The 210335-nt window shown below is 38.1% G+C and overlaps 1 protein-coding gene and 1 long non-coding RNA gene across 6 annotated transcripts; both read left to right on the top strand.

The window, feature by feature from the left end:
• Positions 1-28061: 28061 nt before the first annotated feature.
• LOC143694518 (uncharacterized) lies at positions 28062-59628 on the top strand. 2 transcript variants are annotated; one of them, XR_013183068.1, is made up of 7 exons: positions 28062-28210; positions 28503-28571; positions 44493-44534; positions 47845-47921; positions 51492-51634; positions 52380-52447; positions 57545-59628. It is a non-coding gene; the product is annotated as an uncharacterized LOC143694518 (long non-coding RNA). The 2 variants fall into 2 exon arrangements; XR_013183067.1 differs by lacking the exon at positions 47845-47921.
• Positions 59629-64430: 4802 nt separating this feature from the next.
• RAPGEF4 (Rap guanine nucleotide exchange factor 4) lies at positions 64431-205996 on the top strand. 4 transcript variants are annotated; one of them, XM_054636579.2, is made up of 31 exons: positions 64436-64744; positions 76628-76770; positions 77839-77927; positions 86539-86685; positions 130198-130270; positions 131335-131399; positions 151663-151716; positions 152010-152116; positions 153731-153852; positions 155299-155482; positions 160349-160433; positions 163854-163914; positions 164655-164731; positions 165841-165987; positions 167286-167401; positions 170466-170554; positions 172762-172840; positions 176637-176787; positions 178017-178105; positions 178533-178563; positions 178809-178887; positions 180045-180191; positions 181356-181453; positions 184459-184584; positions 185046-185224; positions 191356-191446; positions 193670-193720; positions 194352-194439; positions 194772-194836; positions 203166-203220; positions 204738-205996. In XM_054636579.2, the coding sequence occupies exons 1-31, from the start codon at positions 64680-64682 to the stop codon at positions 204863-204865; spliced, it is 3081 nt and encodes a 1026-aa protein (XP_054492554.1). In that variant the 5' UTR covers positions 64436-64679; the 3' UTR covers positions 204866-205996. The 4 variants fall into 4 exon arrangements, with proteins under 4 accessions (XP_077037513.1, XP_054492554.1, XP_077037514.1 ...); XM_077181398.1 differs by lacking the exon at positions 193670-193720 and having other exon boundaries at positions 64431-64744; XM_077181399.1 differs by lacking the exon at positions 151663-151716 and having other exon boundaries at positions 64437-64744.
• The last annotated feature ends 4339 nt before the right edge of the window (positions 205997-210335 follow it).

The following is a 210335-nucleotide window of genomic DNA, read 5'->3' as shown; positions in this document are numbered from 1 at the left end:
CCTGGCAGCAAATTGTGTAACAGTTATTTAGAAGTCTAAATACTTGGCTCCTTGGAAAAAAAAAAAAAGCTTCACTGGTTTATTACTCAAGTCTATGATGAAATTTATACATTCTCCCAGACATCCCAATTGACTCTGACTTAACTTGGAGTCACAAGCTTGATCTAACATCCATGTTATGCTATTTCACAGCTTGATCTAAAATCTATGATACAGTTTCAAATTACCCTAATCATGATTTTACAATAAAATAAAATCTTATTATTGATATAACAGTCTTTCCAAAATAGAGACAACATTGTTCAGACTTTCTTCTGTGTCTTCAAACATTACAAGGGCAGTGGAATTTCACCAAGGTCTGCCATTAGCAGTCTTACATACACTTGGTAACACCATTTTGAGTAAAATTTTAATGCAGTTTCACTGTAAGAGCAACAAATGTTTCATATTTTGAATATGTAGGCCTTATCAAGAACATGTAGAGGTGATCTCCTGCATGCTACAGAGGTGGTCCTTCATATACCATTTGTAGGTTGAGTTGAAATTGCAAGGCTCAACCACCATCTTTCAATAAATAGTCTACAAGAAGCTACTAAGCAAATGTTTTTTTCACAAACCAAAGGTATGTGCAAGGTTGTTCAGCAGTTTAAGCATTGTGGGCAGAGAACATTCTGCATTCTGATCAGGGAACCTGGCAGTGTATAGGAGACTGTTCAAAGGAGAAACGGCAAGAATTCAGGAACAACGTAAAAACAAAGCCCAAAGCAGCTCTGAACCATGCTCAGGAAAGCCCGTGGCCTTTGTACTGGGTGCTGGCTTAAAGAGACTGGAGCAGGAAGGTACTCTTGTGTTTTGAACTCTCCCATAAATGAGAAAGCAGGAATTGTAATTAGAAATCCTGAAAACAGATTTAATTGCATCAAAGGACTCCTATTTCTTTATGATTTCCCATCCTAATTAGGAAAATATACAGGTTATTTTACCTAGCTGTTCTGCTTAGGAAGGACAATATTTGTCTAGGTCAGTTTTCTGGGTTTTCTAGTGAGAAAGACTGAATTGCATTCAAGATGAGTGGAATGTGAAAGAAAGAATAGATTTCTTTACTGAAACAATTTTTAAAAACGTGGGAAGGATTCAAGATAAAGACCTCTGGATTTTGAGCAATAAGTCTGGGAAGGTGACGTAGTTTATGATTTCATCATAGTGAATAACTGCAATAAAACCTGGGAAGAGTATCTTATACATTCAGTCTGTGGCACTTTCCTTGAAAGATGATGAAATAACGGTGAGTAAGCAAATGGTTTGCACTGAGATAGAAGCATCTACATTTTGTTACCAAAGCTTAGGGAAAAAAGGTATTTGAAGGGGAAGCTTGGCAGCACAAAGTCTTCTTGGAGGAAAAAAGTGTTGCTGTATATGAAGTTGTGTCTCCGGTCCGGCTGTCTGTCTCTGCCCCGACACGGGTAGAGTGGTTCTTGGGTGGCACGCGTTTCAAAGGACAAGTCTGGACTCTTCAGCTTTTCGGTCTTCAGATTGTTTATTGTTTCTTATCTACAAAATTTTCTGTCTGCCCAACAGAGGTCTGATCTGCAAGCAGTCACAGGCACTCTCTGACCACCCACGGGGCGGTCTTGTCTTTTTATACTAAAATCTACGTACATGATATTTACCTTTATTTTCCAATACTTTTCACCCATGTTAGCAAGTGCACCTTCACCACAAACCAATCCCCAAGTGCCAACATCACCACAGAAGATGGAAGACAAGAAGAAGACAGAAGAAGGATGAGACACGCCCTGATCCCTCCATCTTGTCTCCATAACCCCCCTGTACCAAAAACCTTAAAGTCTATATCTCACCCTCTAATTGTGTCTCTTTTACACCCTTCACTCTAAAGTGATTCTCATGTCCTCAAACTGCTGTCACTTCTGTGGATGGATCAAAATCAAGCCACCAAACACTCTTGGCAACATTCCAGGATTTCCGAGACCCCCAAGGGTTCTCCTGGCATCTCTGGACATCGGGAACGATGTGCTGAGTTCCCACAGTTGTGAAGCTAATGAAGATTAGAAGATTATTTTAAGAAAATATTTTTCTGTCATTAAGGAACAATTAAAATGTTCTGAAAGTATTTCAGTCATATTCAGCATAATTCAAACAGCAATTTTGAATTTGAAATAGAGCACCTTCTGTAAGTCTGGCAGGTAATTTTGTGACTTCAATTATTAGAATTAAGAAAGCAAGCTGTAATTGTAGAAGACTACTTATGTTAAATACAAAACTAAAACAATAAAGTAGCATTTTACATTCATTGCTTTGTAGCACTTCTTCACTAAAATAAAGTAGAACTAAAACCCCAAACTCTATTTAATGGTCAATAACATTTGATCAATGAAGGAGGAGCAAAAAGTTTCAGAGCAGCTGAAGAGAGACAAGTAATTTGGTAAAGGCAATGCAGCAATGACTGCAGACAGATATGGAACAAAAATCTGCCAGAAAAAAGCTCAACATCACAATATGGTCAAATGCATGAAAGACATTTCCCAGGGTTAAGGGCTGGACCAGCCAGGCTGTCGTATAGTACCACGTGAAAAAGGATGCAAAGATACCCTAGAAGAAAGTGACAAACAAAAACCAGAGCACCACTGTGGTAAGAGTTACAGTATGTGATGGTAAACTTGGGCAGATCTCAAATGGGGCTCTCCTAACAGCATTTTGTGTACAGCATTACAATTGTGCAGCAGGATCCTAAAGACTACAAGTGTTGTGGGTGAAGAAATGCTCTAAAGAAGAGCTAATTAAATTTGACTCAGTTTCATTCAAATTGTGCTGGCTAATGTGACAATTACTGCATGCCAGCAGTGCCATGAAGAAAGTCTGAGACATCCTTGTGTTGTTCTTCACGATTGTGTATGATGACATACATGTTTAATATTTATTTTCATTTCTAAAATTGAAGGCGCAGTGGTTTGGGTGAGTTAGTGCCTACTCCAGGTTTTGATTCTCTTTCCTCAAACTGCTCCCCAGCACATTCAAGAAGCAACAGGTAAAATAAATACAGTGGTTCAAGTTGAAATAAATAACAGCTAATCCTGTAGCTTTATTTTTGTTTTCTCCTGCTATTGTGACTCCTGAGACTCTCCCATTCTCCTATTCTGTGGTCAGCTGAGCCAAGTTATATAGAAAAAGCCCTTTGGATAGAGTTGTGCTTGCTGGTGGACGCTTTATTTTATAGACCAAATATCTAATACATATCCTATAACTAGCACTCTGATCTAGGAAAAAAGTCACTATCAGTGCAAACCTTAGTAAGATTTATTTTCAGTGCAAGTAACTATCCTAGTGAGCAGTGTTATTAACAAGATATTGATACTCAGGACTCAAGTCTTCAGCTTGCCTTGTTCTCTCTCATTGCAGTAGTATATATGTCACGGCAAACTTTAAATATAGGATATGAAATGGAATTTTAGAAAGAGCGCCAGCAAAGAAGGGCTGCCCTCTCTCTTTCCCCAACATACCTGTCATGCACAGCTCCAGAGAGAGGCCATTCTGGTGAATTATACATCAGTGTCTACTTTGCTGGATTAAATTTAATAAATCAGTATTTTCTTTGCTGTTCTCTCATAGAATCATAGGTCCTCTCTGCAGAAAGGTGAATTTAATAATTAGTTCTATTACATCCTCCTACAGCCCACCCAAGATGCTGTTCCCCAGAAATGCTTTGAATTAATACCCTGACCACATCTTCTGGCCACAGAACCATGAATGTTAAATGAAGGTTGGTGGAACATCACTGAAACCTGCATTGAGCACAGCTGGCCTGCCAGCACATGTTACTAATGGTCTTTGCAAACTGAGGAAAACTCCCTATGTTACAGCTCCAAGACATGTTGAAGATAAACATAGAAGAGTATCTTAAGTCTCAAGAATCTCCTGAGCCTCAAAGTGAAATATTGGCAGTTGAATTTCAAAGTTGCATTAAAAAAAAGAAAGGCAGTTATTTATTGCCAGGAAGGCTGAACAGAAGGAGAGTTTCCTCCCCTTTCAAGCCCCATTCCTGAAGTGTCCAAACCATCAGGCTCACTTGCTACATTGTCAAATTCATGAGTGAAAAAGAACAAGGGAGGAAAGCAATGAACACACTGTATAATTGTCTGAAATGGTGGTTCAAGACCATACTGGGTTTCTCAAGCACAAAAAACAGACGTCAGCCTGACAAGGAGGCAGGAATCTCAATAACACCACCCCACTGAAAGCTGGTGGAAAACAAAACTCTGTGAGTGCATTACTACATAACTGCAGTACTTTGGCATAAATTTTACAGGATTTAAAGAAATAAAGTTTTTGGTTATTGTTGATTTAACTGATTTCCAGTGCAAGAAACATGCTGTTGTACAGTCTCTGTTTGCATCTGAGTGTCTCCTACTCTGCAAGGGCTTGTGAAAATGGGCCAACTGGTTCAACCAGATTTGACACAGGCTGAGAGTTTTCAACAATAGTTACGTTCCTACCAGCTTCTTAAAAATAGGCAGCCAGAGGGAGAGAGGAGAAAGAAAGACCTTGCAAGATCAGTCAAAGGAAACGCTACAGCAAGAGATCACCCCTTATAAGCTCCAGATAATCCTGTATAAGCCACACAGGACTGAAACCTGATGAATATATTAGTCACAAGAAAAGCCTTATTTTGAAGTTGCATCTTTCTTAAAGCCAAAGTCAGTCAGCCAAGAGACACACATTGGGAGGTTCACTGGCTACTTCAATACTAGAGTTCACAGCACAATTTTTAGTCTGATAACACTAGTTTCTGTCTGACAAAGCAGTTCTATACAAAACCCCAACTGTTTGTTATGCCTCTCTATGTATGCATAACATACCTAAAGGATTTTTCAGATGAAAGATGACCTTAAATACTTTGAACTAAGTCCAAATAAGGTATCTTATTTTTAACATTCAGATTCCCTAGTATTTCTTAAATCATAGCTATATATAAGCAAAGAGAGAAGTATACAGAGCCTAGAGTTTAGACTGCCATCTAAAACTAAACCACTGCAGTTTAAAAGCAAATCAGAAGCATTCTAACTCTGTAGCTTTCATATTGAAGTATTAGTTATATTAGTAAAATCAAAAAGGAGAAGCATGATCTTACACACAGGTGAGCTCTTTCCTTCAATTATTAATTCTTTCAAATAAATAAGACAGTATTTTGAAATTCTGTCAGTCCAAATATTGCTTAACACCATCAAGATTTATGGTATACATAGAAAAAAGTAATAAAACATTAAAAGTTAAAAAACATTACATAAAACAAATTGAGCTTCAAAAATTCAGTTATTTTTGTATAGGTAAGTCTGAATGATAATCATATCAAATAAAGTGAAAACAAAAGATGAGATAAAATAGAACACAGAATTTAGACATAGGGTATAAATTACACCACAAAGAGAAAATATTTTTTTAGCCAATTTTAGAGCCTATTTTGATATTTCCAAATCAAAACATTCAGTTTTTATTTTGAAAATAAATTTCTCATTTAAAAAATTTACAGGACAAGATATGTATAAAGTGAAACATTTAGACTAAAGAAAACATTTTGCATTAAGAGGAACTAATTTTATTTTTCTTTTAAGTACAAAAATTTGCATTTCATTTAAACTGAATGTCACCCCTCTCCCCCCTTATTTTTAATTTAGGTTTTGAATTCAATAATGCATTGTCCAGATGTACCAAGAAATAGCAAACTTATGACTGAAGTCTTTCCTGCTGTAAGGCCTAAAGCAAGTGGGAAAAAGAAACTTGAATTCCCCCAATCCAAGCAAACAGGTGATCTGTCAGAAGCAATCAGAATGCTATTCTAAGATGACTAAAAGAATAGTATCTGATGAATAGAAGGCCTTAACTGCATCTGCACAGGAGAAAGACCTGACAATCACCAGTTGAAAAATCTGATCTAATTTGAAAATTGCTATCAGACATTTGCCTTGTCACTTCTAAAACAGTTTTAAAAAAACATCATTAGCAACTGGTGGGTTGTCACTGTTTCAGCAGCTACTACTAAGGGATTCACTTTGACAGAATATTGATGCAATTAGACATATTCAAGATGCATATCAGCACTCCCTGGGAAGATAAACAAAGCCTTTGTTCTTTTCATTGGTAGGCTGAAGTGTCTTTTTTCACAGGGGTTGGAATCAGACTGGCTGATTTCCTAGGTGTCACATCTAGAGCTATTCCAGAATTTGGTTTCCTGCAAAGCTTGTTTTGTTTTTCTGATTTTTGGAACAGAAGGATGAAAGGCTAGGCACAGGGACTTTTAATGCAGGAAATACCATTGAGAGATAGCTACTAAACTGAGGGACCGTCAATTAAATATCCTTTAGAAACAAACTGTTAAAAAGATCATTCCTATATAATTCTTAGTGTTATTCTTACAGCAAAATTTACTGAGGATGTTCTCATTTAAGGGACAAAACACTTATTTCTGTGTCTTCATTTAAGTAGTAACATAGTACAACTAGTGGTCAGAAGTCAACTTACTGATTTCAAAAGATTCTGTGTCTGCATTTAGTACCTCCTTACACCATCAGTCTTGATATTTTCAATAAGACTTTAAACAAGAAGAATGCCTTTGTCAATTAATCTGAAGTGCACTGAGATAATTATACAATCATGTTGCCTCTGAAATTAACGTGATTTTGATGAGGTTCATGAGCAGAGTCCTTAAAAGCCACTCCACATACTCACTTGGTGTATCTTTGCCTCCAAGCCAGCACTAAGGCAGAGGTTTTCCATGACTGTGATACCATCTAAAATGTTGAGCTGGCAAGTCCATAGCCTTCCACCAGCACTTGGAGGGCAGGTCTCAAATGTCACAGCACGGGAAGCAAAACTGGGTAATTCTCAAGTACAGCTATGCTGAATCATAGGAAATGAAAGAGAGCTTCACTTTCATTATAGACTTTCTCTACACTGAGTTTTAAACCTCTAAGAGCAGAGTTACAGGCTGAGCCTGAAAAGCTGTACTTTAGTATGGTCACAACAACTGCATTTTATGTTTCAAAAAAGCTGATTACAGCAACTGGATTTAAACATAAAAATAAAACCACAGAGCTGCTCACATGGATGTCTTATGGGATGAGTAGATGAGTACAGAAAAACATCACAAGATGTAACAGGAAGGACAGTAGAATCAACAGAGTATTTGCCTTAAGGCACAATTTAGCTCAGATACATTCATTGTCCCTCTAGCTCTAGGTGGAGATCATAGCCCTGTGGTAAAGTGTGCTGGTAGTGTAAATTATGCTGTGTTTGTAATCCTTCCAAAGACTGGTGTCCTAATGAGACTTTGGAAGACTTAGGTCTAAGGAGACTTAGACTGTCAGCAAAAACCCAAGTCCTTGTATGTGCTTATGTGTCCTATCTGCAGGTTACACAGTAACCTAGCGTGCCTTTGGAAGATCTGTTTTGGAAGCATGGATGTGCACTGGATGATTTTGGCTACAAACTTTTCCACAAAGTCATTCCCCAGTGCTTGGGCTGATGTTCCAAGCCACTGAGCATTTTCAAGTAGCTGCCCATTTTTTAACATCGGTAACAGTCAGAAAATGTTTCTTGTTCCCTAGCTCCTACGTTTCTTCCCAAAATTATTTCTGAAATGCACACTAGGCAACATTCAGCTCTGGAGTAACAAATGCTCACTAACTTGTCTATTTGTACTTTAATTGTTTGACTTGAGCTGCTATTTTTCAGCATCTGTCTTCCAACCCAAAAGACTCCCCAGTACAGGCTAAAGTAGGAATTTTAAACTTGAGCAGAGTCATCTCTGTGTTGTTTCACTCTTGTTGATTTCATAGTTTTTTCTCTGCTGTGAAAGCTTTGCACACATGGTGTAACTACCCAGATTTTCTGAGAAAATACTAGAACCAGTTCCATAAACATAGCAAAAGCCTTGGAAATTATTCCAGAAATAGCATCTTTCAGGTATGTATGAAAAGGCATGTGATGTGGAAAAGAGGTTGAGTTGAAATAAATGGCAATATGCCGTGCTCTACTAATAAAATAAGTTGATTTACTTAACATTCAATTCACATTAGACTTCACAGATGTTCAAAATATGACCAAGTTAACTCTACTGGAATCAGACTCTGCATATTTGGCCTCACTATGTAGTACTGCTTGTCTATGTGCCACAAAGCCTTAGTTCACTTTCACAAACTGAGGCAGAACTTTTGAGCTGGTTATGCTTGGTGTAGTGTCTCCTTCACACCCATTTCAGGTGATGGAAATGAGCACAGCTCACCACACTCCCAGACACTACTGCTGTGAAATTGGACCCTTTCTGGGTATAGGGAAATTTAGAAAAAGTACAGGATAGGAGTGCAATAGTAAATAGTTCTCTTTAAAATTGTTTGAGTGCCATTGTGGTTATATTTGAAGATTTTATTAGATGTCACAAGGTGAGAGCTGAATAGCTTGTTCATCACTTTCCTTAGCTTATTCCTAGCTAACAAAAGCTCGTAGTCATAAAAAGTTGTTATTCTGCTTGTTCACAAAGTTTCTTTTGTGCTTAAATACATACACATAAAAAAGAGGAATTCTTTGAGCCATCTTCTCTTTAAAATAAGACTGTGACTTGAAGTTCCTTCAAATTAGTACAAAAATACATATTCATCCATTTGTCAAGATGAAGTTAATGTGAAAACACCTGTAATCAGTCACAGCCATGGCCTTTTCTACATTTTCTGCACCCTGTAATCTGTCCACTAACTGCAACTCTCTGTGAGTTGCCTCTCAGGCCACGAGCTAGGCACCAGGAAATAATCAAAAATACTTTTCTTCTTACTTCAAAATTAATTGAATTAAAGGTACAAAATGAGAAACTTTCAATTTAGAAATAGACAATTTTTGATGATTAACTGTTAAAATAAAAGTTTTAAAGGAAAACATTATCATAGAAAGAAAAAAAAATCACCATGTTGCATGCCAGTCATTTCTATCCATGATTTTGCTGCTTAGGGAAAAAAACAGTTTTGGAAAATATCCTTGCAAAGGAAAGCACTTAGAGTAGATTTAAAGTCAGTAGTTATCTCTGGCTTGCCTTTGCTGGACTTATGGGCTGTGGAGGAGATCCAGAGTTTGTGTAGGTAGTAAATCTGAAAATCTGTTCAAACCTCTGTTTTATCCAACAGAGGTCATCAATGTGGTCTCATCACATCTCAAGAAAAACTATTATTCTATAAAACATACTTAAATTTAATGTATAAATTTCTTATATACCCTAAAGTTCCACTGTTCATCTTCACCAAAGACTGTATTTTATCTTGCTCTGGAGGCTTCTTTCTGTTTTGCAGTCATTTTGTTAGCCTGTCTAGACCACAGTGTGAGGTCATCATTGTACCATCTGTTAAACCTGTTTGGGTTAGGGTGTCTGCAACTCACTTCAGCTCAAATGTTATTAGAACATGCTCAAAAATGAGGGTAAGTCAGGCCAAGTCATACTTCCCCAGCAGAGTACAGGTTCTATGATCTGTTAGTAGTAGATTTACTATTACAGATAGTACAGCTATTACTCTGTCATAGGTTTATTTTAGAAGTACTTAGAAGCCATTTCAAGCTAATCTTAAAATATTTTCATATGAATATCTGAATTTACACTAAAGTCAGCATATTTATGTAGCATGAAATTATTTCACTTATAGCACTGGAACAAATGTGGGAAAAATGCCTGAAATCTGAAAACACATGTCAAAAGAAAATATTAGATTTTAATATTCTGTTTGACATTGTCTAAGGCCTTGCATATAAGGCCACAATCTCAATCAGATGATGGGGAAGGAAAGGCATCACTTAGAGGTGTTTTGTGAAGAAGCCAGTGTGACCCCTCCTTCTGTGGCTCCAGTGTTTCAGGGCATACAGATTCATAAAAGAAAAAACTTGCAAATTTGTTTGGTTTGATCATAACAGAAACAAACCAAATGTTAATAGTGAACTTCTATTTTGATTTACCCTCCAATGAACTTCCATGCCAGAAGCAATTGTTTATATGCATGTGTTGCAAAAGAAGAAATATGCCCAGTGAGGGTTTCTTTATCCCACCTTGGAGTGTAACAAGGTGATTAACACCTTGTTCTACAGAGAAATGAAAAGCCTTTTGAAGTAAAACTCTTTATTTTTTGGACAATGTTAAAAGAAAAAAGAGCAGTAGCTTTTGTTTTTTGTCTGTTTGAGTCTTTTTGATTGTTTGGGGTTTCTTTGCATTGTTCTTTGTGTGATATATTTTTAAATCAGTAAAACATGGAGAAATAACGAGTAGCACCAGATACAGCATGTGTTCAATTTCTTATGAAGCTTTTTGAAGTGAACACTTTGCAAGCTTTGTTGATAATTATGTAATCTGCTTATTTCCAAGAAATCCTAGGCGTTATTTACATCCATATTTTTGCTATACAACTGCATTTCGTTTGGCATCCCTCATACAAACCGTATCCTCTTAAGTAAAAAAACCCAACAAAACATAGTAAGTTTTTACCTGACTCTTGAAAAAGCTGCTTCCAAGCTTGTCTTCAGAAAGGAAAGGAAATTGAAATATTGCTAGATGTTTGCATAGATATGAGTTAGGTCCTCAGGATTTACAAAATTATACTATTTTCTTAAAAATTATAATTTTGTCCCAATAGCAAACCCTAAAGAATGCCAGCACTCACTGATTCTACTTGGACATCAAGCCACTCACCACAACTGTTTGAGTGTGGCCATCCACCCATTTCCTTATCCACTGAGTACTCCATCCATCCAACCCACACCTCTCAGTTTAGAGACAAGGATGTTGTGCAGGACAGTGTCAAGTGCTTTTTGGTAGGTAGATGATGTCAGTCTTTCTCTCCTCATCCACCACTGCTGTAAATCCATCATGGAAGGGTCACTAAATTACTCTGTCATGACTTGCCTTTAGTGAAGCTTCACTATTTTCCATGTGCTTTTTTATGTATTTTATCAGGGGTGGAAATATACATTCTGTCTTCACCCTGTCCCTGATTTTTTTTCCCTTTAAGCAGGTTTTGCATCTGAATTGAGTAGTGCTGCACATCAGCTGATACAGCCTCATTTAAAGACCTGAACATTTCCAGACTGTAATAAGTAATCTGTTCATTCCCTTTCAAACAAATCCTGTTAGTTCATTTCAGAATACATTCATCCTCTAAACTACAGTAATGCTACTCTGTTGTGAAGGTCAGTATGAACTGATACCATTTTTGGGAGGCTGGGATGTTCAACCAGCAGGAAATTAATAAAATCAAGGGGGAAAAGAAGTTGATTTTGTGCCAGTGCTTGGAATATCAGTTCTGCCAATTGACTGTCATCCACTACTAACAGATGTGCTATAAAAGCAGATGAAATTCATTGTTAGCATATTGCTTGGCAGCCAGAGCCAATTACAGAATGGAGAATTGAACCTTTATAACACAAGAATTTGCATATGGACATTATGTGTACTTACATATAGTGATAAGTATTTTCAAACTGGTTAAAGGAAGGCCTGACTAAACTCACATCGTGTTAGTATGCATTAGCATAGCTCCTTATTTCACACATAATACAGAATATTTTCACTATTATATTTTAGTCTGCTGCTTTATTTTTGCTGATCATATTTCTTACTCTTTATAAAAGTTTTTCAAGATAGAATACACTTTGATGCTTCACAACAAAAGTGTATAATGATTTCCAGAAAGAGAAAAACCTTTTTTTTTTTTTAACAGAATGTGAGTTAAAAAAGCAGGGGTTGGTTTAGTTACATCACATTGAAATATCTGCATTTGAAAGAAGTTCTAATTCAAACAGTGGTATCTTAAAATATTTTACTGTAAGCCTTGAAATAAATGTTTCAAAACTAATTTATATGCTACATATATGCATACCTGTACACAAACACATTTCATTTAAAATTAATTTTGATTTTTCAATATTTGAAAGCATTAAATGTGGGTTTACTAAGGGCAGTAGCTATTAGAACATTTTCTTTTCAGTCCGATGTTGAAAAAATTCACATAGATGCAGTATGTAGAAATATCCTCACTTTCTATCAATCAAATAAATAAATATTTCTATACAAATTTAAGTTGCTTCATGTTTACAAATATGTAGTGATAACTCCTTCCTTTCCTTTGGGAAGTTCTTCCTTCACAAATTACGCTACATTAAACACACTTCATTGCTATGAGAGAAAATTCAGTTTTACAATGTAACATGGGCTAAATCTTGAAATATTTTTACACCAAAAGTCTCACTGACATACACTGGAGTTTCACCTGGGGTAAAAAACCCAACAAAACTCCAAAACCCATCCTTTCTAGATTTTTTTACTTCTTTGTTTCTGGAACAACCCAAACAACCCAAGGAGCTTTATCTATCTTTAAAGTTTTGCTCTGTTCTTTTCTCAAATGTTGAATAAATATTTCTTTTTGGTAAAATATATACCCAAGATGAAGAACAGAAGGTCTGCTTTGGCTGTTTTGTTGCATTCCTGTCATGCAAGACATTCATGGGTCTGATTTACCTAGGCCATGAAGTAAAGCCAGTGCTGCTGCAGTACACTCTTTTTACAAACAAGTCTAAGATACTCTAAGCTATTGCTAAAACTCACTGATCAGGTCTGATCATTTCACTTTCCAAGCACTGCCAAATCCTCATCCACAGCTTCAACAGAGTTTTCCCCATTCTGTATGTTCAGAAAGCTGCAGCAATGGTCAGTCTCCCAGCCTGTGGCTTTCAGATATCTGCTATCTATTCTCATGCCTGGGGTCCTAGACTCCCTTAAAATGAAGACTGTGATTGGCTGGATTCTGGTCTCCATAATAGAATTGATTAATTTTCAAGGAAGCACATTTATACACTGTCATGCTAAAGAGGCAAAGCTTATTATCTGTTTCAATTAATAAAACATATTTGTTCAATATTTGCTCAATATTTGCACTGTTTGCTCAATAAATGAGAACTTCACTGCAAATTGTTAAAATAATAAAAAAAGTAGAAGGAAAATATTTATTAGATAGTCTCTGCTTGTAGACAGACCAATTTTCAACAAGAACTAATTTTTAAACAAAGATTTCTATTTGTTATTAACTCTAAAACTGGGCATGGAGTAGTAAAAGAGGTAAGGAATGGACATGAACAAAAAAGGTCTTTATTTTCACAGCAAAAATTTTGGACGGTTTTCAGTTTTTACTTCAAACCTCCTATGTTCATAAGTTTGTTTGGGCTTTTTTAAAAAATAATAAAAACTCAGTTTTCCAAAGGTAAGACAGAAATTTAAGAAAAAAACCCACCAAACCACCAAACCAACCAACCAGTTAATTAGAGTAATCTGTCATTGAAGAACAGCTTTGATAGTAAATATTTGACCAGCCTGAACAAGGCCCCTGCTTTTCTAGTGAAACTATTTCAATTTTCAACACATATTGCTACTCCCTTCCACTTTGCCCAGTGGTGTACACAGGAATCAGATTCCCACTCAGTTCTGGGAGCCTGGCTGTACCCCTCTCCAAGGTGCAGAGACCCTGGGGCTCTTTGAGTGGCTAGATTGAACATTTTGAACATTGAATAATTACATTGAAATGGTTGCTATTTGGTTTTTCATTTCAAGGAAAGAAGAATTGTGATTTTGCTCCCTAAGTATTATAGCAGTAAAATAATACATTCCACAAAACACTCTAGAAAGAGTGTTCACTAAACAGAGCACTGTAAGATTATTTCATCTAGGATAACATAATTCTTTTATTGTTTGGGAGACCTATGTTCATCTCTTGAAAAATATCACTCATCTTTCTTCCCTGCTGTCTTTGCAAAATACTCTCTCCCATGGAAAAATGGCATTTCACAAGTGCTCACTGACTTAGCAAGACATACTGTGGGTTAAAAGGGAATTGCAGGTGCAACCGATGGTCTGTTCTAGACGTTTTGTGCTGTTTTGCATGACAAGTACTGGGAGGATCAGCTGATGCTGTGAAGTCTGGATGTAGTAGGCAGAATTGTGTGTGTTCATGCCATAAATTGGATACCAAGTGGAAGCAAATGAAAACCAAGGAAAATGGGTGGATATAGAAAACTAAAGTAAACAGATTACTCACTTAGAATTATTACTGTTAGTGGTTTATTTTCTGCTTCCTGCTTCATTCATGTTGACTTTTAGGGTGTAAATGGGAATAATATTGGTCCAATTTAGGAAGGTTTTATTTAGCTTGTTTTTTGGCTTCTCTGTGTGTGGAAATGAACAAGAGTGTGAATTGCTGCAGTTCTTTTTTATTTTGGAAAACAAAATCCAAACAATTCTTGGAAACTGGCGAGTGAATGGGAGGTATTCCATATATTCCACTAATCAGATTGCCAGCAGTAGCTTCTGCTTTGAAAAGGCTGGTTAAAGAACAACATGAAATCTTACAACCAAGCCAATTCTAATTCCTACTTTTGTTCCTAAGTGACAAGGGAAAATGAACCCTGTTCAGAAATATTATTTAAAAGTCTATTTCCTTATTAAATGATAAACAAGCTTTTAAAGTAAAAGATGAATGGACTTAGTTGATAGGAAGGCCTAGTGAGTACCTTGGGAAGGAAAGGTTTTCATGAGCATCATAATGCCTGAAGTCATAATTCCTGAATGCAGGAAGCTGGATTTGTTGACCAAAATGTTCAAAATGATTCCCACAAAGACTTACACCCTTAGGGACTTAAGTCAAGTTATCCCACTTCTTGGGAAAAAGTAAAATTGATTTTATTAATCAAGCAGTAAGTTGCACAATAGATGAGCTTACATATATATAAAAATATTTTCTAAGTGTTGTTGGATAATAATTTGTGTGGGTTTTTTTCCACTGGTAAGTCATGTGTAGCATACAGAAAAGGAGGGAGGTTGTATGAAATCCACACACCCCAATTTTTATAGCATGCTGCTTATGGCATAGAGGAAATCACTTATTTGTGTTGGTAACTAAAATAAAATTTAAGTTGTCTACAAATTAACATATATTTAGCCTGGCTTTTGTGGTTAGCAATGTGGGTATTCAAAGCACATAGAATAAAAGTTTGCATACCCAATTATTTAAGAACTAACTTTGCTTTGAGTAAAATTTTCCAAACACATTAGCTGGAAATCAAATTTTATAACTTACTTCTATGGCACAAAATTTTGTAATGAAAAGGAAAGGAGGAATAAAAAAACCCACAAAACATAAAAGAATGAGTCAAAATCTGATCTTGTCCTGGAAAATATCCAGAGTGTTATAATTGGTTCTAGCATAAATTGAGATTAGAATCTCTCCCAGATTGTGCAAGGAATTGGCCCAGGAGATGAGAAATAGAACTCCAACTCATTCCATGGCCATATGACAACTCTGTTGAGCTGCACAAGAAGCTTGCTAAGCATTAGGCAATACACAGCCATACAAAAATTTTTAGTATAGCTGGTATTTGATGAGGGAGATTGAATTCAATTAAATATGTTTATTTCTTTTTAAATTCAATTAAATATCTGGGTAGAAGGGAACACAATCTCTTTTCCAAACAGCTCTGAGATGCTGAATAATGCTGATTGGCTGCAAGGAAACTGAGCTGGAAGGACAGATTTATGCATTCTTTTTATAGAATGTGAAGAGTAACCAAGTCAGTACTTTAATTTCACATTATCTTAAGTCAATGGGTTAATTTTTTTGAGACACACATTGGCACTGAAAAATACACAGTGCCTGTCTGAGCTGGGAAGTAGAAGGAATGAGACTTATTAACAAGTAAATAGATTTATCTGAGCACTAAAATGGATATGCTAAATAAATAGCTGTGCCAGAGAAACTGATTGTAACAAGTGGACTCAGAAGACAAAGGATCACCTGGTGAAGATGTTGAGAGTCAGCTTTCCAACACAATTAGAGATTATGGGAGGTAAATGGTGGGACATCAGTAATTTCTATAAGAGAGAAGAACAGCAATAATTGTAGATGTCAAAAAAGGCTCTAGTTAGGCAAGAAAGGCACATGCAGGAAGAGCTCAAACTAAAAATGTGCTCAAGAGTGGCAACAAAATGGGAATGTGGAAATTTAGAATATGCTTTCAGTTATTTCATCACAGAAGTCTGCACGCTGGCTGCACCAGCTAATTTTTCTGGCATCTGCACAAATATTGCTGCTATCATGTCCTTGAGGAAGGAAGTGGAAAGAAGAGCTTGTAAAGAGACAGATATCTGAAAAACCCATGCTTGCTGGTATCCTGAGGAAAGGAGAGTATGTACAGCCTGTAACCATGGGTCAGTGACCCACAGTGGTTCCCTTTCTATGAAGAAGTAGCAGATAGAGCTGCAGGAAGCTTGACAGGGCAGTAGAGTCCTCTGAGACCAATGGAAGCACACAGGTTTCTGCCATGCCAAGAGCCAGGTGTGACAGCCCAGGGTGCCTCTGCTTCACCATGGTCAGGGACAAAGGCACTGGTAAATTTGCATTTGAGCACTTTCCCATCAGAGAAAAGCCATCTAGAGGTCTAATATCAAGCAGATTAAAGCAAAGGCATGCTAAAATAAAAGTCTTTATATGGCATATTTTTCCCCTTTAAGAAATATACATCAGATACCTAAGTGGCATGGACCTATGAATATTAATAGCATAAGAAACAAGGTAAAGAAAGTAAATCTAAGGAGCTTCAGAGCTAGGCTTACAGTAGAAATAAAGGGAAGGCAGCATGTCCAATGAAGAAAGATGAGGCAGTTATTCCAGAAATGGAAAATTGCCAAGCTGAGATTTGCCACAACAGGCATTGGAAGTCTTCAAATGAAAAGGCCTGGGAAGCATTGCAATTACCCTGCCTTGGTTCGTCTCCCATGCTGCACATTTTAGAAAGCTAAATGCCTATCACGTGTTTCTTGAATAGCACTCCTCATCACAGAGTTCCAGAGTTGTTTCTAACAAGAAAGCTCAGAAATAGACTCATATGCCAATTAAATCATCAATTCTGCTTGATTAAAACAAATAAAAAAAAAAAGCAAACAAAAAACTAATCAGAAAACTACATTCATGACATCAAATGGGTTTATTTTAGTTCATAAAATACTGCATAAGCTCTTAGAAATCAAAATATAAAGTCCTTGGAAATAAACCTAATTTCAGTTTTGTGAAGGTCAATATTTTATGAATTAGATTTTTAAATATGTTTGGGGCATTTAAGTTTTCTCCTTCATGTTTTTTGTATTTAATTTTAAATAACATACTGATAGTAAAGTTAATAGTCACGGACTTATCCATTAATGTTAGAAGTATAGTGCTACTGGGCCAAAACAGTTCCACAGATTACAATTGATATGGTAGACTTTAATACTCAATTACAACATAGTATCAGAGAGCTCCCAGGGAATTGCTCAGAAAATAGAAGAGTGATTTTCTTTTAGTTTTTGACTTATCATAGAGTACTCAATTATATTTTATAGTTAGACTCAGACTAGGAAAGCTTTAGTCTTCCAAAATGATCTTTGTCCTTTGAAAGATATTGTTTTGCCAATAGAAGATGATCTGAATGCTTCTGTAAGGAATGAGAATATGGATTAACACATTTTGATAATTTGTTATATGACATAATGATTTAAATGTTTTCTTTCTTTAACAATGAAGAAAATAAGCTCTTATTTACTCTAGTGATGATTAATAGAAGACTTCAAAAATATTTCTCATAGATGAGTAATGAAGATGAAACAGTTTACAAAACCGTTAAAGAGGTGAGTGTGATAGGGTAGCAGGACTGCCATATGAGGTCTGTCTGTTTCCCTAGAAATCACATCCAAATGGAGGACTAGCCCAGATTATATTTTTAAACAGGTCACAGATATTCTTCAGATTGCCACCATTTCAAATAGTCCCTTACTAAGTAAACAAACAAACCTAAGAACTGATTCTTTGTGCTGCATCATGTACCTACTGAGCCATAGGAGAAATTGAAGGCCCTAGATATTTCAGAATTAGTCATCTTCCATTATTAAATCTTTCTGATATTCTTTGATGTCTTCCTGGATTTGGCTATCCTAAATAATGGTGACTTTCCTCATATTCCTCTTTACCAGATCATGAATCCACACAAAATACTGGTTGTAATATAGTTGTATGGAATATACATTCAATCTGCTTATTATGTCACTAAAAGATTCATAAATAGAGAAGAAATCAGTTCCTGACATGTATTGGGTCAATAGACTACTGTTTTTGTGCAATGAGCTAACTTCTACATAACTTTTGCTTTTATAGCTGGATGGAAAAAGAACTGATGGAATTTGTGGCAGGAAGAATGCTAACCAGGCATTAATTTTGTTACAGATGTCAAACTCAGAGGTGTTTCTAGGTTATTTTCAGTTTAAAGGCTGCAGTGATTGATTTAAAGTACTGCTATACTTACAACTAAAAGCTATTTGACTATGATCTGCTTCAAAGAAAAATGCCATTGTTTGGCTTTCCATTTACAGAAAGATTTAATTATGCTTCAAGGTTCAGACTTTTTTAGATGCAGAAAACATTTCCTGTGTTCCTATGTTCCTGGATTTCTGATTGTGCTGCAGCTGTTAGGCAGCTTGCATATCCAGTATAGCTGAACGTGGAGGGATTGTCTGTATCACCAGTACTGGGGAGGGGCAAACTTTCTCAATGGGTCAGCCTTGCTTTCAGTCCATGGTCCTCCAATGACTGGGATGTGTGACTGCTCCTGCTCTAGGGACCCTAAAGAGTCCTGGAACATCTTGCATAGCTGCTTTGAGGTGGCTTTGTGGACACTGCTAAGAAAACTCTCAGGATGCCTTCTGGGTCAGCACTGTTATTCAGAGGCTTGGCTGAACATAACCACTGAATTTGAGACCTCTCAGGTGATTGGCTGAGATACTGCCTCCTTATCTCATCAGCATTCCAAACCCGTGGGATTGATGGATGCTTGTATCCATCCATGTATCTGCTGCATGCCACTGGGTAAGAAGCATAGGCATAAGGTAATGGTACACCTTTTAAGCAAAGAAAACAACATTATCTCCAGATCAGTAGTCATCAGTCCTGCTATACATAGTCACTTAAGAACTGCCAAGAACAGAGAACAATCTTTTCCCCCAATTTGTATTACTCACTGTCTACTTTGTGAAGCAGTTGATACAGGAAAATAAAACTTGATTATTTAAATGCACTGATAACCATCTTTTTCCTTTGTAGCATGACATAAAACATGGCAAGGAGATATGTTGATTCTTGCAGGAATCAGAAGTAATTTTAGAAAATAGTCAGAATTAAATTTTCACGGTTCTTGAGGCACAAACAGTACCAGTGCTTGCATGGCTTGCTTCATGTCACACCCTAGAGCTGTACTGAGACATTTACTTTAAATGTCAATGAGGTTCAGAAAGCAATGTAAGTTCATTGCTGAAAATAAGCTAAACTTTCTTTATTCTTGTGGTTTGGAGTTCTAGAAACAAAATCAGAAGTGTTTTATGTTGTAACTGGTTGAGCAAGCTAGAGATTGATGTGGTTTTGTGGTTTCCTTAGTTGTACGAGGAAGTAACCAAAATACCCACTGGTCTTCTTGCTGTGCCATTCTCTGTATTTCTGCACATTACAATATGAGAAGGGAACCTCTAAAACACTCTGAGTTGCTTTTTGCTTGTTTGTCTCTAATTTCATTGTATTTTACTTCTTTTTTACAGTGGGCTTCAAGCTGTATGGATAGTTCAAATGTCATTATTGAGTCATAATCAAACATGAATCATAGAACTATAAGATGTTAAACATTAATCTCAGTGCACAGTTTAATAAGATAAAAGCATTAGTTCTCAAACCCTTACCTCTTAACCTTATGGTATCTTGGTTTGAATTTAATGGCACCTTCCTCATGCAAGTAGAACATCTGAAATAGAAGAAAGAAAACAAAATTAAATTTTGCTCCTGCAAATCAATTTGGTATTTCCAGTCACAAGTATTAAAATAACCAAGTAAATTGTAGGTGAATTGAAAATTGTTTAATGTTCAAAAACTCTTGTTTAATGAGAGGTTAGTCTTGGAAAGCATTGCTAAAGTCTTGCCCTGCCTAATTCTTCCCCAGGCCTTTGCTATTAGTGATGGGATAATAGGCTAATGTGAACCATTGATCTGAACTAATGAGAACTTTAATGTTAAGCTGAAAGAAACAAAAGAATCAAGAAGGAGAGTGTGAAGAAAATGCAATTCGAACATATCTCCTGACTTTGGAAACAAAATCTGAGATATTTCAGAAAGAAACAAAAATATGTGAATCAGTCCATTACTGAAAGCACTTCAGAGAAGGATTTTAGATAGAAGGTAAAAAAAGAAGCAAAGATACCATCTCTATGAAGACCTTGGATTAGACATAATAAAATCTTCTAAGACTATGAGTTTAGTTTAGGATGACACTACTACTTTTCTTAAGGGTCAGAATTTCATATTAGATACATATAAAATTTATTACAATGCCAAGTTACGCTGAAATAAAGAACTACCAATCAAAATGCTTGCTATGCCACCCATGGACATTTGTTAGGGCTAGAAGAGCATCTCCTATTCATGTGAAAGATCTTGTTTTTAAAGTCCTTGTTTAACACTTTTTAATTACTGTAGCAGGTATTCCTTTCCAGATCCCAGCAGGATGATCTGATCTTAGTTCAATTTAAATTTTGTAGCAGAAATGTTCTCTCCTATCCCAGTACTGTTTCCTAAGCGATCAGCATTCACACATGCCCCTTCTCATTACCTACATAGTCCTGCCTGATGATTTGACTTTTTCACTATTTCTTGGTCCTCTCTGCCACCAAAAGTAGGTGGTAGAAAGGTATTGCTGCTTACTGATATGACATTGACCAGAAATGCACCGGGGTTGAAGTGCCTTTATTGGGAGCCCATCAGCATTGCTCCTGCAATGAGGTCCTGTGGCTCAGGAGAGGCCTCTTCCTGGACAAAGATGAAACCTGCCATCCCTTCCCTAAAAGAGCAACTTTTTGAATGATGAAGGTTTGGTGAGTTGGCACCACTCTCATGATTAACATGACACTTACATGAAAAAAAATAACACCTGCACCCCAAATATTGTAGTCGGTGCATAATAGCTGAGGCAGAGCACTGGTGCACACTTCTGAAGCGCAGATAATTTGCACCTCATTGGTCTGGACTAGAAGCTGCACAAAACAGGTCAGACAGCACTGACTCTTCTGCACAGACCCCAGCTGTGGTGAGCTGTCCTGGCTTTTTTGACTGTATACAATACAAACTATGGTTTCAAGGCTTGGGGTTTTTTTTTTGCTCCTCAGGAGGTTTCTCACTCCTTTTCAAAGAAAGAAACAAACAACAGCATTTATGCAGCTAAAATTCTCTTCATTGCTGTACAAAAATTATTTTTCCTCCTCATGCTGAATTCCTGGCACTGTAACAACATCTCCCTCTAACCTGAGTTAATTTATATTTAAAGTTTTGGGTTGGCTTTTCAACCTTCTAAAATATTCATTAACGACTTTATTTAGTTTTTCAAATTATGTTAATAAACCAGGACAGTTTATTTGTATTTGTTTGCATAAAAATCTTTAGTAAAACAAACTACAAATTAAATTTGATTCGTAAATAAATGGCATCTTTTCTGAAGTTAACCTGACTTCATAAGTTTGTCACTGAGCAAAATTTGACTAACTCAAACAGTAAACACTTTCTACTAATCTTTTTTTGCATATACATAACTTTAAAGCTCAGTCCTTTGTAACTTAATAAAGTTAATAAACTTTTATTTGTAAAATTAATAATATTATTTTCCACTTTAAACCCTTTAATTTGCTTTCCCCCACTGTGAAATTGTACAAAATCTTGCTTTTTTAATGTTTGCCCTTTCATCCACATAAACATTTTTTTAAAACTTGTTTCAGCTCCACCTCTGTTTTCACCTCCTTTCAGTAATGCCTGAGTTCTTGTAATTGTGTGTTCCCATCCTAGGGGCACCTCCATGTGCCAAGCCTGGCTCAGATATTTGTTGTTAATTGGCTGTGCAGGTGTATTCATGTGGAGTCACCCACTGTTCCAAATCAACAAGCTTTGTAGGATGGTCAAATGAATCAGTCCAAAGGGAAAATATATTTTAGAAGTGACTATTATAGAAGTGTATCAGGACTGTAAAGCTGAATTATTGCTGCTTTTGAGTTACTGTTCTGCAGCTGTGTGAACAGTGAGTTTTGTGATCTGACTCCTGGTCCTCAAGAGATAAAGCACCCTGGAGCATTTTTTGGAACAAATTTAATTTCATTCCAGGTGTGAATGTTTCAGTCAACTGTATAGCAGATGTTTCAGACTGGCCACTATGAAACTAAACAACTGTGGCTAAAATTTCCTTTTCCACATGACCAAGAATTTAAAAAATAAAGGTACTTTCAGCTCTGGAAGTAAGGCCAGGGGAAAACTGAGTACTGTTCTTTCAATCTTATTTGTGTAGTCCTTGTTCATGTCTTAATTCATAAAGATAAAAAACCCGCCTCCTTTGTTTTAAACTAAACAAAACTGGGAAGCTCTGTCTCTGTTTTTTTTTTGGGGGGGGGTGTTTTGGTTTTGTGGTTTTTTCTGTTGTAAAACAAGTAGAAAAAGAGCAGAAGTACAATCAAGTCAGGAGGGTATAGCCAAATCAGAAGTCCCATTTTTTGCTTTGCTTTGCAAGGGTCTAATGTATGGTACACATGGACTGAAGCAAAGAATCTTCTTTGTCTTTCTCAGACCTGCCAATACATGTTAGGACAGTTGTAGAGTACGTACTGCATGAGGGTAAACAGCAAACAAAAAGTGGGTAGACTTGCTTGTTTGGTATGTGTGAGGTACAGCATAAACACCCCAGTGCTCACATTAGACACGTTTTCTCTCTGCTCATTTGCATTTGTTTTCAGCTAGAGCACTCTGTGCAGATGTGGTTGAAAACACTAGAGTTAATAAACACCTGATGCTACAAGAAGGCCACACAACTACAAAAGCACTTTCAGCTTGGCAAGTGAGACATACAGTGGGTATCCTTCACCCTGAAGCTCTGCTATCCATAGAAACAGTCTTGTTGAGTGACCCAGAATACTTTCAAATTCCTGTAACATAACCTACATGCCTTTGCTATAGGGCTGAGGGACTGGTTTTTATAATGTGATCGATGCATATCATACTAGGGAAAGCTGTGGCTTCCTCAGGAGACTGGGGTACAGGAAGACATAAGCAATATGATCTATCACCTGCTTGCCTTTGAGGTGGGTAGAAGGTGCAACTTCCATTGATTTCACTGATAGAGTGTGCATGGGGAACTCCTGTCTGTAGTTAAGAGGGTAAGGATTCAGGACTCCTTTCTTAATTCCATCACTGATTTATTGCAGCAGTTAAATGTCCTTTGAAGAGGTGTTCTGAGATTAGTCCTATAAATAGTTAATATGTGAAAAGTTTTCTGAAGTGTATCAGTAGTATTTATGATCAATGTGTTTCTAAGTGATTCTGTTCTGTCCTAGCTTTTGAGTGAAGTTGCTGCTGTGTAATGGCTGATGCATGTTTTTGAAGAGCAGCAGTATCTAAATACTGCATAAAGAGTTGGACTGAGATTTCTGTAAGTGAAGTATATTTTGCCCAGAAAGGTGTTGAAGCAGCCTTGTTTATCTTTACCACACACATTTTCTAGTAAAGGTTCGATGTTGAGAGACTTAAAGCACTCAAAAAGAAGCAAGCATTTAATGAAATTATGAAAAGCAAACTCCATTGTCATTATACATTTTATAATTTCCCTGTTACTGATTCATTTTTCCTATACATCTTCTTTACCCAAATCACCTACAAGCTTTTCTGACTCAATAGTGTTTTTTTTCCCCCAGTCTTGCTGTTTCCAGCATATTTCCCAAATTTTGGTACACTTCCTTGTAGTAGACTCCAGGGAGACAATAGTAGCACATGAAAGAGGAGCATAAAATCCAAACTGTTCCATTGCCCACCATATGTAAGGTAAGACATAAGGAGCAATGACTGATTTACCACCTTTTAACAGTAAGGTCAAGCTCTTTGTTAGTGACCAACCTGTTGTAGGACAGGAATAGAAGACCTGGAGTTACAGATTTAAATAGAAGGAAGAGAAGTGGGGAGTATATATTTTGATTCAGCTGTGTTTGAAAAGGGTTTGAAAAAGTCTTGTTCCTGGAAACAATGAGATACAAACCTCTTTGCATAGTTGATCTCTGGCCAGAAAGGATTCCTGTCAAGTGAAATATTAACCCATAAGGAATGCAATTTCTTAGGGCAATGAACTATTGGCTTCAAACCAACTTTAATGCAGAGCTAAGGTGACCATTTAAAAAACATATATGCATCTGTATGGCTGCCAGACCAGAATAGGATTACCCTTTCTCTCAGCTATAGCTTACCTGTTTGTAATTGGCCTGGTTCTGTAGTGCTGGAAAGTAATTTCTAGCTGTACAGTGGACAAATGTCTATTACTTTGGTTGTGTCATTGCTGCAGGCAGGTGTTTATATTATGAAAAGTATAATAGCAGCTGGGAGTTCTATTAGTGATTCTATTGTTTCAGGATAGAGAGAGAGCTCAAGGAATGTTTCCTCCCCAGAGTCTCTGCTGGGAGTGATAATCTTCCTAAGCAAGGCCAAATTTACACAGGATCCATGACATAGGAGGCATGAAAAGGGAAACATGGAAAGCTCTCAGCCTGCTGAAGGTGACAGGTAAAAAGTCCCAAGCCCCATTCCTTTGCAGCATGATGTGCTGGTTCTGACAGTAAATGCCACGTTCAAGATGCACCCACTGAACCCACCAGATAGTTGATGCTCCAGGAAATGCTTTTCAGGCCTCATGGCATCTATGCTAAAATGCAAAAATACCAGTTGAACAACTCATTCTTTCTGTCAACTCAGAAAGGCCAAAGCCTCTGAAGCACAATCTAGACCACAGTGTTCATGCTAAATTGTTCCCTCTTTTTTTTGTTCGCAAAGCACAAAGTCTGACTTTCTGTCCATGGGCTCTGATGGACTCTGATGTACTTTGCAGGTGTTCAATGTACAGCTGGAGGAGGCCCAAACATGTTGGAACTCACGCCTGTGGGATAATTTAAAAAAAACCCAACTGTGTTCTCTGCAGAGTGAGTTTCTTTCTCTAAGTACTATTCACTTCCCAATGACTTGGTGGCACTGTGGAGATACTGAGAGTAGGACTGATGTGCTCCTTTTTTGGTGGGTTTCAATCCACTCATAGGTTCTTGTAGATTCCTTATGATTAGAACGTTTTTGACTAGGAAGTTTAGGAGAAAGAAGATGGGAAGAGGTAAGCATTACATCCCAAATCCTACTCACTTGTGACATTAAAATGGGAATTTATTCATGGAAGGTATATTACGTTAAAAGAAATAAGAAAGCCCTTATTACTATCAATGTTAAAACTATCATAACTAGGAATCTGGGTAAATCCACTCAGAGGAAAAAGGTGGCTCCATTTGCTGTGCTTTTATTTTCTGTTTATCACAGGGTCATTCCAACATTCATTCACATCGGGTGAGTTCCTAGTCACAGCAGAAGGAGCAAGAAAATACTTGCTCTAGGATTTCTTCTCACATTAAATGTTTGAATATAGCCTCAGAGAAGGACTGTCATGGACAGTGTCCAGGAAGTGTCTCAGCTCTCATTAAACACAGATCATTAAACATACTGCACAAGGAGTCATTGTGGCTGTCACATATAGTTAGGCCATACTGCTGCTGTTACCACTATGCAAAAGGCAGGATGTTAAGCTTTAGTATCCTCACAATTTTGTCCACAAAAAGATGCAAAAATTTAACCAAAGCAACCACTTTGCTTTCCCTAACTCCTCCTTTTGTCTCATACCTGTTAATATTGACCCATGGTGGGATTTCACTCCTCAGCAAATATCAGTGGCTTATAGACAGAGTTGACTGTAAAACTGTATTTGTGGGCCCATAGCTCACGTTGCTGTCAATGACAAGGAAACAAAGGCCTACAAGGGGCTAATTGTTTGAAACACTAAGCATTTCTGACAAGGCACTTCGAGTAGAAAATGGAAACCTGATCCTCTTGCAGAACCAAACTGAGCAAACAATCCTTTAACAAGAGAAAAAAAGGGAGAAAATACAGCCTTAGATAGGATTTGTAAATGCCTTCAGAACAGGAGGCACTACTGAACTCCTATAAAGGCATCTAGAGTATACCACTGTAAAATCACCTTTCTTAGGGAGGTGTATGGAAAACAGCACATCAAACTGTACCCTCTGCAGTCAGTGATTAAATTGCTGCTAAGTCCATGAACAGAGTGGGTCCCAATGTGGTGGAGATCACTGCTACTATTTTTAGTCTGTATTTCAATAGCTTCAGATGTCTTAAGCAGGTCTTGCCCCTCATCCCTCTCACAGGGGATGTACTGTCAACTACTGTGTGTTTGCAGCTGGGATGCAGCCTAATTCCAGCCTTCCTCCAATGTGCTTCTGGTAACACAAGGACAGAGCATTTAGGAATCTGTGATCCAAGTACACCTGGTGGTTAAAGCTATTGCAGTACAACTAGAAGAAAAAAATAAATGGTCTGAAACAGGTACTAAATGCTTGAATGGACAATCGCCTTCCTTTAAAAAACCCCAAAACAACCTAACCGAAACCAGAAAAAAACCTCACTGATTCCATGTTCTGCTTTTATGTAAGAAAACCCCCAGAGCAGAATAGAAAACCCATCCCCAAAAAAACAAACAACTCTTCACTCAAAACCACAATTCAAGTGACGAGGTGATAGATAAAGTAACCAATTGAATTTTGACTTGCTGAGGTCTATGTGATAACTCAGATCATGTAACTGGGAGCACTAAATATATGTGAAATAAAATTTAAAAAAACCCAAAATCTAAATTTTGAAGAGAATCTGCCACCCCCAAATTTAAGGAAATTGTATCCTGTTGTTTTATCTTCATTATGACAGAAGATAAACAGGTTATTTTATTTGTGATCCAAATAGAAATACATTTTGGCATCTGTTCTATGCCAATAGTTGCTCTTGCTATGAACATGCTTACATTTTATTGCATGGGCTATTTGCCATTTTATGTAAGCTACACCAGCTGCTCTTGCTGTTGCATGACAGATTACTGTATGCAGCACTCTGGTTTTTCCTAAAGCAGATAACGCTTTGTAAAATCCGGATAACTAAGTCTCTAGGAAGTGATTGTAAGTTATATTAAAACTGTGATAACTGAGAACAGAAACAGCCCTGAAGAACTGCACTAAAAAGCTGTTGCTTCAAGGGAAGATTGTGGTTATGGATAGCTGGGTTTTTTACTAATGTAAATTCTTACATTCTTTTACCTGCTATATTTTTTTCTAGTACTTGCTGTTTTTGCTTAAAGTTGGCAGATAATGAAGAAAAATATTAATAATAACCTTATACACTGAGAAAATGTCTATTTTAATTTTTATGGCAATGAAATACACTGAAATCAGTTTTGATCTACTGCAAACAAAGCCTCCAAATTCTCTTTGTTGCATTTCTGTGACAGGTTTCATACTCTGTTTTCCTGGCAACCTTCTGCCTGGGAAAGCAGCATTATGCAAATAAAAACTCAAATGGCAGCCACAGAAGGAAAACACAACACACTTTTTCTTAACATCTTGGTAATATAGGTAAGATCATGATATCACAAACTAAATCAAGTTCTTTTTTTCAGGAGTAAACTCTGCCTCAGCTACATTTTAAAACCAGTTTTTCTATTATTTGGATCCAACATGGCTGCAAAATCATATTAATTCCAAAATTTAGAAATGACATGCTTAAGCAGTAGTTGAACTTTGCTGGCTTTGATAGGTGTTGGTGATTAAAGTGCCCATAAGTGTAAGGTTGTATGGGCACTGCTGCTGCAATAAAAAGTCTAAGTATAATTGGTCTGAGGGTGCGGAGAGAAGCAGCAGGGGATGCTGGTAGGGACAGTACAAGCTCAACAGGGTTACGGAAACCTGCCAAATCTCCATCCTCACCGCAGGGAGCTCCTGATGCTGCCAGGCAGTAAGGAAAACAGATGGCTGTTGCTTTTAAAGCCAGTAACATTAATTTCTGTGCCTGTTGTGTATTTTTGCTCCTTCCCCTCAATTTTCCAACTCCTGCAGTAGTTCCTGTGGCAGCCAGGCATTGGCAGACATGTTGGAAGGCAGCCACGCACGCGGGTGAGTTTCAGCTGAAGATGATGGCTGCTTTGTTTTGGTTTTCCCTTTCCCCAAGCTGCTTCCACAGTTTGGCAAAGGGGTGTCAGGATTAGAAATAGGGGGATTGGAGAACATGCCAGAAGCTATTAGAGGGAAGGAAGCAGAGCTATAGTAAATGTCGAGATGGAGCAGTGCCAGCAGGAGCGTGGGCATGGGGGTTTGGATGCAATTAGCACAGCCGGACAAACATACCCTAACACAGACACTTCACAGCTACATGCTGAATAATCCTCTGTTTTCTGCTTATTTTCAGTGGGATATAGCTAAAACCTGTAGATGGGGCCTTGTTCTTTTCCTCAAAAACAGCAATAATGTGGACCTGGTAAGTCTGTAGTAGCCAGAAGTGATTTCACAGAATGCTCCAAATCAAATCTTTATATCTGAAAGAGAAGAGCATCAGATGGAAAAAATGAATGTTTACGTTTGTTTGCACTGTGTTTCAGCAATTCTAAATGACCAAAAGAGTCTGGGTTTTTCCCCTTAGCTTTCTGAAACTTCTAATGCATTTGTATGGTGTCGTGAAGACTACCAAAGCACCAGTTTGCAGGAAGACAGAAACATATAGGATGCTGAATTTTAATTTTAGAATACCATTGAGAGAGCTCAAAGAAAGACACGGGCTTGAGCTGAGTTAGGAATTTAATGAAATATTGACATGCAGAGTAATGCTGACACATGAGTCCTTGTCACCTACCTTAGGGGAAAGATTCTGCCCTTGTGCAGGTTTCTGACTGTTGATCTCAACCAATGAGTGTTTTGTGCTTTTAACAGATGTTTCTGATTTAGGCCAATGAAAGCTAATGGAAGCTTTTTCTAGTCTCTGAGGGAAGAGTGCCAGCCCAATCAAACAAGCAAATTTGGAGCTTGGCATCTGAATTGAATAGCAAAACTGGATAATTTCCTCTTGCAAAAGCTGTGTGCCATCATTATTCTATGATACTCTAAAAATTTCATAATTAGTACTGACTTGTTATTTTTGCCATCTCCTGGATTTAATCATTTAGCCATTATTGCTGTCTACCAAGAAAGACACTAAAGCCACTTATTCAAATGGCCTGCCTGGCTTGTCCAAAATAGAACACAATTCCCAAACCAGCAAAATATGATGCATACAGCTGCCCCAGCTATGTAATTGTAGCAAATATTTCTAGAAGCACAGCCACAAAACAAACTCAATAGAGGCATCTATGTATTTGACAGGCATGTATTTCCAATTTATATTCTTTTACATTTTTCTGTGGTGGCATAGGCTATCACCATTCTTGTCTCTGGTTTATGAGCTTTCACATGGGAAAGCTAAATATAGCGTAGAATAGCCATAGTGCATTAAATCACAAAAATAAAAAAATCTCATTAATAAGTCCGATTGAAATGGTACTTTTGTCTCAATGGCAAAGTACTTAAAAGCTATAGATTGATTTTTTTTTATTAATGCTGTAGAACATGCTCCATCAAACTACCAATACGTATATACAAATAGATTATTAAAACACTGTAGATATTCATATAGTCTACACAGAACTGAAATTATAATTTGGCAAAAAACCATAACATTTCTCAAGAAAGGCTGTAGTATAGGTATAGATCATTAATTTACAGCTTCCAATTAGGGATGGTCTGTGATTAAAGCACTATATTATTTCTTTGCTTTTAGACACAAGTAACCCTACCTCCCTTGCAGTGTTTGAATCTGCAAGTAGCTGAAGGATCTGGTGCAAAGTGCAGAACATGAATGAACATTTGAAAATGGGTGGCAAGAATTTTCTTGGCTCATTAATATTAACTAGTTGTGGAATTGGAAAGAAGATAGGAATTGCTTTATTACCTTCTGTTCTCAACAGTCTTAGAATTTTACTTTGTATGTGCTATATATACAAGCTTTATTCCCCTGCAAAAAGAAATGACATTTTCTCCAAGCCCTTAACTTACTAGTTGGCACAGTGGTATGTGTGATAAGAGATACTGGACCTCTGGAAGTGTATCTAGTTTCCTGTTGTGATGCTGCTGTTTATGGCATCTCTCCAAGCATGTATTTTGGAAATGCATTCATGGGTTTAGTTCCCATTTTGTGCAAGACCGTTGATACATGCAAATTTTTTTTTTGTGGGGTGGAATGGCAATTTTGTTTATTACTATTATGCTCTTGCAGTACCTGTGCTGTTTTGGTGCAAGCACATCATTGTTTCCCTGTGGGACTACTCTTTTAACTGTCTTGAGTGTCTAAGTTGTATATGAATTCAATTATTCATTGAGAGTCATAAATTCTGGTGAGAAGTGCTGTGTAATGCCCTTAGACAAAGGCAAAGCATTACTAGCTGGATAGAGAGGTAGGCATAAGAAATTTGGAAACTCTGAAATGGGGTGAAAAGTTTTTTTCTTTCCTGTAGTGCTTAGAGAGTGCCTAGAGTGTGCAAAATGCCCAAGTCATGTATCTTTAACCCAGTACCTGAAGAATATGCGAAACCTCAAAGTGGTGGGTTTAAAGGTTTGAGGGAAATTAAATTTACCAGTCTGAAGATGTGGAATAAGTTACTCAACTGCATCCTAAAGAGAAGGCTGAGGGACCTGTGTGTTTTCTCACTGATTTGACTCTGGTATGGGAAAATTTTCTCACAGCTAGGGGATTTAGTAATCTTCTGGCTACAGACTTTGAACTGAAAATACACCCTACTATCAGAGCTAGGTTCCTCAGGCCCTAATATGGGATTATGGTGATAACTGCATGGTTTAATAAAATGTTGTAGTTGGGATTTGAGCAGGAGCTGTTCAGATCATGCCAGCATAAACACTGGCCACAAAAACAGGACATGTAAACTCTCAGCCCTGCTTAGAGCAGAAGGCAGCGGGCCAGTAAACAGCATTCTAACAGATGCTGAGGTTATAAGACTTAAGGTTGTAAGATGTTTAAAACTAGATTTTTACAAAAACTGACATGGTAGATTCTTGTGGGTTTATACAGGCTGCATGACATATATTAATGCTGCACTTCATGTAGGCACCAATCAGTTTTGGGGAAAGGAAGAAAGAAATTAAATGTTTAATCAAGGCACTGTTCAAGTTCACAATGTGTGTGAAGGTGGAAAGCCTGTGTGAACATACTCCTGGAGGCAGTGAGTGAAATCCTGCACTGATCATTTCAGGGAAAGAGAAGTTCTAAAACACCCAGTAAATCTGCCAAGGTTCTTTCCTTCATTTCCCATTCAGAGCTAGAAGTGGAGGAGAGAAATGTATCACAGGGGTGGTTTTCCCCTGTTGATCATATTGTGGTGTCTGGGTTCTCAGAAAGCCCTAAAAGCTTGTATTTGTTCCAGTCACAAAGAAAACCTACAAACTGACATTTTCAGTGAGAAATGAGTTCATACAATGTAATTGGACTGCTTTCATCACCTGAGCCTCCTTCCTGAATTGCAAAAACACCCTGAAACCACCTTTACTGAGACCATGCTTTGTACTACTTGAAATTATATTTGTGAGGGTTTGGTAACACAAAATTAAGTGATACTTATCAGACAGGCATTGTTGACTGGCAAACTGATGGAAAGTGAAGAAAGAGGAGGAGGAGTGTGTGGGTAAGGATGGCTAATCTGTAGTAGCTAGCTGACTGTGATTTCAGAGAGAATAAAACTATTTTTTTTTTCTGACGGAACTCCCTGAATTTGCACCTGGGGTTCCTAGAAGTAAGGGTGTCTTGAGTCTGAAATGATGAAAATTTTAATGGACTTCCAAGTTTTTCCATACATTTTTTGTGAATGGTAGCTTTCCAGAAACCATTGTAAAAATCAAGGAAATTACAGAAGTACTAATAAGCAGTGAAGCTCTGCATGAGTTGTCTATTTTAGCAGGGTTCAGAGTTTCAAGAAAATCAAATAACTGATAGATGGGTCACACTCCTGGTTGGCCTTAGGGCCAGCTGCCACTCTGCATACATGAATGCACATGAGTCATCTCAATGCTTTGGGGAGGAGGTGGCCCCATGGGTTAGGGCAACATGACAGCTTGTTGGAAATTGGAGCAGAGGGAGGGGCCCTGCAGAAGTTTATAAACAGAACAGGTGGCAGAAAGTAAGGGGTAATCACACGTTTTAAATTAAAAAGGAAAAAAAATCTCTGGAGGCTGTATGGCCCCAAAATCTTCAGCTAGGTCTAGGAGGGCTCCTGTGAGATTCAATGCTTCAGCCACCTAGCAGGCATACTTTGGCAGGCTGCTCTGCCCCCCAAAAAGCTATTCCCTTAGTCTGCTCTGCAGGATTTATATGCTTCACTGAAAGTCCACCTGCTGCATGTGTATGTCAACAACCAGCTCCTGAACAGCCATTGCAGGGCAATGGGGTTTTGGTGTTGTTTTGTCTTTGGGATAGACTTTTGGGATATATGCTGCAATTCCTTGGCTCATCCAAGATGTAATGAGAAACAGTTGAGAAATTATCTGAACAATCTTGCTGCTTCTAGTAACAAGGAGTTAAAGGATGCAGATCCTCAACTGCATGATGCACTACTCTCAGATCTTTCCAATACTGACTTTCAAACTTTTCTTACTAGAAGTCCAAATTGGCCTGATGAAACAGATTCATGCCCTATGCAGTCAGCATAGCAGTGATGCTGAGAGCACAGGGAATTCTAGAAAACAACAAGATTTTTATTTTTTAAGAGGTAATCATTTGTATAAGGAAAAATAATGGAAATACGTGAATGCAAATAACTTGTTTTCTGGTATTTTAAGAATCTCTCCAGGTCCCATCAACAGGGTCTCAGTGTGGTAAGATTCCATTATTTCAGAGAAGATTATATCCTTGCATGTAATATATACAGCTTCTAAATAAAAAGGCAAACAAAAGAATTTGTCAAAAGCCTTGATTTCACTTATAGTACTTCCTCTTTCCTTGATTCTAGTTTGCCACTGCTTCAGGTCTGGGTAGTGGTGGTCTGTGTACAAGCCTTATGTTAACAGTTGTAATAATCTTCTTTGCACATTTCCATTTTTCCTAATTTTTTTCACCATTGTTTAATCCTTCCCATTTGCTGCTCACAGTGACTGACCATTCACCTTTTGAAATATTGCTGGCATTTTTATTCTCCTATTCATTCTCTGCTTCTGAGCACCCCGGCCCTGAAAGTCGAAAAGCCAAGGCTGCGTGGCAGGTGGGCAAGTTCTTCTTGTGCAAATACATTCATTTGCATTTGAATGTTCTATTTGCATACAAATGCTTTCATTCATAGGAATAAAAGAATTCTCTCCACGTGCACCATTTGTGCAAAGAAAAATTGGATTAATGAAACCACTCAGAAAAGTAGGGGAGAGATCAGGTCTCCTGCCATTCTCAGTTTGGTACTGTGTTTACAATTTGATAATATGTGTCTGAGAAGAACCCAAATTCAATTTTCCAGTACTATTGATTTTTAAAGTTTTTACTGCATGAGATTGTTGTTGGCTTTCCATGGTGTGCATACAGAGACAGATAGTGTAGATCTAAAGTAGTCTCAATTCTAACTGGGACCACAAGAAAGAACCATAGCATAAATGAAACTACTGTTATAGAGATGAAGAAGGTCAAATACCATTTCTCCTCAGAATTGCTGTTATTGAGCAGAAACTCTGAAAGTCTTTTACTCTTAAATTTTTTAGATTTATATTAGATACGTTTGTACTTTATTCTGTGGTTTTTTAATACCCTTTACTTGAGGTCATCACTAGCATAGGCAGACCTGCTTCTTAACTTGGCTCACAGTTCTGTTTACAGACCACTTTTCTATCAGGAATAACCAGTCAAATGCAAAGTGTGTCAGAAAACCTAAATAGTAATATGTATCTAAATAATTTGAGTGCCATCATCAAAGAAATGGTCATCATAAGAGATAAGGCCAGCCAATGCTTGGAAACAGACTACTGGCAGCACTTTTAAAAATTATTTATACTTTTTGACTTGCATTTTAAGTAGGATGGGAGGAACTGTTGGAAGAGCACACTTGCTTAAATTTTGAAATTTTCCTTTATGTAGTAGATGTTGAGCTGACCAAAAATGTCTTTTAAAAATTTTCTAATATGATGGCTACTTTGTGATAAGAAAACCCAGACCCTGTAATCTTCCACCAGAAACTTCTCTCTGGACACTGAAATGCTTCTTTTTGCGTTCTGGTAGTCATGGCTCTGCACAGATCAAAATGAGCTGAAGAAAATTTTGAGTAAGAAGAGGTGGTCATAGTGTTTCTCAAGACATGTCATCCCAAAACCTTGATCTTGTTCCAATTGTTTAGGAGATTAAATAGGTTGATGGAAAGGATACATAACTCTGTAGTACCTGTTTATTTCTGTCATGCAGCACATAAGCCATTCAATTACAGTCCTAGGTGTGCAGATCAGGGCTGAAGATGCAGTACTGCAAGGTTTATTACTTGGCTTCCTGTGTTTTGCAGTGTGCAATGATGTGGTGGAAACCACTGGTTCAGTGCTGGTGTCAGCTTTAGAGCGGTTAGTGCAGTACAGTAAGAGCGACCAAAGCTGTGAAACAGTTGCTTCTTTTACATGTGCACGTTGTAACCGAGGTCTGTAGAAATCCTAGTATCTGAATCCTAAAAACTGTGATTAGGAGATTATCACCCAGAAACTGACCATCAGGATGGTGACCACAGGGGACTTATTTGGTAGAGGTGATGTTGGCTAGCAGTCTACTGCTACTTGTGGTGAAGAGAGAGCCAACAGCTAATCAGGTGGGGAGTGATGTGGTGAGACTGTCCTAAAATCCAGTTAGCTTAAAAAATTTTCTAAAGTTAGTATTTGAAGTGGCCTAAAGTAGAAGCAGGCATGGAAAAAGTTAGACTCTTCTTTTGCCTTGCACCTTCTCAAAGACACCTCATAGCAGCGTAGAGGAGCTCTAACACTTTTATAAATCCAACACATTAACCAGATAATTTATAGTCATTACAGTCAATATGTGTTTCAAAAATCCAAGAAAAGAATAGGATGGGGTTATTCCTGGCCAGTGTTTGGAAAGATAAAAAAGAAATAACAGGAAGATGTTTCACAGCTTTTTCAGAACCACAACTCAAAGGAATCATTATAAAGTGAAGAAGTAAAGGCTGGTGTCGCCGCCTTGCACAGAAGGATCTAAAAACTTTTTGTATTTTCTATCTCTGATTTCATTACTCCTAATAACTCTTTTCCTGATGGAAGGTAAAGAGGCACCTGAAATACAGATTTGAGTCCTTTTAGTTAAACCTTTATCTCTTTGTCATAGCAGGTTTTTTTCTTCTGTAGTTTCATTCATCTGCTCTACTGGAACTTTCAGTCGCACAGTGTTAAAATATGGCTGTTCTAAGCTAATATGCATTAACTTTTTAAAACCTGTTTTATACATAACCTATTGTATTAATATAAAACGTTAAGGCCATTTTTTTCGTTTCCTGGGAATGGCCCATTACATTGTGAGCAATCTACTCTTGCTTTTTTAGAAAAGACTTTGAACTCAATACAAAAGGAAAATATAATCATGTACAACTATAAAGACTGCTTTTTTCCCTTTTGTGCAGAGTAACAGAGGTGGATGAGTAGCATGGTAATGAAGAGATGGACCGTCTTTATTAGCAGGCTCGGTGAAAGGGTTCTTTTCAGAACTTCAACTTTTCTTATCTTCTTAGTTTTCATGACGTCTATTTGGACACTTTCCTTTCTTGACTTCCTTTTAAATATGTCTAACAGACCAGCAAAGCCAAGCCAGTTCATCCTTCTTTCCAAAGAAGGTAGATACAAAGTCTAGTGGTTTAGATGCTTCCATTAAAGTTTTTCATATATTTAGAGAAATATTGCTGTTTGCATTGCTTAAGAAATAGTCATGTGTATTGATGTCTCACAGTCATTCTTTATTTCTCTAAAAACACACACAACAAACCCTTGCAGTGATGTTTTTATACTGTAGTTAAAAGAGGCTAATGATATAGGAAGCTTCTTTGAGTAATAAAATAGAACTAGAAATACCACTTAACCCTCTGTCCTAGAAATTGGTTAATATAGTAGATTTGTAGAGGGCTATTTGATGAGCTCTCACCCTCTTCTACAATGTGCTCCACAACTCTTTTTGATATTTTTCTGCTCCTCCTCTATGCTCCCTATTTTTCGGCTGTTCCTCCCACTCTTTCTGCTTCAGTATTCTTTCTTATATAGACAGTTCACTTTTAATCTTGCCCAGTTAAGGAATTCCATTACAATGAAAGGTGATTGCCATGTGATTGCAAAAGAATTCAATCTGTATGGTACAACAGATGAAATCTATGCTCCCTTCTGCCATTCCGGTGCAGAGGAAGTATCCCATCATCACTGTGTTGAGCTCTGAGGAAGGAACCTCAAGAATAACAACCAAGAAACAGGAAACGTTATTTGTTATCTGATGCTGGAAAACCGAAACTTGTTTGTTGACTAGTATTTGCCTGTTATAGTATTATAAAGAATATTACAATCCCCTGTGAAGGACATTTATGTTGCATTACTTAGAGTAATCTATCAGTCCAAGAGTGTTGCTGTTTAGCCTGTGTATCTTCAGTGCACTGAGCTATTAACAGATCTTGGTTTTGAAAGGATGTGGCTTTTATACAAAGAGTGCATAGCAAAATCGAAGTATAAATAAGAAATTATGAATTGTGTAGACTGAAGGATACAAATAATGCTATAGCAAAATTGACTCTGGCTAGATCTCTTGTTATGAGCAGCTCAATATAATGAATATGATTAGTTTGTTCAATAGATGATGTGTTCCAATGAAACCAAGTGCCTGCTTTCTGAAAGATTTACAAGGCACTTATCTTCAATATACAGAAATAGCTTGAAAAAGTGATTTAAGGACTTTGTTGTTACAGGTGAGAAAAGTAAAAATTTGTAGAACTGTGAATCAGTTAGAGGTATGTTGATATGAGCCATCTAGAATGTGCTTTGAGGAGGACTAGATGATCTCCAGAGGCCATTCCAATCTCAAGGATTCTGTGATTCTGTGAACCATGATTTTGTTTTGCATATAAACTAAATCAGTGGTCATACAGAATTTATATTTCACCATTTACAAGCATATACCCAGATCAAACAACATAAGAGTGTGTATGTATAAATTTCAGCAATAGCATTACCATTCCAGGGAATTATATCCCTAAAACTGACATGAATTGCATGCTTATTAAATAAACCAATACCAAGTGATTAACACAGATATATAAGAATTATTTTATTTCCAAATGGAAATCTTATGTCACCACTAACAGTAATACTGATTTTAGCTTTTCATCAGAAGATTATTTAAGAGCTGGTTGTTGTTATTTAAATTCATTGGCTAGAGGTGGATTAAACTAGATAAAAGAAAGACAATTAAAACAGTTGTGGTTTCATTTTTTAGTTTTAACCCAGAATGGTTGCTATAATCTGCTCTTTGTAGCATGGACTTGAGAACATGTTTTCAGGATAAAAAAAATTTATCAAAAAAAAAAATTAATTATAAAGCAGATATTTTTGCCAGCTCTGTAAACTGTTTAGGTGATTTTCACTGTTTAAAATTCTTTTTAGATATGAGCACCATTTGTAGTTCAAATAGCATTTTCTTCTAACAAATTTAATTTTTTAAATTGGAAAATAAATTTTCCTGGAAATATAACAAGTGTTGACTTTCTAAGGAAGTGTTGATTTTTTAATTTTTTTTTTTTTTTTTTTTTACATTTAAATACAGAATATGTAACAAGAGATACTTTCTGTCTGTTTTGGGAGACAGTCTCTTTCAGCTGTATTGACTGCTTAGAAATGTAGAAACAGTTTTATAGCTAATGACGGTTAAGAAATAACAAGATGCATCTTGTACACAAGAAGCATATATGCTCACAACAGTGTAACAAGTCCTGATGTGGCTCCTTTTAACTGCCTACAAGATGTATAAAATAATTTTTTCCTTGGCGGCAAGTTTCCACTCTACCATTCTTTCTTATGCATTGTAAATATATTTCTGTATTGAAGGGATCCCACTTTTAGTGGAAGCTATTGCCCAGTATGAGGCTTTTCAGGTGACTGTGAAAACTCTTGAGACCATATTCTTAAACTGATATTATCATTTTCATGTCATTTCAAAATAAATATATACATTTAAATGGGTTTTTTTTAATAAATTCCAGATTATTAGCCTCAAATTGAGAATCAGGTGTGTTGCTGAAGAGTTGTCTGGAAGGTGAAGCAAAATCTTTTGAATGCTCAGCACAGAATCCCTGTTGTCCTTACACGTGTCCTTTGGCATTGGCTGCAGCCCATGCAAAAAATGTATCAATATCAATATTTCATTTGGTAGGAGAAAGGCATAAAGGCAATTTGCATAATCTCTCCAAATGGTGTGCTATCTTTTCCAAGGGTTTAAGTATATGCAACATATCTCAGCCTTCCTATATTCATTACATCTTTTCTAGGCCAAGTGGCAAGAATTACTCTGTACAAAAATGAATTTGGAACCTGAGTTGAGCAAGAAGTGTTGCAACCACTGGATTATTGATATACCATAAAGTGTACAACCAGCCTTGTTTTAGTCAGTTGGTCTGGCAAACTGGGCCTGTACTATCTCAACGTGCAGTACAAACAGACACATTAATCTATTGATGCCCATTTAAAAGCATGAGCTCTGTCAGTTCAAATGAACTTCAGTAAGAGCTGTTGAGGTCTAGGCAGCCCATTGGGACAACATGGTTAAGGCATATTTGTTTCTGTAGCATGCAGCCAACCTCAAATCCATCTGCCTTCTGCTCCTTATAGTAAGTGCTGATGACACAATAAGAAAATCCCCACACTCTTTGTACAAGTCTAAACAAGACTGGTGATGGGTAGATAGGATATTAGAAGGTAAGCTGCCTGGAAAGAAAGTGTATGGGCACATTCTTTTTGCTCAGAGAAATGCCTGTACTTCTGAGAACATGCACATCACACCCACTACAAAACATTTAGCCCAGCCATGTACTCTGTAACACTGGAATCTCCCTGCTAGCAACTGTGGAGCTACAATAGGATAAGATCCTCTACAAAACTACTTTAGTTGTCATATAATTGTATCATCATACAATATGTCAGTGTTTACTCATCATGAAATAGTGTCATGCACATCCAGGTACTTACCAGGAAAACCTCATCTCCCTAATGAAACACAGCATGTGCAGACTTTCTGACATAAATCAGACTCTGGACTAAGAGGTAAAAGGGCTCCTGTGATGGGACATTTTCACTGGATGGTGAACATATCCCAAGCACTGCTTGGATGCTGTGCAGCTGACTGGCTTGCTCAGCAAATCTGTTCCAATAAGCTGCTTGTGTATGTGCAAAGACCTCAAATTTTACTTCCCTCTGAAATACTACACTTGAATTTAAAAAGTACTACCAAAAAGCTGGATAAAATAAGAAAAAAGATCAAATGCAAGGCAAAATGTTTAGATTTCCAAATAAGAGGAGCTGAAAATCTGTGACTGTAGCTTTATAAAGATCAGCAAACAGGTATTGTAGAGGTATAAAAAATAAGAAAATGATTAGCTACTTTCGACTACTACTTCTTCCAATTCAAGTTTAGAGCAGAGATGAAAGAGAAGCATCACAGATTTCGAACCTAATCTTGAAGCTGATGAATTATATTTTAGATGCAACACATAAATAAATTGAATTATTCACTTGTACAAGACAACTGCAAACCCAATAGATTATCAGGACAAAGCAGAGGATATTGAGAACAGCCACAAATATTTTGGACAAGATAAAAATAAATGTCATAGTAAATATTAACTGACTTGACCAGAAAGAGAAAAGATCTAGAATCAGGTACTTTATTATAGTTGTCAATAGGGCTTACTTGCATTTTTTTTTTCTGAAATACTTAGTATTTGCTGTTGTCAGCGGCTGAATGATGAGTTGGACAAAGCAATCATTTGATTAAGAATGAAAAATGTAATGTTTCTGTTCCAGAAGAACTAGGCTAATTTTTGTATACTATTTTGTCATTTTCCTTAGAGACTATTGACTGATTATTCCTTATGGTAAATTTCTTTTTGCTTATTGCTTAGTATTCAATAACTTAGAAGGAAATTCACAATCAGTGCATTTCTCTTCATCACATACGAGCCATGTCAGACTGCAGAGGAAAGTGGTTCCTACCCAGACTAGGGCTGGCTCCATGAAGCAGTGGTAGGTTGCATGCCCTCCTAACAATTCCCAAGGAATGTGTCCTGCTCTGGAGGGACTGCTCAGTCCATGTGGCTGCCATGGGAGTGGGGAGAGGTCAGTTAGACTAAATGGCACAGGTAGTTGAACTGGGACATTCATGCATCATACCTCACTGCTTTTTGTGGTTGAGAAAAACAGCAAGACTTTTCTGATAGTAAATTGTTTCATTTTCCTTATCTCAGTTACAGTGGTAGGTATACAAATATGGAAATAAGGTTAAATTTGGCTCAGCTTCTGAAAAAATGAATTTGAACTCATGCTTTATAGTGCAGATGCAGTGTTGCTCTGAAATATGCTGCTACAACTGCATTTCTAGAATGAAGGAAAAAAGCATTACAGAATTTAGTGAAAGATTAAGCCACTGGCTGAAGAGTGACAGGCTGCTGTAGCAGCATTTTTTTTTGTGCTAAGCTTTTGCTTGCTCTTGTTAAATAGTCTGCTCAAAGTCTTTTACATAAATTCAGAAATATTTAATTTTAAATATAGGCTTAGGTGAGTCATGGATTTAATCACTATAATGAAATGATTTGCAACTCAATTGGATTTTCACTTTTAGCTGAATGTAATACTATTTTATGACACTCAGACACTTGTAATGTAATAGATCCATTTATGGCTACTTGCTTGCACACAATAAATAAACCAGTGCCTTATTTTTATGGAAAATTTCTGCAAACTTTGTATAATGTTAAGCAAGGGCAAGAGATCAAAAAAAAAAAAAAACCAAAACAAAAAACCCAGAAAAAAAATTAATATGACTGTTACTATTCTTCCTATTCTTAATGCTTATTTAAGAAGTTAAGTTATTCTAGTCCATACAGAGTAATTTCAAAGCCTGGATTTATACTCTGGATTTATTTCTCTTTCAGTATGAAGCCTACTCTGGATGGTATTACACTACATACATATAATGGCACTTTTTTTTTTTTTTTTTTTTGCCATGATGGTTGTGCAGTATTCTTTCCCATTCTAATTACTGGGCAAAATTAAATTTTGCCCAATAATTAGAATGGGAAAGAATACTGCACTTTCCTCTGCAGTCTGTCAAGCTCAGCTTGCAGTTGTGGATCCCCAGAATTCTGGAGGGACAGAAATCCTACTCTCATGGCTGACTATTGAGCTAAATGTGCAACATCATATATGCATACCAAACCAGATATGAATATAACTGGAAGGCAGTAGTACTGTTTTTATTTACTGGTGTGTTGATTCTTAATGCGAGTTCCTGGTTTTAATGGGGAAATTGGGATAGTTTGTGTTGAGAGTAGTATCTAATTTTAAATTTTTTCCAGTTTATTACTTCTTGCCCTGTGCAAAATAGAGACAGGGAATACACTTATATTATTCCTTTACAGTGTCCTTTTATATCCTTTAAGACTGTTACCATGTTGCCTCTAGTCCTCTCACACAGAAACCATTCTGAAATACCCAAAATTGGACATGGTGCTTTAGCTGTGGCCTAAGCAATACATAGCAGAGCAGAGAGATTATTTCTTGTGCCCTGCATGTTATTATCCTATTTATGCATTTCAAGATCATGTTACTGGTTTGCTTTTTTGGCTTGCTGGAAGCTTTCCTTTTTTGTTTTGCTACAGTGTGCTCAGATGTAGAAAGATCTTTCTAATGCATGCTAGATGTTGTACATTCCCAGGACAAATGTCAGATATTTTTAAAATATGTCAAAACCAAAATCTGACTCTAATTTTAACCTTCTACATGCTTATTGTGAGCAACACTACATGACTTGCCAGAGATTCCAGCTGCTTTTTTTTTTGTCATTTTCTAAGCAATGCAATCACACAGAATATTCTGATCTGGCAGACAGAGCCAGAATGCTAAAGTGTAGAACAAAGTGAATTATAGTTAAATTATTGTAAAGAATAACTGTGTGCAGAAATATATTTTCATGCTTTCATCTGGGCTTCTGCACATACAAACACATTTTGTTGTATTCCATACTATGGGTTAAGAAAAGCAGAGTAAAGGCAAAAGTGCTGGGGCTTAGATGGTCTATCTTAGGCTACCATGCTTGGGCTCCATTTCCCATTTGTTTTGGTGGAGACTGCTCAGTGCCTTTTACTTTAAGCAGGAAGTCAACACTACATATTTTGTTCAGTCAGAAATAAATCTGAACTTTAATTTCTTTGAAATCTAACCCCCGTAGTTGGATGGATTAAAGAAATTCTTGACTGAGTGTCATTTTGATGTAGTTCCATCCATGTTTCTTAGAATATTTTTATATCCTATGCCCTTTAAAGTTTTCTTTCACCTTTATTTCAGAAAGAAAAGTATCTCTTAGCCTAAAAAATATTAAATTGTTACTGAATTTCAAATGATAAATTCATGGTTATACAAAACTAAACTGTGACATTTTGTAAGGTTGTCAATCCATATAAATGTATTATTTCATCTGACTAAAATGTGCTAGAGATGGCTCAAAAGTTGGTTCAGTCTCAAAGAGAATTGCATCACAGGCAGTTGAGTCTTACACAGCTCTTCCTCAAGTAGATGGAAAAAGTTCTCTGTATCCACACAGAGAATTCTATATTTCCAGCCTACATGCATAGACTTTAGTATCTATGTATCTTAGGTATCTATCTTTTGAAATCAACTGGACTCCAGAAGAAGGCGAAGATTGTCATAGCAGGGATTTACCTATATTATATCTATAGGTGTTACAAAACTCTCTCTCTCTCTCTAAAGGCTAGCCTTTACTAGGTGCTACAAAGGCAGATATCATGTCTTAAAGATTTTCCCCATAATCTTTATATGTAAACCTTCTGATTGATGAAAACTCACTTGAGATGAACTAATCATCTGGTACTTTGCAATGTCAAACATTTTTAACATTTGATGCATTTTCAAGTATTTCTGGAAGCACAGAATGGAGTATCTGTGGTTTTGGCATTTAGTAGTAGTGATCTGGATCTATATGATGGCAGTGTATTACTTAAAAGAAATCTGGATAACTGCTTTAAAAAATGTTCTTTGAGGAAGGAATGCAAAGACAGCTTCAAGAGGGCTTAGAAATGTGTTTGGCTTGTCTGCTGAGAGACTTGGCTGCCCATCAGTCTCTTTTATACTTTTGGGTCGGAGTAATGTGTTTGCTTCTAATAATGTAAAAACAACTCCTTTTGTAAATTTCCATGAGATGAGTACAGATTCATTCTTATAGTTCATTGAAGTTTGTTTGACAGTCTGTTGAAAATATAATTGCTGAATCATCACTGCCTGTGCATTATGAGTAAATCCCTCTTACCTTTTGAACAACATGACTCATTTTGAAGGATAAAAAAGCTATTCATTATTGTTATTACTTCTTGGCCTAAGTGGTTGCCCTGAGTTTGAGATCCTGCAAAGAGTTTCTGTTGGAAAAGAAGCTCATGATAAGAGCAGAGGATCTCTGTACAGAGCTGCACTGAAGAATGTTTGAAGGTCTCATTATGTGCGTATAGGAGGATCTAAACAACAACAAGCAAATCCTTTCGCCTGTACCATCACCAGGTTTTAGCACAAAATGTATAGAAGTTTTTCTAACAACCATTTTACTAGAGCTATCCCAGGCTATATTTCACGTTTTTACTATTTTCCCCCTAGTTCTTGTGTTTCTCTTGTTTCTCCCTTATATAAAGGTAGATAGGTATTTCCTGAAATCACCTCTGCCCAGTGCATTTCAAATCATTGCAGTCTCACATGGACCTTTGGAGTAAGTAGAGGTGTTTACATTGTGAATTAAAGGCATTTGTTTTAATAACCTAACTAAACTTAAACCATGCAAGTACTATGCTGTATCAGCTTGGAAGAAAAGAGCACAGTGCCTGTGACTATTACCTGGACTATCAGCTCAGATTAAATATTATAAAAATTTAGTATCTTTTCCTTCTATTTTAGATGTTCTGTCTTCTCCATCTGTCCAGGCCAGCAACCTTGCTATCATATCAGGGTTTTTTTGTTCTGTTTCCAGGTTATGGATTTGTCTGCAAAGTCTATGCCTCTTTTCTGTGCACTGACCACCTTGTCTGTATAATCCTTACAGGGTGTACTTTTGAAAGCACATTGGTTCTGAACTCCAAAAATGGTAAGTATGGAAAGGAGGGAAATTATGTTGCCATGAGATTGCTTCTTCAGGCAATATGAAGTATATAATGCTTCAAATGAATTAATGAGCTCTGTATTTTACACTGCTCAAATGACATGATGAGGGAGTTCATATCAGGCCAAGAACTAGAATTGAAATGCTGCAAACCCAAAAGAGTTTGTGCAGATTTGACCCATCAAGTTCTGTCTTTATGTCTAATCTCACAGAATCATGTGAGTTACCTGTGAATAAGCCTAATTATTTCATTGTCATACAGCTGGCTGAAGAATACAGGCACAAAGTGCAAACATTTTAGTTTTGGTTTCCTGAGATACAAAACTGCCTTCTGTACTTTGAGCCTCTTGAGAGCTAATCTCAGACAGCTTTCTCCTATTCTCTGTGTTACCTCTCACAGTTTCTTCCCTCCAGTTTTTCACTCACACCACAACTCACCCCTTCCCCTTCCCCTTCCCTTTCCTTCTGCCTCTACCTGCTCCCTAAGCCCCTCTTAAGCTTTAGTCACTGTCATCATCTTTGACTCCATCACAAGTTATCTCTCAAGCATCCCAGTTCTCTCTCAGTCTTTTCTTCATACCCTGTTTTACAGAATTCTCACAAGCATATGTGTGCTTCAATTCTCTGCCCCACGTGCTATGTGCAAAATTTCACTTACCAGGAGGCAGAAAGGTGGTCTAAGGAGGGCCAAGTTTGGACATCCTTGCTTTTATTCTCCAGTGGCTGGAAGACAAGGACTCAATGGTGGGGATCACAAGGCAGAGGAGTACACAGTATTCCTACTGCAAGATGAGACAGTTTGGCCAGACAGTGGCGGTTTCCTCTCTTGTTTTGGGTCATGACTCAGTCTAAGCCAGAAGTGCAGAATATGTGATAGAAATTGCAAATTGTATGGCTAGAGGCCAGTTAAATCGGTAACTTCGCCAGTAAGACCGCCCCACCTACCTAAGGCAGATGACATATTCTTTGCAATGACTTTCTGTGTTTTTTATGATAACAATAATCAGCCAGAATGTGAAAGAAAGAAAATAAATGCTTTTCTAAACAGCCACTAAACCACAACTTTCTGGAACTGTTTGGGTCCTGCTGGACAGCTGTAGTTGCTACTTTTCAGACAGAAAAAACCCTAATATTTTTGAGAAAACGGATGTTGAAACCCATATAAAATATTCTTAATCATTCTATTTTCCCCCTTATATTCCCAACACAGAAGCCTATCATTCTAGCAGAAGTACATCACATTGTCAGTGGAAATTTCACCCAAGGAAGGATTTCGTAATAGTGGGTTTTGCAAGGCACATTTGTAGCAAACAAATGCCAACCATTCCTCTTCTCCACTGCAGGGTAATTGTGTTACAGTGAAAGGCTTTTAACTATGAATCTGACTGAATTGCTCAACCCCCCAGGAGACATTCCTGGAACATGAATTTCAGTCTGGCATGCTGAACGCACTGTTCCTACAGCTGCTGCTACCACTGACCAGATACTCTGTAGGAGGGGAGCACTGTAAGACAGTGGTGGCAAGGCAATCCTGAGAGAGTGTGGGAGAGAACAGTGCTGCTTCAGAGCAGGAACAGCATTCACTAAAAGCTTCAGTGTAGATTTTAGAAGTGTTATACACAAAACACCCATCTGAGTAATAAGAATCACTGACTGTCATTCTGCTCTGATCACAGCCTTTTAACTGCTTCACTATTTGGTTTATCTCAGCAAAAAACGTAAAAACTAATGTGCTTTATAATTTTTCTGGTTATTTTCAATCACAAAATCAATTAAATTCTGTAATGTATTGTACTACTTACAGTGATGAACAACTGTGCATCAAGGACTGCTGTTTCTCAACAGTGTCTGGTATATATATTTGTTTAATGAACATAAGCATGGACAAGTGCTTATTATGGAGAAGCTGTCATAATTTTTATGAATACTTACGAAAGCATGGTGTTGGCACTAAGCTCCTGGAATCTTACCTTTTGCTTTTCATCTTGACACCCTGCCCAAAAGAAATGAAAAGGTCCTGTTGCAGTTCTAATTTTCCTTTGGAAAACAATACAGAAACACACTCAAATAATATTATTCTCTAATTCTAAATTGTTGAATACATAAGGAAAGGACACAAGACTTAGAGAGTCCTTCTATGGATACTGTCTTTTATTAGATTTTTATCTGATGCCAATTACTATACTTCCTTTGTGTTCCCAAAGTGAATTTACTCTTCAGAAAGCTCAAATTAGCATTTTAAATGCTCTCAGTGCAATTTAGGAAGCCCTGTGCTGCTCAGAAGCCTCTTCTCCCTTCCCTGGGCTGACCATTTTCCGAGCAAGGGAAGAGTCCTTCCAAGAACTAGTCCCAGCACAAAGTGCTTCAGGTAGTAAAAGACAGTAAAGTTTTAATTTCTCATTGTATCATCTGTGAACCATGTGTGCCAAACAAGCGTGTACCAGCATGTTTGTGTGATTAATTCTTTTTTCTTTCTTCTTTTTTTTTTTTTCTGTTCAGGAAGAAGTAGGTGAGTAGGTGCAAACCTAAACAAAGCAATGGGAGACAGGATACTCACAATGAAGTGACTCATTTCTATTTGGCCAGTGGACTGAGATGAAAAGCAAAAGATTTCTGAAGCCTTATGACATGCACAACCACTATCCTCCTTCTCTAAAGGCATTTCCAGGAACAGTAACGCATGAGGAAACCTCTAAAACTGTTTAACAGCATCTTTCACATGATCAACTCAGAGTGCACCCAGGGCTGAATATTGTTCTGATAAGCAAACTATTCTAATGCACAGGATTTCAGAGTTGTGCTGGAAGATAAATGGATGGGCAGGGGCAGTTTCAGGACACTCACCCACTTTGAAGGTCACAAAGTCCCAGAGATGTAATGGTTCAGCCATGCTCATAGGAACATAGGTGCCCCAACAACCTGAAAGAGAGAAAATGCGCAACGTGACTGGTTCAAACTGGAAGTCTTGCAGCAACAGTCTTTGACACATAGGATGATGGAATAGGCTATAGGGTCAGGGAAATGGGAATACTCTGAGTAAAGGAAACTCATGACACATGAGAGAAATAAATTCTTTATGGCTAACTAGGATCAAATGAGCTCTCTTCAGCTTTGAGTGGGCTGTTATAAATGTGGCGGGCTTTGTTCTGGTGCTGTAACTCAAGGAGGACTTCAATCATATATCTGCAAAGAAGTATAAATATCTTGAAATATATATGTAGTCTTTTGAGGCATTTAAACTTTGTCATTTCCTCTGAGAACAAAAATCATTCTTTATTTGCTGTTTACTTTAAAGGATTCTTCAAGAACATAGGATAAGTCCTATGAAGAGCTGCCATTGTCCATTCTGGTTTGGACTCTGAGATCCACATGGTAATAAACAGCAGCTGTCATTAGTGGGTACTGGACATGATCCCAAGGTGGCATTGTAACTACATCCTCAGGCAGCTCAGCAGGAGGAGACCCAAGCAGTGTTTCTCACCTGAGCTCTGCTCTCCATGAACAGAAATCCCTTAGCTTGAGAGTCAAAAAGTATCATTAAGTGGTCCAAAAAGGTCTCAAATCCAGATGATGGGGATTCAGATCATGTGAAATTTTGCAGTCTATACTTGCCAGGTATATACAAGATGTAAATGTGTTTTCAGATCTCACATGGTAAGAACGCCAGAATGAACCAAAAAATTCTGCTCAGGGCTTAACGTCTAGAAGATATTTCACTTCAAAAATCAGATTTTTGAAAAGAAGTAGGAACTTTTGAAACTCATTATTGATTGGTCTGATACACAAAATCTGAAAAATATTTTCCTCCACCTCCCTCGCTCTCTTTCAAAAGGGTTTGGGATATCATGTATCTGTTTTCTGGGCTGTATCAGGAAACCTGCCAGGCCTAACACGTGTTTTCTGCTTTCAAGCCAAGTAAGAGTGATACCCACTTTTCTCATGTTGATTGAATGACACACGTACTGGTTGCAGGCACACAAAGAAGAACATTTTGGCTCATGGGATTATTTCTAACCTAAATGTGGCTCTTGGTTGACGTAGAAGAAAGAGAACTTTTATTGTCCTGAAAAGAAGCCTCCAAAAAGCTGCTGGACTGCAACCAAAGAGGAGGATGACAGGCTGAGGAGAACACTAGGCTTGTAATTCTTTTATGCTGTTTACAATTCTGAGAGTTCCTTGTCTTGTTGGCAGGTCTCTTAACAAGCTCAGCCAAGAAGCAGCCTATTTAGTTTGCTTTTGTTGAAGCTCTTTTTGCCTATAATAAACAACATTTAGGGGGATGTTAACTCATAAGGGCAGATGTTGTCTGTTTAGAAACCTTCATGTTAAGTACCTATCTTACACAGGTACAACGACAAGAATAAAAAGAGCATAGAAAGGAGTTGTCCTCTCCCAAATACAAAAGAAACCCTGTAAGTGGGAAATCTCAGTGATGGGGTGTAATGTGTGTAGCCCATACAAATATGATTAATACAGAACAAGGGCAGGGCCTGTGTAAGGTTAGTTACTATGCCTAATAACATGCATTCTACAAGAGAAAACAGAATAGCTAGATACAACTGGGGATCTCAGTAAACTAATCAAAATCCATGTAGGTCAGCACTAAAGCCGTGAGATGGCTCACAGGACCCCAGAAAGCTCAGGTATCTCATTCTGCTGGTCAGACTCTTAAAGAACTGTTTAAAACAATTATGGTTGACTAAAATGGATTTTTTTTTTAATAAAAAATTTCTTTTTTTTTAGTGAAAATCAAGATGATGCCTTTTTAATGTCTGTTTCAAAATATGAAAACATGGCTAAACCAGATATTTTTAATTTATATTTCTTAAAACCAGTTGTTGTTTTGGTTTTTTTTAATCTGAAACTGTGGTAAAAATTGTTATAGAAATCCAAATTCCACAACTGTTCCAAGAAGTAATTATAACAGCAAATTAAGGATTTACTTAAGTATTATTTGAATGCATCTATCATTCTGTATCTTGACAATCTGGGGAAAGAGATACAGTATTCTTGTTACATATTAAGGTGCTGAAGGCAGAGACATTGTCTTTGCTTCCAAAGTGCCCAGCACATTTTAATAAGATGGTGTAATATAGCCATGTGGGCAGGTATATTTTTTTTCAATTGAAAATCTCATCTATTTCCATTTAAAAAAGATGAAAAATGTCTACCAGAGTCCCTCAACAATTAAGCAGTAACTGTATATTTTCATAAGCAAATATATGTATTTTTCCACATTAAAGCTAATTTGATGTAACTTCTGTGGAAAGCAAAATACACTTTTGTAGTTTTAAAGATGGTCTCCTGGTCTTTTAGATTTAAAGTGCTGTGATGAAATGCATGTGACAGGTCCAACCTTGCAGAATTCCCATCATATTGGCATTATGAAGTTTTTTAACTTGAACATTTCACATATTTCAAGGCAGCAGTTCACAAAGTTGGTGACTTAATTTCTGCTTAAAGTTCTGACCTTAGAAGTATGTTTGAGATGCAGCCCTTATCTTTTTCAGTGAATTTGTGAGCTTAACACTACTCCTTAAAGCCACTGGTGATTAGTAGCTTGTAAAGTATTTTTCACTGCTTTCTTTTGCTTAGTTGTCTGAAGACAGAGGCTGAAATATTGGTGCAGGTTGTAAAAATTTATAAACTCAATGTGCAATGACTCATGGGATAATTAGCATGGCATTCTCATGGAACATGTATTATCGACTGTCCAGATCTCTTCATAGTTGAGAGGTGTAGAAAATTCAGCTTCTCATTAAATGCTTTTACAGCTCATTGATATAAACCAGGACAAATACCATCCTGTCTCTGAGAAAAGTTGTGTCCTGTATAATACTCAATATTCTACTAAAATTTCTAGCTCAGCACAGATTTGAACAGTAGCTCTGCTACCTTCTTTCATCCAGTGGAACCCAGAGAAATGGAAGAAGGAACAGGATCATCAGGGATGGAGAAACAGCATGACAAACATTTTGCAAAACATTCTGTCTTAAAGCAACAGGCCATGACCACAGGACTTAAACAGGCCATGACCACAGGACTTCACAGTGCCAGTGCTACTATATTGGGAAGAAGTTTTCCTGACCTGATTCAAGTGATGGTTTATGGTGTTAGGCACAGATATCCAAGTCTGTATTACTGAGATGGTAATACTCCCATTGCCTGTGATAGGGTCCTTCTAAGTAAAAAGCCAGTTTCAGTTTAAAAAAAATAAATTAATAACATTTCTTTAATTCATTCCTTATCTTCTCTTTATAATCATGTGGAACTATTGGTGGTTTTGGAAAGTTGTGCCTGGATTCAGCATTATCAAACTGTTCCACTGATATTTGTGGTGATGATGATTCAAATTGGCTTTTTAAATTTTGATATATAACATGTTGCACATTAGTGAAATAAACCTTCCAAGTAAATACAGATGTTTCAGTTGGGGGCTGGGAGGAGGAAGACATTTGGTAAATTGTGCTTCCGAGTCCTGAACAACCTAAGTGGTGTTTCTGCATTGCCTAGTTACCGTTTCTGTTTGGTTGGCAATGGCTTTCACTGAAAATATTTTAGTTTCTGCTCCTGACAGCTACAAACGTGCTATGATCATATGTAATCTTATAAACTCATACACTATTAAGTGGATGCCCAATACACCTCCTCAAATGTGAGCAGTGGATAGCATTGCCAAGTTACAAAGTCAATATTGAACAGCACAGTCATGCTCAGCTAATTTACAAAAAGTTTGCACTGGCTGGTCCATTTCTTCAGCTGTTAATAGTCTAGCCTGACATATGTAGAACAAAGTTCAAAAGCAAACATGAACAATTTGCTAGACTAGCTGGCAGAAGCCAGACTGCACGAATGGCCTCAGGAGACTGATGCTGACTTTATGCCAATTTCAAATCTCTGCTCACTCTCCCAGTTTACCAAAAAAGCTACTTTTCCTTTCAGCCACACTGCTAAGGGCAACATGCGGAAGCCTGGTATCTGACTAATGCTCACCAAGTGTTACAAGGCTTGAGCAGAGGGAAATATGCAACCTTGTGACCCCGACTCAGAATAGCCAAACTCCATCTGCTCTGAAACTTTAAATGGTAAGTACGCCTCCATTTCTTACTGGACATATTTGGAGGTAAGGACTGGCAATGACTGCTGTTGCGATCATTTTAAGTTGCAAAATTTTCATGCAAAAAATTGGAAAAAAAATTCTTAACTTTTCTGGGAAAAGTTAATCTTAAGAGTTAAAGACAACCCTCAGAGTTGAAGTTAAGTGGTGTATTGGATTTAAATGCAGTTAGGAGTCAAAAAGTAGCAAAAGACTTGGTTGTATTGTGAGCTGATGCAACTTCACAGTTCAGATAGCTGCAAGAACACAAAATGTAAAAGGAGCAAATGGATCTATTTACAACATACAGGCAAAAATGTATAAACATGAGTGGTGTAATGACATATCACACATGCATATTAGGACTAAAATATCTTTGGAATTTGAAAAGTTCCCAGGAAGCATTTCACAACTCAAAGAACAGCATCCAGTACAGTGAAATCCTGTGAGATACTATTTTGAAAAGTAAAACCAGACTAATCAGAGTGTTTAAAATTACTGGTAGCTTATCTTGAAAGGATCATATGATCACATTTTTTATCTGCAAACGGAAACAGTGAGAACTACTTAAATATGTACAGTTGTGTCTGAGACAAACATACACAAATTATAACAACATTCTCTAACTTTCTTAGAACATGAATCATCTTTCATGAAGCTTTCTGTGGTAAAATTGTGCTCCTTTGAGTCATGATAAATTCAATATTTTTCCTTTTTGTTTTTTTTTAACACAGGACTTTATCCAGGGAAAGCTCAGAAACTGCAAGTACAGAATCTCACAAAACCAGAGAAGAATGAATAGGTACTATAGCTTATAGCATATTGAGCGTATTAATCACTGCCTGATAGAATCTTTCTCAGCAAAATTTTTATGGTCCATGTGCTGGTATTTGTTGCAAGGAATCCTTATAACAGTTATATTAACAAACATCAATGAAAAATACCACTGATCCTCCTTAAACAGACCAATTAATTCAAGTAAGTGTCAGCACTCCTGAAGCCTAGTGTTTATACCCACACTGGCGTATGCCTGAAATCCCACTGACATTTCCCCCAAAATATCAATATCATGCTTCTTTCACATCCTGAATAACTGGTTTAAAAAAGAAAAGTAAGTTGCATGGGAAATACTACTAACCATTAATTATGATTCTGCAGTTTAGGATTGGTTCAGTTATTTTGTCATTTCTTAGTCTGATAGTTGTGAACTTTGTGCATTCATTGACTTCTTTTAATCTACCACCATGGAAACTCTAATCACTGTGTGCCATCTTCAGAGGATGGGTGCCTTTGGCGATTGTTAGAGATCATTCTTCTCTACAGTGAGAGATTATTTATTTATTAAATGAAATAACTTCAATTCCTACAATGCTTACAAATCACTGATAAGTAGATTTACTGTCTGTAGTACCTTTCACATTTGGCCCTAATAAAGTGGACAATAATGTCAGAGACTTATTGTTGTTACTTTTTAAACCATCACTTTTATAGTGATACAACAATAAAATCTTGAAAGGATATTAAGAAAAAATAGGAATAACACCCCATACCACATAAAGATTTCAGAATATATGCATTTGACCATCTCTATACTACTGAAATTGAAGGAATTATCAAATTATCTAATGCTGCAAATATGTAAATATCTTCAGAAAAGAACACAAAATGTTAATTACCTGCGTTTAAAAATAATTTGTATATCCTCTTTGATAACAGCTGGAATGATAAGTAAAGTAAGAGCATTTGGCTTAGAATAATTTAGGAATATGCTTCCATTGCCCCACAGGCATTTATTTCCTCATATTTATTTCCTCCAGCTATATGTTTCCAGGTTTTTTTGTTGTTTCCATATTATTTGCAAAAGTTAAATGTTGTACTGAAAGACTTTTTAATCCTGCTTTTGGAGGCAGGAAAGAAGGTTGTTTTTTAAAAAATAATTTTATTTTTATGACAATTTGGTTTGAACATTTCAGGTGACAGCCAAAGGCCCAGTTACCTCCCACAGGCTCTTGTCCAGCAGTCTGTGAGCTGATAGCTGGATCTGCTCTCAAACAAAGTCTGATTTAGATTTATCTAACTTCACCAGTCTAAGAAGATTTTCTGTTTTATCAGGAATTGAACAAGCCTAGTTTCATAAATGAATAAAGTTATTTTTAGATACTTTGTTTTGAAGAGGATTTCTGGAACTCTCAACCTAAGCTTTTCAACACATTTCTCAGTCAGATGGTCTTTTCATTTCTAGTTTGATACATACCTGTGCTTATAAGTATTCATTCCTCTGTCTACTGTCTGGAAAGTTAAATTTAATTATTATCATAGAGAGAAGAATTAAAGCATGGATAATGCACACTGAGGAATTGAATTCACTTTGCAAATTATTTTTATGGCAATGTTGGAGAAGGTAGCAGGTATTCACTTTGCACTGATATAAACAGAGAACAGCTCTGTTTCTTGCAGTGGAATATTAAACAGCAAAAACATAAAGAATAATAATAATGATCTTTCTACAAAGGGTCACGTTGCTGATATGGTCACTTGGTCACACATCCAAATTAATTCAATCAATCTCCTTTTTCATTTAATTTATGAGAAATCTAAAAAGCTGTTGTTAAGATTACATACAAATCCTACTTTTTGCACCATGAGGAGATCAGTGATTTTGGTTAAAACTAGAATTAGGAAAACAAAAATGCCAAGGCCATAAGGCAGTAGTCTAAATTAAGGCACAGTAACAATTTAAAGGAAGCAGAAGGAAAGTATTATCAGAAGAGATAGAAATCTCATAAGCTTCTTGCACTGTAAATGCTGATAAGTGAAGTACAAACCTATTACTTTTAAATTCCTTTTGTATAGTGTCTTTGAGGTGCCTGCTATGGCATGACTATTCTTCTGCCAGAAAATGAGCATAATTTTCATAAACTGTGCTTTTGAAATAATTGAACATGTAAAGTCTATTAGAACATAATATTAGTTCCTCTGATTTCATGTCCTAGCAGTTGCAAGTGCAAAAGCATCACACAACAGAGTCATTTATACCAAGCACATTAATACTCTTGGAATACTTGTAAACCGTAACAAAATTCTGACAAGTTTTGTGCCTACAAAGCAAATCTTTGTATATCTTGTACCCAGAAGCCTTTAAGGTGACAGATTGAAGATTTTATTCACTTTCTCCAAAACCCCATGCAGGACAGTGATTAGTAATGTTGTCTCTATCACCCAAGTTTATGGTTGACAGGATCTACAGGGCCACTTCTGCATAACTTTCATGGGTGTAACATCTGTATTCCACTCCTACTTCTGTCTCACTCGAGTTAATGGCAAAACTTCTGTGTCCCTTAGGGTTTTTCTTGGGCTCTTTGAACCTTATGGAAGCAGAGCTGCTAGCTTGTTACAGATCCCTTGTCAGAGTGCTGCTGCATGCTTGCTTCCCAGAAGAATCTGTGCAAAACAGAAGCTTTCAAGGTTTTCTCCTTCCAGTGCCCCCATCCATCTGTTAGCTTTAAATAATATCTTATGGATAAACTTACATGGGCACCTTTGTCATCTGGGAATATGTGATGGGTTTGTAACAGAAGCAGCTCAAGGAAGGGAGACTGCCTGTTGCAGTGCTCTGTAATTCTGAGACTATTGCACTGGTAAAGCATATACTCAGTTCTAGTGGATGCTTCTTACTAAATATTGTTGCTAAATATAGCTGTATTAAGTCTTCCAGACTAACCAGTGAGCAAATGCAAGAGCCTTACCTTATAAGTAATTAAAGTTACTACTCTAAAGCCACCACTCCACTACTAAGTCTGGAGTTTATATGCTTGAGGCCTTAACACTAAAACTCAAGCACATCCTGAAAACAAATGTGTATCATAAACATCAGCATAGGCGCACTTCACCACTGAGGATAATACTGTGACACCACATATTTCCTTTGTAAAGAACAATACCAATCAGCTCATGCCTGAAAAGGATTTGGAAGGAAGTGAGTGTAGCACTGCAGCATTTTTATATTAGTTTGGTCTTGCACAATGCTGTCCCTCCTTTCCTTCCTGCCCAATACTATTTTAGAAATATTCAAGGTTTTTAAAAGAGGCCAGAAAACAAGAGCCAGGACTCGATTTCCATACTAGTCACAAATGGCAGCTGTAGGGCAAACACAAAATGTTGCGATTACAATCAGTGCCTTTTTTCCTATTGAAAAGACTCTTTCCGTATTCACATAAAGTAAACTCAAAGGAAAAGCACAAAAAAGACATTTTCTCTTCATAGTATTTCTTTGGCATGGATAAGAAGTATTTAAAGTACAGCAGATGTGCCTATGCTGTACAATGGAAATGGAGTCTTTTATAACATCTGTTTAAATATTTTTATTTCAATACATATATTGCTGTAATTGGACAGTGGCATGCTATCCTCATAGTTTTCTATCCCAGAACTATGGTAGTTTCAAACATCTAAATGTTTTACAACTTTATAATAAGATGACATAATAGTTCTTGGCTTAGTGAGGGCAAAACAAAAAATGCCTTAACATTTTGTAAATTTGTATGTTTTGCATATTTCCCTGGTTTATTTGGTAGCAAATAAACTGAAGCATTTTTGGGGGATTTGTGTACTGTCCTCTCAATAGAAGTATTCTGCAACATCATCTCTTCCAGTGAGAAGAAAGCCTAGAGAAAAGCAGTCCCTCTGCCAAAGTGAAATGAGATTGGTTAGTCACAGACAATGTGTGCTTATACAGCACACATCACTCAAAACCCCAAAACCCAAAATTTTCTATGTAAGTAAACCTGAAAAAGATCAACAATATAAGTGAATCAGTGCTTTGCTTTTTTTGAGTTTTCCTGGAATCATTCAGAAAGACCTGTAGTATCTTTATCCCAGATCCACATTGATTTCACCCCAGGAAACTTACTAGGTTGTTGTGTAAAAGGAATAAACGTAGCAAAACACTTAAAACCTTTAAAACACATTGTTTAAAAACTTTTTTTGTAAAGGTGTGCTTACAAGTGTAGCTATTTTGAGGGACTAAACTACTAAGGAGAGCAAACATAGGTACTTCTATGAACTCCTCTTTCCAGAGCTCTGCTAAAGGAGAAAAAGGAGAAGAATGGGTGCATGTGCTTCTAAAAGATATCTAAGAGTGACAACATTTTTTAATGAGTACATGGCTCATAGGTTGATCAATTTTAGCCCTCATCATGGGGCTGTATCATATAATCATGCCTGGGGATTGTGACAGCCTGAAGGCTGTTGGATATTCTGAATATCCAGTGAGGGCTGTGAGCATGCCAGGAAGGTTTTCTGAGGGCAGTATTGCTGGGCTGCACTGAGAACTAGCCCATCCCCATCCTGCAGGAAAGCAAAATGATCACAGGGAATCCTGGAGTGAACTGTCCCCAGAGATCCTCTTCCATCCCAGCCCTCTGAGGCACCCACTAGGCTGCTAGAGGAAATATTCATATGCAGTAGGAAAAGCTGGCTAGTATTTTTGTCATATATGATGTGTATCTGAACAACATTAAAAGTGAGAAGTCTAAAATCTAGTAAAACCCAGCAGGATGGACTTAGAGGCTAGAGCTAAAGATGAAGCCAGACTCCTCTTAGGCACGTTCAGACACAGAACAATAGACAGCACTCACAAACTGAAGTGCAGGGAATTCCACCTGAACTTGAGAAAAAAAAAACCAACAAAACCTAACTATAAAAGTGGTTGAATAATGTAACAGGTTACATTGACTAGAAGTAGAACAAGAGCACAAAAATCAAAATGTCAAAAAATGTTAATATGCTCTTTTTGAATAATGAAATGCAACAATGAAACCCTGCCTTGTCAGAAGCAAGTTGTGGCTATGTGAGGATAATAAAAACTTTTGGCAATTGTCACTTTTCTTTCTCTTTTCAGGAACACTTCCAAGTTCGAGGTAGTTGATGACCCATTACATCAATGAGGAGGTACTTCTGTGCTGCATTTCTGGGCTGCTCCTGGGAGCCCAGCTTCTTCTGCTCAGTGTCTAAGAGGTCTTTCTCTCTTGTTACTTTCTTGGTGATAACTTAATTTCATTTCTTTATCTGCATCAAATTTTCTCAGTAAGATTCTTCTCCGTAGTCCTCAAGAAACTGAGATGCTGTAAAAATTTGAAGTCAATGCACTCCTCACCAGCAATCTCTTTCCAGTCTGCTGCTCAACTCTTACCCTCTTTTTGTGCTGGCCTCTTATTTGCTTTATTCTTTGCTTTTGTTTATCTATTCTTTCCATCCTTCCACTATGTATGAAGCATTAGAAAAATAGGCACTTCAAGATAATGTGCTGCTGTTAGGCAGCTGAACATTGCAACTCTCAGGGGGCAAGGGAGCATCTGAAATGTGGAGTCTTTCTTTCATCAGGAAAACAAGAGAACACCAAAGAAAACAGAGAATTTCTGTAAAAAGTTTGCTATATGTTGTCCAGTCTCTGCTGGACAACAATAACTTATATGTGAAATATAACTTATATGTGAAAAAAGCCCCCCTGCTTCAAACTAGGGAATTATTTGGTTTATGCTACTGTGGTGTCATTAACAGATTTTTAATCCATACAGGTCTTCTCCTGTTGTTTTTACGTGCATGAAGTAGCACCTCACAATTGCTATTCAACTATGTGGCTGCTGTAGCTGGGTTTCCTGTTACACAACTCAACACTCTGGTTTTAAACCAACAAATGCCAGCTGTCTGTACCAACCAGGATGCAGCCCACAGTCAAGGCAGCTTCTTTTCTCACTTGCTAATTGGTTCACCCTTTTTTTTCTCAGCCAGAATGCATTACTAGAGATGCCTGTGCTTTATTCAGGTCATTCTTGGTGTGAGTTATTATTTGCAAGTATAGCCTGCAAGCAAATTCATTGTAGGTGTATTTTCCAAGCTGTGAAAAGAAGACTATAAGCATTACATATAACCTGAGGTGTACCATGTAATTTATAACATATAAATAAATTATTAAATTTGTCTTTCTTTTTTCATTTGCCAAATATTATAATTTGATTTTTATGGGCATGTGTTGGTGCCCCCAGCAGGCTCTTAGAAAAATTAAATCTGGAATCCTGTGAACCAAATGTTGCAGAAAGAATTAACTTGTTTACTGTATTGTGATGAATGGAATAGCTGCATTGAATGTATATGAAGCTGCACAATTAATTACTACATAAATGACTTGTCAAGTGCAGAAGTGTGTCATGCATGATCTTTACCTATAGCAGACTGTATTGCATTGTAGAAGTAAATATAAAGCTCTGAATGCTTTCATTATAGCACTTCTGGGATGCCAACTACAGTCCTGTTCTTAGAGTAGTAAAGAACACTCATGCAGAAAGGAAATCTCAGACTTATTAAACATCCTGGACTTTCTTTGCATGTATTTCTGAAATTATCACTTGCACCAGAATAATTTTTGAATTTGATCTGAATAGTACTCATAGTAGTGTATCTTCTTTACTGAAAGAATTTACAGAAAATAATTAAAAGACTTGTTTCTTTAGTCACTGCAGATCAAAAGTCATTATTTCATATAAAGTCTAATTAAATTACATGTCTTAATTATATAGGACTAATTCACAGAGCTTTTTAGGAGTGCTTATTTTGTGACATGTTTTACAGCTCTCAATTTTGCAAACAAGGAATCAGTGTGACAGCTAAGGCATTGGGAGCTAGAGAAGGAAGGGTATTGAAAACACCTTTCACCCACATGACAGGAATTTTATTTGCCTGGAATTGAAGTAACACATTCCTTTTGTCCTTGAGAACCTCAAATTATAAGGGGAGGTGTGGTAGTCACATAAATAAAAGTGTCTACTACTGAGAGGTTGTTTTGTGAATTATCACAAAGGAGTTCTGAGAGAGTGCAGTCAAATGATTTTATGCCCCATATCTCATGAATAATACACATACAGAAATAAAAAGAAGAATCTCAGCATTGCATCAGAGTGTTGACATTTCATCAGAACTTTGTTTTTTAAGTGTCTATGCATCAATACAAAAACAAATTGAGAAAAAAAAAAAGATACATTTGACTTCTGGAACTGAAGAGAAGTTAGGAGAAATGGGGAACAGACCAGGAAGAGTAAATTTCCCATAATGATCAAGCAATGTTGGAAATCAGATTTGTGTCTTAAAGTGTATCTATCTGTATCTAGCAGAGAGAACTGACACCAAGTTGTGAAGATAAAACTTGGCCTGAACAGTTAAAATATGCTCATCTGGCTCTGCAGGTAAGCAGAACCACATTTTCTTTCAGCCTTTGATGAAAATCTATGAAATATAGCAAAGCTGGCAGGGAAGGATAAAGGAATAAGAAACTAGACATATAGACAAGAAGAACTTTCATCTGCTTTTGTCCTTTGGGTGAAAGAATGACTGAATAATTACAATCTAATAATTAATTCTGTTAGCCATGGTAAGCATGTTCCAGAGAAAGCGAGACATTTGAGCTGACAATGCAGTGTGGACAAGGCACACTGGAGTCCCCAAGTGCATGCTTTGTCTTCTAAATGAACACTTGTAGGGTCAGGCCCAGAGGCAGCACAGCTGCTTTCAGGCAGTGAGGAGCTGAAATAACCTGTCAGGCTCTCGTGGGTATGTGGAGAGCCAGCCTAGCACTCCATGAATCCCATTCCTATGACTGGGCACAAAGCCAGACCCTCTTCATCACGTCTGTGATTCAGCCCCTGCTGATCAGTCTGATTTGGGTCTGTTAAGAAGCACTGATGTGTCTGCCCTGTGTGTGGCTCTAGTGTGGCACCAAGTTCTACTGTCTCCCAAATATTTTACTGAAAAGGGTCATAGTGCAGTCTGAGTCCGAGCCTCTTTGTATCTAAGGCATCTGCAAAGTATTTCCCTGATATTTATCACCTTGAAATTCCTGATGTTGTCCTGGGTTCTGCATACAAAATTTTGTTTTAACACAGTATGCTGATGTGTCCATAATAAAGCAATGATAAATTAACATTTATTAAATGCATTAAAGCATAGCATCTTCAGAGAACTATATTTCATTAGCTAATCTTAATTACTCTTGACAATACTCCCGTGACTAAGTTAAAACTTGTTTATTTATTTCAATAGACTTTCCTGTGAACTAACTGGGGAGTTATCCTGAGTAAGTGAGGAGAATTGGAACAAGAAAAAGACAGAACACAGAATGATGCAGGAAGGAAAGGAAGTCCTTACTTGTTGTGAAACTCTCTTGCTAGGATATTGTATGCTGGTTTTTTTGCTTAGCACAGAAGAGGAGAATTGTTATGTTGCTCTGCAGGGCAGTTTTATTAATACATGCATTGGTTTAAAGAATGTACATCATCACATCTTTTGCAGCCCTCACAGCATACAAATCCCAAAATAACTCACATGCAGGTTTCTGTGTCTTTATTCCACTACAGGCTGATCACTCCTCTGAAGCCCATAGGTGCTGTGTGTGCACAACTGAACCATTTTGGTTCCTACAACCCGAACCACACTGAATGTGGCACTGCTCTATTCTAAATATGGATCACAGTCCTGTCAGTCTCCATCTTTCTCCCAAGACTTCTTTGCTTGAAGTAGAATTCATGTGCCTCATTCTGGACTTTTACTATTTAAATTGGCTTCCATATAACAATATAAAACATGCTTAAAATCAGCTTCAGTGAAATTATTACTGCAGTTACTTGAAACTCCTTGAAATTTTTGGTATAATTAGTGGTATAAAGAGTTTTCCACAGTAGCTCTCCTTTGTAATCTATTACTGTGTAATGTTAATAAACCCAATAAGTAATTTTTTTCAAGCTCTAACAACTATGATTTAGTATTTTGGTTCATATTTTTTACAGCAAATTTCTAATTGAAGAGAATTTATTTTTTTCTGGAAAACTTAAGCAAGATCTCATTGGCTGCATTTGAGTAAAAGTGAGGGAATGAGTATTTGTACTGGCCAGAAAAAGCAAAGAAATAGAAGAAGTACTAAATTCAGAATGATTTGCCTTATGTCCCATAATGCAAACAGCAGTTTGGACCCTACACATTTGAACTCTTATTCTTACAGGCATGGCATAACTTGCAGGCTGGCTGATTTTTTGTTTTCTATGGTTTAAGGGGTTCTTAAGAGCATGGCTCTGTAACTCCTTCCTAAACTGTGGGAACTTAAAAGGCCAACTGATCTTTCACATACCTCAGCTGGCAATTCTCCATTTCTCAGCAGCAATCTCCTTTGAAAGCAGCTGCCATTTTAATTTTTTGGCTGCATAATCACGTCTCAGATTCTAAAAAGTCCCATTAGCCTTCTGTTCAATAAGGAAAAACTAAATCTCAAATACATTTTTTAATAATATTTTTTCATACAAGTGTATAGCTTAGGAATGAGCACTGTGAGGTAGCAGGAGGAGGTACAGGGTATAAACTAATGAAGTGTGCTTTAGCATTTTCATTCTAGTATATGTTCTCACAAGGGAGTGGGCACTTGACCCCATTAACATAAGGCCAGTACTCTGAAATTATGTTTCCTAGGCTTGTTATGGTCTGAATTCTTAAGAGTCACAGGATAATCTGTATTCTATTTGACTTGTCATGTGAGATATATGATACTTATTTGGTAGTTTTCATTTCAAGAGAACATGGACTGTCCTGGGGTCAGGGATTTCTGATTTCAATAGTCAGGAGCTTGTGACATTTCTGTGCAGTTTGGAGACTCTTTGGTTGACACAGGCTGGTATCTGAACTACTCAAATATTTATTCCTTGCTGTCTAAGTTTCTCCGAGAAGTTTCACTGGTGTCTTAATTAGAAAGCTACATGATTACTCATAACACAAATGCCAGAGTTAATTTTGGCTGTCTTGCTCTAACTGTTCTCTAATTGGGACACTTCCGAATGAAGTATGGATGCAGGCAAGGTTCCTGGCTCACTCTGGGCATGTCTAACTTAGACAATCCACGAAGTATTAAAGTCTCTTTTAATGGTTACTCCACAAAAAGATATTCATCTTTGACTGGTGTCTGCCCACAGCCAAGCACGTGAGCAGCATCCCCTTTTTGCCGACGCGCACTGCGTTCCTTGGAAACCGAAGTACTGCTAACTACAGAGGGCTGTCCCAGGGCAGGACCCTTGCTGGGCCAAGGGCAGGGTCACGGCCCCGACGTGGGTTTTGAGAAGCAGCAGTGCTGGGAATCGCTCCGAGCAGCCTCCAGCCCCGGCCCCGCTCCCGAAGGAAGGCGGCGCCGCTCGGCTGCCCTCTGGCGGCCGGGCCGGGGCGCGGCTCTGGTGGATGTTCATGTTTTATAACGGAAGTACAAAATTAGGGAGTTTTATTGATTCATCTGTCATGTACGCACTGTGTTAGTAATCATTAATTTGATTGAGAATTTAGAGCTCCTTACCTTTCAAGCTCTGGTTCTACTGGCTCTCAAACACTTGCATATTGAGAAATGAATAGCATTGATTTTCCTCAAGTAGATTGATTACTTAGATGCAAAAGATTCTCTTCCCCCCTCCCCCCCCTCCCCCCCCAGCCATGGACGATAGCAAAGGAAGAGCTGCAGCTTTGATCTCACTGACTGGAAGCCTCTTCTATTCCTCTGGCATGTACTTTAATTTTTTTTTTTTTTTTTTTTTTGAGGCAAAAGGAAAGAATTGCCTTTTGTGGCATTCTCCTCTGCTATGCCAATTTCTTAGCTGTATCCATTTAGCAAAAGGGATCTTTAGATATATTTCCTTAGATTTTTCATCATACTGTTCAGTATCCCAATGTTAAAAGTTATTTCTTTTAAAGTGCTAAAGAAACTGTGGCAGCAAGACAACCCAACTAAAAGGCAGATGTGAAATATGAAGTAGCACATGTATTTAAAAAAATTACTTGGGACAACCAAAGAAATTACAACAGAGGATAGAGAACATAGCCCATGGAAAAATGTGACAGGCACTGGCATATGTTCACCATTTGAATTAATCATTTTTCCCCACACCGTAGAGCAGAGAGGAGTTTAGAGCCTGAAGGAAGGCACACTTTGAGTTTTACTGTCCTATCAGCTACCTGTAACCCGCTGAGATTCGTATAGCCTCCTACCCTTCTCAAAAGGTACTCAAGGCAATTTGTGTTGACTATAAGTGGAAGCTCATGGTCCATAAAGCTCATAAACTGATTACTTGGAAGATACTATCTAGAACCTGAAACAATTTATAGAAAATATTCCATATGAAATATTTAACGTAGAATTTGCAAAGCAGAGAGAACTGCTGTTCTTCCTTCCTTTCATCATCAGTTTTAAAATCATATCCACATGAGTATCATTAAAAGCCCTGCACCTTGCAGGCCACACACACACAACAGAAGGGTGTGGGCGTGTTTCACTGTACACTTGACTCACCCTTCTCATGCTATGTGTTGGGCTCCTTCCAAGTGCCAAATCCTCTTCACAGGTGCTGCCCAGCTCATTTTTCACGCACAAGAAATGAGAGTTTAGCACACAGTTTCATGGGAGATGACAGCAGACTGGAGGAAGGGTCCAGGAAAAACCCTGAAATGCGGACTGCACCTTCCTTTCACTCACCCACATGCGTTTATTGCTGGGGGCGGGGGGACGGGACAGACACACAGTGCTCTGGAACGCCGATGAAATACTCCTGAGCTGCTTATTGCAATTACAACGCTCGTGTTACCCCTCCAATTGAAACCAAGCCAAGGTGAAGCAAGGGGAGGGATCACTAAGCCGGGTTCAGGTGTGGGCACTGAGGAGCTCAGGGAAGCCGGAGGGGGACACCACCTTTTAGAAGGGGAGTGACTTCTTTCCGCCCCCTCCCCGGGCCGCTCCCTGCCGGCTGCGCTGAAGCAGGGCCGGGTAGCTCGGCGGCCGCAGGTCGGAACCCGTGAGGGCGGCGGGCGGACCCGCTCGGCCGCTGCGGCGGGGCCTGGGCGAGCCCATCGCGCCGTGCGCGCAGGGAGGGAGCGAGGACGGACGGAACGGACGGACCGACCGACCGGCGCGCGGGCGGGGAGAGCCGCCGCCAGCCGGGTGCACGGCAACCTGATCCCGGTCCAACATGGTCGCCGCTCACGCCTCCCATTCCTCGTCCTCCGGCGAGTGGATCGCGTGCCTGGATAAAAGGTATCGGCATCTTCCCAGGAGCCGCTGCGGAGGGATGCTGTGTGTATGCGTGTGTATGTATGTGTGTATGTGTCTGCGCTGACACCCCCATCCCCGCTCTCCATCAGATCCTGCCTTACATAAGGAGTGTGCAGGTGGGAAGGAAAACGCCTGGGGGAAGCCAGGGCTGCGGGCAAGGATGAGGACTAGAAATACTCCGGGCAGCGGAGGGGACAGGCAGTCCCCATAGGATTGCTGCTCCCCGCCGGGAAGATACAGCACGTGGTGGAGGAGGGGGAGCTCTGGGGCGGGGAGAGGGCCTGGGGCTGCCAGCCGGGGGCCCCCTGCCGTATCGGCCATGGCAGACCCGCTGCATTCGGCCCTCGTCCGCCCTCACCTGCCCCCACGGCGCCCCAGCCGCTGCCTCCCCTCCGCTCGGCACACCGGCCCCGCTCCCGCAGCGGCCGCACAGCCCCCGCCCAGCACCGTCGCAGGGCGGACGGGGAAGGACGAGTCCCTCTCGTCCCCGCTGCGACGCCCCGGGGCCCGCGGTTGTCCCCGGGCTGCGGGTCAGGTGCAGGCGGGCGGCGGCACCGCGTGGGCGGCAGGCACGGTTGGCTGACGTGTGCTCAGAGCTGGTGTGCGCGCTGCCAAAAATACGGGCAAATTATTATTATTAAAAAAGTAACGTTAAAAATTCTCTGCAGTGCTTTCTCTCGGGTGCTGCAGCCCAAAGTCTCGCAATGTCGGGTCGCGTGGCGGGTGGTTTGAACGCCCTTTGCTGTATTCATAGCTTTGATTCTTGGATTAGTTCAGAAGTCATTTAATGGCTGAACACTCACTGTGTCTCCTGTGATCTAGGAATTTAGTTAACAAAAATGCAGACCATGGATTCCTAAGGAGCTCAAAAGAAAGCTATCAGAGAGCATTCCCTTACGTGGTGCATGGCAGTTAGCTGAGCATCCTGAGCCAGCTTTTGACCGGTGGCATCATTTGGGGCTATGCTGTGGCGAGAACCCTTTGTGCACATAGAGGGGACCTTCCCCTTCTCATAGTTTCTCCCCTTTTCAGGTAACTCTTAGTCTTGTAGGACTGCACTTACTTAGGTTTTCCTTAACAGTCCAGGTAGCAAACTGTAAGTTAATGGAACTTCTGGGTTAGACGCTCTAGACACCTACCACAGACACTGATCCTCCTCTGTACCATGTGACCTCTTAGAGATCAAATAATGTTTATAAACGTTGAAAGCTCTCGTAAAGTAAATACAAACAGAACTGTTGATGGTAATCTAGCTAAGAGCCAAAGTGAGGCCTCTCTGTAAACTGACGTTGAGCAGATGTGAAGGAGAGAATGGGTCCCAGTACTTCTAGATTGATGATCCTTTCGTTTCTGTTTTCCTACATTCAATACACTCTGAGATTCAAACTGTGAACTCAAAATCAGGGCTTAATGAAGTACGTAGCCTTGGGGAGCAGACAATGTATTTAGTAAACATATGTTAGAAATTAGTTTTAATTTAGAAATCTCTCTGTCATAATTAATAAGCTGACCCTTTCTGTACCACAAATTTCATTAGAGCTATTAAGGTGAAACTTTCCTTTCACTTTTTGTTACTTAGAGTAAGCTAGTAGCACCAATTTATGGAGTGGAAAGAATCAGTTCCAAGTGCTCTTAAGAATCTACCCTTTCCCAGAAGGCAGTCTATATGTAGGAGAAACCCATAACATGAACAATTGTAGGTTTTTTTCTGGTCTCTGCTTTTTGATCATAGGAAGTACACTTATGCATTTTATTCTGTTTTTCCACCTAAAACCACAGATAAAGTGTTTTTAATTAACTTACACACTTGTGTTTCTAAAGTGTATTTATTTTCTATGGATAATCTTACTAATGTAGTAATTTGAATTATTATAAATGTCTATGTATTTTAAACCTTATGAAAATTGTATAGCATTTTCTATCCCAAGTGTGAATTCTGTGAATATGGGATCATTTAATGAGTAGATTCTCTATAGAGTACCATGTGTCTTTACTAAATAATAAATAGAGTTTTTAGTCAATGAATATATTTCCAGGAGAGAAACAGTTCTAAACCTGATATGCTTTAGAATGTTAAGTGACCCTCAACAAAGACAATTAAAATAACATGTAATATGGATTATCCAGTATAATCACGTGGAAAAAAAATTCAAAATGGAAATAGCAAAATACATCATGTATAGAAATTAATGTATTTTGTATTTGTTCTTCAGGTTTTTCCCCAAATCATGTGTCAAAGTGGAACTACTAACATTTAAAATTAGAGCACATATAAAAATGAAGCACTGCCAAAACTTTTACAGGAGAAATGTTATTACTTTGTAGGGTACTGTAGGCTGGGACTACTGGTGCTTTGTCTGTGTGGCTTCCATATGTAGTTACTGGCCACAAAAGTCAAAGATCCACACTTAAAAATCAAATACCTGGGGCAGTATTTATATATAAAGTTATAAGTGTAAAGGTAAGGAAAATTTCAGAACACTGTGCTCTATCAAGAATATTTAATTTTTGCAGGAGAGAGGGAGGATCAGCAGTGAGCAACTGTACATCCTGGTTATACCTGGAGATATGAATAATTTTTCTCTTGAGGAAACCAGTCCTTTTACATTTGAAGTAATAGTTGCTTTATGCTGATTTCTTAGTCAGCAGAAGTACCCTTCTAATCTTAGCACTTTTCTGTGTGTCTGCTCTGCACATAATTTAAAAAGGGTCACTGATTTATGCATGTGTGTACAGTTAACTTGGGAAGAATGTCTTCTCTATTCTCATGTGTTCTTTCACACCAAAAACCATCTGACCATCTGAAATTTCCATGTTGACATATCTTTACTGAATGGTATACACAGTGTATATATATATATATAACTATTATTTCTCTAAATCTATGAATTCAGATTAATTCTTTAAATTTATGAATTCAGTTACTAGTTTTAATTGGATTCAGATGCAAGCTTTTAGGGATGTACAGCATGCACAACTGCTAGAGATCCCAGGATTTCATACCTGGCTATGGTATCTGGTGTTTTTCTCTGAATTAAATGTAACCTTCAGTGCCTTAACAGACTGGAGGAGTGGATCACAGGGCAAAGCATGTAACTTCACTGGCCTGTTGTGCTAAGAATGTTATGGTCTTTGCCTAATGACTTCTAAATTATTTAAGTAGGAATGGGCTTTTCAAGGACTTCTGGTACAGACTGAGCCTTTATAACCTTGTCATCCTTGTTAGTCTTGCATCATTTATGTTTAAAAAATCTGAAATAATGTGTACTGGGTAGTATCTCAGACCTGTTCCTCCCACAGATTTGAATGCAAATTCAGATTGAAGCTACATAACAGCAGCATATTTGAATCAGGATTTGGTTTTTTAGTTTAGTGTAACATGTATTTGAGATGCAGGCTTTGTTTGCTTAGTAGTAAACAAGGGATCCCTTCTGAGCATAAATATAGGCTAGAATAAAGAATTGATATTCTGAGAGAATTGTTGTAGAATAAATAGTGAAAATGCTTGTCATCCTCTATAACCTTTAGTTATGTCAAAGATAATGGGATATAATTTATAATCAGGCAATATTATGAATACAGTTGCATTATGATGCTGTTTTATTTTAAAAAATATTTTTGCAATTGGTAAAACTTATACTGTCTTCTATATAAATTCCTCCCTTTTTATTTGTAACAAATCCATAGGTTTATCCCCATTTTCATAGTTTGCATCTGAACAAAATCATGGATATACACTGCAGTTCCGGTTGGCTTGTGTGCTTCGTGTTTTCTCTCTGTGTGCTGTGTGACTAAGCTGCTATATGCTTGGATCAAGTCTGTGTGGGGATATAGCAGCAGAAGGCACTGCAGTGGATGTGGAAACTCAGAGCTGTACAGACACAGCCCAAGTGCTTTCCAGCACTCCTGTGAGGGTGCAGTCTTCTGAGAGCGATGAGTAACAAATTTATCTTTCCACATCATGCACCTCATTTTCTAGTTCAGTGCAAAGGTGCAGTCTTTGATGAATAATAAAAAAGCCTTTTCCTTTCCATGTTTTCTTAGAAAAACCAAAATAATTGTTTGTAGGTCTGTGCATTTCATCAAATATGTGAATTCAGATTAAATCCTAGTGAGAACTGGAGTTGTATTTTAAATAAGCTGTTTTATTTTTGCTCTCTGGTTTCCACATTTGCAGTATTGGCTTCCATTTGTTTCATGTGGTTGCAGTAAGTTACACACTTGTGCCATGGACTGGTATTAAGAGGAAGAGAAAGTGATTACCCCAGCATTGTGTAAACATTGTCATAGCCCAGCAGAGAAAGGCAGTATGTGCGCATTGGACAGTTAGGACATGACACATTCAAATTTAGTTGGTAGTCTTGTGAAGTGGCTGCAGGATTGGTATGCTACACGTGCACCTATAGGTTTTCTCTTTCATCAGATGATACTGGAAACATGTTTAAACTCTCATTGCCTGAGTTCTTTCTGACATGTTGTTAGGATTTGATCTGCAAAATCCTGTAAAATCCTATACTTGAAGCAGATTAAATTTATTTTATAAAAAAACTCCATATCCCAGCAAAGGAATAAAAAAACCGACAAACCAGCTAATTGAAATTGTGCCCTCAAAGTCAGGTGTTCACCAGATATTTTCCAAATACAAGTATTTTTCTTATCTAGCACGACATCTGTTTTTGTCTGCATCTTACAATTTGCTGCATTTAACAAAGCTTATCATTCTAATGATACTTCCTTAGTGCTGTATTTTCTGCTCTGTATTTGGCATGATTAGTTACTATTTCTGCTGCTTTATCAATATCCATGAATGTTTCCTGAACTGACTTTCTCTTTCATCTTTGAATTTGTCAGTTGTCAAAATGCATGCAAATGTAAATCTGTAAAACTTATTTCATTATTGCTGTAAATTTTAAATTTTCACTAGCTGTTACAATGCAGATCCTAAACCGGGAAAGGTGCATTTGGCATGGTGTTATTGGTGAATAGTGGTGGCCAGAGTTTGAATCGAGGGATATCATCACTTGCATATTGTTCAATTACAGATTTCAATTGCAGTGTATCTCAGAGTCTGTCTTCATATTAAAGTGCTTTTAATGTTTATTATGAAGCTGCAGTGCTGGTTAATGTAATTTCATCTGAATTTACTTCTGTCAAATGGAATTTTAACTGTCCTGAGCTCCAGTTGATGTTTATGAAATTTGGAGGTTAAATTCAATAAAATTTAGTCACATCTTGATTACAAAGCATCTGTAATATATACAGATTCTCACTAATGAAGGAACATAATTCTGCATTTTGATTTCTCTTGAATTATTCTGTCTTTCTAGACAGCAAATGAAGATAGAAAAGAGTCTATTTCCTATGAGATCTATATTGTTCAGGTAGTGTATTTTTAACTTGAGAGAAATCTTTATGAATTTAAGCAGGTAATAAATACATCTTTTGCCATTCCACTGTATATGCAGATCTAAGAATTGATCTTTTGGAAGGATGCACAATTGATGCATCAGGGTATGTAAAGAAATGAGTACACTTGGTTGCTCTGTTTAACTCTCCAATAATTTTTCAAAATTGATCAAAATTATTTGAGTAATATGATAATGAGGTAGGTAAAGGAGAGTCCTCTCTATTTGCCTTCCTTTTGTCCTCACTAAAGAAGACAGAACTCAACTCTAACAAATTCTGTCTGACTGCAGCTGGCAGTCAGTCAGACTGCATTTAACTGGCTGGCCATTCGGTACCTGCGTAGAACAGGATTATCTACAGTGTTTCCTGTACATTATGTACAGGACCTGAGAGGTTATCACAGGGATTCTGAGTGTAGGTGACAGTAGTAATTAACTGAAAACTAAGCACAGGCAATTTTGTGTTGCCCCTTTTTTTTAAAATCTAAACTCCAGAATGATTTAGGTGTGTAAGAGTCCTAGGAAACAGTTTTTAACTAAAATTCTATTTCCTATTTGTCAGAGGAAATGAGAGTTGGAATCCCAGAGTGTCTTAAAATGACATTCAAGAGAAAAGAACAGTAATGTGATTATTGTTTAAAAGCCTCATGATGAGACTTTTCCCATGACAAGGGAAAGAGGATCTGACTTGTGAGTGTTGAAAACAGATTTGGTAATACCTCTGTAAAAAGTGCTCTTGGTGGGAGTTAATTATCTTCTGTTGCCATTGAAGTAAACCCTTATCTGGAAACTACTTCAGATTAAAAGTAACTTCATTTATTGTTAGCATTTAAGTGGCTTACTACCGGTCTAAAATGTTTTGATCACTGGTATTCCACTCTTAAACTTTCCTTTCTCAAAGAGAAATGGAAAGTCAAAGATCCTTACAGCATTGTGTGGAGGAGAGAGTTGCAGTATTGTCCTGCTCTCATTAAGGGAAGATGCTCTGTTGGCACTGGTATTTTTCTGCATCCTACAGTGTTGTTTTTCTGCATGTCGGGAAAGGACAGAAGAAAGTGTAGGGAGCATAGAGGAATGATCTGGTTTTAATTGGCATTCCTTGGTGCTGTCTACTTGCTCATGTTTCACAGCTGAATATATTTTAAAGTACTATTAAATTCATTAATTAGCCCATGGTAGGGGTTACTGGTACTTTCCAGCTGATAGAGTTTGCCTTTGCATCTTTGCATTGATGCTTTGGTTTTAACCCAGCGATGAACTCGTTTTATTTGTCTGTTCTAGTGTTTTAGCTGTTTTCTACAGTCTCAACAGTGGAAGAAATAGATCCATCTGCTCATCATTCGTGGGCTGTTCATTGCTGTCTGAATTGAAATACTGCTGTTTTAAAAAGTTAAAAAGATCAAGGGAAGGGAATTCAATGCTTTCATTCCGTTAGAGCATGATTCAGGTTTTTGAACACATTTAATAGAAATAAACATTTTAAGCTTCTAAAAGCATCTTGTCAAAGAAGGTAAAACCACATCTGTTCTGTTTTTTTTCTCAAATGTCAAGCCCACTATGAGAAAGAACCTAAAGAAAAGGACATATGGGAACAGAAAGTAATAGTTTATAGCTAGATTAAGTTAACAAAAGCAAATAAAAAAACTCAAACCTGTTTCTTTCTTCTAGGTTAACAAGTCTTTCATAACATCCTATATAAACATTCAAATACTTCATCTTAAAAATACTTAATCAAAATAGGTTCTTTTATAAAGCTATGTATATTACATGTGAGCAGAAGTACTTTGCCCAGGTTGTGTATGTGAAGAATTGTAACAGTTATCCTCTGTCTGTATTTGAACTTTGAGCTTGGGTAGTTTACATTTAAAAATACAAGAAGAATTACAGAATGGCTTGGGTTGGAGGGGACCTTAGATTGTCTCATTCCAACCCCTCTTGCCATGGGCAGGGGCAGCTTCCACTAGACCAGGTTGCTCAGGGCCCTAGCCAACCTGGCCTTGAACAGTGCCAGGGATGGAGTGTCCATAGTGTCTCTGGGCAAACTGTCCCTGTGCCTCACCACCCTCAGAATCTGAAATGTATTCCTAATATCCAATTTCAACCTATCCTCTTGCAGTTTAAAGCCATTGCCCCTTGACCTGTTACTACATTATGGAATATTAATCCCAATATTTCCGGGTGGGACGTGCCTGGCCTCGTCTGACCCTTGCTGCTGGACCAAAGGCAGCAGCTGTGGTGTTTTACCCCAGAGACACCTTTGGCCTGCTGGATGCTGCAGCTGAGCACTCGGAACAAATCCAGGCAAAGTAGGAACTCAGTTTACCTCTGGTGGAAAAGGTTCAGGCGACGGCGAAGAGAAAGGAGAGGATTCTATCGTAGAGTTTTAATCCAGAGTTTTATTCCAGGATGGTAGACCTCTGAATCTTGTAACAGCTCCCAGTCGAATCCTGACCGCATGGTCTCATCTCTTTTAAGCCCCGGGGACAGGGGGTGGGGAAGGGACGGGTGAGGGCCAACCAGGTGTGAGGAGGGGAAGGCTCAAGGGATGCTTGGACAGGCCAATGAGCCCGGACCTGAGGGGCATCTTTTGAACTTCTGCCAACCACACGACGCCCTTGCTGGAATGTTAAGGTTGTTGGACAGCTCTTAGCAGGAGGGCAAAGGGGAAAGGAAAGGTTGGCACACCTGAGGGGTTGGGATAGGTGAAACAGGAAATGGCATCACACTGCAACACTACATGTCTTGTCCTTCTCCAGCTTTCTTGTAGACCCCATTAGGTACTGGAAGGTGCTCTAAAATCTCCTTGGAGCCTTCTCTTCTCTCTCAGCCTATGTTCATAGGAGAGGAGCTCCAGCCCTCTCATCACCTTCATGTTTCTCCTCTGGACTTGCTCCAGCAGGTTCATGTGCTTTTGATCCTGCCTAGGATGTGGCTGGCTTTCAGGGCTGCTAGGACTCATGTTGAGCTTAACAGCCTTATGAGGATAGACTTGGGGCAGATTTTCTTTATAATTGCCTTTCATAGCTAGTCAAGCAGACATTGTCAAGAAAATTGTTTTGTCTCTCTAAAATATGCTCCTGAAATCTTCACATCCAAATAAGGAGGGGTAAAATCAATCTCTTATTGACATAATTGAACAGAAATATGTAACTAGCATTGATGCTATCACTTGTATATGTATGCTGTGATGTTGTATTGAAGAAGCAGAAGATAGATGATGTCTTGTGTGACAACATTACTGCCAGCTAATAATTTACTATGCTCTGAAGAGGCAAATTAGAAATATAAATAAGAAGGCATCTTGGGGTCAAACAAAGCAGAAGGGCTTGTAGGGTAGTGAAAATAAATTACTCTTGCTTTTCATCCCTTCCTAATAATTTATTTGGTAGCTTTGCTTTGCAACTTTTAAAGTGCCCCCTTGGCTTTGGCTACAGTGAAATGAGATGTCAGCACAGTTTGACTTAAAATTTACTTTGAGTGGGGTGGTCTAGGGAGGAGGTGCTTCACTTGCCTTAAAATGCTTTTACTCCAGCTCATACATCTATCAAGTGAGAGCTGGAGAATCTTAATTGATTTAATATATTTGTTCATACTTTTAGATTAACCTATGATCCTAATTCCATACATTGGTCTTGAGATTTCAGAAATGGGTGCAGGACAATTTTCTGCTTTAGCAGAAAATCAAGTGGTAGCTGAAGACCCACTGAAATGCATTTTTTGACTTTGTTTGCTCATGGATATGAGATTGTAACTCTGCAGCATCAGCAGTGAAGGGATACTTCAGTAGCATCAGCATCAATATAACAGAGCAGAACAGAAATAAATCTGCACCAGCAGTAGTTCACCAGAGGAGGGCCAAGCTTGGTGAGATTGAACAGCAGCAGTGATCACAGAGATCTGTCTATAGGTAATCTGATGAGGTATCTGGAAAGGTCTTTCCAGGGGCTTTTGGAGCCATATTGGGAGCGTAGGGATATTCCTTGGGATTGACTTTTGCAGCGTATCTTTGTGTTCTGGGGAATGGTTCCTTTTTTGGATTAATACCATTGCTTTTTTAAAGTGTGATTGCAGTGAAAATAAAGCTTGAATAATTCTCCATCTGCCAGCAGTAGTACATATCTATTAATAGATTGAATCATTAATTGTCTAAGGACTATATTATAACACCGGCTGTTTAAGTATTACTCCAAACTATGCTTTACAAAAACAAGTTTACAGTAAGATAGCTATGATGAAGAAATAAATTTATGTTGTTCTGTCCAGACTGTTTATGTTCCAGGTTATGGAGCTTGTACTTAGGAAACAGAAAACAAAATTTGGCATCATAAATAGATGAATGTTAAGTTAATGATAATTAATGTCAGGTTAATGATAATTGTAAGTTACCATGATGATAATTTTATTAAAAGATGCTTTGTAGAAAATGGTCAAACTTTGCCTGAGTTTTGCAGTCCTGTGGAAAAGCAGTTAATGATGCCATGGTACATTTTTCTCCGTAACTAATACTTGGCTTTTGAAACCAGATTCATTGCTATAGATTATGAACACTTAGTAGAAATGAGTTTGAGTGCTACTAATACTACTGTTACACTGCAGTCTGAAATTCTACACAGGCAGAATTTCATGTGCTCCTAAGGATAAGGGCCACCTCAGCTTGGGAAACCTGTTGGTAATTCCTTACTCCTTAACACTGAGGACATTTCCCAAGACCTCGGAAAAAAATCCGGAGGCATCTTGTCAGACAAGTTGAATCCTTGTTAATTTTTATGAATAAGAATTAATTATCTTAAGCTGAATCTTGAACTGGATGATTTTCTGAGAATGATCTCACCTTTTTGAGTTGTTGGGTTTTGCTGTTTTTTTTAAAAGTCTGTAAATTAAGGTAGTTACTGTTTCAAGAGTTAGTGTAGTTTGGGTAGGGATCTTGTATAAGTAGATTGTAAATCTGTTTGCAAGCTGCACCTCCTAATCTTCTTAAAAGGATTTTGACAAGAGAGTTAATGCTTATTAATACTTGTCAGCTAGTGCACAGTCAAGAAAAAAAGAAATGGGTGAAAATCTTACATGAAATATTTCAAAAGAGAGCTATTGTAGTTGATTGTAGTTTGAAGTGGTAAGAGAATGTCACTGTGATGTAGAAGCAAGTGCATACACCAGAGAATTATTATTCTCATCTGTAGTTAATAAGGGTAAATTGGAGTATAAACGAGAATAGAGATTTAATCCCTCCTTGACATAATTTAATAAGAAAGATGAGACACTCAGATTCAATGAAAGTAGGATCTGGGTCTTGTTGGAGGGAGTGCTTACACTTTTAGTGTAATAATAAGGTGAATAAAGCTATGTATTTGTGAACTTAGTTTTCGCTCATTGTAGCTATCTGACTTCTGTTCATTATAAGCCCATCCACTGGTAGAAAAGACATTTTTGTCAGAAAAACTAACTAGCAACATTTGAGTGAGTAATAAGTTTAATGATTACTAGCAGTTATCTCTCTTTCTGTTATGCCTTTATACATGAATAATTTCTTCATCTGATTGAGTATGACGTCCTAGGAAAAATATGTTTATTTCTGTCCTTAATGGTTTGCATTTTGTCTGTTATAATTTTTTTTCCTAATGATGTCAGCTAGTGTTTGGCTTACCTGCTGATTCATAATATTTGATAATCACATTTAAAATGTGTTACAGAGCTAATTCACTTTATTTTCATAAATATGTAGTAGTATGCTGAACCTGCTGAACTGCTGGTCTACATGCTACTTTGTAGTAGAGTGTTCTGCAATTTTATTTTCCTTGAAATCTTGCTTTTTTTAAAAGGTGTTGCTGTCAAAGGTTTAAAATATTTTAAATACTGGAATTAAAACTCATGAGTGTTACTGATGAAAAATTAAGATTCTTGCTTGCATATTTAATTTGTCCAACACTAAGAGACAGACACTTCATGGAAGAGAATATACATATTAAAGGTTTCCTTCTTCCTTGAAAGTGAGAAGAAGAAAGTCAGTTTATAGTCAATAAAATGCAGAACAGAAGCTTGGATGTAGGAATTACTGTTGGTATCTAATGCTTTCCATTTAGCCAGATAGAGAACCTTTGTTTTGGGCACTGATTCCACGGACCTCTTGTGTGTTTGGACATCTGTTTGTTAATGTTTTCTTACAAACCTAAAACTATAAATTATTCTAAGATCTTTAGGATTAGGACTGTATCATCATATATACTTGTACAGTGATGCTGCATTGAGACTTTGGTGCTATGTGTTGAAATTATAAGAATCATGTTCAAGTTGATAAAGGGCAGTTGTTAGGATGTCTTGGAAGGAGTTCATTATGTAGTTGTAAAATGCATTTTAATTTGTTTATATTATGGTGTGATATTTAATGCAAACATTTTAAAGTTCAGTGCATGCAGGTGGAGATATTTCTCTGATTAAGCCCTTGTGTTTTGTTTTCTTGCAGGCCTTTGGAACGTTCTAGTGAAGATGTAGATATAATATTCACACGACTGAAAGAAGTGAAAGCTTTTGAGAAATTTCATCCAAACCTTCTCCAGCAGATATGTCTCTGTGGATATTATGAAAATCTGGAAAAAGGAATCACATGTAAGACAGCTTCATAGGATTATGTATTTTATGTAGATAAACTTGGGGGTTAGACTGTGATTGTCTTTAGGAGATTCATGAGAGCAGAATCAGTGGAATGTTTACAGTCACAGTCATAGGGCAAGGCAGGACTAAAGTGCTGCTTCCTCTACAAACGCAGTGTGTAGTGACTCTATGGTAGCAGGGCATACAGTAGGATATAATACTCTACCACTGTTCTGTTGAAAGATTACAAGCCAGTCATTGGACTTAAGCCTCATTCTTCTCCTGTAAATGTATTATCGATTGCTTTTGCCAGTGCTTTGTGCTGTCAGGGGCAAAGGTGTGCCAGCAAGGCACATCACTGATAGTGTGTGGTTTCCAGGCACCCTGGCACAAGCCAGAGCTGCAAACTGCTGAGAGGTGCAGCAGCTGTGTGCCTGCACTGGCAGCCCATGGGCCTGATGTAGGTGCACACCTGTGCTTGGTCTGTGAAGCTGAAATGGAAATAAGTGGTAGTCCTGTGATGGGAATGCATACCAGGGGAATAGCTGATGAAAACCTGTGGTATTAGTCAAGTCTCAGAAACACCTCAGGTAAATCTGGCATGCAGCACCGGGGTTTGCTTAGAGTAACAGGGGTTTTGATGCTCTGTAATCACACAGTTGGAATGTCTGGACATCAAAGTCTTGCAGTTTCTGTTCAGCCAGAACTCTTACTGAATTCATTGGTAGCTGTGTGTGCTACCAATGAATCTGGATGATTGTGAATTTCAAAGGGACATTGTTCTGAAAAACCTTTTCCTTGTTTGTTTTGTTTGCTTGGTTAGTTAATTAACTAAGAGAACAGTAGAACAGAAGCAAACTGGGGAGAAGAGTGAAGCAGTTCTATGTGCTTTCATTGTTTCCATAGTGTATTGACATAGTGTATTGACTGTGCTTTCCAGTGTCACTGGAAGTATTACTGTAATTAATCTCATATAGCAAAGTGGATGGTGCCAGCAGTGACCACAGTATTGCAGTAATATGTGAGAAAATGTTTATTACTGTTGCTAAGATAAGTCTTATTTACAAGATTTCATCTTTCCAGTATTCCGTCAGGGTGATATTGGGACGAATTGGTATGCTGTCCTGACGGGATCACTGGATGTGAAGGTGTCTGATACAAGCAACCACCAGGTAAAATGGATTTTTCATTGCAACCATCCGGTCAGTAGTACAAAGGAAGAACGTCATTTATGGTGAGGTAGATAACAACACATTCTATACAGTTATTTTGTCATATCACAAGGATGTATATGTTTCTCTGAGTCTCTTTTAGTCTTAGTTGTCCTTAGTCTAAGGAAGGCAAATCATACCATTGATTACAAGAAACTGAAGAGTAATGCTCTGAAAATGGTCTACACTTCAATGTGAAACAAGTCTCCTCTGTCTTTTCCAGTAGTGCTAAAGATTGGAGAGTTGTTAATTCATTCTCTAGAAATATTTTAATTCAGTTCTTCTTCAGGAAGTTCAAGGTGAACCCCCTAGCAGTGTAGGCAAATAACAGCGTAATGCAGTCTCCACTGCAGAAATGGGAAGTGGTGTAGTAATAGCAGACTATTGGAACTGCTGCCATGTTGGACAGGAAGCCTGTAGGTAATACCTATTCAGTGTTAAGAAACAGAAGAACAAGTAAAATTCTCCCCAAATTTAAAGTGGTTTCTCAGTATCGTGGTGCTCCTGGATTTATAAAATTTAGAGTAAATAAAAATCTAAAGGGATGAGATACTTCTAGAGTCTCTCATCCATGTTGTCTAATGTCATGCACCTGCTGCTGTGAGCTTAGTCTTCTGGGAAGGCATCCTGTCCCTTTCTTGCTCCCATGTTTGAGACCAGTGATTTTCCCATGATGTCCCATGGGGTTGTACCTCTGATAAGGGACTCGTTGTGCCTTTGCATTAGTATAGCTATCCAGGACCTTATAGAGACTACTACCCATTTTCCTCACCTGGATTGAAAAGAGCATGTGTGGGGGGGTATGGTGGTGGTGTATTCTTTGGCCAAAGTTTGGCTGATTGAGGAAAGTTTTTTGCTCATAGCAGAAATTGGATTTTTTCCAGTTTGTTGAGCATCGCATCACCATTGCAATTGGGTCAGAATGCAAGTCAAGGCAGTGTGTGAGTACTGGGTCTTTCTATTTCCTGCAGTAGAATGGTAGATGCAAAAGGAACTTTTCATATTATTTTTAGCAACCTCTTCACTGTACTAAGTAGAGATTGATTGAGAGTATAATTAGCTTAATTTGAGCAATTCTTGGCATGGCCTGGCTGTCACTGGTATTGTCACAATTTGGAACAGTACTGGGCTCTTATGAGACCCTTTTCTGTGGACGTCTAAAGCAATCAGGATTTTCCAGTGTTTGCCAAAAGATGGCACTACACTGTTGTGAAGAATCAATGCTCTTTACTCAGAAAGTAATACATCTGCACAATCTGGATGTTAAATTAAGAATCTCTTTGGAGTGTTGATTTGTTCCATTAGATGGAGTATGGAACACTTCAGTTTCTTAATGAATATAATGTAAATATTTTTTTCTGCTTGTTCAGGTTAACTTCATTTTCCTGCCAGTAGGAAGCTGTTGAATTACAATTCATGTGATTCTAGTTCTAGAAATTATATTCTGCATTACCATTACCTCACATTTCCTTCTGATGTGAACAATGAACTGAATTCTTACCACTGCCTAGATGCCCTAGAATATAGCCTCACTGCCAAAAACATGGCAGCCCATGCATTTGCCATTCCTGTTTGAATAACTTTCATGTGTGGGGACTCCTAAATACTATTTGAGTCCAACATTTTCTCTGGTTTTGCTCCAGCATGGGGTTTATACTATGCCCCTCCTTGTCCATTCTTGGTCTCCTTCTCATTCTCCTGCCTGTAGCTCCTGGATGTAGTTCCTGTACAGTCTTGCCTGTACTTTCTTGTTGGCCTGGTACCAGTCATTCTTGAAACTGAAGTACTTGCTAGCACTCCCTGCCCACTGTGCTCACTATAAACCCAGATGATGGAGGCAATACGGTGTTGTACTGCTGTCAGGGCAGCCCTGGCACACTCAGTTGACAGCATTGTGCTCCCAGCTGGGGATGGATGACCAGTGCTTGAGGTGTAGGGGTACTTGGAGCACATTTTCCAATCACATCACCCAGGAGCAAAGGTCCTTTGCAAAGTCATAATAGTGACTAATTGGTCAGGTGTTACTATGCTACCATAAATGGCACTAATGCTAATGAGAAACTTCCAGCAGAGCAGGACAGATGCAGATGTTTACCTGAGTTTAGAAGTTTGTAGACTCATGTAAAAGTACAGGATTATTCTGTCTTTCCTAGTAGGAGGAAAGCTAACTTGGTATTTAGGTTCCTATTGGTTAAAATCTCTTTAGACATGACTAATTAATCTGGACACTGTTTAATACTTCAGATAAACAGAGGTTTTAGATGACCTCCTGAGTTTTCTTGCAGCTTGAATTAGCCTATGATTATATGATGATGCCTACAGTGTTAATGTAAATACAGAAAATCAATTCTCTTGATTAAAAATATGAGTCCCATTTTGCTAGGTGTGTATCTGTGTGCTTGGGAAACTTAAATTTCATCAAGCCTAGGAATTAATGCATTGTGTAATAACAGCTACCATGTGCTACCTCTCTGTGCAGTCACCTTTGGTGATTGGTAGCTTTCTCCCATGAGAAGTGCAGTAAGTTATTGTGCACCTGGTCCCTACTAAAAATGTCTTAATAATCTTTGTTCCTACAGAGGCATGTAGGAAAATGTCTTGCACTAGAAATTAAATCTCAAGGTACTAATGGATCAAGACTTCAGTGTAGCTAGTGAGGTATTAATTCATATGCATTCTTGTTGCACAGCAGCTTACTAATGTAGACACGTGTGATTTCTCTCAGAAAATATCAGTAATACTGATTAGGACCAAGTTGAGAATTCATGTAAACAGAAATATTGACGTTAGCTATTATATGATATTATAATAGATGTAATAGGAACTATTACAATCTATTGTTCTAAGAACCTTAATAGAGACAGACACAGATATTTAGGACCTCATAAAGCCTCGCTTTCACACTGGTTTGGAAAAATCCTTTCTGCCTGCAAAGCTGTGTTCTGTCACGAGAGGGCAGCGTTAGAATGCAAAGCAAATCCGAGCGCGTGTTCGATGCTGCAATGGACGCTTTCTAAATCGTGTTCGGCTATTTAACATACACACCTGTTTAAAGAGTTTGGCCAGAGAAAATGTTGCTGTTACTGTTAGTTTTGTCCCACCGAGCTGGTAAAATGTGCTGGTAATTTCATATGCCGTTGGAATGGCTACAGGGATTTGACAGGATTACTCATCCAGTACACCCTGAGTGGAGTCTGCTCTCTGTGAAAACTATTAATGGGTTTTTTCTGAGCATTCAACAATCAAGAAGAGATCGAAGAGGACTTTTTCTAGGGTGAAAACGTCTCACTGTGAATTCCAGAGGTAACTGTAATGAACTGCTTTGGTCTTGCCTCAACTTTTTTGTAACAAATACCCTGATAAATACAGCACTTAAAAGTCATAGAAAAATATAGTTAAGTTATGTTCAAATAAACAGCACAGGCAGCCTCTGTAGAATATATCAGAAAGAGGTCTTTGCCCTCAGTTATGATCAGATTCTGACTTTCATTTTTATTTGGCACTGTTGCCTACTCAATGTTGAGATATTTAGTAATAGAAGTTTGTCTTAGGGATGTTCCTGGTTTGGTGTTGTCTTAAATACATTGCTGACAAAGTGCCTTGTGTATGTTTCATTTTTGAACTCTGTTTTGAAGCTGAACAGTCTAAGGATGTCTGTTGGCAATGTCTCAGAATAAAGCTGGGAATAAATGCATTATGACATCAGTGTTACAATGTTGTCAGATTCTGCAAAACTGTGATTTTCTGAATTAGATTCAGAGCCTTTTACCCCAAAGTTTTTTCTGATAAACTATGACGGAATGAAGAGAAAAAAGACAAAGACCAAATAGCAATTTGATCTTCTGGGTTTTTTTTCTCTATTTTGCCAGTTGAATTATAATGTGTGCTGGTGCCTTTTGCCAGCTTATCTTGCCTATGTTATGATGGAGTTTTTTAGGCAGGTCAGTTTTTAAAAACAGACCAAATTTAACATAGAGCATTGACTTAAAAAACAATTAGCCTGTTTTATAAAAGCTATAAAGGAGGAGCTGTGAGTGCTTGGATGGTACAGCACTGTCAGCTGTAAGAAGATGCAGAGGGCTGGGGATGAAAAGCCAAATAAGTTAGTGGGGTTGCTGAGAAGAATGACTGTGAAGAAAGAGGTTCAGATGTTCATGTAAGAAATGGAAGAATTTCACAGCTCTTTGAAACTGAGGACAAAGGAGGTGTGTGATAAGATGAAGTGGCAGCAAGGAAAGGGATTTAAACAGGATAGTCCTTGCAATACTGCTTTCAGCATGTAAATGTCATTATGTATTTTGGAGATAATCTATGTGAAGTTGTGACATAGGTTTGTACTGTAGTTAGTAGTATAAATATGCCTAAGCTAGTTTAAAATTATTTAGTTTGAGCACGAGAACTGCTGTACCCATTGTAACACAGAGATTGGCTGAACTAATGTACTAAGCTGAGCAGCAGAGTGTGTTGGCTCATGCTGAGCTCCTGTGTTGTGGTTGTGCTAATTCTGGTTTTGAACTTCGCTTATTGGAAGTTAATGCAGAAAAATAATTTCACTTCTCTCTGTCAGGTGATGTAGGAAAACATCTAAGACATTGCAGGTAGCTTTTATGAATGTGGTATTACAGTACAGTTAATCTGAACCATACATATTTTAATTAGGTACTAAAAGAGAAGCTGCTCACAGTTTTTGTAGAAGCATAATGCCTTCTTTAAGTAAATAACCTTGTCTTGTGTAAAGAGGGTGACCTAACATGTTTGCAAACTGCCGTTTTAGTGTGTTCAGAAGGTATTTCTGTGTTATTGTTAGAAATATTTTGATATGGACTTCTTGTCTGAATGCCTGAAACACTGAAGTGAAGATAAGGGAACAGAAAAATTACTTCATAGTTTACTTTCATGTATATCCTTGGTTTCTCTGCTATAAAAGGAAATTTTTACTGAGGACAAACTGAACTATGTCAAAATAATAATAAGCAAGCTTCTCAAAATGCCAGCTTTGGCAAAACTCCAGTTAAACATAGAGATAGTATGATGTCCTAGAGAGACACAGATTTTCAGATGAGATAAAGATGCAAGGTGTAAGAAAATGATGAAATCAAAAACAATCTAGCTACATCAGCTCCCTTATAAACTCAAAATGTTGAACAAACTAAAATTTTAAAGGAATGTCCCCAATCCCTTTGAGTCTAGCACTAGTAATGTTTTCCCTGGTTTCTTCATTTCTCTTTCTGACACTGTGATTTTATTTACACACAGTACAAAAATTCTGTTTGCCAGGTAGAGAAACTGAAGGGGTCACAAGTCAGGGAGGAGGGATACAGGATGATCCTTGAGATGGTGGGGAAGGGAATAAAGCAGAGACTTCTTTCTGATTCTCATCCATTCCATTAAAATGTTCTTGCAAATTCAATAATATTTTGGATTGATTGGGGGGGGGGGTGAGGGAAAGGCTTAAGAATGCATTCCCTGCATGTGTCTCATGTGGCAGTAAGAGTCAGTGAAACTGAATACACAAACAGCCTCTGATTTGAATGCTACTGTTTTATAGTGTGTATAGAGGACAGATAGCAATGACAGCAATCTCATCTTTCTAAGTCTCTAATACTGCCTTTTAAATAGCTGTGTGAATGTTAGCTGGTTAGCAGCCACTAGAACACCCTGCTGCTTCTGGGATTGCAGAGGGGAACAGCAAACAGGGAGTTTTGAGCTGCCAGCAATCCTCCTGAAGTCTTCACTGAACAGCAGGAGATTCTTGAGTGTAAGGTTAACAGGCATAATAGGAAACACACCTGATTCCCCAGGAGGCTGGAGATGTTTAAACAAGGGGTAGCGAGAAAATGGGGCTCTGAAGCCTCGAAGAAGGCATATAGGTCTGCACCCCAGTGGGCTGTGAAACTGCATTTCTGTGGATAACTGTGATGGCTGGGAAAAAATATGAAAGAACTTGATAATTTGATGTGATGCATTAGGTTTTAGCTTTTATATTTTTCAGATTCTGTACTGCTTTAGTGTGTAGTTCTGAGCTTCATATTAAGGGATGGTAAGCTCTCTTCACAGAGTAGCTAGAAAAAACAATTCCTTCTCTAACTTGGGAGCAAGGACAACTGATCCAAATTTCAGGCCTGAGAGCATAAACAAGGTGAACTGAAGAGAGGAAAACAAGAAGGATGGGACTCATAACTTAAAGCTATAACTGGACAAATAACTCCAATATGCTAATGGACTAGAACCTATAAAAGTGAGAGACCCCGTGACTGGTTGTCCATTTTGTGACCATTTTGGTTCATCTTGGGTGTAGCCCTGCTGGGCTCTTGTACTGCCCAAGGTGCATCCATGGAGGCCTTTTAATAATAGCTACTTTATTCTTTAACTTCATCTAGCCTTTGTTCTAGGTCAGCCTTAACAAGGCATTGGATGGAAGCCTGGATTTTCCTTTAATGAATGTAGATAGGACCATTCCAGCCTCTTGACCTAACACTCCACAGTTTTAATTTATTTCTTAAGCTTAACAACTGCCTCATCAGAAGTTATGTTATAATTTCTTAACCAACAATTATCCTTTTTGCTTCTTATGTCTGTTCTGTCATTAAAGATTATTCTTTAGGGTTGTAAACAGTCAGAGAAGGTGAAATATTTAAAATTAGTTTTATTTTTTGAAGGGAGGGGAGTGAGTGAGAAGTTAGAAAATGTAAACAATGTCTATGATTTACCTTCAGGAAAAGTTTCTTTTAGGCCAGGCTGTTTGGTTGTCCTGTCCTGAACAGAGGTCTTTTATCTGAACTTTCTGAATAGGATTGAGAATGATGCATTGTATATCTGGAGATCAAATTTTGTATGAGCAGTAGCCTCATTTTCTTTGTAGATCCTTTGAATGCCATTGCGAGTATCGTACCATGCATAGAGTGTTTCAGCTCTGAAATGTAAGCTTGGGAGGGCAGATTTCAGTGTATAAACTGTATTACAGTCTGTTTGTAGAGGCTTCTGTTTAGGTGCCAAGGTGCTCATTCCCGACTAATCTTTCTTTTAAAGAAAACCTGTTCTTATTTTCCTTCCTTGAAAATTTATTTCTGACAGTTGGTAAATTTTTCCTAGATCTTCTCTGAGATATAATTGATTTTGTTTTCCTGAACACACAATTTTATATGGTAACATCTGTGTAAGAGCAATTTGCTATGGTTCAGGGAACTGGACTATTATGGGCTTTTGTCTGTGTATTGCAATTACAAAGCTACTAACCTTATATTAATAATATTTGACTATTATGACTTATTTGATGCATGAAAGAAAAGCAGGGCAATTCTAAAACCAGAAAATGATGCTGAAACACGTTCATGCATCTCTCCTGGATTATCAGCCACGAGGATAACAAACGTTTCTGCTTTGATTTTGAATGAATCCTACATTTTAGAATTAAACTAGACTTCTCATTTTGTATCAAGTAAAGTTAGCATGTGTTTTTTATGTTTATTTGTAATTCTCTATGTGCATATGCAATATTTTTCCTTTGTTAAGTACAGTTTGTATGATTTTAAATTTTTTATGCTGTTGCTAATTTTAAAAATTACTTAACAGACCGTCAGATAAGGCCCATCTCAGAAAAAAGACATGTGAGTGTTTAGCTTCAAGCCTGTGATGAGGAACAAACCAACTTTTGAGCTGAAAATAGAACATGTATCTAAAGATCTTGATTCAAGCAAGTTGTTTAATGGCTACTTGTTTTCTCTGCAGTAGCTCAAAATTTTTATAGGAACTACGACAGAGGAGTTTCTCACCAAGGGAGATTGATTTAGACATCATTTAGAATGGCACGTGCTCATATAGACTCCTTTGAAGTGGACTTTGCTGCTTGTTTGGGACCTTCTTATGGCTCTGTACATGGATCCATTTTTTCCAAGTTGTTTGAAATGTAATAGTTTTCTTGAAATCCCTGATTTATGTGAAATTTTTTTTTTTTTGTCTGGTAGTTAATTGAGAAACATCCATTAACAATCGAAAGATTTGCTGGCATTTTCAACAGAAAGGCCAAGAGTTGTTTCAACAGTACAAGCACATTGCTTGTACAATAGAGAAATGCAATATAATACAAGAGGATATTATAATTGAAAGTTAACGTTTTCAGAACAGAAAACATAACAGGTGAATTTTCTTTCTCATGAGAGCAGCTTGTGAAGGACAGAAGTTTATTTTCCAAGATTGCATTTCTGATTCTAGTTACCTTCTCATCACCTCTGACATTTCCAAAGATCTCATCATCAGTGGTGTTTAGAGGTAGATTAACAGAGATCACAGGTTTTTGTAAAGATGGAAGTGATTCTTGTGTTCTCAGATATGCATTCAGAAATGTCTAATTCAACTGATGAATATAGAAAACAGAAGTCCCACTTGTTTCCATGTTAAAGCTTCCCATATTGCTTTAAAAGCATATTGATTTTTTTGTTGATGATGCTTAAATTAATTTTCTTTCTAAGCAGATTGCTGAAGGATCTCAAGGCAGTGCTATTAAAAATAAGGCACAAAAACTCTCAAAACATCCTGAAACATTTAACGTTTCCTTCTTTTTTTTGAATCAAAGGATGCTGTGACGATATGCACTCTTGGAATAGGAACTGCTTTTGGAGAGTCCATTCTGGATAACACTCCTCGCCATGCTACCATTGTTACCAGGGAACATAGTGAACTCCTTCGAATTGAGCAGAAGGACTTCAAAGCACTTTGGGAGGTAAGTTCGGATTTATTTGCAGTTAATGCAGAAAAAAATGCCTTGACCTTGAAAGCATTTGTAATATAGTATTGTTGCATCGCATGTCAGACGAGCCCTTGTTGCTGCTGGCACGTGCAGCCCTGGGATGGAATCAGCTGGGAGTGTGGCAATAAAATAAAACAAGGGATGGAAATGAATAAAGGGCTAGGAATGGAAAGCTTTAATGGAGATAAAAGGAGGCACGCGAGGGCACAACACAAAACATAAACAACGCAGATGTACGTAGCTCCTTTAGAAGACCCCCAAATGGGGCGAACGCAGCCTTATATAACGCAGCCTTATTATCTGAGGGCAGGGAACCAATGAACAGAGAGAAACAGAAACAATACCTTATGTGGAGCACAAGATTAACTAATCAGAGGGCAGGGTTCAGAATGTAACCTTATAAGGAATAACTTAATCTGCATAATGTTCCCATCATCCTTTTCTTCTCCTTCACATCTCACCATAATCGAACTAAAGATTTCTCATCTTAGCTTCTCCGTGTCCAGGGTCTAACGTTGTTACTTGCTGCATGGTTGGCCCACAGCTCATTCTCTCCAGGATGGACCACCACATAGTATGATGACATTTATATCATAAGCAAAGTATAATTATTTTAAATTAGTTTGGAAAAAAAGGAAAGTTTTTACTTCTCTTTCATGCTTCATATAATGTATGATTACGTACTCCTGTATTTCTTTCTTGTAGGCCTCTTGTAATGAAATAACTTAGGTGGTAGAATTTCTGGTAGAATTTATTTATATACTGCAGGTGTTGCTCTCTTAGCCTTAATTTTGCTTTTATTGCCAGCTTTTATGAGGAGAGTCTATTTTTATTATACTCTGAAATTTTAAATTATTCTCATTTTCTCCTGTCTCATCACCAGCTGTAAGGGGTTTAGAATTTGCAGATGGATCAAGATCACTTAAAAATTGACTTACTGATTGCATGTGAATTTCCTTAAAACTTTCCTTTGTGGAAAACATACTGCTGAGGTTCTTCATTCTGTAGTCTGTCTACTTTGGTATCCGTGCAGAGAATGGAACATGCAGAGAAGACTTCATTAACAACTTTCTGTTGCTGCAGAAAGTTACTGAACTTGAATCTGTTTGCATTTTTGCAAGCACTACTTTTGGCTTGGAAAATGTTGTGGGAACTGGAAGGCATCCTGTTGGCCTGGCCTACACCATTGCCAGTTTGTACTTCCAGCTCGTTTGAAATGGTGACTGTACAAGTGTAGGTCTTGTGCAGAGCTGCCAGATGGTGTGACAGTGTCCTAAAGTTGCAGGTCTAGGGACACTAATTATATTTAAGAAATAGGTGCTGGTTTTAACATTTTAGTTCAGCTTCTAACTGTGGATGGATTTATTTTTTTTTCTTTCTTTTCCTGTGAAAGAGCAGTATTATACTGCAAATAATTGTCCTGAAGCAGCTCTGAAGTCAGTATCAGAAAAAAAGTTAAATCCCCAACTATCTACATTGATGGAGGAAATGGCACTTTCATCATCTGCCTAACAATATGTTACCTTGAGCACAGTTAATGGTGCAGCATTGCCAAGGCATGAAAGACCACTGTGTGAGTGAAACATGCTTGCCACTGAATGCCCTGACAATATCAGATAATCATTCTTTGAATTGCATAGCCAGGATTTGTACTGTTTTTTGGCAGGTTCTACAACTAAATTAAAATGTTTTGGCAGTTTCTACAGTTACTGAAGTTTTGCAGTTAATTTGAAGAATCTGACAAGGCAATATTTTTTTGCAGTTCACAGGGGGTTTTTTTTGCTACAGCAGCTGCATTGTAGTTTTAGGCCTTGGCGTGAAAAGATGAAATATGCCAGTGGTCTCATCTGTTTTAACATATGCAGCATTTGTCAGTAGTCAGAAATTTGATAATGTGGATAGTGCTTTGCAAGATAATGATGGGTGGAATAAATCCAATTTCAGGTTTCTCTGGTAACGTTTTTGTAAAAATTCACTTTTAATTGGTATAAGCATAGTCATTTCTCCCATGTATATGAATTTCCTGCTAAGCTTTCAGAGATTGTTCTCTTATCAAGATTATTGGAGGTGTGGAGATTCCCTTCTAAAAACTTTTGAATTTTATATTTTAAATTGTTTTAAAAACAATTTCAACATAATTTGCTCTTTAATCACTATAATACAGTTTAATTTCTAGCACTTTTGATGATTTTGCTGAGTTTTTTGATGATAGATGCTTTTGTGGAAGATGATATGCATTAGAAGTACTGGAGTGATCACAGGCAGCTTTAGCATACACCTTGTGTGTTGCAGCCTTTATGAAATTGGGCTGTAGAACACGTCACAAATGCTACAGGTGCCAGTCAGAGACCACAGTTTGGATTATGGTGCTTCTTTGCCTTTTGTGCCATTTTACAGTGAACTTCTCATATATTTTGTTGTGTATTTGTGTATTCTTTCAAGGAGGCTATCCCTGTGCTCTCAGTGAGTGGAAAATTGTTCAATGAAATACAGCTTTGCTGGTTGGTCTCAGATATAAAAAAGTTGTTCATTTTTTCAAGGTAATATTTATTTCCTTGCAACCTGCTAATCCCAGAGTCTGCATAAACTGCAGCTAGCATGTGATAAAGAGACAATGTTTAAAGTAGATAGAAAATTATGTGAGAAAATTTTCCCAACAGTAGCACCAGTACTATATTATTATTAATATTGTTGTTACCTGAAGAAAGGTAAATACTTTTCTAAAGGGAGACTTTTTATGTTTTTGATGCTGCATTGTTCTTTCTGCCTTATCCTAAGGTTCATATATCTTTGCTGTGACAAAGTCTGTATGAGGAAACTGTTATTGTTACATGTCATTCTGTTTTTAATTGTGTTTAGTGAAAACCCACACAAAGTCAAGAGTGGATCATAGATATTTAATACATATGGTACCATGGAAAAATGGGGAAAGGCAATGATGTCAGTTCATTACAGTCCAGATATTGTAAGAGCTAAAATCTACTGTGGGCAAATTTCAACTGTCCACATAATGAGAATTTAATTAATGAAAGAAGTGGTTTATCCAGAAAAAAAAGTCAAATATTTCCAAAATAATGTAATACTGCAGTATAAGAACAGCCTAAATAAATTGTGGGGTTAGTATTCTTAAAATGGTTACTGATTATATGTGTGTAGAATTTTAATGATTAATAATAGAAGTGCAAAAATACAATATATGTTATTTTTAATTTGTTTGTTGTTTTTAATATTGTTTTTCCCCGAGAAATTAATTTTTGGGGAAATTTATTTCCTTCTTTTGAGAGAAATAACAAATCAAAACTCTGTTAACCAAATAACAGAGTTATTCCTTCAGAGGAAAGAAAATCCAATACTGCAATATTAAGTATTTTTTCTTGTTTTTAGATTGTGAATGTAATCTTGGAAAATGAAACAACAGAAATAGATTCAGTATTGGCTTTAATTTAATGTGCAACTAATCTGAAATGCTAGCAGTAAAAGCTGTGAAGTGTCCTTCTTAACACTAAAAATTTGTTAATACTGAAGCCTACTGATGAAGTTCACATTTGCAACAAATATTTTTATATCTATGCAGTTCTTTGAAAGACAATTACATATCCATTATACTGCTTATGAAACTTTTACTATACATCCTGAAACTAGATTTTGAGAGAAAGTTTATCTATTTTAATTATTTCTAAGTTTAGAAAGAATTTTCAGTATCTCTGAAACTTCATATTGTGAATTTGCAGACTTCTCTGAGTTTTGTTTAAATTGAAAAGTAACTTATCCTGTATTACCTGTATTGCGCTAAGCAGCAATGGTACTGGTATAATGATTCCCAGATTAGATATGTTTTATTGATGTCCTTAATGCACAATATACAGCAAAAGCATTAATTTCTATCAGTACTAATGTAGTTGGGTCTATACCTGAAAGAAAAAAAGATAGCTACTCCTAAACTGACTTCTTTTTTTGTTAATCAATATTAGTCTGCCAGTTTTTTAAAATTTAAATATTCTTTAAGGAAAAGATGGGATATTCTTTATAAAAAATACAGTAGTGTGCCTTCTGTAATACACGCAGCCCTATATTCAGTCAGTCCTTTAAGTACAGAAAGATTTTCTGTGACCTTCATTTCTATTAGTCAGGGGAAACTGGTCAAAACAAATGACACTGTCCTGATAACAACAATTACCAGTTAAAATGAGCCAGTCTTTTCTCTAATGACTGTGTTGAAGTAGCATCCTGTTGGGGAACATCTGTTGATCTTCTCTGCTTACTCATCCTTGGAGACTCGTTGTCTATCAACGCTGTTACAGTGGATTAAAGATGATGAAATCTCACACAGAATTCTCACACAGCTGAACACTGTTCCTTGATAAAGAGCTTGTAGGTTATGGGAATCACCGGTGATGTTCCTTTGTGCACTGACTGTCCTTGGCTTTGGTGTCTGAAGAGCACTAACAAAACATGAAAAAGTAACTTGTTATTGTTACAACACTGTAGACTTCCAAGATACTCTATGGATCTGTAGGAAAAAATACTGTTTTTGTTGATGAGGGCTTGCTTTCCTTCCTCAGCATGTGTAAGTGCTAGCTACCTTGCCCAAAAAACTACTTCAAAGCACAAAGGAAAATATATCCAAAAATAGACATTAAAGTAGAAGACTACGCATGGGGAGCTCTGGTCACGCACATCCTGTTGAGCACTACCTTGCTCCACCCCTAATAACTGGATTCTTTTAAACAGAGTAGGAGGGAAATGAGTGCATTTGAGCAGTGTGATCATTACAGTTCTCCATAATTCATCCTCAAGCTTTGTCTTTTCATGCAGTTGCAAACTGATTCAAACCCGGACAGGAAGGGAGTGAATCTGCTGAGAGGTGACTTATTTTTAGAGGTCTTTCCTACTGTGGTGTATTACTCAGCCTTCCTTGGATAACATACAAATAACCTATTTCCTTTTGTGTGGACTGTGTTAGAAGTTACTGAACATGCCTTGAGAAACACTTGAGTAATGAAGAACAGCTATTACTTCAGCATGCAGTGACTTTGGAGAGAGGGAGACTTGGCCCTCATAAGGTCAGAATAATTTTTTTTAATTCCTACTCAGCAGCACTTATACATCTTGTAAACTGATAAACTGTAGTGTAACTTGCTTCTTGCTTTTGCCCATCTGCTGTTAATTCAGTAGCCCTCAGCAGACTGAACTGCTCTGTAATGATAGCTTTGGGAGAAGCAGCTTTCTTACCCCCTTTGTTTTCTGAGCACTGTGAGCGCTAGGTTTTAATGAGCTAGTTTAAAACCAGGTCTGTGAGATCAGAAGTTTTAGATGCCATTTCATTGGAATGCCATGTAGGAAGTTCATGTATGAAAGGGGGTGCTATAGCACTATTCTGTGGGGTTTCTGAATAATGCTTGAGTTCATCAGAATTGGGACCACAGCTTTCCATGTATTTGTATGGAATATCAGTTTGTCACTTTAAGGTCTATCTAATCACACCTCTTGTATCAAGGTGTAATATCATTTTATACTTCATTTTATGTCCTGGAATTATAGCAGTAGGAATTATGAAGGCACGTAAAAATACATTAGTGAAAATAAATATGGAAGGATTTTAATTTGTTTTTATCCATTTGGTCATATCGTAAGTGCATTGTTTGTCAAAGGAGGTTACTGCATGTAACCTCGTGTAATGCAGTAGGCAGAATTTCAGAGAGGTGGCCTTTTCCTTGCCTTAAGCTGTTGGAAAATACATGTTGCATTGTTCAATGAGAATGTTCTTGCTTCTTTCTCTGGCAGGCTCCTGAACACTTCAGTGTGTTTAAGGCGTATTAGGAATCTCACGTAAATGTCAGTACTTTCTAATATACCTTTTCACCAATGAGTATTACATACCAGAAATTCTTTCCAGTTCATTTGAGTGAGAGATTAAATTTGATCTGAGAAATGAAATATTGGAAGGGGGGAATCAAAGAAAAAATCAGATTAATGTCCAGCCCCTAAACTATCACCTTGATTTATGGTGTACCATTCTGCCCGTTTATTGCCCAGTAATCAATTGCAGAAGTCTCTGCCCTGATTTACTGATTTCCTATAGGCAAACATAGTAGAGGTATAAAACTACAGTTAATAAAATACAGAATATTTAGCTTTGCAGGATGGGTGATCATGTGATTTAGAATAGTGAAGTGCTTGGAGACCCACAAAAGTATAAAAAGGTGGTCATGGAACACTCAGCTGTCTTTACCCGCTTCATGTCACTCTCCCATTGACTGCTCAAATGATTCCTTGATGATTTGTCTCTCTAATGGGATTTTATTTGAGAAATATGAAAGTGATCAAATTGTGGTAGCCTGCATTTTCAATGTACCCAGAATACTGTGTTCACCAACCTCCCAAATAGTCATCTTGTCATAATAAGGAAGAATTATTCCATGTTATCATATACAGAATACAATACAGAAGAGAAATGTGGAAGTGATGCCTGGAGAGGCTACCTAGAACACATGCTAGACAAAGTTAAAGGTAGGTATTTATTGAAAGCCCTTCAAAGGGCTTGGGCAGTGCAGGAGGCTCACAGATACTACACCCAAGATGGATGACTATCACGGGTCTTTTGGATGGGTATAAATTTGGTCTATTTGCATATCCGAGGTTAATTATCCAACTACAGCTTCGGGTAATGGAGTCACATTCCCCCAGTTTGTTCCCTACTTCACTGTTTACATTTTTTGGTGCCTGAGAAAGTGAGGTGTCCTTGAGTTTCACGTCTAGAGAGAAGTTGTTTTGTCTGAATAAAATGGGAGAACAGTAGCTGACAGTCTGTGGAGTTTTAGAGTTATATACTGAAGCAGTACTGATCTGAAAAATATAAAAGCTAAAACTTAAGGCATCAGAAGGACCCAGGTATGTGGAATCTGTTGCCTTATGTTGTCTGCAAATCCCAGCTGATAACAAATACAAATTTTTATGCAAAGACACAGAGCTAGTGTGAGAGACACTGAAAAATGAAGTAATGGTAGGCAAGATTTTTTTTTTCCTATAGGAACACATGGAAGGAGGAAGAATATAAAAAATCCTTGTGGCCAGTTTTAGAATATGACAGTAAACACAGAATTGGCTAGATGTGAGCAAAGCTGTGAAAATAGCTAACATCCCACCTTCATACATTGTGTTAATACTGAGAAAGCATGCAAGTGAGTAGGGAAAGATTCCAGAATTGTTATTATACCAAGAAAAAGTGCCAGATAGTGCTCCCAGTTTTGCTGGTATGAATTGAACATATTTCAGTGAATACAACACAACTGATTGAATACACGAGGAGCTACATGGGAGCAGATTCTGGCCTTTAGTACTTCATTTACATTGGTTTTGATCATCTTCATAATATGGTTTTAGTTTTCATCCTCTTGTTTTGCTTTTTCAGACATTTCTAATTTTAATGAGTGATGTTCTGTCTGGTAGAGAAGACTTTAATGAGCATGAAACAGCATTTAACTCTCAGGAGCCAAACATGCATCAGAGCCAGCCATGTTTGTCAGCATAGCACCATGATCACTGCTGCTTTCGTTTGGTTGTATTAATCATGTCATATTTTAAGAATAGATGCAGATTTTGTGAACAGTATTTATGACAGTCTGTATCCTAAGGTAACCTTCCTGGCCATTGACAGTGGAAAAGCTTTTCTAGGAACAAGATTTTTCACTTCAGTAATGCAGCATTTCCCTTGGTGTAATATGTACTGATGAAAGTGTAAAAGTGTTTTGGGAGAGCCTAGCTGTGATAAATCCTTTGCTAAATAATGACATTGTGACTGAAAAATTCATAACTGGTAATTGTCTGCTCTGTTTCAGATTATTTACTGTGTCATTATTATGATATTCAATATTGTCCATGAGGCAGAATTCTTGGAGAAGATCCAGTTAGTTTTAACTCAGAGTGTCCCTTTCTTTGTTGTTATCCTTGGTTTAAGGTGACAGTCACTGGTGCTTCAGACACTTCTTAAGCAACTGAAAATATTGGAAAATAACATGCTGGTTGGAAAGATCTTGATCCTTCCTCATGTCTCTCTGCAATAAACTTTCCTGGTGCATGTTCTTGTGTGTCATCCCTACAACTGATTTGTATTTCAGTCTCCTGATTTATTCTGAATCTATTTCAAAGGCAGTATTTTGTGACTCTGTCCCTGATCACCGTGCAGAGGTGGAATAGGACTGTGTAGGTGTGGCTTCTCTTAAGCCATCCTACCATGTCATTTCTCTTAAGTGCTGTTCTGTATCACTGTAATAATGACCATCTGTTTGAACCCCGTGTTGAATCCTGTTATACCAGACACTGTGCAAAAATATGTTGTCATTCCTATCTACAGTCCATATAAATGCTTATATGTTCATTAGCACTTCAAAAGGTCCTAAATAATATTGCAGAAGGCTTGACTTATTTGAGGTTGTTTCTTGGATAAAAAAGAATTGAGACATCCAGAAAGCATGTCAGTCTCCCTGTTAAGTAATGCCTTTATTGGTTTTCCCATATTTTATCATGGTTAGATGTGAAGTTGAAAAATATGAATTCATCTGATTTCCAAGAAAAGAAAGTATTTTGATTGATTCTTAAAATATTTAAATTACAGAAAAACATCTGACAAACTGAAATGTATACACTTAAAGTCTGCAGGTGTTTTTCAGGCTGCAATTTTTCTTGGAAGCTTTACTGCCAAACTTGCACTTTCTATAACCAGCTTTTTTATTAGCAAAGAAAATGTTTTTCATCCTCAGCAGATTGTATTATTAAATGTGGTATCTCTAAGCATGATGTGCTAAATGGCAAAAACATATATTGAAAAACACAACTGGGAGGCTGTGAATAATACTTCAGGAAACAAACTTCTGGTCTTTCATTAGTTCATTTTTATTAAGTAAAAATGTCTTTCAGAAGAATCATAACATTTGAAGCTTATAAAATTGATTCTGGCTTTTTTCCCAGACATACTTTTTACTATCAAATATATGTCTCTCATTCTCCTCTGTCACAGAGAGAAAAAAAAAGCCTAACAGAATCTAACAGAATTATGTTTTTTCAGATATGTGTGCATATATAATCTGCTCAGTATCGAATATGTATTGTAGGTGTAGATGCTACAAGACGAATTTAGATTTGCCTTGTCAAACTTCTGTGTCAGATTGCCTGGAGCTTTGGTTCTAGCTGTTTGTGGTTGGCAATGTCCTTTCCTGCCTTGAAGTGGATACCAAAGTGATCAGCTGCATAGGGCTTTGCTTACACTTCTCAACTTCTGGATTTAACACAGACCGTCCCTTCAGTGTGGTGTTGTATTTGAATGGGTTATTTCAGAGATGGACCCTTTCTGATCTTCTGATTGGTGTTATCATCTCAGTCCTTTGTCTCTTTTCAGATGAATTGTACTTTTTCTTCTTACAATACAGGTTTATCTATTTTTACTGTTAGTCTGCAGGTTATTGAGAAAAATAGTAAGCCCTTAGAAGCTTGAGTTTTCTGTTGCTTTACAGCAATTGATACAAGTGATGCATTCCTCCAAGGCATTGCTACACAGAGTCTGTGCTTGCATTCTGCATTTCAGTGGGTGCTTTCTGCTTTGTACTATATTATGGGTGAGGCAAATTATCTGATACCATTTCTTGGATCAATGGATATGTTTTAATATCTACATTTTAAAAATCCATTAGCTGAAACCTGGCAGCATTAAAAAAATTTAGCAATCTTTGACAAGGAGTTTTGTGGCAGTTGGATGATCTTAAACAGATTAGCACAAGCTGAAAGCAAGGTTGTCCTATCATAGTATGTATTGTTCCTTTTAATTCCCACAGTCTGGTGTAGTTATAAAATATTTTTACAAAATATTTTTTAAATGTTCACTTTCATATAGCAAGAGTAATGAAACATACAGGTCCTATTTAGTGGAATATAAATTCTTCTATTTTTAGTGAGTACTCCCTTGAATGGGTATTCAGCAACTTAAAAGAAGCTAAACCTCAGACATTAAGAATTGTTTAGGCATATGGATTAATAAATGAGTTCAAAAGAAGAGTGCTCTTTGCTTGCATTAGATAGTACAGTTCTCATAAATACCTTTTCCTGGTCATAATCAGAGTTCAGTGATTATTAGAAACCTTAGCCTGGTTCCTCCCTGCTTTTCATCCATGGTGAAACACTACCATATTGAAATCAATGAGCATTGTGAGATTTCAACCCAGGTAATTACTAATTGCTTTTTCCTCCTTGTATAATATGCGGCACGGGCTGATGGTGGTAGTGTTCGATTCTCTTTAGCCTTATCCCTTCTGTAACAATTTCTACCCCCTGATACAGCTGATACAATGTGAGAGCAAGAGGGTGGAATCCCTCAAATGATTTTGTGCCTAAGTACTACAGGGGTGCTTAACACAGTGGCCAGCCCAGTACTGAGGGAAGTCATATCAAAGCCTTACGAACTCTCGGCATCGCTTGGGTACACTTAAAAAGGAAGATATAGAAAATTAAGACCTAAATGTGGAATATCTCTCCTGTGGCAGAGAATAAGAATTACAGGGCTCAGCCTGTCATCTTTGCTGATTATGGCCAGTCCCAGATATCAAGAAAATAAAGAGATTTAAAAAACCCCAGATAGTCCACGTGCTTGCTCTTGAATCAATCCTCATTTCAATCTGAGCAGTAAAACTCCAGTAGTTACAGTTCTTGGGGTTAGTGGGTATTGCTCAAATTCCATTAGTTCAGTGAGCTACAAAATTCATAGAAATCTGTTCACTAGGAATGTGAAAGGGCCTCCTGGCCCTCAGAAATGTTTAAATCTCAAGGGGATTTATGGAAGCAAGTCTGCTTATGGATAAATATTTTTCTTTTGGTGAATAGTTGTTTACGCCACAAATATTGAAGAACATCACACAAGATGTGATGCCTTTTAAGGCATGTGTTCCATGTAGTTTTGAATTATTTCATGAATTGGATGTTGACAAAACTTGTGTTTTCATTTAGTATTTCTATTACAGGCTGTTGTCGAAATCAGTGGTTTAGCAGAGTATGTGGATTCATACCATCAGTCTGGTGTAGTGCTTAAGGCTTGGTTTATCCTTTATCCCATGCCTGATTACATAGAACCATTAGTGTGTATTTCCTCTGAACTCTGCTTAAAATACCTTCTCAGTCAAATCCCAAGTGAAGAAGTTGAAAGAAAGCTGAAACTCACTATTAAAAGTTTGCACACTAAATCTTCTAAATGAACTTTACTTCTGTTAATTTCAAGTTACATTGATAAAATACTGTTTTCTTTCTAGATGCTGTACATAGCTTTAAGCCAGGCTTATATAACAGCTGTTTGAGTGTGATAAATAATAAACATTTAAAGTGAAAACTTGCTATCCTGCATCTAGTACTGAACTGATATAGTTCAACTTGCTGACATTTTAACTTCTGACCATTTCCCAAGTAATTTCTATTATATTTTGCATACCACCACTCTCTTGACCTTTGAAAAATATATTTTTGACTACCAGTGCAAACCCTTTTCTTGAAGTATTAACGAAAATAGACAAACAAGCTCTATTCTGTTTATTCCCACAGCACCCTATCCACATATTCCTGAGCGCAGGTTAGTGGAATCAGGTACAATTTTGTTTTAGTGTAATAAAAATACTCATTACAATATGATTTTTGTGTGACCTAATCTTTCAGAAACTGAGTCCTTCAAAGAAGTCATGCTGTTCTGAAAGGACTTGTTATAAAGGAACTTGTTTGAGTAACTTAGTCTTTTATACTTAATTCTCTCTGGGGATAATACTGGAGACTCTCAGTACAATTAAGGAAAGATTAAAAGCTCAGTACAGACTTATTTTCTTTTTTCTTCCTTTCTGCCAATATCCTTCAAGCCTGTATCCTCTCTGGAAGCATGAAACATTTTTCAAATGCCTTTTTTCTTTCTGCTGTCATTTCTCAGTGTTCTGGTATCTCTCTCTTCCACAGATTTATTAATACGGTTTCCCTTTCTACATTTGTCACTTCTGTTCCTGCTAGCATTTAATGGAAGCTTTGTTGAGTTCTGCTTAAGGGTTTATTGGGTGTTTCTCCTTAGGTTTATCTGTGACATTTGGATCTTACTAGATAACCAGCAATCATGAAGAAGTAAAGAAATAAGTCTTGCACTGTTAAAGGTGGTGACAACTATGTCATCACTTAGTATTTCTTAGCACATTTGCTCTGCAGAGCTAAAGGAGTGAAATGTAGTAAAAGTGTAGACAATTAAGCAGATATGTCTGAATACACTGATGCAGCACCAGAGTTAATTCCTATACCCATTTTACATAATGTGTTATCAAGGAAGAGCTACACTCCAGTCTGAGCCTGTAATAGCTGGAGCATTTACTTATGCTGTTGCTGTGGTATGGTTGAAAGATTATATGCTTTGGTATTATAAGAAATTCACATCGAAACTTTGATTTTTGTTTCTTTCTGATGTATTTACATACATCTGCCATATGGAGTTGCCTTATAGAGGGTGCTGCCTGCATCTGACCTCATATACAAAAGATACTTGGTGTAATTTTATTCTAAGAAGCAGACTTTTCCTATTTTAACAAGAGAATGCAGATTTTTTTCTGCCTTTTAAACTTTCTGAATATTCAACTTCAGGACTGATATGCTACCAATCAGCCCACTAAGTATTGATACTTGAGTGGATTCTTGTCAATTTTGCACACTAAAGTTATGGGAAGGTGTGAGGCAAAGGAAGTTCTGCAAATGCTTCCAGCCCCAGCAGCAGTAGGAATACATATTTTCCTAATACAAGAGTTCTCTAAGACATTGATTTTACATGGGTATCCATACTGTTAATTGGAGTATCATTTCAAAATGGTAGGCAAATTTCCTTTCCTGGTATCCATTAACTGGACAAAGTCTTTGGATAAGAACTGAGTTAATTTGTATTGAATAAAATACAGTAAATGGTTGTGATATCCTGGAGGAGACCATGAGTTATATTTTCCCTTCTTATTTAACAAAATAATTCAAACTACTAGTATGAGGTTTCTGCTTTTTAATGTGGGAATGAACAACTCACAAAAAACAATCTGTGAAACTGGTCAGCAAGTAGCTGCTACAGAGAGATGGAGAGGTACTTTGTATTTGCCTGCCTTGCTTGAAATTGATGTGGGGTTTGAATCAATAATAAATGCATTTAAAAGTCTGCTTTGCAAATTTTTTTTGTGAACAACAGCCTTTTCACAAAACAGTGTTTTGTTCATTCCTTCCCCTCCCACTTCCCTCTCCTTATTAGCTATCTTCCCTTTTAGTAGAGTTCTACTGTGTTTTTTTTTTCAGTAGAGGAGTGATGTTTAATTAAAAGTTACTTGCATGTTTTCAATTATAGATGATAATTTGTTTGACTTTACACTCTCAATTGCCTTGAGTAATTTCCTGTGGAAATACATATAATCCATTTGCATGTTTGGAGTATTAGTGTGTTGTTTGCATAGCTTGTGTGTAACACTTAAGGAAACCACTGGAGCCTGGAAAGAGCAGATGATGCTTTTTGTGCCAGTGATACAATGGCTATTCTTTCCTCTCCTTGCTGAATAGTTATGGAAACAACTTTTTTCACAGAACTGGAAGCTACGTTATCAAACCAATATGATGTTTCAGTAAAAATTGGGAGTTTGGCAGGGGGGCCAGCAGTAATGTTACATCCATAAGCACTTGACATATATCAGTGCTGATTGGTGTTAATTCCTAACTTCATGGTCTCATGTAGTGTAGCAGAGAAAATAGATATTAACACACCCCAATATGTTGATATATATCAGAATTTCATTATAGACAAATATGTAGCTTTTAGCTACTGAAGATAAGGTAGCAGGAGGCTTACATGTTATTGCATCATGTATTAAAACCACAGTATATGGTCTACCAAAATGAACTCTTGTGTTCAGTCCAAGTGGAACACAGTATATCATTCTGCTCTCCAGGGTTCAGAAGACATGAACTCAAAACAGGGAGAGGTGAAGAGAAGGACTACAGTGGTAAGGGAGATGGACTGTCTGTTTTATATGATAAAAGCACATTCTGGGTTAGTCTTGTTGGTGTGAAAGCCGATCTGGAATTTAGTTGGTGCCTGTAAGTACACAAGACCACCATTCAGGGGGTGTAAAGTGTAAAAGCATGGTGCTGCTCAGGAGCAGATGGGTACGAAGCAGCTTGAGTGTTTCAGTGTACACCAAAAGTTTCTTTCTAACCATCAGAATGATGCAGTTCCAGACAAACTTCTGATAGGAGTTTGGGGACAATATAAATGGTAATGTTTGAAGTGGAGTTGATTTTTTGGAATGATTCTATGTGTATCTGCAGTAGAAGCTGCAACGCTGTTTGTACGCCAGATTTAAAGATTTCAGGCTAAAGGCTAAGTACCTGTTTTGTAGTACAGCAAATGAAATGGCCAGGTGCTGTCAGCTCAGTGCTGGGGATGCCTTGAAGCTCTTTTTTCACATACCTTCCCTCAGGAGATTGTCACTTTTTCTGGATGCCCTTCTTCAGTCATGCATTTCATTCCTTATCAACATCACGCAAAAAGAGGAGGAAAGCTGGGGAGGCTTGAAGTAGTCTCATGCAGTCCCACACCAAGATCTAAAGCTGCCTTTGAACAAATACTCTGCTAATGATTGTTCTTAGGTCTTTGTTACATTCTGTCCCCAAGGTTGTGTGCTCCTGTGGCACACAATGTATAGTCCAGAAAACACTTTGAAATGGATGTGACCACATTAGACTTCCATATTAGAGCAAAAATAGTCTTCTGTTTTAGCATTTTTTATAAAGTAATGAGTTGATTCAGTTTCACTTTCTTTCCTGGTTAGGGTAAGACAGTCCATATAATGTATTTTAAGAATGAATGCTGATAATAGACATTGAATAGGTCTTTATGAATAGCTAGAATTTTTCTGCTGCTCAAATATTGCTAGTGTTCAAGCAGCATACATTTCTTGTTTGATATTCAGGTATGACATTTGGCTCTTAAAAACAGAGAGAAATACTTCTATGATCAGAAAGAGTAGCAGCTAGGAACAGCAGTGATGTGAGTCATTTTGACAGTGAGCAGACTTGTCAGAATGTTCACATTTTCAAGACAAGATGGTCTAAGACATCAATTTTTTTCCTAAATATTTTTCGAAGTCCTTATAAAAATTTAAACAGCTGTGCCTCATGGTGTCTTGTATTGAAAAGATAATGAATTAACAATTGTATTTTACTGCTAAAATAGTAGGTGTTTACTGCAAAGTGAAAATAGTAACAAAAAGATTGTCATGTTCTTTGTAATACTTTGTAATACTTTGAATTTGCCAATCCCATAGTGTAAAATATATCAATCCTAAGGCAAAAAGAAAGATTTTGTAATGAATGAATACACTGTAAGGCACTGAAATAATTTTTAACTTAATCAATTTATATATTAAGTACTTTTAACATAGAAGGCACTTAACTTGCTTTTTTTTCTCCTAAACCCTGTTTCTATGAATTAATTTCACATTGTCCATTCTTTGGGATAAACTAGAGTTTCACTGTGTGTAGCACAATACCTTTGTGGTACAAAGTGAAGATCCTGTGGTTTTGGCTGAAATGTTGCTGCATTACAACCATCTCTTGCCTAGGGCCCTCTGCATAGGAGAATATTCCTTTAACAGAATAAATCACTAGAAGACTATAGCACACTTACTGGAACCATTCTTCTGTATCTCTGACTACTGTTCTTGCCAAAAGTGTTGAAAAATAGGCTCGGTGGATAAAAAATTTTATTTGTGTGGGACTACCTGCTTTGCAATGGTTTCAGAAAGAAAAAAAAATTGTGCTATGTTCACTGCCTCTTTAATTCGGATTGCCAATGGTAATGCGGGCTCTATGCTGAAGAGAGGTAGGATACAGAAGCAGAAACATTAGTGCTAATCTGCTGCAGAAGGACGAGATAAATCAGCACAGCTCTCATACATCACTGAGAGAGAAGCTGATTGCAACTTGACCATGTGCCTAAGTGGTCACATCAGCAACAAGAACGGAGCATGGATAAAAAACCTAAAATGTATCCTTAGGGCTACTTGCTGTGCACGACCTATAATAACACATCAATGTAAGTTTAAGATTCCTTTTTTGCTTGTTTCCTTCTGTTGCAATTGTTGTTGTTTACTAGAGTATATTTTTATTTTGCATAGATTTAGGGAAAATGCAATGGAGCTTAATACTAAGCAGATAATACTTGGATACTGTTTATGTCTGTGAATAGTAATGGGCTTATTGCTGTGCGTCTCAACATAGTTCTTTCTTTGAAGATGTTTTAATATTTAATCCTGTAAGTCATATTCTGGGAATTGAGGAAGGTTTTGAATGAGATGATGGTGAGATCTTCCTTTATAATTTCTGTCATCTTATGTTTCAAAATGATCTTTAAAAAATTTATTTTTACTGTGAGAATTTTTGCTTTCTATAAATTTTTTTCAGTTAAGAAAAGTGCTCATAAAGACTGATTTATCTGGACCTTTTTATTCATGAATTTAGTGCAGATGGTAATTTTCCTGCATTTTTAAAAATTTGTGCAATTGTTTAATTTAGTGTCATTTAAGCATCTGCAAAAAGGGAAGGCAGGGATAAGATGAAAACTGAATAAGCATTGATTGCTAGTCTGAAAATTAAATTTTAAAAGTTTTTGCAGTAAATCTGATTTTGGTTCATTTTTACTGAATTAGATTATCATATTTAAATTGAGGCTACTGTACAGCAAACAAATGTGTGAAACTATCCTGGAGAGCACACATTTCCTGCTGTATCCGACATTAAAGATGTTGATTGTAGCTACTCAGGAGTATCCTAATTGTAGAATTCAGAGCAGCATGTTTAAATAATGCATGGGAAAATAAAAAGGAAAGGTGGAATTTTACTGTTCAGATGTTAAGGTGATGCTTTGCTCTAAGAGAAAAAATGTGTAGTAAAAGCTATTGATGTGGAATCTCAGGCTGTCTCTCATGGCTTTAGGCAAAAAGGCAGGGAAACCCAAAGCAGGTCTTGCTGTGCAGACTGAAAGCAAGGGAAATTTGGAAGCATTTATGAAAACCCACTAATATTTCTATATTTATTTACTTGTTTCTAGAGAAAGAAAGTGGCTTTAAACAAACTAATTATAAAATATGTTAAAAGGAGGTGTGAAAGGCACTTCAGTGATAGGACCTTGAGAAAGTAGGTATAAACATACAGAGCAACATCTATTTATTTTATAGCATTGTAACTATGCCCAAATATAGTAGCAGGAGGCTTAGAAGCAGCCTGTATGAGTGAATCTACAAATGGTTTATTTTTGTGGCAATTGAAAAATGCAGGGATAGTTGTGTGGCTGTTATCCTCTTCACAGACCTCAAATATTCAGCGTATGGGCCAGTTTCAGATTTTGTAACACAGGTGGTTTTTTTTAGATCTTAGCCAAAACAAAAGGTTTACCTGGTAGTAGTTGCAACTTTCCTACAGGACTGATGGATGGAGATAGAGAAGAGGGAAGGTAAAGCTGTGTTGCAAAAAGGGTGCTCATTCTTCCCAGCAGAATAAATAACCAACCTAGCCAACTGGCAGATGAAACATGGACCAAGTAGAGAGTTTATTTTTATACAAATGTGCATATGGATGATCACACAGGCCCTCAGTTGTACTTAGCTCCTGAAGCAGAGATGCCATTGGGAACTCACAGCTTTAGCAGTCTGACTTAGAAAATAGGAAACTCAAAAAGAGAGGAAAGCTGTACAGCAACAGGAAGCAAAGAGGAATGGTGATTTCTTTGATCTTGTTATGTCTGTTCTAGTGTACCCAATGTGGTCTTAAGTTGTCAACTCCATGGCAAAGATTCCTATGTTTTGTTCTTTGAAATATTCTCTTTACACATGACAGAGTAATATAATCAGTCTGGCTCCTCTTAATGGAGCTGGGCTTCAGTTGGTGAAATAAAGACATCCTTTTTTCCTGTCATCTGTGTTCATTGGAACAGCAGAAGATTATTGGGGTTGATGAAGATAACAAAACAAGTAATTTCCCTTGTTTTGAAGTTATTCTGAAGAGTTAGAATTCCTATATCTGCTACAATGCTCTATAGTTGTGTTGATGTTTTGATCTTAAAACAAACATTTGCTTCCGTGTGTTTCTGTGAAGTTTCATAATGCGGTCACACTTAAATTAGATGCTAAATTAATTGCAGTGCATATGACAAAACTGGAATTAGGCAACTGCTTTTTTAATGTTTCATTTTTAGTTAAAGAGACAAAAGTCTATTGTGGGCTGAATATGGTTGTGATGAACTTTCCATTTGACAAGACAAGGCTCACCCTCCTCCTCCAGAGTGAAATTCTGTGTTTGTCAGTCTGTTGCCCTGTTTCACTGTTACTTGTAAAGCTCTTTCACTAGACTCCAACAAGGTCTTAATTTTCACCTTCAGTTTTAGTCAATAAATTTATGCTAAGTAGTTTCTTGTGCTTTAAAATGTGCTAATGGACACTAATACCTGCACTTTCAGAGCTGCAGGGGGCTCCTGATGCCAATTTCAGCATACTGAATTTGCTTCTACTTATGATATTTAGGAAAACAACATAAAAATATTCTTATTACATTTGAGTTCAGTGAAAAATCTCCTGCCAACCAAAGCTGCCAAGGCAGGGCCTGAAACCTTAAAGCAGCATGAATCCTATGGTGGCATGACACCCAAACAGCAGGCTGTCCTGGGAAACAGACAGTCATAGGGGCTCAAACTGGGGCAGTTGAATATAATTTCTTCATTTTCTGTCTACAGAATAGTACATCTTCCATTTGAAGTTGAAAGTCTGACCCCTGTTATCTCTATTAGTGGCAAAAGGAAACTGTATTGGCCCAAGAAGAGGCCTTTCAAGTTCCATGATAGCAGAGAGAGTCAATTTCTGTACTGGTGCAATGAGTATATTGTGTCCCCATCCCAAAGCTTATGAAATCCGTGGCCAGGAAAAGGAATGACATGGCTTTCCATCCTCCTGCTCCTCCTAGTCCTTTTTGGGTTTAGTCACTTCTGATAAAAAAAGAGGCACAATTTTGCAAGAGAGACCTAAGAACTGCAGGTCTTTAAAGCATGCGTAAAAAGCTTCCATCTCACTATATGCATGCAGGCCTAAGAGCTCATTGATTTGTTCCACAAGTTCAATAATCACTTACCCATCTATGGAATTGCATCTGGAACACTCACAACCAACTTCTGGCATAAAATGTTAGCTCACAAGCTACAGTGTATAAAGCAGCCCTGATCAACAGCATCAGGTGCTGCCAGAAGTATGCTTAGAAGATTATGGTAAGTGACTTTGACCTCAGACAGTGTTGCACATGCTGTGAAGAGAATACATTTGTAACTGTCTCAACAAAGTGATCTCTCATCCAAATATCATCATCTTCTAGGGAAACAGAGAATCTCTGAAAGGGGAAAAAATATCTGTAAATTGACTCTAAAAGAAATCGTACCAATTACAGATTTTATGAAAAACAAACTATACCTTGATTGGGTCCTCTACAAAATTTTGGAACCTCTGTTGAAAACCATTAAAAAATTATAAGCTACTGAAGAAGATCATACTTGAGAGGAGTTTTCTTAGTATCTCCCTTCTAGTTTTCAGATAGTCTTTTCAAGCTTTCTAAATGTTGTCCATGAAGTGGATATATTCCAGAACATAGTGAACTGCATGGTATCAGACTACTGGGGCACAAAATACAGTGATCTCAAACAGGTAGCTCCTAAGGACAGCCACTCATCTGATCTTTCAGTCTTTTTAAAGAAAGACATATAATAATGAAGGTGTGTTCTAAAAGGGGATAATTCAGACTGATGCCTAAAACTCTGCTATTCAGTGAAAATCATAGACTCCTAATTAGGGTGTCAGTATTTTGTGACATTTTGTGAAGCTTTTAACAGTTTTTATTGCCTCTTTGATTATCCTGGAAAGTAAATAGTTACATATTGGATAACCATATGGATGATGTGTTAGTGTATTTAAAGAAGATTGCTCAGATGGCTCAGAGCCCATAGTGGCAATGCCAGGATTTTTATGCACTAAAAATCTAAACAAATAACTACAAGATGGAGGGAGCAATTACTGAAAGGAAAAGTGAGCAATAAAATGTAGAATTCACCTTTACCATCAGTGACAGATATTAAGGCCATGGGAGAAGTTATAATGTGACTTCTCATACTAAACTTGGGCTGTGTCCCAATTAGCTTTCCAGCTTCAGCAGGCAAAGTAGTATGGGGTGGTTGTTCCTTGTTTCCAGTCAACAGCACTGGGCTGCCAGTGATTTTTTAAAAGTCCAGGTTTCTATCCCACTTTTATATTTCCTCAATGACTGCAGTTGAACTGCCAGCAGAAGGGATGGAGAATCAGGTTGCACTTTTTACCACAAACCACACAAACCCCATTTCTCAGCATACCAGTGTACCATAACAACTTTTTATGATAACAAGGCCATTGAATAACCTGGCATGATTTTCCTGGGACAGATGATGAGTGGTGGGAGGAAGGAAGGAGGCAGAAAGAAAGGTGTGAGGGATAATAGAAGGAAAATTCTTGAGGGACTGAGTAATTTCTTTAGGAAGACACTTCCCATATTTTTTGTTCAGTGCTTGAACGCTGTTCATGCAATACATACAAATAGTCTCTTTGAGTGAAAAAGGACCTTGTAATCCAAGTCTACTCACTGAACTGTAAATGTAACCTCACTGAAGGAAAGGAATGGTTTGAAAGACTGACTCTCCCATATATTTTAGTCAGGATTTATCATGATCTGTAAAGCACATAATTCTCATAACAGGAAAGCTTCAGTTGTTTTGAACCCTGGCAATTTTTCATTTGAGAAATACCCAGGCAGCAAGCCTTCTCTCAGATGAGATAGAGTGGGCTGTTTTATATCAGGAACTGCATTTCCTATTTGGCTTCATCTGCCAGAAATTCTCTTGCCAAAAGCTCTGTCATTTCAGTTTTTATCTGTTTTTGAGGGGAAGTTAGTTAACTATCTCAGGAGCACCACCATCACTACAAAAAAATCTCTGCAGATAGTGAAAGGCTATGGAAAACTGATAATTGTACACAAATGCATAATTTTCCCCAGGCCATGATAAGTGATGATAAAATTGCCAGCTCCCTTTTACAGTGAAGAAGATTGTGGTATGGATATGATTTAATGTTAAAGTAATCTGTGGACAATTCTGAAACAACAAGGTAGCAAATATGTCTGGTCCATGCCTGTTACTACTTTTGCTGTGTTTATATATAATTCATAAAATGTTACAGCCAGTACCATGTTCTGGTACTGGATCTGTGTTGTCAAAGGAACACACAAACCCTGGTTAGATTTTTCAATGTCTTAAAAAAATTAAGCGTAATAATGAAAATTTTCATCATTTGGCTACAGGAGTCAGAGCTTTGTCCTTTTCAATTAGATTATATGCACAGACCAGACAGACCTCACTGGGACATCCCTTGCATGCATTTGATGGAAAATTTGACCAAAAGCGTTTGACGTCTGAACTAGCTGAAAGCTTAAACACACATGAGACAAAATTTTTTATACTATGTGATGAGAGTATTGCTGATTGTTAATTTATTGGTAGGCTGTTAGTAGAGAATATTTGAATATAAGTGTGGAGCTGAGCTTGCTGAGACTTTGTATGTGGTGCTCGGCAGTCAGAGATACCTTGGTTTCATGTGTTGCTAGTTATGTCAAGAATTACTTCTGTAGTGCATGGCATTATTCCAGATTGTATCTCAGCAAATGGATTATTCTTCAGTGCAAGGCTTTTCTAGGGAAGAGAATATCCAGGGTCCAGATTTGAAGGCTCCATTGCAGTTTTACAGTGCACCTGAGAAGAATGGTCAATTCTTTTTTTTGCTGAAAGCCTGTAATGTGTTTGCTGTCTGTGCCAAAAGGCAGTCAGCGAATGTTTGCAAAGGGAATTTGTGGGTGTGGATTTAAAAAAAGTAACTGAAGAGAGACTGTGGCAGAGAATAAAGTAACACATGACATATCACACACATGACATATCACTGCTTTTTTTCTTTTTTAAACTTCAAATTAATATCTGTAGTGTGCTAATAACTTCATGACAGTGGTGACTAAAATGATTGTTATCCTCGTTGTACATGCATTATAACCAGTTTTTAAAATGCCTAGCACCTATCCAAAAGGTTCTGTTACATTTTTACAACAGTGATGATAGTAGTGGTAGTGGAGTGAGGTGTTGCAGAACAAGGCCGTTGAGCAGGGGTGAAGAAAAGACTTTCTGAAAGAACAGAAACACTGCAAGAGTAACAGGAAGCTGTTAATGCAGTACAGCTCTCACTTCAAATATAGAGAGCAAGTGATCAGAAATACAAGCCCACTTGTATTCTTTATTATCTGAGAACATTTGTTCCCATGGAACTCAGTCTTGAAGGTGCTGGTCCTGCTTTTCACTCCAATATGCTCTCCCTAATTGACTGTATTTTTATTCTTATATGTACATAAAGTCCTCCAAATAATGTAAGCACAAAAATTTGGTGTAGAAAGAATTTTATTAAAAACTAGATGTTAGTGTTCCAAAGGAGACTAGAGGATCTCCTGGGATTACTGAGTAGATGGGAGGAGTGGATTGCCTCAGGCATAGCCCAGGGCCATTAATTACAGCTAGTCATTAATTCTCCTGTAATGCCCAGTGCTGATGCCACTGTTCCTGTTACAACACAGAAACAGGAAGCTGACTGACCTGTGGACTTTGATGAGTTATGTTATTCTTATAATGATTACTTATATTTTTAAATGCTTATCGCTGAAGTGTTCATCAGAGTTTCAGCTTGTAAGCTTCATGTCTTTCCAGAGAGTTAACGTTTCGTTTGCTACTCACAGGAAGCCTTCAAATAGCTCTTGAAAACACTATAGCCTTTATGAGGTATGCTCTGTATATATGCTCTGGGAAAGTAAAATTGACATAGATACTCTCTAAAAAAATCAGTATACCTATTTTCATATCTAGAGAAAATGAAAATTGAGTATATGGTTCCCTTACTCTGTGGTTGCCATATAAGGCAAAGTGCAGTCTAAATTCTAAGGACCAAAACCTAAAGATGTAGTTTTTGGGTTGGTTTTGAAAAGAAAAAAGTCCTGAAATTTTAATGAGTTTATTTCATTTCCTGAACAAATGCTAATAAAGAACAGAATAGTTATAATTTAGAAGAATATAAACCAACCAATAAAATATAAACCAGTATAAACTAACTTCCATCATATACCATTTACATGCATGCTCATGTGCTCAGCACTGAACAGTGAAAACATTGCTGGACTGATTGTAAAGTGCAGGAGGAAAAAGTTCAGGAGCAAGAGACAGCCCCCAGCACCCAGCTTAGCAGATCATGTGGACACACATGACTCTAAGCAGCACAGAGTTTAGGTAGCAAACAGCAGCTGTGAGAATTTCCGGATTGCTAGACTTGCATGTCTGTTTAAATGATCTTAAAATGTTTTTCTCAAGAAGAAAGTTATTCATCTGACCTTTTGCATAGAGTCCTTCTTTGTCAGGGATCCCAAAGTGTTTTACAGATGCCGAGGTTTAGCACTGACATGCACATGTCAGAGGGAAAATTAACAGAGTGACTGCACCATGGTTGCACAGGAGTTTGGCAGTGCAGAAATATGACTACTGATGGGCTTCACTCCTGCTTTCCCTGAAAGGCCATACAGCAGCACTGCATAGCACCCCAGTCGGGAGCGTGAGAGACTTTACTCAGCTGGAAATATAGGTGAGTTGACAGCACTCCTAGCCTGTATGAGAACACTGCTAAATTACTTAGAGAAGAAGCAGCAGTTGAACTCTATAATTAGCACTTGTGGTGAAGACATGGATTTGTATTGCTGAAATGTGAAATTCCAGCACTACATTGATTCCAAGAAACAAGATATAATGTTATTTGAGGGTTGATTTAGGATAAATAACCACTTCCTAAGGTGTGTTTGTTCTCATTATTTACCCAGCTGGACCTTGTTTATTTATGAATTCAGTATTGATCACAGGAATGTTGAAGCATATTAAAGCAAAAGAGGATAGACTGTCTTTGGGTATACCAAAAGGTTTGAAGTTTATGGGATATATTTGTAGGAGAAGTTGTACTTGAAGTTCCATAATGGCAATATGGTAGAAGATCGGTATATGGATTTTTCCCTCTACTTGTATGTTAAATCTCATTGACTCTTGTGCCTATTTCATACCCATAGTGGGAGTAGAGCCTAAAGCCAATGTTCTGTCTTTTTAAAAAGACTAGCTAGAATTCTTTTCCATTCAATTATGTTTGATAATTCTAAGATTTCAGAATGAGTGTTTTAAAAATGGTTTATGTTGTTCCTTTTCCTTCTCTGAATTTGCTGTTACAGTTTCACTTGTCACTGTGCAGGAGGAGATGAGGGAAGGAGGTAGTAGCCCTCTTTGCTGTGCCTATCTTCCCCCTTTCCTCTGGCTCAAAATAAGTCCTATACAGGGCTTTCAGAGAAAAAGAGGGGTGGGAGGAGGGGAAAGAGGAAGAGGACAGGAGAAACAAAGTGAGAATGGAAGGAAACATTTGCTCTCTGGCGTCATTATGAGGTCAACATGCATCTATCACCCATATGAAAAACCCTGTAATATAAATTAGACCATTTTAGTCATAATGAGGATTTACTCTTCTATAGCTGGGACTTGGCTAATAAAGTCTTAATTTCATTCTTCTCTGATCCAATAATTTTTAAATACGGAACATGCTAAATGGTAATTGATTCAGCAAACAGGTCCCTCAGAGATTTGTGTTTTACCAGGTGAATCACAGGAACTAAGTGATCTTCTGATCCTGCTGTTCAGTGATATTTTGGGTGAGGCTGTATCGAGTACCCCCCACTGACCAAAGCAGTCCTGCAGGCCCCCACAGAGAGTTGTTCTCAGTGACAGTGCATGCACAGTCCTGAAGAATTCATGTGGAGTTAGGGGTTTATCTCTTTATCTCAGAAAGCTGGAAGTAGTTTCCTCTGTTAAGATTCTTTTTTCCAGACAGATCTCCTGTCTGTTAGCTTTAATTGTCTGTGCGGTCTGGAGTATTCCAGCCTTCTGTTACAAAGGTTATTCTATAGAAAGGAGTGTCTGAAATGGAAAGTGTGGAGCTCTGTGAACACATAGCAGAGCTGTGTGTGTTGTACACAAATGAAGGTCTGAACTACCAGTACATACAGAGACAACTGGAAACTATTGGGTTAACCCATCCAAAGATTGTAGTGACTTCCTGCTCCCTGGCTCAAATATTTCAGAGAGGTACAAGCAATTCTTATGTGCTGTTCTCAAAGAGACATCACAGCAGCTTGATGGTGACTTACTGCTATTTGAATTTATCTGGTTTGAGTTTCCTCTTTCTTTGAAAGGACTTAAACTTTTTTTTAAACTTCCTTCCTGATGTTTGTCTTTTTTCCAGATTCCAAAATTAGATCAAGTCACATTTCCTCATGGAACTTCGGCTTCAAGGAGGCATTGAGCTATTGCAGCCCCTAGTCTGAAGGTTCCTGCTCCAGTGGATGACCTGCACTGTCATGCACAATATACAAAAACAATTGGACAATGGCAAACTTAAAAAGTTAATGCATGTCCTGCTTACTGTCCCATCCCCCTCAGCTTGTGCTTTCTGACACTTGCTTGATGTCGCTGAGTCCTTTTTGTTGAAAGTGCTGTTTAGTCCATGACTTGCCTGCTGCATTCTCATTTGACCTGTTAACTGCTAAAGCAAAAAAAGTTATTTTAAGAATTGGCTTGTCAAATAGAGCATATCTCCTCCCTTCAAAGACCTCTGAAGATTAATATTTGATTAAAATGTGACTGCAGCATTAAAATGGGTGCCCTGTCTCTTTTTACAAATGAATGGCTGGCAAAGTTGTGTACTGTCTAGTTTTTAATTGGCAAATTATTCAGTTAGTGCTTCAGGGGGAGTTGCAGGGGAGGACAAGGAGTTAGATGATTTTTAGATATATTCATTACCACTTTTATCCTTAGAGATAGTCTGAATATGATTAAATCCCTACATGCATCCACAGATTCAGTTTAAATTTCTTCTCTGGAAATAAATAAGAGGACATGCTCTAAATAATGGAATAATATCCCAGGTCCTCACTTGGGCAATCCATATCAAAACCATGAGGCTGGATTTATGGTCATTCAATGGTGGCTGTACCTGTGACCCATGCAGCTGCTGCACTGTTCTTTTTGCCTGCCTCTGTTTGTTTGCTGCATTCTTTTTAAATTCCAGTGAATGGCTGCTGATGAAATCTGCTCTCAGAAAAATTTCAAGACCCAATTCCTATCCATTTATATAGTCTGATGGATCAGAAAGACAACCTAATGTTTAGATATTACTGTATGCTCTACAGGATACTCTAGGGCAGTGCATATGGAGAGGGAAAGTAATGGGTAGGCTCAGTGTACAGTTACCAGTGTACAGCTACCTGCTAGTTACTCTAGCACTGTTAGGAACACCTATCAGTCTGCTGCAGAACATACCATGGAGTAGGGTATCAGGAAACAGAAAGAAGCACAGCTTGGATCAGTTTGATTTTACTTTGGAGTTTGAAAGAGAAGAGACCGTTCCATTTGGTGTGAATGAGTTTGATATTGCAACCGTTGCCTCTGTAAGTAGTGTGATCCAATGTTACAGCTCAGGAGAGTTAAGATAATTCTCAAGAGGGCTCCAGAAACACCCTTTGACTGGATCTCTTGTGTCAGTGTGGGGCTCCTATGAAGGTCTTTCACTAATTTTCTTGTCTCAGTAGTTGTGTGCTGACTTTTTATTAGAAACAGAACAGCAGAAAATATTGTGAAATGAAATAATGAAGACTGAAGGGTTGTTGTTATCTCCCAAGGACTCTCTTCCGAACTAGGAAGCTTGGTAGAAGTGAGATATCTGGGCAACCTCTTGTACCTGGATTCTCCCAGCCATGTAGACAGGCAGAGCACTATGGGTGGCAGCTGCAGTCAGTGTTTGGTTGTTTTTTGTTTTTTTTTAAATGTGCTCCATGATCTGGAAGACATACAATTGGGAATGATTGATTATTCTGGAGATTCATTTTCATACAGTTGGAGACAGTGAGACATTGCATGAAAATTCAGGGCAGTCAGCACTCAACTGTCATTTGAACTTTTCCCTCAGTGGAAAAATGATTTTTAATTAGAAGAAAGATCATACAGATAGGTTCTTGAGTCACCTTCATGTTATATTTTTCTTTTCTGGCTGATGTTAATTAAATCAGTTCAGTGAGGTACTCTGAAATGCACTATGGAGTAGAGTGTACGCAGTATGTGCATATATATGCATCTTTGTTTCCATTGAAAGGCTGTTAAAATTGTATTTCTAAGATGTAAAAACAACTTTATGGAACAGTGGAAAGCAAAACCAAGTGCTGTGTTGCTTTTTAGAGGTTTTTAGTATGCTTTGGTTACTTTTACAAATGTCTAACTGGTCTACTGCAGGAAAGTGTAGATAGTTTCTCATGTTACAGGGCAGAGGCAAATTTTGTCTCAACACTTGTTGTCCCTTTCTGGCTGTTCTTTCTTGGCTGCGTGGCAGTTTCTAAAAGACCCAAATCTGTTCACTGATCCCAGTTCATGGTAGGGCCCCCTTCCCAACCTTTGCAGACCTGGCCAAGAAGATGACATGGGCACAGGAGTAGGAGCCAGTGACTGGCAGGGCTTAGGCCATTGTTGTGTGGAATGTTTTGTTTTGTGGAACCATGGCCAATAGCCATGGGCTGCATGAGGAGGTGTGAAGGGCTTGGTTGTAATTGGGATTTGTGCTGGTTCTTCAGAAAAGGAATTCTAAGAAAAGAGGTCTAAACAGACTAACACACATGGTGTGTTGCCACTCAATGTCATCAGTGTCTGCTACAAAGTTGTAAAGCTAGAAAGGCAGGTAATTAGGTGCTGATGAAGATTGACTACAGGAGGGAGGAAAAAGGTTCTAAGAGGGTGGTATTGAATAACTACATCCATTACTGCCTTGTACTCCTTGAGAAGGAGTACATTAGATAGAGTTGTTCCTAATGAAAGCTTAGCATGTGAGATGTTTGTTGAAGTAGGAATTACAAAGTTAGGGAGAAAAAACATTTAAAAATGTTTTGTTTCAACTTTTATTTATAATTTCAAGGTTCGAAAAAGGCGAAGCTGCAATGCCTTCTATAGCTAACATGAAAGTCTCAGTGGGTTCATTCCTCTACTCTCTCAGGACTTCCTGATTTTAAGTAGTAGCTTTGATTTTACTAATATTGGGGATTTCTGTCACATCTTAAAAGAACACAGAAGGGAGGGACTTGGTTTTTAAGTGATTTTCAAGATAGATTTTGGAAAACACATCACAAAAGTGTTTTGAATCTGGCCAGGTTTACTGTTGCATAGCAATGCTCCTTGGGCAGGTTGTCACTGTCTTTGTAGGCCTGGTTCTCCTGGAAATTTATAGGGTTGGTCGTATGGCCCGGTAATGAGATATACGCAATAGTACCTCTTTAATGTTAACAATTGGTGCTCAATATCAGCTGTATGTATCATGTACCCTTGTAATTTAAATTATAATGTTGTGGAACAATAGCAATAGCTCAGTAAGAATGTATTAAAAAAAAGTGCACATGGTAGATTAAATTATTGGTCTAACCAAAGTGTTACTGGTTACTACTCCTGGTACATTGTGCTGGATTTGGGCAGAATGGAGGCCTGTGATGAATATACAGTCCCTGTGATGCTGCTGGACAAAAAATTTGTTGGTTATAATGCAATTGTAATTGAAATTCCTCCTAGTCTTTCTTTGGTGGTTTTCCATATAGCCAGAAGAGCCTTGTCTGTCTCTAGTTACCTTTGCAGCCAAGTTCCCGTTTTTGTGCCAGCTTGCTCACCCTTAGCCATACTCCTGTCCTTGGGAGACAATGCTGGCTTGCCAGACTGGAGTTGCCCTGGATAGCCCAGCATAATGGTTGAAGTATGGCTGCTGTTTCAGAAGCTGCCACTGACATTAAACAAAGCAGAACTGGCCCAGCACTTACTACTTTGGAAAAGCCATCCTCTTTGGAAAAAGCATTTTAACTCTGAATAAAACATTGGGTTGGCTTTTAGCTCAAGAATAGCACTTTTTTCCACTTGAATAAATATCAGTACCGACAAGTCACCACATCATGCCCTGACCTTATGTAAGTGCATGGCAACATTCCAAGTTAATTTTGGCTATTATTTCCACAGACATGTTGGACAGGCATTTGTAGGCATTTGATTCCTATTTAGGCAGTGCTTTAGCAGATGGGCTGTAAAACAACCTGACAATTATCAAGGATCCATGGACTGATTAGTTCTGGATTCAGACACTGACAATATCTCAGATACTTCCTTCCCAGCCTCCTCCTGAATGCTTTGCATCTTTAAGGAGCATGTGACAGATGAGTGTTAACAAATGACTGAAGAGCTAGAATTTTATGAAAAGGTTTTGAAAGCAACATTGCTTTATTAACAGGAAAAGTTCAAGCAATTTAAAATCACTGGAAGACAAATTCCTTCTGTTCTTACTTTTGTTCTTCACAGTCCATGAGGAAGGGCTGTCTACCAGTGTGTAATCAGGGAAACAAGTTTTCTTCTTGCTTCACTGGGCCCATGTTCAACCAGTCTGCTTTCTGTTTGGACAAGTGAGTGAAATACCTTGGATAACTAAATGAAGCTTCTAATGCTACTGGAAGATCACTCCTGGCACTGTCCCAGTTGGCCTTGCCATGTGCTGTCATTGCAAAGGTGAACTTCACCATCATGGTTCTACTTTTTAGGACTGTGTTGAAATAGAAGGTCATCTTCATTTAATCACCCTCTTATTGGAGTTGGAGTATTGGTACAGATAGATTTTAACCTCACATGGTAGCCCCAAGTTGCCATATGCTTCTAGTGGGATTCTTAAGAGGCACAGCACTTAGGTAACTGTCTCTGAATGCTTAATATCTTTAAATTATGTTCCTGGGTTCACTGAACATCATTGCAGTGTAGTTTCTGCAATGCCTAAGTTATTCCTCTAAATGCCGCATGGTTAAGTCATTCTGGTGCTTTGGGAAATTTTGTACCTTCAGCTTGCTTGCCGGTTGAATAGGGGAGGTTATTTTGTTGCAGATGCTTTGTGTAGGCTATCACCCAAAATATGAATGTGTGGAAACATAGACTCCTGCCATATTTATTTTGACATTTTTTATTTAATGTAAGGAAAAGCAGATTGAGATTGGTATTAATGTTTGACAAAATGCCCTCTCTCAGTGCTCTGTTGCTATACAGCAGTCAAGTCCCACATACTTTACCATGCTCTGCCAGGAAGTCTACTAACCTTTCATATAATATTTAATAGGTGTTATAGCCAGTGCTGCTGAGTTGTTTTCCATACAGGAGGATTCTCAGCTATTTTTTTCTGCTGCCTTTGTAAGACTTGCACTGGTTCTTTCTACAGTGCCAGATGTTGTACATAAAGTAGGAAATTATATACTCTTCTCTTGCTTATTGAGCAGAGAAAAGAATCTACTTTTAAGACCTAGCAGGGAGAGGTTGCTAGAAATGCCAAGTTTAAAGAGAGAGATCAAGTATAGGAGATGAGAAGGCAAGACAAAACTCACTTGAATGTGAAAATGAATGCAAAATCTCAACGGAAACACATTTGATGTGCTGACATTAAAGGGATTGTACTGAATATATAATCATTATGGATATATGCAGGGGGTTTTGTATTGTACAATAATCAAATGAGTGGTTCTTTGTACACTGATGGGGATCTCAGGAGAGCTTTAATGATCTAGATTTAAAGAGATACCAGCCCAGTTATGGACAGTGGTATTTGTCTGTTTCTGAAGGAATGCAGTGTGAGAATAATACTATATGTATATGATCCTTAATCTATGTATCTTGAAGCGTTTTACAAATACTAAGCACTTAATTCAGTAGCATTCTGCTGGGCTGTGTTCACAAGCATGGTGATGCACTAAATACAGAGATTAAGTTGAGGAGCCCCTTGTGGATAACCCTAGTTCCCACCTGGCCATGCCAGGACTAGAGGTCCTTTTTATTTGCCCTGCAGTTTTTTTCCTGTCAGGTACTGAGGAGCAGTTGTTTGGCCACTATACTGCTTAAGAGCCAAGTGTCTTGTGCTGCTGTTCCAGTGTCTGCACACTGAACTCTGCCACCTGTCCATGCTGGAAAAGAGAGTATGGCCTGGGATGTGTGGCAAGGGGCCACCACAAAACTGGCCTCTAGATGCCATAGCTACAGAGGTTTGAACATTCTGCTGCAAAGCATGAGAGGAGGACAGTAAAGGAAGACATCAATCATACTAATTCTCATTAGTAAGCAAAGCCTAACATGTGACACATAGAATTATAGTTTTAAGGGGATACATCTTTTATCTTTCAGAAATTTCTAAAAGATACTGATAAATTCAGAGTTGATTTGGGTCAAGCTCTTAGTAGCATTTTCTATTATAGACAGAACCACTTTAGGAGTTCTTTATATGCATGTGTGTCACTGTTCTTTTTATTGTTTAGGGGCTATAGTAAGAGAGCTAGATAAAACAGCTCTGTGAAAGTTAGAGAAAAGGCAATCAAATTGTCTGCTGGGACTGCTGCTCCAACAAAGAGTGTCAGTTGAGTACAAAGTCTTGTCACTTTTGGCTTTCATCTTCTGGTAGCTTGAAACAGCTTTACTGGCCACCATCATCCTTCTGCTACTAGTATACACTCTGAAAATGTCTCCTGAATTACATCCATATTGCTGTAGCTAACCTGATATATGAGCATTATTTTACTGTGTATTTATCTAGCACTGCTGTTTGCTTTGTGTAAATATTATTCCTTGTAATACATCATTTCCAATTGGTTCAGAACAAGAACTGCCAGGGCACATGAGAAGCAGGTGTTGGGACCTCCCCAGCACTGCTTGATGTGTTTAATAATGTTTTTTCATCCTTTAAATAAACAAATGAAACATGATTCCATAAACTATGAGCAGGAAACACAAATATATATAAGAAGTCAACAGTTGAAAACAGTGGACTAGAACGATGTTTTACTCTGAAAATTGATGATCTATTACTGTATGCCCTGACCTCATGAAATCTATCCATCTAGTGGTTAGGCTGAGATTTCAATATGCTAATGAAATTCTTTTTAGCCATGTGCAAGGGGAAACCCAGAAGAAATGGCTGTTTGCTCCATTGGAATAGAAACGTAAAAGTTCAGAAAAAAATATCAGTTCCTAGTAAGTTGTCTATGGAATAGATAATTTTTAAAGTTTTAGAAAACACTTCTAAAAGCCAGATCCTTCAGAATGACAACCTAAATGCCACAAATTTTTCACTCAGAACATCTTTTACTAGTTTGAAAGAAGTTGTCTTAGTGCAAGAATCAGCTTTACTCATTGCCCCTCTGATGGGGAATATGCTTCCTAAATTTCCCTGGAGAACTGCTGTGCTGTTACACTCATAGTATGTGGCTAACTTTAAAGGTCTGTTAGTGAGTCTTCCACAACCCCTTTTCTCTTTCTCTTATCGGTGATTGTTTACAGTGTTCCATCCTCATCATCATAATCATCATTTGTGTAGTCCTATGTAAACTTAACACTGTGTCTCCTTGAATCTGATTATATCTAGTTAAAACTCTGTCTGGGACAGGGTTGGCTCCATTTTATAAATTATTTGCTTCCCTTTGTGGTGGTACAGCTTCAGTGCAAGAGTGTAATAAATAGATTTTTGTTTCAGCCTTTGGAGGTCTGTCGTACAGTGAATGCCAAAGCTGTGAACTCCTTGTTCTCAGTTAGCTCATGCTCTGATGGAATCATACTTGCTTTATGTGAAGAAAAATCTCTGGTGAAACATTCTCATCTTGAGTTTAGTTAAATTGTGCCTTTCTGCATCTTTTGTGCTGTGTCACTTGCCTGGTTGCATCCTGCCCCTAATTGCACTCTAGACATTTCTGTTTGGGAGGAGGGAGACAGGATCTGACCTTTTATTTTGTGTGTAGAACTTAGCAAAGCTGGACCCCCAGTTAAGCTGATTTCAGGACTCTATTTGACAAAGAAGGAGACTGATGTAATGTTACTCTCTGTACACTCTTTCTTTTTCTGGAAAGATTATTATTCACTTCAGTTCTGTAGTTTACCCTTCATTATCTTGTGTCTCCATTTTTCTCATGTTCCTTTTGTTTCATTTTTCTCTTTTGGTCATGTATTCAGCCTTAAAATCTCCTTAATATTTTTTTTACTTGAGAAATTCTACAGTGCATCTTCATTACTGAGCCCCACTGCATATCTCAAATGCTGCTCTAACCTTGATGATGAATAACATGACAGATTGTAGGTAGATAGGATGAAAACTGATAATGAGGAATGAAAATCAAGTTTACCATTTTTTTTGTGGTTATATATTTTACTGTGAAGGAAACACCCCTTCAGAAAATGAAATAAATAGAAAACAAAATCAGATAATACAAATATTTAATAAAATATTTAAATACTTTTATTTACTTAATACTTACAATACTTAAATATTTAATAAAATATTTACAATAGTTTTTAATAACAAATTCCTCCCCACACAGAAGTGTCAGCTAGTAAAACTAGGCTATATACTTGATGTCCAACTCAATTGGAAAAAATCCAGAATTTGAGTAATTTTTAAATGGTGACTAGAAGAATTTGGATTTTTTTTTTTACACAACTGAATTAATCTGTGAGAATGTTTCATCATTTCTTTAACCAAGTCACTGTTCAGAATCACAGAGCAGCTTGGACTCTGCCTAGTGTTTACTGTTTTAATCCTTTAAAGCTCACATATTATATTTTCTTCTAATTTTTCTTTATAATTTACATCCCAGAGCAACATAATGAAAAATATTGCAAACATTTAGCATGCCTCAGTATGGAAAATAGAGTAAAAAATAGAAAAAGCTTGTGATTGGATAATTGGCACAGACTTGTTGATTTGTGTGCTGTTCATCTCAATCTGCATAATCTTTAAACCTAAACTATCTCAACACCAGCCAAGTTTAAGAAGCCAAGCTTCTGCCTGTCGTGGAATTGTGTACCTGTTTCTAAGACATCAACAGATAGGACAAGAACACACAGTCTTAAGCTGCAGCAGGGGACGTTTAGGTTGGACATTAGGAAGAAATTCTTCACAAAAAAAGGTTACTGAGCACTGGAACAGGCTGCCCAGAGAAGTGATGGAGTCACTGTCCCTAGAGGTATTTAGGAAAGATTTGGTGTAGTGCTCAGTGCCATGGCCTGGTTGACAAGGTGGTGTTCAGTCATAGGTTGGGCTTGAGGATCTCAAAGGTCTTTTCCAACCTAGTTGTTTCTGTCACTCTGTGAATTGCTTCTCAGTGGAAAAAAGAGAGGAGGGAGTTTATTACACATATCTATAAGCTGCATCGCATTCTCTCTTTTTTTGTCCTTTTTTTCATAGTATGCCGTCTTCCTTGTAGTAGTCTCTTCATTCCTTGTGACAACTGCAGTGGGTTGAAGGAGTCTCTTTAGGCTATATATTGCACCCCCCTCCTGCCCTCCACCCATTTTCAGTCCTTTCCTTCTTATTTCTTGGTACTTTTTCTTTCCTTTCTAACATTTAACTTCCAGTGGGACTTCCTTACTTCTTTCTCATCCCTGTGTGCCTCCATTCCTCACTGTCCCCTCTTGTCATGAGGTTTGAAAATGTTTCTAGGGCTAAGCTGAAGGGGAGTACTGTTACTTTACTTTTTCCCTAAGGAAAGAGTTGTACAACAAACAGTCACAGCAGGACTCCAGGTCAGAGCTGCAGCACTGACAGCAAAATAAATTGTCTGTGATTTGAGGAAATCACTTGCACTGATCTCAGTCTGTAGGAAAAACCTTGAAAACTGCCCCATCCGAATAAGGGTGTTGCATTGCAGCTTGTTCATGCAGTTTACTTAATCCTTGTTTATGGCACAGCTGAATCACTGTTACCAATGTTTGCTCTTCAGTTTGATAAAAGCCAGTCATTGCCATCCAATAAATTTTGAAATCTTCAGAAAAGATGCTGTTGTACAAAAGGAGATTATGTTTAACAGGCTGTTAAGAGGTCTTTTGTAGGGAACTTCAGACCTGAGAGCCATGAGATGTTGAACTGTAAATGTGGATGCAAAACAGTGTAACTAAACACTGTATTACAAAATAGCTGAAAAATTATTGTGAACTCCTGCATATATTATAATGCACTGTGCATGAAGGGGACTCCAGATTTGAGGAGTAGCTTGACCCTTGAGAGGTTCATGCTGACAAGGTAATTCCAGTGGTGCCATTGCAAGGACTGCAGGGTGAATTGGAGGCCCATGTATTTAGGGTTGCTGTAGGGTGATATCAGTCTGATTGTGAGTGATTTTCTGGCAGAATACATGCTTTTCACTGGAAGAAATCACCTGCGTTCAATCATACTTCCTGAAATAGGATTGTTTACTTTGTCTTTACATTTTTCCCTCTTATTTTGTCTTGTACTTGCTTTGATTTCTCTGCAGTGTTCCTGAGTGAGCTACACAAACTGCTTTTAAAGCAACTCACACTGTAATCAAAATAATATTTAAAAAGCTTTGAAGAAAGATGAATATTATAAGGGAAATTGTATGTTTACTTATTTACACTTATTAAATATCCTCGTTATTGTTATGCACAATTGAATAGAAACAGTCAGTTTGGAGAATTATCCATGAAAAGGAAGCCTTTGATGTTAGATGAGTATTGGAGGTTGATGTGTGCTTGTTTCTGTGAGAAGCAAAAGCAGTGTTAGATTGACCCCACTGAACTACTTAAGAGGTTTATATTGATTGTAGAGTAATTAATATTTAACCCAGAGTTTCCTTCCAGATGAAAAAATTTCCTCCCAGAAAAATTTCTAGATGAACATACTTCTATGTTCAGAGGTTGTAAATGTGAAAAGCAGAGTTACAGATCAGCTCGCTCAGCTCACCAGCTTTTTCTTTGTTTCAAATCACCTTTTAAAAATACATGTAATGGGAGGGAAGAAAAGAAACTGTTTATAATAACCATGAATAAAGCCACTGCTGTGCACAGTGTCATCATAAGGCCAATGTGTCATTTCAGTTGCACTTAAAACCTATTTTTAAGACTTTGCTACTGCAGAGACCTTGTAGTGAGCTTACAGAATTTTACTACAGAGGAGTATGACTTCGGCCCACTGTTAGAGCACAGCCTGTAGTGGTAGGTTTCCAGTTTTTCTCTATCTCAGCAGCACACACCTAGTTTCTCATGAATATTTTCAGATTAAGTCTGTTTCATTACATTCATGCAAAGATATGTAGGTCATATGTGTCAGGCCTTCTGTGTTTTCAAGGTGGCAGTCTCAGGGTGAAACAGCAACTTGGTTTAGAGGCTCTTACTGGCTTCCAGCTTGCTAAGTACACACAATCCTTGCTTTTTCATGTGATAGTTGGAGGGTAAGATATGTTATCAGAAGATATCAGAAGATGCTTATGTTGCCACAATTACAGAATTTACTGTTCTGTCAAAGCACTTTCCACATATCTCTCTTTGAGATATGACCTTTTCTCTCAGCTGAAGCTCTAGTTCAGAAAAATGCTGAAGATCAGTCAGGGATGCACACAATATAGAGGAAAAACTGCAGGAGGCAGCCTGTAGCTGCCCAGGTGAGAAACTGAACAAAGCCAGCATCATCCTGTATCATCCTGTGAGTCTCCTGTTACTTGTCTTGCAAACTGAGATCATCTGAAAGAACACATCTTTGTTTCTCTGCTCATTATTATAGTTTATGTGAAAATAAGAGGTGTGACTGTCTGAAGGTAAAAGGAATTATTTTGTACCTGGAACATTAGGAAATTGTTCTTCCTCTTGTGCTTGACCCAAGAGATGATTCTAGACTTTGCTTCATCTAAGTCCTGTTAATATAAGTTTAAAGGCTGGCTGTAGTGGTAAGAAAAATTATGTTAAAATAGCACATTATTCTGAGTTGATCTGCTCTTCATTTTTGAGATGTATCTGCTGGCTTTCCTAATAAAGATGCAGGTTTACAATTAGTGTTGCGGAACAGTTTGAAGAGGAATGAGGTTCTGTTCTGTCACTGTGTTGTTCAGCTAATTCCAGCTTAGGTGTGATTTGGTGCTTCTCTCCTACATGTGATAATGGAAGAGGAAGAAAGGAGAGCAGCACATCTTTATTTTATGATCTTATATTGAGTTTGAAGCACTGTTGGTGACATCATCATTTGATTTTAAAGATATCACAGTGAAAAAGTAAATATGGAAATGTATAAAGCTTTTTCAGCCCCTTTCAAAAACTTGAACTTGATGTTAAAGGCAGTTAAGTATTTTCTCCTGTAAATGTATTATCTACTTTATGTTTATACAATTGAAGTAAAATAAAACACATAGATCAGATGGACTCTTTGTTCTTAATTTGGTTTTTTGTCCTCTTTTAAGTGTATGCAATCTTTCCCACCCCTCCCAGCCAAGTCCTGTTGCCACCCAAGTGCATTTCCTGAGTGGATTTCTCTAGGAGACAGAATTGGAGAGCTGTACGATGGCATTTCTATATTTAAATTAGATGGAGCAGAATAGGCTGTATAATTTGCTTAATCAGTGCTCATGCTCTAATTTCCTTGGATGAGATTTTTTTTGTGGTCCAGTCTTATCTTTAGCTTTCTATATGGTAGCCAAGTCTGCTATTTGGCATGATTTCAGAGAGTTGGGTGCATTTTTCTTCTGACAAAATATCAAGGGGATGCTGTGATAAAGCAAATTCTGCACACAGAGCTTTTCAAGCATGATAAATTGATTTAGGTGGAAATGTGACAGGAAAATACATGTCTCCAAAATAAAGAGATGGTGTAAAATAAAGCGTAGTTGATTAGAGCTGTGCAGAAACATTGTGAAGATGGTAAATAGGTAAATAAATGGAAAAGATGCAGATTCATCTGCTGTTACATAAACTGTACCTATTCTGGGATCAGGATTCAGCAGTTTTGGTACAGGCATTTCCTGTAGTTATTTTATCTGAACATGACCAAATAGTGCTTCACTTCTGTTGTTTCAAACCTTTTCTATCACATTTTAATGACTTGATAGACTGATGTATACAAAACAATCTGTTTCTGTTCAGTAAGTTGTGGTGAGATCTTCACATGGCTTCTTTTCTATTTTTCCATGAAATAAAATACATTTTTGCTATTGTAGCATTATATTTTTCTAATAACTCTTAATAATTTCCTTCAGAAATACCTCAGTTCTGTTCTCTTACCTGTGCTGTTGATGACAGCAAATGTTTATATTCTGTTAATGACAAAGGCAGACATTTAGCAATAGTCAGGATACTTGGTGTTCTAGAGTAAAGCACCAGCTTCAAACAATGATTTTTTATCTAGTATTAAACAGCCATGGGTTGGTCCTTTTTGTGATAGCCAGTTAAGTGACATTGACCTGAAATGTATGGAAATTTTCTGATTGAGCTTGCTTAGAAGAAATACCCTTGGTAATTTGTAAACATCTAAAGAAGACAGTATCTGAAGTCAGAATTAGGCTGAGTCTGTTGGGGGACTCAGCACATACTTTTGGGCAAAAGCAAGGGTGCTGTTTGTTTTCCCCTTTGTAACAAGATTGGGATGAAAAACAAGTATCAGTGTGATAATCAGTCTAGGGTGGTTTTTTTTGGTGAAAATCTCTAGGAACATTAGGCACTTTTTGTTGGATAACACAAACAGATAGCAGGCAGATGACCTGAGATTTTACCCTTCAGTTCAGTGAAAACCAGAGTATGAACTCTAAAGGCAAAAATCTGGATTTTGCAATCTCCATTTGATTTGATGAGTGAAAAGAAGGCCCAACAATCTTCATGGGTTCTTTCTGTCAGGGGCCTCTCTCCTTATTGTTCTGGAGAAAAGAGGAGAAACAGTGCACCACGGGAGTGGCATGCCCTTGTGAGTAATGCTCATGAGGGACGTGGTTCACTGCCAGCTTAGAGGAAGAACAGAGTTGTACTGAAAGCATCAGTGATCAATTATATATTGTCAAAAGAAAACAGAGAAGCTGGCTCATATTGTCAAGCTACAGCATATATTCCCCAAGAGAAACCATTGCAGAAGTATTGACAGCTAGTACAGGAGTTTTGCTGACCTCAGGCAATAGTCACAATAAGAGCATCTGATGAAATAATTGCACAAGGTTTTGAAAAATGCATGAAAAGGTCACCTTGATGTTTGGCTTAGGACTTCTATATCTGAAATTAATTATTTTGTGTTACTCCCAAGTTTGCAAGTTAGGCAGGCTTTTCTTTGTCACCTTCTGTGTTCAAAGTTAGGGGTAGGCAGAAAAGGAGGCAGTAGAAATGGTAAAAAATGACACTGTGATTGAGATTGTGACTAGAGGAGAAAGAAGGAAAAAGAAAGATCATGTATTGAACCAAGCACCTTTGGAGATCTACAAAACTGTCCCCAGTACAAGACACTTAATTCCTAGTATGTGGCCACAGATTCCTTGGATCTGTAGATTGACCATGGTATGGGGAAGCATCAGAAGCCTGAGTTCCTAGTGCTACAGACCATCACTGCCTGGGTCCTTACTGCACAGCCCTTACTGGCCAACTGCAGAACTGCTGCCCTTGGGAATCTTTGCTGTAGAACCTGTGTGGAAATCTTTATACCCAGGGGCTTTTCCCTTCATCAGTCCTGTGTCTTTCCTGTTAGAGTGCCTGGAGTTTTGCTACACAGTGAACATGGATAATAAAGACTCATCTATATTCTTTGCATGTACCTGGCTTATTCTGGAATGTTTGTAAACAGTTATTAGCTCTTCACTATTAGCAGCAGAAGAGAAGGGACTAACCACAAAGACCAAAGACATATTTTATATATCTTATGTATGCTAGAAGTGTTTTTCAGGAATTTAGAGATAGCTTGCATCACAATTGTAGTAATTGCCTTTCTAAACGTTAGCATATAAAAATATACCTAATTATGTTCAGTGGTTGAAGAAAACCTATTGTACCCATGAAAGCTTATGAGACAAACTGCAGCTAACTACAAATAAAGCCTTAATTTGAGCATACAAAGAAACACACTGAGAAACCTGACAGCGAGTGGCCTTAGAAACCGTTCCCTCACAGCACCTTCCCAGCAGGGCAAGTGTGTGATTCTGTTTCTTCCTTTTCTTCTCTCCCCAACTGTTTCTTGTCACCAGTCTTCTTTGCTTTAGGCCATAGCAGTGGCTGAAAAGGTCAAAACGTGTTAATTTTCACCATTGCATGGGTATGAGGCAGTCAGCAACTGGAAAAAAAATACTGTCTTTATTACTCATGCTGTCAGATTAGATGTGGGAATTGTCTGTTATTTCAGCTGTTGCATGATAGAGTTTATAAATTGGTAGAAATCTGAAGGCAGAGTGAATAGGTCACTGAATGTAGCTTTAAAAGCTGCTGTCATGTTGGATTTACAAAACTTGAAGACTTCTGGTAATAAACAAGCATATGATGATTTGATAATTGTTCCTGTCTTTCATAAGGAAAGTCTTTCCAGACTTTATACTACCTGTGGAATATATTTTCAAAAGCCTTTTGTAAATATCTTGTCTGTTAATCTTCAGGATGATTTTAAATGCCACCTATGAATATAATTTTATTTACTGAATTTTATTTTCATTTACAGACAATATGGTAACAAGATAGGTCTCATTATCTCAACTTTCACTGATGTCATGCCTGGAACTTTATTATTCCATCTGATACTGGCAAATCTTTATGCAATTACTTAGATCTGTCTTTGCATGCTTAGGTTTCCCAGCAAACAGTGTTTCTCTGACTCCTTGAAATAAGTTTCCCTTGACATTTAATTTGGCTGATGTGGTGACACAAGTTTAGGCATAAATTATACCCTTTATGTCAGCCCACACCCACTGAGATATCCTCATGAGAGACCATGTGTAGGCAGTTGTATCAGCCCTCCCTCCAGAGATACCCAGATATAGAAGAAAGTTTCATTTATGCGGAGGTGCCCTGGAGGAGTATGAACAACTGAGCTTTCTGAGGGCATGCCTTGAATTATTTCTTCTGCTGGTAATGCTGCTTGAGCTCCTTCACAGGCAGCAAGCACTGCTCACAGGGTTTGCTGTATCAGACTCATAAGTGGACTGGTGCTGGGGCAGGGTGGGACCCTCATGCAGGAGGTGACAGAGGGGACATCCTTGGGTGTGATACCAAGTTCTTGCCTTATGTCTCAGGAGTCTGTTCCTGGTGAGCTTTGGTGTCCTGCGCATGAGCTGTGCCTGAATGGGATTAGATGCCTCCTCTAAAGTTATGTATCTAATTCTGGCTTACTCTCTGCCTGTAGTTTCTTTCCTGAAGATGGGACCTCATATCTTTTGGAAATTGTATGCTGTGTTCTATGTTTTGTCTCATGAGAAGAATAATCAGGAAAAATACTAGAGAATTAATCAGAAAAAAAAATGCCATGCAGTGTATGATGGCTGTGGACATGATATAGGAAATAAAAGAAAAAGCTGCTCTCTTCCCACAGTTTAAGCTCCTTATAGAAGTGGCTTAAATGTGGACTAGTAATGTATTTCTGGGAAAATGCTATTTTGGGAAAAACAGAAAAAAGAAATTAATATCAGCTAAATGTTGATGAAGAAGAAGAGAAAAACGTCTTATGCTATCTGTTTTTATCTTGTCCCAAATGAAACATTCCAATTTTACATCTATAAATTACATTTCAAGACCAAATTCAGTAGAAGGTAGAACAAAACATTTATCTGCTATTTGAATAAAATGTTATTTCAAACCCTTGGGACACACTTTTGGTTTGGTTTCTTTTTCTTTTGACCAATGAAAATTACTTTTCCCCTTGGTTTATATGTGTGATTTACTAGTTGAACTGAGAAAATAATTATTTCTTATGTTCTTCCTCTCATTGAGTTCAGGCATGGGACTGGATGCAGAATATGGGAACTGAATGGTTTGAGAAAGAAAATAGGAGAGTTTTATCCTCAAATGAAATAGCATTTGTTTTGTGTGACTGACCAGGGATATAGCATAGATATGCTTTTACGAGTATTCAGCTGGATTATGGGTGAGATTTAAATAATATGTTACTAAGCTTTAGGATGTAATAGCTTGTCTAAAAATAGGATTGGATTATTAAGATTAATGTAATCTTTGTAGCTTTTGTTATTATTTAGAATGCAAGGCATTCAGTCTTTAGTGCTAGAATTGATGATATTTTCATTTCCATTTCCAAGAAAAATTAATATATGAAGGATAATTCAAGCATTGTTAAAATTCAACTGGCAACATTTTAAAAGTGAATACATCCAAACAACTCCATAGAGCAAAGGATAAAACTTTGAAATTAAAATTGCACTATTGCACTAAAATTGCACTGTCTCAATTATTGTGTGTGCTTAGTTGCAACCTGCATGGATTTCAGCAGGTTGATTGTTCATGTTGAGCTCGCTGCACACCCAAAGGACTGTATGAGGAATTTTATTTACGCTGAACAGCAGAATCCCTATTGCACAAGTGTGTTTTCTGGCAGTTCCAAAAGGGAATGATAATTGTTTATCCTTAATCATGACAGTAACATAGTGGGATTTGAAACAAAAACGTGTTTCTTAATCATTGAATGATTTGTATTTGATAAAGGACAATTTTTTCCATTGGTGTTACTTTTGTTGCTTCTGTGAGTTTCTTAAGCCTTAGATGCAGTTTTGAACCTTACTGATCATGTCATCAGCAGTCACTGAAGAAAAATACCAGTTGCTGACATCAGTTACAATTACATAGCTTATGGTGGTATAAGGGATGTTATTTTTACAGTTACAAAGTTTCATCTGCTAATACAGCTTTGTGTGAGGATATACATAATGTGAGGTGTGAGGACTGTGTGTTCCGTAGCCTTGTAGTTTCTGAGTACCAAACTTAGTGTCTTGGGTTTAAATGTTTTGTTTTCACTCTACATCCTGTATATTCCAAATCTGACACGAAAACTGTTGTTGTAAATTATTTTTATGGATCCTTAGCTCATCTCCATTCCTGTAATAAAGTAGCTTTCTAGCTTGGATTCAGATAGGTAGTGTAATTTCAAATGAGCTTTAACACAATCTTTATGGGAAATCACACAGCTAAGTAAAACATTGATTTATTAAAAACCTCAAAGTCATGCTTTGGGGAAGATGAAAGAGGGAACTGGTTTAGCACAACTTTGAAATAACAGCAGTATGTACTCCAGTCAAGAAAGCAGACCTCGTAGTGTTAAGAGGAAAGACATGTTTGATTGTCTCATATCTCATGGGTGTGTGAGAAGCACAAGGCAGGAGACACAAGAATAAATAGCACATATTTCCTTGAATGGCTTTTTACAACTGTACCTGACTGAATCTGCCATCACTGTCTTTCAGAAATATCGACAGTATATGTCTGGACTTCTCACTCCTCCTTATGGTGTTATGGAAACTGGCTCCAACAATGACAGTAAGTATGAGAGATTAGATATGAGGTGGTGGGCAAGCAAATGAGAAAAGGAAAGAAAGGGGAAGATGGAGATTCTCCAGGTTTGGGTACTGCACTTTAAAAAATTAATTCAGTTTGGTATTACAGCTGCATTAGTACTGCATGTAGTAGAAGACACTTTGGAACTTGCCCAACTGCCTTCCCAGCTGTGTACAAGTGTACACAGAGCTGCACCAAAATCTGCACTATGACCCAGGCCTGTTGATGAAAACATACTGGATGATGTTGTGCAGCATTTTACTACTTGTGTTGCATCAACCATGGAACATGGCCATGAGTCCTGTTAGTAAAATAAATATTACAAACTGTCTCAATTTTTTTTTAGTTAGGATGGGCTACACAATTTGCAGGAGAATCTAGGTTAGTGCTTGAGCTTGCAGTAAACATGCTGCTCTCTAATCTTTGTTACACAGCTAAATAATTTTGGGTATGTCTCTGCCTCATGAGAACCTGTCAAGCTGTGGGAGAGTGCTGTAGACATGAATCCTAGGGCAGCCTTTGGAATTCATCACTTATGTAAAGCAAAACACTTATATTTATTTGCCAGGGATCCTCTGGATGCCAGGCAGGACAATTTCTGATGGCTAGCAATTGCATCTGCACATTGTGTCTCCTATGTTAGATGTTCAATATGTTTTCTTTGCAGGATAATAGCATAGAATATCATAGCTATGCTGATTAGTGCAAACTCAATGTCACATGTGACTGCCAGGCACTGAGACACAGATAGTGTTAAATGAAAAAGTATAAATAACTCCTGCATACATGCTTCAGATACTAAATTTTGAATAAGAACCGTGCTTAACAAGCTGTTTAAGATACTGACCCAAGTTAGCTTTTTGTCTTTTTTGTGTTCAGCAGAGGAAGCTTTTTTCTGAATAAATGTTTTGCTCTTTAAAAATTGCAGATTAATGTGTGTGTTATCAAAGTATTGAACTCTCAAATACGCTGTTCTACTAATAAATATTTCCACTGTCACTCAAAGAATGTACAGTATGTATTTATTTTCTGTATTCTTTTTTTAGGAATGCCAGATAAAGACAGTATGTCAAACAGTGCTCTTTGCCAAGTTTCTAAAAATTGTAATAAGGTAAATCACTCACAGTTTTGCCTCTTTTTTTTTTTTTTTTTTTTTGTTTTGTTTTGTTTTGTTTTGTTTTTTGTTGTTGTTGTTGGAGGGGGAGGAATTTGGTTATGAAAAATGTAAAAGTATTCAGCATTCAATTGAAAATAACTGAGTGCAAATGCAAGAATGTGGTTGATGCATTTGAGTACAGTATACAAATTATAAGAATGCCTTAGACCTTTTATCATTTAACTGAAGAAAGCAGCTGGTTCAGGATTATTACAAAGTGTACTACTACCCAAGTTTGTGTTACAGTCTGGTTTCTTGGTCTTTGTTGGAAAAGTGCTGAGGATGAGGAAGAAAAGCAGTGCTATGACAAAACCTGTGGATAACCAGTGGATCATAAAATTCATTATTAAATCCTATTTTAAGGTGTACCTGAGTCTGAACTGATGCATAGGCATTGTTCTGGCCCTTTGCTCAGGGTGAATTTTCTCCTATGCTCAGAGAGCAGCTTTACATCCCAGCTCTCCTTTGTAAAATAGTTCTGTGCCTTCAGCCTCTCCAGATGAGGACCCACATGAAAGAACTCATGAATATTTCTGTGCCAGCTTCAATAGTGGGATAGAGTATATATATAGATTAATAGTGGGAAGAAATAGTGTCAGGCATGGCTGTAAAGATTGATAACTTCTAGAATTTCTGTACGGCTGGAATAGAAAAGTTTCAGTAATAAACAGATGCTAGGTTGCTTTCTTTCTAGACATGGGAGCTTAATTGGATGCATTTGTGTGATGTCTTTAAAAGGTTAAAGGTATTTTTGTTGCACAAAAAGCATCTCTTGACAGCAGATGAAGACAAGGAATATTTTAGTGTGTTTCCTTAATGCAAAAATAACTACTTCCACCTCTCCCCGTCTGTCTGTCTTGCTTCCTCAAGAGTACTGACCTTTTTTAATTGTCACATTTAGCTTTTTTTTAATGTATACATGTAACAGTATGCAGTTCCTTTTCCTAGAGCCTTATTCACTAGCTATACTAGTTCTGGACACAACCTTATCCTGTAGGAACATAAATATTTTTCCATGCACTGAGTAATTGTTCTTAGATACTTAGCCCCTTGGATTCTGTAAGAATTTTATGTTACAGTTATGAATTATGGCTAAGTGCTTCTTTAGGTTATTGGCATTTCAGGTGTACACTTGAAATCAGGTCAGGGGTCTTGCTGGATTTCTCAAGGAAAGCACCAGGTGCAGAATTCAAACTAAAAGATGTTTGTGTGTTTTCTGAAGCAGATAGAAGTAACAGGTAAAGGTAAAAAGATAAAAGCATCTGTCTCCCCTAGAAGGTAATATCCCCCCAGTAATGGGAGGTGATGCTCAGCTAAGGGTGGTAAACACTTTCAGGTACAAAGTATTTTAGAAATTGAGCAAAATTTAGTGAATAATACTTTTGCCAATAGCTGGGCTTTTCTAGCACAGCAGGATTCTTCCTGTACAAAATAATTTCTTGAGTAGGAGACAGAGCTTGGCTAGGGCAGGCTCAAACTGCTCAGTGACTTTTACAAGAACAAAGTCCTTTGCAAACCATATTATCTTCCTTTCCAAGATGTGTATGAAACAGACATCCTTCTCCCTCCCACACTGTACACGTTTCTCTGGAGAGAAGCTGAGTGAGTAAATACGTGACAAACACTTGTCACCTTGTTTCATCCTGGAGGCACTCAGACAGTTCCATAGCAAATGTGGCAGAAGAAGCTACACAGCATAGAAATGGTCCATGAATTCTAGTTCTTTGTTTTCTCCATATGACCACAGCTCTCTTTAGTTATGTTCAGTGAAAGGTAAATGCAGCAGAGGTAAATATGTGAGTGTTTTGTTTACTGCATGTAAACCTCATTCCTGCAGTTTTAAACTGTGCAACTGTTACAGTGCTTACACAAAATGTCTGTCACCCTTCATGCCCTGCAGTCTGGTGAACCATCAGGGAGTTACTGGAATTCCAGGGCCAAATTCCCAGAGTTGTTGCCAGCTTTTCAAAACAAAAAATCAAGATACCAGAAAACAGTGCTGTATTTCTAGATGTTGCATATTTTGCTTATTTTTAGGATGATGCATGACTCCCAAAATGGCTAGTGCATCAGGGAAGGGCATTCATCCAGGGAAAGAGAAATGCTTTCAGGACATCTTTAGACTGCTTTAGATGGCCAGAATGTACCTGTGAGGCAGGCAGCAAATACAGTTCAGAGAGACCTGCAGACTATTCTGTAGTGTTCAGAAAAAGACTGAGTGAGGAACCGTCTGACATCCAGAGAAAGTTCCTCAAAATCTTTCATATGGTAAAAAGACATTGCACTCTTAGGCAGAAAGAGATAACATCTTCAATACTTCTGATCATGATGCATTTATTTCAAAGTGTGTATGTGTTGTTTTCATTTTCCAGGGAAGTTTATAACTGTAAATAATTTGCTTCAGATGAAATTTAATGTATTCCTCTCTGGAAATATGAAATGCATGTTTTTCTTTTTTAGCCTGTGGTGAATCTTTTACAAGTACTCTAATAGATGTTTTTCCATAATTGCTAATTATTTGAGTTTCATCTTCATAGCTTAATTTTTTTCTTCTGTCACATCTATTAGTATTTGATGAGTAACATAAGATTTTTCTTCTAGTACATGCTTTGGAATTTTCTCACCATATGGGGATGTTTGGTTTGTCTAGTTCATTAAAATCTACAAAAAAAAAAAATCTATTAGGAGAAAGCAACAAAGAGATTCTTTTTACCAAATGTGAATTCATTTGCATTTGGGGTTACATTATTGCACATCATTTAATGCAATATAGCAGTTAAATTGAGCATAAAATACTGAGAGGGAGTATATTACTGTCCCTAGTTATATTTTGGGGAATGGAAACAAAGTCAATTTAATGCTGTCTTACATAAGGGAAAATGACAGAGCATCAGTCTTTTTAACTAGGACAGACTGGGCTCTCTCACTCTAGTTCTTGAAAATTCCCATGGGGTAGAGTTGCATATGTGAGATGAATGTAACCCTAAAGACAAAATTACAAAATCAATAATAATTTCAAATACGTTTTTGGAAAAGATACAGAAGAGTACTTAGAACGCAGGGGAGGCCTGGTTCCAGCATGCAGACAGAATAGTTAGTGGTCCTGCTTCCATATATTACCAGCAGAGCTGGCAGCAGGGTTGCATGATGCTTCCCACTACAGGACTCTGTTCTTACAATTTGGCCACTTTTTCACCTGTTTATGCTGAATTCACCATGCTGAGAGTATGCTCCTGGCTGATTTTTAAATTGAAATGGATCAAACCCGTCTGACATTGAGCTGGAGGAAAATACATAGCACATACTAAATAGCTTTTTCCAGTTATCCACTGGGAATCCTATCCTTTGGACTAGAAGCTTGGCTTTTGGGGCTTGTTCGTGCAGTAAGGAGTACCATTTGTGAGCCCCTAGAAAATAACCTTATTGTTAAACATTGAAAAATGTCAGTTGAAACTGGCTCACCAGAGGCTTGGTGCAATTTCACTGCAAACTTGTGCACTCAGGCTTCTTTTAGACCCTTTACTGGTACCCAAGTAAGAACAAGAAGTATCCCATCTGCTCTGGAGATATAAGGTAGTTTGAAAGAAGAGGGTACTGGAGGAATGAGTTCTGGAGACAAAGGAATTAATGTGGGTAAGTACAGAGGACACAGCCCCACTGAGAGCATCAATCTCCACTGTCTTGTGGAGGACTGTGGTGCTGAATGCAATTTTTTGCTATCAGCAAATGTCTTAAACTCCTTTGCAAATTGTGGATGCCTGAAAGCATAGAAATGATACACAGAAAGAAGAGAAATTTATGATTTGTAAGTTATTTATTCAAGTAGTAGATTGTAAGAAATTGCTAATGATCCAAGATGAAGTTTTATATTCTTTTCCCTAACGGAATCTTCATATTGCAGTTTGCTGAAAGAACCCCTACATCCTTAAGATGCCACACAAAATTCTGCTTGAAAGGAAGGCTAAAAATTAAGTGCTCAAAAGCAGAGTATTTCAAGAATGGGGGCTGACTGAGCAGTGTTAATGAAGTCCTCTTATCTGTGTTTGTTACAGTAGAGACTTTGACTACCTGCTCCCATACATTTTTGCTGTGACACACTACATTAAAACAACACCTTACCTCAAAAACCATGCTACCTTTCTTTTTGTACAGCTTCACCTCAGTGACTGTTTAAAACATACATGAGTTTGCTCCCTCTTCATTGAGAGCATACATCCTTTAAGGGGGAAATGCTTTTCATCTCCTTTGTACTGAGGGATCCATGCTGAACACAGAAGACAAAAGCAGATAAAGTTGTGCAAATTCATCCAGTAATTGTTGCTATTGGGTGAAGAATATGTATTCTTTTGTGAAATCTTTCATGCTGTATTTCCTTTATGTTCCCTATATCGTCTGCAGGTTTTTATTGTGATATAGAGTTGCAGGAGCTCCCCCTTGTGCACGAAGTAATATTTGAAAAACAAATGGATTGAGTTTGTGAAACTTAGAGGTTGAAAAATCCCCTTATGTTTTTCATGAAATGTCTCCAAATCCTCTAGACTAGAAGCTTATTGGAAGTGATTTATTTTAAGGTATTTTGTATGCCATTGCTCCTATAGACTGTGCTGCAATGCTTCTGTGAAAGTCACCTTTCCATCTATCTTCTTTCCTGGCTAATATGATGTGGTAAAATAGAGATTCCTTTACTTTACTGAATTTTCAATAAGATATAGTTACCATGTTGATTTTCATGTATTTAAATAATAGGGGTGATTGTGAAAACAGTATTTTTTCTTTTTATTAATTCTTAATGCATTTAGTACAATTATATTGTAAAGATCTTAGAGTGGACAGACAAGGCCATAATCAAGAGTTAATCCTCAAAGTATTGCAATTTCAACATTGCCTAGAAATAAACACTATAATTTTGCTTCTGATTTCCCTATATTTCAGTTTACTTTTCCTGGATGACCATTGTCAAAGGGAAAGCCTATTGAGCTATTCAGTGTATTGTTAAATGTGGATTTTGATAGAGCAGTAGCAGAATTCTAAGGGAAATGTTTCACATGCTCATGAAATCGTGAGCCAAAAAATAAAAAGAGAGAGAGAGAGGAGGAAAGCAGGCATTGTTCTATCAAAGTGCAATTGCAAGGTGTTTGTTTGAAAGTTGTATCATCTCCAACATACACATGAAAACTGTGTTAAAGGGTGACTTACTTTCTGTGTGGAGGGTTTATGTAGCTGCCCAGTGATACATGTGCATTAATTTCTGTTCTCACTTGGGTTCTGCACTGGACAGTTCTCCTATACAATATTTGCATAGGATTAAAAAATAATTCCCTTTTGTTTTCTGTTGTTGAAGAGATTTCATGAAAGTACTACATGCAAATATTTCTAAATAATGTCTTTGTGCAGTCCTAACTGTACCCATTAATTTTAAGGGTTACTCTGATATTTTGGCACCAGTTTCACATATATAAAAGTAATTTGCCTAGGAGTCTGTTCAAGTTCTTCATTTTTCTCTAGGTGAAAGTGTTTAGGGTTCAATTATTATCACAGCCTGTAACAATTTGGCTAGTGCAGAGGCTTTGCATATAGACCCTGGCAATGAGTCACACAATGACAGCTTATGGCAGGGGAAATACAAAGACAGGAGTTTGAGATGAGTAGGAGTCTGTGAAAAATATATTTTTGTATGTTAGTAAGGAACTTCATAATGAAAAATGTGAAGGTCTTTATATGTCAGCAAAGCTCTTTAATGTAAACAAAATTGTCAGTAAGTCTGAAGACTTTCCTAAGTAGACTTTGCATAAATTGTTGCAGAACTGCCAGGGAAAGCTGGATATCTCCAGTTTCAGCCAAGTAGATGATATAGAGCTGTAGACTTCCCTTCTGAGTGTCTTTGTGAATAGCAATACCTCAAAGGAAAGCTTGCAACACCCCATGTTCTTTTACACTAATCAGCTCCCTGATAACCTATGAAATATCTGTGATTCATGGTTTTGTTGTGTACCCCAAATTCTGGAGGTCCTAATGACAATTTGTACTGGAAATGGTTTCTTCTGCTGTGCTTAATCATATGACTGAGCAGACCAATACAGAACTAGCCAGAGTAACCCCAGTATGAAACCTGGGGATGTGGGGAGTGGTTCTCATTTGATCTAGTGCTATACAGGAATGAGTAGCATGGCACCGTGGAGAAAGAAAATCCTTAATTCAGGTTGCTGTGTATTTGCCTGTGTACGTGGCAAGATAACTTAATTCTCTTCAGTCCATATTTAATTGATTTCAAGGATTCCTGAAGCCCTTTCATGTATTTGGATGAAAAAATTATGGTCTTTCTGTCTGTTTCTTTCATTGAGGAGTTTTCATTGTGGTGGTTCTAACGATAAATAGCATTGCCTATGATGATGTGGGAGTGGTAAGAGACGGAGGCGAGACTTCTCTTGGTGGATGAATTAAACTTTTTGGAAACAAGGGCAGAATTTTTCAAGCTATAGGACCTAAAGGAATACTCCATTTTAAATTTTATCCTTGTTTTCTAAGAGTAGTAATGTCAGAGTACTAAATATATGTAGGTATATTTCAGTCTTAAAATATAAACAATTGCTACATTTATCTCTTGGAAGAAGATGAATAATGGGAAAAATAGTGACTAGTGTCCAACAACATAGTACAGTTGAATTGTCAGCACCCAAAGAGGAAGCCTCCCTTTTTCTGTCACCGCTGTAAAACATTGCAGAAGCAGCTACTGCCCTTGACTCAGGAATGGAACACTGAGCTTGGAAAAGCTTTGAGAGCTGCAATGGCTTTCTGAGTCAGTGAAACTACCTGCAAGATCCAAGTCACTTTTTATCATAAGGGAGGAGTGAAAAGCTGAAAAATTAGCGGTATGGGAAAGAGAGAGACTTCCTCTGTTACCAGCAGAATAATCCATATACTCAAGTCAATGCTTGAGCTAACCTGTATGAGTTTTTGGTTTCATGACTTTTGCATCTGAATATTAATATATATTAATCTCCACAGTATTTTTTGAATGAAGAGCCCCCTTAAAGTGTAATCATTGTTATTTTGTTGCTCTCCACTCATGCTGCCATTCATTTTTATTCTTATTTTTATTCAGACTTTATTGCAGTTTTTGTGCATTCCAAAGCCATGAAATTGTTGTTTGTTTTGGGTGCTTTGAGGCAAAGCAGGGATGGAGTCCTCTGCTACAAAGAGCTTTCAGTCAGAGAAAAAATAGAGTGACTGTCAGACAGAAATATGCTGGATTACTTTGCACATCATAAGGCATGAGATTCATGGTTGTTTGTATGTTTCTAATAAATTTTCTTATAGGAGCTTATTGTGTTCAGTCCTTGGTGTGATAATCCTAAAATACACTGGAAGTGGAAGGAAGAAGTTCAGAAATCAATAGAAATATGCAAAACTAAGTGATATGTATTTCTTTGTTAAAATTGTATTTTGTTGGGGATCTAACTCACGCTGCTGACCTCTTTCAGTGTATTAGTGTAATCAAGTACTGACCTATCTGACTAACCTTACAAAAGGGTTGTGGAGGTACTTGGGGTAGCCCAGGGAAGGCAGTTTGGCTGAAGAGACATTTTTCCTTTCAGACTTCTCTTGCCTAGCTGAATGAGTGTTGCTGTTGTGGTTTATATAAATAGCCTAAATAATGGAAAAAATAACAGAAATTCCTAGAAAATACTAAAATTGTAAAGTACTCATTACTGTGAATTAGGTGTGGGACCATCTTTCCACAGGAGCATCACTCTCAGTTCCACTTGTATGAGAGCACAGCCTACTACCTTCTCTGCCAGTGCTGGCAAGGGCAGTCTGTGACTATGTATTGTGGAGTCACATTTGATGACTCTTGATTCTTGACTGTGTTTTCTTTGAAATTCTGTCCCAGCCCCTAAAAAGCACGCACATATACTCCATTTATCTCTTGCAGTTGAAAGGCAGGAAGAGTGGGTAATTATACTGAGAAAAAAGATAGTCCCTTTCAAGGTTCACGTCTTCAGACAAGTCAAGCGTATACAAGTAACACATTTGGCACTTATATTTGAAACAGCAAAAGGAATTTTTTTGAATCTTGTAATTATTTTCTCAAGTTTGGCAGAAAAATTGGATCAGGGATCTTAAAATCAGATTCTTTCTAGTCACTCATATTGTCTCTCACAGAGCATTTTGACTGCCTGTCCTGCAATGCATGCTGGAAATTGGTATTCCACAAAGTCAATTATAGTTCTGAGCCAGTAAGAAGTAATCAATGTGTCTGATCTGATCATTTAGCAGCATCTTTTTTTCTTGTGTATGGATGACAAAAATTTGAGAGGTTAATAAATAGTGGGAAAAAGCTGTTCAATGATTTTGTTCTTTTTCTTGTGTTAGCTAGGCAAGAGCAGAAGCCTGTTGTGCTGGCTGCACACAAATAGCACCACAAGTGTCCAGTTTGTGGGGCTCATTGAGAGCCATTCCAAGTCAGAATTGCAGAGGGAAAAATGTCAGATCTCTACAGCAGAGGTGAAAATGTAATTGGGACTCTTAGCACCTGTGAGGTTAAGGATAAAGTGCTGTTGAGGTATTTATGATTTATGACTTTCATTATTTATTCTCTTTGTGAATTTTTTCCTGAAAGAAGGCTTGGCACAAGACTGTGAACATGTTTGATCTTTGTGTACTTTATCATCAGTGATGCAGCTGTCTTAAAATTAAAGATAGCAGTTAGTGAGGAAATACAAATACATGTAGCTGAGTTGAATAGTAAAGAAATCAAAAGAATATTTAATTTAGGCTCCAAAATAAAATTTAAAAAGACCTCTGCTTATTTCCAATACAGATTGATACACTGCTTTTAATTAGGATTTCTCAGACACACTTGTTTTCATCTTAGTAAACAAAATTATTTATAACCTATTTGTTTAATAACCTTAAATATGAATTGGATGGAGAAAAAGCCAGTACCTTAGCAGGAGAATTATGATTATGTCTTCATAAACCTCCAGTACTGCTCTGTCCATCCTCACTCTTTATAGTAACTTTCTCTAGAACAGCATTTTTACACCGAATCTTCATTTTCATGGTTTGCTTAATGTGGTGCAACAGTTGTTATCCTTTACACAACCCACTAAGAGTCACTTAAGAGTCAATTAAACCAAATAAGATTTTGAAATTGTGTTTAGAAAGGGGATGAGTTGTTGACAGATGGCAGGAACAGAATTTCAGCTAGACAAAACAATACTTTAAGCAATAATATGAAAATCAATGCCAACATTGAAGAGAAATGGGGAAAAGGGGATAAATTACAAAATACATACAATAGGCACTCTTCCTTTTCACAAGGATGGGGCTGGTTCTGTGATATCTCTAAAAGGCAGACATCACAGAATTTACACAGCTTGGGCTACATACTGAGAGAGGTAAAAAGAGGTCATCTCTTTCAGAAACATGCTGTGGTGAATTGGGATGTAAAGAGATATGGTTAGCTGGGGAAAATGTCAGGTAGAGTAATTTCACCTCTCCTTACCCATCTTGGGTTAATTACTGCAGTGTCCTGTGTGCATTTGTGGAGCCAGCTTTTTTCTCAAGTTGCAATAAAGATTCATTTAGCAACAGAAGCATCTCAGAGTATGTTTAGAAATGTCTGTTCCTTGCTAGTTAATCAGGGAAGATGAGATAAATTCAAAATTAAGAAAAAAATGTGAACAGGCCTGGTTTATATAGTAGCTAGTTAGGCAGCAGCAAACTCTGTAGAAAATTAGAAAGAGAGAAGACAAATTTGCAAATATGAAATATTTACTATTTTCCAATTAAATAATATTTTGTTGTAATTGACAGGAATTAAAAGTATTACTCATCTGCTGTTTAATCAGAGAATATCTACTGTTCACACAGATGCACATTAAGTCAATATTGGTATTTTATTTACTGATTATTCCCAATGCACTATGGAATTAATGTGGAAAACAGCATATTGATCTGTCTTGTTCAGATCAATAATTTGATTCCAAATGCCTTTGTATGTTTTTAATCAATGCAATTACTGACACTCTAAAGAGCACTGAATGATCTGATTAACTAACACAGCAGTTATGGTTTCTTTTCATGCTAGTTAAATGTGTGAGACCACAACTGAATTTTACCATAAAATGAAAAAAAAGCCCTTCTTCACAGCCTGAGAAACTGGGATTAGATAGGGTAGGTAGCATAGTTTAGCACATCAACACCCACCACTTTGACAAGCTTTTTGCAGACATCAAGGGAAATAGAAGTTTTAAGGAAGATAAGAAGGTTGTTTTGTGGATATTTGTCAAGAGCAGAATACATATCTTTTCCACTGACACACAAATATGTAAATTAAACCAGTGCTTGATGGGTTTTTTTAATGTTTATGACAGAAGACTTAAAACCATTGAAGTAGAGAAGTACCTGGCTGAAAGAAGAATGTTTGTGCTTTTTGTAAAATCTGTTCTGATCAAGCAATCATTTTGGGATTTTTTCCTCTGTTATTTTCATATTCTGCAGAAACAATTGTTTACCTTTTTAGGAAAAATATTCCATGTAGATGGAAAACATCAATATAGATCAATAAAAATCTCCTGAGAAGTTGGACACCAGAAGGTGTTGCAGTGGATGTTGTTAGATTATTCCTTCTCAGTTTTATTTTTAGCAAAAAATGATTTCTGAAGAAGATGATAGGAAGAAGAAAGAGGAGTAGATAGGGAAGCTGGACTCTGAGGCGCATGTGCTGCACTCATTCAATGTTTCTTCATTTCATGTACTTTGACACAATGCACTGTCCAGACTTTGAGAATAAGGAACATGAAGTCACCAGAAGAAACACAAAACAGGTTTAAATTAACTTCTCTTGCCCACTTGCCAGAGGCTTTACCTTGTTGCTGACCTCCCCAGGGAGCTCAGGAGGTAGCCCTTCAATGTCTCTCTTTGATGACTCTTCCTTTCTGTGTTCAAAATAACTTTAAATTTCCCAGCATGAATTTGTAGACACTAGACTTCCAGGATTCCAGTTGCAGCATTCAGCAGTGTTTTCAGTTGCTTATTCTCATCATTTGCTGAAGTTGTGAGTAGACAGTGTTGTCCTCATTTTACCATGGAGAGGTTGAGACACTCAGAGGTACAATGACTAATGGGGATCACACAAAACATAAACTGCTGTCACCCAGGAGGCAGTAGTCCTCTTGCCTCACTTGGGTAGTGTTTTGACTACACTGAAGTCAAGAATTTTGCCACTAATTTTAACACGTTCACAGTTTCACACATAATTCAAACCTCCAGGTTTTGGTGCCCTTATGTTTGACATGAAATCACTTCACCTAAAATTTCACTGCCTCATCCTCAGAAAGCACTTCTGGCATCTGGGTGTAATTGAAACCTAGGAGAGCCCATCCAATCCTGTTTTCTAGACAGAGTACCTTCTGGGAGTCTTGAAGGTATGCTTGCCAAAGTTAAAAAGGTACCTAGAAATGTCTTCATCATCCATTCAGTTTGTCTTTTGAATAGATGCTGTGTGCCTAGAGCATGCCTGAGAGGCCTTAAAAACCAGTAACCTTGCTGCCTGGTATTTATTGTTCTTTTAAAGTCTTTGTCATTATAACTTGTTTCTAAAGAAGTAAGCAATTTCAGGTAAGCATACTTTTAAAGCCATGGACACTAAGAAACCAGCAGTTTGCATGAGAGACAAAAAAAATTTCTATTCTTTTGTAGGTTAAAGAAATGCAGGAGCAGAGAGAAACCCTGACAACACTGGCTGGAAACTCGTTATGATAACTGTAGTCACACCTCTCTCAGAATATTGGGAATGCTCACAGCAGAGTTAGCATTTTCTGACATTTTATTCAATGCAGGCAGTGTAGTTATAGCAGCTGTTTCATTGTAGTAGGGAAGTAGAAAAATGATGGGAAAATAAGACATCATTAGCCATGTTCTGGGGGGCTTTGTGCACTGGTCATAGTCTGTTTCAATATTCTTTTTCCCTTTGACATTCACAGTGAAGTGTCATTTTTGGTAATGGCTGAATCATTTTGTGTTAAAAGGAGGGACATTTATAGTTTGTCGAGGTAACACTGTAGAAGTGTTAATAATGTGAATTCAATTTAACTTCCTAAAATAAATTTGCTACACTGAATATTTGAGAATTTAAAGAACACATTTTCCTGTTTATGCTGTTAAAAAAATGTAGATTACTAAAGATAAGCAATTTTAGAATGTATTTTAAAATACAGCATAGTCTTCACATTGTATTACATTTAAAGAACATAGATTTTAATCCAGTCATCATTACTCTGAATATTTTGATAGTAACTCATTTGCTGACAGTATTCAAAGCATTTTGCAAAGGTAGAAATTATTAATATTCCTCTCTCCAGAAAGAGGGAAATGAAACACACTGTGATTAGGTGATTTGTGTAAGGTCTTGCAGTCAAAAAAGCCAGAATAAAACTGGGCAGTCTTTAACCACTGGCCCAACAATTTCTACTAGGCTATTTTGCTTGGTTTAGATAGTCTGTAGTTAGATTATGGAATTTTAGATTACAGGTGCTATAGCTTTATGAAACTCAGAAGATTTTTTAAATTTGATCGTTTTCTTACCTAATTTTGCAAACATCCTGTGCCTCTGTGTTCATCCATTAGTACCTTGCCATTCTCCCCATTTTGCTGTTTACAGATGTTTGTTAAGAAATTAGAATAGTTGACTTCTGTGAGCATGGGTGGCTTGAAGGTCCTTTGGTAGTACAATTTGAGACTGTCTAGACTGGTCCTTTTAAAACAAGTGATCTTTTTGGGTAATTTGTCCTTTGTTCGTTGCCAAGTATTTGTTAATTGTGAAGTCCCCTACAGACCTGGGATGAGGTCAGTCATTGTCAGTTTTGGACTTTTCCAATTAGGAGATGTGAGCAGGTACTTTGCTTTTTTTGACTGCCAGTGCTATCCTGTGGAGCACAGGCTGGTTCTCCCAGCTGTTGCATATGTTTGTGGGGAGAGTGAAGAGGAGAATGAATTGTTTACAATTGTTTACATGATAGGAGTGATGATTGCATTTCTATTTCCACTTTTTCTGTTTTCTGATGGGGTGTGGTGAATCTCCCTGTATGGGCCATTGATCTAAGAGTTGGACTTGATGATCCTTGTGGGTCCCTTCCAACTCAGAATATTCAGTGATTGGCTCTGTGATTAAATATGGCAGTCTGGGTGGGACCCAGAGCTCAGTGCTGGTTCCATGTCCCAGCCATTGAAAGTCCCCATGGCAGGGAGTGTGTGCCAAGGTTTCTTATGGACCATGCACCCTCGGGGGTTAGAGGTCATCACATAGATTGTTTTCTGATACCAAGCATTGGTCAGTAGATCAGCATATTCTACACAGGGCTACTCCAGAGATCCAGTATGAGTTAGTATAGTCACAGAACACAGAATATTCTGTGTTGGAAGGACCCACCAGGATATAAAGTCCAACTCCTAAGTGAATGGCCCATGTGGAGATGGGCCTGCAACCTTGATGTTATTAGCACCATGCTCTCACCAACTGGGCTATTCTCAGGGGAACTCCTACAATTTTGATTACATTTTCCTTCAAATTTTGGCAAAAATGTCTTCCAAAGGACCTTTTTATTGTGAGATCTTTGGTCAGCTGTTTCTCTCATGTTCAGCAATGTGCATTCAATAAGGGTATTGTTTTCCCTGTAGTATCCTAGCAGAGGTTGGTGCAGTCTGCATAGACACTCTTCGCTGCAGCTGGAAATAGGACCAATGGAGTTAACTTCAAGATACTCTATCCAAGACTGCTTTCCAGCTGAAAATGCACTCCAAAAACTGTGATACTGTATGTTCAGCTTTATCCCTGTTATATGGTTATTCTGTAGTGCTGGAAATAATGTCCTGTATTGGAAAAAGAGTCATCTATCTCTACACCATCTTTGGAACTCTTATCTCTACCTTTGGTCTGAAGCAGCACAAATAGATGACATTACAAAAGCATGAGAAAGAATGGTGAGGTGGGAGGTGTTGTGTGGGAGGGCAGTGGGGACTCTGGCTAGTTGTCAGCTGTATCCTACTGGTTTGCTCTGATTTTGCCAATATTGTGGAAATGGGGATTTTTTTGGTATATTTATTTCTTCCCATGTGAAGCAGATAGGGGCACTAGAAGTTTTTTGGGAAATATATACAAAGGAATTCAAAAATGTCAGTCAAAAATGTCAGTTGTGAGAAGGCGTCAGGAGTCATTTGGAACCAGTAAGAGCTAAAGATGCTCTGCTCCCTGAGATACACTTAGGAGAATCAGATGCTGTGGGCTTGGCTCAAAATTCATTGAATCAGTTAGGGACTTCCTAGTGATGTCAGTGGGATTTGGATTAGACCATAAATCACCAATAGTGGTAAATACTGAGGATGTAAAACAAACAGACCTCTCTTAGTGAGGTGGCTGTTGCTGCTGACACCTTTCAACGTGTGTGTGGCTTTTGTCCTTTGTTTGTTCTGGATCCCCTTGGCAGCCAGCAGGAAAATAGATGTCACTTGCAATTCTTTTCAGTTCCCCAGCTGAAAATAAAGGGATCAACAGTAGTGCACAGGTTTATCTGATCACCCTGGTAACATGCTGTGGTTAACTCCAATCAATACTGAAACTTGTTCTCTGTTCAGAGATGAGCTACACTGAGGTCATGTGAAAAAAACCTGATTCATTGGCTTTTACTTTTTTCACCTTAGTTCTTTGCAATACGCATATCCTGTGTTTGCATTTGAGAATAGTAAATTAATTTCCCTTCATCACTTGATTTTACTGATCCAAATTGCTGTAGATCTAAAGCGTTCATTCATATGTAAAGGCTCAGAAACATCCCTTTACAGCTATTTAACAAGGGGAATAGAAATATCTATTTTTGTAAGAGATGTTCTTGGATTTTATTAAGCAGAATCAAAAAAGTTGACAAATACAGATCTCATAGTAGGTCACTATTATTGTTGTTCATTTTGTTATTTATTTGTCTGCATATTGCTCAGTGATGTAAGAAACACTAAAATAAAGACAGGCCTTGCCCTGTAGTTTGAAATCTAAGGCCTATTTCTCCACAGATTAAATGTATGCATAAAATTATACACATGAATAGTCCTATTTAAATCTGTGATATTGCTCTCATGCATAAATATTTGAATCTCGAAAGGAATGGAGGCTAAAATTATTGCTTTCTCTGCTTCACCCCAATTTAAATAGGGAATTTTGTGATTGGCTTTGTGAAGGGTTTGTTTGAATGGCTCAAATGTGAGTCCATAAATGTACAGATAAGGAGTTTTTCAACGTTAATGCTAAAAGCCTTTTTACCAGTTTCTCATAATAATTTTCTGCTTTCCCCTACCAACACCAGCAGCTTTCCCTTCTCCACCCTCTAGACCCATATGACCTCCTGCCCTACAGGGAAGATCAGCAGGTCATAGCAAACTGTGTGTGCTGTTGCTGTGTTGCTTTATCTCACACTGAAGGAAGGCTAAGAGCAGTTACACTGGTCACTCCTGTGGCCAGGAGGTGAATAATAGTTTGTAAACTATTGTAATTGGCTTGCTTATCTGAGCTTTTTGCCTGATAACTTTTCCCTTATTCAGAAGTCCTGAAAAATGGGATCATCAAGGACCTCTGTTCCACATGTATGTACTTTAGTCTCATTAATTCTTCAAAGGTACCAGAACGTGTTAAGAAGTCAATTAAACACTCTCCTCACACTCTGCTGTTTTAAAGGGAGAGCTCTTTTTTTTTTTTTCTCTAAAGTACTTTCTAAGCAATCCTTAATGAAAGATCCAGGATTTTAAAGATTCACAAAACAATCTTGGTCTTTAGCCAATCTGTGCCTGTCCCTTACAGAATGCATTTTTTTTTCTGATGGGAAGTTGTTGCTGGAACCCTGTTATCTCCTATTAACTAACTGATGTTACATTTCTCTGCCTTTGAAATATGTCTTGCCTTTCTGTAGCAAACTCAGTCCAAGACCCTGTGCTTCCATTTATTGCAGTTCAGCTAATCACTAGTGCAGCTAGAGCTCACTGCAGCAGTTCTGAAAGGCTGTAGCTTTGGGGGCTCTTTGCTGGGCATGTCTTTTGGATGTCATTGTCCCTCGGGAGCAATGATTGTCCGGGCTCACTGCCCCGGGAGCTCTATCACTGATCACCTCTGTCCTCACAAATTGCACAGTACCAGGTAGTGAGGCTAAAAACTACTTCAGGAAAGCATTGAGTCCATCCCCAAGCCACATGCACACTATGGCAGTGTCACTCCTGACAGATTTCTTGTGTATCCTCCCAAAGAGGTCTGGAGGAACCAGACCTCTCTGGCAATTGACTGTCCACGCTGCGAGGAAAGCTTCAGCGGTGCCTAAACTGAATCTTTCTTAGAGCAATTTAAATTATTCCCTGATCTCTGCATGATGGACTAGGCCACTTCTTTCTCCTTTTCAAAGGCCTTTTAAATCAGAAGACTTTTTTAATCACACCTCTGCTAAGATTTACCTTTTCCTTAGCTTAACAGCTTTGATTATTTATGTTGTGCTTTCTGATTATTCTTGTTGCTTTCCTCTAAATTCTGTCCAACTGGTTTAGATGCTTTTGGAGTAAAATGGGCAAATGAGACAGTGCTTTTCTTACCTAGGCTGACTAAAGCAGAACATCATTATGTATCTAATATATTACTACATTCCACCATAGTATTTGCTGCTTTTACACAAGTATGGCATTAGTTATTCAGTTGTGTTTAATATTTAAATATTTAAAACATTATAAACCTTTTTTCCTTTTAAGTGGTACTGCACTAAGACACTTGTTCCCTATCCTGTCTTTATTTAGCTGATTCCACCTGCTTCAGAAATGTAGTCATCACTCTGTATTGCATAAAAGCATCATTTTTAGACCAATTTTTCAACAGTTTCATATTGTAAACCTCTTCTGCAATGTATGTGCAATGCCTCCCATCCTGAAGTTTCCTGCAGAATCAATAAAGGTGTATTCTACTTCATCCCATGTTAATATTTAATGTTATCAGATGTGATATATTCTTGAATGCTGCTTTGAACAGACCTCTGGTATGACTGCCATTTTGACTTTGCTTCACTGGTAATTGATTTCCAAATGCACTTTTCCAACTGACTTTGCACCTGTTTTGTAAGAATTTATTCTGACTGTTGCAGAAGAGAATATCTGATGAGAAAGTGCTAAGCCTTACTAAAGGGTTGAAAATCTGCTGTTTCTTGTCTAATCTATCAATGTTGCTGCTCGATCATGAAAAGAAATTAGATCAGTGTGGCATGATCTGTTCTTGGTTAATATACGTCACATGTGACTCATCTCCCTGTTCTTTTCCAGGTGCTTACAAATTGACTTTTTCTAGGAAGACTTTAAGCTGACATCTGTATTTTTTCAGCTTCTCCTATTCCATATTTCTGTCTTCAGCTGCCTTCCTTAGACCCCAAGAGTGGCTGCTGATGGTTTCGAGATGGTTGCAACCCTCTTTAAGTTTCTTCGTGCTCTTCAAGTTTCCTGCATGTAATTCTACAGAGCCAATCTGAAAACAACTAATTTATGGTTTTGGGTTTTTTTTTCAAGGTTGAGATTTTACTCCTGTCACTCTACTACTCAGGATATTAACCATCTCTCTGCCATTGATCTTTCTTATGAACGTTGATTAAAAATAAATCAAAAGTTTCTGGCCTTCCTGAACCACCTGTTAATAGATTTTCCTCTTTTAAACAGTAGCTCAACACTATTTGTTTTCTTTGTTTTACTACTAATGTACTTGTGGAATATTTTTGTACCTCTTGACATTTCTTGGCAGGTCTGTTTCATTTTATACCTTTGCTTTTCTAATTCTGTCTTTTGTTATTCAATTTATACTTGCTTTAGACCCCCTACTTTCTCCTTTCTGTGTATTTCTTTCTTGTGTGTCAGTGAAGAGCTCTTTCTTTAGCTAAGTCTTTACTTCACCTTCTAGTTAAGTTCCAGTATGTATTGTATGTATGATTAATATGGTTTCTTTAGGTAACTGCCAGCTCCCATTAATCCCTTTTACTTCACACTTGTTCCCCCATGACCCACTCCAGGAATATAGGTATCAGTATTCTGTTTTTATGGAAACTTTTCTTCCTAGTCCATTGTGTCTGCTTTGATGCTCTTTCTTCCTTCTGTAAAGTTCTGACACTGGATCATTTCATGATCACCTTCACCCAAGTTATGTTCAATCTTTGCAGCTGATCCTTCTGTATTGGTCAGGATGTAGGTGAACAAGCCTTCCTGCTGCTTTCTGGAGATTCTTGTGCTGTGTCTTAGCTTTCGCCTTTTTGGGTTGAATCAGATTTTTTCCAAATGCTGTCTTATATTCTGTTTTGATTAAGTTAGGAGATTTATTAAAAAATCTTCATCCGTGGTAAATTTTTCACCTGTTAGTTTATGCATTTTTGCTAAAACTTAATTGAAACTCCAAAGAACAAAAATGTGCATTTGTTTTTGCTAGTCTGTTGCTCTAAAAATCTCCTATATTTTTTGTCTTTCATATTTTATCTCTCCTCTAAGTATATTCCTAACTAGAATTAAAATCTGGAAGCTAGATTGAGGATATTGTACCTGTTTGAGATTGTTATTCTATGGTTTTGTTTTCATTAGAGGCATCTTTGAAAAGATTTTTGCTATTCTTTGCCTATGTTAACTGCAAATATAGACTATCTAGAGCAGATTCCACACAGTTCTAGAAACCAAGAAATATTGAGGGATGTGCTATTGCTCTTCTGGCTGGACAGAAATGTTTGGAACTTAAATGAGTTTATGAAAAATTGTTGACTTATTAAATGATAAAAATCAGGAATCCCATTTTAATTGTATTGGTATGCCTTTTCAGAGGTTTCTTTTAAGGTATGAATAGAAACAAGAACTTTGTATTGGTTTCCATGTACGGGCCTCTATGTTAAGATTACTGATTTCTGTCATATGCTTCCCTCATTTTCCCCTTCCCACCATAGTTTCCTGCTGCATTTTCAGCTCTTAGCCCTGTTTGATAACTACAAGGACTGTGTCACATCATTAAAATCCCATGGCAGCTAATGGACAGATGCCCAGTGTAAGGAAACCAGTTCCTCAGCCCAGAAGTACCTGGTGTGTGTTTCAGTGACTTCTGGCCCGGCTGCCTTGGCTTTGCCGCAGGGCTGCGAGGGCACCGCGGCTGCCATGGGCCAAGGTGCAGAGTCTTGCCCTTGAGGGAGAGCTCTGCTCAGCCTGATCTGCTGTCAGCCAGCCCTGAGCACCGGCCAAAGCCAGCCCTTGAGTCGTGTCCTGACATTGCACACTCAAAGTGAATTTGGTCCATGCTGTAACTACCAGGCCCTACAAGCCAAAGGTCTGCCCATCATCCTCACGTGGCTGCTGAAGTTCGCTCTTGCTCTCCTTTGTCTCCATTTCTACTGTCCTTTAACCTTCCACTTTCCTTTTCCCTCTGTGTTGTGCCATGTGCTCCCTGTCTCCCTCTTTCACCTGTTTGTTATGTGCCTGTTTTCCCCTTTCTCTCATCCCCTTCTCCCCTGTAGAGCCCCGATGGTCTTTCCTTTCACTCCTCCCTTTGGAGAACCAAGCCACTTGCTTTGTTCTTTCCTTTTTTCTTCGCCAGCCCCAGTCCTTGCCTGGGTCCCTGTGAGCGGCCTGCCTGCCTCTGCATTTCAGAGAGCGGCTATAAAAGGGTTGCCAGCTCAGCCTGGTGATAATTTAGAAAACACAGAGGAAGAAGATCTCTATCTCCATTCCTGTTTCTTGTGCTGTGCTGTAAGGGAGAAAAGAGCTGAATAGAAAAAGGTGCTGAAGGAGGAGAGAATTTCTGTGGTGGGGGGCCGAATGGCAGAGCAGATGCGTGTGCGGGAGCGCTGTTGTACGGGGCAAAGAGGTAACTGTGCCTGTGTGTGCTCAGATCTGGTGTGACATTCAGCCATTGCCCATTTCATTAGTACTTTACAAAGTTTAGCACAGATTTGTTATTCATCTTCACATGTCATGTCACTGTTTTAATTTGCTGAGCCTCAACAACCAAGTTTGCCTTTAGGAGGATGTGTTCAGAAGCTTTTTATATATTCCTATGTCCTGGGCAGAACTTGGACTTCCACATTATTCTTTGTTATTACAGCTTTTTTGTTAATTTTTTTTTACTTTAGTCTTTATTTTTCTGGTCAACCTTAAAAAATTTATTTAATTTCATTTTATTTTTCAGACACCTCTTATTGATCCTCACATCCCACATCATCCTACTAAAACCATTACACAGGTAATAGAACACAGGTGTGCTGTAGAGCCAGGCCATTAGACAAATAGAAATAACTATTTATAACAGTGTAATATGAATCAGCTGAAGTGATGCTTTCTGTTAGATGTGAGAAGTATGTGAAATTTAAAATCCCAAATATATACTACATTGCTCTGAAAAGTAAGCTTCTGTGAAAGAGGATTTTTAATTCAGGAAAGAGCATTTGTGTTTTGTTTTGCAGAAAGCAGTACAGAGATTCCAGAAAGTTTAAAATCCGTGTTTCTTGGTCTTTCTTTTTCTCCACGATCACCAAGGTTCCCTCAGAAAAGATCCTTAGAGCTGGAAAGATTTTGCGAAATACAATTCTGTCCCGAGCTCCTCACATGATAAGAGATCGCAAGTACCATCTGAAGACTTACAGGTGTGTGAGCTGATTGTATGGAGGTCTCTGAATTTTTATGCCTGCCATTCTCTGATTTGTCATGTATGCCTTACCATACTTGCAGGTGTCAAAAGGTCTGAAATTATTCTGTGATGCTATTTGAGTTGGATGTTATGCAGTCTTTAATGGGCCTGGTAAATCCTTTCTGAAGTAATTTGACTGGAAATTGAGTCTGTGATTGTGAACAGAATGTTCACATACAAACACTCTTCCAAAGCATAGCTAATAGTGTAGTTAGCTGGAATAATATGTGTAGTACCAAGTTAAGATGAAGATTCTGTTCTCTTTGTATATCAGTAAGAGATAATAGAAAACTTTATTAATATATTAATGTTCCTGTACTGATTGCTACAGCAGTCTTGCTCACTGTGGTGTTCTGAAAATTCACCTGGTGAGAAATATTCCTGATGCAGATTTGCTGTTCTATTTAATTTTTTTTCCAGTGTATTGTCAGACTCTCTTGTCTTCCTGCTGGTGGCAGTACAGTCTTGCTGAAGTGGGATAACAATGGCACTTGTAGAAAGAAATCTGCCTGCAAGGTGTCAGGATCTACCTACTACTGGCTTAAGAAACAGTCAATTTGTTTAGTGTCTAATGTTTAAATCAAATACCTAATTCATTATTCAGAGTGTTTTTAAGTAAAAATTATTTTTAAATCTCTGAGTGTGTCTTTTTCTAAATAGTAAATCAATATGTTGCTGATCTTTATTTGAAATAAATGCATTAATTTTCCATATTTCAGCCCAAAATATATTTAAAATACAAAGGTATTTGGCACACGTGAGTTGATTCAAGAATATGTCACAATATGACATTGCTGATTGGTCTAGAATAACAGAAGAGCATATATGATAAATGAAGAGCAGTGCTGGTCAAACAACTGCACCATTTTCTCTTACACAGAACTGGGAAAACTCTTACTGTTCTGCTGAGTTAGGGAGTGTAAGGATAAGGAATTTTACTAAGTGACCATGTGGCTTTTTGCTTTTTTAATCCTTTTTGGCTGTTCTCCAGAACTTGAGACCTGCTCTCTGCCTCTGGGTCAGTCAGGAGGTGCAAGGTTACCAAGACCTGGCATGAGAGAGCCTCAGAACACTGTACCAAAACCAGTGTCTCCAAATACAGTGTGACAGAAGTTTGATTACAAATGCAGGAACACCCTCATAGCACTCGCTCTTCCTGTGGAGGCTGCATAGGCATAACTTTTACAGTATTAAATTTCTGTTTTCATGCAAGATTCTGAAAAGCATGAGGCTTTTGGTATCCCATGGTATACAGAGGTTTCTTTTGAAAACTGGGTTGGAGGTTATTGCACTGGTGCTATATGTTTTGTACCAGGTGTCACAGGCTTGAATAGATCCTCTGAACTCTGCATTTCCCAAAACACTTTTTTGCTATGGTGATCTTCTTAAAACTGGCCACCTTCGCTGGTGTTTCAAGATGTGTATGTAGATGGTGACATGGGGTTTTCTGCAGGGAGATTTACCTAAGTCTGTACAGAGTTTAGGATATCAGTGTTGTTGGCAGTCCCTGTGTGCAGTCTCTCTCTTGGCAGGCTTCCTTTTCATTCCTGTCTGTTTATCTGTCCTTCAGGCAATGCTGTGTGGGGACAGAGCTAGTTGACTGGATGATGCAACAAAGTCCTTGTGTCCATTTACGAACCCAGGCTGTTGGCATGTGGCAAGTACTGCTGGAAGAAGGTGTTCTTAACCATGGTAAGATAAAGAAAATCAGTATCTTGACTAAAATATGGGCAGTGTGTGACATCAACACCTCTGTATTCTTCTTCATGAAAAAGAACGGGATCATGAGCCTAAAATAAATGCCACAGAGCAGCCTGTTCATTCACAGGTACGAGAGCAACACACAGGCAGTATTATTTGAATCTTGCTGCCAATATACTTTTTAAACTTACGACCATATTGCATCATAAATGAACAATTGATAGTGATAGTCTAATTATACTTAGGAATATACTGGCTTGTGCTTATATTGTTAGAACTGGGTAGCACTCAGGGCAAAACCAAGGGATGTATTACCATGCATTAAACTAACCTTCATCAAAGATTTGTAGTATTTTGAAGTGAATGTGAGTGTTTGTGTTTGCTCAGATTCATAATTTTGGAATGATTTCCATTGGTTTTGGAGGGGTTCCTAAATTCAGCACACCAGATATTCCAGTGCAGAAATCTGTGATTTTATATTAGCTTTCTGATTGCATTTTACATTGACTTTCAGTTTCCATTTGTTGGGATTTAGTTGGTAACAGGATATTACAACCCTCAAAAAGGGTACGTTTCTAAAGCAATATTCATATTTGAAGCTTTGTATGTACATTTTTATTGAATGTAGAAGAGCAGCTCTATTACAGTAAACTTGCATTTATCATCTGTTGTGCTTCCCATATCCCAGGGAGAAATTTCCGTTTCTGTCAGGGGGAAGGCAGATTGTTTCCCCTGCTGCCTTACCCTAAGGGCTCTAACTTGAATTCCTGCCATATATTCCCTTGAACTCTCTGGGGAAAGCTAGTGCAAGCTGCATCACAGTATCCAACTCAACACATCACTCTGACTTACTTGGAAGACCAGGGGTTTGCAATATCATAATGTTCCTTTAGAGGTCTTCTCTTGGCAGTTCATCCATTAAGTTATTTCCCCAGGACACAGGTCAATGCACTTGCCCCTGGGATTACACCTTGATGACAGACATTTCTACTACCTCACAAGGAATTTAGTTGCTTTTGCTACCTTTTTTCAGCTTGTCTAAGTACGTAGAGCAAAGTGTTTGTGCTAGAGAATACCTTTTAGAAATTCATAGTATAACCACTTTCCCCAGTGTAATTTGTTTGATTAAATGAAATAGTTTCAAACAATAAGAAAACAGAACTAATAAAAAAACATATACATGTGTATGCATGTATTTATACACACCCACAACACACCTATATGGAAGCCTTTTGGATGGTATTTGTAGTACACAATTTAAAAGTATACCCTTCAAGCTACATACATGAGAAATATTTTCATGCGCTTAGAGTTTTTCTGTAGCTTTCTTTCCCTTCTTAAATAATCTATCTGTAACAAACACAATACTACACAGATTTCTACAAGGTTTGTTTCTTTGAGGAGCATTCAGTATTTGATGTGTTGTTTTGTTTTCAGTGGACCAGGAACACCACTTTCAAGATAAATACTTATTTTATCGATTTTTGGATGATGAGCGTGAAGATGCCCCTTTGCCAACTGAGGAGGAGAAAAAGGAGTGTGATGAGGAGCTACAGGATACTATGCTGCTTCTCTCTCAGATTGGGCCAGATGCTCATATGAGGATGATTCTCAGGAAACCGTAAGCAGAATAATGAGTTAATATTATGGGTCTTCCTTGGGACATGGAAACAAGAGAAACCTACATTGATTATCAGCCTTTTTTTCAGACAGCTTTATAGTGACTTCAAAGCCAGTATAAACTCTGTTTGACCCTCCCTTGAAGGCAAGCATTAAGCAGGTAGGGTTTAGTGGCCATGGCAGACATATTTTACTGAAATGCACTGAGAATAAGGAATAACTTAAACTCACCTTCACTGAAGATTTTCTTGTAAGGGGCCATTCAAGACAGGCAAGTACACAGGGCTGGATCCTGCTACATTGAGGCCATTGGCAAAGTTTGTGTTTGCTATGGGTGAGGAGTAGGCACTGCTTACAGTGTGAGAACATTTTTCATAGTAGAAGATTTTTGTGTCACCTAACCCAGGCGCTGTTCCTGTTCCGTTTCCATCTGTATCCTTTCCAGACTCCATTCCTGTTTAGATCACAAGCTCATTTCAACAGCACTTTTCCAAAAACTTGCTAAAGGCATTGAATTTCAAAAAGTGCCATCAAATACTTGTGCTTATAAAAACAGGAAACACTGTCATGCAGCAATAGGTTTGAGGTATACATTTTATTTCTTCTCCTTATTAGAGATCTAGTCAATACAACCAAAGGAGCACTTGGTCCCTGTCACACAAAATACATGGACAAGCCAGAGTGAGAGCAGAGTGTTTCCATACACCCTTAGGGAGTCATGGAATTGAGATCTTGTACCCTCACAGACATGTTCTGTGCCCTTTCCACTGAGCAGAAAACGTGAGCTTTTGCACCTCTGAGCAGACACCAGTCATTGGAGTCTGAGCAATGCTGTGTGTGCTGGGACCCTGCTTCTCTGCACTCTGTCCTGTGCCTCAGGCCAGCTGAGCAGGTCATCTCTTGGAGAATTTCCCTTTCACTTATTGTGGGCTTTGGCTGCCCACTACATTTGCTTTCTGTCATGACTTCCAGAACAGTGAGTGTAAGTTTACACTAGCAGGATAAATATTGATTATCATCTGGACTGCTTACAGAGTGCTGAAAGGCTGGAAGGATGCTGTGGAAAGTACTGCTCTTCTCTCTGTATTGTCACTTGCACAGCATCAACTGAAAGAATACTAATAGGAGATTTTTCATGGAATATAGTGAGGAGAAAGAGGTTTTCTCAAGACTAATGTTCATCTGACATCTTTCCCTATCCCTGAAAGTGCTTATTTTTGCAGCCCTTTGCTCACTGAAGTAACCTTGTACTGCCAGGGACCATATTAACTATTGTTCTAGTAATCAGTTTACATATGTAATGATTTTGTTAGTTGAAAATCCTCCCTGGACTGAGCTGTCGCAAAGCTGTTAAAATCTCCGTGAATCCTCAGAGTCCTGCTAGTTTTGACTAGACACTGTTACAGCTGCCAAATGTTCAAAGGAATTGTCAAGGCTTCAGAGATGCTGACTCTAGATGACCAGAGCAGGACCCACAATTTTCAAACCAACACAGCTGCATTTTATAACAGTAACCATTTCCAGAGAGGTTGCAGAACTCAGATAATTACCCTGAAAGAAATAAGACAATATTCTTTGATGAGAAGATTACTTTGAGAATTTGATTGTATAATGAAGCTGTTGCTTTGAAAGGTACTTTCTATTGTTCAAAATCTGAAAATCTCTAACAAAAAGTGTCACTTGTTTTGACAGCCAACTTAAAAAATTCTCTGTTTATTACATTAACTGCAGCATTTTAACTGTCAAACTGTGAAAGAATGTTCTATAGTTTAAAAAACAGAATAGAGCTCAGGGAAATTTTTGGCAGGCTCTTGTTGCTATTGTGTTTTTTTTTTCCCTTTGGAAACACATATACTGAATGTGAAAATAGCTTTTTGTGAAGTAGCAAACACAGCTCTCTGCTCCTTATAATGGCTGTAGCACAGGTGCAGACCTTGCTAAAGTCCCTGTAAAAATTACCGTAGAATTAATACAACTCCTCCTTAAGTGTTTCCCCCCTTCAGTATGAAAATATGTCCTGACGGTAAACCCTAATTTAATAGGATGCTATAATACAAAGCTAAACACAATAATAACAGGAGTCTTTAAAGGAAGACTTGTATTCATCTAACAATAGTATTTAGCTCAGATAATGTTATGGATTACATTCTTTCTTTAATGCTCTAGCCTAAAGTAAGTTAGCAGTGTGACTGAAATAATAAATCTGTGTTATATGTTCTTAGTGGCTTCACTTAGCACATTTTTTTCTTCATAGAGAGCATTTGACACTTAATCACAATGTTATGGGGTCTCTGATCTTTTCCCTTGTTCTTATTATCTGAGAATTTTCTGGTTAGTTGTACAATAAAAATAATCAATGATACTGCTTTGACATACATGGCTTATCAATGGTAAAGTACTGTGTTATTGTCAACATCCTAGTCACAGAGAAGCTTGATGTCTCTGACCTTGGTAAATTCTCCAAGCACTGAACAGTTTTTATTGATCACTTAATATCACCTGTGTTCTGTCCATTAATGTGTACCCTCGTTCCCTACCTATTCCATTTATTATCCGCTCTATAACCAGCTATTGCTGGTAGAATGTGTCCCCTGCAGAAACTAGGTCTTTACACAGCAGGATCCTACAAATCAACATCAGTGGGTCACCACACAGGTTTTAAAGACACAGTGATGCCTAATATCTCTCCACGTGACATCTGCAGGAACAGAAGTAAAGACTGGGTACAGATACCTGCTACAGATTGTCAGTCCTTCCAATGTGCTAGCATAGGAAGCAAATGGACATGCTGAAAGAAGAGTGTGTCCTTTTGTCTTTATGACAGAGATCTCATATAGTAAGACATCATCCTTTTATCTTTTGATTTAATGTAGAAATTTCTTAACTTGTTACACTATATTCTCCAAGACATACTCGTCTTGCAAGCATGTAATAAAATTTAAGTTGCTACTTCCCTATTATTTGTTAAAGTCCTTACTTTTTGTTTGCTAGCTTGTACTGGCTTAGTTTTATGCTGTACTTAATTAAGCTGCCCTGCATAAATCACTAGGAGTGTCAGCCTTGTAATTTCAAGCCAGATTCAGAAACAGTGGAGTATTTTGAGTCACTAGAGGGCATAGCAGTACCAAACCAATTTCTGGTTTTCCCTTAATAGTTTGATTCTGTATGAGAAAAGAGTAATTTAATCCAAAATTATTTGTAGTCTAAATTTGTCTTTAATCTGGGTAATAATAAATGCATGTCATTGGTAAGTGAAGAACAGAAGAAAAATAAAGCTTGATTAGCAGAGATGTCAGTTCTCCTTATATTTTCTGTGACTTCTTCAGTACTTCTTTCATCCAAAAGAAGTCTCCATCCAGCTACTTTTGTAAAAAGATGCAATATAATCCTGGAGTAACAGAACTGGGCACTCCCTGTGTCTCACACAAGATGTAGACAGACTGTTTAATCAGGAGGTGATTAGGCAGAAAATCTGTAGAGCACAGTATTTCTTCATATGGCTTTCCTGATCCTCTAGGTGCTAGTCTCCTGTAATACTGACATTTTAGGAGGAAAACTTCTATCATTGTAGTTTTTCTTTCAGGGCTGTCCAAAGATTAAATTGTGCTGTTAATTCTTTTGACACCACACATTGCAGACAGCAGGATTTAGAACTGTGCTTGTTGTAATGGTGGAGCATGTAAACCTTCTCATTTGGAACTCCTGCCCCCAGACTGGACTTCTTGTATCCCATTTCCTCTCTTGTATCCCATTTTCATCCTCTCTCTTATGTCTTTATTGCTCTTTTCTTTTGTTCTTGGCCCATTGAATTAATTACTTGTAATCTGCTTTTCTCAAATCTAAACCATATTGTTTGGAAGGACTTAGTCCTACAAAAATAGCTTGAAATAATGCTTTAAAGGTATTTTTCTTCCTGTGTGTCCGTATGTCACTCCAATGTGCTGTCTGAAATTATGTGACAGGAGAAATTGTTCTTTTAGAAAATAATACTGTATTAGATATTGTAACTGAAGAGAATCTTGTGAGTGATAAAAAGATTGGGAGTTACTGTCAAGCTCCCACAACTCCTCCTGTGTGCTGTTTATTAGATCCTCCAAAGCATCTCTGACACACTGCAGTCCCCACAGTATTTGTGTCCTTCTTTAGCAATCAGAAAATTTTGGGTAGGTTACAGAAATGCAATTATTTCAGCCACAGTGCCAGCCTCCTTACTGCTCCTTGTGCTAGAGAAGAATTATTCCTTTATCAATGCATTGATGAGGGAATAATTCTCCTCTAGCACAAGCTTCTTGTATTTTTCAGTGAGAGAGGCTGAAAGTACTGAGTGGTTCTTATTTACCTTTGTGGCTAAACAGCAGCACTCAGCATTAACTGTAGAGCAGTCGTTAGCTGTTCTCCAAGATGCACTGCTGCATCTCCAATTTGTTCAGCAGAAGTTAACACACTCCTTTACAAACCACTACAACTGTGTTTGCTACAACTAATTAGTACTGCTTGTGAAAAATAGTGCATGCCCCATGCTCAGGAGTCCTTTTGAAAGGAACAAATCTTTATGTACCATTTCTGATTTATGTGACCATTTTATACATATATAGAAGACTTGATTTAATCAGAAAAGCTGCCTAATCAGGATCTCTCTAAGGTGGTTGCCATGGCTGCTGCTCAGTTTCATTCAGGTAGCATTCACAGAGCTTCCATCCTTTGTGTGTTTCAGTCCTCCAGCCAGAAACATCATTCAGTCCCTGTTTAGCGAGGATGTACACTTCACTAGACAGTTCAGCAGCATTTTGTTCTGTTCTGTCCTTCTGTGAAGTATTTATTTCAGCATTTATTGCATTTAATTTTCCCTTTTATCTTCTCTCTATAGCCCTGGCCAGAGAACTGTAGATGACTTAGAATTTATATATGAAGAACTTCTCCACATTAAGGCCTTATCTCACCTTTCTACCACGGTAAGTAATTTTAAAAATTATAACTCATCACCTAAAGGGAGGCTCAATTTTTACTTCTGGTTTTACTTCTGACTTTATCAAAGTTGGAGAGCCTGTAACCATTTTCATTTATACTTTCCATGCAAAGAATTTATTCCATCTGTGAGAATCACCCAAGCCCTTTGCAGGTGTAGGTTGTCTATTTGATATCAGATATAATTCTCTTCAAGTATTTCTGCACAGCCCCTCACTTGGCACAGCTACCACTGTCTGTGTTCCTGTGCATGTGTAAATTAAGGTACTGGTACTACTGAATTTTGCAGAATTGATTTCTGTAGGGAGTCTTTGCTTGAACCAGTTAGGAGGAGGAATTATACTGTGGAGAAAGGTGCACTGTGCAGTGCTTTCTGGTTGGAGTTTGTCATTGAGTGAAAGAAAGCTCATCAGACACTTTCTCCCTGAAGTGGTCAAGAACAGCACAGAGAATCAAGGATAAATGGAATAGACAGGAGAATGCATCTGTTTAAAGTCTCACCATATACTGTGCAGACAACTGAAACAAGCTAAATAGCACTTTACTTGGTAGCAGTAAAATGTGGATGCTTTCAGAGAAAGGAAACCAGTCAGAAAGTAGATTCATATTTGACAATGCCTTCTTCAGAATCTCTTGTTATTTTCAGTTGTTCTCAGTTAGCTTGGGCAGATGCAGCTAATTATGAAGCTGCATTACAGAAAGATAGTACTCCATGCAAACATATAAAAACCTGAACTATGTTTTTCAAAAAAGAGTAGGCATTCAGAGTTGGTATCTGAATTACATTGGTGTTAAGGAAACTTCCCAGTTTGACCATTTGTGAGACTCTCACTGTCACACTCCCAGCACCAGAGACTGTCACTGCTGGGGCTGGAGCCCCTTCACAGGGGGCAGCTCCAGTGACCTGGCAGGTCCTGCTGGACTCATGCACATCCCCCACTCACACAAACAGACCAGGTCTCCTCACTGCTTCCACCCCAGGTTTCCCATAGCAGAGCCTTGTATGTCTTGCTCCATAAAGCAATTTATTCACAGTGCTGTAACACAGAAACAGCTCAAGCTGGTGCCTCTGAGGAGGGATCCTCAATAAAGAAACCCCTGGGCTTTTATCCCCTCACCATCCAAGCATTCACAAGTCTCACCCTTCTTCCTGTGTCCTGTGCTCCTGCTGTGTGTCCCAGTGTGCATTCACCTGGCTGGTGCCACTTGTGCTGTTTGCTCTGAAGAGGGCTGGCAGTCCATGGCCTCTTGTCTCTCTGGGCTCCCACACAGAGCTCAGTCTGCAGACAAACTGCAGCTTGCAAACCAAGGTACCTGCACTAGATGCATTCCTCAACATCCAAAAGCCTTAAAAATCCCTGGAATGTAGAGAAAAGAGTAATTAAAGAAAGACTACTGTAAGATTCAGAAATGACCCTTTAAAAGTTAAAGAAAAGAAACTACGCAAGATAGACAGATATTGAGACAGAGTGGAGAAAATTCTCGATACGGTGGACATAACCCAGAATAAAAAAATTTGAAACACTAAATATTTTCAGCTTAGAAGAAAATCAATCTTGAGGTCAGATACCACAGCAAGTACCATATGGAACAAGTATGGAAAGTAATACAAACTGCAAAAATACTTGGCATTTTGAAGTATAGATGATTCCATGTTTTTAGTAAGAATATGGAAATGGCCAGCTTACTGCGTGCATCATGAACTAAAGAAGAAGGCAGAAACTAAGACTAGCTTAGAGGAACAAGAGATAGCATTGCTTCTATGAACCAGAAGATTAATGACCAATCAACTTGAAAGGAAATTGAATGTTTAATTTATTTTAAGTAAGGCATAATTCCTAAAGTAATAAGTTTTCTTGATATGCCACAAGCAGTAGAAAGTAAAATGGATAAAGCTCAAGTCTCATGGTGGTGAACTAATTCCTGCTAGAGAAGCCTGTGAAGTTAATGTACAAATGAAGAAGAATTATATAACACAGTGTTAAAAACAAGTCAAACCTCGGGCTTCATCAAGTGGATTCATTCACAGCAAAGGCCAATGACTGAATCAACTGAGAAGACATCTAAGAACATAAATGGATAGAAATGCTCTTTGCTATGTGCAGAACAGTGCTAATGGGGTTGTATTTCCAGGCCTTATGAAAGTATCATTGCCTTTGAGCAGAAGTTATAAAGGAGTTTGGTGAGTTAAGTGCTACAGAAATCGCAGGCCTCTGAGTGTGTTCACTGGTCAGTGTACTTTAAGAAACTTCTATTTATCTCTCTTTTTCTCCAGGCTTCAAAAAGGGAGTGCTTTCCCCTGATTGTCAGCAGGAGTTCTAGGAGAGGTGGCTGATGTGATAGGTTTATACTTGGTGCCTGAGCACCAAGGTTGGGTGGGTGCCTTTAAGTACATCAGTGCCCAGATTTTTCCACCCATCTTAGGAGATGCAGCCATCAGATTCTCATTTGGATTGTGCCCAGAATTTGAGAGCTCCTTCCCAAGTCTTTCTTCGTGGCCTAATTTTTTTTTTTTAAATTTAAACAAACAAGACAGTGGTGTGAAAATAAATAGATGTTGAGGCCAGCTTTTGATCTGTATTTAGCATGATTAAGTTACATGGTAGTACCTCTGAAAAATGGCTTGTCACCAGCTGACATTCTCCAAATAAGTGAATCTTGCTGCTTGGAAATTGGCCTCTAAGTTCTTGGAGACTTGTGGTTGTATGAAGAGAAACATAAAACACAGAAGAACTCAGGATCATACAAGATTCCTAGTGCTACTGCTATTTTGTGGCAGAACACAGTGGCAAAAAGCAGTTGTAAGCAGTGTCCCAGAGACAAGTGCCCAGTCAGCCAGAGCTGATCACACCAAGGGCAAGAGAACCCCAGCAGGGGGCTGGCTGACACCAAGGGCGGTGTCCTGCTCCTGGAAGAGGTACTGAGCTGGATGCTTTGCCTGGGAAGCTGTCTGGCAGAGAGGGGACTCAGCAAGTCCAGGTGGCTGTGCCTCACAGCTTGACCCAGCAGGAGCCCAGACTTAGATCAGTCTGAACCAGATTCCTCAGGAGAGAACAGGAATATTTCCATGCAGTAATTGACAATCTCTAGCTATCTTCTGTAACAGATTAACTACTACCATTTGAAACTTCCTGTCTTGTTAATCATTGATGGTCCTTTCACATGTGTGTGTACAAAGAAAGATGTGGAGACCCATATCTTAAAGATGCCCTTGTCTGAGCCATTTGGAGCCAGGAATTGTAGCTCTGTAAAGCCAATCAATAGGAATTAGGAGATCAAGGGAAGCAGACCAACGACTGATCAATGATGCAGAGGGAAGGAAAGTACAACGGGGCTATGTTATGTGACCTCATCACCAGGAGGAATGAGATACAGATAATAACTATAATTTCTCTTTCTATTTTAAGGTAAAACGGGAATTAGCAGGTGTCCTCATTTTTGAGTCACATCCCAAAGCAGGAACAGTCTGTAAGTAATGGAATCCTGTCAGATCTCTTTCTCACCTGTGCTATGAATATTTAAAATCCTAATGTTTAAATGACAAGAGCAAAACTTAGATGCATTCTTCAAACTTGATTGTCACTTCATGTTTAAAGCCTAGGGTAATAAGTGTTAGCTTAGTCTGTTGCCAAGTGTGGGGACAATACCAAAATTTATTCTCTATCCTTGGTTGAGTGTATGTATCAATTACAATTTGGGTTGTGTTTTTACTTAGAATTTTTGGTTTGACCAATCTCTATTTAAAATGTATTTTAATATAATCCTGTATTAAAAAAAATCTTCCTGCACAAAATAAAGGATTTAAAATGGTAGATTACTCAGACATGTTAATACTGAGACATTTTAGCAAATGAATATTAAATTCACAGTCACTAGAGAACTGGGTTAGAACATGGTGCTACTGGTGGGATCCAACCTGTGTGCTAATAGTAATTGATAACCTGACATATTGATAAAGTAGTTGTTGGAGCTGTAATAGAAAAGAAAAGCAACTTTCACATCAGTGTAATAACATAACATAACTATGTGGGTATGAATTGTTTTTCTAAATTCTGAAGGCAGTTGCTTTTAAAATCATAGTATGCCCTTTTATACGGTAGACATTTATATGACTGTAGAGTTACCTTGAATCTTATTGGGTGAAGAATCTGGCCCATTTATATTTTGAATAACTATATTCTAACCATAAAATCTTTTCTCTCTTGTAGTATTTAATCAGGGAGAAGAAGGTACTTCTTGGTACATTATCCTAAAGGGATCAGTAAACGTAGTCATTTATGGCAAGGTATTTTTTTCAGAAGCTATTTTGTATGATTGTTATTATTGAAATTTTAAGAGTAAACTTTGAAGGAATACAGTTTAATTCAGAGTGAAATTGCTTTGTCTGACAAAACAAGTAGATTGTAATTTTATTAAGAAATGATCCAGTGGTTTCACTGATTATACTTCCAGTAGAGTGCTCTATAATTTTGGGATATATTGCACAGTTTCTGACTATAATCCATCAGAGTTTCATCAGTATCTTTAGGACAAAGTAATTTCCTGGAATTTGGTGGACTGCCAGCCTTCTCTCTCATGGGGGTTTTGCCCCATCCCTTTACCACCATGTTGTCGTGCATTTGGATGACTAACTGTTCTCATGCATGTCTGACAAAAGTACTGCTTTGTGACTGGTGGTTCTCAGGTTGGTTGAAGCTCTTCCAAATTTATGCCAGCTATTCATTTTAGTTAAGCCATAGACCAAAAAGCATCTTTATTAAATTTCCTGCTTATGAGAGAGATTTTTCAAAGCAAAAAAGATATTGGTACACAGGAATCCCTTGAGTTTTAAACCCTACTCCTCATTGATTTCTCATTCAGTGACTGAGAATCCTCCATTTGAAAACAAAGCATTTCACCAAAATCTAGCACAAGGGCCCTAGTGATAAGTCTGTTCCTCAGTAACACATATTTAGCCATGTTTTTTACATCACTGGGTGGGCCAGATCCTCTGTTACTGTGAATTGGAGGAAACAGAGCACTGCTGATGTGCAACAGCTGGAGATGTGTTGTTCTGTGTTAATTCTGCAAACTTGATTTTACTTTTTAGGGCCCCTATAAATAAAAAACAAAATAGTCGACAACTTTCTGTCTTCAGCAGGCTGAGAAGAGAAGAGTCCTTCAAGCTGAATGCAATTTCAGAGAACAAGCTGATTCTTTTCTGTTCTTGCCTCTTTAGTAATAGTAATAACCAGCTATCAAGTATTGTTTCCCAGTCATTATTTTGGCTGTTGATTTCCTGCCAAATAGATTTATTTTGGTGTTTGATTGTGAAGTCCAGTGTTTGTACAAGGACTTTCAATAGAATCCAGAGTAATGATGGGTTTCTGCATGTAAATGTTTTGCTCTGTGCAGGGTGTGGTATGTACTCTACATGAAGGAGATGATTTTGGCAAGTTAGCACTTGTGAATGATGCTCCCAGAGCAGCATCCATTGTTCTGCGGGAAGACAACTGCCACTTCTTGAGAGTAGATAAGGAGGACTTCAACAGGATCCTTAGGGTAAGAGTGGGGAGGGCTGCCCTCAGTGTCATGTCAGAACTTGCAAGTTTTTCTAGAGGCTGTCATTTCTATGAATATATTAATATTAATAACCTTGTTTGTAGTATGCCTAATTGTGGAGCAGAGATGAGACAGTCTAGGAGGTCACATAAAGAATATGTTCATCACCTTTCCTCTCTCAGCTCCCAGCTCAGACATGAAAATACAACCAAATGGAATCTTTTCTCTCACATTCTATAATCTAGAATTTGCCCTGCTCAGCTTTTCCTCATGCTGCTCAGGATTTCTTAGTGATATTCTGTCCAAATATTGAAAAAAACAAGATCACCCCTTCTCCCACATAGGTCAGTGTCGGGTACATTAAATTCAAGAGTTTCAAGGCAGAATCAAGTGGCAAATGGCATAAGTTACAGATGTCTTTACACAGAAGTCTTTATCAGAGAACTCTAGAAGGATATTTCCAGACTAATTTGACAGTTATTCATTTTGGGGTAAATGTGTTCCGAAGTCCAACTGTAGTTCTGTAAATGCAGGCTATTTTGTGGTCATTCATTGTAGAGGAAGTCAAAACTAGCATTGTCCAGTATTTTAACCTGTATGTGCCCAGTATTGCAGCAATAAAACAGGTCCAGAAAGGATACTCCACTATAAAAATGACTTGTGGTTGCTGTACAACAGGGAATGAGGATCCCTTTGGGAGTAAGGCTGGGTTGGCTGTGGAGACTTAAAACTGATTAAGCTTTGGTCTATAATTCAAAGAAGATCCAAGTCCATGATCTTACTAATTTTTACCTGTGTTTTTTGAATGCACATTATACTTAACTTTTTTCTTTTTCTACTCTGAGTGAGTTGGTAGTAGAAAATGAACAGTTTACTGAGCTAAGACTTTCTATTCTTAAATGCTATTTTCTTCTTTTTATTATTATTTTATTTTAGAGAAAAGTCAGATTGTAGAACATAGTATTTGCATTTAAGTGGGGTAGAGATGACATTATATACAACAAGTTGGGGAGAGACTGTTTTCCAGCAAACATTTTTTTTTAATTTGACATCTCCATAAAATGGAGATTTTTATTATAGTTCTTGCTCTAGTCTCTCCCACAATTCTCTGTTTCTGGCATCGGTGCTAGTGCTTCCTTCTTGATTCTGCCTGTGAGGAAAACAGAATAAAGACAGATAAATACAGAGGGAAAGAACCAACACAAGTATTTTGTGTTTGAAAGTCATGCAGTTTGTTAGAGTAACTAATCAGGCAAATCAAATACAGTCACATTTATTAAAAATGACTTGTCTTGCAGGATGTGGAAGCAAATACAGTAAGACTCAAAGAACATGACCAAGATGTCTTGGTGTTGGAGAAGATCCCAGCAGGAAACAGAATTTCTAATCAAGGAAATTCACAGCCGCAGCACAAGTATGTTTTCATTCAGTAGTGCAAATGTCAGACAATTATTAACCTTTTTAAATGGTACTATTATCCAAACAATAGCATATTCCCTTTCAGTGGAAGATTGCAGTGCATATAAAGGTTTTCTTTTTTTAGTCATCAGCACATGCCTCATACTCAGTAATATATCCATTTCTAGCAGCACACCAGCTCTAGGTATTTACACAATAATTCCCTGAAGATCTCAGTGTAAATACTTACCTCAAGAAACAGCTTCCAAATAGACTAAGCATGGAGATTGATGAAACCCTATTAATATGAGTTACTGTGTAAAAGATGGGAGGAAAATACGTTGTTTTATTGTTAAGTACAGGTATCTTTCTTTTGTATTTTGAGCTCTAGATGCTAAGAAGAGTTTGCTATGCACAATTTATATACAATACAAAGATCTCATGCAATGAAAGTTGCAGAGCTTATCTTACAGAATAGTTTAGCACTGTAATAACAATATTAACTATATTTTCCTTTCTTACTGAAAGGGAAAAAGTACAATTCTGTTTGGATACTACTGTGATAAGAGTAGAGTGAGGCTATTATCATTCTGAACCTTGGTAAAACCCCTAAAGGCTTTGTAAATGTGTTATTTGCAAATGGATACACAATTTTCTTCAGAAGCATTCAAACAATTTCAACAAGTTTTGAATCCTTTACCCTGAACTTCGCTTTCTCTTAAAAAAGAGCCAATTTATTGTGCAATACTTTGGGTACAGTTTTTATCTCATCTGGGATTTTATATACTTATTTTATCTGCACGACTGAATGCAAAGATTTATAAAGATCTGTGAAGGTTGCATAAGCCATTCCTTGCATTTTATGTGCACATTTCACATTTTTGAGGAACTTCTCTTTTATTTTTCACTTGATCTATGAAAACAACTAGAAAAACAATCTATGCTACCAGGTAACCATGTACTCCTACAGAAGTTTTTCTTTGCCCAAATAAGGGGAACTTGACCATAGCCAGTGGATTTGCATCAGCAACTGCAATGCACAGCAGCTTGGTCATAGGTTTAAATCCATTTTCTTGGGTCTGACACAGTTTTCATGCTTCCAAAAGTGAAAGTTCCATTTGAACATTTTGAAATGCTGCCTTCCTTGCAAACTCTTTGCACCAGTGTTACTTGTATTATTTAACATTTTCTTTTTCAGAATTTAATAAAAATAGCCAGAGATATTTATGGTAAATGGTTAAGTTAGGCCTTACATACCAGGAGTATTTTTAGGTAAAGCTCAGAATTTCATTTCTGTAAATATTTTACTCATTTGGTCAGGTTTTGGGTACTATAAAGGTGCCAGCAAGGGAGCTTTTGCTGGTAACTATGACCAATAGACATAAGTTACCCAGAAGAGGAAGTTATCCTGAAGGTTCACTGTCTGCTTTTCACCAGTTGGATTACTTTGTTAACACTGTGTTGGCAGTGTCTTTATGTTTAAAGTCTTCAAAGTAAGTTCACTGGGTCTGAGGACAATGTTTTTTCCTTAGGAAATAGAGTAAGTGGCTCCATTTATGTCTGAGAGACCAAACCAAAATTACCAAAGTTTCTTGATTTCCAGAATGTGTTACTGGAATGTGTTAGTTGAGTGTTCAGTACTTTTGAAAATGACTGCCCAAAAGAGGAGCTTATCAGGCACCTCTTCTCAGGAAAAAACTAATTTCCTAATCTTGGCCTTGGGAGAATCTTCATTTTGGGAGCAGATCCTTTTGGTTACAGTTTGGATTCCACTGCCTCCTCTACAGAGGAGACAGAGCTCCTACCCAGCTCCCTGAGCTGTGCTTTCCTCAGTGCCAGTTTCACTTGGGAGGACTGGCTCTGAAGTTACCCCTTACCTAACTCTTTATGGGTGATCACACTCATGCAGCATGAATTCAGCAGCCCTGCAAGTCGCTTCACTGTTCATTTCCACTTTCATATTCAGAGTACAGCAACCTGTGATTTCTCTGCTTCACTCACTTAGATACTTGGTTAGTATCTCTGTGAGAATGTGCACTGGCTTAACAAGTGTTTGTGTTCTTGGGACATCAATACAGTTCTTCCAAAGAGGTTGGCAGGTAAAAGAACTGTGACGGTCAGTGCTCAAAGTGAGGAGGAGCTCCCAGGAGCTCAGCTCCACCACTTATTTCTCAGCAGGAGCAGAGTATCTTCACTTCTCAGGGTTTTTTTTCTTTCTTTTTTTTTCTTTTATTTTTTTTAAGTTTCATACTTCATCAGTTGAATTCCAAAAAAAAAAAAAAAAAAGAAAAGAAAAAAAAGATGGAAAGATTGAAAGAATGGAGTGAAATATAAAAAAATCTGATCCATGAGAAAAGAGAAAAAAAAGATGACAAGTTTTCCAATATCATATGATATTCTGCTGGTACTTAAAATCTTGCTAGTGTTTTTGCATGACTCAGAAAAACCTGGCTGTTGCACTAGTTCTCTCACCTCACTAAACTAATTCCAGCAAATGGTACAATTCTCAGTTTATCGACTTGAAACCCCTCAGCTGTGCAAGGTGTTGCACAAATTTGAGGATACAGTGTGCTATTTCGTTATCTGCCTCCTCCTTCCCAGACCAGCCTGTGTCAGGGATGCTGAAGGAAATTGTTTCCTTGCTCTGACACTGATACACACTAGTTCTTATTTCAGGCTCATGGTGAGCCTGTTAAGATGCTTTAATGACTGCAGGTTGTTGCTGTTACTTAGCTGGTTATTCTCAGTGGAGGAGCATTTCTGCTTGTACTTCTCTGAGTTTGGACCTTTGCAGCTCTGCTGTCTGTGGTGTGGTTGTGGTGGTGTTGTACTGAAGTGCTTGTGTGGGGAGGGGGCTGTCTCTCATCCCTGGGCAGGGTGGGGAATATTGCTGTTAAGGTTTACAGGGAGAAGCCAGCAAAGATTGTGAGGGGTTTTGCCCTAAGCACACAGAGATTCTGGTCAGAGCAGGTATTTGGCACACAGCAACACAGCAGTCCTGATCTTCTTGCTGCTGCACAATTATTTCTTGATTAACTCTTTTGGCTGTGAGATGCTAACTGCTCCTTTCCCTCCCTCAGGTATATTGTGATGTCAGGAACCCCAGAGAAAATTTTAGAGCACTTTCTAGAAACTATGCGCCTTGAAGCAACTTTAAATGAAGCAACAGGTACCTACACGGCAGAATCTGTTTGATTATTGCCCTATTAGGTGGATTTGCTGTGGGAACACTGCTTTGAAAAGCCCCTATGGTGGTGGTTTTTCCCAGAAGAACTGTCTGCTGCTCTGAAACAACCCCAAGAGAATGAAGGAAATCCAAAATTAAAAATAGGAATCCACTTTTCCAAGCCTGCTCTATTGTGTTTGTACTTTAAGGTCATAGAAGAACAGCAAACCCTCCAAGGTGCCAGACCAGCACTTATGACTTTAATTAGGCACAACCATAAGGCCTGGACAGAGCACCACATTAGTAATGGCACTCCTTGTTCTGGAGGTCACTGTGTGAAATAGCTTGATACCTCCAGACATTACATTGTGCTAGTATAAGTGTTCTCAAATCTTCACATCACATTGAAAATATCACAATTTACATTTTGTGGTTGTGATATTTTCCCATATGCAGGGAAAAAAAGAATTGTTACTCAATGGAGAACTTGGCACAGCATGAACTGAGTCCCAAGAATGCAGGTTGCTGCATCTGCACTTAGTGGGCTGCTTTTCATTAGTGTAAAGAGAAGAGAGAATTTACATCTAGGGATACAGATATTTGCAGACTTACATTTAGTAAGTACTTTCATTTTTGAAGAATCATTCACAAAAAATCCTCATAATTCTCATAAAGTAATGCATAGACATATATTAAACTATGTAACATTGCTTTTGCAAGTTCTTTTTGCACTATAGATGTCTGCTAAGTACATATTCAAAGGTGTTCTTAAATCCAGTTAATCTGTGATTGACCTCATAGTATTGGAGAAATCTCTATAGTGGTCCATAAGTGGTGTAATTGGTGAAAAATTACAGAAATCCTTTTAAAGTGTATGCTTCCACTACTTTAAAGACAAAAATAAGAGGGATCCTTTTCACAGATACCTGTTTACTAGAATTGCAAGCAGAGTATTTTTCTTCAGGCTTGCATATAATCACAAGTTTGCCATCTGCAGAATGCATATATTGTATATTTTTCAAAACAAATTATTTTAAAAATATTTTAAAACTTTTTACCAAAACATCTAGTGACAAAATTGTACCTATATCCCAATACAATATATTGTGTCACAATTCATAAAGTTAGTTTTAGGATATAGGATCAGAGAATGCTGGAAAACTGAATTTTTTGTTTATGCATTCCTTTAATTTAAGAGTATTTAAAAACCAATTTGCTCTGGGTATTGCATTGAAAAAGTGCTGCCCTTCCAGAGGTGAGTTTTTTCAAGTGAAAGATACTTTCATATAGGAAGTGGAAGCAATGATGTAATAATTATATTGCACAGTTGTCTTCATATTTCTTCTGCCATTCCTTACAATATTTGTAAGTTTCTGTTATCTCAGAAGTTGCACTGTAGAAATAATACCCAGGGGTATTGTGTTCACTGTTTCTCAGTGATTCCATATAAGCCTGCCAAACTCATTCTGGCCTCTGCAGCCAGGCTTTATAAATCCTTCTTGTTGTAACAAATACAAAGATAAAGCAAACTGGAAATTACACCAGCACTACCACAGGCCATTTTAGCAGAAAAAATAGCGTGCTGGGTTTTGCCAGAGAAAATGTCAGTCATATTGTTCATATACATTTTAATGTAAATGTAGCAGCTGTGATACCTTTGAATCAAAATAAACCCAGAAATTTGACTGTCCATTTACCTCTTCTAGGCATTCTACTCAGTGCTAGGAAATCAGCAAAGAATGAAATTATTTTCCTTTTCCTGTGTAGGATATGCTAAGTGTGCTGCCTGGTATTGTAACTCCTAAAGCCAAATGTTACAGCTCTTTTTAGGTACCCAGGTGTGAAAGGTCAAATTTTTCCTTGCATAGAACTCCACACTTGTAGAGAAGTATATCCAAATATTTCACTTCAGTAAAGATGTGGGGCTTTTTGCTGTGCCAGATTTCTCTTTGACCCAGGGCAAATACCTGCTAACAATAAAATTAATGAAATAAAGTTCATGCAGAAAAGACTAAAAGATTAATATTTTAGCTCACATTTGTTCCTTACCCTTTTTTGTACCTAATGCCTACAAAGGAAGTGCACAAAGACCACTTTATGGTCTGCAGAGGGCTAATAAGATAGTTCAGGTGAAAGAAAACTCATCCTTGATACTCTCCTAGCTGTTTGCAGAGGTTTAATTGACTCTATTCTTTCTCTTTTTTTCACAGATTCTGTTTTAAATGATTTTATTATGATGCACTGTGTTTTTATGCCAAATAGTCAGCTCTGCCCAGCCTTGATGGCACAATATCCTTTTTTAAGAGAAAAGTCTCTTTAGCCATGATACCTATCAGTGACAAAAGTGAAGCTTTCCTCTCTCAAGAAGTACATCATGTCAATTACTGGCAGATTGTTTAGTTTAGTTTGAGGAGCTGTTGGACCTAGAGAGTTTTCCTTGTGCACAGTGACTTGAAGCTATCAAGTGACGGGGAACATTAAATAAACATATAATGTTTTCTGTTTTATAGAATTTTGACAGGGGTATAATAACTTCAGCTCCCTATTTATTTGTTTTGAATGGCAATGCTGTGAAAGTGCTTTCCTTCAAGCTCAGTGGGGCGAGTGACATCTGGGAAAGCTCACCTCCTGAAACCACAAAATAGAGCATTGTGTCCTTGTCTGGCAAGCTTGAGAATCCATTTGTGTTACTCCTAGCGAGGAGAGTAATTGTTTTGAAAACCTTTGGACCCGTGAAACTGGTCTGTAGAAGATTGTTCGCACACCTGAAACAAACACATTTCCAAAATCACATTGTTTTGGATATCAAAAGTATTATGAAATGCTGTTGCTGACAGCATTGAGAGGGGAAGAAAGGGCAGCACATTTAATGTTTGGGGTTTTTTGTCCTGATACACTTAGCTCATATTATTCAGTCAGTCCATCTGAAATTCAGGCTTCTCTATCCTCAGTTATAATTGAATACCTCTATCCAACAACTGGGAAAATCAGACCCATAAGCAAAATGTACCTCATTCTTTACAGGGGAGAAGCTTTTCTGGTAATCAAAGTTAAGGATAATCACACTTAAGGACTTCTGATGAAATCTGTTCTGGAGAGGATGCTAAGACCATGGCCTTCAGTGGGTCATGGCAAGCATCATGTTAATTCTTTTCAGAGAGGAGCTGGAAGTAACTGGTATCCTACTGCTCTAGTGTTAGCTTTCCTGGAGCTGAATTATTATTTATTTGGTTCATTCTGAATATGGAAAAGCTAACTGTGCTTTGTTGATTGTACCATTGAAATTTATTGTTAGAGTTGAAAGGTTCCTAACAAAGCTCATCTTTTTGGAGCAAAATCACGCTACAAAAGTGTTCGCCAGTGCTGTGAGACTAAGGAGAGATTAGTTATGCTCAATGAGGAAATTAAAACAGAAAAAGAAGAAAAGTTGATTCAGTCGGCGACTTTTTACTTCAGCCCCCAATTTTGAATCAAAACAAGTCTATTTTCCTACACCCACTTAGGATACTATTTTAGCTGGCAGCATGCAAGTATGAGTAGAGCTAGACCACTGAAGTGCTTTCAAGCATAGTACAGAGTATAAATTATTTGGGTTTTCACTTCTTTTGCAGCAGTCATTTGTAAGTTATTTTAATTCTAAAAGAAATGGACAGATGCACCATTTTGTCCAAGCAACATTATTGGTTGCTGTGGATTCCATGCTTATTCTGTGCTGTCATTCTGCACACCAAGTCTTTTTCAGTCATGAAAGAATACAGATCCTGCAATATGAAAAAAAACCAAACTTCTGTTTTATAGGGAAGCAAAGCATGCTCCCCTGTCCTGGATCAGGATATAAGCCCTGTGTGGTGGACCAAGGCCCCTTTTCCCCTCTCCTTCACAGAATAGAAATGGACAAACTCTCAGAGCTACAGCTTGTCAGAGGGAGGCAGGACAAGGCCTGAAAGAAAACCTGAAATAGAGCAGCAACTCCAAAAGTGACCTTGGGTTAGTGCCAGCGTGTAAGCATGTGTGCAGGGGTGCACCTTTAAAGGACCACTGTCTAAATATTTGCAAACTCCTCTTTTGCTCTCTGTAGATGATAGTTCTTCAGCACATTTCTCCTTTACCATCGTGCCAAAAAAGTTTGCATTCTGTGGTAGCAATGATCTTGCACAGCTCCTTATATAACTGGATCTTCCTATACAGGGAAGAACAGCCTTCAGAATTGCTTCAATTTCTTAGCATATGCTAGGGAATATTAATATATATATATATATATATATATAGTTCTAACCATATTGGTGTTGATAAATATTATGCAATTATCTGACACTTGTTGCAATATACATCACAGTTTATTTCTGACTGCAGTCTGTAGTGAAGCTGCATCCTGAAGATCACATAAAAATGTGAGAACCTTTCATTGAATTTCCTTGTGATAATGTTCATAAAAGAGAAATCAGTGTAAATGAGCAGTAAAAATACAGAAAAATTACAAGTGCCTGTGGTGAGTCAGTTAATAAGAAAGTAAACATACATTAAATAATTATAGTGTTTGAAAGGTAAATATGGCATGAGAAAAATGACTCGGTAGAATATTAAACTTGCTCCCTAGGATATTGGAGCACATAACTTAGAATGAATTATTTACTTCTTATGACTTCTGCCTTTCTGCCTTAATTGTACTGTCATGTTTAGTTCTCTCCTAATTTTAAACCTTTCCAAATGAAATTAAAATGCAGATTTCTGAAAGTTTGTCAGTCAAATGAGCATCCCAGGGGCTTTGGGCTGCAGGATCATTTCAAGGTGTGATTTAATAGGTACTTTTCCCCATTGCATTTTATTAATAGTATTGTTAGGAATTTTTTTCTAAATTAGAAGCTTAGAATAAATACCTTATACAATTTGTATTCCTCATTAATATTTTTATTTTCTAATTAATATTTTAAAATATTTTGGTACAGCAACTGAAAGTGCATCTTGAAAGGATGCAAGGATGCTGCACACGGCTGTGAGGGAGAGTGTCAGTGCTTTAATGTTACCTGTTACTATGTAATTGGGAATAGCATTACTCATGGCAGTCCAGAATCAGAATTCTGGTAACTGGGAAGCGAAGTTGAAGATGTAACTGCACTCATTCGGTGCTTACTTTCCACTCAGCTCTCAGTTTATTTCAACAGTTGAAATATATGTTGTTAACCTTTTTTCAGTGAGAAATAGACACACAAATTGTCATATCCTGTTTCTTCTGGAGATACTTCATTTTCACACAGGTTAAAGGCTCAAATTCTCTCCATTTATTACCCATTGTGCCTTTACTTTTTTTCTTCTTTTTTTTTTTCCTTTCACTAAATGTTACTTTTGGCCTTTTAGCTATTTGTGTTGTTTTGTAATGTTGACACTTTGTCTTTAAAAGGTCATTGAAATGTTTCCCATTTTTTCTTATTGTTCATCACAAAATAACTTTCACAAAGTGTTGTGTTTGAAGTACACTTTATTTGACATAGTGGAAATGTCTGATTTCCTCATGACAATGAGGCTACTACAAAATTTATTATTTTACCCTGTGTTTCTATAGTCAGTTGAGGCTTTAAATGTCAAAGTCCCCCTCCCTTAATGGCTGAGGTTCATTTTGATTTACAATAACTTGTAAAAACAAAAGGAATAGCACTGGTAGTTCATTCTGGTAGTCTTCCTAACAAATGGAAAATTGGAATTGTTAATGAACACAAAGTGACATTTTTCTTTTTCTTCAACTGTTTCCAAAGAGGAACATGGAGAAATATCCTTCTTCAGTCTCCATGGTTAATCCTCTTTGTTGTTCCAAGTGTCATTTCTCTTCTGTTTTCCTAGAGCAACCATCTCTGTGGTGAAACTGTGATCCTTCCTGTGCTCTTCAGAAAATTCATTTTCATTTTACTTTTTAGTATGAATGTGAAAAGTTTGCAAATTGTTATACTAGCGGATGTCAGAATTTAGAAGTGTATATTGGAAAGTTATGTTTGAGCACCCTGAAAGTGGTTTGTTGGAAGTCAGTTGCTCGTGAATTCATACTGTGTTTGATATTTTCAATCCCTGAATGTTTTCCTTGACACTGGGGCACCTATCATGCCCAGCCTTCTCAGGGTACAGAGCAGGAGAAGATGGATTATGCCCTCAACAATAAACGGCGAGTCATTCGACTGGTTCTGCAGTGGGCTGCTTTATATGGAGATTTACTGCAAGAAGATGAAGCAGCAATGGCCTTTTTGGAGGTATAAGGGAATCATTGTATCACTGAAGTGAAAAAGATCATTTCAAAGTGCAAAGTTTATTTCAGTTTGTGATGTTTTGTCAGGTTTGGCTGTAGACAGTAAAGGCACCACAACAGTGTTTGAACCGTTGCCAGCCTCTGGACCTCTGAAAATAGTGTTGCAGATCCTTTTCTGAAAATAGTGTTGCAGATCCCTTTCAAAGCACTGTATGGGTAGCTTGTGTTACAGTAGTAACTGAATTTGCTTTTTCTAGTATTTTCTTCTGAATGGTTCAGGGGCCCTACAGACTGAACTGGAGGGCTGCTTATGCCTGCGTGAGGTGTGCCAGGAAGGAGCTGGAGGGCTGCCACTCTACAGAACCAGAAGTCCTTTTCATTTGAATGAAAGCTGTACTGCAGCTATTGGAACTTAAAATCTTTGTCTTCAGAACCCTTGTAAATTCTTTGTGGTAGCTGCCATATCCTTGGATTTCTAAGATAAGAATGCACTGCCAATTCCATGTTAAATGATTGGGATTGCCATTCTTATTATATATGGTGCTTATGGAACATAATCCCACATGTTACTGGCTGAATGAAAGTTCTTGTCCTAAAGAGCTTAAAACTGAATCTAAGATTTAGCAGAGGGATTCGAATAGAGAGGGGCCTTAAGAGTGGTAGACACCCCACAAACCCACGTGGGAAAGTTTTTCAAGCTTTGGAGATGCCATAGACTTCCAATAGTCCAGAAGTTAAAGAACAGTCACTAATTGCAAGCACAGAGAGCCTTCTTGGGGACAGTTTTATGTAGCTATAATAGGAGGAGGATGGAGGAGGTTTAAAAGTGGGTAATACTGTAATGGATTAGAGTCAGTGATTCAGGAGCAAATCAAGCCCTAAAGACTACAACAGCAATGAATAAAACAACCTATCATGCTGGATTATTTGTCAATTTTTTAGTCTTTTTCCTGGAAAATGTGAAAATGCAGGTTTTACACAAGCAGCTGGTGGTTACAGAGTGAGCTAAGGAGCCTCATCAGGCTTCCCTTCTGCATGTGTAACTCTTGCTTTAAATCAGCTGGAGATAAACAAGTAGAAGTAATAGAGGGTTGGGCCCAGCATGTGTACCTCTATGCAGATTATCATTCTTTATAATCATTAAGCTATCAGATGTCATCTCATAATCCTCTCTCCTAAGTACTGCTCATTTACCCCTATAGTTATTTAAAGACTATTCTGTATCATTTACAGGAATTTTATGTATCTGTATCAGATGATACCAGAATGATTGCAGCACTAAAGGAGCAACTTCCAGAGCTAGAGAAAATTGTAAAGCAAATGTAAGCATAGTTTTTGCTTCTTTCCTTCCCCTGACCTTTTTCTCAGTAAATTGATGAAGAAAATTTATTGGTTATATCTATTAAAAAGCCACTTTGTGAATGACACTCAGTTATATGAAATTGAAAGTTTGTATGCAGGCTTATTTGAATTAATGTCTATGGCCCTCTTTTCCACATCATTCTTGCAAACACCATAACCTTACTGAGAGATTGACAGAAGCTTTATTTCATGCTTACATTAACTTTGTATAATATTTTTTCTGTCTTGGTCATAGATTAACTGTGGTATCATCTAGTCTTTTCATATATAAATAAGATTATATTGATATGCTAGTCTGACAAGTGGTCCATGTTCTATATGTGATTTTGTACACAAAATCTTCCAGGCAATATTTCATTGTATATTCTATGCTTTACCTTTTTATAGTTCAGAAGAACCTAAAGCACCTCAAAAGAAGGTAAGAAAATTTATTTGTTAATTTTCTCAAGTAAAATCTTAACCACAGCAAATTCATAAGCATCTTCTCTTTAGTAATCATGGATATATTAAAAAAACACATTGAGAGATAGCTTTTGACATTGTCAAATTTTGCATTGCTACTCTTTTTCCTGCCATTGATAAGAGATGTATTGTAGTTCATGTGTAGCACATGGTTATTCTTGCACATGGTTATTAATGTGAATCTCAATGATTCATTTTCAGCACAAAGTTCTTCTGCAGCTGTTCAACACAAGTGATGACAGAGCACAGAAACGCCAGCCTATCAGGGGCAGTGATGAAGGTGAGTTTCTTCTCTGCTAAGTTTTCTTGAGCCACTGACATCTATATAAATTTGTCTGTCTCAAAAAAAGGTCTAAAAATAAATGAAAGTACCTACCTAGAATTTTGGAGCCTGACCCAAAACAAACCCTCTTTGCTTTTGCTAGCCCACTGTTCTCTGTTGTTGATTTGAGGTGCTCCTGGTCTTTTCCCTTAGTTACTTGTGCTATCAAACACTGCTTCCTTGGAGGAAGATGTAAAAACCTTTAAAATAAGGAATGAACAAAACAGGGAAGAACCAATAAGACACTGTACTGCAGGGAATGGCAGTGCAATAAAGAGTGGAAGCTGAAGGTCACGTTTGAGCTGCTGTGCCCCCTATGAGCTAACAGGTACAGCTGCTCTTTGCAAGGTAGGAGTGGAGCAGATAATCATGCCATGGGCCATGGATCTAGAATCCAAGAATCTAGGCACACAGCCTAAAAACCAAAATCTGCTGGTTTGCCCTATTGGTGTTGTTTGATTCTCTGAAGAGATTAAGGTAAAATTTACCTCAGTGTATCAGGATGTCATTTTCAGATTACTGATGAGGTACTTTTAATGGTTGTTTTGTGGAACTTCATCACTTAAAAAGCTGCTTCTTCAACAAGTTTGATATTAAAGGATAGCTCTTGCTAATGAACAGCAGTAAAAACAAGGTAACAAAATTCGAGGTCATGTAGCTGAGAAAGCTGGTGGCAGAAATCAGACCATTAGAAGAACCATGTTAAAGCTGGAACTAACTATATTTGAACAGCAGACATCCTGCAGTCATGCAGCTTCTGTCATCCATTGTGGTATTTCTAGCCTACAAAGAGGGAAACAGTTCCTGCTGCCAGGAAAATACTACCTCTTGTGTCTGTCCAGACAAGCAGTAACTGCTCAGTTCATATGGCTGCACCTTTCTCATTCATAGGACAGACACTGTCCTGAATACTGAAAATCTAAAATCCAAAGCTCTGGGAAATCAGAGATTTCTGTACTAGAAATTGTAGAGCATCTATGGAATGGGGAGCTATGTAGTGATTTATTGTTTCTATATCTCATTTTGTGAAGCTTGGTTACTAAGTGAAAGTAATTTTTATGGTAAATGAGTGTTTTTTACATGTGGAATAAACTGTGCAATGTTTTTTTCTTTAGTTCTGTTTAAGGTGTACTGCATAGACCAGACTTACACCACTATCCGTGTGCCAGTGTCTTCTTCTGTGAAGGAAGTGATCAGTGCAGTAGCAGACAAGCTGGGCTCTGGAGAAGGCCTCATCATAGTAAAGATGAGTTCAGGAGGAGGTACTGTACTTACATCATCTTAAACACTCCTCAGTTATGGTGAAGCAGAATTTTGGATTTGGATTCAGTCAAGGTTTTATACCCATGTGCATGTTCAGCTCTCACACAAGTCCTAATGAGAGGCAAGTCCTTCCTCTACTGCAGGCACAGACTGCAGCTCACAGGGGAGACAGGACCAGTGGAGAATCTTGTGTATCTGCATGTTCCAGAGCACAGCTACCCTGATTTTCCTTCACTGGTAGACTTGTAAGAGTTTTTTAACCACAGGAAAAGGAGGCAAGTGTGGATATATTTATGCTGGACTCGGGAATCAGTAATGTCACAAAACACTGCAGTGCCAACATTCTGGCAGTGGTCACTACCGTTTTGCCTGCTCTGTCCATGCAAACCATTGAAGAGCAACTTAGTGCCAAACACACAGACCTAGTGTTTGCAGAGGGTCAGGGATCAGGCCCCCCTCTAGGCTGTGGAAATGTGAGAGTCACTGGCAGGGGAATTCTGCTGGAGAACTGGTGTTGCTCAAGTGCTTTGGTTGAGTATGACTGTGTGGAGACACACAGAGGTAATGAGAGCTGTGTTGGAAGGCATTTTTGCAAACAGTGGAGCCTGCCAAAAATGGCTCACTTCCTGAGAACTGACACCAGGCAGCTTTACTTTTGCAGTTGAAGCAATTTTTTGTCAGATTTGCTGACCACCAACATCTGCTGGAAGAGACTGTTTTGTAAGTTACTTCATTATCTTTTCTTTACCTGTGATGTGATGCTCTTTTAGCAATGTTGTAATGCATTTCCATCACCTCCTTGAGCAGTTACTGCCTTCCAGAGCAATTTCTTTTAAGAGCAGCTCTCCAAATGCTTACAGCTCAGCAGTGAATGAATGGACTCCCTAATTAGGCTTAATTTTTGCAGGTAATTTCTAGTGATAGCAGCACAGCCTTCTTGACCTGTCTGTACAGTTTGGGACTGGGATTCTGGTTCTGTAGGAGACTGGTTTGGGCTGAGCTTACCACATTCCTTCAGTAAAGAGGATCTTGCTGTCTTCCGTTCTGTATCCTGAATACTGGAGTTACTGGGCAAAATTTGTTCCCAGAAGGGTGATGTGTGCAGCTGGTAGGTCAATCCTGCTGTAAATTGTAATAAGTAATAATTTGTTTCGTTTTTACAGAAAAGGTTGTGCTCAAGCCTCACGATGTTTCGGTGTTCACCACTCTGAGCGTTAATGGCCGGCTGTTTGCCTGCCCTCGGGATCAGTTCGATTCTTTGGTACGTGTGTGTGCAGTGCTCAGGAACATCAGGGCTCTGCTTTATTTGGACACCTGGCCCTCTTTGCATTTCCACACTTCAGATAAAAACTAGTGGAAACATTCACAATAAAGGGCTTGTCACACTGCAGTAGGGTGAGCCCTGAAAATAAAACAAGCTGATGTTCTAATTCCCTAAAGTATTCCAGAAATCCATCCATCTGATCCACATAACAGAACTTGGTCCCAGTACTCTCCCTGTCACACTGAGCATTTAGGAAGAGCTGAGTATTGTTACCAAGACATGCAGTAATTCTTCATTACACAATAATCTCCTCAAAGTCATAGAGATATATCTTCTAAGATAAGTGTTATCAATTAAAGCATTCTGGAGATTTTATTCCAGCAGTAAATTCCTTAATTTTGTTTTATGTGTCATCCCCACAAAATACTGTGTCAAAATCGGAGATAATTCTAAGTAGAATCACAGAAAATATTCCTGGTAGAAAGTCTGTTTTTTTCTTAGGTAGAATTGCTCATAAGTACTTACAGTTTATACAGTCATTCTAGTGATCTCCATGGGGTCTGCTTTTATAGAGTTTGATTTGACTGTACTTTTTGTTCCTTTTATTTCATTAAAAACAAATGTCATTGCCAAGTCATGTCAGCATGAACTCTATTACTCCTAGCCTTGTTTCAGCCTCCTGTATGCTTTTAACAAGCCACTTAGTATGTATGCCTGATTTCTTTTATGGATATGGTAAAATCTATTCTTTGCTGCTGCTTTCAATTTAGTAACCAGGGAATGCACATCCAGCATATGTAGTTCCATGCAGAGATACCTCTTGTTCAGCTTATTAAATTCTGGTGTTCCCTTAAGGTTAATTAATCCTGCCAAGTAGATACCCTCATGGGGCATGCTACTGTAAAGCAGGGGTGTTGCATCAGTAAAACTGTGCTGGGTACTTATTTATGGCTCTGCATTGTCTATGTACACATAGCTTTTGCAGCAAATTGTTTTGGCTTTCTGTACCTTTTTCCTGTGCTATTTACCATGCATCAAGTACTCAAAGTGCTGCAGGGAGCTCTAAGATATAGGGCTGCAATGTGCTACTTTTCATCAACTAGACTGAATTCAGTAAGAATTACAGGAGTACATTCAGCGACTTAAAAATGGTCCTCAGCATTGCATAGCAAATTACAACCCCTTATCAGCTGCATTTTTTCAAAGAGGTATAAACAAATTAAAAAATGTTACAGCCTTAGCTGCCTCCTAGTTTAATCCTTTCACATTCCAGTTTATGGCTTCTTCCTGTTCATGAACATTTATCCACATATTACATTTGGCAATTCCCATGTGAAAATTGTTCTGGGTAGATGAATTTTCAAATATGCTGTGAGTTTGCATCTAAGTGCTTCTTTCCTAACCTTGGAAAATATGTGTTTGTTATGGTAACAGCTATGTTGTGTTCATCTCCAAATGGGGGGAAAAAAAGACGTCTTTCAATCTGTAGGCAGTTCTCTTTCCACAGATTTCCACAAGTTAGAATTTTCTACACAAAGCTGCTCTACTTTTATTTCATATGTTGTCATAAACTAAAGAAATTTTGTGTTTGTGCAAATCCCAATTCAAAGCAATCTGCAGCTTTTTTTAATATTAATGGCTGTTCTGGATTTTTTAGAGAATACTTTTCTACTATTTTTTAAAATTATAGACGAAGCTTTTAAGGTGATAATGTTCGTGATTTAGTTAAGTTTTTTTAGTTAGTTTGTATGACGATGATAATTGAAAGGAAAGTTTTCCCTAGAGTACAAAGCAAGAATGCATACAGCAGTAAAACCCTTACACACTATGTGCTACTGAGAAAGTGTTTTGATGTATTAATCCAGTCAGATTTATTTCTGTTGCTAGTATATTACTCTTATATAAAATAGGGTTCATTTAGTAGGTTCATTTCTTATATTGCAGCATCTAAATAAGGTCTGTCAGTCTGGCAGACTGCACAGAGTGTGTGCTGGGAAAGCAGCCTGTTGCCATTCCGTGCTCCATCGTTCCTTGTTTAACAAAGGCGCTGAGCTCAGAGTCGGGATGCTCGTGTGTGAGCTCTGCCGCCCTCTCCTGGAGCAGCGCCGCTGACCCGCGCGTTCGCTGCCGCCTCTGCGGGTGTTTCACCCTCCCTTTGCCGGGGGGGTGCTTGGCAGTATCTTAGCAGCACTGCTTCAAACACCTCACCCTGATGTGTACAACAGACTGCTTCACATCTGACTTGATCTCAAGCCATGTTTTAAATCTCTGTTTAATACTTCACCTGTGTGCAAAATCATAGATCACGTCTCATTTACTGGGTGGCATGGAAGTGCCTTTCAGAAATGGTTTGTACTCGGTTCTTTCTCATAAGACTGTGTTTATATCATTTCAATCGGCCTAGCCAGGAATTTGCAATCACAAATTGTGCATCAAATTTGTGTACTGTCAAAGAGAAAGTAGGAGGTTTATTTTATAAGTGATCAGAAGATCTTGCAATCACTGCAGATTTCTGAAGCATGCTAGATATAGCAATTCTCATCATTAGAATCAGGAATATGTAAAAGTATTTGGCTTGTCCTTGGTGGCCTAGTTATTTGTGTATGTGAAAAAGGAAACATAAAAGTTTTTTGGAAAGACCTATGCTCCTAAACAAACACACATGCTTTAGTTAGCACAACGTGTATTATAGATTCAAATTTTAGAACAATGTTAAAAATAACACACTGAGAACAGTCTGGTTTATTTTCTTACAGTGTCTCTGAAGAGCTTTCAGAATTTTCCTGACTATCCTGTGCATACCAGATAGTGGTTTTGCTCATTACCCAATACCTGGGTTTAAAAGCAAATTTCAATTTTACTGCAATTTCAGTTTTACTATTAGAAACATGATTAGGAAAGTGGTCACACTGAAAAAAAAGTTAGAAATATTATGGAATGAAAGCACCAACCATATGATTTAGCCTGTCTAAAATATGTTTCTAATATTTTCTTGTTTGTAGGCACCATTGCCAGAACAAGAAGGACCATCTACTGGTACAGTAGGAACATTTGAACTGATGAGTTCCAAAGACTTAGCACATCAGATGACAATTTATGACTGGGAGCTCTTCAACTGTGTGCATGAGGTATGAGGATCTGTCTATTCAGCAGGTTAGAATCTATTAAAAAATGTTTAGCTGTACATTGTAGCTTTGTGCATTATTTCCAAAACCTTCTCTAAGCTTGATTTTCAAAAATTCTACAGTAAAGCCACCTACAAGTTTTGAAAGTATAAGATATTCTTAATTTTATAGGTAAAATAGAAAAATACAGTTAGACTTCTTCTGGACATGTGCTGCTTGCTGAATAACTTTTGTTTGTTTTGAGGTATTCAGCTGCTTATATATAATCTGTAGTGACACTTTTGCTATGCCTCAGCTATTGTATACTGGATTTGTAACCTGAGTCCTTGTCATCTGTGCAGCTATAAATGTAAACTAAACTGCAGAGCAAGTTTCAGGCTAGATACTTACCTGGTCAGTCTTAGTCTCTTTCCTTGAAGAAACACATCTTCAAAAAGAATTCCAAACTGTTTTCTCTTTCCTAGCTGGAATTGATCTATCACACTTTTGGAAGGCACAATTTTAAAAAGACCACAGCAAATCTGGACTTGTTTTTAAGAAGATTCAATGAAATTCAGTTCTGGGTGGTCACCGAGATTTGTCTTTGCTCTCAACTCAGCAAGCGTGTTCAGCTGTTAAAGAAATACATTAAGATAGCAGCCCAGTAAGTATGCAGTCATGTGGGAGCTGGAAGGGAGGTTCAGTATAGTCAACGTGGTTTTATTTTCTCTTTTCAGACAGCCACACAGAGTAGAGGTTAAAACATTCTGTATTTGGTAATTCTGTCTGTTTTCTTATAGGGCTGTATAGAACCTTGTTAATACATATTCTTCTTTCTTGTGCTACTCTCCATTGCTCCTTGATCTGTGATCTCTTAGGGCCATGTTTGCACATCAAATTTGTGAGAAAATATATTTCAGTTCATTAAAAGAATCCTTCATTTACCCTTCCATACCTTAGCAAATACTAGTATGTGAACTAGTGAATATAAATAAAATTGAGCCTAATTTTCCTGAGTACAGAAATGTTTCTTGTTCTGCTCAGGAGAACCATTCTCAGAATTTCCCTGACTGGGAAAACCAAGAGGGGAGAGTAAAGAGATGCAAGGAGAGCATGGAGATGATGACACTCATGTTACTTTCATTCTGTTTGGGATTTGCAGCAAGTTTGCTGATGATACAAAGAGTAGGGTCCTGCACCTGGGGAAGAGTAACCCCCAGCAGCAGCACAGGTTGGGGGCTGACCTACTAAGGAGCAGCTCTGCAGAGAGGGACTGGAACTGTTGGTAGATGACAAGGTGACCATGAGTCAGTCGTGGGCCCTGGGGGCCAGGAGGGCCAGTGGGATCTTGGGTGCATCAGGAAGAGTGTGGCCAGCAAGTCAAGGGAGGTGTTCCTCCCCCTCTATTCAGCTCTGGTGAGGCCACATCTGGAATGCTGTGCCCAGTTCTGTGCTCCTCAGTACAAGAAAGACAAGGAGCTACTGGAGAGGGCCCAGTGGAGGCCACAGAGCTGATATGGGGTCTGGAGCATCTCTCATAGGAGGAGAGCCCACAAGAGCGGGGCCTGTTTCGTCTAGAGAAAAGTAGACTGAGAGGAGATCACATCCATACATTCAAATATCTTGAAGGGTGGTGCCAAGAGAATAGTTCCAGACCCTTTTCAGTGGTGCCCAGTGACAGGATGAGGAACAAGGGCCTTAAACTAAAACACAAGAGCTTTCACCTCAGCATGAGGAATAACTTCTTGTTGAGGGTGGCAGAGTACTGGAACAGGCTGGCCAGGGAGCTTGTGGAGTCTCCCTGTCCACAGAGACATTCATAACCCAGCTGGACACATTCCTGTGTCACATGGTCCAGGTGACTGTGCCTTGGCAGGGAGGCAGGACTGGATGATCTCCAGAGGTCCCCTCTAACCCTAACAATTCTGTGATTCTGTGATTTATTTTTTTTTCTAATACCTTTAAATGCAAAATATGAATGTCTTGTCTTGCTACTAACTGCTGGGTCTGAGGTTGGATAGCAGGCATTCTTTCTGTCTTCCTATACTGCTATCCAAATTTAAACAGTTTGCAACCCTCATGCCAGAGATGTCAGCCTTGACTCCCTAAAGAGTCAAGAGCAGAGCAGTGACTGACTTCAGAGGGAGCAGGGGTATATCCATGCCCTGCATAGGTACAAATTTTTATTATTGTTATACTCTCCCTCCCTTTCCAGCTCATGGTGTATTTATTGATGTCTGAAAAACAGTTTTCTAAGGTTTCTAGTGTTTGTCTACAGCTCTGGGCATTGTAGCTAGAAGCCTTTAGGCAGTTCTACCAACAGAGATATTGTTACTTGCAGTTGAACCAAGGTTTTAACTTTTTTGCATCATTACATGGAGTTGTGTAAAGGAAGAGATTACTGTTGCTGCTGGGATGCTGCTCTCCTCCCAGTTAGTAATTGCACATAGCTGAAGTCTGTGTTCACATCAAAACTGGGGATCAGCGTGGCTCCTTTCTCCAGGACACCCTGCTCTGCAAGTACCAGCTTCCTTCTGGGATCTACTTTGGGCCCTGCAGTTGGATTACAGTTGGTCGAGGGTGAAGATTTTAAAAATCTGATGGTGGGCATGCAGGATCAGTTTTATATTTAGAACAGAGGACAGAATTTACCTCTTTAGTTTCTAAAAATACACGCGCCACATATTCCATTATCTCACTGCAGAGCCCAGGAGCGGGAAGCAGCTGCCGGGCTGTGCCCAGGAGAGGGCAGTGGCACCCACACAGACGTCGGGGTCTTTCCTAATCTCAGGCATGAAATGAGAAAATGTTGAAATGTGGTCATTAAGATACAATAATAATTTCCATAAACACTTGAAATCAAGTATCCTAAAAATTACAGTTAAATATCTCCTTAATAAACTGCCCTAGCCTGCGAATTCCTCCGAGTCATGGGTTTAATCTTGTGCTATTTACAACAGCCTGACAACCTCCTGTTTACTTCCATGTTTCTGGTATCACTACAATGCTAAAAATAAATAGCTAAAAGCAGTCTGCTCTGCTGGGTCCTCTTTGTCTCCTAAAAGCAGAGAAATCCAAAGCACAAGATTTTCCTCTGTACAAACCAAGAGGGCAGGTTTAATTCCAGCCGCTGGAAAGGCGCTGGGAAGTTTTGCCAGGCTGCTGCCCTCTGTGCAGTGCTGCCATGGTAACAGCTGCTACACATGCACTAAAACAAACACAAAGTGCACCGAAGTTAGAGAGGAGAAAAAGCCCAGACCTTGAAGAAATATCTTTGAGGAAGTTTTGCCTGTGAAGATCCCTGAGACCTAATGAGAACTTCACCCTACCTAGAAGTACTAGACTCATTAGAAAAGTGTTCAGGGAGAGCAGCTCAGTGCTGCACTATTAATCTTAGGCATGACTGGTGGTAACGAGATGCCTTGCACGTACTCATTTTCAAAGATAACTGCTACTGAGAAGCTTTTTTCAGTTCTGTGGCTTGAGGTGCAGATATCATTGCAGAAGGCACATCATTTTGTGTCTGCCACCCCATGCACCCTTGATGTGTGCTCCCAGTCTGTGCAGGCAAGCACAAGGCCAAGTGCTGGCTCCAAGTGCTGTGCACATGTGCTTTCAGTTCCAGGAGCCATGTCACCTCAGCATCTGCTGGAAAAGGATGTAGAGGTTACCAGGTTCATCTCTTCTCCAGTTATTGTAGGAATAAACTTTCAAACAAAGGGGAGAAGTTAACTGTATTTCCAACAGTGAGTTCTTCCCATATTAATTGTATAAGAAAGTCCTTCTGGGATATGCTTGCACATACTCTTATGGATGTCTGCAAATGCAGTTTGTGTGTATTTCCTCTTTGCAGATATATCCACAGGCTATTTAGCAGCCTTCTTGTGTATCAGTGTACTCAGACACTTTCATTCAGTTTTTGAAAATCATTCTTTGTGTACATGTGCATATGTTATAAGCCCAAGGAGCCTGTGAGAAATCTCTGAAATGTGTGTTTATAGAGAAAATGGCAAGATGAATATGCTTGTGTAAGTACGAAGAGACTTTAACCACATACACGTTTGTTTTGGAGACCAGAGAGTGTATGTGTGTGTTTGCTATTCGTCCTAACAAGAAGATTTTTCTGGTACAGTCCATTCTGTGAGGCAGAGCGACCTCTGCTTTGAGGTGGTGCTTTGTGGTGCTTTAGAGGATCCACTTTCTGACATTTTACATGGAGTTTATATGCAGTAGAGCGATGGAGCATTTTGTCTAGTGCCTTACAGGGGTCCTTTATCTGGAACTGAGCTATTTATAGTAGTCCCTGTAGAATTTACTGAATATCTGAGGTAGAGCATCATGTATCTATATGGATTTTAACTGGGACTTTGTCAAATTGTATTCCTTAACAGCGTATTTGGCAAAATATTTTCTTTTTAATATGAAGATGGATTCAAATTAAATATTGCAGATACAGTTGCAGCTGCCTACTTTGTTTGAGCACTAGTGCTGTGTGTTACTAATTATTTTACCCTGACATAATTTATTCCTAATCCTGTCATGGGCTGTGGACAGGTATCTCTTTATGGATTTACTTGTGCCTAGGGAAGAGGTTATCACTGACAGCCTATCCTGCCTGCTTTTCATCTTTATCTCCCCTCAGATCCACTAATGAGGCACTCCCTGACCTGTACTAGTAGATTAAGTTGGTGTAGCTTTAGCATTTCAGTTTATCCATTCTACCTTTGCTCACTGTCACTAATCTGATGTGGGAGAATTTGTGTGAGCAGCTCTGCCAGAAGATCTGAGAGGGCATCAATCTCCCAACAGACAAGCCAGCATATGGGAGAGATCATTTATTCACATGCTCAGTATTCACACAGTGCAGACACAAGTGAGGCCGAGATCTCAAGGACTCACTCACTCAATACATCCAAATCTGGTAAAATGAAGGTACAGAAAGAATAGAATGGTATGGATGGTGGAGAATAGGATGATGTGGCAATTATGAAGTCCAGTAGGATGAGATGATTGCACTAATTTTGTCTGAAGCTAAGGATACCTCAGAGGATCAAAGAGCTTCAATGATGAATTAAAAATATGGGAATCATAGATTGGATCTTGTTAAAGTTTTCCTGGTAAATCACAGAATCATAGAATAGTTTGGTTTGGAAAGGACTGTAAAGATCATCAAGTTCCAACCCCCTTGCCATGGGCAGGAACAGCCCATTCTTCCACTAGACCAGGTTGCTTAAAGCCCCATCCAACCTGGTCTTGATCCCTTCCAGGAATGGAGCAGCCACAACTTCTCTGGGCAGGCTGTTCAGTGTCTCACCACATCAGTGCCCTCCTTTGCACTCACTCCAGCAGATCCATGTCCTTCATATGTTGGAGTCTCAGAGCTGGACCCAACTCTGGAGGTAGGGCCTCACAAGAACAGCAGGGGAGAGCCACCTCCCTTGGCCTGCTGGCCATGGTGCTTTTGCTGCAGCCCAGGACATCGTTGGCTTTTGAGGCTGCAAGCACAGATTATCAGCTCATGTAAGAGTCTTGTCCACCAGCACCCCCAGGTACTTCTCCCCAGGGCTGCTCTCAATCCATTCTTCAGCCAGCCTGTGTTTGTGCTTGGGATTGCCCCAACTCAGGTACAGGACTTTACACTTGGCCTTGTTGAATCTCATGAGGTTCACACAGCCCCAACTCTCAAGCCTGTCAAAGTCTCTCTCAATGTCATCCCTTCTATCCAGCGTGTCAACTGCGCCACACAGCTCGGTGTCATCAGCAACCCTGCTGAGGGTGCACTCAAACCCACTGGCCATGACACTGACAGAGATGCTAAGCCCCAACAGTCTCAATACCAACCCCTAAGGAAAGCCACTCACAGCTGAAGAAACAGAGACTGAGGTGCTGAAATTGGATATTGGCACATCAGCTGAGAAAAATAAGAGATTATTTGCAAAAACACAGTGAGATGCAGTTTTGTGAGGTTTTTTTCTGATAGGCTTTGTTTTATCTCTTCCCTTCCTATTGAATCAGTGAGACCCTGATGCAGACCCAGCTGAGCAGTTGTGTTGACTGTGCCCATCAGATTGTATCTACTCCTTCATATGACATGTTGGATCTTCCATAGCACTCAATTACATGTTACAGTTTTTCCTGCCTGATAGCAAAATCCTTCTGTGCATTAGAGATGGAGTGGGACCTGGAGCTCCTTTTGCCCAGGACCTCTTTAATGAAGCTGGTAACAAATGGCTGCTCTTTTCCTGAAACATACTAGACGTCCCAGAATCTGTAAGGAATAGAAATCCTATACTGCAGGAGAGGTCACTGGCATGGGACATCTCTAGACAGCTGGTCTTCTCCCTTTAAAAAGACTCAGTGGCCCTGTAAACTGCAATGAAGATTGCCTAAGGAGAGCTTCAAGCATTCATTAGTTGTTCAGGAGCTGTCAGCAAGTTCTGCAGCAAATGAAGTTATAAACAGTTGTTTACACTGTTTCTGGTATCCCTTGGGACTGAATTGAGCCCAGTTTCAGGACTGTGTTTCTGGGTGGAGAATTGGTTCAAAGACTAGAATTCCTTGCAGAAGCTGGCACCCAGTGAAGTAGAAAGAAGGGAGGTCATTTTAGGAGGGAAGGGAAAGAAGTCTGCAGAGTGTGGTGAAGTGCTAACACATTGGAAAAGAGGTGTCCACAGGCATGCTGGCCAGGACTGCCTAAATTCAGTGCTAGATGCCTCGGTTCAGCTCTCTTAAGGTAGTCATAAGTACTGCTCTGACTGATATATACAACTTAAAACCTGGACCTTTGTGTTTCAGCTGTAAAGAATACAAAAATCTGAATTCCTTTTTCGCTATTATTATGGGGCTGAGTAATGTTGCTGTGAGCCGTCTCTCATTAACGTGGGAGGTAAGTCTTTGCTAAAATCCTATTCCAGGAAGCCTGAGGGGGACTTGTGCTTGTAGTTAGCAAAAATGTGAATTGGGCCTTTATTATTGATAAAGCTAGATCTACTAATTCAGCTCCTGACCATAAGCCTTAGCTAAGGCTTATGTATTTATTAGTAAGGCAGAATAGTACACCCATGGACATGCTGAATACTCACAGGAGTTAACAAGAGTGACAACAGTGGCTCCTGTTGCTGAGCTAAACTGCCCAACAGGATGAGCAAGCTAGCCAGCTAACCTCTTAGGTCAGCCCATCCTCTGTGTGCCTTCACTTTACTGGTGGTTCAGTGAGATCAGTCCACTGATAATTCTCTTAAATTCATCCTTTGTTTATACATATTATTTTCTGATCTCCACAGGGACTCTGTTGCCCTGTTAAAATGTGGGTTTGTCCTAACCAGTTCTGGTTTTCTCTCTGACATGCATTTCCACGCTTACTGGCATTTTGGTCTTCATTCTCAGAGCTTCCACCTTTTTCTGTGGCTTTGTTCTTTTGTATGAGGGTATAAAAAGGGTGCAGTGTCCAGCACAGTGTAGCCACTGAGAACATACTGGATATCAAAAGCAGTACAGATTTAAATGTGCACACATTTTGTTCATTAGAAATTCAAAATAATTAGCATGACTGAGGTTATTGATGCAACTGAAAGCAAAATATGAACACCTTTAAAAATGTGCTCTTACACAGGAGATCAGACTAACATGTCTGAGGGTACACCAGTTCTGTTTTCAAAAGTACATTTATCATATCAAATCAGTGCTACAGGCAAAGATTTTCTCTTTCTCAAAATAATGAGCCTTTATTTGTGGATACTGAGAGGAGTTGGGAGAGCTGAGACAGTGCAGGACTAGAGAAGAAGGAATTCAATGTATATACTACATACAGCAATCTGAAATCAGCACTAAGTCTGAGCTGGTGAGGGGGCACAGATCATTTGTACATGTGGAGGATTAACTTGAGATCATGGAAATGTTATCACACTCTGGTTCTGTAGAGCAGTTGCTTTAACAAGAGAATTTCTGCAATTTGATTTTTAGCCAGATATATACAGAAAATACTTAAAGACGAACATACCAAGACCTAATTTTTTTTTATATTTCATGCATTTATATTAGTTGCATGCAGAAATTAGATATTTGCAGGTGCAAATGTCCAATTATACCACTTACTTCACAAATACCTAATCTGCATGCATATGCAAACTAGGCACACAGTTGTTGACACACATCATTAAAAATTAGGCCCTTGCTGTGGCACAGTGTAAATAGCTTGCTAGGGTACACACTTCAAATGTAGAAAGTATTGCAAAAAATAATTTCTGCACTATAAAGTCTCTATTAATTTTTAATGTTATCTACTGGTAATAGTAGTCTGAAAAACTCAGCAAATACAGAGAAATTTCTTACTAAAAATAACTGACATGTTCTGATGGTACGTAAAAAAATTACAGTGATCTTTGAAACCAATTTATAACATATCTTATAGTATTTAGAGTAAAGTTATTTAATCTGTGTAACGTACTATGCATGAGGGGGAAAGAGTGTTTAGTAAAGCCCATCTCATCTCAATCATTGCATGATCAACTGACCATTATTTATTTGTGTAGGTATTGTGGACTGAAAAAATATTCATTAATTTGTACCCCAGAAAGTGACGGAGGACCTTTGCTGCTGAGCATGTCAAGAATTTTTCTAATAAATGCATCAGCATGAGCAAAAAAAACCTGGAAATGCCCAGGCCTGAATATGAATGTTTGCAAGGGCAGTTCATCATAGGTATGAATAATTAAACTGATCAGCCCCTGTGCAAGCTGGGTGTAAATTATATTTTCAGATAGCTATAATCAGGGATGTCCTGAAAGCATCCACATGAATTTCCCCTTACATTCTGAATTCAGTGATTGCTATGTGAGCCAAACAAAAATCTGAATCTAAACATCCCAAAGGACTAAATTCAAGTCAGGGTTTAAATCAGGATCCAGGTTTCATGGCTGGTCCCGTCTCTATTTTTAATCTGGTTGCTAGGAAACATGTTGTATTTTAGATTAGCACATTGTTAGAAATATCTGGCAAAAAAAGAGCACTTTCCTGACTTAGGGCGTTGTAGAAGGAACTAGCATTTACAGTAAAATTACTGCACTGATCAGATTTAATTAAGGTTTGCTATTTTTGTTTTTATTAACAGAAACTCCCAAGCAAGTTCAAGAAGATCTATGCAGAGTTTGAAAGCTTAATGGTGAATAGCAATAGATCCCTTATTCTATGCACAATCTGAGATAATTCAGTTTCTGATTTGAATTCCTTGATTCAGAACATTTTATATGTCCTTGTTTGACTTTAAGAAGTTTATGATCCCATTTTAGAGCTGCTAAAACAAGTATGTATGACTAATAAATTATACTCTTAGGAACCTACTCTGAGAGAACTTATGTACCACTCAAAGTTAATCTGGGAACTCAGAAAAGCTTTATCACTTGTTTTCCAATAGTACATATGGGAAATGCTATTTTTCAAGCTGGATTTTTCCAGGCAATACATTTTACTGCTACAACATATGAAAAACTGGATCTGCAGCTGTAAGGAGGGATGAAAAAATATATGGTTTCTTTTATGAAGAATGTTTTTGTAATCATATCTAACCTAGGTATTTGGCATGAAAAAATGTTTGTGTTTAGTGGTTGCATTCTCATTGTGTAACCAGTCGGGGAGAATGATAAAAGGTGTCTGAATTTGCAGATGCACTTTTAAAGTCACAGGAAAAAATAATGTTTTTAATAAATACCATGACATCTAAATTAATGTATATAGTGTCTTGATACATATAATAATACATATTAGTAATTATTTGATTTCTCTTTTTTTGTAAGGATCCATCAAGAAACCATAGGGCCTACAGACTGACTGTAGCTAAATTGGACCCTCCAATAATTCCTTTCATGCCACTGCTTATAAAAGGTAAGCTTGGATGTTACCAGAATTATTAAGTTGAGAGCTATTTGTCAAATATCTGAAGGATAAGAGTAGCAGCAAGAAAAAGCAAAAATCAATCTCAGTGTGAGGTATGATCTTTTTCCATTATGAAAAGCACGATACAGAGACAAGACAAACTGCTTTTGTACATCTGAATATCATACCTCATTTTTATTACTTAAAAATGCTGCACATTAAAACCTAAATTTTTTACTTTACAGCTGCTACAATTTTTGTAAGGGTAGATAAAACATTCTGCTATTTTGTATGGTCATGATTCAGAAATGGGCTTTTATGTGTTTTTTATTTCTATACAGACATGACGTTTACTCATGAGGGAAACAAGACATTCACTGACAATCTAGTAAACTTCGAAAAAATGGTATGTATGACATATTTGAAAGGAAACTTAAAAATACCTCCCTATTCACCTCTTCAAGAGTGAACTTCTCAACAGTGACTGTCAGGGCTAGGGAGAATGAAGGCAGGACCAAGACCTGGCAAAAATAGCCTGCATTGTACACAGAGCCTGGGGCCTCTGGTTTTCTGGAAAACCTCACAGAGGTGGAGAATAAACTGACCCATGCACAGCCAAAATGTTTCCTAGGAGAGGGAGCATCAGGGACAGGAAGCAGAGCTGTTAGAGACACTTTTTAACAGTGTGGGACCAACCTGTGATTTTTAATGCTGTTCCTTCAAACAGGCCTGAACTGCCTCAGGCTGGGATAGTTCTGCATTGCTCCTTGGAGAATGAAAAAAGCATTGCAAAGAACTTGCACAACATATATTTCTTCTTTCCCTTCACTAATGAAAGGAGATGTCTGTGGCTTGATTGCTTTCCTACTGGAAAGGAGAATCAATGATAAAAGGCTAGAGCATGCTCAAATCTGATATAAGTCCTGCACAAAAGCTGTTATAATTTCAAACACCATTGTCAAAAACTGCAGGCAGGCAACTTTCCATTGCAGAAGTCTCAACTGAAACTTGAGTTTCTCAGCAGTGAGAAGACATTTTCTTGGTTGCTAGGGTCATGTTCCTCATTAGTGTGGTTAATGACACCTGGATCTGAGAACCTGCATTAGCCAAACCCAGCTATGGCATCTGCATAGGAAAACCTAACCTGACTTACTGTTCTGGCAGTCAATAGTAGAATCACAGGATCACTAAGGTTGGAAAAGATCTCCAAGATCCCTGAATCCAACTCTTAGCCCAGCACCACTGGGTTCCCCGGTAAACTTTGTCCCTGAGTACCACATCCACGTCCTCTTTGAACACTTCCAGGCATAGTGATTCCACCACCTTCCTGGGCAGCCTATTCCAATGCCTGACCACCCTCAAAGTGAAGAAATTTTTTCTCACATCCAATCTAAACCTCCCCTGGCACAACTTGAGGCCGTTTCCTCTCAGCCATTCAGCAGCCATGCTAGAGCATATTTCCTCTGGCACCTACATGTGCTTGTTCTTAGTAGTACAGTAATCAGAACCACTCCATTCCACTGGAGTTACATAACTCCAGTTATTTCCACTGCACTGTGGAGGCGTTTGTCTGACCCTCTGAGCGCTGATAACTGCAGAGGGGAAAAAAGGAGTACTTTAAGCTCTTTAAAAGACTTCACAGAAAAGTGATCATCACTCTGAGTGAAATCTCTTAGATTTTAATCTGTAGCTCCAGGACAGCCTCTGTCCTTGGTTGAAAATACCCCTTCACTAAGATGAGACATTTTGTAAGTAAAGGCAGTGCTAATGCCTGAGTAAGGGCCTGACCTCACTTTGCAATAATGGCATTCTGTAATTGCATATGCAGACTGTGTTGCCATCTCCTTCCAAAGGCCTTGAGCATTCTACCTGCAGAAAAGGACTTTTTTTCTGCACTGCCTGTTTTAATTAGGTATAGAATTTAATTAGGTATAGTATAGATAGTAAATACTTTGGGGAACACAAAAGGGATCTCAGACTTGCTTGGAACACCTCCAAACCAGAATGGATGGCAGCTGCATTGCTATAGCCATGGTTCTGTGGCTGGCTCCATCATCTCCACCTCACTTGGCCTGTTTACACCTCCTGAGCCAGAAGAGCCAGTACATCCACTGGCCTCAGAGCTCTGTGCTTCAAGCTCTTTATGCCTCATTTTGTGTGAAAGCCACTACAGGAGGGAGGAGTCCTCCTGTAAGCACTTCCCATAGACAGAGGTTCAACAGAGGCTTGTCATTTAAGAATAGTTCTGCACCACTCTGTACCACATTTTGGCACTCACAAGGCCAAGAGTGAATTTTATAGCAGCTTAAACTGATCTATATCTAAGTTGCTGCAGGTCTGCCCTCTTTACCTTGGTCTGCACATTGTCTTATCTTCAAAAGAATGTTACCCCCAGAAAAAGAGTTTACTGGTAGCACTGAAAAGTTTTAAATAATGTTTTATACTGCAAGAATGTAGTACCAGTAATCTGAGTTTTGATAATTTTCTTTAGGAGAGGAATGTGAAGATCAGTTAGTGCATTTTTGATGCTGCATATTTTTTACGGAATCAGTATTATGTCTCATGTTCCTCAACTCACCAGAAAGGGAAACATTCTCCTTTTTTAGTATTCTAAGCCTTTCTTTGGTTGGTATTCTACCTAAAAGCTCACTCTGCTTTTTCTCCAAGCCTTACTGCAAGTATATCTTTCGTCTCTTTATTGTTCTTCACTAGCTCTTCTGCATGCTTCTAGGTGCTTTTACTGCCTTTCTCAACCCGTAGCTGTTCAGAGCAACCTGTATTCAAATTCCACCCACATAATTCGTTCAAATCCTACTGTGGACCTGGCAGTTTTTAGCTTTTTGCATGTGTCATCAGGTCAAGCAAAGAAGAAAAGCCCACTGTTAAACCTCAGTCGCTGCCGCCTACTTGCGTTAAGCTTAAAACTGTCATATCCACACATAATTGCCAGATATTAAACTGTGAAGACAAGACCACTCAGTCAGATAACTCTCAGGTAAATTCTCCTCTCTTTTAAATAAGTATAAGCCCAAGGTGTTTTTGTGATGTTACTCCGCCATTTTCAGGAGAAAAATAGGAACCAGATTTTTCACAGGAATCATGTCCTGCCATTTGTTGTTGCTGTCTGTTTGTTCTGCTACATGATGTTCTGTCATAAGCAGATGGAGATTCCTTAGAGTATTGCTGGGAGCCACTCTTACTGATGTTTCTGAAATATCTTGGTTCTTTGGAAGATTGTTTCCTTTTATGCTTGCTGAAGTTTATGAATAAAAATAACTGGGTAGTTGCCACTGGTGGTGCCACTTGCCACTGGAGGAGGTGGGTCCCTCTGACTCCCATGTAAGCACAGTGATGAAACTGAGAACAGCCTCTGGCATCACGTCTGCATTCTCACCACAGAGCCCTGATCCCGACAGCTGATGTGCTGCTGACAACTTTATTCCTGTAACTGGCAGCCAAAAGTAGAAGTTTGATCTAGTGGCATCTCTTCAGCTGAAACAGCTTCTTTTAAATCTTTCCTGTTTTGCAATGTTTTTGTTATTATTTATATTAAATTATGCATCTTAAAACATGCAGAAGCTGTCAGGCAGTGTCTGAGCCCAGAGCTCCCTGAGTGCCAGAAACAGCAAGGCCTGGTTTCCTAAACATTTGTGTTTCATGGCTGCTTGAGCTCTGCTCAGATCTCTCCTTGTGGCTGGGGCATGTGTTGTTTCTTCATGGCTGGGGAATTCTGTGTGAATAGGCTTTTGTCATAACATAGGAACTTGCACTACAGCCTTTTTCCTGAAGGAGACAGGAGGGCACTTACACAATCTTTCTCTTGTCCACAGCCATCTGTTTTCACAGAAAATTGGTAGGAGCTTTCTTGTGTTTGAAAACTCTGGGTTCTTTTTTCAAATTGAACAAAATTATCTAGAGAAGAAGGGGAAAACAGACAGATGGTGTTGAGCCACATTAGCCTAGTCTTTTTTAGCAACTCAAGCTAACAAAGAAAAAGACTGAGTCAATTTTTTCCTGCTACTCTTTCCTATATATTGATCTTTTCAGTGGTGGAGTGACAGAACTGTGGTATTGGCAGTAGTAAGGGGACATCACTCTGCAGAGCATTGCTGAGCTTTACCTGCTGCTGCCTTTGTGACTGCCTGCTCTTTCTTCCCCTTCCCCATCTTCTGATTCCCACAGATGCCTTATCTGGAGGAGGCTGTGAGGAGTGGGAGGACAGGGACACCTAGCCAGGGAAGAGAGTAACCACATGTGGCAAAATCACAGCTATGGGTAAAGAGGGAAGTTTGTAAACAGACCCATTTGGTTTATACAAGTTGTGGGTAAACAGTACTGAACATGTCAGAAATAGGTATGCTCTTAGTCTTTGTATTTGCACTGTGTTTGTGCTCTTTACTCATGCCATTGCATGAAGCCTTAAAATCCAGCCTGAAAAATGTTATTTATACATTTGTCAATAAGTAGGCAAAATTACTAAATTACTAAATTACTGGTCATTGTAGTGTAAGGCTTTGTCTTCAATAGCAAACAAGACATGTTTTAAGAGAAGTATTGAATGTCTTTTACTTATCTCACTGCAAGAAGCTGTTTCCACCATGGTGTTGCTCAGATATACATTCTAGTTTGGCATATATGACATGATACCAAACCACCTACATCTCTTCTCCCCTGGTGACTTGATAGTACATGTTAGTTGTAAATGAGCCTTCAGAAGACTCATCTATGTAATAACTGAAGGCATATTTATTACAGAGGAGCAAAACTTTTAAAGCTTTTTAAATACTGTAGTTTTAGTTTGGAAGGCACATGGCAATATACACCATTTAAGTGACACTGCTTTTATAACTAAATATTTAGAAAAAATTTGTAAGTGCTTTCCTAGAATTAGGTCTTGGCAGAGAAAGAAGAGAGAGGAAAGTGAGGAAAGTACTGAGCATGACTTTCCTTAGGAACAGGCAATATTTCATACTCTTGACCACTTACTGATTTTTTTCTTTCAAGCCTCAGCTGCCTAATTGCACTCTGACTGTCAGTACAGAATTTTGTATTCATAGACAAAGGGAAGATTCAATTAATTAGGAACTTTATCAGTGCCATTTCTGAAATCATCAGAGAGCCTGAACAAAGATTACTTACTGTGGCAACTTATCCATATGACATTACCCAGCATTATCTCAGGAATAACTCCTGTAGAGGGAGCAGAAGTCAGGAAAAAGCTCTGGAAGTGCTGACCTGCCATGGCAGCACAAGACAGTGTCATGGTGCTGACCACTAATACTTCTTTTTGTCAAGCCTCTTCACCCTTCAGGTGAGAAAATAGGATTAGAGAATTTGTGCATATTTGTTTTCAGGTTTTGTGGAGATGAACAAAAGGAAATTCACACTCTTATCCATATGCAAAAAAAGGGGGCAAACATTCTTTAATTTTTGGAACATAAAGATTATGCAAAAAGTGTGTGACTAATGCCCTTAGTAGTTTTCAATAGCTTATATGAATATTTATAATATTTAGCAACCTGGGTTTGGAATGGATTTGAAGATAATGTGCTGGCCTGCAGCCACAATTCCAAACTGTAAAACTTGAAAGGGTATTGTTGTGTATACACAGCATGCTGGTAGTAGCCATTATTTATTATATTATGCAGTTGGTTCTGTTTCAGAAAGATCCAAATTTAGGTTTGTATGGCTTTTTGATAGTGGTCTTGCTTAGCACTGTGAGTAAACAGAGGTTAATCTTTGCAGGCATTGACTAGAGGTAATCCTCTATTTGAAGAAAAACTGTAAGGAGCAGGCAATTAAACTTCCATCTGAACATTTTTTCTGTCCATGTTTCTAGTTTTCTTGCATCAAAAGAAGGCAATCTAACTTATCTATGAGATTTGGGAATGGAAATTTCACTTTGTTTCATAACCTGTTTTTCTGTTCACTTTGTACCTTACAAAAAGGAACTGTTAGGAGCTTAGACATTATGAGACCGTAGCACAACACTTGGAAAAAAATAGTGTGAAAAGAGCTCTTCAAAGATACATAATGCTTCAGAATCTCCCCATTGGCTTGTGATGCTGTCTTTGGGCCACATTTATTCAGCCTTAACACTCAGTTCCTCATTGGTTTGTATTTCATCATTGCCAGGATAATTCTGAATGCACAGATAGAATCACATCATCCTCAGGAAAAGGCAAAGGAACCCTTTAAAATGAAGTCTTTCAGCCAACTGAAGGAAGCCAGGCAGTTCAGCCTTTAACCAGAAGTCAGACAAGTCCATTGCCACTTCTATTTTTCCTTGCCTAGAAGAGGCCACATAATGGCAAATTTGAAAATAGCAAAAACTTTTTTTAAAAACCTTCACTACATACCCATAATTTTTCTTTCAGTACAGTACTGCATTACAGTATTTATTCTGGATGTTCTGCTTTTTTTGAGAACAAACTCACCACAAGAGAAAAAAGAGTAAAATTATTCCAAAGAACACTTTTTTGGATAAATCTAAGTTTTCACGTATGAAACTAAATAATAACAACTCCAAGGATTATTATGAGATGAGGCTTCAAAACCTAAATACTTACGGGTATGAAAAATTAGGGTGTGTATTAACAATCCATCTAGAAAGCACATCAAACAAAACTAGGTATCTTCCTGAAAATGAAGTGTTCTTAGCAAAGCTTCCTTTGAAGGTAGACAGTCTTGAAACTTCATTGTGTTGGCTGGTGCAGTTCAGCTTTATGATCTCTCCTTGAAACAGTTATTGTAGATGAGTATTTTTTGAACTGGTATAAATCAAAATAGCAGCATCACATAACAGAGCCAAATATGAAGCCACAGAAGTGTGAAACAGTCATTTTTATATGCTTGTGTTGTTTTGACTTATATTTGACTGGGTTAGAGTGAAAAACAGACACTCTTCCATGCAGTGTGTTCTGTCTCAGCCCAGTTACCTTGAGTATTTAAGAGGTTCCATTGAAGTCAGTGGAGTTTATTCACATGCTTAATGCTAAGCACCTGTGAGGATGTTTGCAAGGTAAGGGCCCTAGAGAATCTGCATAGTAATAGTGGCTTGAAGAGGTATGAAAATTACATTAGGATAAAATTTACACTTACTTGAATTATACACGTAGATACATATAACTTTAGGAATAACATAAGCAGATCCAGATCTGGCTTCCCTAGATCTTTTGGGAAAATGTGTTTTAGAAATAACATATTTTAGATCAGTTTCATTTGCTAATACAAGGTGTTATCCACAAACATTTAGGCCCTCATATATCAGTAGCGTTTCTTACGCTGACCAACTGACACATTTTTGTATGCTTGATAGTACATTAAACTGTGTGAGATTATCCATTGTGTGTGTAAGGAATGTCTTACATTGGTGCTTCCCATTCTGGAATGAGAGATTCCACAAGCTTAGTTAATTTGTAACATTTTCATTTAAGATTATAATTGTGATTTCATTTAAGATTATAATGAATTTAGAGGAGCATATGCCCCAGGCTTTCTTGTTCACTAGTAAGAGATATATAATTCCATTTTGTGAGAGCTTATGGCTAACTAGCTTGTTAATCTCACACAAAATTTCCATAATGTATGAAGCAGCCTGGTGAGACTGGCTGTGTTAGAAGATGTCACTGTGTTGGAACACAGACATTAGAGTCTGATAGGGAGTAGCATTTCCTCCCTCTACTTTTTTTAAGCAAAAGAAACTGAAACAAATGTCCTTATTACAGGGATTGAATCAAACTATTTAGCTAACTGCTGAAATTTTAGTTTATTTGACATTATGTAGAACAACTAATTCTGCCCCATACTGGTGGGTATATTATTTCTGTGGTGCTAATTACAGAAATCAGTTAAAATTCTACAGTCCAGAACTAATGTTTTGCTGTATGACTAACCTTAATTTATTTTCTTAAAAATCTATTGTAAAATAACATCTGGTTTATCGCAGCAAGTGTATTGATTGAAACTGAATTGAATGAAATGATGGGGTTTTTTTTGCTGAAGAGGAAGCACAGCCAAGAAGGACTGAAGTGACTTCTGCTTTTTTTTGGTGAACTGTCAGTAGAAGGGTCCACCAAAAGTGAATCCACTTTTCGGGTTGAGTTAGATATACTTGTGCAAAGTAACACTGTGTAACAGGTCAAAGTAACACTGTGTAACAGGTCTGTTTATGAAACTTGGCTGCAGGCCACGGTACTGACAGTGGCCTTCTCACCTGTGAACCGAGCATTCTGCCAGTGGAATCACCCTCATGTGCTTATTTACACTGTCAGCTTCCAGGAAAATGCATTTTAAACTCAAGTTTGTATAAAAGGTGAAAGCTCTTTAATTGCTGAATATATTCTAGAAATGGCCTTGCTGTTAGGAGCTGATAGTCTTTAAATTAACGTGTATATACACCATGGTATTCCTTTTACTTTTTAATGTGGTGAGATGTTATCAAAGAAATGCACATTGAAGGGGCTGATTTTCATTCTTACTTAGGGCCTTTTACAGCATTCAAGCAAGGGAAAGAGTTCTCTGAGTGCATGTAAATTATACTCATGCTTATTTAAAGCCTGTGTAAATGCAAATCACACTCTATACATTAAAGTAGCAGCATTAAAATTATATTTTCATTCATATGACTGCCTTTATTGGCATGTGTCTTCACACTCAGGCACAGAGGTGCTTCGTTTGAATGCTGATGAAATACAGTGCTTGTTCTCTGATTGCATCCCATCTTTTCCTTCCAGCGCATGATTGCCAACACTGTCAGGACAGTGAAATTCTGCCGAAGCCAATCTTTCAGTAAGTGTGTTACAACATCTGTACTGTCAGCATTATCATCAGTAGCTACAGTAATTACAACTAATTCTGTGTGTACCAGAACTCAAGAGCCTGCTTTCCAGCGATTCTTCCATGTTTGGATCCTGTGATGTTTCACAGGGCGAAATATCCTTCAGGAAGCTCTAATAAACCCCTTCTCCTCTATCTCTTTTCCATGCATGTAAATATCTGTGAGGTCTCTACCCATCTGTCAGATTAGAGCCAGTTGAAATTAGACACTGGATTCAGAAGTGGTTGAAATAAGTCTAGCAGGCAGCAGCACACAAATACTTGCTTGGATAAATGCTGTTTTAATATGAAACCAGTCTGGAGACATGACCTTTATAAATGACATAACTGCATAAGGCAGTGAATTTAAAACCTGTTTGTCAGTATAACTACCAGAACTTCTTGAGGCCATGTAAGATGACAGAGCTATATATATGGTCAAACAGGCTTCTCTGTGGGTCTCATCCCATCGAGCTGCACTGTCAGTCTCAGTCACATGCACATTTCCTCAGCACTTCATCCATTTTGACTCACAGTACCCTTCCTCTTTCTCAAACAACAGAATAACTAATATAAAACTATATTTTTATAAAAATAGTTTATTTCCATATGAGTCAAAGCTTAACTGTAGATCTGTAGAAATTTCTGTAGAACATTAGAAATTAAGAAAGATTTTTTTTTTCCTCCACAATCCAGGTCTTCCTGGCTTTGTGTCTTTAATTTTGATGTATTAAGCATGAGTGAGACCTCCACATACTTAGAAATGGAAGCAGATTTTCATTATATATGATATAACAAAATGTCAGTATATTGATCTACTGGATCTAAATTCCATGGTTTTTGTGTGTGTGCATGTGTAATGTAATGTAGATGCCTCAGTATAATTTTTTAGTTGAATTTAAATTACCTAACACATATTACATTACACTGTAAGCTGTTCCTATGGGGCTGAAGATACTTAGAATTTGACTCAGTAGTATTCCATAACTGCTGCTGGAGTAGGTATAATGTGGTTAAGAAATGTAAACAGGTAGTAAATTCTGAGGCTTGAATGGGGCAGCCACTAAGCACTACATTGATACAAATATTTAAAATGAGAATATTGCATGAAAAGAAGCTGAAATCAATTACATTTTGAATCTGTGAAAGTTCCTGGTTCAAAAGCAAATGAGCAGCTTTAAATTGTACTTGTTAGCTGTATAATGTATAGCTAATGACTGATAAGGTGAGGTGTCAAACTGTAACCAAGGGCCATCAATTTTAGTAAATGTAGCCAAGGATGTCCAAAAGAAAAGTTAATTTGTGGGGGTAGTAACCAGAAAGACCATCAGATACGGAGAAAAGGTTTCCAAGAGAGCAATTTCTAAATATTTCCTTTTTAACTCGCCAGGATCTAGTCTTTCCTGTGACAGCTGGTAAGGAGTTGTGCATTTTGTTCAGGCATTTGTCCATTTACGTGTATCAATCCTACATCATTTCTCTTTCACCAGATCCTGATGCAGCCCTAACTAATAAAAACCATCAGGATGTTCGGAGCTACGTGCGGCAATTAAATGTGATTGACAACCAGAGAACTTTATCACAGATGTCTCACCGACTGGAACCGCGCCGAGCATAAACATTTGAAGCAATGATGAGAAACGATCTTTTATCCTCTCAAGGTCACTTGTTAAGAACTTCACTTTCTCTGCTACTGCACTGCCACTACAAAAATAAGCAAAAACATACCATAAGGTCTTGGGCAACGCACAATATACCAGTCTGCTGAAGAACTTTGGCTGAGGAAGAATTTATGCACTGTAGGTGTATGAGTGGCCATGTTGTGAACTGTTAATTCATCTTGAAGTATAGTAAGTGATATCTCATACAGATTTTAAAAAAGGCAAAAGATAGAATAGTTAGTGGGACATGCACAAAAACTTACAACAGTTCTAAGGTAGGTAGTGGATTCTTCTCCCTTAATTAAGAATCTGTATTTTATGATTTATGCTTCAGGTCAGGACCAAAACTGATTGTCAGTTTAGCTTGCTCAGCTGCTCTTGACCTCAGCAGAAGATGGATGTAAGGATCTGATGAAATAATGTAGCTTCAAGAGTGGTCCAAGGTACAGTTCCATTCAGAGAAGACTTACAAATATTTCCATTTTAAATCAAACAAATACTAAGAAAAATTCCTAGTCTTAATCATACTGTCTACTACTACAAGCAGTGTGGCCATTTCAGAAAATTGACAGGACTGAAAATATTTGAATGATAAATAGATTAATCAGTGTTTACATTTTACTCCTTCTTTTTAAATTACCAATCAGGTTTTTACAAAATTCAGTTAAAAAGTAAGGTCATCAAAATCAATAGCATTAAAGGTAGCTAAGGACTGGTTCAAAAAGAGCACAATATGCACAAATGGATTTCAAGAGAATATTTTCCTGGACATTAAAACCTTAAACTTCAGCTAGAATTAATCTTGGCTGGTTAACACATCTTCTGGTCTTACACATTTACAAATATTTTAATTTTCAGCCAATTGTTTGCACTTTCAATAGACTGTAAATAAATGTCAATTCATTATGTTCTAGAATATTTATTTATGTAATAGTTATTGTGCCAAAATAATTCTGGTTTATTTATTTTTAGCATGTTATGAGAGTACAGCTTTTGTCTTCACACTCTGAGCATTTACATGTAGAAGTTGTGTGATCTATCTTTTCTGTAAATAACATGCAGTACCTTATTAAATGTAATTGCTGGAAGGGTTTAGTCACTGGCCTTATTTGCACTTTCAGCTTCATTCCTGCATAAATACCCATGCTACTAATTGGCTGATATATCAAACTTGGCTTGTCATTTGCTGGGCCTCAAACCCGCAGTTGGCCTTTGTGCACTGAGAGATGGACGATGAGATTAAAGCCAGTCAGATCCATCCCTGCCACGGGGATGACAGTCAGGCAGTGACGCAACACCACTGTCTCATTAGCTCATTTGTTTCTCAGGAGAAAACATTTAAATTGGAAGGGTTTAAATAAAGAAGGGATATATTCTTAATTTTAGTTAACTAATTTGTCCTGCTCAGTCACTAATGTGAGCACTACACGCTATCTTATCTTGGGCAGGATTTTACCTCAGGTTAGCAAACTCAAGACCTTGGCTAACAGGGCACTTGAGAGACCTCTGGGTTCAATGACCACGGGGAGGTCTCTCAGGGCCTGCAGCCCTGAAGGGAGGGGTGGTCTGGCATGTGCCCTTTCCCCTCCTGAATGCTCCTGGGGATGGCTGTACTGCTGCTGGGCAAGCCCAGATGGCAGCCAAGTGCATGCCAAGGGAATGACGATGTTCAAATGGTAAAAGTCTTTCCTATTGCATTCACACTGGTTCTGCGCTGTGAAGCTGGATGTCATAAAAATGATTAAGCCTGAAATTAGAAGTTGCAACTATTATCTCATAATTAAGCTTCAGAAATTACCTCATTGATATAGTCTACATTTTGCTTTGGACACAGAGCATATTTTTTTTGGCATTGAGCAGGACTGGGTGGAATCAGTAAACACATACAATTTTTTTTAATCTATAAAAATAATTACATTCTTTTAGTCAAAACAAATTCTGCAAAAGTTGAGAGTCAGTGAGGAAATGCTGACACAGAACCACAATCTGCTTGGTACCTGCATTCTGCAAAGGAAAGAATTACACAGTTAAGAAATATTCTGCAGCATGATGAAATAATTTATTTTAACTTTGCTGTCTGATAGAAGTTCAAGATGATTCAGAGGAAAACCAGCTAATAATATAGAGACAAATTTGTGTCTTGTCATTTCAAGTGAGAAATATTTATTTCTATTTCTGCTGTTCAATGAATATACTTCATATGGCTTTTTCAGATACAGAATCTTCCCAGAAGCAAAGTATGCAGTAGAATAAACTACAGGGATACAATGAACGCAATAGGCATTTTTATCTTTGCAATCAATTGGTAACATTTCTGAGTTCGTTATTTTATTTGTTCCAGGTTTGTTCCTATTGTTTGGACTTTCATTTATTTCTATGTTAGCTGGTTTATAAAGCTGCCAAGTTTTGGCTTGGCTCTGCATGTAGACTAATTCTTCATCTGTTCAGTATGTTTTTATCCCCTAGGTTTATTCTTTTTTTTTCTTTAGAACTTCTAACTGTTTTACTTATTTGTTGCCAACAGTCTCTATCGTGTAGTTGTATCCCTGTGATACAAAGAGAGGTTTCATGGCACCTCCATGTCAACAAATGAATGCAGTTTACCTACTCAATTAAACAGGTATCTGACATTTTTTAATTTTCCAATAAAGGGTGCTGTATAAATAACAAGTGTTGCTATCTCTGTATCTAACTAATTCAAGTGGCTCAGATAGTTGCTATGGTTCTAATCACTGTCTAAATACCTAGAGATTAGATGAATAAAACTACCTTCTGGCTCTAGGGTCTGTCCTGGGCTTCCCTAGCTCCCTGTGTTGACTTTACAACAGGAAGGCAGCTGCCAATATATTGCTCTAGCTGTAGGAAGCCTAAGCGACTGTTGCACTAGAGTGGAGAATGAATAGGAACTCAAGAAACATTGAAATGTCAAAACATCCATCCTGACTTCACCCTGTGCTCGCAGCTGCAAGTCCCAGCTTGTTTGTGCTTCACTGAGGGCACCGCCTTGCTGCTGACTCTGCGACGGGTCTGCAGGCCTGGCTGCAGGGAGCAGGGCAGTCCCCAGCACCACTCTGCTCATGGCCCATCCTGGTTTAGCTGCACCACTTGGTCTGGTTTTGGCCCATGCCAGCTACCTCTGCAGGAGAGTGTCCAGCCATTCCTTCTGGGGGATCATGCAGCCAGGCTATTTCCAGGGGAAACTACAGAGCTGTCTGTCCTTCCTCTGTCCCGCCCCCACAGTCCTCCAGTGGGACCGAGGTGCTCTGCACCTCCATCACACCCACTTGCATAAACAGCACAAACACTACAGCACAGCCCCCCCTCTCACTGCAACACTGCAGGCTAAAGAAACATAAACCTGTTCTAAATCCTAATCAGGATGATTATGCCTGAGGGTCACAGGCCATACAGTGCTGATATGGCTGGTCCCTGCTGCTTGGCCTCAGGGCCCAGAGCTCCTGGTCCTGTTTTATTTACTAACAGAGTCCTAACTGTAGTATGAGTTTTCAGATGAGATATGACCAGGAGGCAGTGTCCATAATAAATATCCACTGCTGGGCACCACTGAGCCAGGGTGGCGACACCTTGGGCATTTTGGAAAATGTTCTGCGTTACAGGGCTCCACCATTAGCCTTGTTTTGCTAAGGCGGCAGTAGAGAACACAAACTCTGTTTAGGGCTGCAGAGCCTAAAGAGTCACAGGGTACAGCACTCCCTACCCTGGCACATTTCACAATTGTTAATTTGTTAGGATTTCTTCTTTTTCTCAATGACCAGGCACAGTGCTGACAAAAGCAGGGAAGAAAAAGGTTAAATCCAGGGAAGCTTGAATCCTGTACACCAGGAGGCTGCAACTGTTTGGTAAAGGCAAGATTAAAAATATTTTCCATGGACATCTTGTTCAAACCCACTCAGCCACAAAGATATAATAGTGACAGATAAAAGAATTCAAATGTATTTGCAGGGCTCTGCAGATGGAGGGTTTGGGTTCTTTCTTCTTAGGTAAAATATTGTGAGGGCACACAGTCTCTTCAGGTACAAAGAGAGACAGAAACAAAATGCCTCTTTTCAGAGGCACTGGCAAAGCAACCTTTTAAGTACAAGAAGTTTAAATATAATTTAGAAATCTTACAAAATAAGTTAGAGTGAAATAAAAAGATTTAACCTTCAGGGGTACAAAAAGAGGTAATGAATTTTGCTTGGGAAAAAAAAATTAACAAAATTATAAATCTAAATTGTTAACACAGCTTCTTAGTAAGGTCAACTGCATAATATAGAGCACCTTAACCTCTTCCAGCAATTTTTAAACACCATGCAGCTTAAATAGACTGCTTCTGAATTCAGCAGTATTTCTTCTGGGAGCTCTGAATGCAAATCAAGAGGTAATAGTAGAAGGAAATTAAAAGATGTGCTATTCTCATTTCATTTTTTGTACTGATAATAAGGAAAGCAGCATAGAGTGATATGGCAAAGTGAACCTCTAACTTCAATAGCTTTTCTTTCACTGTTAATCTGAAATGCATTACACTCTGCCTTTTCAAATAATCATAATGTTCTTTACTGTAGCCTGCATTAAAGTTTAGCAGGCATAAGCAGCAGCTGTCACCAGAGGTCAAGGTATTAGCAATCAAAGAAAATAATGACCAGATTAAAAAGTTATCATTAAAATTGTGAAACCAGAAACTTCTTTAAAAGCTTATCTTTGGAGCCCTGCATCCAGAGCTGTAGCTGTGCCCATGGAACCCCTGGCACCCCTAGATGTCTCCCCACTGCAATATGGTGGGGCTGGAGGGGACCCTCACCTTTCTACCTCCTCTCTTAGAAAGGTGCAGCACTGCCCCAGACTAATTCCCACAGGACAGAGAGCTCTCTGGTGTGGCTGGTGGCTAAAGCCTGACATCAGGCTTCTTGCTGTGGTCAGTGTTGGAGGAGCACGCAGGGTACAGTGCTGCATGCTTGTACCTCGTGCTGTCCAACAGCACACAGAGAGTGGCTCCAGCCCTACCTGCCCTGTGCACTGCTTTAGCAATTACAGTCCTTAGACATCTAACTAAGGCAGCAACTTGCAAATCCACAAAGGAGCATAATCCAACCACAGTCTTGGTGGTTTATGGCTCAAGTGATGGGGGGACTGCTGTAGAAGGAGAAATTCTTAAAAGGGAAAAAAGAGCATGTACAGCTACAAAATCTATCACATCTAACTGCTGAAGGGTATTTCACAAAGGGTTGTTTTTTAATAGGCCTGGCACTCAAAGGTAATTTCTGAATTCAAAATAAACTCAGAAACTGACATGATAATGCATAAAGAACGAATAATTACTGACGCAAATTGGAATATTTTTCTTGGAAACTCCATGTAATAAAAATGTGACACATGGGGGTACTGGTAAGAGCTTGACCTTTATTTCCTGGCCCTAATCCATTTGGG

This window comes from Agelaius phoeniceus, chromosome 7 (genome assembly GCF_051311805.1).
Source record: "Agelaius phoeniceus isolate bAgePho1 chromosome 7, bAgePho1.hap1, whole genome shotgun sequence".
Classification (NCBI taxonomy): Eukaryota; Metazoa; Chordata; class Aves; order Passeriformes; family Icteridae; genus Agelaius; species Agelaius phoeniceus.
The sequence above is the reverse complement of the archived record's forward strand: the minus strand, read 5'-3'. Positions and strand labels throughout refer to the sequence as shown.

Coding starts and splice junctions, on each gene's coding strand:
- RAPGEF4 (XM_054636579.2), top strand. CDS start 64,680: ATGGTCGCCGCTCACGCCTCCCATTCCTCGTCCTCCGGCGAGTGGATC. Junction 178,888..180,044: donor TATCAGGGGCAGTGATGAAG/GTGAGTTTCTTC, acceptor TTTTTTCTTTAG/TTCTGTTTAAGGTGTACTGC. Junction 191,447..193,669: donor GTCTCTCATTAACGTGGGAG/GTAAGTCTTTGC, acceptor TTTTATTAACAG/AAACTCCCAAGCAAGTTCAA.